This window comes from Sylvia atricapilla, chromosome 4 (genome assembly GCF_009819655.1).
Source record: "Sylvia atricapilla isolate bSylAtr1 chromosome 4, bSylAtr1.pri, whole genome shotgun sequence".
Classification (NCBI taxonomy): domain Eukaryota; kingdom Metazoa; phylum Chordata; class Aves; order Passeriformes; family Sylviidae; genus Sylvia; species Sylvia atricapilla.
Window position 1 is genome coordinate 50,740,288 of NC_089143.1, and position 288,358 is coordinate 51,028,645.

Genomic DNA, 288,358 nt, shown 5'->3' on the forward strand with positions numbered 1-288,358 from the left:
TTAAAAATGACAAGAGCAAAACTTGGCAAGCAAATCTTCGTCTTATCTCAAAGTTCGATACTGTTGAAGATTTTTGGGCGTAAGTAAAGATTTTTCAATCTGCACCATAATTCTGGGATGTGTTCACAGAGCTGATGTCCAAGTCAAAAAAGCTACAAGTACTCCATTAACTGGAAATTCTTGTGTAATCTGAAATATTTGCAAAAATGAAGGTGAAGTCTATTGAAGAAAATGTGAATGGAGAAGTCCTTCATACTCCAAATGTTAGTTGTCTTGCTGAAACACTGCAGCACTGCTTATGTGTACATAAGAGACATTTATGTAGGACATTTATGTCATGTGTACATGACAGACATGTAGAACATTTAATTTGTCCAGTAGCTATCTCATAGTAACATGAACCTGTAAGTTCTGGTGGCCAACTGATTGCCACTTCAATCCCCCCACATTTTCCTCCTTGATTAAATTGACCCCTGCCTCATGTCATGTGTGTGTGAGAGTGCCTGAATCTGGAGGACAGTACTCGACATTCATGCAGATTATTGTCATCCTTGAAAAAAATTCATTAGAGGTTACAGAAGAAATTACCATCATTTTAAGTTGAAGGTCTGTGAGAGTCGTTAGGCTCAACAGCAATAAAAAAGCCTTTAGAAGTGGGCTTGTGCTTTCCAAACACTTGCTTCAATCTAGATTTTTTGCCTGCCATAATGCTGAAATATGGCTCAAATGCAAGTGCTGTAACATTGAGAGTGGAAAAAAAAGGCATTATATATTTCACCTTAGTGTTTCGTGCTGCTCTGAGTGGTAGAGTTCTTATTTTTGTTGCCTTTTCTTTTTTTAATGTGATCCCCATGGAGGGAGATGGGGTCTGAGTGTAGTAATAGGACCCATCAGTGGCCCATTAGCACCAGAGGGGAAAAAAGCTTCAACCTTTTCAGTAGCTATTGATGCAGTTCTGGCAGGGGAATGGGATTCTGGGCTTGTAAGCAGCTTTCTTATTCCTACTGTGGGGTGACTGCAAACTGTGGTTCACTCAGCTGAGGTGGTGGGGTATGTGATGGGCAGCTGAACTCCTTGAAGCTCTCTACTACAGTTGGTTAAGGGTAAGTTTTTGAGTTTCTATAACCAAGATAGTCTTGGTAATTAAAAAGTGCTTAATCCAGATGTCTGCAGTGAAGGTATAAAATCAGCCACCAGAGTTAAGTTAAACCTCCTTTGTGGCTGGAGTGAGAAATAGGTGTGTCATTCTGGGGAGAGAACTTCAGTGTCAAGGTAAACTTAAGAGGTGAACTGTTAAACTTGTAACTGGTGTTATAAATTCCTGTATGTAATTTCTCATTGTTAGAACATAACATTAATCAGTTTTCTTTTTGATGCTGAACTATGCCTCAATGTTAGCTGGTCTGGGGCTACACATTGCTGTAATACGTGCAGGCCTCTTTCTGAAGTGACCCTAACAGTGCAGGGGTGAAAAAAGGAATCTCCTTGTTGGAGGAGGAGACACTATGTAGTCCTTTGATTGTTTTTCTCATTTGGACAGTTGTAAATTTAATTCTGAGTATATATTTTGCTGTCTATCATCTGTTCTTACCTTTTGAGTCCTTAATTTGAGCTATCAGCTCGCAGCATTCATACCTAGAGTACTATATCAAAATATTCCTCCTAAAAAACTCTCTCAGCAATGAGAGTATCCCTAAAAATATAAACAATTATCCTTATTCCTTAAATGTATAGAATACATATGGACACAGAACCTCTTGCTGTGAAAGCTCAGTGAGTTGTGTTCCTAGTAACTTTGAACTTAAATTCTAAACCTTAGAACTAGGTTTAAAAGAAGCATTGGAAATGAGTTTAAAAACAACTGTGGGGTTCCTATTCCATTCTGCTGCTTTAAGCCTAGAGCATCTTAATATTGATACTTTTACTTAGATTGTTAAAAAGTACTTAAGAAATAGGGTTGCTTCTGAAATAACTTTATTGCTTCTTAATTTTGGGGTTTTGTTTGGTCATATGTCTTAAATTCTTTAAGAATTTTGTACCTTAAAACAATGCTTAGTTTCTAATCTTGCTTTTTTTCCCTCCAATAGTTTATACAACCATATCCAGCTCTCTAGTAATTTAATGCCTGGTTGTGACTACTCACTCTTTAAGGTAGGCTTGCTAATTTTTTTCTTCAGTTTAGGATGTTGATGGATGGTTTCCTGACTAAGCAAGACACTGTCCAAATATTTCACTTAATACTTCCAGGAACACAGTTGGGAATGTCATAAAGGTGTTAATTTTTTTGAGGAAGTCTCAAATATGTGCTGTCTGAAAATTAGGTTGTCACTACTACTGAGACTGCAAGCACTTGCTTTAACGCATACCATGGAAAGTGGATTTTAATCTGTGACTATTAGTCTTTGTTTGTGATGCTTGTGCAAACAATTAAGTGTACATTTTTCTAATAGGAAAGATTTTCCAGCTCTGTCACTTGATGTGAAATGAGTTAAAATGTCTGTGGGAGGCAGCAATGTTGTCCACTATTCCTTATGGGTACTATTAGCCACTTGCACAGTACTCCTATTAATTTTTATGCTGCCAGTTAAATGCTGTATTGCTTAAGCATGAAATAGAAAAGTGCACCCAACATGGGCAATTAGAACACGCTGAGGAAGTGTTCAGACTAGTGAGTAGGAAATGCTGGTGGGAAAGTGTATGTGAAATCATGCCTCAGCTGGGGTGGAGATCTGAATTGCACCTCTAAGTTAAACCATAACCTGTTGGTAGTGCTTCTATCATGCAGCTTCCTTTCTGGATTCCAGCACCTAAATAGTCCCTGGAGTGCTGGTGCCTCGTTCCTCCTTTGCTCATAAAATATAGCTAAAGGCTGGGGCTCCTCAGCAGACTGTGTGCACTGTTTGTAGACCCAGCATGTGGGTTTATGGTGAAGAGGTGATGCTGCTTGGGTGTTCTAGGTGACTTGAGAAACTTGACTTGAATTTTAAGAAGCTGTAGGCCCTTCAGAGATTAGGATATCTATGGATAAAGCTTGTATTTTTACATGAATCCTTAATTTGTGTTTTAAGTATGTGTATCTGTTCTGTGTTTGCTTGTCATCAAGTTGTAATAATTATATAACTTCATGGAACAGGTATAGAATTGGCAACTGTTTAAGACTTCTGGGCAATCTCTCACTGCTGTCTTCAGCTGTGACCTCTTAAGAAGTCCTCTTAAAGGTGATGAAGTAGTTTAAGCTCTGCCTCGGCCAGTGAGGGTGTTACATTTAAAGTGAGATGACACCACTCCATCCTGCATGTTGAACACTTAGTTTTCAGCCGTGAGTTCTGTAGTGTAATTCTTCATGGGCAGTTCTTAACAGAATTCCTCTGTCTAGACAATTGCTTACTTTTTAAATGATTTTCTGAAGCAAGCATAGATGGTTGATATGAGAGTAGTAGCTGGCTGCTTTGCTGTATCAGCACATGCAGAATCATTTAATTCAGGGCCACTGGCAAAATGTTTATCAGATGTTGCTCTGAAAGGGTATCTTGATTTTTTTTTTTTTTTTTTTTTTTTTTTTTCCCTGGCCCCCCCCCCCCTTCCCTACAATGAAAACCTCTTACTTTCACCTTGTGTGTGAAGGAAGTTGATAGAGACTGCTGAAGGTGTCTGTTCCAGTGGAATAATCTGTATGCATATGTGAAGCACTTGGCTGATCGTGCACTGAGTGCAAGACATAAAATAAGAACTCCAGATAAAATTAGCAGCTGCATTCTGGTTTCATGCAAGGCAAAGCAGGTGGTTGTCTTCGCCTGTTGCTTCAGGATTTTTTTTTTAATGCAATATATGGCTGAGAGTTTTGCCCAGACAGTGATGCTTCTGTAGAACTAAAAATTCATTTAGAATGTGCACTTGTTTTGGAAGTTCAGTATTGGTGTGAGACTATTTCTGGACATTCTGGTGTGTATCTTAAGCTGTACACTTCTTTATTACCTTACTGTTCCAGTCATCACTGGCCTTTTGGTGGCTCTTCAGGAAAAATAGAGATGGAGTCTGATTTAACTTGCAGCCTTTCTTTGCAGGATGGAATTGAACCCATGTGGGAAGATGAAAAAAACAAGCGAGGAGGCCGATGGCTAATTACACTAAACAAGCAGCAGAGACGAAGTGACCTTGATCGCTTCTGGCTAGAGACAGTAAGCACCTGTGGCAGCTGAGGAGTCTTATGTTTGTGTGAAAATATATTTAACTGATTTGATATTTGTGTGCTACGCTATTCTACCTTCTTGGCAGCAGTGTCATGTAGGGTTTAATGACAGGCTGTATTTGAAACATGTTTTTTCAATAGTGATCCTTCATATGGGTGTATTCTGTCTAATACTTCCTTGTAATAGGCAGCAACAGGGAGAGTTCTGCAAGACAGATTAAGCTTTTCCCATGTAATGTACCGAACATTACTGTTGAACTATTGTGAAAATAATACATTGTCTTGAGTGCAACTTGCTGATTCAATTGATAAAAGTTTGTTTTGCAAATACTTTTTTACAAAGTGACTAGTTTTCAAGTTTTCACTTTGTTGAACAAGGGACTTTCAGATTTATTTTTTTCTTTCTGTATTTATCTTAATGCTGGGATAGGCAATAATAGCACATGCATCCTCTATATACACACACCATAAAAATACCTTTTTTCCATTGCTGTTATCTCTTTGGAATAGAATTGAATGGTAAATATATTTCTACTGTGGGTTGCAGTGGACGTGTTACAAAAAAATGTGTTTTCTAGGAACTGATTCAGAATAGCTCAGACAGTCTAGTGCGATCTAGAATTTAGGAACATGGATTGCAGACAGGACGATACCCAGCAGTCTTGACAAATATATCATTTTTGCCCTTGTTTCTGTGAGAGGCAAGGAGTACTGCACCCCTTTAAAGTGAGAACTAGCCTTCGAAATCAAAGCAGAGGTGTCCAAAATGTCAGAACTTTCAGGATCTTTATAGTCACTCCAGTTGTGATTTGAAGAGAGCATTATAGTATTGGGCAGTGTGACTGCAAGTGAGCAAATTAACATCCTGTTGCATGTACTTGGCCTGATGTGAGTCCTGACTGCCAATAACCATGACATATGGCTTGGAAACATGTAGATAGACTCTGTAAACTGAAGGCTAGAGGGCTCTGCTTTTTGCTTAGCAGTGAGCAATGGCACAGAGCCTAAATACCCAGGTGACTGTGGTATGTGCCCTAAAACAACCCTGTCACTTCTAATTCCAGTAATTATATGCAACCAATTTCCTGCAATAGAAATCAAAGCCTTTATAACTGCCCTTTGGAACAATTTTTAAAATATAATATCTTAATTGTAAACTAAACTTTACTTGAGAAGATGTTTTTTCCTGATGTAAATGTACCTGAGTAGTGTTTGTTGACCATGGTAGTCATCTTTACTTGCATGTGATATTTTGTATGTTTGTGGTTTGATCTTAACCATTTATAGCTTCTGTGTCTCAGTGAGTGTGTGCAGCCTGCAGTTGGGTGTAACATTTAAAGCATGTCTAGTTACACCCAATTTATTCAGTAGCACACTTTGTCCTTTTTGTATTTCCTTGAGTAAGCCAGCCCTTGTGGGTACTGGAAGACCTGCTTTGTTTGTAAAGTTGCAAACATACTGAATTTCCAAATGTTACAAGTGATACCAGAAAACTGATATAAAAGTATTTCATCTACTGTGGAAGAGAAAGAAACAAGTGTCCATTTCAGATTCAGTGTGCAGAAATACTTTTTTAATTCAGCATAGTCCAGGTGAATCTGTCTCAAGAAGAAGAAACCATTAGTTTTGAATATCAGGATTACTTGTTTTACAAGTGGCAAGCTGAAGATTTTAAATACCACTTTCACAGTTAGCATGTTGCATGGGGCTGTGACCCTCTTCAGTCTGATGTTCCTGCTGGTTCCAAGCTTCACTGCTAGAAACCTGGGAGGAAGAACCTTGTGTTACTTGTGCATCTGCGTTGGTGCATTGTATTTAAACCCTGTTCAGGATCATTGATGCCCACTTTAGAGTTCATGGAAATGCTGAAGCTTCCTGTATCAATAGGAAGTAACATTTCATTGGATAGCACATACCATCTGGCTTTGGTCAGATTTACCTCTGAATTGATAGATTTCAGCATTGAAGTTAAACCTTATGTACCTGATGTTGTGCAAATAGCCCATACCAGGTTCTTCTTTGGTAGTGGATGGAAACACCTGAAGTTTCAGATTGGTCCATCTGTGTTAAGTGTACTGTAGAAAGAATACAGTGCTTTAATTCTTCTCTTGTTTTGGATTGGGAGGATGGGATGGAAGGAAGCACTGTGGAAGTGATCAGCTCTGTCAGAACTTGAAGCAGGTGGCAGAGGAGGAGGAATGGAAAATTCAGAATAGAAGGAAGATGCCCTACTAGAGTATGTTCACTTGGAATATTTGGAACTTCAAGGAGACACTGCAGTAAATAGAAAATGATTGTTGTATGGCAGGTGGCTGTAGGCTGTAAAATGTGTTCCTCAGTCCTTGTGTACACTGAGTGCTTGCCTACAGAACAGTGTTCTGACTCTGAACTGCTTTCTCTTTCACAGCTGCTGTGCCTTATTGGAGAGTCATTCGATGACTACAGTGATGATGTGTGTGGTGCTGTTGTTAATGTTAGAACTAAGGGTGATAAAATAGCAATATGGACAACTGAATGTGAAAACAGGGATGCTGTTACGCATATAGGGTAAGTAAGGTGATCGCTGCCTCGGCTGCATGAAGGGTGACTGTGCATGTCAGGCCAGTTGGCTAGATAGGCATTCCAGGCAAGTGGAGCCTGTGCAGAGCTGCATCCCAAGCTTAAGTAACGGTGCCAAATTGTGTTCAATTCTTCATTTCTAAACCACAGTGAAGGTAGTGCAGCAGTACAGAGTAGTTACTAATGCATGCCCATACACAAATCTTGGCAAAAATTCTCATTTCACAAGGAGGCATTGAAATTAACAACTCCAGGTAATGTGCAATCTGTTCCAGCCTGACAGTTTCTAAAGGTGGGTAGTCAGAGTGGAGCATTGATTTTTTTTTTTGTTTTTTAAATATATGTGGTGCTTGCAAATAAGATAGGAAAGGTGCTGCAGATCTTAAGCACAGAAGGACTTAAGTACTTGAAGTACTTAAATTTGAAAAAAAAACTGTACAATGATGTGCTGTGAAACTTTACAGGTGTTTTCCTACATTTTGCCTCTGTTTAAATACAGATAAAGCAATGCTGACATTCTTGGGTTATTTGGCCTGGGTAATAGCATGCTATAGTCTTTTAGTAAGCAACAGTAGTCATCTCAGATTGAGCCTGTGCTACGGAAAATGCATGGTCTGCTCTAGTGTGTAGCAAGTATTACTAATTACACAACTACTATTTACACAATTATGTGATTACAGTTACTAATTACACAAGCATTTATTGGATTCTGTAATACTGATGCTTTGGAATAACTTGCTGTTAAATTTGTCATTGTAAGTCATTTGCCTTATGCAAACCAATGAAAATATTTATCTTCCTGGCTAGTGCATCTTGTCTTAAGCCAAACTTGAACTGTCAGGCATAGCAGCTTACTTGTTTCACTGATATGGCTCTTCTGACACTTGCCCCTTTTGGGCCTTTAAGAATCTGAGTCTGCCTTCTACTAACAATTTTATTATACAGTCATGTTTTTAGGCTTCAATGCTAAGTGTTTAATAATAAACAAGCAAAACTATGGTGTTCATCTTCTGCTGTCAGAATGTTGCAATAAACCTAGTAGGCATCAGACAGCATTTTAGAATAGTATTAACCATTAACTAAGGAGTTAACTCCTTTAGAGAGCTGTGAAGAAGTTTAGATTTTTGCAAACTGACTCAAGGACTAAGGTAAGTTATGTTGCCTGCTGGCTCCCGTATTATGCTAACTCCCAACAGGAGTGGCCATTTGTGACTTGCATCTCACTCTGTGCTAAGGAACACTGTGTGTGTTTGTGTGTAAGGCAGGTACTGCTGCTTCTTTTTCTTTAAGCATACAATCCAAGCTGGTTTTTCTTAAAGCTTCTGTTGGGTAAGGTGCCTATCACCAGGTCTGTGGGGGTCTGCTTTCTAGCAGTAGTTAAGGGAAAGACAGCAACTCTCTGGAGCCACAGTGTGTGGGGGTGATTAAAAGTGTCTGTTCCAGGGAATTGCTGTTTCCTTTGGTTCAGGTGACTTTATCATCTCAGTAGCTCTGGAATCGTGAACCATGAGTACTTCATAGTTGTTTTCTTTCTGTGTTTGGAAATAACAGCTTTCTGGTATTAATAATACTCACATGAATGCAGTATGGAGTCCCTGCATTTTGCATTTATTTAGGCTTGATAATTATTTTTTGCAAGAGCTTGTCCTATGATATTACTTGTGGTAAGTAATTCTACAAAACTGTAAGTGGGTTTTAGATGCAATACACTAGAAAAATCATATTTCAAGTTCTTTATTCATATCTGAGAAATTGTTTCTAAATAGGCAGCCTGTTTTTTTTATGGTGTCCACAGATCTCAAAAGCAGGTGTCCTGATCCTAATTCCTTCCTAAGGACTTCACTTAAACTGTTGTTTTATTTTTTTTTTCCTCTCCAGGAGAGTATACAAGGAAAGATTAGGACTTCCTCCAAAGATAGTGATTGGTTATCAGTCCCATGCAGACACAGCTACTAAGAGCGGCTCCACCACTAAAAATAGGTTTGTTGTTTAAGACGACACCTTCTGAGTATTCTTTCATAGGAGACTGCGTCAAGCAATCGAGATTGGGAGCTGAACCAAAGCCTCTTCAAAAGCAGAGTGGACTACGTTTAAATTTGATTTCCATCTAAATGTTGCTAAGATTTGTGAGAAGTCTCATTCGCCTTTGTCTTGTACTTCTATGTTCAGTTTTTCTATTTTGGCTGAAGTAACCGTTACCAATCGGAATTTTAGTACACTTCACCCCCCAAATCTGTGTTTCTGGCCCACTCTGTAATAGCTTGGTAGAAACATTACTATTGCAAAAAAAAAAAAAAATGTTTATCCACAGTATTCAGAAAAGAAGTTGCATTTCTTTACCTGCAGGAAATTACTCTGTTTTACACTTGCATTGTATGCAGTAAGATTTCGCTGGTTTGGAAAAGAGTATGGTGCATACAGTTTTCTAGCATTTTTTTATACAGCATCATCTTTGCTGTAACCTATGCTGATGGCTGCTAGATTAATTTATTTGTTTTCCCTATTTGATAACATTAGTGATATTTTGATTTCAGTTGTTTTTGCTCATGTAACATTTGGTGAAGAATCTGGGAATATGACAAAGGTGGAATAAACATTAATTTTTGTGCATTCTTTGGTAATTTTTTGGTTTTTTTGTAACATCAAAACGTTGCTACAGATTTATGCATTTCAGTCAAATCAGTGATCTTTTTGTGTGATTTCCTGAACATAAATGTGGATTTTTTTAATGTAACACCATAATTTACATTCCTTACTAGAAATAGTATGTCTGTTTTTGTATCTTATGCTGTATTTTAACACTTTGTATTACTTAGGTTATTTTGCTTTGGTTAAAATGGCTCAAGTAGAAAAGCGGTCCCATTAATACTAAGACAGTGTACAAAACTGTAAATAAAATGTGTACAGTGAATTGTCTTTTAGACAACTAGATTTGTCCTTTTATTTCTCCATCTATACAGCAAGTATTTGTACCTCTTGTGACAAGGCAGTCTCTACTGTGGCTTCTATTGTAGTGTCTTCCAAGAAAGATAGATAAATTCTGGAGCTATAGTCTGTTGAAACTTTTAATAAACCTATTAGATAGCACCCTAAATCAAAGTGGAATTATATCAATGTGGCTACTGTTCTTTCTTAGTGCTTGGTCTGATTGATCATGGTTTGTGTTGTTTCTCTTTTGACTTCTGTTTTATGCCCAACCAAGAATTTCAAGGGTACACAGAAAGCTGTTTAGTTTCAGGTAGGAGCTACAGTAAAAGTGCTTCAGTGAGTGATTCTGCTCTAAGGGTATAATGCATAAAGTACAAGTAGAGCATACCAGAGACGTGGCTACAAATAAAAGTATGAGTATCTAGATAGCTCGCTATTACTGTGTCTAATTGAAGCTTTGTTTCATTGTTTGAAAGTTACTCCAGGAGGGCTGTAAATTTACTTGGAAGCTCGCAGGATGAAGGAGATTTTGAGGGTCGAGTTCACTTATTTTGAGCAAAAGATGAGAGGCTTTTTCTTTCCACCTCTTAAAGCAGAGCATGCAGCAAAATCAGTGCTTTATTGCTGATTTCTTACTTTTTTAAAAGTGTGTGATGTACTTAAAGATCTTGCCAGGGCTATGGAGCCTTTCTTCAGCTAAGTGTCAAGGCAGGTGCTTTTTAGGGTTTTGATCTTTGTGATAACTTATTAAAGCAAGTGTAGTCACTGGCAATGAAGCTTTAGTTGAATCTGCCTGATGAAGGCACTGAAGTGTCTGTGTGCTGAAATAGACTTGAACACTTGCACATTTGATCAGAAATGTGTCATAAGGAGCATATCAGACTATGCCAAAAATGTCTGGATCATTATTACAGCTGTTTAAAAGAAACACTTAGAGTAGACATCTCTATCTAAAGATACTATGCCTTCAGTATTGGTCATTAACCAGGGTAGCTGGTGAACGTGGAGGGAGCTGTCAAGACTGTTTGTGTGCTGGTTTCTGTGGATTCTTGTGTAACTGGTTGCCTGTCCTGATTCAGCAGGTGTGCAGAGCAAGTCAGGTTTGTTTAATTGGTCCATTCATAGTAGAATACAGCAGTCCATGCTTGTTTCCCAGCTTCAGCTAATTGTCAGTAATGCTTGTGTGCATGGGAGTGTGAAGATGAATCAGCCTCGTGAGTGGTGACTGCATGTGTGTAATTTGGGAGCACAGTGGCCAGGCTTCCCCAGAGGAGTGTCACTGGAAACAGTGTGGTGCTGCCCTTTTGTAGAGCATTGAGGTTATCCTGGGTGCTTTTGTGAGAACTGCATAGTGTTGGGTTTGTTCATTTTGCTACAAGACTGACCTGAGTGTTATTTATTTAGGGTAGTAGCATTTTGTTCATCTAGAAAAGTGATTGGTAGGTATTTTGGTATGGCCTCAGGTTTTTGACCCTGAAGTTATTGAAGCAGCCAGCCAACTTGCTTGTAGTATGAAAACTGCAGGCAGGTTGATTTGAGGCTCATTGCTCTCCCATAACATAGCAGTGTTTCTAGAAGACTTAAGAGGAAATTAGCTGGCATGGTTGGTTTATCAAATATTCAACTTATGCCTTTTAATTCATTTTTAGAGGAAGCAAATGACCACAAACCTTATTTTTTTCCAGCTTGCAGATCACTTCGTGCTGCATTCTAATGTTCTCCTGATTATAATGGTGTAGTTTGTATTTGTGTGCTAAGCTGAGAGCTTTTCATTCTGTGTATTAATATAACAGCCACAGGCTCAGGAGAGGACAAAGCAGTAAATGTTTTAGTATCTTGTATTGATGCAGAATATTCAGTGTCATTAAACTCCCAGCTAAAGGGGTGGCTCTTGTCAATGTGTGGTTTTAGTAAGCCTGGGAAGACTACAGAGGAAATGTCTAAAGCATCTGGGGTTATGTGGTACAAAACCAGCTGAGCAAGGAAAGACAGCAGAAATTGCTGTGCTAGAGGAGGTGTAAGAATGTGCCAAAATACAGCCTACAGTGAAGATGGAGCAACAGATGAGGAATATGTGTGAATTGTCAGCTTCTGGGTATAATGTTAAATCTTGGGCTGTGCAATGTTTTTTATTGTCACTTCTGTTTGTCCTGCTGTGCTGTCACTGTCTTGTGTATCAAGCTGTCTCTAGCTCAGGAAATTCAACTTTATTGTTACCCAAATTCTGGAAACTTGGGGTAGTGGCTTTTAGCCAAGCTTGCGAGTGAACTTAAAGCTTCCATCCTGCCTAGTGGAATCCTTTCTAACTAAACTGCTTGGAAAAGATTTGGACTCTGGACTCCATTCTAGGACTCTTATAAAATGAAAAAAAACCCCAAAACCTTTAAACATTGCATTTTGCTCTCTGAAAGTGACATAGATCTTCCCTTTGGTATATGACCTCCCACATTTCCAAGAAGCTTTTTTTCTTTGAGTTTTGGCATGATGGTTTTGAAACCAGTTTTTCAGAACATCCTGCGTTCAAGTACTCTACCAGACAGTTAAGCTTCATAGTTAAAACCATAAAGCTTTCAGGCTGCCTGGCACATAACTTTTAGATGACTTTGCCCTCTTAACAGTCAGTGGTTTCTGCAGAATTTTTTGTGAATAGGTTTTACTTAGGTCTTAAAAAAATTTTTTTTAATGCAGAATTTGTGCCTTTTCCTATTGGACAAGAAACAGGCAAATGGAAATGACATGAGCCGGAAGGAAATAGGTATGACTGTTTTGTTTTCAGACATTTTATACCTGTCCATGTAAATTCTCTGGAGGGCAGAAGTGCAGAGTACATTAACAAGCAGTGTGGAACCAGTCCTATGGCATGCAGCTGCTGCACCTCCATCATCGTGTCAGAGCTCCAGGAGCTGTTCTGTCCCAAAGGCTTGCCATTTTGGATCTCCTGGTGGGACACCCATTCACTGCAGCTGCTTGAACAGATTTTCTGTCTTTCCTCTCTAAGAAGTTTTGTATTCTGCTGGAATTTGTTTTCTGTTTGAGTCTGGCACTGCAGCAAAGCCTTTAATAAGCACTTAAATTCCTTCCCTCATGATAAAAACCACAGTCACTCTTCCTCTTGCCTGGTGGCTGCCTGGCACTTTCCCAGAGGACTATGGGATTCCCTCCTAGCCTTTCTGTTTTGAAATAAAGCAGGTTCTGATGTCCAGAGCTAAAAGTGAATTATGGCTGTGCACATGGTGGTTGTTATGCTTTCCAGCATTAACTTGGTTTTGTGTGATGCCTTAAATGTAAGAACATCCTAGCTGAAGTCTGCCTGCTGGTCTCAGTTTGCCTGCTAACCAAACAGAATTAATTTTTTGTTGTTGTTGTTATTCCCTGCCTAGTACTGAGCGTGTGACAAGCTTAGCTGTGAATTTGTGGGGTTTATGAGTGTGTGGGGTTTATGACTGCCTATGCTTTTCTTGTCTCCATTTTTCTAAATCCTGATGCTTTTCAAGCCTTACTAAAACATGTTTAATAAAGGGAAAAATTACACTGAGTCTAGTCACTGCTTTTTTTAGTCACTGTGATACCGTGGAGAATTCCAGGTGTTGCTAAACCCAGATAAAGACAGTTTGTGACTTCTTTGGCATAATAATCTGCTTATGGGATTTCATTTTTTTATCTCTAGCCATGTAAGTATGATAATAGTGAAAATGATACTTGAAAGTGTGTGTGAATATATCGTATATAAAGCAAAAATGATTCATCTATTTTTTCAGAGTAGAAAACTGTTTTGTTATTTCTAAAAGGTTTCTTTGACTTTCTGTAATGAATTATTGGATTTTGCTTACAATAGGTAGTTTAGATCAATCTTTTTTCCTCTGTTGTGCCTATTATTGTTATCAAAGAGTTGGAGCCAACCTTATAGGTAAGGTTTGGCATTCTTTGAAGTAAAGATAGTTTTTGAGCCTTATCTTCCTCCATATGTACAGGGTAGTTTATCCTAGTGCATCTTGCCCTGAGCCGTACAAATACGCAGAAAATACAATGGGAAATTGGAAGGTACTACTTTATTTCTGTAGTTTGAATGAAAATAAAGTTTCTGAGGAACTAATGTCTCAGCTTCTTGACTCTGTATGGGATGTAGAGAAATGCAGATCAAACAAAAATGAGTATGGAACTACTCTGAAACCTGTGTTTGCTCTTCAGTGTGGAGCTTGTGTGCCACTGGGGCTCCTGTGCAGCTCACCCACTCATCAGCCTTGTTCTAGACAGAACTGGTGTAACACGATTGCAAAATCACTGCTCTTCCCTTGTTTACCAGAGTTTCTCCAGTAGGAAGGAGTGGTCCAGATACGGTGTAGTGGATCAACCAACAGGAAAGTGCAGTGAACCCTTAATGGGAGCTGCTGTTTTGCCACTGCAGGAGCACAACACATCAGGATGCACTGTGACATCAAACAGCTGGAGACAGCGCCAGGAAGTTAGAGGAGGGCTTTGGTCTGCCTGTGCATCCACTGGGGCTTCAGCACCAGAAAGAAACTCTGGGTAGGTGTTATCACTGCACTGCTGTGCACCTCCGCACCAGGGATGTCTTCTGATACAAGAGCAGATGTTTGACTTGGCTGTAAATTGACCTCACTACATGGCCTCAGTTCATGTTTTGTGTTTGAAGTGGGAGTGCTCCTGCACAGTGAGGAAATGGTGACTACTAAAGTCCTGAGGTGGAGATGCTGCTTCAAAGTTTCCCTGTACCTGGAAAACGCATCCTTCAATACATTCTGTAAAAGCGAGGGAGAAATTTGCAAGCTGACTTGTGGAGGAAGATGCATCCCAGATCGGTTGGGTAAAAAAGGAAAAGAGCTTAGAAAAGTCCCTAAGTGTTTTTTGCTTCATTGGTAGAGGTGTCTTCCCTGTACCAGCTCCAGGGGGGCAGGGGGAGGTGGGTATCAAGGGCAGAACTGACATTTGATTCTTTTATTTTTTTCCACTTCAGGCCATGAGGTTTTTTCAAAGGTCATTTGGGGAGAACTAAAAAGTGGCAAGTAGATTCAAGCACTGACAGTTTTATGGAATTTTAAGGTAAATTCCCCCTTCAAGGTTCTGGTATTCCTTTAATTAAGACAAAAGTAGCCCCAAACCCTCAGTGTTATTTCAAGTTTGTGAGTGTGACAAGGCCACATGAATCTCTCTTTTTGTCTTCATTAAACTGGTGCTTTGCCAATGTTTTGTGGAGGTCATAATAGTGCAGAGTGATCATAAGCTGTAACAATAGCAAATGTTTGAGCAACATGCTGCAAAAAACATTGGATATGGATGACTTCTTAAGAAACAGATTATTCTTTGACATTAGTGCAAAATGTGAAAATGGTACAAAGGGAAGAATTAGATTTTGTAACGGATTTGATGCTGTTCTTGGCCATTGTTTCTCGGTAGAGGCAGTGCTGTCTAGCTGTCCCTGCACAGCTGTGCACAGCTGTCTGATGGCAGCAGGAGCAGTGGCACTGCTGAGGGGGCACCTGCACTGAGGCAGCTCTCGGCAGCTGGGAGCTGCTCCTTTTCTCTGAGCTTGTGCTGTGGGTGCTCTTGGTTATCCTCCAGTAAGTTCCAGGACCGAGAGATGAGGTTTTCACTTCTACCCTCCGATGTGATCTCCTCCAGCTGCACTTCTGCAGTGTACAAACATGCTTCTGGTTCTGTGCACTTGATGATGTTGCACTAACCCTGCCCCTTATGTGACTTTCAAGATGGGTATTCAATGTGGAATTCTATGTGTTCTGCTAGAGGAGGATTAATTCTGGATTGAATACAACCCAACCAGCCTTTCTTCTTCTATGCGCTTGTGCCTATGACTTAATTGCACTGGAGTAGTATGGTTTGGGGTCATCTCTAACTAAATTACCTTGAAGCAACTCAGTTGTACTCCTTGCCTTTAATTTTATAGTTTTCCTAGGTTTGAACAATAGATAATCAGCTTCTTGGAAATGCTGGACTGTAGATAGGCCTTTGTTTTAATACAGGTAAGCTTGAGCTATGGCTTAGTTCTGCCTTCCTCTCCCCTAATGGAATTAGCAGCAGAATTGGCATGTGTCAGCAAGGGAATAAAATGCCTTGGCAGTGTGAAGTGTTTGCAGTGAGATCATTTGCTAGCTGTCCTGTTGCCAAGTGCTGTGCCTTGCAGTGCTGGTTCCAGACTTTGTAAGAAGGTTTGTACAGATGTTAACTACATTTGAGAGTACTTTGGTCTTAAAATCCTGGTTTCTTCCCTGTGTTGTGTCAGTTTTCAGAGACTTTATTTTTGCTATTTTATAACAGTTTCTGAGGATTTCTCCACCATTCCTGAACTGTGCTCAGTGATGACTATTATTGACACGATTTACTGTTTTATATATATATAAAACTTTTACTGGAGTGCTTACATTTTGCAGCAGTTCTGGAGCTGGTTAATGCACCTGCATGCTGGCTGCAGCTGGGTTGGTTTGCTTGGAGTAGAGGAGAGAAGAGATTCCTAGCTGCCTGGTGCATTTATTTAGGGGTTGGTTGAGGAGATTTTTTTCCCAAAGCTGAGCCATAACCTTAAAATGGAGATTGCAGATAGTAAAGGCATTCTTTCAGTTTGCTATCAGTGGAGAGGGGGTGGCCAGCAGCAGATAGAGGAGCATTCTCACAGGAATGTGCCAGAGGATAGTGAAACAATTACTACAAAGAAACTGAACTACTGGAACACTGAAACAGCTTCTCCTGGAATGAAGTGGTCAACCCAAATGCTGTTCAAATCTTTGTAGGTTGTGTCCTAAGCATTATAATTCTTTATAATTTTTTCCTTTGCAGCTGCTCTGTGAGGTGACTGCTGTGCGTGTATCAGTTCTGTTGGTTGCTTAACTTAATGCAGTGGTTTTGGTCTTTCCAGTTCACCCTGTGCTGCTCCCTTACTACAGCGGGCAGAAATCAGAGTTTCTGAAATGGTTTTGTTGCACAGGTCAGTTATATTTTCCAGTTTGTAGTCTGAGGTCTCCCTTGGGACAATGACTGTAAAGGCCTTTTAACTGGAGAAGACTAAGTGGGGGGAAAAAAATAAGCTTGCAGCTCTATGCAGCAAAGTCTCTGTGTAAATATCAACCAGACAAGCAAAGAATGACTTTTGCTCTCTGGACAGAGTTTGCTGTAGCACTGGTCCAATGTTTCAGCTCAAGTGCTAGCAGAAGGCTCTGGGGTCACGTGGAAAGGAGAGAAGGCACAGAAAAGTTTGTCATTTCCTGATAATCTGACAAAGTCCATCCTGGTCTTCATATCTGTGTGGGGAGTGCTGGGGAAGAAAATGCAATCACAGGGCTTCCTTACCTGTCTTCATTTGCTGTGGTGTCTTACAGAAAAGTAATTCAATTGAATTGAGGTCTCATAGAAAGGGAAACAAGACAGATAAGCTGCTACTTAAATCTTTTGCTTTGTTCATCTTCATCTAGCGAGACCTAGTCATTTGGGGTTATTTTGCAAATTTCAGTGAACACTGAGGAGTGAGTTCTTGTTTTCCAGTAACTTCAGCCCTGTGGCATTTGGTCTGGTGCATTCTGCCACATTGTTACCCATGAAGAAAACAGTCACTGACAACTTAAAAAACTTGCTTTGTTTTTTTTTTTTCCTTTCAGCAAATTTTCTTTTTTGCTTTGTCGTTAAGCAACACGAGGACAATATATGATGGTCTAGATTTTGCTGCAAAGGCTCTAGAAAGAGTTAGGGAAAGGAATGTGGTGATTTAAGAATTTTGCCCTGGAAAAAAGGAACTCCTCAAGGACACAGAACTGGCAGATATTAGGAAGATATGTGCTCTCTTGGGTGGTAGGTGGTTTGCCAGAGGCACAGGTAAGAAACAGCTCCAGTCCACCCAGGCTGCAAACCCCCTGACTCCAGTGCCATTCCTGGCTTTTTGGCATCCTCTTTTCTCTGTTCTGTGCAAGGCTGTTCTGCTGAGGAATGTGGCCACACATTTCCCTGCAGCAGGCTGCAGATCACACACACAGGAGTGTTTGGAGTTTCACCAGGTGTGTGTTTTCTAGATGGGCTCTGGAAAGGTTTGACAGCTGGGCATGTTCCCATCTCCTTCCTGGCTGAAATGATTGGATGCTGACTCAATACTTGCCAGTGCACATTTTGCAGGTGCTGGTCCCTAGCTGCCATCTGGCCTCAAGCAGCAATAAGATGGTTCTATAAAAAGCTTTCAAGCAGTGAACACCTGTGGATGGAGGCATTTGGCAATGCAGCAGCAGGCAGCGAATCTCAGATGGAACTCCAGTAAAAAGACACACACAGGCCAGCAGTGCCTTGCCATTTCCCACCAGCTGGTATTGTGTTTGCCATGTTAGGATCACCCCCAAACACCTTCACTGTGTTTCCTGTAAAGCTGCTCCTATCTGCCCCAGCATGAAGGACTTAACACATTTGGAAAAATCAATAGGCTTCTGCTGCGGGAGTTGTGGCATGGGCTGGCTTTTGCTGTGAGCCCTTGAGAAAGGTTATTTCTTTATCTAGTGGCATGAGATGTTCAAGAGGAAAAGAACTGCTGAAGAAATTGTTCTTGTGCCTTGCCACAGTCCAAAACTGGAAATACCATAGAGATGTTTCTCTAATCCAGTAGCTGCCTGGATTAGAAAGGTAACTCATAAACCATGGTGGATGTTTTTGAAAATGCTGATAGTTGTTTCCAGGACGCACTTTGATGTGACTGTTGTTCTCCCTTACTGTAGGATAAAATGTAGGAGATAAAAAGTGTAACATGTTTGTTAATTCTTATCTATGAGTTGTGGTACAAGTAGGAAAAATGAATTATATATAACTGTAACACTGAACTGGGCTGATAGGAACTTGTGTTCTGTAGATTCAAAGTCACCCTAAAGGGGATACGGTTTACTTTCTCCACGTGGTTAATATCCAGAACCTGTTTATTTTTCTGGAGGCAGATTAAACCCCAAAATTTCCCCCAAATGCAAGAGTTTCATTACTGCTAATAAAGCTTTAAAGATACTTATTACTTGGAGCATTCCATGCAGAAAATTACTTTTCTGGCCCACTTGGGAGCCAGGAGCTCGTTGTTTGCCTTCCTTTGACACATACTGTATTCTCAACCATGCTTATTTTAAACTTGAGGCTGACAGCAAGGTTGTCCTAACTGACTTTGTTTAAATATTGTCCTGAACTATGTGTCCTGTTTCCAACAGTGACCCAGTGACAGATGATTAGGAAAGAGCTTGAGGAATGAAAGATACATATATGATTTTTTCCATTGGGACACCTTGTCCACTTTTGGCAAAAAACTGCACTTAAGACTGCTGTGTTTAATAGCTCCTGATTGATCTGTCTCCATTAATTTGGTGAGTCCCTTTCTGAATGAATTTATAAAATTTTTTTTAATTGACACAGCCAATTGAATTTCAGCACAGCGATGCATTGCCAGAAGGCACTTCCATTTGTGTCATTGTAGTCTTCCCACAGAAAAATTCAGACTGAGCCTCCCCTTTCAATTCAGTCTGGTGGCAGACATGTCAGAACTATGACTTAGCAAAAGGGGGTGGCGATACCTTTCCTTTAGTTTGTCGGTTTTTTGTTTGGGTTTTGTTTCGTTCTGTTTTTTTCACTGTGCTTTCTGCCAGTTCTGTTTGCAGTTTAGTTTGCAATATTTTATGTGGGTTTCAGTTGTTGAGTACTGGAAGCCTGGTTAACAACTTAATATCTTCAACCTAGGGCCATGCAAACCATACTGTTACAGTATATAAATAAAATCCTGCAATTTAGCCATAAATGCCATACAAAGAATGGAATTACAGAAGCAGAAAATCTGATTGCATATAAAAAATAAAGAGCAACTCCTGATAATTAGCCAACTTTTCCAAAGTAGTACTGTGTGCCCCTCTGCAAGTCTGCCTCACCTGATCAAGAGGCCCAGGGTTGTTTCAAATGCAAGCCCCCTGATACCAGTCAAATCACTAAGTCCAGATGTCACTTGGCAGAGCTGTCTGTAGGTACTGTGTGATTTTCACTTTGCTGATGCTGTAAATCCTCTTTCAAGTTAAAAGTAACCAAATGCAAATCGTGCATATTTGCAAAGGAACCTTCTCTGCCTGTGCTCGGTGTTGCTGTTCTCAAACAGCCCCATGGTGGCTTCAGGAACCCTCGTGACCTAATAAATGTAACAGCCATAAACAAAGGCAGCCTAATCTCCTCACTCAGGCATTTTGCCACGGAAAGTCAGTGTTTGCTGGCTCAACACTGTCAAATAGGAGAGGCACTGAGAGAGAGGTGACTCATCATGGAAACTCATCTTTCTGTCACGGTGAGGGAGCTTTCTGCATTCCCTCTCTCTGGGCTCCGCAGATCAGGATCCCAGCAGCCCCAGCTATGGGGCATATTATGGGAGCATCTCCCTGGGGAGCACATGCCTGTCTCTTTCTGTTGTCTTCTTTCAGAGTTCAGGCTCCCTCTCCACTGAAAACAAAACAAAACAAACCAAGCTTCAGCCTTTCGGGGTATCTACAGTAGCTCTTGCTTTTAAAGCTGACCTTCAAGGGAATAAATGCTGTCAGCCAGATCCTACTTCGTGGTGTTTGAAGAAAGGCTGAAGTGAGAGAGATGTTTTGAGAAGAACTCGATTATTTTTTTCTATTTTCTATTCTGCTTGTTCTTTATGTCCCAATTAAGATCCTGTCTATCTGGATGACAGAATGGCTGACCTGGAAACGTAGAAGTATGAATTAACAGGAGCAAAACTTGGGTCTGCTTGAGAGAAAGGTTTTTGTGGGTGATTTATTTTTTTTCATCCTTTGGTTATTCTAAGAATAATTAATTCATGAGGAAGCTTGCAAAAAGGAAGGAACTACTGTTACTGATAAATACTACTATGTATAAAACCCTCAATTGCATAGGTATTAACGTTACTTTTTAGGGAATTCAACCTGTTACTGCAGCCTGAAATTAAGGTTTCTGAATTTCTCAATTTCAGAGTTGCCATGTTGAAAGGGTCTGTGTCTGCAAAGGGGGTCAAAGCCTGACCTTGATGTAATTGCTACAACTGTTCTGTGAAGAACTGTGGATTTTCTCTTCTGCCAAAGAAATGTCTTAATCAGATTTCATGCTCATGTTGCCCTCCTGAAAAACTTAACTCCTTTCTAGACAAATTTAGTTGAAGTAAAAATACTCTTAAAGCTAATAGTGTGTTTATTGTACACAAGTTTTAGCAGTAAAGGAATTTTAATGAACATCCCTCATCTTGCCTCCAGAAAATTAACTTTCATGCATCTCTACTGTAATTTATTAATAAAAAAATTCTTATTTATAAGCTTACAAAATATTGAGCCAGTCACCATAACTTCTTGAAGATACATTTTCTACAGTCCAAGAGTAAGGAGATACAATCTTCACGAACTGATTGAAGATAAGCTACAATAACTAGTGATTCCAGCTATAATGTACTTGTCTTTAGAAAAAAATACAGAGGGCGAGGAGATTGTAAGATTTATAGCTGCACAAGTTTTGCATTTTTTTTTTTTTTTTAGTCCTCAATGTAATTGAGACAATTACATTTGTTATGTGGGCCTTTGGTATTATGCATTAGGCTGTGTTTAGGCTTTATGTTACATAAAGTTTCTGAGTAGATCTGTTAATGCAGCTGTAAACTCTGCGACACAGAGTGAGAGGCTCAGTGGGAGCACTGGCTATCAGTGCTGCTGCTGAGTCATACTGACAGCTCAGCCTGGGCCAGCTTTAATCAAGGTTCAAAGTGGAACAGGGCATTTCTGAGCATTGAGGTAAGACCAAGGAAGTCCTGCAGGCACTGCTGGTGCTCAGTTTGCCTCCTTGCTGAACCTGCTGTGCCAGCCGCTGAGCTGACAGTAAGGGAAAGAACGTGGCTGCTGATCCTCTGGTTCTGGTACTGCAATGAGGGCTGTAGCTTTTTGACTCAGTGCAGAATATCTTCTTAAAGCGCATCAGAACAGTTTTCTTTGCTGTCAGATGTCACTAGCGGTGGAAGGAAATTTTCACTGACCAAGGATGATGCTCAAAGTGTGACTATAATTTGCCCTTAGATGTGATGAGGCACTCTTGGCAGTGGAGGCTGCCAGTGCTGCCCAGGGACTGTGGGAATAGTGATGAAAATACTCTTTACCTGTGAATGGATGAACTTAATTTCTTCTTGTAACCAGTTCAGCTCAAATTCAATCTATGCACATGGAAAGCCAATGGAAAAGCGACTTTCATCTTATGATAAGCATAGGACAAAATGTTTCCCCCCCCCAATCAGTCATATGTATATCTGCAACAGGATTGTCCTTTTGCAAATGTGATAGTCTGCCATAGAAATGGCTCCATGGAAAAGTTGCATATGTAGATGTTCTTTGTCATTCAGGTGAGTTTATGCCAGGGGGCAAGGATGTACTTCCTGTTCCCTGGCTTTATAGACAAGCATTTGTTGGGAAAAAAGATGATGTTATTTACATGTGATAGTTCATATCTGTCACAAACTGTTGTCCTTTCAGTATGAGTCACACTGGTTGTAAGCACTGCATGATGCCAATCTAGTGGCTTCATTCTGTTGGTTGTTAAAAATAATGGCCAGCTTGCGTCCCTCACCTGCCTGGACTAGTTATCTTGCCTTAAATAGATATAAATGAAGAGCACTCCTTTTCTCACACCAAAGACAAATCCACTTTTAAAGTGGCACATGACTCCTCCAGCTCTGCCAGTTCTAGTTTGCAGCTGCTGTCAGTTATTATTTTGTCAAAGTTCAGGTTTCAAACTCACCTATCTGCCTGACACTGGGAGGCTTCCTTTGGATATATTCATTGGAACTGACTTTAGATTTATTTACTACTAGGCTTGTTTTACTGTTCCAAGTAAGGGTCCAGCCCCTTCCTAGAGCAGAATGTGTGGTATTTGTCAGAAAAAGACAGCTTTAAGGCTGACAGATAACCTGACCAGCCTGCTCCTGTGTTAGAATGTCGTGAGCTCTGCTGGTAGTGATAAAGCAACTGCACTGGAGAAGATTGGAAGATGCTGGTATCTGGAGGGGAGCAGACCAGTACTGCTCCGGTATACGTATGAAGGAAAGCACTTTCACAGCTTGTGAGCATATATAACCTCTTGTTACTGATGATGGACACCCATCTCACCCATCTCATGACAGCATTTCTGCTGTCAGTGGGTGTCATCAAGCCCCAGATGCTCATTGCTTTGTTCTCACTAAACTCCCTGTTTGGTTCACAAGCCCACAAGAAACTCTCTGTGGCTCTTTGCAACAAACCAAACAATTGCAAACCCCTTCCTGCCCAGTCGAGGTGATGCTTATCAAAGTGTTACTCATATAGATCTTGCCTGTAGTAGACAGGGTGTCTGCCCCTGGAATGAGACAGCTGGACCCAGAGTTAACTGAAATTGATTTAAGCCTTGCAGGATTAATATGAGCTTTTTCAGCTAACTATTGTAGACCATATGAGGACATGCAGGTGCCATTTTGCTAGTTATATATTGTATTGTAGATTAAAGTCTAAGAGATTCAGGTATTTTAAGAGTGTCATTCACCCCTGCACAGGTAGGCCAAATTTATCTGGTATGCATATATGATGAAAACCCTGAGAAAGACGAGTGGGGTTTGTTACAATGACAGCAATAGAGAAGTGATGGCTTTAGGTCAAACCTGTCAGGTTCACCCCTGAAGGGAGGGTACGGAGAGAAACACCTTTATCTTCCCTGCAAACCACACAAATAGAAAACCAAAGGACTACAAAGCAGAAGAGGGTGAAGGGAGAATCCAAGTGTAAGGAGGAGATGGCTCAAAAAACCCCCTGTGTGTCCTGCAAATATTTGCTGTGATGAAGCATGGGAAGGCATAAAACAGTCTGAAAATCTGAGTATTTGCATCTGCAGGAGAGAAGGGAAATGAGAGTGCAGATCTTGCTCTTTTTCTCTGACCTCTGTTGCCAGAGGGCCAAGATATGTAGTAGTTGCAGATGAAGCTGCTACCTTCCCCTGTTCCAGGGCATGTGGGCAACCCAGCAGCCTTCCTGCATTGCTTTCATTTGGTGGCAGCTCTGCACCTTGCACCAAATTCTTTCAGAGATGGGTGGACTGCTATTTCCCGCCCATTGCCTTTCCCTGTGTAAATTTTGCAGCAGAGATGGATCGGTTTTGCTTGATGTGACTTTGCTGTCCGCTGCCTTTAAATCAGCTTCAACTGCTATGAGACTCAAGTGGTGGCAGCTGGGACACTGCTTAGCTCAGGCATGGCTGGAGTTGCTCTGTGACCTGAAGAAAAAGGTGACTGCATTTTACACCTGGGTGGCAGAATGCCATGCATTAAGGGCAATGGAAATAGGTATGTGGGAGGAAGCCCTTACTCAGTTAATACACCTAAATGTGAAGACAGAGGAATTTTGGTGTCAAAGCACATCTGCTGCCCGTGGTTTGATGCAGACAGCCGACATGTATTGCTAAACCTTTGTTCAGCTGTCACAGGCACCTAAGTTTCCATATTTTTTCATTGGCTGCTGCTTGTGAAACTTGCTGCTTTGAAATTTACTGCCTTCTTTGATAGCACAGAGCTGACCACCCTGCTGAAAGCTTAGCCCAGCAGAATTTCAGCTCCGGTTGCAATTGTAGTTAGAAAAACAGAAGATTAATAATTGGACAACTCTCACCAAGTCCTCTGATTTGTAGTTTCTGATGAGATTTTTGCCTCAGTCTACTCATCTTTGCTATATAAAGGAAAACATACATATTTTTCCCTTTGTGTGTTTAGAGAGCAGGCATGGATTAGATTTACTAAGCAGTAATCAGCTTTCACTGGTTTAAAATTAACTAAAACGGACTAGTCTTTTTTTCTCTCAGCTGGTGACAGTAAGGGACAGAAGGTGTCTGGACGAGGTAGCTCAGGCTTTTGTGAAGAGAGCTGTGACCTACAGCAAGCTCCTTCTATCGCCAGAGGCATGGTGTCACATCCACCCTGGACAGGTTTCCCTGGCCTGTCTTCCCACCTGACAGGATGGCTGTATGGGAGAGGTGAATTCTCACTGTGCAGGGAGGGAGGGATGGGTGTTAGCCTGGTGGTGATGGGAATGCATGTCCTAGGGCTGGTGGAGAGCCAGCAACAGCAGGTGTGTCTTACGCTGTTGTCTACCACCCTCAACCTGCTCCCCTAAAGAGAATGTCCTCCCTTCTATTTGTGCTGACAGTGAGATGTTAGAGTTGTAACTGAATAGGTCTGGGGGGGATTTTAAAGCCCTTCCCCTTGGAGTGGGTAAGGACACCCAAGAGGCCTTTGCTACCTTCTCTTTCTTTGCTCTCAATATCATGGTGAGAGCTTCAGTTTTATGATGGGATGCTGTACTGCAGCTATGCTGAGTGTTCCTTGGTCTGTGGGCAGGGATGTCACCCACCACATCAGGGTGGTCCCACCCAGCCTGGCCGTGTCTGGGGCCTCCCAGGAATGGGGCATCTCAGCTGCTCTGGGCAGCCTGTTCCAGTGCCTCAGCACCCTCTCAGTAAAGAACTTCTTCCTATTATCTAATTAAAATCTCTCTTCCTTTTGTTTAAAACTGTTCCCCATTTCCTACCATTATGTGCCCAAGTTCTTGTGACATGAGTTGACCCTTTGTCAGTGTGTCCTTCTAGCTCTGTGTAGCCGTGTTTGTATCCCTGCCAATGGGCTGCATGTGCAGGCATAAGGAGGCTGGAGCCTCCGTGTTCTCTGGCATAGCTGCTTTGTGGGGTCAGGATGTTTGGTTTTACTTGATCTTGTCTAATTAAGTTGCTTCATTTTGATTTTGTGTTTGGGTGTGGTTAACATGCCCACTCATCTGGAACTGCACAGCATATGTAACTTCAGTGTGTATCTTCAGGCTCACATCATGCTGGGTTTTGATTTCTTTTTTTTGGTGGAACAGCAGCTAAAGTTTTCCCTTTCTCACTGTTGAGCAATTGGGGCAATGACCTCCTCCTGAAATCACAACTGTGACCCATTTTCTGTGCTAAAACAGCAAAGATGTAATAGTTCACAGCATAGCACAGAGCTGTGCCTAGGAGGCAACACTTCCCATTTTCGGTTTCTTCTCCTGGCCAAGTCATGCTGGGAGATGTAACTTAAGGCTAAAAAACCTCCACAGGGTGTGCAAGGCAAACATCTTTCCATCTCCTCTTAGACAGCACTGAATGGAGAAGGCTGTTTTCCTTTTCTAGCATTAGGGGGAGCATGGCTGTTAAGAGAGAGGCTACATGGTTGGAAAAAAATTAATAACTCACAAACTGAAAAAAACAAGTTCTGAACCTTAAGAGTTCAATTTAAACCCTGTCCCTACACAATGGCCTGTTTATAATCCCTGTGCCACCAGTAACAAAGCTTCTGCAGGCACTAAAGATTGAAGGACCTCAGACATCAGGCAAAGAGGAGTAGAAATGGACAGCCTGATAATTTTGCAGTTCCCTAGGAAGAAGCAAATGATACTGAGTGGGATTAACAATTGTTGAAACCTTGTTTGGCATTCCAGAGGCCTTGTTAACAACAGTGTTACAACAGCTATTCAGGAATGCTATTATACCACCGGGGCTATCTCTGAGAAGTTACATTTTCTAAACAATAATTACTTGGTTTAGCTTCCAGGGTTGGCATTGCTGATTGTACATAGGACCTTAGATACAGGGGAGTATTCTTCTCTTGTTATAAGCCCTTGGCTCTGCAAATTAGTTTAGTTTTGCACTTTGGTAGAAACATTGCCCAATAAACTGTGTGGTAAAACATCTCCACCCCCAGCCAAAATCCCCATTCTTAATGATTTTCTCAAAGCTGGGGTATTACATGTGGGCTCAAAGTTCATAGATTTATGTAATCCCTCTGCTTCTACCTCTGCTGGCTTGTGCTAGCTTCCTCCACTCATGGAAAGTACCTTATTGATTGGTTCCCTTTAAACCCCTAAGAATACTTCCTGCCTACTCAGTGAGCAAGGCTGGCAAAATCAGTGCCAGTGTGCACAAAAGGTACCAGATAATGACATTTAGGCCAAATGTTCTATCAAGGGTATGTATTTACTTCTTATGCTTTTCCACACCTCCTTTAATCATTGCATCTCAAGCTAGTCTGTTCTGCACACATTCTATTTGCTTCTTTAGGAACATACCAATGTTATATCACCAAGAGAACTGAAGACAAAGTATTTTAAAAGAGTGATTCCTTCCAAGGGAAAGGTTTGGGATGCCCAAAGCAGGCATGCCTGGGTGCCAACCAATGGTACTGGCTAGCTGCAGGAAGACCATGCAAGGAGGACAAAGTGTAACTGGTACATGTGGATCCTTCACTGGTAGTACTACTCAAGAGGAAGTTTTATGATACCTATGGTGTTGCAGTGCAACTAGAAGTCAGAGAAGGAGAAGAGGGAGAGAGCTGGAAAGGGGCTAAAGAGGAAAGAATCCTTAGAAAAACAAGAAGAAGAAAGCCAGAAAGAAAAAAAACTTTTGTTGCTCTATGAAGGGCACAAGGGCAACTCACATGCCCCAGAGTGACAGTGCTATGGGAGTTATGACAGGAATCACCAATGGGAAAGGATATTCTTCTTTACCCCGTTTTTTTCCTTTTTTTAATTAGTTCAAAAGGATGGCAGGAGCATGAGGCAAAGTGTTATTTGTGTAGCTGGGAAGAGACATATATGAGGACATCTGTTTTAAGGAGCTGCTTCAAAAATAACCACAGGAGAGGAGTGTGTTTGCAGAGTGCAGCAGGCGACCTGCAGAGCAGTGGAAAGTGAGACAGCAGTGGTGCCCCGAGTGCAAACAGCCCCAAATGTCTCCAGGATTGTGTACATTTGTACTCATTGCCAAACCACCCCTCCCTGACCTCAGTGGGTGTTTTACAAATGGAAGGAGGTGCTGTTTCCGTGTTTTCTGCCCAAAAACATTGATCCATTTTCTGTTGCTCTCCTTCTTGACTCCTTTTTTCTTAAGTCAGCAGCTTTTAAATTCCATTCCAAGTCTCTAAAAAATAACCCTGTTTCAATGAATCTCCAAAACATATGGGAAAAGAATGCAGATTTGTGTACTACTCCATCCCAGAGATGAGATCTTGTTCACCAGAAAAAGAAAGTAAAAGCACACTGTCAGATTCTGGAGCAGGATGCTCATATCCAGCTTTCTACCATAGCCTATTTACTGCTTGGCCACTGATATACTGAGATCCTTCAAGAAAGTCCATGACACCTTACCTGTTGCTTCAGCTTCCCTAGTGGGTAAAACAGAGAAGTGAGAAGTACAACTTTTATCCTTGTTCTCTTTCTGAAGTCTGTGGTTTCAGACAGCTCTGAAAGTGTTGTGGTGTAGGATTCAATGCCAATATCAGGTGTGATCCATTAGTGAAATGAAAATAGTAAAGCCAGATGGCCTGAGGCATCCCACTGGGGAACACAATGTTTCAGGCACCAGGCAGTTAATTTCTCCTGTTAGCCAGGTAAGAGAGCATGTTTGGGACAGATGAAAACTGAGCATAATTGTTCCTTGGGAAATTCACCCTTTCCATGGCCAAATACTCCTTAGACCAGAATTTTTGTCAAAACATGCATGATGAATTTGCATCTCTATTTTTCTACTGTTACATTGGAAAATCAATGGCAAGTACCTCTTCAAAGTAACAACCAGATGTTTCCTCCCTGCTTTTTTTAGCTATCCACTGTGAGGAACAGAAACATTTCACAATGAGCAGTGAGGGTTAGAAGCATAGTAGCTGATACCGCTCTGGGAGGACACAGCTGTATCTTTTTTCTACACTAGTGGCTGTCAGCAAGTAACACTGAGCTGACTTTGGCTATCCCTACCTCAAGGGAAGCATTATCCTCTGTGCTTCCTCCAGTATTGTGTTTTCTGATAAAGAGCAAATGTTTCTGCTAAAATCAGTTCATGCTGTGGTAACTACTTGGAACAAAGCTTTGGTTTCAGTTATAAAAATTCTCACAGCACAAGGTTGACTTTTGGAGTTGAGAGAATTATTTCATATTCACCTGGCTATGCCTGGTACAACCATGACTGCACTTTGGCCGGTGTTGGGAAGCTGAGTACAATCTGCAATGCAGCTTCCTGTGTCTGTGAACCAAAAAAGGGTTGTGCCTTGGAGAAAATTTGATATTTCAGAAGTGTTGTGTAGCAGTCAAATTAGCTAGTCAAATGAGTTCACCAATGGTCATTTCATATCCAGACTGTTTACACTATCCCACTGGATACCTCTTTCCAGGGCCCGAGTAAGTTGCAAACCAGGCATTGTAGGACTTGCCTTCAAGGAGACTTGGTCTTCTAAGCATTGAGATCAGTTTTGCAAAGGGAGCTTTGGCATATTGGGCTGAACTCTGAGAGGTATTTAGGTATAGAAACTGTTTGATTTTTAAACTTTCCTTGAAGTATTTAATGGTTTTACTGTTTTGATGTCTCTTCTGCCTTTGCCAAGGTCAAGTTTTTTCTATTACTTTGTAACCACATAGAAGATATAAAACAGTTCACACACAATAAATTTATGGGTAAGTTTTTCATTCCAGCTTGAACTCAGCATATGGCTTTCTTTGTGTAGTTGTTTGATTGCATCATCCTTGTTCCAAATGTGACAATTTGGCTTAAACCCTTTTTTTTCCATGTGTGAAGTGGGACATGAGTGCATTGCATCATTTGGTTGTGCATATCAACTGGACATGCTGTTCTCTGCTACGGGATTATGGAAAACTGCCCAAATTTTTCTCTGACTGCTGCTGTACAGAGGCAGGCAGGGTAGCAAGTATAAGCTCATTAGGACGTAGATGTATTCTGAAAGAGAGCAAGCACTGTAAGCACCTGTAAACAGATGCTCTTTATGTGCGGAACTGACTGAGTGCAGGCTCTTCCTTGTCCACCCAGCCAAAGCTGCCCTTGTGTTGGATATGGTCACTGCTCCTGCCACCCTTTCTCCCAGATTTGCTGCGGGTCCTATGCACCTTGCCTTGCCCCCTCAATGTCCTTACTGCTGCAGAGTCCTGAACAAAACAAAATCTGGGCAATGTCCCTTTCTCCCTGTCCAGAGCACACGAGGCCCTGAGCTGCAGCACCCCTCTGGAAGGCAGACAGCAGCAGGCTGCACAGCAGAGTAATTTACCACTAGATGGCTGGACTCCTCTTTGTCCAGCTCTCAGTTTTGTGCCCAGCTCAGTGACTCTGCTTAGCCCAGAACAGCGCACCCCCTGTAAGCTCTCTGCCTGCCCACTTTCTAGCTTAACATTTTTAAACAGCTGATACTTTTAGCAGATTTGCCTTCATTATTAACAGTTCAAACTTCTGAAATGTACTTAAAGAGCTGTGGTAATATCTAAGAAAATCATAGCTTTTTTTTGCAAGACAAAAAGAGAAAGTCTGGTCCTGTTCTTGGGTTTTTTTCCATTCCATGTATAATACAATTTTCACTGAGTCTTGTTTCGTAGGTGTATGCATAAGTGGGACACATTTAACAGTTCATCACTCAGACTGGAATATAGCATCATAGTGTCCTGAATAGTCACAGCCACGTGCTTTGATCTGGTGAATTTGGTGATATAAAATCTGTAAAACTTTTAGACACTGACATACATGTCACTGTGATTTGGGGCAGCAATGTCTTTCCTTTAGGAAAAATTATTTTGCCCACAGTCGACATCTTCAAAAAATTAATACCTTTGGATGAAAAATGTCAACTTTCCTGATGATTGCTGACTGATACATTATACAGAGCAAGAAGGCCCACTTCAAAAGGAAAATTTCTTCTGCCTGAAAGAAGACCAGAGGAATAGGCAAAGAATCTGTTCCTTGAAGATACCACTTTTTTTCCCTTATCAGTCTCTTCACATTTTCAGCTCTATTACTTGTATCTGGGTTCACATTGTGTGTCTGTAGATGTATTTGTATCCTAAGTTCAAAACAAGGGAGAAATATGTTTTTAAATGAAAATTATTTTAGCTGTTTTGCTGTCACAGCACTGGCATTTTATGCTTGCCATTTACAGGAACAGGGAGAAGTCAGTGACTCTGCTTCCAAGGTAATATAATCTAAAATATCAAACCTGGAAATCTTAGGGCACTTTAACACCTTTGTGGAAGCCTGAAGATGTGCCTAAAGATGATGATACATTAAATAGTAAGATGAAAATGAAATCTAGAAATAGTCCTGGGGTGGGTTTTCTTTTCTAAGTAGCAGTCTCTCACAGTTTAATTTTTTTAAAACACTATGACAGAGAAAAAAAAAAAAAAAAACAAAAAAGAAAAAAAAAAAAGAAAAAAAAGAAAAAAAAAAAGAGAGAGAGAGAGAAGCTGATGGTTTAACTATGTGGTAGAAGAGTGAGAAATGCAAATGAACTCCACCCATCAAGACTCAGAGAAGCACAGCTAGCGAGGAATACAGCAAATGATGAGCCACTGAATAAATAGACTTCAAAAGTAATTGTTCAACCCAGTGAGAATATTAGTGGCCATTCTGTTCTTATCTGCAGGAAGGTTTCTGGTTTTGTTAATGCACCAGCAGAGAGTAAGAAAGGCTTGGAAATTTCCATTTAGCGGACTTACAAACAAGAAATTGTAAATTTTTTGAAGTGCTTCCTTTTTACTGGTGCCTAAAGAGTAACGTGCAGATTATTTATGAAGAGCAACTCACATTTGGAAGTAGTCCAGAAACGAAGTCTTAATTGATCCTGTCACAAGCAGAATATTGTTACTGAGCACAGAATGTCAGATGTAGCATAATCACAGGCACTGTGTATTCTTCCTATGACACTGTGAGAAGCAAAAAGCCATGGTTTGTAATCACTCTAGTAGTGCTGTTTTATGCCTTTGGGGATGTTAAACTTATTTTATTTACCTTGTTCCTAATCAGGTCCACCGATATAAGCTATACAGAACACTACTGTAAAATACCTGTTCACTGGTGCTGTTACAAGTGCTACGTTTGCTGTGGCAGCTCTGCATAACATCTGAGAAATCAGAAGTGTCAATACCAAAGGTGAAGGAAACTGGTATCTTTGATCCAGCTATGTGGTAGCTGTCACGGGATGTGAATAGAGAAGGTGGGTTTGAAGAACCAGACATAAAATTGTGAGGAAATCAGCTTAAATGTATCACCAACTTTCCTTTGGGATTATCAGCTCACTTGCACAGTCCTAATAAACTGTTAGAGGCCCTGGATGCACCCTGTCGTGTAGGCTGACAGACAGGAGACACCAATGTCACAGCAGAGATGACAGCATTTTGTCACTGCTCTTTCTATAGCTCAGATGAACAAACCTGTTCCTGATAGAGGGTAGGAGGGTGGCTCCCTGCAGCCAGGCTGCACTGCATATCTGGGCCCTCCTCCAGCAGGTGCTGACCCCCTTGTGCACCTCATTGCTCTCCTCAGAGGGTTCTGGATCAGCTCTCTGCTGTGAAGGCAAGGACATGGAGTCCCCTCAGATCACAGCATCTCAGTAGCCATTTGAATCAAAAGCAAAACAAAGAAATGTTGCTTGGATTTGAAATGAGAGTTTTTTGCATATTTGGCTTTCTCCACTCTTTTCTCAGCAAGACAATTTAAGCTCCTGCTTGCACAGAGGTCTGGGGGCTGAACTCCTGACCAAGCTGGCCAAACAGGTATTCCAATGCCTTTTAGCTCAATTATTGGCTAGGCCATGGTGGAAAACTCTAGAAGCTGGGCTCTGAGATTAATTGCTCTGCTAGCCTCCCTTCCTACCACTCTGGCAGAACTTAAAGCCTACAACAGCCAGATTTGCAGTTGTGCACTCTCTCATCCCACCACCTGCTTGCACTCTCTGAACTTCTGACAGGTTTACAGATGTTCTTGGAAAGAGGTGCCAGAATGCTTCCTGATTGTTCTTGCAGTAAACTCTGATCCAGGGCTCCCAGGAGAACAAAAATCTTCACAGAGGAGGATGGGAGAAGCTCAGGTCGTTTAGGCCCCAGTAAAGGAAACCTGTGAAGGGAAACATTCTCAAAGATTACTTAAAATGGTGGATTTACAGAAAATCTCCTCTTACACTCAGAGGAGGTAGTCACTCTCCTGAGAGGTATTACAGAGCAAACACTGTAGGTTAAACCTCTGAGTTGAGTGTGTCCTGTATTGTATGATGAAGAATGACTGAAAGCAACTCAGAGAGCCTTGAAAGACCTAATGGACCTTAGGAAGATCATATGGTGTTCTGCTACAGGATAAACACTGGTTGTCCTATTGGACAGAGCATTGCCAAGAATTATACCTGAACCTTCACGTATACACAAGCAATAGTCCATGTTTGGGAAGTGAGAAGCTTCCAAATTTGCGGAGTTTGTCCAGTGGTTTTAGCAATACAAAGTGAAAAATAAAAATTTGGCCTTACTGGAGTCTAAGTTTATATCCATTTTAATGACCATGGTCCAGTAGCACCAGTAATGGGAGATGACTACCCACATGATTGCAGTTATCCCTAATTTAGTACTGCAAATCTGTGTCTCTTTTTGTAGAATAATGCAAATGTTTTATCTCATTAAACCCTGCCACTGTCTTGTCCATAAAATGGTTGTAAGAGCTACCTCACAATTAATGCCCTTTGGAGCCAGTTAGGTTGTAGGAGTGCTTGGAACCACACCTGCAGCCACTGAGTGACAGTGAGCTATGGACCAGGTAGGTTATCCTATTCCTGCTTCACTGTTGTATACACTTGTCAGAGGATAATCCCTGATAAGAAAGAGCTCTGCAAGAAATCCAGAACGGGGGCTTGCTGAGGCACAGCACCCACTACAGAAACAGAGCTGTGTGCCAGGATGTTTGCCCCAAGCAGCACCGTGGTGCAGCCACAGCCCCGGGCGCTCCTCTGCCCCGGCACGCACAGCCGTGGGCAGGAAGTGTGCCACCACTCCCAGCCCTCCCTCTCACAAGGAGCAGAGGAGCAGCTCGAGGGGCCTGACACGAAAAGAAATAAAGGCTCAGATACACACTGTCTTGAGAAAATAAAATCAGACACGATGCAACTGGGTTTTGGTTGCTATTTGGTATGACTTAGCTTCAGTTTCTGGCCTCTAACCCTGTAGATGTATAGACATGCTTCATGCTTTGTGAGTCATCCTAACAACATTGTTCTTATCACACTGTAACGATGTTGGGTTGGTCCTGCAAGATGATATTATTATCCAGTATGGAGAGGTAGTTTCATATGAACAAGCAGCTCAGTGCTCACCAGTGTCACCCATAACAGTAATTAGTCAGAATTTGCACTTGTTATTCTTGAGGGAAGCTGAAGTTATTCATATCTGAGGCAGAGCAGGAACTTCCACCGAGGCTAATAAAACTTCTATCACTACTTGAATTTAGTTCTATGAAATTCTTACCTCAGAATTCCTTCTAACCTAAACAATATCCCCTCATCAGTGCTCACACTTTTGCTAAGCAGAAAACAAAGTGCTTTTATGGTTGCAAAACTAGAAAATGAACACAAATGGCATTATGAGCTAGTATGTTATTTAGATTTAAAAATATTCTGAGGTAGGTATACCTCTGACACTATAAATCTTGTCTGTCAGAAAGCTCTACACTTTCCCTATAGAAAAATATTGCTAATCTATGAATTCCCACAAAAATGGAGTGTCTAGGAAATAGCTAGACTTATGGACACAGACACTGAACTTTTCTTAGACCACAGCTCTTTATCTCAGTGCACGAGGTGAGATTTGCAATGGGAAAACTCATGGAACTACAGCCTTCACTGTGCTGCTCTGCCATTTCTCTTCTCAAGTCACTCCAGCTTGCAATTCTTTTCCCCTGGAAAATGTTAAAGAATTCATAGATCAAGAGACAGGAGCTGACACAAAGACTGAGGTACTGGATCTAAGGAATGATTGATTTGAGGAATTGGGTTGAGGATTCTTTACTGGGTGGGAAGTAAAAATTTCAGAGTCCACAACTACGCCTCTTTTAAGATACAAACTTCTCAAACTTGCCACACTTAATATTAGAGCTGGCCAGTCTTTAGTCAAAAGAAGTCCATATCTGCATCTTAGAGATGGGAAGTAGGTTTAGTCATTCAGATGGGATTTTTTCTCAGTGTCAGTAGCAAATCAAAGCATTCCTGGTGTTATGAAGCACTGTGCTGCTGGAACCAGCTTTGTCATTGAAATACCGCCCATTTAGTACTCCTGTGCTTTGTCAGATGAATTATGAACTGATGGAATTTGAATAACTGTCTTGCCCTTCTGCAAGAAAAGGTAATATTGCTCCTGCTTAGTATCGCCTCAGGGTTTTGTGCCAAAACATCACAGTAGAATTCAGTGTTGACTGGTACTAACAGTGAATTTAAAGTGCTGTCACAATCATCTTGCTCAGCTTCCAGGCCTAGGTGGCCAAAGCACATAAGAAGCAATGCACAAGAGATGGCACAAAGCTGAAGGATGGGGATTCTTTTTTAATCCCTGTTTGTTTAGGACAGGAGGCAAAATGTATTTGCCAAGAAGAGAGGCTGCTGCAGGTGCAGAAGGCTCTGCTACAGCTGGCATTCTAAAAGATCAATTACCTAGACCAAAGCTGTTCTGCTGCCTTTGCTATCTGCTTGCTTATTACACAAAGTGAATTAAAAAGAGCAGGGTTCTGTGCTCAATACCCTCTTCAAGTGAGCAACCTAACCCTTAAAACCAGACATCCTTAAGCTGATCAGATGATGGGACAATGGGAAATGCTTTCGGCTCTAAAAGGATACTTGGCAATTATAATACTACGCTCAACTGAGAAAGCAAGTGAACTCATGTAATATGATGCTATAAATGATGTAGGTTGCACTTCTCTTTGAGTTGTTGGAAATTAATAGATTGATAGGAAAAACATTTGATATTGTTACTGAATTTATCATCATAATATTACTCTGCAATATTTAGCTCCTGCCTGTGAAGAATTAGAATGCTAAAGGGTGCAACACATGATATTAGTAGCATGTTATGACCACAATATTATAAATGTTTGAACAGGTTGTCACCAATATTTGAAGATACTTATAAAAACAGCACCTTAATATAATACATTATTACCATACCCTACTGTAAGTGGTGATGTGCCTTTATCCACTGGAACAGAACATGTACATTACTACTTATTCACCCTTTTCTACCTCTTCCTGTGGACGGTCTTGCAAAAACAGTGTTAACAGACACAGGGATAACATTCATGTGATAAAGTACACAGCTGTGGTTAAAGTGTATAGATGTGTTGCATTAATTTCTCATTTACCAAAAACATCGCTTATTTTCCTGGCTCCATTTCAGCAGATGCTTTTTCTTCTCATGCTTATCAGATGCAACAGACAAATTTTTCTCTTTGCTCTCAAAAAAGACTCACAACAAGGCCCCATAACTGATACGATGTGATCTTGAATCAAGACTGTCTTCTGTACTTCTATCAGTATCATGCTTCTGAAGTGTGTTACCTTGCAATCCTGTAGAGATGGGAAATGTATTTTATTATAAAGAAATCTTCCATCTATTGAATCAAAAGTTGATGCACAATCAGATGAATGTAGAATCACATAAACACAATCAATTAGATTGGAAAAGACTACCTTTAACCAATCCCAACCTCGTCAACCAGATCCTGGCACTCAGTGCCACATCCAGTCTTTCCTTAAACGCCTCCGGGGCGGCGATTCCACCACCTCCCTGGGCAGCCCATTCCAATGTTTAACAATTGTTTTTGTGATGGAATTCCTCTTAATGTCCAGCCTAAACCTTCCCTGGCACACTTTGAGGCCATCTCCTCTCATCCTGTCTCAACCTCCTTTTCAGGGAGCTGTAGAGAGAATAAGGCCACCCCTGAGCCTCCTCTTCTCCAGCCTCTCTTTAGAGCTGGACCAGGAAACTTTGAAGGCTTGATCCACTGAAATGACGAATCCTTCAGCAAAGAAAACCTATAATTACGCTGTAAATGCCAGACCATGTGCACTCTGAATCCCGAACAGCATATGAATACAAGTAAGCCACGTAACTTTACAGCTGTCAGGTTCAATATAAATTCAAGAGATGTTAAAATATAACCCTAGCAATCATTGTAAAATGGTTCTTCATGTGCTCCTGCGCGTGTGGCGCATACGAGATGCTGTGGGAGGCGATCCGGCGGCGCCCATTGAGAACAACCTGCACGGTGCGATTACGGTCTTGCTCCTCCTCATTATTACCGCAGCCAACCTAGAATCGGTGCTGCCCTCCTGGCAGCTGTCCCGCTGCAGAGCGGCGCTCTCCGTGCCGGACGGGGCCAGTCCTCGCTGTCCCGGCATTTCCCTGCCGGCGTCACCCCTGGCGAGGCACGGCGGGCTGGAGCCCCTCAGCCCGGCACGCCCGGGGCCGCTCCCGCCCCGCCCCTCGCCGCGGCCCTCGCGCGGCCCGATTGGCGGGGAGCGCTGCCAATCACGGCGCGGGGCGGGGCGCGCGGCGGCCCTTGGCGCTGAGGGGGCGCGCGGCTCCGGCCTCTGCCCGGGCCGATCCTGCCCCGGCGGCGCCTTTCCCGGCGGCTTCCCCGCTCCTTGTCGTCTCCTGCCTCCCGCCGCGAGCAGCCGGGGCCTCCTCCATGCGGGAGAAGAGGAGGAGGAGGAGGAGGTGGGAGCTGCTCGCCGGCCATCCCCGGCGCCCGGCAAGTCGGAGCCGACCCGCCGCCGCGCCGCTCCTGCCGCATCTCCCCACGGCGCGGAGCCGGCCCTGAGCTCTGCCCGCTGCGCCGCCCCCGGACCCCTCCTCATAGTCTTGCCCCCACCCTCCTTCTAGTCTTCCCAGACCCCTCCTCCTAGTCTTCCTCATTTTGTTTGTTGGTGATTTTTTTTTTTTTTTTAAATTCACCCCCCCACTCCTTTGCTTCTCACCCTGGCTGCGAGCAAAGCGTCTTCATGAGCGCAGAGGATGTCCGGAAAGCACTACAAGGGGCCTGAAGTCAGTTGTTGCATCAAATATTTCATCTTCGGCTTCAATGTCATTTTCTGGGTAAGCGAGGCCGGTTTCGTGTCTTCCTCTGCTTCCTCCTCCTCCTCGTCCCCGGCCGCCGCCGGGCTGTGCAGAGCCAGGAGCGCCGGGGCCGTGTGACAGCCCGGCCTGAGGCCCGGGGGCATTTCCCGTGGGCTGCGAGGCCAGGGGTGCCGCCGCCTCCGAGCCGAGCGCCCCGGGCAGCCCTTCCCCGGCAAGTTGTGGTGCTGCATTCCTCCACCTCCCGAGGGTGCCGGCTCTCTTCCTTTTCGGCCCTCCTAATTGCTTTTGTTGTTAGTACCAAGCGGATTCCGTGCTTCTTCCCAGCTCCTCGTCTTTTCCTTTTTCCTTCCCCTCCTTCCTTCCACCTTTGCTTTGTGGTGGGAGAGGAAGGGAGCAGCCGGGCACCCAGGCCTGGAGAGCGAATTGATCTGCGTGTTTTCACGCTGCCATCCCTGTTAGATGCAAATAATAGAATCACAGCTGTGGTTCTCTGCACAACGCTGTTAAATGATTTCAGTGATGAAGTTAGGTAGGGCACAGGTTTATTATCGTTAGCTGTTAAGACATAGTAACAGTAGAAGCAATAATAGGATGGAGGAGGGGGGAAACGGTATTTCCACCCATCCCTAAAGTGCAAGCCCGTAGGAGGCCTGTTTGGGCATTTGTTGGGATTCCTGGCTGTGCTGCTTGATCTGCCTGCACAGTATCTTGTTGCACCATTCTCCACCGGCTGTGGAGTAGGCAGAACTGTACAGTGAAATGTAACCTGCCTGTAACAGTACTTCTAGCATCTTCTCAATGTGTTGGATTTGAAAAAGAAGCAGCTGGTTTTGGATGTTCATGCCAAATTTCGTAACCACAGGGTGGGGGGAAGGGGTGAGCATTCTCACACACGTGTGAGTGACGAGATCTTCTCACTGCACAGAATGTCGATGTCAGGTGAAGGCTCTTACATTTCCCTATTTACATGAGGTATTCCACAGAGCAATGAGAAACATGCACAAACACAGGTTCACAGAATATTCTGAGTTGGAAGGAGCCACCAGGATCATCGAGTCCAGCTCTGGATCGAACCCAGGTAGTGTAGATGTGTTCTTCAGAGCCTTTGGAAGCAAGTTGAATACATTCCTGCTACAGTGGCTTGTTTGGACTAGAAAGGAGAATTGGGGAAAAAAGCCTCAACACCACCTTGAAGATTATGGATGAAGGTAGGGAAGAAGAGGAGAGAAACCTTTTGAGCAGTGCTGAACTTCTGATTGTCGACGTGGGGAGAAGGGAGTCAGAGGTTACATGGATAGCAGGTATCCATAGCTAGCCTCAGGTTTGTGTTCCTGCGAAAGAAACGTATCTGAGGAAGATGTTTTGAAAGGATGGGAGTTTTGATTAGGTCCACTTTTATACTGTATTACCTTTTCTTAAACTAGAAGAAATGCTGCCAGAGTGGAGCTGTCTGTGGCTTTATGTCAGTGTTTACTTGGCCCCAGACCGACCCCTGCAGATGAACGGTAGCAAGCTTTGTAGTATTCTGACCCTACAGAGCTGTTGTGATTATGCTCTTGGCTCAGTTTTCGGTGACTGAGTTTGCCATGGTTCTTTGCCCTTGTCTGTTTCTTTGTTTTGATTCTGCTGGGCGTATGTTGCCGTGAACAGGGATGTTTTTCAGCAAGAGAGCAAGTAGTGTGAGGAACACTTGTGTGCTGTGTCCTTGGATAGAGGGAGATTAGGGTGGAATATCTAACCATGTTAACTCGCCCTTTGAGACACTGTCGGTGTCTCAGGAGCTGTATATCCTGTAATTTCCTTCATTTTATTCTCTGAAAATGAATGTGTGGATGGAGAAAGTGAGGAAGTGGTTATGTTTTAGGTTTTCTGTAACTAGTCTTTTTCTTACTCCTGTGTTCCTGAGGCTGGTGTAGCTTCTGCCTGATGGCATGCCTGTGTTGTAACTGAATGGGCCAAAGGCTTTATACTGTTGGAATGCTGAGCTGAAAGCCTGAAAAAATACAATTGGGTATCACCCACTTTGCCACTTGCTTAATACAAGGCCCTTGCTTGCAGATTTCATCTTTTGCAAAGCTCTAATTGTCTCATTTGTGTTTCTGGCTAAACTTGTTGAAATTCATGAAGACCAAGCACTCTGAGAGTTTAGTAATTTCTTTAGAATATTGTAATCGTCTTATGAGAAAGCCTGCATTTATTATCATGTCTCAAGATTTGGAGTGAAAACTCAGGCAGATACTCTTGTTGAATGCATGTTTATGTTGTTTTTACTGAAGTAATAGCAAACTCTTCAATAACTAGCCCAGAAAAGCTGTAAATGAAAATTGTAGATTTGGTTGGTTGTTTACAAAAAGTGATAAGCAAAACTAGCCACTAATGTAGTCATTGGAAATAGATTGGAATGGTGAAGAGGTCATCATATTAACCCCATGGCACTTTCCAGGATCTTGGAAACAGGAAGCACACCTTGTTAGGCCACCTATCTGAAGACTGTTATATAGTCTTTTTATGTTAATGTAAACAAAGAAAATACTTCTATTCTGCATCATAAAACAGTGGACTAAAAATAAAGAGAACTGAGTTGGAAGAATAATGATTTTGACAAGAAAATTGTCAGTGCTCTGAATAGAGGAATATTATAGATCTGCTGAAATTATGCAGGGAATGATTGTACTTGCTACTTAAACTGAAGTAATTACAAAAAATCTGAGACTTTAAATACCACAGAACAGGGGCAAAATAAATGGCCTGACCTTTTTGTCTTTTCTGTTTTATGCTGGTGAGGTATTTCATGCCTTAAAAACCACAAGAGAATTATTAGGATAATTGATATGGGAAAGTTGCACTCCAATGCTATGTTTGTAGTTGTGACTGAAGGTGACAGTGTGCTTTTTACGAGATAGTTCTCAGGCTTGCACCACCCAGGTAACGTATTCTTGCCTAAATATGTGTTTCACTGTTGTAGAAGACTATTATCTGCTGAGTCTATGCATAATTAATGTTCCAGATATATTTGCAGGCTTAATTTCTTTTGGCAGTTCAGTGTTAAAGTTGGTAAATACTCTGGAAATGTTTGTTCAAAAAGCTTCTTTTGTGACACTGCTGTTGTGGAAAAGGAAAGCTCATTGGGCAGTCACCAAAGTAATATTTAGGAACAGAGACTTAATAGGCTCCAATGGAAGTCAGTGCAGCGTTTCCCTTTGCCGGGCTGCCGGTCGTGCATTGGGGCAGCCGCCTGTCCTTTATCTGCGCTGTCCTTCTGCCGGGCCGGAGCACCACGTGCTCCCTGTGCCCCTCTCCCGGCGGGCAGCCGCCCCATAGGCACGGCTTCGTCAGGAGCCTTTCTGCTCCTGTCTCGGGAACGCGTAAAGCTGTAATGTAGGGTAGCAGAGAGCACTGTTCTCTACTCAAAGCAAGCACACAAACAATGCCTCCTTCCCCCTTCGGCTTCCATGTAGAATGATGTCAAAGGTGTGGAGCAAAACGTCAAAGTAGGCTGCCCTGCTTCACAAAAGGCAAGAACTATTTCCCCCCTCCCCCGTTCTTTGGGAAGACCGTTTTAGGCTGATTTTTAGTTCCAAGAGATGTTTTTCATTGTTCTATGTGCTTTTTTTTTACTTGATGGAAATGGTGGATGTATACTGTTGTTAAGAACTGAATTTCAATCCACACTTGATTCCACTGACCCTGGTCTAACTGGAAAGATGTATAAAAAGCACTGACACCTCAGAAACTTTTGCTTTAGCTGGTGATTCACTCCATAGTTATGAGCTATGCTGCAGTTATGATACATCAGCATATTACGAGTCATAACTTGTGTTTTAATTTGCTTGGCATCTGCTGTATTTGATGGCAACCATATGGGAATCTGGATAGTCTTTCTGAATTACAGAAAGGTAGCAGAAAGAAAATCAGGTTATGTAAGTGTGTTATAGGAAAAGTGTTGGACAAGTACCTGACCTTTGAAGGACAACCAACACATTGCTTATTAAATTTTATACATTGTTGATAGTTTGTTTTTCAAAGGGGGAGAGGATAATTCTCTGATGTCAGCTGCTTTTCAGATATCCACAAGGAAGTTTTGATTTTATAATTTTCTCTTGCCACAGTGTTTAAAAAAAAACCCAAAGAAATCAATGTGAATTGCTTGTTCCATGCAATTTTGAAATGCATTCGTAGCGTTTGATCTTTAAAAATTTGCATTGGGAGGATGTCCTTGCAGTGGAAGTGGAAGCATTCTGTTCATTTCCCTCCCCTCCTCCTTTTATGATCAAATGACTTTTTATTTTACATTTCTTCATAGCACAGATGAAGCGTAGCTAAGCATTCCACCAGTGGTCTTGGCAGAGACAGAACAATGCTTTTGGGCAAGTACTCCACTGGTTTCCAGCAGTGAAAGGTGAGGCCGTATATATTGATGAAATAGATGCATTATTGTGAGGTTGGCATTCTTGAATTCCTCAGTGTCTCTTTCAGCAGATGTAGCCTCAGTCTTTCAAATGCATATAAAAACTGAGTAACTGCTGGCTTCGGGGGACTTGCTTCAGATCTGTAGAGGTCATTCTTAGAATAAAAACTTTCCTGGCCTGGTGTTCCCTCACAACTTTGTAGTAGGCTGTATCATTGGTAATAAAAACAAGTAGCTGAGGAACATGGGAGAAACTATTTCCTTTCATAAATATTTGTTTTGCCGAATTGGGCGTTTATAAATGTGTTACTGTTTTAAGTTATTTGATGTTTCTAACTTCTAGAAGATTGAAGAAGCACAAGGGAACAAGAACTAGAGAAAACCCATTGTGATTGTGTGACTTGTCTTGTTCGGTGTTGATGTGCTTCAAGAGAATATTATGGAACTATCATGTGCAGCTTATATACCTTCCTTCTGTGTTAAAGATGAATTTGGTAGATATATTTACCAGTCTTCCACTGTGATTGACTTGTCACAGTACATTTTTTCTGGTGTCACACCTACTCAAATATGAAGAGTCAGTTTTGAATCTTCAGTGTCCCCAGTCAGAGAAAAGCTGATCCATGTGAATGGCACCCAGGGTACAGGCAGCCCCAACGGAATACTTCTTGTAATTGAAACATCTTTATGGATATTTTGTGTATGTGAAGAGAAGTTAGACTGGTCCTAATCCCCCATTGCCTTTGTTGCATGTTGATAATATAACATAATAAGGCCAACAAATTCATGTTCTGCAACACTGAATTTTGGAGGTGGACGTGCTACCTTAATTCTAATAAGGCCAGCCTTTGCACTGTGAACTTTTTGGTGTCTGTATTAGGTCTGTACATATCCAGCTGCAGTGTGTGATGCTAATAGGCATGTAGGGAAGGCATGAGCTGTTCCAAGGGAGAAAGGCTTTCTTTTTTCAGATGGGAACACAGAAGACATGTTATTGTAAACAAACAAAAAAAAATCACATACAAGGTGCAGTTGGTGTAGAATAATTTTCAGATGGAAAATGTGGAGAGAAAAGTGGGTTTTTTTGAGGTTTGTGGTGGGGTTCAGGTTTTGTTGTTGTTTCTGTGTGGAGTAGTAGTAAGAAGAAACATGTAAGCAACATCTTCTATTCTCTGCAGTGGACAGGAGTTTGAAAGTATGTATGTAATCTGTTATTTAGAATGCTTCTAAAACCTAATTTCTATAGATTACAATAATCCTGATTTACTTCTTAGTGAACTTTAATTTATTCTTTATTACTGAAACTCTGTAAGATCAAGTTAATGATTAGTAGAGGATGAGAAACTAGAGCTTACAGTTAGTGAAATATCACTTCCTTTTCTTTTGAGTCCCATTCCTGCAAAACAGACATTTTCAAGTCTATGTTGAAAAAAATATAAACTGGTTTTGGCACCAGGGCTAACCAGGCCAGGCACAAGTTATAAATTTGGAGCAAGAAACTGATGTGTTGTAAGTGCTTGGGCTAAATACTTCAACAGTTCATACTCCATTAACTAAAAGCAGTAACGTGTGAAGATTTGCTGTGTGCATTTGGAATATGGTGGTTTGCTTTCAAATAAAACCAAAGGTGAGAGAAAATATTTTTGACCCAAAAAAATCACTTGACCTAATTCTACCAGTTAGGAATTCTGGCCTAAAACTATAGTTCTGTAGGGCAGCCTTGTTTGCCCAAAATATGCAGCATGCTTCTCAAATGCATGGCTGGTAGCCTGTCAGCAGGACTGTAATTGTTTATTGATGCAGACAGGAGAGCACGGAGCTGAACAGCTCATGAAGTTACCCAGCTCTGTTAGAGATGACCCAGAAGTCACTGTCAGCATTAGTCATAGAAGTGTCTTCCAGTATGGTGGTATTTTAAACTTTTTCATATCTGACTTTTCCATTAAAAATTAGCAAATGTTGTTACAATGCAGTAAAGAATTGAACAAAAAAAGCTGATCCAATTTTTAACAAATGTACTGAATTGCACTTCATGGCAGTTTTACAGTGTAAAATCCAAGCAATACGTTGGGCCTTAAATCAGTAAAGAATAATCAGTTTCTATTTCATTGTACTGTCATGTGAATTTGGAAAACATCCCATTTTTTTGATTGTGCTGCTGCTCCTGCCACAGACTATCCTATCTTGTGATGTAAGGCCCCAAAAAATGCTGGATGAGGCTCCTGAAAGGGTTTATGGTTTTTCACATACTGTGTTAGATGCACGGGAGAAATACTGACAAGATGTTGTCAAGAGGTCAAAACAGCAAAAGCTTCATTGGCAACTTCAGAAAATTAGAGAACTTTGGCAAAAGTTCAGAGCAGTGTTCATTCAACATAAACACTTCATAAAGCATTAACTTAGCCCATTCAACTTAGCAACTCCAAGCTTGATCTGAGAAGAGAGTTAGAAGAAAAAAGACAGAAAAGAACAAGTATAGCTACCCCACCTGGTTTCAGCAGCGTTCAGCTGAGAGAAATTCCAAGAGGAGATAGGGTCAAGACCTGTATGTCATGCTTCAGTTTAGTGCCCTTGGCTTTCCGGGCCCTTTCCCCAGGCTGGATTTAAGGTCATCTGGTTCCTCTGGGGCTAGACTGGGCTCCAGGGTTGGGTGTGGAGCGTTGCCTGTAGTGTGGCTGGGATACAGCCCCAGAGGGGAATGTGTGTGTGCAGAGCTGGGCATCACCTCTCCAGAGCAAGGCCTGACCTTCTTATTCTCCCACACATGCACCCAAAATACTTTGAGCCAGCAGTTCTTCCAGTCTCTCACATGTGGTTCTCTGTGGATACAGATTTTCCCTGATTTCAGCAGAATTTTGTGCAGGTGTAAGGGTTGGTGGGGTGGATGTCACTGTGGCACAGTGCTCAGTGTAGCTGCTTCTATAGCACACACAGAGATCTAGAGCAGTTCAGCCTTCTCCGTATGCTGGCATTTAAAAATGTCACCAGCACACTGAGGCTTGCAGTCAGGGGTGCTTGATTTGGTATCAAACTCTGACTCAGTGTGATCTCATATAACCTCCAGATGGCCTGACTTGCAGAGATGCTAAAAACAGTCAGATCCTACTCCTTTAGCTTTATAAACTAAATGAGGTTCTAGCAGTGTTTATTTTAATACACATCAGTCTCTGCATCAGATTCTTCAGCTAATGTTTCAGCTTTCCAGTCACTTTCCTCTGGACAGCATTTAGAATAAGTATTTCATCACACACAGAGGATCTTATGAATGAACTGTCAATTTTCCACAGAACTGGGAAAAATCAATATGCCTCTTCCAGGCCTTGAAAATCCCTCTGCTCCTAGTGAAGACTCTGTTACATCAAATCATATTGAAACCATTTCAAGCAACATTCTTGATGTGTGGTGACAGAAGAGCTTTTTTCCTTTTGCAGCAAAGCAAAGAAAAATTATGAAAACACTTTGTGTACCTATTATGTAGCTGTTGCCTCCTGGTTTTCCCAACAGCAAAACTTCTTAAAGGGAAAAAAACAACCAAAGAGTTACAGGAACTTTTGCTTAAATAGGTTCTCTTCCTTCTCAATAAGCAAGTAACATTATTTCTAAAAGTATTTAGTCCTTCTTTGTGGTTACCGAATTCAAAATAGCATGAAAAGAAGACTAGATGTCTTTAGATATGTGCAGGATTTTGGATTTGTAGAGACTGCTGTTTTGCTCACTTCATCTACAAGATATTGATGAGTTATAACCTGAGTATGTCATTGCTGTCATGAGCTGTCATTGCTCTAGTAGGCTACTGTTAGAGGGTACTGAGTGTGGAATAAGTGGTGCTGCAAAGATGCTTGCAGTAACTCAGCCTGTGGGGTGTTTCCTAGTATTAGTGGATTACATTTGATGGGAGTCCAGCTTAATTTTTGTTGATTTAGGGGCTAATCTTGCATGGCATGGAACATTATTTTGTGTCAGGATTTTCTGTGTTGAGAGGGCAGGTTCTCTCAGTTGGGCTCTGGTGCCTCAAGCAAAGGTGCAGCAGCACCGTGTGGGATGTCACCCCAAGCAGATCCACCTGGTGCCTGCACCACAGGTTCTCCCTGTTAGATGCCTTTGCTTTGCTTACCCGTGTAGGGCATATACTTAGCCTGGTGAGGCTTCCCTCTCACTGAACTGCATCTCTTCTGCCACATTCTGCTTTCTGGTGGGCTGTGATTTAAAAATTTTGTGATTTTAAAAAGCTTGAAGGGAGTTTCCTTTATGTGCTGTAAATGGTTTTTATATAGGAGCAGAAACACTGAGGAAAAAAAGTTCCCAGAAAATGTCTGTCAAGGGTTCTGTGCTTCAATTAACTCTGTCACCTTGTGGGAGATGTCTCTGCAATGCCATGTGATTGGAGCACGGAATTTGGGAATGGTGACATTTCAAAGCAGTGGATCCTCCCAGGTAATGAGAAGGGTTGCCAAGTATCCTGGGCACCTCTCAGCTCAGAGTATACTGGGGTGTTGTACTGTGCACAGAGCAAGGATTTCAAATTTTTTAATTTCAATTTTTAAATTTAAATATAAAACCAGAAATATTCCCTTTCCATGTGGGTAAAAGATAGCATTTTTAGAAATTGTCCTTCTGACTGCCAGTTTGCATGGGTATATGTCTAAAGGAGTATGTGTGAATTCAGTCAGTCCAACAATAATTAGATATATATTTAAAAATTAAAAAAGAAGAGGTAAAACTTGTAAATTTAAAATTCTTCTTTTCCAAGAAGCTATTCAATTAATTTCCAGATGAAAATTCATCCATCTGGCTTGTGAAGACTACCAAATATATATAAAAATATAAAATAAGTATGATTGTAGTTAAAAAATAACTAAGGTCTGGTTTTTAATGAATATTGCTCGATATCACAAGCATTCTCTTATTTCTTTTTGTTCTGTGGCCATTAATGGGGGATGTGAACTGCTGCCTAAGTCAGGTTTTTTTTCATCTCTGAATGCCTAGGTGGACCTGCCTAGGTGGATGTGAAAGAACCACACTCACACTGTCAGGTTGTCAGAGCAGAAAGAGAGAGCGTTTATTTCTCTATTTCGATTTATATGGTTTTTGGAGTTTGACCAGGGATTGAGCAATGAGGTTCACACCTTTCCGACCCCACTGGTCAACCTGGAAGTCTATCAATTGTCTCTCCTCCAAAGAGGAATGTGCAGTTTTCAAAATATCGCTCTTTGTTTGCTTAAAGTTCCTGAGAAACTCCAGTACAAAAATGTAAACATCAGAAGGCTGAAAAGATCAGGGTGACACAGGGCCGCTTCCCACTTTGGTTGTGGGAACCTTTCAGGATTGGTTTTTGTGTGTGGCCTTGCAAATTCTGGTGTCCAAAGAGCAGGAGGCTGCAAACAGCTGAGGCTGGCACAAGGCTGCAGAGCCAAGTGTGGTAACGCTGTGTCAGTGGACTGACAGCAGTCTGTTACCAGATCTGGCTGAGAACTTCTCATCTGGGCCAGTTTCTATTGATTTGCTGTTTGGCTCCAAAAATGAAGTGTGGGAAGATGGTAGGACTGCCTCATCCTTTCCCGGTAGAGATCAGCTTAAAGTGACTGTACAAGCACTGCCTGTTTCAGCTCTCGTGAAGTGGTTTTGGAGTCTGGAGTACACAGAGGTGTAAGACACGCTGCTGGGTCAATAGTTAGCTCACTCCAGTGAACACTGTTACATAAGTATTACTCCTCTGGTGCACTTTGATCTTCACTGGTTTTGGAAGAGTTATGGTGGTTATCTGTTTACTCCTGCTTGCTCAGTGATGTTAGAGAAACAAAAAGCAGTGATTGTGTTCCAAGACTATTGTAATGGGAACTTAATTTGAGCTTAAGTGGACAGCTTCATCCTTTACCTCTCTGGTTTCTTTTCCTTCTCATCAATGTTATTACAAACACTGTACCACTCTCTCTAATACTGCTAAACCTTCCTTGGAGTGGCCTCCTAGATGGGGTAGTGTTGCTAGAGGACATGAAAAGAACGACACTCATGGAGTCAGGTCGTCAGACCAAAAAGAGGGGAATTTATTTTTTGATTTATATAGATTTTGGACAATGACCAGGGATTGGACAATGAGGTTGACACCTCTTCCACCACAGTGGTCAAACTGGAAGTCCATCAGTTGTCCCTCCTCCAGAGAGGAATGATAAACAAAAAGAACAGTTTCCAAAACATCACATTTGTTTACATGAAAAGCTGTGAGAAACTACACTACAAAAATGCAAACATCAGAAGGCTGAAAAAGATCAGGGCGACAGGGTAGCAAATGATCTCTCTGAGATAGTTTGTCATGATTATCCATTCCCAAGTAGTGTCCTTTCTGGTGGCTTTTTACATACAAAAGGTTTGTAGGCATTTAGTATTGAAGATACATTTATATACATATATAACACTGTACATGCATATACATATATACACACACACACATTTATAAAAACACATAATATGTACACAAAGTAATGCAGTACTTAAAAACTAATTCTGATTTGCTAGAGCAGAAGTTCATTAACTTATGTACCTAAAAGCAGGACTCGAAGGGACTGGAATAACTGCTGTTACATGCAGAGAAGGACTTCTGCTTCCTCTGACTCTATTCTACTGCTCTGCTCCTGCTGGAAGCTCTGGCATAGTCACAAGTAGTGTTCCCACTTTAGCTCTGTGGGGCTGGGTGTGGTTTGAAAACTTTGCTTTCTTTTTGTATTCTTTGTTTTGAAGATAGGCAAAACCACTGCCCGGGGTAGTCTAAAGGTTTGTGGTGATATGTGAATCAATGTTTTATTCTGCAGAAACTTCTTCGTGCAAATAAGTGTATGTTTGACTCAGGAACATAAGCAAATTACATTTTTGCATTGTTTATATCCTTGCTGGCTTTCCGACGTTTTTTCTAAATCACTCTCATACCTGTGGGAGAGAATTAGCTCCTGAGTGGATGCAGGTAATAACTTTGCATATTGAAGAAACCAATTGAAATCTTAATGAGACAGACCCTCAGGGGTTTGTGCCACTGTAGCAGGTGAGTGACTTGTGACTCCCATCTGGCCATTTTAGTTGCTGTGAATACTCTTCTCTGCCCCACAGGTTCATGATCCTATCAGCTGTCCTGCAGTGGGGCTGACATCTGACAGAGGGGAAAGGACAGCTGTGGGCTACAGTAGCTTTTGTCTTCAGTTTCCCCATCCCAGAAATAGAGGTGTGTATAGGATTTCTAGTGAACTCTGTCATCTGGTATTTCATGTATTGTTTTAGATATCATGCCTGTTAAATGACAGTGATGAAGTACTCCACTTACTTGTGGTTTTCATGTCAATAGCAGCTCACTACTGCCTAGAGAAATTACCATGTCTCTTGTAAACATCCAATTCTTGTTGGTTTTGCCCTCCTTTCAGTTTGTGCTCTACGGCATCTTGCAGAGGCTGTTCTCTCTGTTCCATTCTCTGGGAGCGCCCTTTCTGTGGCTCTCCATGTTTCTGTCAGTTCTTACACCTGGAGTAGGAAGCTCATCGGAGCCTCTGCATAGTCACTGCCGTGCTGCCAGAGAGGCAGTTTGTGGGCTCTTTTACTGGAGTCCAGCCACATGACCACAGCAAAGTGGGAAGGAGAAGTGAAACCCCAACACTGGCTGGTTTTTGTACCATTTTATAAGGTACTTTTTCTTATTTGACAGCTTTGTTCCATAAACACGTGTACACCTTTCAGGGTAATGTGCAGGCATCTCCTTGTGAAACAACAAGTGTTATGTTGGTGCAAGACCTCCCAAATAACACCTGTGGAAGATAATTCTTCTTTAGTTGTGTCAGACTGTAAGTCTGATGAATGTCAAAGCTGTACACACAGCTCTGGCTCTGATGTGAAGAATTTCACATTTCATAACAATTAATAAAAATTGCTGTAAGACTGAGCCAGGTAGAATCAAGTGAAGTAGAACGGATGAAGCTGTTTAGAGACTGGCATGATCATAGAGATTGGAGGGATCTGCTGTGTCTCCTGTTATACCACATGGAGGGCATGTTGCTGTTGAAGCACAGGATCTCAGTGATGTTTTGAGGCTGGAGTACAGGACTGAAATTTAAATAGGCTGATTTAAATTTAAATGACTGAAATTTAAATAGGTGATTGCTGCTGCTGTATGAGTTAGAAATATACTGTGAAGTCCTAAGTACTTCATGCTGAGAGTTGGTGAGACTCCTTTTTTTGTATCTTTGGTGATGTATCAGAACTCCTGTGAGTACTGCTATTTAAATCTTCTTAGTGTATAGGGTCAGATTTTCATTTATGCTAAAAGGTTATTCCTATTGCCACTGTGACATGTCCTTAAAATGGCTGCAGATGATATTTATGGAGCAGGGTAGAACACTTCTGGTGTAGCTGTGTTATCAAAATTGTTCAAGTGAGCAGTATTAAAATCCTAGCTTGAGGAGTTGGAAGGACTTTAAAAGATGGAAGGGGTGGACTTTGCATTGTGGGATGTGATTGGATTTCTGTATAAATGATTGTGAGAAGAGAAACCTGTAATTTATTGCAGAACAAGGAGGAATGGGATACACACATTTATTCATAGGGCAGAAAGTGTTCAAGAATGTAAGTTTATAAAAGTGAGAGGGTAGTCATATTTTGTCTGACAAAAGACCTGCCTTGTTTTTTTGCATCTCTTTCTTTCTTTCTGGGAAGATAAGAGATTTTTCTGCAGTTGTGGTTATCAAAGGGCCATTCTTGTCATTACTTCACTCGATTTTGTTAGTAGAACTTCAAAAACTTTCTGCCTTGGACAAAACAAACAAAAGCAAACCAAAACAAACATCCATAAAGTTGTTTCAGAATTCACAGAAAAAAAAACCCTGAATCAATTATTCAGTGCCTTCCCTCTCCCTCATCCACTTCCTGATGTGTTATTAATTTTGCATGAGCCCCCTGCTTAGCCCTTCATGCACTTAGAGTATAGAGCGCGAAGGCTTTCAGTGCTGTAAATGACTGGGTACTTACTGCGACCCTCTGCATAAAAGCAGATCCTGTTGACTTCAGTGGGAATCACTTGTTGGCAGCTGCATAATTGTTTTTCAAACAATGTAGGTTTTTTTAAAAAACAAAAACAAAAAAAGGGAGGATGTTTGAGAAAGCCCAAAGAGGTTCCCCGAAAGAAACACTGAAAAGTCATTCAAAGGAGCTGGAGCAATTACTTCAGTTGCCTAAGTAGTTAAGACCTGGCAAAAAGATCTTAACTACTAATCAAAAACTGGCAGAGAACCGTCAAGCTCAACATACCAGGGAGTGTTCCTGCTCATTTGTGTTTCGAAGTAAGCGTCTTGCCTGGCCACCCATTACATGATCACTTCCATGCAGCAACAGGAGCTCTATGAGACTCTAATCCTTGGAGCAGTGGGAGAATTTAGCTGATGAAGGAGGCAGAGTTTATCCTCAGCGAGCAATTGTGACTGTGTTCTCTCGCATTGCAGAGTGGTGGTTTCCTTGTATAAGATACCTTTACATGTGCTGAAATACGTGCAGAAAACGTTGGTTTCTGCTGGCTGTATGCCTTGCTATCAGTCTGGGCAGCGAGCTGGTCACTGCTTTCATTTTTTATAAGCAGAGATTCCCAGCACTTCATTGAGTACTGAGTCCTGCGTTTACCAGGCATGTACATAATAACAGCAGCCTCATGATACATCTGTGTCCGAGGGAGCTGCTAATGCCCAGCTCTAAAGCACCGCCACTGATGTGCTCTACCAGCAGCCACATAAGAAACCTCCACATTTTATTAGTGGCATCTGAACTTTAACAACAGCTTAGGCTAAAGATAATGGCTTCTGTATGAAATATGTTCTATTACTGCTAATGCTATCTTACTAAGTAAGCTAGTGTGTCAGATAGAAGAATTTCTGTAAACAAAGCATGAAAGAAGGTGTGTATATAAATCATGGCTGAAAATCAATTTACAGCTGAATGGGGACTGAACATCGCGGTCTAGTTTTGTTTATGCTTTGGTGATTGATAGAGAAAAAGTAAAAACAGTCTCTCTAATGCAGAACTTGATGAATATTGCATTTATTTCCTACTGTTTGGATTGTTTTAGCACTTTGTGGTAAAGCAGTGTGAGTAGGTAGTTTTAGTTCGTGCTAGTACCAGTGGTCTCAATACTGTTAAAAGTAAACAAGAGCCACCTTTCTTTTTGCCCTTAAGGAGGGCTTTGAAGAAATGTGAAACTGATTCTTCTTGATGATTTAGAGGGGGAAAAAAAAAAAAAAAGTCAAGGTTAACAATCCCTGATTTTAGATTCATCACACCCCTAAGTAAGAGGAAGAACTTTGAGCTATTGCACTGAATCCTTAGTCTGCTACACTGTCACAAACCTTTACATGAAACTTTAACCTCCACAGGCAAAAGTTGCTCCGAGGTTTTGGAGGAGGGTGCTGAGCCCTTCCTTTTCACCAGATCCAGTGCAAGGGAGTTCCCTAGGGGAAAGAATCTTATTCTTATTTTTCCTTCTTGTGTGTGAAGAAACACTATGTTAATGCATCTACAGTTGTTATTAAACAAGTTGAAGTGTTAATGATAAAGAAGTGACAAAAAACGTTTCTTTAAAGATCCTGTAATCTGGATTTCTGTTCCCTTTGTGTGGATTAACAGTTTAAATACCTAGAACAGGTTTGTTTGTTTGCTTTAAAATATGTTTGGCTGTGTTTTGTATGTTGTGAAAGATGCGATAATAGGGCATTTTTGAATAATCTTTAATTTCTGCCTGGGGCACAATACAGTTCAAAGGTAGTTTGGAGTTTTGATGATTTTGTCCCAGAGTTGAAGATTGTGTCCTTGCCAGCTAAACCAACCTAAAGCCTCTGTAAGATGCGGCTTCATGGACCAATCGAGAGGCTGGTGACGAGTGACATGGGAGGAGAACAGCTTCCCTCAGGCAGGATGTGACTGGGAGAACCATTTTGCTACTGAAACACCCAGACTGGTTTACCTGTCCTGACTTAAAGGCATGTGGGGTTTTTTTTGTGAATAGTGCCTGTGTCAAACACCAACCCCGCAATTAGTATTTGGCATAATTACTCATTTCTATGCACAGACCCAATCTGAAAAAAACCTGCCTACTGTACACTAAGCAATGTCCCTTGGGAATATTTAATCTCAATTAGCTCAAGTCTTTGGACACATTGCTGTTTTCATATTGTTTTCAAAGTCTGATACCTTTGGTCAACCCCAGGCTGAGTTAGGAAAGCCTAAGGTATGAAAGGAATGTTGAAATCTGCAGAGTTATAGTTACTACAGAAGTTATGGAAATGAAACCATTAATACTGGTCTGGTATGACCCAGTAGGAGTTTGTCTGGTATGGTATTTCTGCTGTTCTTTGCTGAAGGCTAATAAAGGTGAGTTTTTTTCTTTCTCCCTTGAACTTCTGGGATGACTGTGTCCAGTGAAAATTTTTCTTTCTGGTTTGACCTGAGATAATGCCAGCAGTTTGTACTTCATGGTCTGTAAACTGTCACAAAATTTCGAAATGGATTCTCAGTGTTCACAGTGAGAGTAAGCTGAGGTTTATGTATTTATGGTTTATGCAATGTTCCTAACCAGTTATAATCATCAGTAAAGTAACTGGAAGCAAAAGGAGTAAATCCTCCTAAGTTTCAAAGGCTAGTATTGGAAGTATTTTTGTGAGTTTATTAAAGGTAGCTCTGACATTTTCAAGAAATTATGCTACCTTAATGAAAATATATGGCTTTAAAACATTGTTTTAAATTCAGAGACATTCACTATTAATCAGTTCCCTTTATATGGGTATCTTGCATTTAAAATAAAAGGGAATGTTCTTGGATTTGGATAGGATGCAAGAATGAAAACTTGCATGGGGCTAGACAGAAAGTTGTTTTGAAGCTTTTATGGGGGATGTGCTGTGAGGTGTTCTGGTCTGCTCTCTCTGACGTCTAGTGTTATGCTTGGTTGAAATATTTCCTCATATAGAAAATAACTAAAATAAGATGTCACTGCCAAGGAGGACCTTAACCTTTTTAGATGTGCAACTAAGAGGCCATGCCTGTGATCATGCTGGACCAGGCAATAGGTCTGTTTAAGGTAAGTATCCTCAGAAAGTGACAAGTGGTAGAGAGCTGTTGAGAAGTGTAAGAAACAAGGCAGGTACAAAGTAATAAATCTTGGGGAATATGCTTTGAATCCCCAGCCTTTCAGATCCAGAATTAGTGTCTTTGTACTTGGTATCACTCTATGATTTTTCTTTGTGAATTTTTCTGGTTGATCGTTGAATCTCTAATTTTCTGAAGTGAGTGACATCCAGGTGTTAGCTGTACCTTTTTTCCATTAGTATTGGCTTACTTTGGGAGAGGTGGAGTTCCAACAGGCATCTAATAAGGCATTCTGCAGCTTGGAGTCAATTAACTTTCATCTTCATCTGCTTAGCTTCTGTGAAACCACAATGAAAATCCTGCATCTGAAGAATGTAGCTTGAAACACCTTTTATCTGCTCCCTGCTGTACCCTGCCCCTGGCTTTTCCACATAATACCATTAAGAAACAAATTTTGGACACCTTCCTTTTCAGTGGTTCAGCTGGTTGAATTACAAATGTAGGAGGCGTGTAAAGTCAAGTGAGTGTACCAGTCCAAGGCAACTACAGCTGGATGTCACAGATGAAAAAGCTTGCTGCTGGGAAGAGGAGCTTTAAGTTTCCAGATGGTGACCTAGTTGGATCTCTGCACAGTTCCTCCAGTTACAATGAAATAACCATTTTCAGCCCAGGCCATGTTTAACAGTACAATATACAGTTAGCAGTTTTTTATGTAGGATTGCAATTCTTTGCAGTTCTGTCCTTTTTCATCCTCTCTTTCCTGTGCTTCACAAAGGAAGAAACATGCAAGCCTAAACTCCCAGAGTCCTTATTTAATTTTGCCATTGATTACGGTGCATTCTTACTGAGTAACAAAATAGTGTACAAAAACCAAGAATTCTGTGATGGGCAGGTAAATCTGAAGGGTATTCTCAGGCAGACACCAGACTATGCCTTCCTTTGATTACTATTTTGGAAGATTCCAGTGATTGGCTGTAACATAAAAGGTCAAATGTAGCACTTAGCTGTTATTTTGGAAGGATAAGTGTAAAGTTCCTTTCTTGTCTGGGCCCTGAGAAGAGCTCCTAAGCAAATGTGTGGCTTTTGGGCTGAGCTGCTTAGGCTGGCTCTGAGGCAGAGATCAGTGTGCTGAGAGCAGAACCCTGAGGGGTTGCAAAAGGTAAATCAGTGGCCAGGCAGGAGAGGGGAGTCATTGGTGCTGTGTAAGTGTGACATCTGGAGGGTTGTGTTGTAGCCCAAGAAAATTTGTTAATCAAGGCAAGTTTATAAAAGTCATCTTACTTTATACCACTGCATTGGATATCTGATAAATGAAATGTGAGGCTTTTCTTGTTTATTTGCTTAGCAGTCCTGGGAAGGAAGGAAGGATGTGTCATGGATGGCGACTGGTATTAACTGGCTGACAAAGAAGAGAGAGACAAGAGAGCAACATGAACACAATGGCATGATCAGATCCTTTAAAATTAGGTGACCATACAGAGACTGACTTCAGATTTAAACTAGTTTACTAGACTTGAGAATAAGAAAAAAAAAAAAAAAAAAAGCTTACAGAGTTCTAGGATTTTTTGTTTTACTTAAAAATAATAAATGAGTGCTTTTGAATGTCTTAGTACATTCTTATTCCCAGGGCTCAGGTCCATGATCTGATCCCCTTGGGAACTGGATTTCCAGGTAAAGAACTTAGTCTTTCCGTGGGAAAGCATAAAAAAATACGCAAAAGCCCTGAGAAAACAGTTTGGTAGCTATCCATCTTGAAATCTGTTTTATTTGGTGCATGGGGATCTATTTTGGAAGTACTTCAATCAGAAGTTGGACAACGGAACAAAACACTTCAAGGCTTAGCATTTAAGTGTGTATCACTTTAGTTGGTTGTTTTGGTTTTCTTAAGTTTTTGGGTGAGTGGTTTTGTGTGTTTTTTGTGGGGGTGTGGGTGGTTTTGTGGTTCTGTTTGGTTATATATGTGCGAAGTACTTGGATTAATTCCAGTTTTCTAGGCAGCAACCAAGAGTCGTTCCCTCTCTACCCCATCCCTGTCACTGTATAACCATGTTCTACATTGTGCCTTGATCTTGCATATGGTAAATTGTATTAAATGAGAAAGAAACCCATCTTGCAAATTGAATTCAATGCTATAGGCTAGCTCTACTTCCAAAAGTATAATTGCTAGAAAACTGTGAATTTTCCTAGCATTAATAAAATCGAGTATGGACAGTGTTTATTAGCATATTTACTTTTATATATATATATATATATATATATATACACACATACAGGTATGCTTGTGAGCTTATATATGTATATATTTTAACTCTTTTTTTCCGTGTTCTGTTTTTCACTTCTGTTCCATACCAATACTGCTGAAACTCGTTTAAGAGGACAACTTTTGCTCTTGCCAGCCAGAATCTGTTTTTGCAGTGAGGGGTCCCTGCTGGGGAAGCCTTTCTTTTCCTGCTCTTTCTTCTCTCCGCAGGGTAGCAGGCACAAGGACTGCCCTCCCGTCTGCTCTGCTGACAGCCGCGCCTTCTCTGCTCCAACTGCAGCAGCTGCTGCTCCTCAGCCTGACTGAGAGAGCATAAATTAAAATACAAAGGTCTCCTGTGGCCAGTCTTGGCTGGCAGTGCAATGGCAGATCAGACCTTCCTACATCATCTTCACTTGACTTTCTTCTCAAGAATTTACTCTGCATTTGTCTCAGTCACAGTCTTTTGCCACTGAGCTGAATAGCAGCAGCGATCTAGTAACTCTAAATGTTTTATGTACTTGTGTCACTGGAGCAGTTTGCAGAGAAAAGAATCAGAGATGTGATTTTACCAAAAGCTCAAGTCTTTCTGCTTTTCATACTGCCTGGAGGAGATGAACTCTTTGTGTGCTTTTCATGGCTGCTGAAGATCCAGGGCTAATTCCTGTTCTCAACTCCCCACGAAGTTAGTGGGAGTGTTAGGAACAGCAGAGCCATTGTGCTGCTATTGTGTGTGTGTGATTGAGGGCACAGCAGTGAGCGGGAGTGTTTTCGCCAGTGGGCTTTTATTGTTTTGCAACCTGGTGTCTGACAATGCTCATGTTGGGGGTCTCAACCCCAGAGGGTGGAGAGGGAGCTACTTAGTGGTGGGATGGAATGCCATGCCACAAAACTGGCTATGTGGAATTCCTAACCCAACAGTGGGGTGTTGGTGTGGTGTTTTTTTCCCTTTTCTTCCCCACCATGGAATTCAATGTTAAACTTGCATCCTCTTGTGTTTTAACTTCTGTCATGTTGGATTTGTCTTCAGGGCATGTTCAGGATTGGAAGGCAGCCCTAAGGAGAAGCATTTCAGTAAAGGGCTCATCTTCAGTCCCTGAAAATAATGTAAGAAATGAGAACCTGCTCTTTTTCATTTCAATGTGTATAATTGTCAGTTAGTCATCAACGCAAGTTTGTTTGGGTCCTCTGCTCATGTTATCCACTGCTCTCTGGACTATGGATGTGGAGGTTCTGCGTGGTTTGTGCAATGACTCCATTGTTTCTCTTTAATGTAGATATTGTTTCTCTTAATGTAGACAGGGCTCTGCAACAATGAATATTACAGGCTGAATACCATTTTGTCATTCCTAATAATATTGCACATTGTGAAAGCCTAAAAGCAAGACATGCCTAAGCGTAGAACCTTTTTATCCACCATTGTGTTACATTTAAAATGTCTTGACTTCTGTAATTGACTTTATGGATTTGGAGGGAGGGAATATCAGGACTTGCTCATGCTGTTCCTTTTATTCTGCTGCTGAGGCAGGTGAAAGCTGCCGTGGTGGTGGGGCAAGAGGACAACATTGTGCAAATGAGCTGTTCAGTGAATGCAAAATGCACAGGTGATGACAAATGTGTGTGTCCTTTCTATTCAGTAAGTTCCATGGTAGTAGCAGGTGCGGATGAAGAGCTGGCACCCTGTGTTTCCATGTCACACACAGCAGGATGAGTGGGACAGCGAGCGGCTGTGCAGCCTCCATGCTGAGGTGCAGTGGCAGAGCGCTTCTGGAGCTGTTGGGAATGCTCCCCGGTAACTCCACCCCAGCCGGTACAAACAATAGATAGTCTGCCGTGTGAACTTGCCAGCCAGGGCTTGCATTGAGTAAACTGAGATTTGTTAGCTGCTCTTCCAGAGAGCTGTTGTAAACAACAGGTTGACTCTTCTTTTCCTTTTTTTCCCTTCTTTTGTCTTAAACTGAGCTTTCTACAGGGGGAGAATGAGAATTGATTTGCTGTTTGTCTGCTTAATTCTGATCAGTTCAGGAGTATTTTGGTACCAAGACTCCAGGCTGTGGTGAGATTACCCAAGAAGTTTGCTAAGGACATGTGAAGTTAGTTGCAGGAAATTTACTGTTCTTGTCAGCTGATGGTGCTCACTTTTATTTTTTTGTTCTGAAATGGTGTTATCCTTGAATACATTTTTGTGAATCACTGTCACTTGACTTGCTTGTAGGTTCAGAAGATTGATTTCTATGTAAAGCTCCTCCCTGTCCTTTCCTGGCTGATGAAATAAATAACTTTTTTTTGTACTTTTGGCATATCTTTGTGTTGTCCTTTAAAAGGGAGGAAGAGAACCAAGAAGCGTATCTATATCCCCTTTGTATTTAATCCCATAACTAAAAAATGGACATGAAGAGTTCATGAGGGCACTTTTGATGTTTGTGCTGCTCTCTTCTGCAGGCAGGAAAATAAGCAAATGGGAGCAGTAGCTGAAGTACTTTTTAGACTGTAGTTGTCTACTATTGCACTGTGATTTGCAAAGATTGTACAAGCAATATAAGTAGCATTGGTGGTAATTTTCTTTTTTCCGGCAATGTTCTTTCCCCTCTCAGTTATAACGAGTGCCTTTTAATTACACCTCCCTGTCTACTATGAGCTGAAGAGTCTCAGTGTCAGAGAGGGAGGGTGGAGCTACAGTGTAGAATTCATTGGCCTGGCACTGGTGTGATTCAGCTGACAGCTTTTATGCTTGGCTGGCATGGCCCTTTCACAACATAAGATACTTTGTTCATTTGTTAGTATTGTGCTGGGTGATTGCAATGCTTTCTAACAGGCTGATTGTGACATTTTGAGTTTTTTGACACTTGGTAGGGGTTGACTGCCCTGGCCTTTGTACTGCTGTGGGTACTGTAGTACTGTAAACTGAGCTTCTCGTTCTGACCAAGTATATTCTTGAAATCTTGTTTCAAGTGTAACGGTGAAGTACGCATTAGTAAGAAAGAATGAAGCATGCAGCTGTTGGGTTGTTTCCTTTTTTGACACTGACCTGCTTAGTCTTCCCAGGACCTTCCATTTTTTAATGTAAGCTTGGGAAACAACTGCTGATAGTTTACCTTGAGGACATTGAAAAGTATTGTTGAAAAGGGTAGTTTGTTCTGTTCTGTTTCCTCTATTTCCTACAGCAGTGATGCTTGGCCTGGCTTCTGTGTTTAGAAGCCAGTTACTCTGACTGGGTTTCTCTTGTAGGCTATAGACAAACACAGTGAAAACTTGCCCAGGATTTGGTAAGGTTTTGGACTGAAATAATAGGCTTTGGTTTGGTGTGGATTGCTGCTGTCAGTGCTTTGGTCAGAATTGGGTAGGCTGTGCAGACAGCTGGCTAGTTACAATACACTTGCATTAAGAATATTTATGTTGGCATTAAAACAACATGTATGTTCATGCTATAAGTCCTTTCTTGCTGATCTTGCATTTGTTCCTAAAAGACATTGTACTTCAAAAGTGCCTGTGGAAAAACAGATCATTCAGTTTTGAGCAGTTACTGAAAAACTAATCCTGTACTCTAGAATATAATGAGTTGTAGATTCTTTACTCCATTGAGTGAAATATGACTGGTGTGACCTACTTTATTCAGATATTTAACATGCTGGATATTTTTTGTTAGTGGGGTTGTTTTGTTTTTTGGGTTGGGTTTTTTTTTTCTGCTTGTTTCCTAGGAGACAAATGCCCTGGTATACTAGAGAATGGCTATTGTATGGAGGCTGCTGCCTGTCTGAGCATTGTTCTTTTGTAGGTGTAAGGCTTTAAAGAGGAAAGAGTTGGAGTTTTCAAAAACATCTTTATTAACCAAAATAGCACAAGGATGTGTTTCACATTCTGTGCAACTCCTCAATATATTTGTGTTTTTCTCAGTAGGAGTATCTGTGTTGTAATGGCTTATCTAGTAAAAGTGCTGTATATGTTCCCATTGACAGCATACCACAACTAATAAATGGTTGTTCTTGTCATCCTTGCTGTAGATGCATATTTCTAAAAGTGTTTCATTTTGAAAAATCTGGAATAGAAGCAATAATGCAGAATTTGGCATTAGGGTAGACTTCAGGAAGTAGTATTTTTGTTAGTGGAGTAGGTAAAGAGAGTGGAGAGGGGTGGGAAACGTTTTAAATGTAAGAATTGTCTCAAGTTTGTTTTGCTCCTTTTTTTTTTTTTTAACCTAATGTTTATTGTTGCAATGTTAAAAAAAACAGGTATGATGGCTGCAATGTTAAATTTGGAGCTGTGATGGTGGAATGGTGTTAGGATTGGTAACGCTGAATGCTACTAAATGGTGAACAAAAACTGGCTCACAGCTCGAATTGTTTGGTGAACTAAGGAGTGGTTAGGAGAGTGTTGTTGAGGTTTGAGAATACCGAGCACATTGGAGGAGAGAGAATAAGGGGGATCTACTTTTCATCTTTGTTAGTGTGTGACAAATTAATAAGTATAATAATAATAAATAAAGCTGAGTTCTTAGCTTTGATAAATAAATATTTCTTAGCTATAATAAATAAATAAAGTTGAGTTCTTAGCTTTGAAAGTGCTGCACAGTTCCCCTTCAGTCTTTCTATGCTGACTTCAGAAACTCGGGTAAGGAGCAGTGCTCAGCAGCGCAGGTAACTAACTCACAGCTGCCTCTCTGGGAATCTGTGACTTGTTCTGCTGCTTCCAGGCTGCTTGAACTGAGCACGTAGCCTGTGGTGCCAGCCACAATACACACAGCACTGGTGCCTGAGTTGTGTGCTGCGAGGGCTTGGTGCTTGTTACTCTGAGAATTTTCTCTTCTCTTAGTCCACAGCACCTTGAGAAGCAAATAGTGGCAGGGTAAGAGAAATCCATGTAACTGCAATTCCTTGCCAGGGCTTTATTTTGTGCTGCCTTTATTCAGGCCCTTGCTGAGGGAAGGATAGGTAGCTGACAGTAGCAGCATATGATCATGAGCTGCATAGAAAGGGTGGCAAAATAAGTGGATGTGCTGTGGAGCAGAGCTTGTTTGTTTGCAAGTGTTTGAGGGGTTGAGATTCAACAGGTAATTTTTTCTGAATTTGCCAGTAGTAGGGCTATAATGCATACTTCTTGCATTCTCTAAGGGTTAGAACTTCCAAAAAGCTAAATATCCTTTAATAATAAACTGCAATGAAAGCCTCTGCTTAAGTGTGATGTTTTTGTTTGTTTTATAATGAAAAAAATTAAGTTTTTGAAGTAAACTTCAATGCAAGAACTGAGGGTGAAAGGAGAGTGAAGCAGAGTGAAACCATATCTCTAAGTGCCACATCTGTCCTATATTTTGTGGTTGATTTCTACAATAGAGCATGTTTTGTGAAGGGAAAGAAATTAGGATTTTTCTTATGAGAAAGCTCTTTCTGGAGTTAGGGGGAGGTTCAGATTCTCTGTGGTGAGTTCTGCAAATGGATCAGATGGTCATCTCCCCAGGTGGTCCTCATGTAGTTTATCCAGTGGTTTTATGTAGCGGAAGGAAGGCTGCTGACTGACATTGCTCTGGATGTTTGATACCAACATCAGCTGCTGTACGTGAGTACCTGTTCCTACTTGGGCTTGGTCAGAAAGATGGCTGACTGCTAGTAATAAAAGATTTTACTGAATTTATTCAAAATTTTTTATTAAGTTTTTATGAAAGTTCAAGTCTTTGAATTCTGCACATGCCAGCTTTTTTGACCTCAGAGTACATTATGGCACCGAACATTTTCACTAGTTACCAGTAAATTTGATCAAAGTAAACCCAAACCTGAAGACACAAGCATTGTTTAACAATCTCTTGAGGTGACTGATTGAAGTTCTTGTGAAAGCAGATGTATGTGATGTGGTCTGGACATCCTGTAAGAGCTGTGTGCCAGTGGAACTGCTGATTTTCTTATCTTTGTGTACATAATATAAAACTTTCTTAACAGATAGACTCAGTAATAGGCAAACAATTTCAGGTTTCAACATAAAACATGAAAGAACCTTAGTTCTCATACAGTTTAGGCATCTAAAGTAGATTTTCACCTCCAAGGTCTAGAGAGAGGGAGAGAAAAAAACATATCTAGGTGTTGTAGATATCTTGAAGTAGTAACTGAACAGTCCCTTTGTGTGATAAATACTCAGCACACGAATAAACACTTTCATGAGAGGTTGCTGGTTACTTGCTCTGTTCCCCCAGTGATGGTGGGAGAGTCTTAGGGAGAACTCTGTGCCTGGCTGTTCAGTTGTTAACACTCATGGATGCAGCAACTGAAACTGCACAAAATGGAGAGGCCAAGCATCTAGGAGGGAAGATCTTGTAATTTCAGCTGGGATTAAAGCTTGTGAGCAGTGACCGTGACAGATTTTGCAACGTGCCGTGTTAATTTAACCGTAAGAGTTCCTGTTCTATGAGTACATTAGTGAGCACTGTTACAAGCTGTTTTCTTTGAAAATGCTGAATGCTCCCCAAACCCAGGGATTACCTCCGTTGCCCTTCTTGTGGTCACTTTTTGAGAGGAGGTGGAAAGATGTTCTGTTGAACAAAGTGGCAATTGCAAATAGGGCTGTAACTTCTGTCTCTGCATTAAGTGTTCCCATCTGTTGGTTCTTTAATACTTCTCCTGTATTATGCAAAATTACACTTAGTGTAGTTTTTCTGGATAGTACATGTCATGCATTTTTATTGCTGCTCTTAAGAGCACTTTTCTGCAAGTATAGAAACTCTGTGCTGTATTTGAGGTACTTATGTAAAGCAGTATTTTAGCATACACAAATGCAAAGTAAAAGCAAGATCTGCTGTGGAACAAATAAATGTGCCACTTAGGGCAAGATCTCAAGTGTTGTAGAAAATACATGTGGAAATGTTTTAAGAGTTCATTACATAACTAGGGGGATCTGATTATTGTTATTCAAATCTCTTCTCACAATAAAAGCCAAAACCTTGCAGAGGAGCTGTCCTTGTATGTTAGCATCATCCCACTGTTCCACAGTGCAGTGTAAAGCTCAAAGCATCACTGATGCAGCATCAGGGTGCTTCACTCTTACTGGAAAGTTATTATTTTATTTAGTTTCACTCTACTTTTCTTTATATTTAGTGATATGAGCATAGGAAATTTTCTTTTTTTTTCCTTTTAGTAAAAAATTCAGATTTGAAAATCTGGGGTGGATGTGTACATAAGGAAGCAGTCACTCCAAATATCATTCTACCTTGTTGGTTATATTGCAGGATGGTCTCCCTGGGCTTTCCCTTCTGTTTGTTCCCTACTGTAGCTTGATAAGGAGAACTGAAATAGACTTTTGGGCGCTCCTTCCTTGAGCTCTATTTGTAGCCTGCAGCCGCAAAGGACCACAAAGAAGCCAGCTGGGCTTAGAAATGTAGGAAAGGCTATTGAAACAAAATCACACTGAGTTTCTTAAATCTGCTAAGATTGTTCACTTCTGCTAAAATTAGCTTCTGCTTAAGGTTTTGGAAACCAGGTGCTCTGAGGAAATGAAACTCGTGACCAGCTAAAAGAGCAGTGTCAAGCGTGGCAACAGCTGTCCCAGGTTGATGTCAGCTGGCATAGGTGATGTGGGAATGTATTTTCATAACAGCTGTATTGTTGCTGGGGTCTCCTGGTGTGAATTGCATGTGGCAGTGCCTGCTGGGAAAGATTGCTTTCCTTACTGGGGTTCCTTCTATGGTGTTGAAGGACATAGTGGTGATAGGAGGAGCAGAAGATAAGGATTCTGCTTCAGTGTGCTGCTAGTTCTTTTTGTTTTCTTCAGCACTGGTGACTCATTTGTTGACCAAAAACTTTAATTTTGCATGCACAGGACTTGGCAGAACTAATGCTTAAGTTTTACATCTAGATCATTGTCAAGTGTGTTCTACTGGCTGCAGAACAGACCAGCAAGAGAGTAATGAGGTGCAAATGACACATCTGTTGTTTTAATTCAAAGTACTTGATTTTTAGGACTCTTAAGTTCCAAATCTTTGTATAGCAATAATACTGTTTTTTTCCTGATGCTTTCAGTTCCTTCTTACAGAACAAAATAGAAAATCCTGTCCACCTTAATCATGCTTAGTTTGTTTTGAGGAGCATCCTTTCAGAAAAATTTTGGTGAGTTTTAGCTCTGTGTTATATGAAGTGACTGTCTTGGTGGCAGATTGTCCATCTGCTGGCAGGCACACTGTTAATTGTAACGGTGTCGCTGTTGGTTTGACTGCTCTTTCAGCTGAAATGGTGAAATTATATAGGTTGCAAACGTATTGTTCTTATGTCTGTCTTTGTTTTCCTTGAAAATGATATAATTCATAGTTCCAGTTTAGATTACAGCTAAAGAAAGTAGTGTCTTCGGGAGGAAGCAGCCTCTGTGCCAGGGTGGAGGAGGAGTGAGCATTGGAGAGAAGATCTGAGGCTTAAGAATTGTTGCTGATAAAAGGTCACTTGCATAGGCACTGAGCAAACCCTGCCGGAAAGCACATCAGTATATGCCGGCATATTCCTGGAAAGGCAATCGGGATCAGCTATAAGAGAACATAGTGGAGCTTCTCTGTAGTGTTGCCAGTTTTCTGCTTGCAGGCTAAATGCAGTGGTGCAGCGAATTTGAAATGGTAGGAACTTAAAAAGATCTTTTGCGTGCAGACATCAAACATGAAGCAGTTACCATGTTTGGTATTAGTTTATTGAAGATTGTTTTTAATGGCAGTATTACATCTGTTATGCTTTGCTTGCTTTTTAGCTACCTGTAGTTTAGGCTTGTCCTCACTTTTTTTTCCCTCTCCTTTTAATGCAAGTTGCCTGCTGCAGGACTACATAATCATTTTTACTCCCAAATAAATTGCTGTATATTAGTAGTTATACAGTGAGCTTTATTTTATTCCTTGCTTCATTCCAGTGTATCATCAGTTCTTATACCATATAAACTCCTGCATTTCAGCATTGTTTTGTAACTCGCTTTGACCTTTTTTTAAATGCAACTGGCATTTTTACCTTATACCTTAGAAATAGAGTTGAGTGATTAACCTGCAGAATAGCAAGTGTGATTTGAGTTATTTAGACCTGAAATTTTTGGGGTATATTTTTTTTAGGATTACACTACTGTGTGATTTTTCTTTTTCTTTTGCTTGCACAGTGGCTAGTGTGTGCATACTGCATGGAGTAGCCCAGGAAGGTTCTCTTACTTTTAGACTGCATCTCCTCAGCAGAAATGCAGGGAAGAGGGAATTGGTGTTTTGAATTTGCTGCAGTGTAGATGACTTTATTGACACGTAGCCATGATCATGAATTAAGTGCATGAACATTGCCAAGAGAGGTTATGTGGCTGCTGTGCTGCCTTTTCACTTTTATTGGCTCTTGGTGGCACCCCAGCCTGCTGGGTGGGGACAGATGATCTTTGTGTTCTTTCTACCTGCCCTTTGAATGTGGAGTGATTGTGTTCATCTGTGTTCACTCACTCTCTTCTAGTGCTTCCTTAATTAGCTGAGAACACTGCATTCCTGCCCTTCTTCTAGGGATATGCTTTTCCTGCAAGGAAGTTAAATGCAGCCCTATGCTCCTGAAGCAGCAGATGGAAAACTTTTTGTTGCAGAGGTTCTTTTGCTCTGATCCATGTTAGCTGATCCATGAATTCGAGTTTCTCTTAAGATATGCTTAGGTGTACTTCAGTTGCCCTCACTAGCCACTCCTAGCTGCTCATGCTTTCAGCAGAGCTCAAGGAAAGAAGCAGCACTGTGGAGAAGAGTGATGAGATGGAACTCGTTTTTCATATTCAAGAGCAGCTACCTGCCTATGAAAAGACTTTTACACTGAATGGGTTTTTCTCATCAGCTGGAGTGAGACTTTATCTTAACATTTTCTCCCAGAAGCTGTACTTCTCAGTGTGCTGGAAGTTGCTTTATTGTGTGAGATGTATTGGCACTGATGCTATTGAAAGCGTACTTTACATGACAGTATAATAGTAAATTTAGGTGAATGCTTTTAAAATCTTTCACAAGAGCAGAGATTCAACACTGTAATTTTTTTCTTGTGTTGTGTTTCAAAGAAATTATTTTTTACCTTCTTTGTATAATCTGTAGGGAAATAAAGCAATTTAAAGATCAACAAACAGGAGCTCATCAAAATACATCTGTAGTAGCTAGTGATAAATAATCTTCTTAGCAAAGAATTTGTTGCTGAATCTAAGTATTGTTCCCTGGTATTCAATTACTTTAACTGATTTTGTTCATACACTGGAAATATTGCTGTGCTCCAGTCCTGTGCTTATTAATCAAGTTGGAGTGTCTGTATCAGCCCTGAGATGGAGCTTTTAATACAGAAGTCATGCAGCATCCATTTCCTTATTGTCTTGAGTGGAGCTGCCCCAAGCTGGCAGTCCTCAGGCTTGCAGCTGCTTTGCTGTATTGTGCCATCACTGGCTGGGGAGAAGCAGCAGGCAGGGAAATAAGCTTTCCCAAGGGGACGTTAATTTAAAATGTTTCAGAGATTATACATTTCCAGAAAGGGATTAACATGGGGAAATTTAGCAAAGGTGTTTGAAAAGTGGGCCAGTTTGCAAGGTCATCATGTCCCTTGGTTTTTGCGTGTGGACTTTTTTTTCTTGAAACTGGGCAGATCATGGCAGGTAGAATTATTTTAGCCCTTAGGTTACAGAACTGTAAAATATTTGAAATACGTGTTTAGTTCTTAAGATGTAACACGGGAGCAGTGCCGGATGTGCAGTTATTGCCACTGCTTCAGTACTACTGATGGAACCATAAACATTTAATATATAATCAGTTTGCATGATGAATCGCTGCCTGGTTAATTTGCTATTAGGTGTTTTAAAAGCTCTAACCAGAGAATGCTGAAGGTTGAGGAGGACATAAAAAACTTCTTCCACAAGTTTTGCCTTTCACTTTTCTCACTATTTGTGTGATGAAGCCAAACACATACAAGCTTATTTGGATCTGGAAGGACAGAAAGAATTGATGGAGACTGGCCAGAAGCGTTTTTTCACAGAGTAGGTTTTCTGATAGGAAACTGGTCAGTCAGTCCAGTCCATGCCACCCAATGCTAGGAGGTAAATGGTCTCTTGGGGCTGAGTGCCCCAGTGCTGCAGCCAGGCTCATTAAATTGGGCTGGTACCGGGGGATTGCCATGAGGAAACATCTGCACAGCCCGGAGTCAGGGAAGGGTAAAAGGGCCACTCTGTGGGTCTGTTTGCTACCCAGCTCTATATTGGACACAGTAGGACTTGCTGGACTGAGCAGTAAGTGTGGGGTGAGCACTGTGGTGGGCCTGTGCCAGGCTCAGGGCCCAGGCAGCTCCTGCTCTGGCCTTGGCCTATGCCCTGCTAATTTCCTTTTATTCCTGCAGAACAAAAATGGCCTGAGTGCTCTTGCCACACGCTGTCCTTCCTTGTCAACTGAGTGCTACTTTTAAAAACACGTATCACAGAATTAGTGAGTTGGAAGGGACCCACAAGAATTGTGGAGCCTTGCTCTTAAGTGGATGGCCTACATGGGGATGGAACCCACAAGGGGATCAGCAGCACCTGTGTGGCCACACAAAGTGCTATGTAGCTTAGACCTGAAGCTAGTGACTTGTGACAGTAATTCTCCCCAGTAGTGGCTAGCATGTGTGGTCTGTACAAAACACCTTTTGTAAATCTTACGTAAAGGCTCCAGTCTTTGACTGTTGTTTCTTCTCATTTAGATAGTTTTGGTTGCATGGCACATCTTTCATTTACAACCTTATAGCCAATTTTCTGTAAAAGGCTTAAATTTGCAGGAATTGTTATTGGTTCTAACATGTTAATGTGTCAAGTACGGTGCCAAATCAACAGTGTGTTCAATTTTTCATTAGGATTATTTTATATCTGACAGTTTTTTGTGATTGCTAGACATTCTAAAATTTTTTAAAAAGTGAAATCAGATTCTGCTTGTCCAGTTCCTGAGGTTATTACTCCTTCTGTGAGCTCTTGGAAAGAGAGGCAGCCCACTTCAGCTAATTGTGTTGTAACTGTCCTAGTGACTGTGAGAAATTGTATTAACTCTTCTGTACTTAAGAGAAATAATGAAATGGAAACACAGACTTGATGCAAAGGCCTGGCTTTATTTGGTAAAATGTGTTTTGGTTTGAACTTTCACTTGTTTTCAGCCGCACTGTTAGCTTGAGGTTTGATGCATAATTGTTTCTAAGGGCTTTTGAGTTGAGAGCCTTTACAGGTAGGAGTAAAGAATTCTGTTTCATGTTTTATATTGTATGTAATCTTGCTTCTGGAGAGCTCAGCTGGGTCTTCCATGCAGTTGCTGGATTAAGCAGCCAATTTTTTTCTTGTTTTGAATTTGTTGGGTTTTATTTGTTTGGACTTTTTGTTATACTGATGTCTCAAAATAGCAAAGCTTATTTGTGACTAGCCAGCATAATTTGTGACTACTTTAATCCCTGTTAAATTTTTGAGCAGGAGGAGGAATGTATTGAATTTTGCAAAGTCTTGGTCCTGTACCGTGGTCCATTGCTGTGGGACAATTCTTGTGCCATCACTCTTCAAACTTTTGCTGACCTTGTGTCAAGAACACAGGGGAAGTAAGGTGCTAAATGTGCTATCCCTTCCTCCTCCCTGTGTAATAATTCTGAAGCCCTTTGGCCTGCATCTGCAATACTTATTGAAAGAAAAATTAATATATACCTTTGATCCTTTCCAAAAACCTTCTCTGAAGAGATGGAGCAGGAAGCTGCTGCAGAGGACCCTGTTTTATTGACAGGAATGCTTTGAGCAGTAAAAGTTCTGAGTTGTCCTCTTCCTGAACTTGAAAGAGGAGGGAAGAATAAAAAAGCTAAGAAGGACGGACAGATCCCTTAATATTCATATCCTAGCTCTGTTGCCAAAGGAAAGCTGCAGCAAAGCAAGAGGCTAAGCTATGTATGATGAGTTAGTGCAACCCTTGAGTTATTAGCTGAGCATGGGAGGAGGAGGCCAAAGGAACTGCTAGCAGAGCACTACTTGATATTTGGCTCTGACATATTCCCAGTGATATGAATAGACTTATGTTGCAGCACGTAAGCAGGATGAGAATGTGAGTCTACTACAGCAGTTGGTGAAAACAACATATGTTTAGTTTTATGAAGACTTAAAGACAGATGGTGTCCCATAGAATAATTATATAACAACCAAAATTCCCTTATTGGATCTTTTTACAATTTTATAATTAGCTGTGATAATTACTCATAAATAGCCAGTCATTTCAGTATTTTTCTGTTGCATAAATAGTACAGGGATCTAGTTTAGCCCCTCTTAAACTCTTGGGTGAATTTGTTCTTTAGTCTGGGTTATTTTTTTCACTTGTCGTTTCTAGTCTTCTGTTATTCTGGATGAAAGGCCCAAGTGATGTGTGCTTCTGTCCAATCAAGTGAAATAAATCTGAAAATGTCACCTCTCCCTTATATCTGTCTCTTTTAGGCTTTTTTCTTTGCCTTTATGAACTCCCTCTGTTTTACTCCTCCCAGTCTCTGTCCAAAGAGATTAAAGTTCCCATAAGAAATTGGTTACTGCATGTTCCCCTGTACACAGCCTTGAAGGAATGGAATAAAGAATTAAGATATGTTTTCTGGGATCTGCTGGCTTTCATCCAAGAAGATTTTATACCCATTTCTTCGGCTGTTATCTTGGATGTTTCTTGCATGACTCGAGTGGACTGGGAAGTTTGCAGATTGCTGGAAAAGAGTTGTTAGAAATGGATATGAGACTGGCAGCTACTTCTGAGTCATCAGGCTAACAACAGCCTTTGAAGCACCAGTGGCCTTGATTGATCTGACATCAGGATGAACTGCCTCTTAACGAAGGACAGTTGCCTTTTGATGAGAGTTTTAAGGAATGGATTTAACAAACAATGTCCTTTCTTACCTCTCTAAGTCTAAGCCTTTCAGTATCCAGTAGCTCATAACCCATCTGCTTTCTGTATCCAAAGGGCAATTTGCCAACTCCTTGTAAGCCACAGGTCACTCCTCGACTGGCATCATCTTGGGGGAAGGGATAGAGAAAAGCTTTTTTCCTAGCTCATTGCCTGTATCATGTTTGTGCTTATTTCTACTTTTTCTGGTGAAGGTAGTATGCAGGGCAGGGATTCAGATACAGGTCATGGTAAGTAGGCTGGCCAAGGCTAGGGAGATCTTAAACTTGTGAGGGACAGAATTCTGCTAACACAACATTTCAAGTAATGCCAATGAAAAGTAGAAGCATATATTGAGCACTGGCCAGTTTGTCTGCAAAATATGCTTCTTATTTAAAGGCCTCTTTTTGTGAAGCTATATCCCTGCTTTCCCCAAAGGAAGCCTTGCTAGCTTCCTTGCTAGCCATGGACCTTTAGCAATCAAAACAGGTGAGGGTTTGAAGAAGTAATTTCATGAAATAGACAGCAGAAGTACTTCAGTAAATGCCACTACTGTTTCTCAGCTGGAGAAGTACTAAGTGATTTCGTTTGGGACACCACACTTTATTCTCAGTGGTAAATGCAAGTCGGGCCCTTGACAACTCTACTTGAGTTACAAGAAGTCTACAAGTTACAAGAAGTTCCTCAGAGCAAGAGCAATGCAGGAGTGCAAAGCAGGAGAGGTTGCTTGTGTTAGCCAGGCCATCACTGTGAAAATGAGTATGTGCCTCTATGCACAGCTCTACTTAGCTTCATGCTGTTTACAGTAGTGTCACCCCTAAACAAATATTCTCCAGCAGTGAATGGGAAGCTGAGCAAAGGCTTCTGCTTGCAGGGGCTGTATCTGTCCAGGCAAACTGGATCCTGGAAACCGAGCATTCACCTGTGAAAGCACAGATGGGGAGAACATGCAGGAGTTTTGGGGTATGGGGGAAGAGACTCTTTGCTAACCTTTGTATGTTACCAAATTAAACAATTTCCAACAGCAATAAATTAAGGAAAATTTCCCTTTCTAAGGTCAATCAGCTTCCTGAGAATCTATAAATAAAGAAATACAAATTTGTTTAAATATAACCAAGAAAGTGTCCTAATTTTTTTTTTTTTACTTTTATTTATTTTTTAGGGGAAAGCATTCTTCTAAGTTTCTTGTTTCAGTGTGGAATTGTCTGGCTGGTAATGTTTTCAGAAGATATTTTGATCAGACTCAATTCATGACTCAGAGAAATTGAGAAATTAATCAGGACAATGTCTTTATCATCCTAAACAAGTTTCCAAGCAGCTAGACTCTTGATTACTCTGTGGTGATAACTTTCATGATTTTCCAATGATTTCTTGGTCTGGAAGTTGTGTGGACTCTTGCAAGACAGTTAAATGTCTTATTTTCGAGGTCTAATATGGTTTTGCTTTAAAACTTCTAAAATGGTCTTTCACATTGTGTTTGCATTATATGAAACATGTCGTTAGGTGTGGGATATCCCTTGGGTCAGCCGCCCCCCAGCTATTTCCTCTCCCAGCTCCACGTGCACTCCCAGCCTCCTCCCTGGTGAGGTGGAATGAGGAGCAGGAAAGACCTTGACTGTGCAAGTGCTGGAATGAAAACATGGCTGTGTATCAACACTCTTCCCAGCACAGTTCCAAAATACAGCTCATACTAACTACTGTGAAAACAATGAACTCCATCCCAGCCAAAACCAGCATGCTGATGGAAATGGGTACCGCATGCAAAAGAAGAGGGTTAAGAGATAAAGCAGTGAAATGTTTCAAATAAAGTTTATTGCTAATGTTGGTATTTCTTATGTGGTCCTTAAAAATGGCTATATTTAGTTTACTCTTTTGGGGGGAGTGACTAAAGAGAGTTAGAACTTGATGTTGATATTATGCTGATTAATGTGACAGTTGTGCCAGCATTTTGCCATAGCATATTCTCTCAGATTTCTCCAATTGGTGTAGCTTCTTTGCCTCTTTTTAGCAGTAGGAGTCGTATCTTAAAAAAAAAAAAAGAATCTAGTGCTAGTGCAAGGCACTAAACTGCACTAATATTTTATCTGTCCTAGACCATGGTATTGTGTGGAATGTACAAGGTTCATGAGAAAAAGCTTATAAACAGCAGTTATTTGGTGTGTGATTTACACACCATGAAACTCCATTAAACTATTTTAGGCCTTTTGTGCCCATGATTCTAAAGTGGATCTCTTGTGTGTCACAGTCGGAGGAGGGAGGCACTTATATCCTCAGCAAGATGCAGTTTGGAGGAGTGAATTAGCTCCCTTTCCAACCTGGGGATAAAGAAAGGCAGGACTGTCAGATTGCTCCCAGGGATCATTTGCAGCGTGTGTGAAGTCTTTTATAGTGACCTGTAATATACGACTTTAAACAATAACGCCGAGAGTGCTGAGGTGTAGAGGATTATTATCCTTAGTGTATGCTGCCAGGTCTGGAGTCCACATTAATCTCTTCAGTTTGTAATTTCTGTTTCGCTCACAAAACCTTTCAATACATTCAACTTCTTGTCCTAGAAGAAAAAGCTTTCAGCTCAAAAGCAAAGAATGTATTTGTTGAAGGTGTGGGACATGGGGTGAGACATGGCAACATAATTACAATGACAGCTTGTAAGTTAGTCTGTACTAGCTTTAGTTACATCTTATTTTTACAAGTTTTTTTCTTGCTTTTGCAGTATTTGCCTTTCTTTAGCAGAAATTTTAACAGCATCTTGTTACCTGTTTCTTGAATCTCAGATGAAAAGAGGTTTGAAGCCAAATCAGCTTCTCTTATTGATACTTGATAACACAAAACTGCTAGTAGTTTGTTTTGACTGAGATCTTTAAGGAAAGCTTATTCAGAGGTAGAGAACAAACTATCCCAGTGTGCAGAGTACCAAGAATGTCAGAAGAAGGGATATTGAGCTAAGCAAGGAGTTTTAATGAATTCAAATGTAAAAAAAAAAAAAAAAAGGGGGGGGGGGCATAGAAGAAACCTGAGCAAGGACAGGCAGAGGGTGTTTGCAGGCATGGAGCACTGTCGGTGCCACCCAGCAGGCCAAAGACTGGTTGCAGTTCAGACTGTCTTGGGTCATTAAAAATTGCTAGGAAGGGCCTCTATACCAGCAGCAAAAGAAAGTTCTTTGAACAGACAAGTGTATTGTTGAGTAGGGAGACAGCTTAATAATGGTGCATACAGGGAAAGCTCAAGTACTCAGTATTTTTGGCTCAAAAAAGCAATAGAATGGGGACTTACCAGAAAATCTGATGAGTTCTACTGTCCTTCTGTTAGAGCTTTACTTGGTGCCTCATCTGACTCCTCTTTGATTAAATATCAGCCTATTACTGATCAGAGAGTACAGGTTATTCCTTTTTCCTTATGCAGTGGTTAGAGTCTATTACCAGTTTGCTGTCCCTTGTGTTGTAAATAAAGGTTCTAAGCCTTGGGGTTTTTTTTAGGCCAACAGTTAATTCTTTGCTTTCTTAGGTACTCTAAGCAATCCATGTCTTTGTAAAAGTTAAGTGCCTAAAACTACATGTAACATCCAGCTAAGCTTTACAGGGACTAAATAGAACATAAGGATTACTGTCTGTATTTTGCAGGATATATGGCTTCCATTTTAAGCTCCTGTATAGAGTGGAGTTTTTGTGTAGCGGCTTTTTGTTGTTGACTCAACTTGGAATTTACCTTAGCTCTTTAAAACACTTACTGTTTTTGATCTTTAATTTTTTTAATGATGCCCACTCAATAAGGAAACAGTGTGTGACTGGATTTGCAGAGAAGCACATACTTATTGTGGCTGAAATTACAGCAGTGCTTTGGTGTTTCTGTTGGAGGGAGCAAAAGGATGGGAAGTGGAGGATCATCCTGAGAAGTCTACATGCTATGTGTGTATATGTATATATAGCTGGGATCTTGAAGTCTGGGCAGAGTTTACTTGCACTGAGAGTCTTAACAAACATCAGCCATTTGAATAATCCTGTGTTATTAATCCTTTTCTGTGAGGAGCTGCCGCACACTGCTCTCTACACTGCACTGCTACACTTGCCTGTGTAAGCTTTTGAGTAGCTCCTGGTATGTTGCCTCTGCTGAATGGATGGTTTCATTCTGTCTACATCTCTGGACTTGGTTAAAATAAACATGAGGTCTCATTCTGACTGCTATAGGAAGACCTATTAAATGTGCTGTTTTCCTTCATCTAATTGGCAAGAAAAATACTGAATGATCCAGGACAGCCACCTGGAAATTACTTGTCCTTCCATTTTGGTGGGGAGATAATGATGGTTATTTGTTTACTTAGCCTATTCTCCCCATTCTCACTGTCATGTCCTAGTAGATTCACTAAGACTGCTTACCCAAATTTGATAATAAGAGCCTCTTAATTCAAATTCTTTGACAATGCTCAAGACTAGTTAGTCTTGTTGGAGGTAATGGGGCCCAGAACAGGCACCAGAGAACTTGTGGGTGGATAATGCTGTTAAAATAAGGTTTTTACTTTGTGCATTGACATTAATCAAAATAATTTCAACAGCACAATGCACAGCTGCAGTGTCAGTGTCCCCTGGGAAACATTTTTGATCTAAATGCAGTGGGTGTCATTAAGAACACTTGAAGTGCACAGAGGGAAGTGCAGTCTTGTGGCATTAAATAATAGTAGTCTTCCCAACATAGAATCACAGAATGGTTTGTGTTGGAAGGGACCTTAAAGATCATCTAGTTCCCACCCTCCCTGCCATGGGCAGAGACACCATTTGTCAGGTTTTATTTTCTAATGAATACAGAGACAATTGCTGGCCTATTGTTGTTGTTTGTCCTTCTCTGAATGGAGGAAAAGAAACTTCCATTCATTATTTGATTTGCTTCAGAGTCATTATTAATTTTGGAAATGGGTAAATATCTGAGTTAATGGTCACTCGGTTACTTTTCCAAGTGGACTGGGCTTGGCAGAAGTTTGCCTTGGTACATGGCAAACATGACAAAGCTGGTCATCAAGAGTCTGTGTTTTCATTCTGTTAACTGTAAAGCAGCAACAGAGGCTTAAAAATCCTTTTCCCATTGATTCCTAAAAATATGTTAAAGGATGCTCTCATGAGACCCCACCTGGAGTATTGCCCCCAGCTCTGGGGTCCTCAGCACAGGAAGGACATCGAGCTATTGGAGCGAGTCCAGAGGAGGCCATGGATGTGGATCAGAGGAATGGAGCTCCTGTGCTGACAGCCTGAGAACTGGGGCTGCCCTGGGGAAGGGGCGGCCTCTGAGGAGAACTTCCAGCCCTAAAGAGGGCCTGTGGGGAAGCTGGGGACAGACATTTTAGGTGGTCCTGTTGTAATTGAACAAAGGGTAACATTTTCAAACTGAAGAGGGTCGATTCGAATTAGATGTAAGGAAGAAGTTTTATGCGAGAGTGTGGTAAAACACTGGAACAAGTTCAGTGATTTAAGGAGATGGTACCTTGTGAAGCTTTCAAGCTTTTAAGAATTCCCTGTTATTTCATGTCTTTGATACACTGTTGTGGTGTAACCTCAGTCTCCAACTGAGCGCCTCACAGCCGCTCACTTGCTTTGACTACTCGGCCAATTTTGATGTAGAGTTTACTTTGTCTTGTCAGTGTTGACAGTCTGTGGGAAGAAATAAAAGTATTTGAATGAGCAGAGTCAACATTTTGGATGAAAACATGAATCTCCTAGAAATCCTTCTATTTGTTGAGTGTAACTTTTTTTCATACTAAATCAAACAAAAAACCCTATCCCAACAAAAACAAAAAAATAAGCAAAACCAACATAAAGATCTTCAACATAAAGATTCCAAGAACATTCTAATTTGGAATTACCCTTTAAATATCTTTGGGACTGCACAGCAAGTACTCAGTTGAAATTACATTAAATTAGTAGTAATCACTTAAAGTTGATAGTTCATATGGAAAACTCTAGATAGATCTGTTTTGCAGTCTTCATTGCTAATAACACTGTCAGGGAACAAAAAAAGATGAACATTTTATCACTGAACAGTAAACTTATGTCATGTTTCAGCACATGGGACGGTTATTACGTGGGGTTTGGATTTTTTTGTTTCTCTGGTGGAGCTGATTAAAGCTGGCTGTTGCCTAAAGGCATGTTGGAACAAGTTTCTGTTCTTGTTTCTTAGGGTTTCTGTTTGTTTTTAGAATAATCTAATGCAATGAGTGCAATCTGCAGTGCAAATGAAATGGAAGAAATCTGCTGTCCCAAAACAAGGGTTTTGTTCCAAGCCTTGTTTCACAGGGGAATTTCTCCTCTTTTGAGAACTGGGTGGACATGCAAAACAGATGAGGAATTTTGGAACAGACAAAATAGCAGGTAGCTAGGACTGCCTACAGAAAGAAATGTTACCACAATTCTGGTTTCCTTTTATTTTGTTTTCATGTTGTTGTTAGTGTCTTTTCATTGACTTGCCTGGGGTCCATCTGTGATTTTGGCCACTACCAGCTTGGTGTTTCCTGAATTGTATTTGTGATGTCCAAGAGTGGCAAAAATATCACAAGGAGCAGGTTTCAATCTGGTCAGCATTTCATATTATTCTGGCAAGGGCAAGGGACATGCAGCTTGTAGCAAACAAGCTTAGTGACCTTGCTCTCTTAGGATCCTCTGTGGCATTATTAGACTTAATTATGTTGATCCCAAATGCACTTTAATTAGGACGGGCAAAGAGAAAATTAACTAGACAGCACATCCCCTCTATCCTGCTTTTTATGTTCTTTGCTTTATTTTTCTTTTCTTTCTTCTTTGACTCTCAGGCTTTTTATGGAAAAAAAAAAAAGTGTTTGGCTTTGTCACACAAGGTAATTGCATCTTTTAAAGTATAGCTACCTGCTGTGACTAAAAGGTACCAAAACAGCCTTGAATATCTTGCTGCTGCTGAAAGTTTGTCAGGTGGGAATTTGTTATAAAGCTGCTCTTAGACTTTTCTGCTGGCATCTAGGACAGGCCACTAGAAAAGAGAAATGCAGAGACGCATCTTGGGATCTCCTCTGGGATTTTCCTAGATACTTTTATCAAATGTCCATTGAGCCATTCCTTTACACCTACATTTATCTCCCTTTTTCCTCCTTTCCCTTTCTTTAGACTTTAAATCTGTCAAATAGTGGATTTGTAACCCACTGCAATAGTATATGGCCAAAACCAGTGAGTGCTGCCAGTGTTGCTAAAATGAAACCTTTGCTAAATGCTTTTTCATATGCTGTGTTCTTTCTTGTGTGTTCAGTACCTTAAAGTGAAAGTGGAACTAGAACTAATCTGTCACAATTCCCCAAATTCAATCTCATTTAATTGAACAATAAGAAGTCAATGTTTCATCAACACTTTACCCTTCCTGCGCCTGAGAAACTACTGGGTTTTTTTGCTTATGCAACAGGGATAGCATTGTGCTCAACCATCAGCTTTGAGACAGGCCTTGTCCTGAATTCAGTCTATTTGGACAAGACAAAAGATCATAAGGAAAACTGAGGCATGGAAGGGTCTTGCTGCAGGTCAGTGGCAAATCCATGGTGAGAACTTGGATGCTGTAGCTGCTGTCTCATTGCTGGGTCAGCCCCTGCTCACTGTGGGCGGCTGCTTCCCAGGACTCCTGATAATCAACTTGTAACATGTGTCCTGCAGGTCACAATGCTCATTAACGCTGGTGCTGGTGCTGCCATCTGTTCTTTCAGTTCATTGTCTGATTTATGGCTTCAGGTCTCTCACTCTTGTTTCTAAACTTCTTCATTAATTCCAAGACTAGTTTGGAATGAGAAAATGTTAATTTCTAGAAGTATTTTACACCAGATTATGATAAGCAGGTCATTAAGCTGTCATGGTCTATTGTGTCTGTGGGACTTGAGAGACCTTTAATCAGCAGATTATTGACACTACATGGCAAACAGTCTGGTATGTAAATAAAAGTTCATGACCTTAGGAATTGCTAATAAAAGGTCCCCATTCAGATTACTATTGCTAAAAAAGAAGAAAGATCTATATATGTTTTTGAAGTTGTTTTTATTTTAAGGTTAGTGAAAGGTAAAGAGCATAGTGCCTTACAGTTCAGGCCTAAGGCTTTTTCTCAGCAATTCAAACATTGCACTGCTGCTAATGTTCAATTTTGCTAAGCATGCAACAGTTTCCATATGCTGTGTTGTAATCCTCTTTTTGGTGATTTTGTTTTCCAAAGTTATTTCAAGTTCCTTTGGCATAATAAGGATTTAAGCAGCATGAGTGTAGTTTTAGGCATTTGTTTGTTTCATGGTAGTAAATTCTCATGCTTTTTAATGTACAGTATAGGCACTGCACAGAAGTGGCTGTTTAACCCCATGTGTCTTCGCACATGTAAAACTGGTTAGTGCTCAGTTTGTGGTGTTAGATGGTCTTAAACAGAAGACAGAGAATCTTCCTCTATGCATCAAGACAAAATGCATTTTGCTTGTCAGCCCTCTCCCAGTTAAAGGTGTGAAAGCATCTAAACTAGAGACATTTCAGAGCCCTTCTCTTAAAACCAGCTGTGTGGTCACCCCTGCCCTAAGCTCAGGGCAGGTTGGGGTAAGCACACCAGAGTTGGAAGAAGCTCCTGGGCTTTGTGTGAAGTGCAGTAGCTTTGGTGCAGAATGCAAGTACAGATGGCCACAGTTACTTTAGCTCCCCTGGAATTTCCACTGCAATCTTTTGTTCTTATACAGTTGCCCTTTTCTGTGTTTCATTCCACAGTGCAAATGAAAACTAATGCTTGAAAAAAACAGTTCTCAAAACCAAGCTGCGGCCTTAGTCCTGAGTGTTTGTAGCTGACCATGAAAAGTGAATAAACCCAACAGAACTGACCATGCTCCTTGGTGCTAAATAAATTTTCTTACTGAGGATTTACACAAGAAATTGATAATAGCTTAAAGTTCATTCTTCTCATATTGTTAAGACTTGCTGCAATTCTACTGCTTGTGTTGCTCTTACTATGGAGGGAAATATGCTTACAGTTAATTAGCCTAATCCCCAGTTAGCTGAATTTGGCAGAAAGATCAAATTTTAATAATGAAAACATTACAAATGAAAACAAGTAGATAAAACTTTTGAATATTGCATAAAGCATTCTAAATGTTAAATTAAACATGGGACTACAAAAAAGGGCTTGCTTTTAGTTCTTCATTCAGCCAGACATATCAACTGGATGCTGTATTCTTTGTTTCAGTGGTTCTGTCTTTCATATTTCATGTTTTACCAGAATCTTAACTGAAAATTTGTAAAAAGGCTTGTCAGAGTTACCAATTTCAGTTACAGAATAAAACAATGATATAGAATGAAATATATATTAAATATTAGGTGTTAGATTTCTCAGGAGAAATACTACACTTGTTAGGTGTTTCTCTATGACTTCTTAAACATGGTAAGAGAGCTCATTGCCCTTATTTGTGGCTGGTTTCTTTTTTCTTTATCTCTGCTGCAATGGTATCAATCTCAATCTATTGCTCCCAATCATTCTTTGTTTTTTAAAAAAACATACTATACTATTTTACTGAAGTGTGGCCTGCTTTTTGTAATTTGATGTAAGAATTTTTAATATTCAAGCAGTAATGATTCAGTGGAGAATTCCCCTTGCTAATTGAAGAAACACTTCTTGAGCCTTCCTGTTGTCAAAGTTGCAGCTTTGCTTCTGTGGAATGGAATTGAACAATTGATAGGCAAAGTCAATGGAAATGCATTTATCTGGGCTGCAGGACACATGGCTTGTTCAAAGAGGACTCACTGAAAAGTAGATCAGATGTCTTGTGTAAAATCTGCTGACTTTTACTTCATACACATGCTTCTAGCAAAGCTCTTGGTCTTGTGTAAATGGAGAGGTGATGAGGACATGAGGTTGTTTCTGTATAAACAGTTTTTTGGCAGCTCTTTTGCAGTAGAAGAATATGGGTGATGACAACTTTTGGGATGAAAGAAATTTTACTTCCACAGGGAGATTTTTCCTATGCAAAATCAGTAGCAGTGGCCTTATGCAAAAGTATTTAAAATAGGTGTCTGTCTATAATTTGACTGATAAAAATGATACTTTTTAGTTAGAAGGTGTTCCTCACTGCCTTTCCCTGAAGGCATAACAGGGGTAGATGAGGAATTACTGGTTAGACTATATCAACTTCGATAAAATGTCAGCGTTACTGGCTTGTTATCTTTTTACAGTGAATCAAAGATGTTTCTATCGTGCACATTCAGGTTAAAAAATCTGAAGTGAAAATTTTCATGCATGGATACATTTAAAAAAAAGAATTCTAAATCATGAGGTGGACTGTGCTGCACTGATTACTTACTCAGACTACAGAAGTGCACCATCTCTAAAAATGAAGCACAGCCAAGATACTGCTTTGGGACTGGCAGATGTCTTGCAGGACTCAGATCATTGAGCACCACTCACCTAATCAACTTTTACAAACAGATATTGTATTTGTCAGGGTTTCTGTATTATATTTTCAGTTTCATTTTGCAAGTTATGGCAGGATGGTATGTCGATTTTCCTTATGAAGAGAGGTGTTTGCAAATGAAGAGTTACCTGAATGCGTACCACGGAGCTTACCATACTGTGCATTGTATGTGCTGAGAATAGCAGGAGTTTTGGTGTAATTCCTAGGGGATTTCTTCACATGGACAATTTTCAGCATCACTGAACACAGGAATAAAAATCTCAGTTCCTAAGATTAACTGCAGAACAATTATTAGGAAGGACTCAGAGCCACACACTCTAAAGAAAAGAAAAATGGGAAGGGTAGAAGAGTCTGAGATCCAGGTAGTATTTCTGTTAGTGTCTGATCACATTTTGTCTTTTAAAGCCAGAAAAATATTTTGATCAATATGAAGAATTTATTATTATATAACTGTATCAAGGTTCTGATTGTGCATTTACCCGTATGTCTCGTTACCCTAGGAGACCGTGCATTGTGGCAGAGATCCTTTGTCCAAAGTTCTAAATGCTTGCTTGTGGCCAGTGTACACGTACGTGTATTTGGGGTGATTTTATCAGCTGTCTGACTGCCTTCCTCATGTGCACCTGGACTACTGGGGTGGCTGGATTACTAGGAAAGCCCTTGGTGAAGGGATTTGGAAGAGTGAATTAAGCAGAAAGTCTAAGTCAGAGCTTAAGCTGAGCTCTTAATTGCACTGCTTCTGTCTGTGCAGATTGACCCACAGAGTAGTTGTTTCTTTACTTTGGTGCAAACCTCCGGTCTTTTCACCCCGGGCTTATGGGAAGGCTGCATAGAAATGCAGGGAAGTAGCCAAAAAAAGACTCCTCTGCATAGGACATAGTGTCAGGCAGCTTAGGATCTTTCGTTTTGCTCCTGGTTATTGCTGATTCATGTGGCAGAAATAGGAAGGATCTGTTTGTGTTGCATTGATTAATGAGATTTGTTGAGAAAGAAATTGATGTATTTTATAAACATGTATTAATATCTTAAGACTCAAATTGGATGAAGTTATTTCGTATTTACTGTGAGAATTGAGGGAATCCTTCAAGTGATGAAAAGAACAGAATCTGTATTACTGGAACCTCTTTTTTTTTATTTTTTTCTCCTCCAGGGAATCCGTGATCTGTAAGATGCCTTAATTTTGCAAGAGGTTAACCATTTAAAAGATAAACTGTGTGCGAATACAAAGATACAGGTAGCTATTATCAAATGAAGACGTGAAACAATTTCATTTGTAAAACTGTTTGCATGCAATTTTAAGCAACAGGAAATCTGGTAAAGCTGGTGGACACTCATTAAAATTTTTCTTTCTAAAATAAAAATATATTTTAAGATGTGATGGATCAGGTGACTTTGAGGACAGTGGTACTATTTTTAGCCTTCTAATTCTGTGATGTGAATTAATGGCAGTAGAATTGAGGAGAGTTTATTGGTTTCCCATTATACTTTTTTTATACTTCCCATTATACAGTCCACTTCTCAGTCTTAACTACTAGTTTGGTAGTAAATTGTTTCTCTTAAGTCAGACACTGTAGACATTAGCAGTTATTACGGAGAGAATTTTCAAAAGCTTCTAGTATTCTTGGCTACTGTTAAAGGCAAAAGGGAAACCAGAGGGAATTGTGCCACAATTTGGTATGTTTGTATATCCTGATTGTTGTGCATCTTTTGCCTGGAGAACTAAAACAGTGTAATTTTTTCCCAACATTAAAAACCCCCCAAACTTAGTTGTATTTCATGCCTTTAGATAGATAATAGATGCAGTGTCTTATGGAGACAGACAGCTCAGCCAGCAGCCAGATCCAATCTCTCTTAGTCACTGGAACGCTGTGCGAGTGTGGGCTTTCTCCTTCTGCTGCTTCTTTTGCAGCTCCAGCCTCCACACGGCCTCATGGCTGATCAGGAGCTCTTTGTTTGTGCAGAAATGTGGTTATGTTGGTTGAGAGTGCAGGGCTTGTGCATGTTACAGATTGGGGCTGGTACGTTCCTGTAGCACAGCGTCAAACATCCGTATCTTGTAGGAATTGTGTAGGAAGGGCAGGAGTAGGAGCTCCAAGCAAGTCGGTGATAGACCACACTGACAGTGTAGGAAACTATGGATGGATTTGTTGTCCTGCATTGTTACATAAAAAACATATATATTGACTGTAATGGCAGGCCGGGCAGGAACCCCATTGCTTAATTTGGGACATATCATTTCAACTCATACAGGGTTTTTCCTTCTGCTCCGCCTGAGGCAAGAGCTGGTACTGCTAATTACCAGATTAAGCGAAGGAGAGACAAAAAGCAGTCAGCGGTGTCTCTCAGTCTTCACACACTGTGTCCCCCTTGCTCTCTCTTTTTAATGCCCTAAGGGTGCCTGCTGTAGAGTCTAATTGCTTGATTTGGTGCATCGAGAGAGAGGATGTGACACGCCACCCTGCACTTGTTTGTGCTCTGCCCATTTGGCAGTGACAGAAACCAAGCAGAGGTCATGTGAGGGCAGCCAGAAGAGCGCGGCCGTGCCGGGAACGCAGTTCCACTACACTGGGCTCCTTTCATGCCTTGTGTGTGAATAGGGGTCAGCGCTGCAGCGAATGTCATGGAATTAAGTGGTGATTTTATGCAGACACATGTAAATGGGGCGGGGTGAGGAGCCCCACCTCACGCTGGAAACAGTGTGTTGTCCTTTCAGGGTAGGTGGGAAGGGCTAACCGTGGGTGGTTGAATGAATGAGAGTGACTTTGGAGGAAAGCAATTACGAGCCTGATCCTAGAAAAACCTCTTATTTGCTGTGTGTGTGACACAAGCCTGATGATTTACCAGGGAGACAAGGAGTTCAGCAGTCACAGAAGGAGCTGTTGAAGACGTGCTCCTTAATCAAAAAAACCGTGTCACTCGAAAGAGTTAGGGGGACATAATCTTCAATGCTTCTGTTTGTGTTTGCATTGAAGTCTACACTCTCTGGGCTGCTCTGTCTCCCTGGCATTGTTTAGGGTGAAGTGTAGTTAATGAAGGTGCTGAATGCCCAGCCACTTATGAGGTGTTACAGAGATATTTACAAACATCCTGAGAGCTCAGTTTCACTGGTGAGTGTTGATGGGGTGCAGTGGGGTCTCCTATGGGAGTTGTAATCCATATGCTGTAACTCCTACAGTTGGGTACTGCCAGTGGCAAAATGACACTTGAAAGAAGAGCCCACAAACATTTAGCAGGCTACCACTGTACTGGTGGTGCTGGCCATTTTACATCTTTGCAGAGATAATGGAAGTGAGGAAAACTCACAGGAAGCAGTTACATTCTTTCTGAGAATGTTGTATTAAATGTCAAGTATTTTCTCTTTCTGTATTCCATCAACTTACTAGCTCACAGATTGATGCATGCAATTTCAAGGCTGTCTTCTGTTGTGTTTCCAGTTAAAAAAAAATCATCTTATAGGAGATATTTTCTTAGTTTTTAAGTATATGACACTGTGTTTGGATTGTTAGATTTCGTTCCATCTGTATGTCCCATATGTTCAGCCCTCCTACTGTTCCATTTTGTTTGTGGTCATTTTTCTTCACTATGTGAGGGAAAGGACATGAGTAGCTGGAAAGGATTCTTGCTGATAGCTCCACAGTCGTGGTCACAGCTGGTACAACTGTGTGTTGTTGAAGATCTCTTCTCTTATCCTGTCTCTGGGTAGCCCAGTGCAGGGTTAATGGCACTGTTTGTGCAGCAGGGAAGGACCAGATTTAAAGGCCTTTCTCTGTTTCATGGTGTTTCAGCTCATATAAAAAAATATCTAATAGTATGCAAATACAGTTAAAGGAAAACAATTAATGCTTTGAAAGGTTTCTAATGTTCTTGTAGTGGATGAACTACAAGGTTCACTGGGAAGTTTTCTAGGCTGAAGTGTTTTGAAATGGAAGAGGAGGCAGGCAGAGCATTCTGGACTTTCCTGGGCATGTTTGTCAATATACAAATAGTTTCAGTTGCTTCAAAGAGGATCAGTAAGTGGAATTATTAAAAAACAGGAAAAATATGTTTGATATTGCTTTTCCTTTCTCAGTGAAACTTTATTTTGTTCTGTTTGCATTTACTTCTCAAATTTAGAATCAGCTTCCAAATATACTTGGTCTTAAACAAAAGCAAGGCTGAAAAGCAGGAGAAGCTGTCTTAAGAGTGGTTTCCTTTCCAAACACTTCTCTGGGAAAACATGCCTTTGAAGTTGAATCCTTTCCTGTTGCTTGTGTTTCTCAGTTAGTAGCTGAAAAGTGAAACTCTGACATGATTAACTTTGGGTAAAACTTAAACGTTATTTTTCAGATAAGGGAAAAAAAAAACAAATAAGATGTTTTTCTTTGTAGTGTTGCTTGAACTTTTGTGTTACAAAATGTTTATTTTCTCTTCTAGCATGGATTGAAGTTGCAGTGTAGGCAGAGAGGTGTCAAGATGGATTTGGCAGTTTGATGCTGTGCATGTTCTCCTTTACTGAAGTTTTTACCCTTCCTCTGCCAGGGTACCCTCTTGACATTGGTGTTTTTGGCAGGAATTAATTGTCTCCAGTTAGCAGCTGAGATATGCTGCCTTTGCTATATAAATGCATCCTTAGAATTCTCTGTTAGCTAATATGTACGCTTATCTGTAGTGTGGAGTTGTACTTCTTTACAGCATGAAACCTGTTAAGTGAAGTTGAGGAGATGTCCTGACTGATGCTTTTGCCCTTGTTTCTGTTACAGGTTTTTTAGAACACACATTTCTTGAGCTCTTTCTATCCTTGACTGAGAAATCTTCTATCAGGGTTTTCTGAGCCCCTCAGTCTGACAGAGGTCTGCTTGCCCTAACACATTGCTATTGGATAACGTGCCCAAAGCATCACTATTCCAACAAGATTCTGTGGGATTCTTACAGGCAGTGTTCTAGAAAATTGTATTATCTTCCAATTGATCAAGCCAATTGTAGTGGGTTTTGCCTGGAAGGCTTTAGTTGAGACTCTGGATTGCAGATGTCCCTTTTGAGATTCTGTGCTGGGTGACTGTTCCATGGGAAACAGCTAAAGTTTTTAAATGAGTTTTACTGCTGGCACTCAAAAGTAAAAAATAAATGCTTTCTTTTATTCACTTTTATAACAGGGTCGAGCTGGGCATGGAAACTTACCCAGTATTCATATTTTTATGATTAAATGGCTGCTTTGTGCTGCTCATGTACCTGATGCCTTGAAACCCTTCTGGGGCTGAGCAGAAAGAAAGAAACCTTTCGTACAAGAAGTAGCAGTTGTTGGACTAAGTTTAAGTGATGGGTGAGTGCATGAAGTCAAACCAAATCCAGTCCTCTGTGCACAGTTGTTGGGGATTTTTTTATTGGGAAGTTGTTTTGAAAAAGTGGTAAGCAAAGACTGACTGACTGCAAGCACCCAGCTTTGCAGCACAAGGGCCTTAGTCACTTGTTTTTTATAGCTTTTCTCTTAGGGAACCATCTGCATGTACTACAATTACATTTCCAGATCCCTCAAATCGTTTTCTAGTCCTTGCTTTACTGCTAGGTGTCGGTGGAGAAATCAGCTATTAGTGTTTGTGTGAAGCAGAGAAGGTTTGTGCGAAGCAGAGAAGGTTTGTGCAAACAGTTAAGTAACCTGGTAGATTTTTTAGGAACTGTAGTTTATGGAAATAATGTAGTTCAAAGTGGCAAATAAATAAAATTGGGAATAAAAGTTTACGCTTGCTAGCAAGTGAGCATTTTGTATGATGAGGTGATACTGCTCATACTGTTGGCTAAAGCTGCAATTATGTGAGAACAGTAGGCTCTGTCATAGCAAACTGGAAATCTTCCAGCGTAGTTCTGTTTTTTCAATGCATTTATTCTGAAAGCAAATTTAACCCTCAAATTAAATTGCAGTGATATTGTTGTATTTGTATCTTCAGCACGAGTCCAGCAGAGGTGTCGGCAGCAAAGCCACCCCCGGCTGCCACATCATGTTAAACAGGTGGGACCTGAGGGGGCATCTTAACAGAAGTGAAGAGGATTTTGTCCATGTGTGTAGTCAAGCCCCCAACACCTTGTTTGAGAAGGACAAATAATAGAGGTGCTTTTGGTGCTGTCTGCAAATCAGACAAAGGGTCAACAGTTGTTTCATTTAGACAAGCAGCTGTTTTATAGCTGCCTTTTTTTTTTTTTTTTTTTTCCCTACTGCCAAGCTGTGGAACTTTTGCCTAGGAAGAAACTCCACAGGTAAACAGCACTGTCACCATTTGTTGCTGCTGGTTTGTTCCATGTTGCTTGTGTTTGAAAAGAAATTCAAATCACAGTTTTTACTCTGCCCCTGCAAAGTGTGCTGTTGCAGAAAGGACAAATTGGTGTCAATCCCTCATATTTTACTTTTATTGGAAATTAGGAAGATATCTGATAGTAGAAATATAGATACTAAAGCATGGGTAATGTTGACATAATAAAAAATAGAGTTTAATTTGGTGAACAGTCTTGTTTAATCTATGTACAGTAACCTCTAGAATTAGTAAGAAGCAACACACTGCAAGACAAAATGCAGAGCTGAATTACCTTCTGGAAAAGAATTTTTCAAAGCTCTGGTCAACAGCCCTCTAGTGTCTCTGGAAGCTGCACTCAGAGCTCCATAAAACCATTTCTAATACATAATCTGAATTTTTGTAGTTCTGTAACACACAGGAAATGTTGATATTGGCTAAAAATGCTACTCTGTTTGAGACATTTCCCTCTCTTGCAATGACTACAAAATGCAAAGTGATGAAGGATTTTGGTCAGCATTTACACAACACGTCTTGTAATTTGGCTTTGTGAATCTGGATTGCTGATGGCAGCTGTGCGTGGGTATTAGAAAATAAGATTAATATCCACCTATTTAGCATTTGGCTTTACTTTTTTTCCCTACATCTCTGAAAAAACAAATTATGCTCAGGTGTGACTTTTGAGCTTCTCCTTTTGTTTATGTTGACAAATTACTGCTGGCCTCTCTACATCTTGAGGCACCTTCGTAAAGTGAAGTGTTGCTAGGCTGTCAACTCTTGATAAACCTACCACAGCCCTTCTGGTGTCTGCTCCTCTCCTGCATCGCCTCACAGTCGGTTGGAAGTTGGAAGCTGATTTGTTTCATGTATTAATACATGCCATGCATTTGGGCATTTGCTGTTAGAGAATTTACAAGTCTGAGTCAGATTTGATTGGGGAGAAGTGTGGTAAGCTACAAGCACATCATATCAGGGCCAGGATTTTGGACACCTGAGCTTGGCTTCTGACATGTTACTAAATTGCATTGACCCACTTCCTACCTTTTCACGTATGTGGCACCAGTTTCTTTGTAAATGCTTTTGAACATCTTATTGTGGGGGACTCAAGAAAGAGAACCAGGGATGAGCCTTGGGTGGAGGGAAGAGGCAATAAAGCTATTGAGGAATAGCTGTGTGCATTTGCATTTAGAGGGTGTGTTCACCATTTGCTTGATGATCACTCTCTTCTATGCTGGTTGGTTTTGGTTTTTTTTTTTTTCCTTTTTTAAGTAGAAGGAGAGCAAAGTTAAATTGCTTGGCTCAAGTGTTTCTGTAAAGCTGGCGGTGTTCACTTGCTTCTTTGTCTTCACATTCCTCCTTCATCCTGCACACATGGTTGCTTCTCTGCAAAGCAAAGAGGACGAATCTCTGACATTCGAATCTCCTATGAAACATCTCCTGGGATGTAGCAGCTTGTGTAGCTGGGATAAAAGATTTTGGGACTCCCACTCTGTAGCCTACAAGCACAGCTAGAAGCTGAAGCTTCTCTCTCAAAAGGAAATGCTGAGCATTCAGAGTATCCTGCTTTGTTGACAAGCCAACCTGTTTGTGTTTCCTGGCTCTGCACTCTTGATGTTCTCAGCTGTTCAATCAATTGTGCAGGCAATGTAATTGCCCATTTGTTACTAGGGAAAAAGACTAGCTCAGGTTGTTTCTGTTTGCCGTATTAAATGCCTGAAGTAAATGTTACAGCTTTACTGCTTGCAACTGAAAGGAGTGAGCCACTTGTGTATCAGTTTCCTAAGGAGATTTTAACGTATTCTCTGTTTTTTTGTGGATGTGGTGCTATTTTTCAAAATTTTAGTGGAACAGTGGCTTCAAAAAAAGAACGTGAAGAAGAGTCATGGTGGGGATGCACCTAAATAGTCTGAAGCTCAGGTAGAGGGGTTTGGGATGAATAAGATCATCACAGCAGCAGGAAGAAGACAGTCAGAAGAGGTCTAGCTGCCCTCAGGGGCTGGATACTGCTAACCATGGGCAGCAAAACAGACCTGGAAAATGACCCACTTGTGGTTCTGCTTCCAGACCTTTTTCCTTCACCCTGACTTGAAGCAAAACATTCTTTCTTTGCCCTTACACCTTTTCTTATACCTGCCTTGTATGCCCGAATGAGAAGACTTTTATGTCTTTGCATTGTCAAGCTGCCTAAGAGAAACAACGAGTATGATAGAGGATGTCAAATTCAGGTTTAGGTTTTTTTCCCAATTACTGTATTGTATGGGAGTGGGTGGAGCCCCGGCTGCTTTGCCCTGGAGGGAGCCAAGCTGAGGAGTTAAGGAAGAATTTCGCAACTTCACCCAGAGCCCCTAAGACAAAGACAAACCTTCTAGCCACGGCGACCTGTCCGGAGACCCACAAGCCCCCTCGGGATTTTATGTAGATCTGTTACAATTGATTGGTTCTGTACCCTTTTCCTCCCACCCTGGTGTCCCATAAAAACCCCTGAGTTTCCTCTGGTCAGCAGAGGTTCCTCGTCCCTGGATCCCTTTCGCTGGTACCCTCTCAATAAAGTACCACCTGCGGAAATTCCATACGAGACCTCTCTCTCTCTCACCACGGCCGGCTAAAAGAGGGGCTAACTCACAAGGGCATGAGCTAAGAGCACTGAGCTGAAATCACTGAAAGCTGAAATCACTGAGCTGAAAAATCACTGCTCTGCTCGATGCTGAGAAGCCCCTCTGCCAGCTGAGGAGCGCCCTGACCCCCCAAGGAGCTGTTTCTAGCAAGACATCCTTTGGAGTGACTGTGGCTCTCTGGGTCCCAAGCGGCGGACCCCATCCACCAGCTGGAATAGTATTGTACAATTTTCTACTGAGTGTGTTTGTATTTTAAGCCTATACTGTTTATATATGCTGCTACAATACCACTTACATAATTTTTGGAAGGTTTTGCAGATAGAAACTGACTTCAGTCATGGATGCTGCTGTGGAGAGGACTGAGCTAGAGATGGGATGGTATTGATAAGAATGAGGCTGGATAGGAAAGGCAAAAGGACATGTAGCCCTTACTGTAGTTCAGGAGCAAAGGCAGGGAAGAGATTCTTGGAACAGTGTGTACAGCAGAATTTCTCAGTCTTCCTGCTAAGTCTTTTGGGCTCAAGGAGAGCAAAGAGAGTGTGGTAAAACAAATTCCAGTAGAAAGAAGAGAAAGGGTGGGATCCATGTGAGATGAGTGTACCAAAGTGACTGTTGAGGGAGATGTCTTGTTACTTCAACTCTGGCCTTTTTGAATGTGTGGTAGTGGTGTAGTATTTACCTTTATGATCTTTGGTTTTTATATGGAGAAAAAAGGTACTAGTTTTAGGAAATGAGCTAGATCTCACAGAAACAACGTTAAACTCCCAAAAGTTTTATTGAAGAATTTTACAAAGTTTAACTTTAATATGTTAAAGTTTTTTATCCTTTAAAGTAAATCTGCTCCAAATGAAGTATTTTCTTTAGGCATCAGGACCTGAGTTTGAAGACTTAGTGTGGATTTGAAAAGAGATAAATTTATTTTGTCTAGGCTTGAGAGGAGTTGTTCAAAAGTTGGAGCAGGGGAAATAGGGCATAATTAATTCTCCTTTTTGTGTTTTCCAGAATATCAGTTTCTGCAGACAAGAGGAGAGGGATTTTGGTCTTAAGGGACTTTTGCTCTAAGCTGATTGGCAGTGCATACAATTGCACCACCAGAAAGCAATAAAATAAATATGTAGAGCAACAGTAACAGAAAACAGATGTTTTGTCTTTACTATTAAAGAACTGGAAAGGACAGTAAGAAACTGATGGCAATTGACTCTGTATTCAGGGAGTGTGTATATATATTTATCTCTTGCTTTCTTGTCAGACAAAACGGAAAACTCCATACTGGTGAAAACAAAACATATATTAACAGCCATAGTGTCTTGCTCTGGAAATTGGGGTTACGTGTGCTTAATTTTTCATTAGAAAACATCATGCAAAGGATCCTGCAAGGTGGAGCAGGCAGCTTTTCTCATTGTGTTCTCAGGCCTGTTTTTCTCCTTTGGATAATTCTATAAAAATCAGTCAAATCTGTGATTTAGCTGATAAAAATGTGTGGAAACTGTAAAATATCTCTCTCTCTCTTTTTTTTTTTTTTTTTTTTTTTTGTGTCAGGAGGGAAAATATTTTACCGAGACAGTTATCTCTGAAATATAGTTTAATGCTTTTTAGAGACTGCACATAAAATGGAAATAGGTTTGACATCTTGTATTCTATGTCTGTTGCCATGAACTAAAGTGGTAATTAGTCACCTACGCTGCATCTTCATCAGCACCTTCATTCACTGACTGTAGTACGTGGGATTTTCTTGCTGCCAATCTCAAAGCAAACAAGAAATGGGCTTTAGAAGAAGACATTCTATGTAAGCATTAGCATAGATGAATGTATAGGTATGCTTTGAGCAGTTTGCCTCTCCTTTCATCAGCACACTTTTTTAGCCATATGAAAATGCAAGTGCGGTAACAATTTATGTTGAGAGTGGAAAAGTCATTGAAACTGGGGCATATGTAAAAAGAAATAAGAGCAGACTTCTGGTACTTCCTTTCCATGTGATGATACTGATGCAGGTGAGAGCTGTAGAGTTGAGAGGATGTCCTATCTGTTCTGCTTGAGAACGCTAAGTGACATATTTTAAGCAGAGTACACATCAGTGGCATGAAGGAGAGAAGAAAACTGTGTGAAACTTCATTTTGATTTCTACTTTGGTGCTCTTTCTCTGTCAGACCTACTTAAAAACAAACAAGTGACAAAACCAATGACTAAATCCTTTTTTGAAACGGACAAAAATGGATCCACACATTAAGCTCATTTTTTGCCATGGATTAAAAAATAAAATTACTTATTTGGCATAAAATACTTTAAAGAAGCAGTGAGTATTGCAGCTAAAATACCTTTGAGTTAGTCTGAGCGTAGACTGCTGGAGAGGAAGTTCTTTGGGAAAAATTGTCCATTTGGGGTTTTGGAGTTCAGTTAGGAATTTGTCAGCAGTGCTTTATATATATACAAAGCTCAGGAGCCATGTGTTTTCCTGACTATATTTCATGATGTGAAATGCTGTACTTCATGTTGTCCTGATCACTGTTGTGCTCTTGGTAAAATACTTACCTTTTGTTCTGGGCTATGCTGCTTGAATCACAGCAGGAAGTCTTGCTCAGTGAATTGCCTACAGCACACTGGCGTGGAGGAAACACCAAAGCGCCCATAGGAATCCTGGTTGTCTCCATGATAACACCATGCACAAAGTTCTTGTGACACGTCAAAGGAAGGGCATGTAGGAGTTTTTCACACTGTCAAAATACAGGACTTAAACACATCCCCCCCATGCCCCCACCCCAACAAGCCAGAAAAGCTCTAGCCAGAAAGCTCTGGTTCTGAGCTCTGGCTGTTCTGGCAGGCTTCCACTGCTGTATTTGTGTTGTCACAAGGAAGCTGAAATTAGTTGCCTGCACAAGACTTCACCTCTCACAAGTGTTTAATGTAACCACACTTGAAGGTGTGCTGGTTTATACATGTGGCACATTAACCAACCTCTTACTGCTTGGCCTGCTTCTGTTGTCTTTTTGGTTGAAAACTGATGCCAAGTTATTTAAGAATGTCGACTGAGAGGAAAAATTCCCTGTGTTTAGTAATCGTTGATCTCTCTACGATTAAGTGCCTCCCAAAGGTTTTCTGGCCTTTTCGTTAGAGTTTGCCCAGTAGCCTTTCCGTGCAATGCTGTGATGGCTGCATCCCTACCAAAAAAAAAAAAATTTTTTTTTCCTCCATGCAGGCAAGACTGAGCGTAAAATATGTACAACTTGAAACACTGGTCCATTCACTTCAGAAAACAGCATGTGAATTTCACAAGCAGAGTAACAGTACAAGTACCACTACACCTTCTCTTCTATAAAGATTAAATGTATTTAAAAGTAGAAATATGAAAACATTTGGGGTTTGTTTGTGAATAGAAAACTTATGGCTGGGAAAATCCTGCTATGCAAGTTTTTTTGGTAAGGCTAATGCTCCAGAGAAATGTTTTAATACTCTCCTGCAAATTATTGTATAAAAAGGAAAGAAAAAAGGAAATCATTAGAGAGATTTTACATGCTCTGCAGCAGTGACCATTTATAGTTAGGCCAGATGGTCTTATTAGAGGTCTGTGGAGAATTGAGGCTTTTTCTCTGTAAAGTGTTTTATTGATAATGAGGTAAACTTCCACATTTTTACTGCTCATTGGATTTTCTTCCAAATAATTTTAGGCTATGCGGGAGTTTCTTTCATGATTGTCAAGAAAATCCAAAGTTAATCCTGGTGAGAGGTGTAGGTCTGCTCATTTACTTATGTTTTCTGCTAGTGGGGGTTACGGAGAGTGTTCCTGTGTGCTCTGTCCCCATCGCAGGCTGTGTTTGTGTAAAGGTGGGCTGTTCCTAGGGCCTGATTGTCAGGGCTTAGGTGAGTGGTTTGCCCACCTCTGTGTTTTGTCTCAAGTAGAACAAGTAAAGTTTTTCAAAGGAAAGAGGCATTTAACCAACAAAACATGCATGCAGCAATCTTCTCCCGATTTCAGTCTCCCAATGAGTGTCAGTGTAAAAACTTTCTGAGCCAGAAGCTGCGTCAGAATCATGTTTCAATAGTTATGGACCATTCTGTTAATTATATTTTTTTTTCTGAATGCCATTAAGCTTTTAATTTCCACAGCATCCTGTGATAGAGTTCATGATTCCATTCCGAATCTTTTTTCTCCTAATGGATCTTGCTCATTGTTCCTCATCTCTTCTTCTGCTCAAAAAAAGCATTTCTCATTTAGGATGAGAGTATGTCATTCTCTTATCCTTTTGAAGACTCTGAGAACTGAGTTTTCTGTTTTTTCTTGGCAGGAGCTAGACAGCCTTGTTTTTTAGGTGCTTCAGTTTAAAGCCAGCCTGATCACCCAGTCTGTAAACCGGGATGAGCTCAGCCTGGCTTAGACCTGTGTAGTTTACTCTAAGTCACCTTTTGCAACTCATGAGGTAATCTTATCCTTAAGTCTCAAGTTCTGGTGAAGGATCAAGACACTTGACTGGATTAAATTTATGTAAAGTCAGTGAAGGTGGGACAGAGCTGCAGCTAATATGTATGAATGTAAAGCACTGATCAAATAATTCTATTCTAGTTTTCCATGCTTGTTCTGTTCAATACCATATTAACTGGTTCACAAAGCGTGATGTTTTGTGCCCCTTTACAAATAACAATTTGCCACTTTCAAACATAACTTTAAGATTTTTGTAATATATAGCTCCCCCCCCATTCCTGTTCCTTCAGCTGTGGTGCCTTTGACTGTGTAAGAAAGAAGGAAAGGAGTCTGTTACTGCAAAAAAGAGCTGCATTTGTCTGAGAGAGATTTGGAAACTTGAACAGCTTTATCTCAAGTTTCAAATAATCACTGCAGTCAGGAAGATTACACACTATCTTTTGGCAAGCTTTATAACCATAAAAAAAGCAATCTTGATATAAGTAAGATGACCCTTTTTTGGCTTTTTTGTGGTGTATCAAAAGAGGCTGTACTGACTTTCTTGAATCTATGTCTTGTACTTTATAAATAATTAAGGCTGTTGAAATAAGACTTTCTTGACCAGCAGTTCTGCTTTCCATCTAAGAAAAAAATCCATTTATCTTTTGTTAAAATGCAGCCAAGCCTGCAACAGTTTCCTTTGAAGAATGCTGACTTCTAGTATTGTTTAAATTTACAGTCATGACTCTTCAAGTCAAAAAGAAAAGGTTTGATTCCCAGTATGCATGGTCCTTTGGGTAGCTGGCACAGCACACTTGGAAGGAGAAAGTTACAGAAATGCAAGGGGTGTTTGGGAACTTCAGGGCATTGTAGTGAGTATATTCTGCTTGATAATGGGTTATGCTTTACAGATATCCTTGTAATGCAAAACTAAAATTGCCCCTTCAAAAGAAGCGCATGTAGGGGAGGAGCCTTTGTTTGAAACTGTTGAAATCACTTCTGGGAAAGGTTTTAAACTTTATGTTCCTGCCTCCTCCCACTTTTCAACAAAGAAACACTTCTGTTCTGTTTGCAAAAGAGAAGTCATTAGAATTCTTCACTGTTTACACAGATCTTAAGAGACAGGGTATTTATGTGCCAAAATAAGTCTGTATGCTGCAGTGTGGAGAAATGACAAAAAATTTTTATATTTGAGCAACATTCTATTACATGCCCTGAAACTACAGTGAAAATAGTTTTCTTTTTAGTTGGCACTTTTAAAATCAGATATGCAAGTTGGACAGATGGACATTTAGAGATGTGCTCGAACATCTACTAAATATTTTTCAAACATTTTATGTGATTGATACTGTATTGTGCCAAATACGCAGTAATGATGTTGGGAGATGGAGTGCTTATTATGCCTGTTTTGCTTGTTTCACTGGTTTTTAGTGTAGCTTTTGTATGCAATCCCAGTAGATTTGGAGGGAAGTGATGCATTTTAAGTTTTTCAGTTGAATGGAGAACACAGGGATATAACAGAATCAAAGATTGCATTTTCTTGTTCATCATGGGGGAAAAACTATCTCTTGAGTTTGGTGCTGTTGAATCCCTTGGAGAAGAAAGGGCATGGATCTTCCTTTATGCAACAGTCAGTATCAGAAAAGTTATCAAATGTTAGCTGCAGGGCTTTTAAGACTTGTTAGTCTTTCAGACCAGTATTTTTTTCCCCTCAGAAATTATGGGTTCTTTTATGTGGACAGCATTGCTAAAACTGGTAATAAATGTGTATTTAGGATATTTTAAAATCACTTTCTCACTGGGAGAGAGCTACGAGGGTATTTGGTTTGCGCAAGCAGTGGTGATGCAATAGTAAAATAGCAAACAAAAGTGCTATTTGACTGAGGAGTTTGCTTTGACTCCTACAAACTCGAAAAGAACTTTCCTTGCTCGGTGCTGATAAAGCGATACCTATTGCACCTTCTGTTCCTGTGTGGGACATCCCTGAGTTGTGCAAGTTTTAAATTCTTCAACTTAAAGTAGTTGAATTGTAATATAAACCAGATACATATTGTAAAACTCAGAGTGCCTCCCAAGTCCTGATAAAATTATAATCAAACAGAGGGGATGAGTCAATATGTATCTTTAAAAAAACCCAACAGACAAAACCCACCACAGATTTCTAATTTCTGCTCTTTTTTTTTTTTTCATTTTCTTTTAGTTCCTTGGCATAGCGTTTCTTGGGATTGGATTGTGGGCATGGAATGAAAAGGTAAGTTGAATATAGCACCAAACTGTTTTTCCTCTTTGTCTCTCTTACCCTGATGAAATACTGAAGCAATAATATGCTGCATTATTTTGTTTTCACACACAGTTTCTACTGAAACAAAATCAAGCCTCTCTGTCAAATAAAATCTTAATAAAATCTTAGCTTGAGTCACTTAGAGGAACACTGTTGGAATCTTTCCCAAGAATACCTTGGCAAGAAGCAGTGACTGACACTGGCCCATAAAATAACCATTTCAATCCTTGCACACTCAGACTGCAGCTCAGATACCAGAACACCCTGCTGGGGCACTACGGGCAGTGTGTCCCCAGGAATGGAGGAGAGCCTACATATCTTAGAAGGCAGCTTCCTGAAAAATACCCAACTAGGCTTTGCCTTACCATGGCGTATTAATTGCTGTTCCTCTTAAAAAAACAAACCCAAAAAACTGAAAATCAAGATAAGCCCTGAAAGCCAATGCAAACCTGGGGCAGAATAACTGTTGTTTTTTCTTGTGCAGATGAAACTGGCCACTAAAACACCCTTTGTTGCAAGACTCTAAAATCAGCTTTGAAATGGGAAGTACGTGTGTATGGGGGGTGAGCGGGCAGGGAAAGAGAAAACATTTCTGAACCAAAACCTAGTTTTTAGTTTGCTTGCTGCAGAAATTGGGAAGAAGATGAAATGTCAAGGCATAATTTACAAAACAAGTCAGCATGTCTTGGGTTACTGGGTGAAGAGTTTGGCTTGCTAGAAGACAACAGCTGAAATTAAAGCCAGTGTTTCCTTTTCTTCTTTGTTTAAGAGATTGAAAATTACAAAACCTGACTGTTAATAATGGTGCTGTGATATTCAGTTACATAGTAAGTTTTTCTTCTTTTAATGGAAAACAATGAGTAAGTTATAAATTGATCTTCACTTAAGGCATAATAACTGGTGCTTGCAGCAGAACAAATAACAGATTTGGAAGCTCTGGAGTTCTGCCTCTAAAAAATTCAGGACAAATTTTGAGTTGTTAACTTATATTCTCATTGCTCTGTGTGTGTCCCTTGGATGTAGATCATTACAAACAGTAGTGGGATATTAATTAGCACACACTGTATACACCTATATATAGATGTATATCTATATTTACATGTCATATGATACTGATGTTGGATAGCTCAGGTAGGCTTAGAAAGAGGTGCTGGGACTTTTTTTTATTCAGCAAAGATGTAAAAACATGTTTTATTTAGTACTCTGAACATACTCTCAGAGATTGTAGCTATGTCTAAGCCCCAGAGAACTGCATTGTTTGGGAGTGGCTTTATAGAAAATATTTGAACACTTTTGTGTCATTACAGTAGGTAACACAAATGATTGCTCCTTAGAGTGAATGAGCAGGTAAGGGAAAACAGCTATAATGTTTGAAGTCCTAAGTATGCCAGTCTTAACAGGTAGAAGGTGTTCTAGTGGCATCCTGGTTTGTTAGGGTTTATGTATATTCCGTATGGGAAAGCATGTACCCTTTCCTGGGGGAAATGCTTTCAATTCCTAATTGCCTAGACGCCAAAGCTCATGTTTTTCCTTGAGATTTGGACATCTGTCATCAAGTCATCTTAAACCATTTTTAATCAGATTCTGAAAGGAGGAGAAAATGCCATGTTGTTTTAAGACAAGAAAATAAAACCACCACAGTTTAATATGCATTAACTCTAGCTCCATGTGTAGTAGGTTTTCCAGCTCTATTTTTTTTAATTAGCAAGTGAAATAAAGTACTGTTTATTGGTTTAAAGCACGGGTTTTTCCTTGAAGAATGATTATGCTTCTTTAACTGTTATATTCTGCAGTGCTTAGTAATGGAATGTTTTAGTTCATGGCTAATCAACGATGTTGTATAGGTATAGCTGAACTGCAGAGCTCTTGAGCACAGACAGATTTGAGTTTTGTAGAAGAACTATGAAAAAATTGACTTGTGTCAAAACAATTTGAGTGCTTTATTTCACTCAGCTCTTTAGAGCACAGGCAGTGGCCAAAAGCTGCTATCAGCAGGATCAAGTTCCAGGTGCTCATAGGCCCTGTGTTAGTTAGTGGGGGGCACATCAGTTAGATCCCAGAGTTGTTCTTACTGCTGATGAGGAGTTGAAGATGAAAGCCGAGGAGGTGAAGCCCAGGGCTTGAGAGATCTGTAACATAACTGAAAAGCACTTCCCTATCTAGGCTGCTGCTTGTCTAAGGCTGGGATGGGTATCCCTTAGGCATTATGGGCTGTTGTAATGGTACACTGTATGACAACAAAGCAGCTTGTCAGAGAAGGACCTGGGGGTCCTGGTGTACACAGAGTCAAACCATGAGCCAGCTCTGTGTCCTTATGACAAAGAAGGGGAGTGTGCCCTGGGCTGTATTAGGAGTATTGCCAACAAGCTGAGGGAGGGAGTTCTTCCCCTCTGTTCAGCACTGGTGAGGCCACACTTAGGCCAGTTCTGAGCTCCCCAGTCCAAGAGGGATGCTGACATACTGGAGAATTTAGCAGAGGGATGAATAGATGATTAAGGTACTGGAGCTTCTCTCCTGCAGGGAAAGGGTGAGAGAGTTAAGACTTTTTAGTCCAGAGATGAGTAGGCTCAGGCAATCTTAATGTATGGAAATTCCTGAAGGAAGAACGCAGAGAATGGTGCCAGGCTATTTTCCGTGGTGCCCAGTGACAAAGGCAATGGGAACAAAATGAAAATAGGTGGTGTTTTCCCTGAACATCAGGGAACATCTATTTTATTTTTTTTTTTTTTTTTATTGTGGGGATGATCGAGTACTGGCACAGTTTGCCCAGAGGTGATTTGAATGAAGTCTCTGTCTTTGGAGATTTTTGCAAAGCAATCAGGACATGCTTCTATGCAGCCAGAGCTAGGTGGCCAGATGACTTCAGCCATTCTGTGAAGACTTGCTGCTGCCCCAGTGAACTTGGTTTATTGAACTTGACACTGCTGTTGTGTAATGTGTAAATTTGTAAGGGGTTTTTGCAGGAGTAGGTCTTCAGGACTCCTATTGTAAACTTCATTTGGTGGTGGGGAGGATTTTGATGAACTTCTGTTTTCAATTGTGTGGCTTTATATTCTGCTGTGTAGTTTTGTAGCCTGGCCATCAACTTGTATATACTTTTGTTACTTCACAAAATCTTTTCAAGGTAAAAAGATAGGGTTCTAGGCCACATTAAAACTGCAGGATATAAAAAATAATCCAGACTTCACAGGAGTCCTGTTGGCTGCTGGCTACAACCAGTTTGGGACAGATTTGTGGAGTTGGTGCTTAGTTTCTCTTTTTTTGCTAAGTTGGCTTGGATTCTCCCCTTTAAACTTTCTTGTGAAGAAGAAAAGCACAATATCCAGTCTTGTGGCCTTCCTTACGGCCTTTGCAGGGAGGCAAAAGAGCTCATTTGTCAAGTAGGCAATAGAATTGGCTTGACAGCCAGTCAGCCAGCCCTAAACAAAAGCTGGGCAATTAGCATTCTGAGCCATGAACCTGAAAGAGAGCTGGGGGTGGGGTGGGGGCAATAAACTCTGGGGATGAATAAAGCTGTCTATACATGGTGGTACTGTATAGCTCACAGTCTCGCAGTGTTTTCAGGCATGCCAGGCTTGGGCTTGTACCATTAAATAGTTCATCCATGGCAGCTGATTTCCATCCTCCTCCCCGCAACAGAGACATGAACATTGTTAACATACAAAGAGTCCGTGCGAAACCTCAGCAACTGACAGCACTTTTGCTCTGCAGCACTGGAAAATGCTTATATTTCATTGGTTTTCTTAACCACTTCAGGTCATGTCTTCTGTTGACTCTTAAAAAATAAAGTAGACTTGTAGAAGATGTCTGTTTTCCTCCTTGGTTGTATATATTAGATCTTGTGGTCTTAAGGCTGATGATGGTGTGATACCAGTAGGTGCTTGGGAAAATAAGTTTCCTAGCCACCTGCAGGAGGTTTATGTTCAAGAGTAGTGAGCCTAAGTGATGAATTACTGTTATGTCTTCTGAGACCTTACAAGAATGTCCATAGAGAGGGACTTTTTAGAAGGAAAGCACTGTGGTTTTAAGGTAAACTCTTAAGTAGGAGGTAGCAAAAGTAAGAAATACTAAAGTAGGGAAGAAATCTTTCAAATTTTGTTGATTAAATTTAGTTTGCATGTAAAGTTGATTGAAATGAAGAGGGAGAAGTGGAAGAAGCTGACAATGTGAATGAGTTTGGCTTCTCAGCTTTTCCAGTTAAATCAGCATAACAATAAGTTGCTTCAGCTCAGAAGTCAAGTTGTGTGCAATTTGGAGTACTAGTTTGGTACCTCTGGGTGCCAGCATAGCATTTTTAGTGAACAGGAGCTCTAAATCTGGATCTGATGTTTTAAGATAGACTTTTACTTGTCTATAAAGTGATTTAGGTCTGCTTGGTGTTCTTGGACAAGCTAAACTCTGTACATGGAAACAATTACAATTTGTCAGATCAAATCTGTCTCTCCTTGCCCTGAAATGAAAACAAAAGTTGTTTACAAGAAAAAATTCTCACTTGTGCTTATTGTCCCAGTGAATGCCAGACATCAGGAAGGAGTGATACACTAGTCACTCCACAATTGTTGTACATACATGTGTATCACACAGTTCTTATAAAAGTTATTGCCAACAAGGAAACTGCACATATCCTATGTTCGTCATAGGCTGAAGGATACCCAAAGCTTATATCTTGCCTCCAAGACAGGGCTGTTGTGTGGGTTTTGTAGGACTGGAGAAGAGAGGAGGAGATGCACTATTACGTTTCATTTAAATTTCAGTACATAATGATGCGTAATTTAAACAGGTAAGCTTTCAACACTTTATAGTCATTAATCCTGGAAAGTCTAAAAATCTGTATCTTGTATGTATTTGTGCCAGTTATTCACCTGTTGAACTCTGCTTTGTCAGGACAAGAAAGCTAGACTAGTTCTTCTCCATTAGACACTTGAAAAATAAAGTTCTGCTGCTGTTACTGTTTACTGTGGGAAATGCAAAACCAACAAAAATAAAGGAAATGAGATTTGTAAACATCCCCACCTTGTTTCTTGCTTGCAGAGACAAAATTCTGGAGTAGAATTAATTTGACATTGTTTCAATGAGTATTGTTCTGTTCCCTATGTTCATTCCAAGGCGCAGCATGGAGGAACTGCATGGAATTTATGACTAACAAAGCAGAAAAAGTTTTCTGTTTTAAAATCATGTGTTTGCAAATACTTTTATTTACCATCACCCCCAGATGTTAGTGTTTGCCAATGATACTAAATCCTGGAGACAAGCCTGTGAAAAGGCTTGCAAAAATGGATGTTTCAGAAGATCTTGCATTGGTGTATCCTTTTCTGATCGTCCATGTTTCTTGAGTGTATGGTGTGGTGATGTTTTTTGGTGTTGGTTGGTTTTGTTTGTTTTGTCCTCCCAGTAATGAGATATTGCAGCAGAGAAGTTGTTTTTTTTCCCATCCTGGAGGAAATGGAAAATAAAAAGGATTTCTACCGTCCTCCTGTAGTGTTGAGTCCCCTTCTTTTACATGCATCCTATGCGCCAAATTCCATATCCACTCACTGTATCACCTCTTTATTTCTTAGGCTAATGATTCTCCTAAGTTGTCTCTGACTCATTATGCCTTGAATTTTCATTACTGGGTCAGCTTTTTGAAATTGCTGCTGCCTGGAGTGTTTTCAGTTGGATCCAACCTCTCTTGTCCTGCAGTTTGCTGCTGTGCCTGTCACAGCAGCAGCTGTTCAGCAACAGATGATCTGGAAATGTCACTGGTTTGTTCGTGCACTTGTGACTCCCTTAGGAACCCAGGAACGCATCAGATTATGTAGGTGTGACAACATTGGGTCACTGCTCCAGCTGACACGTGTGTCTGGCTTTGGGCTCAGCCTGTGAGGGCTGTTACTGCTAGTTGCAGGCAGTGGGGACCAACACAAGAGGAAGTGATGCTGAAGGTCCAGCTTGCACACTGCAGTTTTTGAAAGGTTTGAGTTCTTTTCTACCTAGTTCTGGTGTGATCTTGTGGACTGAATGCTTGCTAGTGGTTGGAGCATGAGTTGTGTTCCAGGGGCACATCTTCATTTATAAGTAATCCAGTCTGTGTGCTCTGAGGCTGTTCGTGGTGTGAACTGAAGCATAGCTTGTGTGGGATCACTTCAAAAGGACTGCTGGATCTGACCTCAAATATTAATGCAGATGTGCACTAAAGGCAGGAGCTGGAGTCAGAGATCTGTCTCTGGAAAGTAGTACTAGCTGTTCTGATGATCTTAAAGAGTACAAGATGGAGAAGGGCTGAGGTGTGCATCCTTATTGCTTTTGTATGTAACCCTTGCTTCCTTATTCTTTATTGATGGGATAAAGGCAAACTATTGTGCGGCTATAACATCAGGAGGGGCATTCATGAGCTCCTGTGCTCAAGACCAGCATTTTCCCTTTGCCTTGTTCTCTCTTGAGCATACATGAGATGCTGCTTGTAGTGTGGAGGGCTCTGGCCTTGAGGAAAACGTGACATGACAACGTGACGTGACATGACAACAAACAGGCTTTTTTCTACCTGTGCTCGCATACCAGGAGGAGAAGACTCCAATTCTGCAGGAGTTTTTGTTGGGCCTGGCTTGGTTGTCTCACATTTCATGATGGATGGAATGCACCCTTGTGTTGAAGAAAAGAGCCAGGTCCTTACCATTTCATTTGACTTCTCCTGAATTTGGTGTGGGATAGAAATGTGGGGTCGGTCTTTCTTGTTCATCCATGCATCATTGTATCCTAATGATTGACGTATACATTTCACAAATAAAGGAACTTTTCCCACAACTTTACTGTTACTTATTTTAGTTCACTTATGGATGATGCTTTTGTTGTTTTACTACACCACATAAATTTTGGCTTGTGTTGGATTAAAATATTAAATAGCAACTCATGGACTGTAATGTACACCAGGCTATACAGGGTGGAGGAACAGAGCAAATAGATGAGCTGGAGATCAGCCAGGGAACATGTCCTGCTGGCTCTCCTTGTGGGACTACAGCAGAGCCCTGGGTTGATACCTTAGCTAGAAGTAAATTACTTGAGTGTGTAGCTTTGTACAAACAAAGCATTTCCTGCCAAATACAGATTACACACATGCCTAAACTACTGAGAAAGTGATGTGCATGTACCTCAAAAATAACCATGCTTCAAAGCAAGAATTTATCTAGAGGAAAAAATTGCTCCTCTTTTTAGATGTTAAAGTACCAGAGTACTCGAAATGATTTAACAGTCCTGGTTGTAGTGGGCAGCTGCAGTAGTGTTACTGACGAAAAATACCTTGTGTTTACTTTAAGGTCTTTATGAAAGGTTTGTTTAGGTCTTGCATTGATGCATGACAGAAGTGGACAGTCACCATATATTCCATGACTGACTGCTCAGCCTGAGGATTCAGAGCATGTTTTGGAGAGTGCAGTGTTAGAATATGAGATTACTGATCCTCTGCTTGAGCATTTCTGGGAATGTTTCCTTCTGCTTTTGGCTGAAGATGGGTTGAAGACGGAATTGATCACTGCCAGATGTTTGTACATCTGTGTCAAACTTTACCCAGGAGTAGCTGTTGCAGCCAAAAAATATTTGATACTGTGGTAGTAGGTGTAGTAGGCATTATAGAAACTTGTAGTTGATAAGAAGAGTATGTGCCTAGAGGACTGTACATTTAGATCTTCTTAACAGTATGAAGTGAGATATTATTCCCCAGTTGTTGCCCTGCTGCTTGAAGCAAAATGTGCTTTTCTTCAGGGTATTGCACTGCTGCATCTTCAGAGAGCTTTTTGGTAAATGTACAGAGTACAAGATTGGAAAATTGTATTCTAAGCAGTAAGCAGTAATCTTGTATCAGACTACCTCTGTGTATCTCGAGCTGTAATCACAGAGCATTGTCTATGTGTCTCATTCCCACTGCTAGCTATTGTTTTATTGACAAAGCCTCTGAAGATTGTGTATCCTGAGATGTCTCTCCAGAATACTGATAACTTGTGGTTCATATGCAGAGAGTGTACGGAGTAAAAATGAGAATTAAGCAGTATGTGCTTTGCATTGTCAGGATGTGTTATTTGGGATTTATCCAAGCTAGGCTTATGATAGCCATATATGGACTAGCAACAGATGCATATAAAGGTGCTTTCCAAGGATCGCAAACAATGGCAGATAAAGCCTGTGTTGATCTATGCAGTTGCAGTTTGTGTTGGATCCCAAATACCATGAGGAGTGGCCAGTCAACATGTGGCATTACAGGATGCTAAGACCCTGCAATTCTAGAAAGTCAAGTGAAGGGAAAATGGCAGGATTGGAAAATCAGTATAAAATCAGCTCAATAAATTTTATTGCCATAGAATTTAATGTGACTGTGGCAAAATGTGAAGTGGTGTGTTTCTTACTACTGCTTTTCTATTATGACTGTCTTCTCTAAAAGTATTGTCTACAAATGTGAGCTGAATTTTGATTTCTTTTCATTTGAATTTTACTACTTTCATACGGAAAGAAGTTGATTTAGCATAGTAATTTGCTTTGAGTTTTTTGTTGATTTATTTGGTTTTGTTTGCTTTGTTTTTAAAGAAAGACAAAGTGTCTTATGAAGAGAGACTTAAATCGTAATTTTTTTAAATTTTTTTTTAAGTAAATACAACTAATAACAAAGGCAACATCCTTTCTCCGGTGACTAGTTTTTTCACTCCACTACACCACAGTCCATTAATTCCAAAATCAGCTAATGTTAAAAGAGAAGAGTAGTAGCACTTGTTTTAGGAAAGAATTTATTCTTATCTCACAGTAACTATATAAGCATGGAGGAAAGGACTTGAAAACTTAGCGAAGAAATCATTTTAGTAGTTGTTTTTTCCCCTTGAAGCAGAGCTCATGTTTCTTGACCTGTGTAGGTCCAAGGCCTTGATTTTTTCAAAGGTTTTGCGTTGTTGGATTATCCTGTTTATATTGCTTGTTATTCTTAGCCAAAAAGTTGGCTTGGATTTCTTTTCTATGACAAATGTAATGAAGAAGAAGTAATGGAAAAGCTTTTGCACAAGTTGAGTAAGTGTTAATGACAGGTAAATGTTCATTTCATCTTGGTGTGTATCATCTCTTCACTGCGATGGTACCAGAAAAAGGAATGGGCCAACTGCTCTGTAGTAGCAGTGCTGGCTTTGAGTTGTGTTACATTGTTCATTTCATCTCTTTTTGCTTTTTAAATGAATGACAGTAAGGCTAGTACTGTATGTGATGTAGGAGGAAAGTGATGAATGTGATTTTTTAAAATTTTTTTTTCATCCCTCTCAGGCAATTGCCTTCTCTAGTAGGAGGGAAAAGAATATACTTAGATAATGTTATTCATGCTGTTGGATTATTGTTTGTACTTTAGGATTAGGTTGTAGTCAGATTTTTCTTTGGGTTTTGGCCTTTTCTAAGGCTTCTTGAGGCGTGCATTGGTGAAACTCACGTGTATATTTTATTTATTTTGTTCTTGTCAGCAGAATTAAAAGCTTGAGCACTGTCTTCCTTTACTACTTGCGCAAGGTTTGCGTGGGAAACTCTATGAGAGTGGTTGCAGACTACATGAAGTAATGTATTAGAGATATTGGTTACATGACGATATGTTTTGAGTGGTCCAAAATGAGTGTGTGTATATATATAATCACAGATCTAAAGCCACACTTGTGAGCAGTCATCATTAACAGTGTTAATTTAAACTTCTATGTTTATGAGATTCTCTGTTATGATAAACTTCTATGTTATGATATGAGATTATGGTAACTTCCCTCTAAATTGTTGCTGTTCTGGGACTGTTTCAAAGAAACAAAGGGGTATGAACAGGAAGAAGAAAAAGGATGAACCATAGAGTTTTGCAAATAAAGCACTGTAGAGGTAGATCTCTGTTGCTGCTTCTCAAGCCACAGCATCATGCAGGAGTTAGAGAGAGTAGTCCAAAGCACTCAGCCTGGGTTCAGGCTTCTGTGAGGAAACACAGGAGTGTGCTTTGAATTGACCTACAGCACTGGGGATGGGAATGAAGAAATAGTAACACTTCAGCATTTTTTTTCCTGCTAAAAAGCCTTAGGAAACTGTAATTGTTCCTTTTCCAATGAGTTTGCGCAGGGTAAACTTTGTACTTGCTTCTTGATACGACCCATCTGTTCAACATCAGCCAAATCCTGCCTAAAATGTGTTCAGAAAATTAAAATAGTTCCTCAGGATTACTGGTGTCGCAACCCAAGCTTTGCTTCCAAGGCAAAAATGGCATTACAAGCAGACTGTGCCGGCTGTCATATCTAAAACACAGCATGGGTGGTTTAACATACGATTAGGTCTACCCTAAATTAGTGTAAACCATGCCCCAAGACAAGTTCTTGAATTGTCTTGAATCCTACTAAGAGACTTTGATATTTTCAAATTTTTCCTGCTAACTAAGTAGCCAGTAGCCCTACTTTATTTCTAGAATGAGGTTTTGGCACTGTAGAAGCCTGAAGTTGAATTGGCCAGAAGTGTAGTTTGTCAAAATTTGTGGAAAATTTTTTTCTTGCAAGATGCTGCAACCTAGAAGCTCACTTCTAGTTTCTGACAATTGCTGTAAATACTGAGAATAAATGCTAAATTCAAAGCGTTTTTATTGCTTTCAGCTGTTTTTTCTGTATAACATGTAACTGTGTGTGTTTACACAGGTGATGTATATGATACGTAAAATGCATCTCAGCATGGGTAATAAGAGTGAGTTAAGTTTTGTTCAAATATCTGTTCTGAGTTTCTGTCTGACTGCGTCTTATAGCTACATAAACAGAAAATGCCCTGTGGGTTTCTCACAGAGAATTCTTCAAGAACATTTTGTTACTCATTCACATGTTGATTCAGAGATATTGCACATAATTGCACTTTTTATCTCTTTTGGGACACAAAGATTTTCTTAATTGTGTTTTCTTGCTGTAGTGCAGAACATTTATTTTGCTGTAGTCTTCTTCCTTTAAAGAAGAAAAATGCAGGCAGAATTTGTACAACAAAAAGCTGAACATACTTATCCCTTGGCATTGTCTCTTTCTCAGGGAGTGCTGTCCAATATCTCCTCCATCACTGACCTGGGAGGCTTTGATCCTGTTTGGCTCTTCCTAGTGGTAGGAGGAGTTATGTTCATTTTGGGATTTGCAGGATGCATTGGAGCTTTACGAGAAAACACTTTTCTTCTCAAATTTGTAAGTAGCTTTTGCAACTGTGACATTCCTCATTTATGTAGCATGCCATGTTGTCTGTTCTGTTTAACTGTGTTAAGCTTTTAAAATGTATTTTGGAGGTGGAAGGTGTTATCCTGGGTCAAACTACAAGGAAAGCACTTAGCTTTTAAGACGTTACAGCTCTTCAGTCTCTGGTGCTTACTGACTTTTTTAAAAGCTCAAAACTGTTGGTGGTAAGAATCATAACATGGAAGTACTACTTTTCATGTGGATGTATCTTAACATTTTGCTTTCCTGACACAAAAAGAGAAATTCCATGTTAGATTTTGTGTGTTCAACTTGGAGTCTATAACAAGCTGTCTATGAAATACGAGGGATGTAGATGCAGCAGTGAATGTGACCCATGTGACTTCTGCTGTGCAAGGGCCCCTCATGGTGCAGAGGAGAGAGGACTGTTACAAGATCCTCAGTCCGTGCCATTAGGCTAATTGGAACAGGCTTCATGGCTTTCAGTGCTGGGGCCTGAGGAGAAGGGGAGGAGAATGTGTCCAGGACGTGGAAAGAAAATTGAAATTTTCTTGAACTCTAGGCTGGATTGTTGCTTAGGGAAGGAGCTGCTGGTATGCAAATGTACCTCAGTATGAAGAACTTCTTTGGCTAAGTAGCCAGGTTCTGTATTTCCACAAACACATCCTCCTGTGACTTTAGAAAATGAGGATAACAGTATCATGTTCACTTTTAGATAAATTGAAGATTTATAATGAAGAAGATTCTTTCCTCCACCACTCCCATTCCCAGAGGTGGGCACAGCCTGTGGATGCAGTTTTGTCTTCATAACCATTAACTGTTAATATATACATGAAAAAGCTTCCAGTGAAATAACTGCCTCCAAGTGACACATTTGGCTCCCACAGACGTGTTGTATAAAGGGAGGAGGCAATTGAGAGTCACAGTTCTGGAGGCATTTATAAAGCAGCTTGTAACACTTTTTTTTTTTTTTCCTTGCTTCTCTTAGCTTGCCTAAAATGAACCCATCTGCTGTACCAGAAATAGCTTCCCATACAGCAGCTGCAGGAGAAATTAAAAATGTATCTGAACACACACAGAGAGCATATTAAAATGAAACTCAAAAGCACAGTTGCAAAGGGGATGGACTTCCAGTATACCAGGACCCCTGTGTGGTTTAAAACAGCGTAGACTCAGTGGAAGTGCTTAGAGAAAGTGGCAGATCATTAGTAATGCCTTTGGCATCCATTGCATTTGCATTAATCATCGCAGCCTCATTTAGTTTTAATGTGGATGTGAGTCATTTCATAGACATTCCGCTCTGACTTAGTCATTAATTAATTTCTGCTGTTACCGAGTTCTGCTTTGTCGACTTAGGTGAAGGTTTGCCAGTGAGAGGATCTAAGGCAGAAGTCACGTAGAATGCATTTTACTGGCACTATTGGTTGTTTATGCCTTCTCAAATGTAAGGGCCTATGTAGAAATTTAAGATGGGTTTTCAAGGGCCCTACATGTGGCAGTGACTAGCTGTGTCTTGAAATTTACAGTGAATTCTCTTGGATCTCTTTGAAAATCTCAGTGAAATGTCCACATTTGGACATTTGTTAGCATTTCTGTTATTTGTTAGAATAGAATTAAGATTTCTGTGCTACATCTCCAATAAAAATGGTGTGGTTTTAATTTAAAATTTCCTATATGCCAAAACGGCTTGAGCTTGCACTGAAACAGATAAAGCCTAATCACTGGATATAATTGTGAGCTTTGAAAAAGTTTTGGTCATAAAGGAAAATAATCTTAGCCTTTTTTGTTTTCTTCATAGTTCTCTGTATTTCTTGGAATTATTTTCTTCTTGGAGCTCACTGCTGGTGTTCTAGCATTTGTTTTCAAAGACTGGATAAAGGACCAGCTGTATTTCTTTATAAACAACAACATCAGAGCATACCGAGATGACATTGATTTACAAAACCTCATAGACTTCACACAGGAATATGTAAGTTGGACTGTTTATTTTTTTGTAAAGCTTACTTTTAAGGAATACATGCTCTTATTTTTTACTTTCCATCTGTTCTGTTTCTTCAAGGAGCAACAGAAATATTCTAGTATATAACGATTTTCAATATATTTATATTTGTTATTACAGAACTTCTGCAAACATACAGCACCTGCATAAAGTGACTTTATTGATATATGACTGGGTGAAACAAGATGGAGAGTTGGGGTGACTTTTCTTGAAGACTTAGAGATAGTGTGTCAAATACACCAAAGTTAAAATATTTTGTTGTAGAAGCTATCACATCTGTTTAAGAAATTATTCCTTTTCTAACTACATTTGGTCCTAAGATAAATGTTGGTGTAGTTTTAGCAGCATCAGAAGTGCTACAACACACTGCAGAGTGGCAAAGGTACTTAGTTGGTCCAAGTGAAACTGCAATGTTATTTTTTCTGAATTAGACTTAATGGAACTAGTGTAATGAAGTGGTCCACTTCTAGAGTTCTTGTAGGGCATCTCTAGGTGATGCCACATCTGCACTTGGGAGGAAAGGGTGAAACCAGTGGTGCACCTGTTTGTGCAGGTTAAGCTCTGTAATTTATCAGTGTGTTTGAGGAAGTCTTGCACTGACTTTTGCACACAAGGTCTGCCACTACCTTCCCTCTCCAGTACTCAGTTCTGGCCTGTATTGACAAAGTCCTCTTTGAATCTGGCACTGTGTGGCTAATGTGGCTAAGTGTTGCTTGAATTAATATTTACTGATTTTTGTACATTCTTCAATTAAAATAGTTTCAATGCTTGATTTGCTTCCCTAAGCCTGGGGGAAGAACGGTAAGTAACAGGATGTGGATCCTTGCACTGTTTTGAATCTTTTGCAAGAAGGTCAAAAGTTGCTACAAACTGAAAGTAGTGGTCCGCTTGTATGCAGCCAAAGGCTACAGTCCAATTTTGCAGTGACTTCCTGAGCTTTCTCTCCTAACTGGATTAGCACTTAGCAGATAAGCCAGGGGCAGCATGAGCTGTGAGAGCAAGTTACTTCTTCAACCAGTAGAGATAGTGCATGAAGACAATGTCAGGTATTGCAGAGAGAACTGCTACATCTAAAAAGAGAGAGAATGACTATTCCAATGCTTTTAAAGACATGGTTGGTTTTGTTTTGTTTTGTTTTGTTTTTTGTTTAGTTTTTAAGTTGACATGGATGGATTCATGGATGGATTGGTCTTGCTCCTTAAATGCTGTCAAGCATAAGTGCTTCACTGGTCTCCAGTCCATTCTTTGTATGCTCAGCAAAACACATCAATTCCATGTGTGTTCAACATGTTTTGCCAGAAACTAAGCCTGCCTTTGGGAGATTTACTCTTCGAAGGATTCAGCAAAGGTGTTAATTGTGCAATGTGTGGTGCTCAGGGAACAATGTGTTCACACTGTCCGATGTGCAGCCAGGCAAGGTTCACCCAAACTGGCAAGAGGAGCAGCTGTACCAGTTAGTGTAGCCCTTGGAGCTTGTTTTTTTGACAATCCAGGGCTCATTAGTCTGGATAGAATATTGTACTCTTGGCTCTACTGTCCCTCGGGCCTGAGCTTGTAGGCCTGTGCAACTCTGTAGTATTGTGTAGGCTTATCTGCTCACCCATGGGTTTCTCTCCAGAGAGCAGCATAGCAGGGAATGAATGTAACTTTAATCACATGATAACTTCGGAACAACTTACACATTTGGAGTGTCATATTCTAAAAAAAATGACAAAAATCCCCAACCAAACAAAAAATGCCAGTTTCAATGAAAGCAGTGGGAGTCTTAGATTTTGTTTTGAAAGCAATAGGGAAACTGGCAGCAGTGATGCATGTTACTAATGCTGAGATTTCCATTCTGAAATTTAAGCAGCTCTTCTTTTTTCGTTCTAGTGGCAGTGCTGTGGGGCTTTTGGAGCTGATGACTGGAACCTTAATATTTACTTCAATTGTACAGATTCCAACGCGAGTCGGGAGCGCTGTGGTGTGCCATTCTCTTGCTGTACTAAAGACCCTGCTGTAAGTGACACTCTGGAGGGTAGGATGGGTCTGCTGTTCCAATCATAGATAACGCTTCAAGATTATCCTTTTTTATTTATAGAAATCTAGCCTTATTATTATTGTTGTCACCAACCTGCGGTTTTTTGTTCTTGCAGCTCAGTTTAGCCACTAACTTTTCTGCAGTCAGCAAAACTCATAACTAACTATTGTTTGTGGCTTTTATTAGAAAGAGAGAACCATGGGCTTGGCTGAAAATGCGTATTAATTTTAGCAAGTATGAAAAGGAGAAGTACTTAATAAGTTGAAGGATGTGAGCTTTCAACTGAAATTCATCAGAACAGGAACCATTAAGATCAGACACATTAAAGGAGATATTATTCATTATTTAATACAGCATCCTGAGGCTGCAACCAGTTGACCCAGTTTGTGCCAGGTATGGCAATGAATGACAGTCTGTGCCCTGAGGAGCTGACATGTTTGCATTAGAATCTTAACTTGGGTATCTTTACATACTCTTTTTTTTACCTTTAAAATTACTACTTGTCCTAAAGTCACCTGAAATCAGACTTGAAACGCCAGAAATTGTTTGTGGGAGCAGCTTTTTGGTAAATTTTCTAGTCTTCTAAAATATTTATAGTTCCGGATCATCAAGTGGAAAATGTTGGAGCCGTGCATTGCTAATATGGATATGATAAAGAAGTGAAAAGCGAAGTGTAAGGAATCAGTTCACTAATAGTGAAAGGCTTGGAACAGGGATGGGTGTGTGCATGGAAACCATTATGTGCACTGTATACATTTGACTTTATATAGCTTAAAAGAAGCTGGATTTGAGTGCTTGTATTATCTAGCAATTCAGCTGTGGCTTTTTCTCCACCTGGAACAACTTACAGTTCCTTGAATGTATTAGAATAGCACAGACTGAAGTTAGGCAAGTTGCCAAAAGGCATCTCAGGTGCTTTTGCCTTGCTAATAATGCAATGCAGTTGTTGCTCCTGGCATCCAGTTGCTGCTGCTCTGCCCCTCTACTGATAAGGCACTGCCACTTGCACAAGCTGCTTGTGATTCCTCTGCATGGAATGTGTCTTTACAGTAGTTTGAATTTTTCTCACAAACACAGCTGAAAATGTTTTAATGGGATATTAAAACAAAATGTAGGTTAGGCTCATTACCTTGTACTTAGGATTTCCTCTATAGTTTGCCTATCTACCCACCCACACAGAGGTCATCACAACTCAGTTTTAAAAATATGGTTGTTATAAAACCAAACCAGTGACAGCAGTACAAGGTAATCCTATAAATACATAATCCATCCTAAAGTTCTCTCTTTCTGTCTGTTGTGTAAATGGCTATGCAGTTTGTTAGGGTGTGATGCAGCAATCAGAAATTTAAAGATACATCTCATTCACTGTAAGGAAACAACAATCTTAATGGCCTTTAAAAACTGAAAACATTAGAAGTCATGCATACAAGTAAAACAATTGTAACCAAGCTGTGATAGGTTCAATTGCAGTGATCAACACAGGTTTATTCTATGAGAAAGCAAATTCATCCCTTTTAGAATTGGGTTTCAGTGTTGGACTGATGCAAACAGTTACGTGGATGCCTTACTGTTTTTAGTTTAGCTTGAATCAGGAAGTGTTAAGTTTAAGGCAGGCTAAAATAAGTCTCTTGAAACAAATTTTGACTACTGTAGTTCATTTTAAAGTAGTCAAGGAGGTTGAAGTGTTCCAAATTCCTGTACAGGCAAGTCTAGAAAACTTTTTTATTTCCATTGCATTTTATATACCTTCTTTTGGTAAACAAATCCCAAGACTAAAGGCAGAAGACATTAATGATGAATCAAGTAGGCATTTAGTACAAGGAAGAAAACTTAAAATCCCTCTGTCAGAATCTTAGGTACTTTTACATCCTTGTAGTCTGTGACATGTAGATTCTGGAAATGAAGCAGTAATCTCATTAAGAGATAAAAGTGGCCTGAACTTTGAAGGTCCATTAAGGGAATACAGTTTGGGCAGCTGATGGAATGCAATGTGTTGGATTTCCTGCAAAGTGAGGAAACAGAGGAGCTTTCCATGCTGATAGGAGATACTTTTTCCCATATGGCTTCTTTTTAAAATCCATTTCTTCACTGCTTGCCTTTCTCACTTCCCACAATTTGATTAAATTGTGGTGTTTGGTACACCTAGCTAAGATTGGCTGATTTTCTCACTTTCTCGAGTAGTCCTGCTTCTGCTCACTGTCATTATATGATAAGTCAGTAACTTAATATTTTGCTGTCATTGTGGCTGATGCCAAAAGTTTCATTTGCTTCATTTTATACCATGAAATATCATACCATGAAACAACTGTATATAAAGTAAAAATACAGCTTCAGCTGCCAATGGGAAGCATTTGTTCACTAGGGAAAGTCTGCCAGAGCCTAGTTTATTACCTGTGCTTTGGGAGTACTAAAGGAAAAGGAGTAAGAAAGAAACCTTCCTTTCTCATTGGTATCAAGCTCCTATAAGAACACATAACCCCATCTGTTCTTTTTTCTTTCAGGTTTTTGGAAAGGAACTGTACGTATTTCTATAGATATTCTTAGAAAGAACTTGCAGCTTCTGCAACAGAACTGCCCCTTGTCACCTCTTTATTCTGCACAGACTGAACCCTGAAAATGACAACAGTACTCTTGGCATATTTTTTAGCACAGACATAACCTTTTCAGCAGAAGTTCTTTCACTTAACATTGATGTTCCCTAGTCCCTTTACTAAACGCTTGTATCTGGAATATGGAGTTCACCCAGGTGGAGGGCTGGTTTTCCCAGCTTGCTGACTTGAGAGAGAAAAAGTTTTTTGACTATGTGCTCTTGCTTTGCTGAAAATAATTAATAGCACAGAGTGAAGGAGGAAGGTTCTTTATTAAAGCAAAATGCTAACCAAAGTTTGAGTTGATTGTCTTATTTCATACAGGATCAACTCCAGGGAGTTGGGAGAAGGTGTTTGGGTGACATTTTACTGATTGGCCTTTCTTCTTTCTCTCCTCTAGGAAGATGTTATTAACACTCAGTGTGGCTATGATGCAAGGCAAAAACCAGTAAGCTTTTTTTCTTTCTTCCCCCCCCCCCCCCGCGCCCTTCTTAGTGTGGTATGTTAAGGATCTGAATCCCTGTTGCAAGAGGAGATTATTCTACTAAGGAGATGGTGTAGTTGAATGTAATTATCTCTGTTTTCTTCCCTCTTCTCCTTGGCAGGAAGTTGATCAGCAGATTGTTATCTACACTAAAGGCTGTGTCCCTCAGTTTGAGAAATGGTTGCAGGACAACCTTACCATAGTTGCTGGTATATTCATTGGGATAGCATTACTTCAGGTAAACATGTTCCCTGGAATGAGTTGCACAGAGGAATAATAGATAAAGTGAATACATGACGGGGGAAGCTGTATACGAAAATGGGAAATGCAATGCCAGTTGCCTGTTTGTGGGTTTTGGCATGGGAACTAAATGTATGAGGCTTTAATTCTGTCAAGGAATATTTAATTTTTATCTACAGGGATGTGTTTTTTTTTTTTTGTCGACTCTCAGCAGGCTGAAACTAACACTCTGGCAGATAAAGCTTACGTAGAGACTTTCAAACTTGTACAGACCTACGGTTTCCAGTGGTGCTTAAATGAACAGCGAGAGCCTTTAGGGTTGCTTGAAACAGGACTAGGAGAATTAATTAACTGGAACCTGATGCCAGCATAAAAATACTGGGGTTACAGGAGTTCTGTAGTTTTCTTACTTCTTCCAACACTTACTGTTAATTTAATTTCTGTCTCTGTTGTTTCTTTCATATCTAAGTTCTGTATAACCTAAGGAGTTTGCCTGTGTGAAAGGAGTTGTCCAATGCTCCAAATGAATAAACTGTTGTCTCTTCCAGATATTTGGGATATGCTTAGCCCAGAATTTGGTTAGTGACATTGAGGCTGTCAGAGCCAGCTGGTAAAACTGCTGAAGTAACCACAACAAGACACTGGACAACCGAAACCTCTGAAACCTCCAGTGTGTCACTCCGACACCAAGCTGTATGGACATGGGTGACAGGGAAGCCTTCTCTCCCATGTAGTTTCAAGTCTAAGTTCCTGATATTGCAGTGAACTTGTGTTTCTTTGGGGTGGGGGAGAGAAGAGTGGGCTGTTGAAAATCTGCTGCTCACTGACAATTTTTTTTCCTTTTAAACCACCACTTTGAAAGCTGTTGAGCCGTGAATCTCTACTGTATTCTTGATTTTGAGTAACAAGTGGACACTTTTTTAAATTGGTGTATTCAGTGAGACAGAGTTGCATTGTTGTAGTCTGTGGATATGCTGTTTATTCTTCATGTCATGAGCTCTTTGATAGCTGCCAAATATTCTTGAGACAGTCTATCTCCTCACCACTCTGTAATAGAACAATCTTCTTGTTTTCACAGCTAAACATAGCTACAGGCCTAAACCCATGAAGCAGGAAGCAACTTTCTATGCATCTATTGTACAGTAAAAGAAATTGTTTTTAAAACAAGGGAAATTTTTTTATGCAAGCTTCCACATATCTCCCTGTAGTACTTTGAGATTGGAATCAGCAGAAGGGAGAATTGCTTAATTTTGTCAGGATCTTTCTTCCTTCTTCACCCTTGTATGAAGAGAAAGAAGTTTTATATTTGACAAACAAGGGTTGCTGCCATACCTTTTGGATATCAGTCTCTTAAGGCAAGGATGGGATATAACTGTATAAATGTATGAAAGCAGTGTGGATGTTGGGTCCAAGTGAAGAATAATATTCAAAGAATGAATTATATATTAACTTAAAATCAAAACATATGTATCTAATATGGCAAAATCTTTTGTTTTTGTGAAATTTAGTGTAACCTCATGTATTTAGGGATCTCACTAATACTAATGCGTTGACATACTCATGTGAAGCTTGTTTCTTTGGTCTGTTCCTAGTTGGGGCTTTGGTCTTTCTTTTCTTTCTTTTTCTTTTCTTTAACTCTTTTTACTTGCATGAGCTGTGGAATAAGAATCTGTGACACTCCAGTGCTTTCAATATGTGCATACGTTTAAATACAGTCAAATCCAAACTTATTTATTGGTAAATGCATGTGATTATGGAAAGACTATATTCCATTCTCTTGGAAGTTGGAGAGAACAGTTTTTGCCAGAGTAAATGCTTACTTCCAGTGGACGAATCCATGCTATGGAGATGTGTCTCCCTTTCTTGCTCTGAAGCGACAAAGAACTTGCTTGCAGCAACAGAATAAAAGTCTTAAAATAGAAGCATTTATTAAGATCAGCTAAGACAGACCCTTTTGAATTGGACACAAGAAAGCAGAATGTAGAAAAAAGCACAAGTAGTGGAAGAAGACCTAGATCAGACTCTATCCAGCTTAGCGCTTTTGATTTGTTCTTCTTCACTAATAATAGTGAACTTCAAGACCTGACGATGGCTTGGGTAGCTGATTGCACTTTGTATAAATTTACGACCTTTGTCAATATCTCCATACCAGTCCTGAAAGCTGTGGACCTGCTTTGGTTAGACAGTGGCAAAAGGTGTGTAGCACCTCTTTGTAAGAACCTAACATCTTTCTGAGTTGAGTTTCCTAAAACAGGTGGCATATGGAGTAGAAGAGCGGAACATGTTGCTTTCAAAGCTTCCCTGTTCTGGGGGATAGATAGAAGGCTGATGAGTTGTTTAGGCCCTTTCTGGTCCTGTGACTCTTAAACAAATGAATATATATGTACCCTTGCACATTTTGCCTTTCTGTGCTTTAGTTCGCCATGGTTTTTCTCTTCTCTGAAGGCTGGTGATGGGCACACCGGTGCTTCACAGATGCCTCAGACAGACCTGCTTTCGTCCCATCTTTGAGCATTACCTCATCCTCTTCTGGTTAACTCCCACTGCTGGCTCTGAATCAGGCAGCCTCCATATCCTTTGGTATCTGCTGTTAAAGGCCAGCCATGACTCAGAGTATTTTTTAAAGCCTTTCAAAAAAATTTGAATTCATTGTTCTTAATAAAGTTGGTTCCACCTCAGCACAGTGTTATGTTTTTCTTAGCCACTTCTCTCCTTGAGGAGTTACTGGTTGTTTTCCCCCAGAGGGACATACCATTTTGCCTGACAGTGGCAGGACAGATAGATCGTCAGCACCAGTGTTGCTGCACTGAGACAAAATGGTGCAGGGAGGAATCAGGGAAGTGGGGTTGAGGGAATAACCCTTCCACCAAAGAGCCTTGATTGTGATCCTGGGCTTTGGTTTGGAGGGAAAACAAAAAGCGTAATTACAGAAGTATTCCTTGTTGCCACTGATCTTGAATACTGCTGTTGCTGCTCTGAGCTTCTGAAGATAGCTTCATTCTTCTACTTGAATCTCTGCAGTTGTACTGTATTGGCCTTCTGTCTTGTCACGCTGTTCTCTGAGTTCCAGTCTGCTGGCTGTGCTGTTGGCAGTGTCAGACTGATAGGAGGGTAAATGCTCCAAGCTGAGCAATTCTTGTTCTCGCAACTTGCACGTCTACACACAAATGTGCAACACTTCTGCTGAATCCCAGAATGACTGACTGTTCTTACAAAAACCACTAAATAACTTACTTTTCTAGAACTTGTCTTTATTGCTGCGGATGTTGATCCTTCTCCCTCCCTCGTTCCCAAGAGGATACTTATTTACTCATTTTTGCATTGTTTAATGGATGTGCACTGAATGTTTAGTATTAGCTGTCTATGTTACACATTTAAATCCCACATTTTTTTATCTACAGGTCAGGTAAGATGTCCTAGAAATGTCCCATCAACAGCTACTCAGCAGCTTAGGTGTCCAGTTTGAAAAACTTGTGGGAGGCTTTGTAAATCAATGTATTATTGTCAGAGCCTCCCAATTACAAGCAAACTTTCTTCCAGGAAACTTTGAAAAGTTCACATGAGCTGCAACTAAAGCACAGCTGCTGGCTACATGGGCTCAGTGTCTAAAGCAATAAGATGTAGTAGGAGCTAGTGCTCCATGGCAATTTCTAGCCTGCCTGGTGTGGTGGTGGGGTAGATGTGAGTTCAGAGATCAATCTAATTATCTTTAATGTGCAGTAGTTGTTCAGAAATTGTTGTCAGGCTTACAGAGTGGGAAACAGCTCTGTTTACTGGGTGATTCCTGTGGAGTAGTGGCATTGCTAACGAGGAATCTGGTAGCTCAGCAGCAGCACTGGCTTTAAAGCTATTTCCATGTATCCCATTGAGCCCTGCCAGAGGGCACCACAGTCCTTGCTCCTCTGCTTTTTAAATACTCTCTGTATTCACAAGCCTTTCTGTTCTTTGGGTTTGGGGGTTTTTTTGATTAGTAGCCTAATGGACAAATGTTTGATTCATCTCTTTGTGTCTATTTTGGTAGCAATAGGATCTCTTTGCTTAAAATCCATAATTTTGATTGTGCCCCTTAGAGTTTGAAGCTGTGGGGGTGTTTGCTCAAGTGTACTCTGTCCCGAAAGCCTTCTTCTCTCCCCTGTGAGAGAGATGCTCATTGTAGTTCTCGTGTGTAAATAGTGTTTGAAATGTAAATAGTAGCATGCAGATTAAATGATTCTTGCACATGACTGCTTTTCACCCTGAAAGTGTTTATTATGCAGAGGAAAGGTGTCCGCCAGGAGACTTTGCTGATGAGTCCTGAATGGTTGTCCGGGCTGTCCCTTGCCATGATGGAGCAGCAGGAGTGCCTCAGCTGCCTGTGCTTGAGTGTTTGCCCAGTGGGTGGGTGGCTGCACCTGAGGAAAATGAAGCCCTGGTTAGTGGCAGGGCCTCTCTTGCCTTTTCCCTTTGCTGCTTGGCATTAGAATGGCATTAGACTGTAAAGTGGAGAGTTGGTGGCAGGACCTTCTACCAGTTATGGAAGGTTGCCTTCACTTGTGGCAGGACTAAACATGGTGCTATAAGAACTGTCCTGGACATCAGTCTGTGTTTTTACTACTTTTGAGATGCCCTTGTTAAAATTGGTCATGATTAATATGGTTGGTTATGAGAGAAACTGTTGTCTGAATTTTTGATTCTGTTTCCCTTCTTGCTCTGTATGTCTTTTGGGTACGTTGAAATAGCAGTTCTGCAAATACCTAGGAAGGAGATTAGACCTCAAAAGGCATCAAGCACTGCTGAATGTTTCAGTTCCTCCCATTTTTGTTTTTTCTCTGCATCTTTTTCAGATCCCTGTAACAGGTGATGAAACTGTCTAAAACAAATGAAATAATACTACCCTGATCCGTTAGCTACCAAATTTTTACCCTTGAAAAAATAAATAAAATCTGTCTCCCTATACATGCAGTATATGAAGAAGTGTTGTACTACTAGCATGCACGAGGCAGCACTGCTAGCTGTCTTCTGTGTTTCGGCAATATAAGTGTGTTAATGAAAAGCTCCATCTGTATGTGTGTTCATGTTCACGCTGTGTGCATAGTAGAGATGGACCTTGAGCTCTGGGGAGATTGGAATGTGGGTTTGTGACTCAGAGCCATTTCTGTTATGTATATTCCAGATTAATTCCAGTTGAGTCTTTCTCTCTGGTTCATCTGAAGGTGTGCAGCAAGGTGTCAATATTTACCCTTTGTGTATCATTCCTTTTTATACGAATGTATTCTCTTGTGTTCCTTTTCTATCAGTTGTAAAATTGATTGTAAAAGCCAACTACAGTTACCAGTTGAAAGTATTGCTATTACAGAACTGCATGCCCAGTAGAGTTTGACTTGAGCTTTAGTTTTCTGATTTCAGGCTGGTTCCCTTCAGTCTAGGAGAAAAGCATAGATCAGGTGCATAATGTATTACTTGTCATCTTTAGCATTAGACTGTGGTATTGTATCACATGCTGATCTCAATGGATGTAACTGGAGTCTACTTAGGAAGTTAATGCAACTTCCTGGTAATTCATTTTAAGCTATTGAAAATGGTCTTGGTCATGCTACTTGTGTTTTTGGGTTTTTGTTTTTTAATAGAGGCATTTTTTAGGAATGTTTTAATACACTTATGATGGACAATACAATAGTTTTAATAGTCGTGCAGTATTCTGTATTTACTTGAAGTAAATCATTTTATATGCAATTTGTTAGATAATTACAATTTTATAAATAAAATTGTGTGAAATATGATGTTGTGAATGTGTATGTACTCTTGATGTAGCACTTGCGATTAACAAGAGAAAGATACATTCATGCAAAGTTCCTCCAGGAAAAGATCCCTTCCTCTTCTCCTCCAACAGGGGAGATAAATCCCCATCTCTCATATGTTGTAGAATACTGTGTTCTGATTAAATCACAGAACATGCTCATGCCACCAGTGGCTGCCCTTAGGTGAATAATAAGCTAAGACATGAAGAGCATGTCCCCACATGAAGAGATCCCTTATTTGCTGTTGGCTGTTGTTGATGTCTCTGCCTAATGAACATGCTCTGCTTCTTTCCAACAGGTTGCTGATGTTCCTCAGGCTGCAGTGGCTGTGCTCTCCCCAGAATTATTCTGGTGACCCTGGTGTGTTCAGAAGTTGCTGCTTTACATGATTTAGACAAATGAAATTCCCATCTTCCTTTTCAAAAGTTTAAATAAGTGCAACGTGTCCTTAAACAGAAATATTGAGAACTGGCTTACATTACTGTGCAGGTAAAATTGGATAATGATATCTTGTGCTACTTTGAATAGAGGAGGAAGCAGACTTCTTTCTAGAAGTATTTCAAAACCTCTAGGTTTTGTACACAAAATGGCGCTGTGATCAGTTTAAAATCATGTCTATACCCAGGTTGAAGTCTAATGCCTTTCGCGTGTTTCACGCGTACGACATTTATCTGTAGGTACGGAAATGATTTGGCAAAATAAACATCTAAATTGAGGACAGATGACACACAAACGCAGGAGTGACCAAAAGTTTACAAAAGAAGAAGAAAAGCCAACAGCATTGCCTAATAGATGTGACAGACTTGGTGTTTCCATGATGGAGAGGGAGACTAGGAGTGGCTACCTGCCATCTGTCAAAGTCTTAACAGACTTGAGCACTGACTGAAGTTGAGGCTAGTTACCATTTTGAAACAAATGACCTTTTCCAATGAGTGCTCTGGATGCAAGGCCAGTATTGTTGGGGTTTGTGCCTTACCCACAGTGAACCTGCTGCTTTTAATACTGACATTGAAATGTAAAAACAAGTAGATGTGTTCACCTTCCTGACAGTGAGATGCCGGGCCTTGTAAAGTCTGTACAGATGCTAATGAGCGTGACAGTCAAGGGAGATGCTGCCTGCCCTGTGGTGTGGCCGTAGGGATCGTTCTGGCTTGGCTCTGGTGGCACTAAGACAAAGATAAGGCCCCCATGTCTGGCAGTGCCATCAAGAAACAGTCTGAGCAGCAGATGTCAAGCTTTGCTTAGATGTAATCTAGCTAGTAAACATCTAATTGGAATTACCATCAGCGGTTTCACTTCACTTGACTTCAGTCCGGTGAGTAGTGAAATGCATGTGATGGGAACATCCATAAATCCCATTTGTTTTTAAAGGTGCCCAGAGAATAAATGATTTACCAACTACACAGAAGTGACCTGCAGGCTTCAGCATGCCTCAGTACAGCACAGCATTTGTGTGGCTAGATAGTCTCTTCAGTTACCTCCTTCTACTGTGACATACACCCGTCTTTGCCCTTATGTGGGCTTTCCTTCCTAGGCTCAGCACAGATTTTATCTAGGAATGTAAGTAATTTGATATTTGATCCAGGGAAACCATCTGAAAGTAGAGTGTCACCATTGGCCTGTGTTTATGCTTGCTGTGACAGTAGTATTCCTGATAAACATTTGGTGATGAGAATAGAGCTAATGCTTAACCCAGCTCTAGTTAGACAATCAAATGGGAATTCTGTCAACCTCACAACCAGCTTGTGTAAGCACTTGCAGTTTATACCAGTGTCAAAAGGAATAGTCTCTTTCTAGAACCAGGCAGGTTGTTGATAACTGGCCTTTCAAGTGTTATTTTGGGTTCTGTTTAAGTCATGAAATAGAAAGAGTTTCTGTTCCTGAGGAAACTTGGGCTTGTGAGGGCCTGTGAGCTGTGATTGTATATATGCTGGTTATGTTCAGCAGCAGTGCAGAGGTTCTGTGTTATTTGGAGTCTGATGTCATGAGGTCTGTGTTGACAGCTCTGCACTCTGTCAGTGGCTTTATTGCACAATTACTAGCAAATGCCTTTTTGAATGTGTGTTTTGTTGTCTTGGGTTTTTTTGCTGTTGTGCAGTTTGGTATTGGAGTCTTTTTCTGCATGTTTCTGGCACTGGATTAAATGGATCTGGAATCTCTGCAGGGTAAAACCTCCAGCAGCATTTGCTGTGTTCTGGTACCATCTAAGAGCTTAAGCTCCTATTGAAGGCAAGTTTCTTTTCATAACCAGATTTTGTAAACAATCCCTTACCCTCATGACTGGCATCTTCCCATTGCAGATTCTGAGGGATAGGCAGTGGTCTCATGGAGCTGGGGAGTGAATTCACGAAGGTCAAAAGCAGAGGTTTGCAATTACCTGGCATGGGATCTCATAGGTGCTTGGACTTTGGGCTTGCTGCCTCTGCTGGTAAGAAAAGGAACTTGAAACCTTCAAGGCTGGCACTTCAGCTCTGCCAGTGCTGAATTCACTTTAAAATGTTATAGATCTTAATGATCTTCATGCATGGTGGGCTTGATCAAGCTAAGCAATGGTATCCCACAGTCCAAAGTAACATCTGCTGGCTGCTGGTTTGCTCACTGGCATGTTATAGACCTACAAAAGAGCAGTTGTGAGATAAGATGCTCAGACTGGCAGTTTTCCATCTCCCTTACCTAGGAAAGGAGAAAAAGGAAGTCTCTTGCATCTTCCGTTTCTTACTCAATGGGCTTCTGTTTAACGGTTGCTGCAAGATACTCCTTTAAAAATCCATCTATAGAAACCCCCAGTAAACAAAGAAGCAATCCCAAGCAAGCCCAGGAGCACTCATATGCACATGGCTTTATAGGACAAGGATCGTATCATGCATTGCTGCTAAAATGCATGATTGTTACGCCACACAGTGCCTCTGTGTGAGCACACACAGTGAGAGTGTTGGAATAGCTTCCTTTGTATCTGCTCAGCTGAAAGGCAGTGATTGCATCAGGCCAGAGCCAGGAACAAAAAGAACTCACCAGTGCATGGTGGTGCAGTCATGGCTTCTTTGTGGGATTAGAAAAAAGGACAAACCACAGGGTAAAGTGAGGGCACTGAAATTTTTATTTGTTACCTCTAGGTACCACGAGTTTGACATTAATAGGCAAGACCAGTGAATGAGCAGCAGTACATTGCATTCAAACCTGAATCTCCAAAGCACCAAAAATTGAGCTAGATTTACTTCTTAATCCTACAGTCAGCACACTAGTCTGGACTTGCTGCATCTTGTATTGTCCCTAATTTAGTAGTACATTTTTATGCAGTTAGGGGGCATGAGGAAAGAGTCAGTTGTGTAGTACCACTTCTACATCATCATAGGACTACAACATGCACATTCTACTATGTGGCCCAAGCAACAAGAATACAAGTAGAACAGTTACGGGTGGAGACAGGTTCATGTTAACACCACCTATGAATTTGTAGAAACCTTTTTGGATGGGTACCTACAGCAGTTCATCAATTTGTGTGGGAATGTTACACGCATGCACAAGTGATACAGTGGAAAACATAGCAGGAGCGGCAGCAGAACGGAGGACAAAGGTGAAATCTGTGATGGGATGCACTTGGAAACAAGACCTTCCTCAGCTTTCTACAGCAAGTCTCTGCTCTGTTAGCGAGGCCTGCTGGGCAACAGTTTTGTTCTCATGGCTCCGGAGTTTTGATATGACTTCTAGAAACGCCATGCTCTGCACTTCCTTTTGAAGAGGTTCTGGAAAAGGAAATATTAAAAGAAACAGTTCTTTGTATGAGACAGGCAGAAGGAAACTGGGAGAAACTTTTCTACTAAATTCTGTACACACAAGCACACAGCTTGTGAGTATGCATAACCTGGTTATTTATTTTTTGAATTGCCTTTGAGGATGGAGAGAACTTTTTGGGGCCTCCAGCACACACACAAACTCCATGGATTTCACATAATCATGAATGATGATGAATGATGAACCTGCTGTGTAGCATTTAAGAATATCCACCTGGATTGCCTTCCAAAACAGATGCTTAGGAAGTATTTTTAGTGATAACTTTTTTTTTGTTTATTCTTTAAACTAGCCTGACCAAGTGAGCTGGCCGTGACAGGTTCACTGCATCATCTGTGTGTGTCAACTCTTACTGGTTGTGTGGACGTGTGAGAAGGGTCCTTAATGGATGTGTCACCACCTGGTCACTGCTGTCCCTTTACAGCTCAACTCTGAAGTTAATGCCAACACAACACACAGAGCATTGCCCAGTGCTGTGCATATGGATGCAGTATTTATGTTCTACTCAAAACTAGGAGACACTGTCCGATAATTCTGATCCTGGATTGCATGCTATTTACTTTTTGTATTAATTGAGGTTGGAGCTACTTATAAAATTAAGCAATTTTGTAAGAAATTTGGTGAGTTTTCTCAAAGCCCTGTACTCTGAACATCTCAGTTTTGATCTAAAATGGTTGGTTTTATTTCATGCCTCTCTAGTGAAATCCCACTCAGCAACAAATACATATAATTTTGCTTTCCATGTATTGCTGGGGGCCTAATCTCTGAACTTCCCAGGAGAAAACCCAACCACCTGTTCAGATAGCTATGCTTTACACTGTCCTATTTACTTGTTTTTTAAAAGCAAGGTTTGGCATTTGTTCCCATCCCTACCTACTTTGTTGTTCACATGTTTTTAGTTCTCATGCAGTTTACCCCTACCATGTAAGAGCTGGACCCTGACATGCTGCTGTGCACCTGGGAACATGTATGTACAGACCACTGTGGTCTCTTCCAACTTGACCCATTCGGTGAACACAGATGTTGGCAACATCAAGGTAACTGTCACGCCAGATAACCCATAACAAAAGCATAGTAACAACAGCAGTCACTGGAGAATTAAACTAAACCATTAACTAAACCAGTGGAACTGCTTCTAGTCTTTATTGAACTCTGCTGAGGTCAGTTACTTTAAAAATAACTACACAGGTCTGTTCACAGTAGAATAAGGAAACATGGCTCACAATGTGAGGATGGTAATGAAAAGTTTGGAGGCAACAGCTGTAAGAGGTGTACTTTGGTATTTTCCCATGTAAAGAACATGTAAAGAGCAATCAGCTCCCTGATCCTCCTCTCCTTGGTTAAAATAGCACCCCCCTTTAAAAGTTAATACCAGGGTTACTCGGTTGTTATTCTTGTGTCCTTACTGATTTTACACAGGTCTGTCCATCAGGAAGCAGAACACTGGGTCAGTCAAATGCCAGGCCTTAACTTCACAGCTGCATAATGCAGTGACATGCTGCTGTCTGTTCTGTGGGAGCAGGGTAAGGAGCCTTATGCCTAGGCACAGCTTGCAGTGTGGTGGCAGACTGAACTCTGCCAGTCAGATAACCCTAAAATACTCCCCTAAGATAAGACTGGTCTGTATTCTGGTGGACAAGAGACAGGTATTTGACTTTAAATAACTCTGTCAGTGTTGCAGGTGACAAGATTCAGGAAGGGAAAATGCAACCGTCAGGCAGATTTTCTGAAGATAATTTTAGTTGGAAGCAATGGAAATAAAGATCAAGACAGTGAGGCTAACTGTGAACCTTTGGCAAAAGGTTTCTGCTCTAAAATGCATGGATAGTCCCAAGCATGAAATGGCTCAAGAAGATTGTGAGTAACAACTAAGTTTACGTGTCTTAACGTTAAAGTGAGTGCTGACTAAGAGCTGAGGCTTGTTAGCAAATTTTGAGCACAATCTTTACTACACACTGAGATGCGTATACTCTCCAAAACCTAGTATTTGTGTAAGATGGCAGCAATATAATATTCACTTGCATGGGTGTAAAGGTCTCCCAAATTATACTTGCAATAGGCATGGTGGACTCTGTTTAAGTAAAAAAGTCATCTTTGTTTACAGAGGCAGCACATGTTTAACTGTGGCAACTTTTAATCTGTTAATTGAATTGCTGTAAACAAATTTCTAGAGAATCTTCATACGTTTCACACTTGGCAAATTGTTCAGACAGGCTCTGACTATCCACCTTTCTGTAATTATTTCAGTTCTTTGTCACCTTAGTTGTCTGTAAATGTGTAAACCTTTATGGAATGAGATTTGTTCTCCCTCCACAGATTCAGTCTTTCTTAAAGAACTGAATGAAAGAAATGTAGCAACTTCTTGAAACCGTGAATGTAATTTCCCCATGACGCCTTGCTCTTTTTTGTTTTGTGGTTTGTGTTGTTTTTTTGCCCACACACAGGTGGAAAGTTGCAATATCAAACACAGGCTGCTCCAACAGTCTGTAAACAGCCTGACCTTTGGCAGTAGGCAAGCTCAGAGAGATGAGAGTTTACAGTGTCCAGCACTGATGTGTGTTAGTGCATGTTGTGCCTGCTATGCTGAGCATGCGAGTGCTGTTGAGGGAAGGAGTCTTCCTAGTGACGTAAATGTAAGGATCCTTCCTAAAGTACCATCACACATCAATTAGAGAGAACTTGCAGCTAGAAATGAAAATTAAGTTCTTGTCATCTGCATATTTGCAAAGACAACTTGATATTGTACAGTTTTAAATGCTTTTCGTTTCTTTCCTGTCAAAGTTTGAGCTGGCTGCATCCTGCAGAAGCCAGGGTCAAGTTTCTGCTGTTAATATCCAAAGCTGATTTAACAGCTTCATCCTTGACACTACAGATAGACCCTACTGAGTAATAGTAAACTGAGCCTTTGTGTCTATACCCACTGTGAACAGAGAACCAGTCACAGTATGTTTGCACATGCTCTGTGTAGGAAACAACTGTAGGAAAGAACTATATTGCATACATAAATCTTGGGAAGCAGCCTCTCCTGAATACTCACCAGATCCTATAAGAGCACAGATCAGCACCATGGAGTTATATTTTATTTCTGGAGCACTCCTGTCATCTGAGAGCAGTCTGTGTAGAATCTGAACAAGCTGAGCATTTTCAAGATCCTTTTCGGCAGTGACTGAAATACAAGTGAAAATTTATAAGCCTGGAAGTGTCACTTACTTTGACACTTCCATGTGTTATCCTTTTATTGAAACATGATCTCTCACCAGAGTGAAAGTGAGGCTGTGGTACATAACTCATTGGTATAAAACTTGAGCACATATTTGATGGTATGATGACAAGAATCACAGCTCTTGCTATAAAAATATGAAGTTGTCTAACTGCTTGAAAGGACAGCCACATAGTTTGATGATGAAATCCATTCTTAATGGGCAGTAAGCTGATTGAAAAGCTATGAGGCTTTTTAGCCATTTAGGCCAACACCTGGAATATTTCAGCTTTCAAGACTTCCATTGCCTGAACTTGCTTGTGGAAATTCTGAGTAAATATAGATTGTGTAGTTCTTGATTCCATGGTAAAGGATGCTCAGAGTCCATTATAAAGCCTGTGGAAAACTTTTCAAGATCTCCATTTGAATTCCTGCCTCTGTAGCTTTCTAAGATACATGTATTGAATTCGGGGTCAACCTTTAAATGCCTGAAGACAAGACAAAAAGATGATTCATGTGAATAGGAATATCTTTCCTTTTATTTAAAACAATTCCTTGATGTATTGGCAGTGATTTGAAAGCTGAACAGCATTCCTGTATAACACAATGGCAAGAGATGAAATCAAGAACAAAAATATTTAAGGCTGTTTAATTCCTTAATTAATAAGTAAGCAAATAAGATAAACAAAACCTCTGTTGAGCATTTACTTTCCTGTTAAATAAGCTGAGGTACTATAAACGCAGGTCAGGACATGCAATCATGTCTGTCTTCCTATGGCAATTCTTGCACTTATTTCTGGGTAATTTAATAATTTAATGAAGACACGTTAGCAGCATTAACCGTATTTGGGTGTTCTGTAGTTCTTACTTACTAGGTAAGTGGATGCGTCACTTTGAGAAGCTCTCTAAGAAGCGGATTAACATTCCGATGTAGGAATGGGGTCTGGTCATATAGTCTCTAGTCTAAGGTATGTTTCCTTTCTGGGTTTAACCCCAAATCTGAAAGTTAAGCTGAAGGGCCTTTCTAGATCACACTGCCACCTACCAGAATGATGGAGCAGATCCCATATAACCAGCACTCTCCAGTTTCCTGCATAACAAGATGGCTTGCCTGTGTCTGCACGGAAATACTGAGAGGCAGGTGGAAGGAGGAGGCTATTCTACATTGCATTCTCCCTCTATGGCTTCTCTTGGGCACAGATGGAAAGGAAACAGGTGGAGTGAACTGCCGGGATACTCACCTAACTCTAGAGCCGCTATCAATGCCAGTGCAACAAGAGCTTCGTTTTGCATAATTACATGTTCGCTGGTCGCCATGGTTACTAAATGCTTGATGCCGCCGCTCTGTACAATGGTCCTAATTACATCCTAAAATAAATAATGCAAAGATAAAAAAACTCTGCATTGCATACAAACTGTATTAAATAAGGGAATTGTCAGGGAAGCTGTATTATCTTTGGGTAAGGGTATTTGTTGGCTTTATGCACATAGAATTACTTCATACATCAATGTACACACATGCAGGCCTATGTATTATCTTTTACTGCTCTGCAATTGTAAGGTACAGGGTGTTAAACCAAGGCAGGTAACTCCATAACTCAGTTAAGACACACATAAACTCAGTTAAGACACACATAATGAATTCTTTTCAAGGTTATACAGTGTAACTCAAGATCTCATGCTGTCCCATCAATCATCAGATACTTAGGGGTTCAATGTATCCAACAAACTTAGTACTTGCAGTAAGAAAACATACAAATACAGTTAAAATAAAGTTATTAAATGCTTCATCTCCACGAATTTTCAGAGTTTCTTCAAAATATTCAGAGGGATGATATCACAAATATTACACCTTGCTATGTAACAAAAATGGTGTAGTTGAAAAACTGTTTATACATGGACCAAAAAAATGAGCAGAGGTCTCTTACTATGGAATTTTTCTTCAAATACAACGCAGGTAAGGAAAAGGTAGGTATGGAACACCAGTGTGTTGGTTTCTCTTCTAAAGCCAGCTGTTAAAATGAACTGTTGTGCAGTACTGCTGCCCAGTATCTAGGAACTTAAAATGTCATTTAACTGGGTTAAAATGTGTCTAAAGCAGATCAAAAATGCACAGCTGGGATTCTGTTTTCAATTTCAAAATTTGATCCAACTTACGTGACAAGAGGTAAATAAAGATTTCTGGTCTCTACAGGTATTTGTTCGTTATGAGTTCAAAAGTGGTTGTGCACCTCATGTTTTCACCATCTCATATCTCAAAATTACTTGCAATATGTTTGCCTGAAAAATCAGGTAACTTGGCATGCTGAAAGGAAACTGTTTGAGAAAATGTGGATTGGGTTTTATTATTTTTTATTTGTCCTATGAGTGCACAAAGGTTTGAAGTAGCATTTGTTTCTTGAAATAAGAATATGATTTAGATTTTTCATCTATATCTTAAATTTCCATTTAAAATGCATTCCCCTTTCTTACACCAGCCACAAGCCAAAACTGATAAATTGACATATGTGTTGAGAATGAGTTCTTTATTCAGTCCTTGAACAGGCTTTGCAGTGATGTTGTTTATCCAAGGAAACAGACATAATATAATCCTTGAAAACGAAAATATTTTTAGATAATCATCCTGAAGATACTAGCAGCCCAAATTACAACCTAATGACCCAAGAATATCACATTTAAAACCTTTTTTTCTTCTTAAATGACATAATGTATGCAAGCATTTTAGTATTGTTATATTTTTCTGTACTTGAAATGATGTATTTTATTATTTGTGATTTTTCTGCTGGAACTCCAGAGTAGTTTTCAGATTGAGGCAATCTGGGAACTGCTAAGTTCTATTTGAATTGGTGTGGAATTTTGACTATATAAGTCTTATGAACCAATCAGCATCTTTGATATAAAAATTTTTTATATTGTAGGTGAACATCACCCTTTAAAAGGCAGTACCGAATAGATGGCAGCTTTGGTGCTAGTGTGGCTAAAATCACAGGTACCTACTCCAGTTTTTTAGAATGACTAAAACTGACTGTTGCCTTTGTAAATATTACCCCAAAGCATTTAAAATTAAAAGCTGAATTCAAACGCGATGTTGTGAGGAACTATACAGCTGTACTCATATTCAAACCTAGAGGGCAGCAAAAGCTTAAAAAACCCCACCCTCTGAGCTCTGTTATCCTCTTCACATCAAATTTCCTCTGTGAGTACATGCACCCCACAAAAATAAATTCACCTGTGATACTGCTGTTAATTTCTGCCTTAATATCTATTTGATGTCATCAGTGTTTCCATATTTAGAATTGAATTCTGTTGTCCTATAGAGAATATTTAAGCCTCACATCTGTGGTGGTGTTTGCCATCTGTGTGTGCATGTTGGGGACTCTGGAGAGGGGGCCAGAAGAAGTGAGAACCAGGAAGATGAACCCTGATCAGTTCTAGAGGCTGAACATAAATTAGAGAATGAGTATTAGACACAGACAGTGATATTAGAAATTAGCAAAGATTTAAATCCCTCTAAGGCCTGTTGATTTTTTCTTGGAGATGCTCAGTACACAGAAGGCCCCTACTATATTTTTCACTTCATAAATGCCCTGGATGAATGAAGAAGTCACTGCTACAGTCTGAGCTTTCCAAATCACACTTGCTATTTAAGCTCAGTAATATAGCCTGTGTTCATATCAGTGACTAAAGGAAGTCTGAGCCTGAAACGGCCTATCTCCAGAGGAGATGTGTTTGTCCTCTGTAAGATTGCTTTGTCTAATACTCAGCGGAACAAGAATAGTGGACTTGGACTGCTTAGGTAAAGATATTTGGTTGATGTGAAGGTGATGTGAGGGGCAAATGAGTTTTTCCTAATGTTATACCTTTTGCCATATAGAAGCAAGCTTTTGTTAGAATTTGGAATAAATTTTCATTTCTAATGATGCATCTGAATCTTAAAACTCTGAAATATGCTGTATGAAGAGTAGAGAGACAGACTATTTCTGGATCTCAGTTTTATATAAATATATCTCAAGATCCTAACAACTGAGTTCACTGATGGCTCATATATAGCATCATTAAAACAGAGAGAATACAGCATGCTGAATTTCTGCAGGATACATTAAAACCAAAAATGAATCAAGCCTTGGGCAGAGGAGATGTAACACATGAATACCCAAGCTGGCTCCCTAGAAGGATTGCAAGCTGGAGGGTTGGTTACCAACAGCAAGTGCACAGGTAACTCTTGCTTCTGACAGGCTCACCTCGTTTTCTACTAACTTACTTTTGATTTGCTGTGTCGTATAAGTGCAGAAAGTAGTCTGTTGGACTCTCCCATCACACCTGCATGATCCTTGGCTTCACACCACTCCACCAGTCGTTCCACCAGTTTTACGTTTTTGCCCAGCTGTTCAGCTGCCTCTGCTACATGATGCCGGAGCAAACAACACAACAAAAAGGTTGTCACTTTTGTAAAGCAAGTGCTAGAAAAGCAAGCTGAAAGTTACTAACTTGGAGGAGTTAGAAGAACTTCACCAGTGTGCAGTACCAGTGGGAAGTCTAGTTTGCATTGAAGCAAGTAAAGCCAGTCAATATGAAAAAACCCCCCAAAAACCAACAAAACAGAAAAACATTCATAATCCAGTTTTGGAAACAACTTACCAGCCCAGTTAATGAAGCTTGTGCACTGATTAAAAGCAGGGAAATACAGGTGATACTACACTCCCAGCTGAGCTGCGAGCCAGCTCAAGAATTAAAAACCAGGAGGGACTGCTGCCAGAAGGGAGCACTGTGGCCAGTTAGATCAGGTTTGATGATAGACTGTAAGTCACGTAAGTTTCTTCAAAATATTTCTATTTCACATCCAATAGCTTTGCTAGAACTAGAATGAATCTTTTGAAAAAATCTGTAGGATTGAGTCAAAAATAAATATACAGCTAATTTACCTCATGAACTATTTCTGGGTTTTAACAGACTTCTGATTTTATAAATCCTCATCCTGCAACAAGTTGCTTTTTCTTTTTGGAACTGCAGTCTGTCAATTAATAGAGTATTATCCTGTCCAAGGACTGAGGTACAGCCAGGGAACACAGTAAGTAAACGACAAAGTAGGAGTGGTAGCTCAAAACACTCGGACCTCAATACACACTTGTGACAGTGTAAAGAATTCTAAAGTAAATAAGCATTCGACACCAATTTGGAGGGTTCCTGATAGTCAGTTTAGGAGTTCTGAAAAAAACCCCATATTCCTCTCCTTTTGCATATGTATTAGATTTATTCCATGACTTCAGGAATGAAATTTAGAAAAACTCTGCTTCTCTCTTTTAAGAATCTTGGCAGCATATCACAGACTGAACCAAAGAGAATCACTTTATATATGGAGAACAGTTTATTTTTACCTTGTGCATCTATTAACATTCTTAATGTTCCCAGCAGCTTGAACTGAACGGGGGGCATCTCCGATCTGAGAAATTTCAATACAGCTTCTGCAACGCCAGCTGATAGCATCTTAGCCTTATTTACAACTGCATGAATAAAGAACAGGATTGATCTCAAAAACATTTCTGGAAGATGCAGTTTATTTCAGAGCTGGTCTTGAAGCAAATTTTCAGACGTGGTTTGAAAAAAAGGTTGTGAGCACAGACTTCAGGAACAGTATGCGCTGGTGATACTGTGCTGCAGAAAAATGTCACGGTTCCTGTGAAATTAAGTGCTTTTTCCTAGTATGCACATCTATCTTTCTGTGTTCAGCTTGAGCACCACCTAAAGTGGAAGACTCCTCCCTTTGGTCTAGGAAAGGCATCTTCCACAAAATGCATCAGCCAGAAGCCCAGGCTAATACTTGTCCCGAAATATGAGGAAACTTCTCTGAGTCCCAGCCACACTCTTCCTATTTCTCATAGGCAAAGGAACTAAAGCATCTAATTAGCAGAATAACCTCTTACCCAGTTCCAGTGCTTCATACAAACAACACTGTGGCCTCAGTCTGTTGTCTTTTGTTGCCTTCTTCCCCTCTCCAGCCTCTCTTTCACCCCTTCCACTAGTTCATGTTCTTCACTTTCGCAGAGCTCTTTGAAATGCATTTAAGGTGCAAACCTTGCCCAGTAGTGTACTTGGAAAAAAGTATCTATTAGGTATTTGAAATAGTATTTTGACACAGAGCTCATCACTGAGGTCAGTTATTACTTGCTCATTTCTTTCTAACAATGTACAGGGATGGTTATGTAGGTCTCTGGCAGACACCCTTCAGCACAGGCTACAAGGAAGCTGACCGATGGAAGTGAAAAGAATGAGTCACCTGAGAAAGGTAAGCAAATGGAATACTGCTAAACCTTAGTGGGTTTAATTATGTATCCGTGATAATTTCTAAAAGTTATGATTTGTCAAAACTGAAAACAGTAAAATAAGGTTAAATTGATGAAAGACTTACTTTTGGCTTGGCACAAGAAACCATACACAAATGTTACAGATTTGCTTTGTTGTTCCGTGTGCGTGCTCTACCTTTATGCTTGGGTAATCAAAACTCATACAAATTAAGTTACTAAAAATGACAAAATTAGCACTCAGCTTACTGCCAACAAACATTAACTATTGCAATAGGCTAGCTATTCTGTCAGTCTACTTCCAGCTCTAATTTGGCAGTTTTCAAAGTCTTTAGTAAGATACAGTGTTTTAACAAAGAGGGCACTATTACATGGTGGGGACCCTCAGCTGTGATACAGTATGCAAAAATGAAGCAAGCAAAAAGAAAAATAAAGATGCAGTGCTCTGGACGAAAAGGGTTGAGGAATCATATTCAGAGCCTCCTCAGAGCTCCTCGCCAATTACAAGGCTGCCCTTTCTTTGAGGGGCAATAGTGTGGGATCAAAGTGGCAAGGAAAGTCACTGTGCCTGTGATGTATTCAGAACTGCTTGTCTCAACTGCTGTGCAACAGACACAAAAGCAGTGATGGGCCAGAATGAAAAGCAGCAGTCTGACCTGCCTCTAGGACTGTCAGTCAGTGCTACCACCCACATTCCCTGGGAGGTACAGTGGGAGAACAGAATTTCACCTTTGTGTAGTTAGCAATGCAAAGAGAGGCTTACCAGGAATAGCCAGGTTTCTGAGAGCACTCAGTGCAGCGTGCTGCACAGTTACATTTCCATCCTCCACATGTCTGTCTAGCAGATCCATCAGCTTTTGAACTATGCCATTATCCACCATATGGATGCAGTTTCCGTCTGTGCGAGATGTAACAAGTCACTTGTGAAGGGAAGATTATTACTAAGATTTTTACAATAGCTTCTTAAGAATAGAAGGGTTATTTCCTTGCTCCTTTCTAGATATCACTGTTGAGAATTTGACCACCATCATCTGTGAGAACTGCAGTGCTTATGGCAAAACTTAGAAGAGTGATAGAAGAAATACCGAAGAAGGCAGAAACCCCTTATAGCTCTCTACAAATGCAAAAAATATTTTTAAAGTAGGCTTAATGCTTTTGAGGATTGTAAAGTTTGAAACTAGTGATGCTGCTGTGTAACTCAACAGCAGCTTTACTGCAACACAGTTCATGTTTGTAGCTGTACAAGCAGAGCATGATAGAGGGGCATACATAAATTTACATAAGCTATTATGGCATGTTCTTACCATTTCTGGCAAAATTTGCAATAGCCAGTGCTCCTGCAAGCTGTAGCTGATGACTATTGGAAGGAATCCATGAAAGTACTCTTTGGAACACACTGCCTTTTCCTCCTTCAAATAACTTTTGCATTGATTCATCTGGGGTAAAAAGCACAGAGAGTCAGCAAGCCAAAGTGTTTGTTAGGGAAACTTCTCTTTATATTTTTGAAGCTCTGCTGGTTCCACTACAGTTAATCCAGTCCTACAATGAGAGACAAAATCTGACCTGTTAAATGTTTGCCTGGTGGATAGTAGGTTATCTAGGTTATTTAGAAAACTGATAAATAGTGAAATTCAGCAGCCAAACAGTGTTACAAGTATCTGCTGTTACTTTGCAGAACATAGTGACAGCCCATGCTTACCTCCAAGCAGTAACAGAACCATAAGATCAGAAGCTGTTTTAAGCTCTGCAATATCATCTTCTTTCTCACTGTCCACAGTCTTCTGGACGATCTCAAGTAAGCACTCCACCAAACCTGCTTCAACCAGCTGCAGTTTAATGACATCTGGAAAACAGCATAGATAATAGGAGTCAGAATCAGGATTTTAAATGTATCTATCATACACACATATGCAGGATGGACTGTAAGAAACAGTATTTCCGTGTTTTCACTGCCAACTTGTGTACATAAAACTGCAACTTCTGTATTTGAAATTCTTATGGCCAACTTCTGTTATTGTTCATCTAACAGGCTCTCCCTGGCTCTGGACTGCCTTTAGAGCACAGTCATAAGCTGAAGGTGTATGGAGCTCTACACTTCTGAAAATGGGGATATTTATAGCAAACTTCTGGCACCTCAGTCATGGCACAGCAGACTCACAAGGACTGTGCTGTGTTCACGCTTTCCAAAGACAGACAGTGTATCTGCCATTCGCTGAAAGGGCTGCAGGAGGAGTGCAGAAAGGCCAAATCCAAAAGCTTGGGTTGGCAGTGAAGTTTGTTCTGGAAATTGATGAGGCAAGCTCATTTCTTGTTTGTTGTTCGAAACAAGGCTTGAGAGGGTAATTTCTTTTTTTCAGGTGACATAGAATCTGGGGACAATATTTTTTCTCTCATTTCTAAAATAACAAAATATTTAACAGATATTTCCCTTGGAATCTTCCCTAAACCCCTTTCTGTTAAGAGGGAATGGCAGGCTGTCTTATGCTATGTTAGGTCTTTCCATACATGGAAATGATTCTGGTAGTTTTTGCATGCTGATTTTGAAAAACAGTCACAAAGCTCTGCAGATGTGTTCAAAAGAAGTTGATTCCTCTCAGTTTTCCACACGAAATGGTATTTTAACAAAAAGGTGTTTAACCCAAGTTAAAATATTTTTAGGCCAGGGCTTTGGAAATATTTTTTCATACAGTTTACAAGCCACACGTGGGAGAGGAAGTGTGTTCTACCTCTGGTGAAAGATGTGTGTGACTCTCAGTTTCCTGATGTCACTAGGCTTTTTACTTCAGTGAAATTCATTGTTCCTCTAAGAGCAGCTGACCTCCTCATGAACTTTTTAAGGAAATGCAAAATCTCTAGTTGGTTTTTTTTTTTAAATAGGCACTTGTGCACTGATGTGCTTTAAAAATAGAGAATTCCCTTAAGCTATAGAATACTGGGTTGCAGATGTTCTGCGATTTGAAATTAAAATTGCTACACCAGCATGTGTAATCAACAAGTAAATAAGGAAAAAAGCTTGAAACACCCCAAACACCAAAATCCAGACTCTGCAAATATATCATTGAGGTGTTTTTCCTTTCTGACCTATTGCTTATTATCTACAATCAAAAGCACCTAAACAGTATCAGCAAAGTGAACTCATTTAAGTATGCCTTGAATATACAGTGGAAATGTTTTTCTGACTACCTCTCAACAGCTGAGCGTGTGAGTTAGGGTCAGCAGTAATGAATTTCTCAAATCCTATTGCAACTAAAAACATACAGAAAAATTAAGCATTTGAACTGACATATGTCAAATCAAATACACAAAAAGTTCAATCCTATTTTGTGCCAGTCTCTGAGGATGGAACTATCTTAATGCAAACTGTAAATTATTATATAATAAATTAAATATTTTGAAAAAAGTGTATTTTTAGTACTGAAAAAAGGAATTGATTTTGCATGCCACTTAAAATAGAAGTCAGAATAACTTTTTTAATCGAAGTGAAAGTTTATTCTGACTTACACTTTGTAAAACAGACACACACAGTGTGTGTATTCACAACAGAGTAGAATGAAACATAAATCTGAGTTTGCAGTTCTATCTAACAGTCTGTTCAATTAAAAAAACTTTAATGCTGAGGTGGTTAAAACAAGGTTAGAGAGCCATCAAATACTGTGATGTCTTTCCTACTCAGAACTGCTTCCCACATCAGTCCAGCTTCACTTCTTTATTTCCACTAAGGGCGAATGATACGTTGTACAACTACCTTTGTCTGATCCTTTGTTTCTTTGGGAGGAACATCCTGGAGGGGTGATCAGAGGTGCATATCAATTCCTGCTCTGGCTTGAGTAGTGAGTCAAACTCCCAGGGGCTGCCTGGGGCTATGGAAGATACGCCACCAAACACCCAAAATTAAATTCATATGATCTCTCAATGAACAGTAAGGGCAGAGTGTCCAGCCCTTAGCTCTTCAATTGACATGCCCCTAGCAAAAGTAATGTTATAGGAAATGGAACTGCCAGCGGCTCTGCAATTCCAGGAAATTATGTCCTGGTGCTCCAATGGTCTGTGAACACTTGAGACAGTGTTTGCAGACAAATGTGAAGCTCTCTAAAAAGCAGCTTTTGATATTCCCACTGTGGGCACAGGGCACTAAGGTATATAATAATTGTATGCAAAGTGAATTAGCGATGAAATTAGCATCAACAATGTGCTGGCTCTTGTCATATGCTCAACAAGTAAGACCTATTCACTTTTCATGAAACTACAATCACAAGGATCAGCTGTGGCTTCAGAAGGGGGCAGCCAATGGGTTTCAGCACTCTGCATTTAGTGCCTGAAAAAGACAGCGATATACTGAAATAAAAAAATACACATAAGACAATGAGTAAAAGATAGAGTAAGAAAAAAATATTCTCACCATTTTCTGCCAGGGGGGCCAAAACTTCAAAAATCATCTCTTTCTTATCATGCTCTATTTGCTTCTTGAACAGTTTCACAAGCTCTTCAGCAATGTTTGTGTAGGCAAACTGTTCCTTACTTGACTCTGTGAAGCAAAAGAAGAAATTCAGTATAAAGTAAAAAAAAAAAACCACATCAAAAGGCAGAACTACATTTTTCTCTTTGTTACCAGGTTTATTCAGTAAGATGACTAATTGCTCTTCACAGACAAGAGCAATAGATTCATGCTTGTCACAAAATAAAAAGATAAATGTCTAACACTTTGAATGTGCTGACCTGAATTAGTTATGGTTAAGGCTGTTAAAAATATAAAAATATGTGATTCAAGGCTACTGGGTCTGGTTTTGGCCAACAAAATGTAAGGTAGCTATAGAAACAGTAATAATACAAAAATAAGACGTCTTTGATTTCCCTCATCTTAACAGAAGAGCAGGTTATATACGGCATTTTCTATGGGAGAAATGAAGATTTGCACAAATGCTTTAATATTTACATGGTTGCATGATGGTGACATTTCTTTTGAAATCTGTGTGTGGCTGTTGCTGGGCCATCTCATATTGCAAAGATACAGCGTAAAGCAGTTTTTACAGATGAGTGAGATTCCTACCAGATTAGCCAGCAGATCTGCAAATGTACATTCAACAAAAGCATCTTTTATTCCATTGCCTGTATCATATTCCTCCTCGCTGGCAGTATTACAAGGGATGCAGGTGGTAGGGCTGGTGTTCTGCACTCTCCAGTTGCCACCTCCTGAGGGCCATCTGTAGTTAGAAAACCTTCCGGCACCTTTGCTATTGCTCTGATGGATGCTTAGGGATTTACTTTACTGCAGAAGTGACCCCAAGGACTTAGGAAAAGCATGAACTGCAGTCCTAGACACTTCTCTGCACATCTCATTATTGTTTTCTCCCACTATGCATGGTTGCATAGTGTATTCTGTGTGGATTTTTTGATCTTTGCAGTATTTTAGGAGATCCATCACTGGTTTGTGCCCTGCTTTGACACAGAATAAGAGTCATATAATGCTTTTCAAGGGATCTGTGCAATGCTGTTGTCTCCTAAGTGATGAAAAATGACAACTTCACAAAAAAAAATTTCCCTGAAGTTACAAGGCAAAAATACAATAATACAGATACAATGTGATTTACAATTGCTTAAGGGAGAATAAAGTATTACAAAGTAAATTAATTTTGTGCCAGTCTTAAAGAATGAGCACCTTCTCAGTGTGTATGAACTGGAAGGGAAGCAGCTGCTGTGAAGTTTCTTTCCTATGGTTCTCATTACTCAGTAAGACAGAACTGGATCTTCCCAAAGAGGGAAAGGAAATTCTCAATGAGTTCTCAGTGAGGCTACCATTTATTATATTTAATATCATTATGGTTTTGGTTGCATTTAAGCACTAGACCTTTCAGTGTATGACTCTTACACTTTCTGCTGTGCAGACACAGTACATAGTGCCCATCTTGAAGACCTCTGATTTGTTAATTTCTTTAGTGCCACCTTGATGGCTTTTTCTATTGTTGATTTGTTAAGAAGAATTGTCTGCTGTAAATAAATGTATTATGTGTATGACCAGACTAAACTAGGTAACATGACACTTTCTCTGGCCTTGAAATCTATGAACTCAGGCCACCAAATACTACAAACTCAGAGATATATTTTTCATATTTTGAACTGCTGAATGTTCTTAGATGATATCATCAGTGCTGTGTATTATTTATTCCAGTGCAAAAAAAACCTCCAACTCATAAAACTAGAATTTCACCACATAGGTTAGCAAAAGAACAATATAAACCACAAATTATAGTAAAACAAAGGCCTTAACAACCCATTGATTTACATATGGTTGAATTCCAATGAAAACTGATCCCCTTGCAAAGACATCGGATCACAGCAGGGCCACAAACTTCAATTTAAATGAAGTCATAACTAAAATTAACATCTATTAATGATTTATACATGGAGGTATCTAGATTAGAATATGTAAAAATTCTGCACCTAAAGTAATACTATATATGCAGATTAGCGAACTGTGCCTGTCTCAGTTTCATTCAGAGATTTTCATGAGCCAAATTTAATCTCAATAAAACTCTGTGGAGCTACACTAGGATACAATATTTATATTTTTAATAAATAATTCACATTAAGTAGCAGTGCTATGGAAATACTGTTTAGATGATTTAAAATGTGCTTAGTTGCACTGAAGCACAGTAACATGAGGTTGAATTAAGCATCCAGAGTTTCAGTAAATTTCAGTTACTGAAGGGGAAAAAAAAAAAGGAGAGAACTCAATATTCTAGAGAAAATAAGCAAAAATTTATTGTCTATTATTGTTGAATGTACCAAAAGGACTTGAATGAGCATTTGTTAGTCTTTAACTAAGACTTAACATTATGAAAAGTGTATTTAAATTTGAGATTAGTATCATAGACTTACCGAGTTCTGCTAAATTGCCAAATGCAACAAGGCACATTTCTGTCAGAGCTGCATTTTGACAATGAATACCCAACAATTTCACTAACGTAGGAATAACACCCATATTGATAAGCTGTGACTGCAAGGTATCTACATAAAAAGAGAGTACAACAGTGAGTTAGCATTTCTTTTCATAGTACTGTTCTTTTAACCAAAAAAGCATTTTTCACACAAAGCAACTTGTAGGCTAAGCAGCATTAAAATGCCTGTCTCCTCTACTCTTCAGACTAGGATTTGGTCTGGATTTGAGATATGGACTCCTAATTCTCCTTGTCCCTGGCAGTGGAATGTATTCCCAGAAATATTCCTTCCTGATCTGCTCATAGGGTATAGTGAATTATGCAGCTACTGACAATTTTGTGGTTATCAAGTTCCTAATACATGTCAAGTTTGATTCTGGGCTCACTGAGACTAGCTGACTGAAATTGACTTGAACTAGGTCAGCAAAACAATGATTTATCTGAGAGCTTTTTCTAGATACTCTTTTTTAAAATTAAAGATCAAAACTGGAAAATTAAAATTAGAATGAATATAAACTGGCACTGAAATAAACATGAAAAGTTTTATAAACACAGGAAGTCACAATGTAGATTATGAAGAGCTTGAGAAAAAAGAAAGTTTAATAAAGACAAAAAAATGGAAGGTATAAGAAAAGTCCTTAGAAGCCATTCTGATAACTTCTTGCATAGGATGAAAGTTTATAGTATTTACAAGTAAGAAAAGTATTGCTCCTAGGTGTCTGCAAATAGAAAGATGCTTTGATGGTTAGGCAGAAACATGATTGGTTTAAAAGATTATTTATAACAGTATTTCCTCTTACACATTTTACCTACAACATAGCAAAGAAGAAAAACATTGTTTCACACTTGAATAGAATGAAGCAGACATAAACACACCAGATGCTGTTTAGTAATTTTCCTAAGCATCTTTTTTCCTCTGTTTGTAACATACTTGAACTACGTTTAAATGTTACAGACTCAAAAGACAAAGATTTAAAGCCCAGTGAAGTCAAGAGAATTGCTATTAACTTCATTTAGCTTTTGGTTAAGCCCTACTGGGGAATTCTGGGGTGGTGGGGTTGTTTTGGCTTTGGTTTATTTGTTTCATTTGTTTGTTGTTTTTAGTGTGGTTTTCTTGTTAAGGAATTCATTCTAGGCAACTAAAATCAGTTGGAGTTCTTATTTCTGTGGCATCAGAGCCATGAAAATTTGCAGATTTTTACAGGGAGATAAAAACACATGACATCTGAAGTTTAGCAAATTTAGAATCATATCATGCTCTCAAAAAAATCTTTGCTCTCAATATTCTGCCAAGCATGTTTGAAATTTCATATAATGAAAATTATGATATGATTCCAGAATGATTAGCTCATTTGTATTCAGTATAAAATACTTGGATAATAATTATGAATTTGGTACACCAAGTAAGTAAATGGCATGGTTATTACAGGTTACTGGGGATAAGCAGGAATCCTTATGGCTTGACATCTTTAATAAAGCTGTATTACTTACCAGTAACTGAATTTCCTTTTTTGGGGGGAGGGATTACCTCTTCCACAGATTCATAGTCTTTAGTGAAATTTATGAGAACGCCATGTCAGACACCAAAGAGCTGTTGAAGTTGTCAAATTTCAGGTAAGCACAAATTGTACTAGCGCATGCATTGAATGCCATTTTACCTCTGGCAGATGTGTGAGTCACTACTACACCCTCCTACTTCATTCCAAACTGACTGGAAAAATCTGTCTTTCAATAGGAAAACTGGGGAGAGAGGGAGATGAAATGGTTCTGCAGAGAAAATTGTTGTGTAGGAGAACTCAAGTTACTGGTAAATAATCTGGTTTTGTCCTTGGTTTGTGATTGTCTCCTGCAAACACTTAAAAATTCTGAAGGAAAACTGGTTGTCATGGAGAGTGGGAGAACAAAGACACAAACCACAAATGCCATAGAAAATTACTTGGAAAGAAATTGGTTTGTTACTAGACTATACCTTTAGTCACTCTAAAAATCACTTTATCCAACTGTAATGGATAAAGAGACAGTCTCTATGAACTTCATTCCAACATCAGAAGTATTAACTCTCCATTTTGAGCAGGATTTTTTTTCTGCTTTCTCTATTTTGAATACAAAATACATAAAAAGCATGGAGAGAAACCACATAATCTTTGAAAGGGAATAGGAATCTTAAGAGCCATATAGAAAGATATATTGTTGAGAGCACAGAGTGCACTGACTAAAGTACCTCTAGAATTTCCAAACTAAAAAAAATGAAAAAAACCCATATACTAAGAATGAACAATTGTATTGGGTCAAAAGTCAGGTATTATACCAAACTCCATACCAGTCTGATTTTCCCAGAGTAGAAGGATGGCACCTGAGTAGAGGAAATACCTACACTGGTAAGAATGGCATTACAAGAACTGACAATAAAGTAAACATTGCTTTAACAGCAGTAAGTTATAATTTAAAATTTATAAATTTTCTCCTTTGACAAAGACGGGGCAATCCTGTGAGTCACAAAGCTGCACAGGAAGCAAGACCTTTGAAAATAAAAGGCTGCCAGCAGCTATTTGCTATGTTTATACTTAAGCCTGGGCTTGCCATACAAATTCTGGACCTGACATTTACATCCGTCATTATCACGAACAGAAGGCTCTTTCTCTAGCAAAGCCTATTAAACATTTTAAGAAAAAACTATCAGGCATCTCACTGGTATGGAGATCTACAGCACATATCTAAGTGGTTCAGTCTCAGCTGGACACACTGCCACCAGGTCTCTCTCTGCCCTAGGAAAACCTCAGTCTGGGTAACTTGCACTAACTGCATATTCTGGCCTTTCACTACAGGAAGTGTTAATGCCCTACTAGGGTAGAAGACAATTTTGGGAAATATTCATCCATCCTACAATCAGTTGCCTGACACAGGACTAAAGCGAGCTGTGACACCAGGGAACATTGTGTTTCAGGATGAAACAGCACTTCTATCCACTTCCTAAGCAAAACTTTATGCAAAGCGAGCAGGAAGCATTAAAAACTGTATGCCTCTTCTGAATTTATGACTTAATACCACAGTTTACACTGCTACCACATGTTGCACTATGCCTGTGTGTCCTTTTTGGGGTGAAAAGCACTGACAGTAATGCTGTACAGATGCATATACAGGTAGATAAAAGGCAATCAATACATGCGCCAGCACAAAGAATTACCTACCTAAAACTTGAATTTCAATGGCTCCATGTCCTTCGGTGACACACATGGAAATTCCAAAGAGTAAGATCTGAGGAGAATATCCCAAATTGAGAACTTTATTGGGGGCATTTTAATTAAAAACGCTGATTTAGGCTAATTCATGAATTTGAAAAGAATTTCAGAAAACAACTCATCATTTGTGTCCCATCAATAACTGTGATTATAATGCTGAAGGAAAAGTAGTTTTGTACAAATTGATGGCATAATTTCATACCCTAGAGAAACCTGCTTGCAGTCCCCACAGGTATGTTAAATCATGACAGAACATAAAGGTGATTGTATTGATTATCTCACTATGGTAAAGAACATACTTTTTATCTGCTTTTACATACTTTAGGTTACTTTGCAAGTAAGTGTATTTTGGTCTCGAAAGCATGCTAGGCATCTCTAGCTGTGATGTAAATGAAACAAAACCCATGAAAAGCATGAAAATTAGCAATGGTAAGTCTTAGGACACATTACTGAAATATTGCTGCCAGACCATAATAATGGTGCAGTATATCTCCCTTTCATTTCTTGTATATTTACATAGCTTCTGCAGATGGTCAACAGTGCACATCAGACCCCAACATCCATTCCAGTTGCTAAGTGTTTTGTGAGAATAAGAAAGGCTCAGCAGTTGTATGATTTAACATCAGGATGTCACATTTTACGAAGGTGCTCAAGGAAAGACAATCTTGACAGACGGAAGTTTGCTATGAAATGAAATGAGGCAGCAGTCTATAAACGTAGTTACTTTTATCCACTACTTTTATGTGTGTGTGTATATATATATAAAAGTATGTATACTTTCACACATGCATACTGTATCCAGTTAACTTCTGATCTCAAATTTGACTATCTAATAAGCCAATTGGCCTAATTCTTCCATAATTTCTGCATTTCTTTAAAAAGCCTTCATGGTTTGTTTTAGAGATCCTCAAGAGACAATTCATTACCTTATGGACTGATTCCATTAACTTGCAAATAGTCTTGGCTTACAGGATTACGGGATCTGCAGAATAACCACTCATATTTCTAACTCTTTTACGTGAGTGTTTGCATATGATTGTTAGTTTTATTAGATTAGTTATTAGTTTTCCCCTCTTTATCCAAGCTTACTTTGCTTCTTGCTCTCAAGCAGACTAATGGCTACACAGAAGCTAATAAATGAAAGCAGGGATGAGCTATTTGTGTGTGATTGAATTTGGGTAGCAAAATACAATTATGACAAGAGGGTCGAGATAACCTGGGCGGAAGGCAAAGGGATGATTTCCATTAGAAAAAACCCCTCTCATTTCTAGCAGTGAAATCAAATATCAACACTTTTTTTTAGGCTTAAAAGAACTGCAAGAAATTCCAAAGTTTGAGTTTGTTGTCTTAACAATTGTAGTTACTAATGAAATGATAAGAATACCAAGGAAGCAAAGAAAGAGTTGAGAGACAGTAAGCAAAAATAATTCCTGAACACAAGCAGATGACACAAGAACCTTATAAAAGGCATCCTATTTTTAAAGCTTAGACAACACTGTTATGACTGGAGTTACAATTGCAAGCTGAGCGTCCAGAATCAGGATGAGATACAAGAATACTCCATTAATTTGCTCTGTTTAGGAAAAGGAAGTCTTACTTGTAGCTGCTCTTTAGTTGCCTTTTTTGTAAAACTTATGTGTGATAAATCCCTTAAATTTTAAGACTCAAGACTGAGTCTCTCATGTTAAAAAAAATAAGGCAGTTGATAGTTACTAATAATGAAGTAGTAGCTATTGGAAAAAGAGGGCAATTAGCTGACTGGGAATGACAAACTGGAATCAAAAACAATTTATATACTCTTTTGCTCATAAAATGCGGATGATTAGAAAATCTTAGGGTGTTCACAGATAATTAGATGCAACTAAGAACCAACTGTGCTGTAATGGTCCTTATCTAGACAGCTAGTACAAATTGAAAGAGTGCAAGTCATTAAGAGCAGTTAAAGGAATCTTCCAAGCCCCCTCCTGTAACTTTTTAATACAGCATGCCAAGCTGGAAAAGATTATAGAAAAATGAAAAGAGAATTCAGAAGTGCTATTTCAAAGACTGAAACACTTCCTCCATGCCTAATATTTTTTCCTTTATTTTTGTCCAATTGGTTTCCATAACTACGGACAAAGACATCTGTGACTCTAGGCTGCAGTCCTATACTGCTCATCCTTCAGCAAAACCAATGCAGTGTTTTATCTTGTTCTTAAGTAGCTGTGTTCAAACCTTTGCAAGTAAATCCCAAAAATGGTATTCACTAAGCTGTGAGGACAATTAACTGTCAGGGCAATTTCAGTTTTGATGTTTAACAGGTCAGCAAAGAAGTGCATTTAGGCAGAATATTATTCACCTGCTGCTGCAATGCATGGAAATAAGTCGTTGTCTTGGGCTCCTAGTTGAGTTTGACTGCTGTCCTGACAATTTACAATGGCCCGCAGGTGGTATTTTTAGATCAACTCACAGTAACAGTTTAATTGTACTCATGACTCTTAAAACTGGCAAGACAGGTCATCTACCCATTTCTCTATTCACATGCTACAAGTATGGTCACTGAATTTTTTTCTAAAATTCAGTTCTCTAAATCACTTCTTAAAAATACTGATTTAGCATATTATTTGGGGTTTAATTCAATGGTTGCCCCAGTCAGTGAGCAAATTCACAATGGACAGCCTACCCATGAATGCTGGGCCAAACAAGAGCTGGATTCCTACAAAAAAGGACCCTTCCTCATGGAGACAACCAAGTATGTGGGGTAAGATGAAGGTTTGGTAAACCCCCGGCACTCCTCCCTGATGTGACGGTAGAACACAGGGCTGGTGAGCACCCTGATCCAAGAGCTTGGAATACTGCATTTCTCACTTCTGACACTGCATCAGTGGCTCCTGTGTGTGAGATGAAAGATCTTTGGGAGCGAGGAGAGCAGCTAGTGAATCTTCTGGTTGTCACTGAACCACACAACTGCTTTATTGATTGCATCAGAATAAGCTATCTTACTAGATGAAATGAGTCATTTAGTCAATGTTCCTAACAGTTAAACTGTTCAGAAGCTGCTTGTTTGGGAGATTTATCTCATAATTAGTTTTCCTAGAGAAGATCTGCTGGGAGCTTGGTCACTGAAGCAAAACTGATACCAGTATCTCTACACATTGCTATTGGATTCATCTGTCTTGAGCTACTAAGTATACTGCATACTCATTAGTTTTAATTAATTTAGAGCATTCTGGTAGCTTAGAGGTGAGAATATCTATTTGCTCCAAATATTGTAACAAAGAAAAGGACTGAGTTAACACTATGAAATATAATAAATGTGATACTCATGCAAAATGGTAAAGCAAAACACTTCCTGATACTATATGAAATGAGGGAACCAAAAAGTTACTATTTAGACAAGATGGAAGAAGTACTGTAAGCAAGAATTATTAGATAATACAAAGAAAGGAGGAGGAAAAAACCCAATGTAAGAACAAGCAAAAGAGATGAGACACATACAACAGTTATATTTGGAGCTGGATGAGTAACACAAAGAGCTGAGATCTCCAGAGAGATGGCACAGAAAACACACACGGAAACTATGCTAGAAGAGATGATAAAGCAGATTTAAAATGTATACAATAAAGCCTACAGACCATCCTGAAAAGTAGAAAAGTTTTGGGAACATAGGATTGGAAAGTGAGTTACAGCAAGGGCTATCTTTCAGGAAATTGTGAGTAACTGATAAAGATGATATTCCTTCCCAAGATGAAACACTGCAATTCAGGAAATGGGCATGATTGAGGACAATGTAATTACTAACTGTATTTGTAATCTGTGCCATTGCAAGTCAGGAGAACAGCCTCTCTGTAGCCTTCCTAATGTATTCCAATTTTCTTCACATTTTGAAACTTGAAAATGTGTGAATGCTGTAAATATATTTTGGCACATTAAAACACTTGTGTGCGGTAGCAAGCTAGGTACTAGTTTGTACAACTAATGTAAAATGCTGTTGTGTTACTCTCAGTGGTCAAGGATTTCTCATTTAATATACTCTCATGTTTTTGTCCCAGTCCCTAAACATCTCCAATTCATGGGATAATGAACATAAACTAATAATTTGTAGACGCAGAACAGTATTTGAACATACCTATAAATGATTCTCCATTTATCTTAGAACAATGTAACATATGGTTTTATATACATTTCACAAGGAGAAAAATCATTAACTGTTTGGCATACATACCCTTAAATAATTAACAACACTGCATGTCTGCAACTAATTAGTCTTATAATGTTATTTGATACTAATGAGAAAGAGAGGACTTAGTGTAGCCTTCTAATTAACTTCTGTAAATCTGTATGATATATCTTTATGCTTTGCTTTTAGACAAAGAAGTAAATTCCAGATGCTGATCTTAAAACTTTACACAATTTATGTTATATGGAATTGTGTCAGGAATATATCTAGTATTTTTGGGAACATAATTTTACTGAAACAGAAAATTGTATATGTGAATTGAGGTCCCTGATCTCTTCAGAATAACATAGTGTTAAGCAACCACAATGTAAATCTACAGATGATTATTTTAACTTTTTATCTTTTTTTGTTGGGGTTGTTCTCCTGGTAGACATAAAGCAAATTTTCAGTGTTGTTTACCATTCTCATTGCTATAGTTCATCAGCATGCCACAAAAGACAGTCAAGAGCTTCTCACTGGCTGGATCTGTTTTACTGCACAGTGACCTTAAATGGTCTACTACAATATGTGCACCACCTGCATGGTCAACTGCGTTCCTGCCCTCATCTGTAAAACAAAGAGTTACATTAAAAAAAAAAAAAAAAAAAAGAAACCAAATCCCACCGTAGAATCCCGAACGTAACAGTAATCATACAAAATGCAGCTTTTAAACAGAGTGAAGTCATTCCTCCAGTGGTGTTGTCAAATTCATCTAGAGAGATGCTTGAGGGCAAACTTTTAGTGCAACAGAGCTAGGAAAGTGAAGACACCTACAACAAAAAGGATTAAGCACCTGGCACTAATACCTTTGTAAAGAAGTTCAGTGTTTGAGGCAGAGCTGCTGGAGCTGATAAATAATATTCTGAAAATGCACTGAGTTTTGCCAGAGGGAGGTTGTGAGTGCTTGACACAGCTTAGTCCATACACAGGGAAATTACTCTTGCTATTACGCAGATCAAGAAGTTCAAATACAGAAAATAAATTGCTTGGATTACTTAAAAACAAAAAGGGGAAAAAAAACCGTACAAAGCAGACAGAGGTGCTCGTTCCCAGTGGCAACTGTTCATGCACTCACTCTGCCACAGAGCATGTTCTCTGCACTTCTATAGCTGAAATTTAATACCACTATCAGATACTTTTTGTACGGCTAAAACAAAAACTTACTCCACAAGTATAAAAGACTACAATGTTCTCAAGGGTTGTAAATAACATATCTTAATCTTTATACAGAACTCTTCCTATATAACAAATCAGATTTGATGCAACAGTATAGGAATAAAGGAGAAATAGGCCTTCTATTATAGTAATCATCAATAGTGCTTCCTTCCCCAGTTGTAAGCAATAAGCAATAGACAGCAGTCAATAAACTAAATTCCAGGGCTTCCAAAAAGAGAGATTTCCCTGTGAGCTATCACTGGTATCAGCTGGAAAATCTGGATGAAAACAAACCCTTGGGGGAAAGGAAGAGGGAATCACTAAAGTTTTTCAATATAAGGAAAAAAACCTGAAAACCAACCCTCTCCTCAATTTTTTCATGGCCCCAAAGCAAATCTCCTCTGTTCCTTGTTATTCACCGCTCTACCATTCCTCCTCTCTCTCCCATCATATGTGCAGGTCAAGCTACCAAGTTTTCATCATTCTGCAATGTATTGAGCATGAAACCCAAGACTGGACACATTTACAATGTGACCTTCCAGTGTAAAGCATTCCAGACCTCTGCAAAAAGAAGCTTCTAAATCTTCCAGTTCTTGTTAACACTATATATACCCCTTATACTATATATAAAAAACAGGATTCTAAGTATTGCATATAGGAACTTGAGAAAATTTGCCAAATGGAGCTGAAGGAAGGGCAATTCTTGGCAGGTCTTAACTTAAAATTATTATCAAAGTAGTAAGAGTTTTGCAGAATAAATTCACTGCCATGACTGTTTCCACCTTTGACAGGATCTGGACATCAGAAAACTGTGTTTTGCTGCAGGCATGTCTATTTCATTTTGAAAAAGGAGAAACTATAATCTATTAAAAAATTAAGTTCAAGATAGGACTCTATGTCAAGGAACAACTATTAACAAAAAGGACAAACATAAAAAAAAATCTTAGATCCTTGATATCATAACAAACATAGCTCTAATGCTGAAACAAAAGGAAGTCCTACATCAAAATATAGTGAAACAATATAGTCAGGTGTTTAGACTCGGTGCTTACATTTACCAAATCAGCAGAGAATAAAAAGTAATTTAGGTAAGAATATTCAAGCATTCTGCTTTATATACCCTTTTCTGGTATTTTTTACTAGAAAATTTGGGCAAATAGATAATTTTGTATTTAACGCATATGTTCTGAGTCAAAACGGGTGTGCAAAATGAAACTGAATCACTGATACTGGATCAGATGGACTGACTTTGGTCCTCAAATTACTATAATGCAACTTAAATCAACAAACAAAGATGATAAATTCAGAGGAGAATCACATGTCAAGCTCAACCCTGTGTCCTGATATTGACGAACTACATGTAAAATATGTAAGCAAAGTATAATAGAAAGCTAGAGACTTGGGTGAGAATTTGGAAGCAAGTGTTAAAACACACAAAAAAATAGTTACAAGCTGAGTTCCTTACCTGGACAGAATTTGGCAGAGCTCTACTGAAAATTACTGTGTGATAATATTTTACAAAAAAATCTAAGTAATATATCCTTTAAATTCAAATATCTCTGATTTGTTAAAAACTGCTGTACAGTCTCTCACTTTGAATACATGATAAAATTCTTATCCACACCATGTTTTTGTTAGGTAAACAGATAACCAGCTTCTTCTGTACTGACAGTGAAAGTAAAGCAGGGAGATTCAGAAACAAATCTCACTCCAGGCAATGTCTGTCTTTATGGTATACTCAAAAAGTTAGGTACAAATGAACCTCAAAAGGTGGCAGGCTGTAAGAGCTGGCCTTTGACAGGACTACATATGCTGGTAGACTTGTAAAGAAGATGCCATAGCAGAGTTTATTGTTCTCCCTCTTTGCTGTGCTGGAGCTCACCCTGCCTGGCTGCTTCTCTGCCCCAGGCAGCTGAATGAAGAACAGACCTGGGTGAGTGCTAGAATTAGGATCTCCTGGTGCTGCCTTCTTTGCCCAAGAGGATTAACTCAGCTCATTAGTGCAAGGCCTCAAAGAATCTTGTGCCAGATGTAGGAGGAAAACCCTGAAGGTCCTGCCTACCCACTGCCAGCACTGCTGTGACGCTCAGCTGCATCACCAAGCAGAAAGCATAGTCCTGACTCAGAATGCTTCGTGTGCGTTTCACCAACTTGCTTCTCACTACTCCTCTGTCGCTAAGGAACAGATTTTGCACACAAGAATACTCATCAAACTCCAAATCGTTTACAGTCAAAACAAGCCCACGGCATGTTGCTGCATCTTGTTCTCAATTCAACTATTACCTTGTAGTTCAGCAGTTCTATGAGCTCCCACACTTAACGTGCTTCCAAGCCTCCCAGAAGCTGTGTTGAATTTTTTCCCTGTGACCTTTTAAAATAAACACTTGCTATTCTTAAGAGAACAATGATTGAACAGTTTAATGAGAGCATTCACATTTCTGCTTAAAGATGCTTCACTGCAGCTCACAAAGGGCAATGCTCTTGTATAGCATGTAATACTGTCTAAAGATGCCAGAATAAGAACCTAAGAAACCAGAAGGATTTTTTTTCCCTGTAAAATGTACAGTAAGATTTATTACAGAAAGAGTTATTACTTCACAATGTTCTTTAGCCCAATTCAACACAATTGTCTCTAAGAATTAATACAGTCCCTTTTTATATTCTGAGTTCCTCAGAGGAGTTTTATGCAAAAAAAAAAAAAAAAAAGGTTTTAAATGAATTATCAAATTACTGTGACTGTCCACATTCCCTCTACAAACAGTCCTGTCAAATCTTCCTGTTGCTCAACCATGCCCAAAGTCAACAGCCAAACTTTTTTTAATGTGCAGGATTGTTAAATCTTTACAATGTAGCACTTAGAGTAGTCTGAATTTGCTTTTCCCAAGATGTTTCCAGCACTTCCCTTCGAGTTTTTGTCCCTAATTCACCAAGCCCTAAAACAAATCATAAGTCACAAAATGGTAACAAGAAAAAAATCTAAGTCAGGACAAAAGGGCTGTGCCATGATAGCAAGAGATGTCAGAAAATATTTAGACTTAAAAAATACACCCATTTCTCAGATGGTCAGCTAGAAAACAATTTGACAGCATTTCTTAAAAATAAGCTTTTGGGCTTTAAGTATTAAATTTATACTTTGAAATGTTCTAGTTTTGTCTTGCAACTGGATACCTGAATTACCCTTTCCCAATCCGTGTTCTGCAAAAGTTTACTGGTGTATATAATTGCATGGGTATAAATGGTGCAAGTCAGAGAGGGGAAGGATCAAGGTCCCTGATTTGCATAAACTAAATTGCCAAGACAGCAAATTTGGCTGACATGGGAAAAATATAGTATTTATATTAAAATTCTTTTTACTTGTGTAATGATCAAATAATTTAAGTGACATACAGCCACTTTACTTTAATTACTTCATCATTATTTGGCATTTGGCTACAATCCTGCATTTTTTTAATCAAAATATTGCTTAGATTAAACACTGCTTTACAGATTACTCTTTTTTGTTTTTCTTAATTAAAAAAAGATGAACTAATCTACAGTAGCCCAAGTTGGAGGAGACTGTTTTTTCTACATGTGCTGTTTCTATTTTCCCCTGGTTTTTTAATTTTGGAAGACTTTTGTGGTGAGGCACTCATTTGCTCATGCTGCTTATTCTTTCACCTGAAACCACAATGGTCTGTGATAGCAAACTGGCCGTTGCAAGGAAATTATGATGTGACAGAATATTATGAACATGTGTAAGGAAATAACTCCAGGAGTAGGACTCCAAAGGAAAAAATATCCTGTTCACATGTGGAAAAAAAAAAGAAAGAAAACATTCAAAAAGCAATGGCAAACCCTGAGCTACTGTAAATGACATCATCTATATAAACACTAGGAAAAATACTGTCACTTATATAAACTAGGACTTTACATTTTCTTTTCCTGTCTGAACACTGTAAGATTAAAACTTTCCATGCAATGGAATTCAGTTTTAACACTTGACTCTACTTTTTATCCTCAGTCTGGTTTGTGTATGCTTTTTAGGCACTGCCCCTGTCAGGTCTCTGACTGCATGACTACAGACCATAACCCTGCTTACACAATATATAGTAGCATTTCATTAATTTTATCTTTCAAGGAAAGTTAACTTCATGTGATTATATTGCACTACTATTGTTTGCTGCCTTTTCCATGTCTTCTATGCACTTGTATTTTGAGATTCATTTTTTAGTAATTTGAAAGATAATTTTTGGGATTGCTCTGTCTTGAAACTTCTGAACTGAAACTTCTCTTTCCTTTATTAATTCCTGTAGAAATTAGAAGGCTGATTACCAGAAGTATGGTTTTGTTTTATTTGTTTACTGGTTAAAATCAATCAATATAATCTTAAAAGTTTTGCTTTATAAAGAAAAAACCAATCTTGAATTAGTTTTGCTTGCTTCAGAGATAAACAGGATTGTCCTGTAGTCAGTTCATCTTAAAATGCTGGCATGCTTAGCCCTAATGGTAAGCATTGAGGGTACTGTTTCATAAGTTATTCCTTTAGAATAATTGCTAAAATAATAAATATGTAAACAGTAAACTAGGAGTACACTATCTTTTAATAGTGTACTGAAGGACTGAAGATAGGTAGAGTTCATCTCTTTGGATAAAACTGTTGCCAGCAATTTTTTTTGTCTAATGACAACTGATGCAGCAGTGTATTGGCCCTCTTATGCAACTAATTTATTCTAACAAACAAATACAATTTTTAAATGTAGCCAAACAGAGATCTAGGGATATTTTTAGTAGCTTCTTCATAATATGTTCAATGTGTGTACCACAGGATATCAATGTCAACAAGCCCTAATCTCTTTCATGATTTTTTTGTCTGCAGAGTCAGGAGCTTGGCAGAACATTTGAAGGGAAAGGTAAGTGTGCAGGTATTACAATCTCCCTAATGCTATGCTGAAGTGGCAGTCAAATGCAAGCTGCAGTCAAGACCACTATTTAATTTCCATAACATTTGCTTATTAGCCATATTCCTCTTATGTCATATTAATACAAGAAAAATCATGTGTTTCTGATTTCAGACAAAAGAACAGTGATGAATCTACTGCTCAAGACTTCAATACTTCCAATCAAATGCTACTAGTGGATCTGAGATGCTAATATAGCAGCAGAAATGTTTTTATCAGCAACAAGACATACAACACTACTAGACACAGTATTGGCAAGTAATTTGTTCTGGATTCCAAGGATGCGTCAGTGTGTAATTAAAACTTAGTAATTACTGCTACCCAATTCTGTTTGAAATCAAAGAAGCCAACTTAGAGAAGAAGAGAATGTTCTTAGATACACTTAAGTCAGGTAAAGGTCCTCAAAGCTGAATGTAGCTTTGCCTTCCTTTTCATATGCAATATGTTTACAGCAGACTCTTCAGTTGAATTTAAAACTCTATGAAACTCCTTAGTAATTCCATTGCAGTCAAATAAATTACTCTAGGTTTATGAGAGTGTAAGTCAGAGCTGAAGCCATCTTAGTATTTCATACAGCATGAAATAAATCATGGAACCCAATTACACAGTAAAACAGCAGGCAGTTTTTCTACACTGGTAAATAGACATTTATAGCATCTCATGATATTAACAGAATAGACCTGAACAGCACAATTAATTTAGAATTTCTACTCCCAAGCCTGCAGCGCAATGTTGTCTCTCAGCTTCAAACTCTCCAAGAGGAAGGGTGTGAAGTGAGCATGGCATGGTCATAGTCCGATGCAGAACAGAGGTGTGCTGATGGCTGCTGCTGAAAGGAGCCTGAATGAGCTGTGGAGTAGCCAAAGCAGCCAGAGGAGTAGTCTTAGAAAGTGTGAAACCCATGGGGATTTGGAGTAGGTTTGGAAAAGCCCAAGAAGGAAAAAGTAAAAGAAAATGAAAATAATTCACCATAAAGCATATTTGTGGACTCTACCAGGGTACTTTCCTTTCCTTGCTAGAAAAAGAAAAAGACAATTATTCCAAGAATTGAAAAAGTAATAAGTGGACCTGGGATCTACAAACAGCTGAGGCAAGTCCTAGGTTTGGGATCAGTGTTATTTGTGCCAAATCATGAAGCCTAGGAGGAGCCTAGCCTGAGAACTTGGGTTTTGCATCACCTCTCAAATATCTTTTTTTGGATGATCTAGAAGGATTTCCTCATCATTCTGATTCCATTTAGATGAGCTGTAAGATAAGAAGTTAGAATAATATTGTTTAACAGCTTCCTAAGAACATTCATGATTAATTGCTACTAAGAACTCAATATTACACAGGAAGTATATGTTGGCATACATATGCACTAGTTTCTAGCTGATGCAATACTTGTGTGCCTTGGAGAAAAACCTGCACTATCAAGGACTTCAAAAGTAAAAATGCTTTAGTTTTCTAAGACTGTGGCATGCCTCAGAGAGGACAGATCTAAAGGAAAAGCACTATTACTATGCAATCAAAACCTTGAATTTGAATTCTCTGCAATCAAAACACTCACTTTTCAAGCAACAATTTATGGACTCTGGTCTGATTTCATCGTATTTCTTAGGAAATAGCTTAGTAGGTGGCATTTGCATTGGGTAGGATCTAGTACAATGATAAGTGAAAAATCGTGGTAAGATGCTGCCTAGCTGCATGAATCAGGGTGACCTTCATAAAAATGATTAGCCAGTAGTGTGCCATTATCAACATCAGTTGTGTTCTAGGATTCTGCTGGTTTTCCATATGGTAATGAAAAAGGTTACACTGTTTTTTGAAGAAAACTGATTTTGACTTGTTTCCAGTATGTTTTATTTTAAAATGTCTGATTTTCTCCTGTAGATCTGAAATTAATTGTATCTCCTGAGAGAACATAACTGTACAATTGAGCTGTTTCTTATTTTTTACTTAGCAGATTCCTGCAATAGATCTGTACATTCTTACAAGATAGGCATCTGAGTTTACAGAATTATAGCATGTATAAGATCTTTTTAACAAAAACTGATAAAATGTTCATGTTCTGGAGTCGAGGCTGAGATGAAGAGGGATCTGCTTTTATGTGAAAGGCCACATAGCTGAAATTCAACTAGGAGTCTTGCCATCAATACACGTAAGACTGCATAGATAACAAAGACATGTATAGCTTGGGAAATGAGAAAAGGACCCAATAAATCTCCTGCTGAGAAAGGTAGATAAGCAGCTGTCAGACGAGAGCCTTTATAGAATGAGCTGGTATTTTTAGCTTCTTTCCAACTCTATAAGATGCTTATATACCAAGTTTGGTTGCTAAGAACATGTACCCAAGCTGGCAGTTTCATGAAGAAACAAGGCTGTGGTACAAAAAGAAGTAAATTCTGGATTGCACAAGGAGATCTCTAAGTACTACCATTAATATGTATATTATGGGAGGGCAGAATGGGAAATTTTTCACTTCCGCTACAAGATATATGGAGAGCTTACTTCCCTTTGCTAGCTTTCAGAATATGTGAATGCTTTAAACAATAAGAAGGAAGTATTTTCTAATGGGTAAGAGCCTAATCTAATATCAACTGAAGTCAATCAGAACGCCTCCCTCTAGTTTGTATGGCTTCCAAATCAGGCTCTAAATATCCTAGCCTTTCACTTCCTCTTAGAATTATCACTTTTATAGCATAAGTATGGCAGCCTCTATCATGTGTACTGTGCTATATAAAAACACAGGAAAGTAATTTGTCAATCAGTTCAGAACTGAAGTATTTAACAAATTACCTGTGGAAAGATCACTGAGATTAAGATAGCACGTGCATCACAAAATTCATGATAAAAAATATTGCGAGGCTATTATTTGCTAAGAAAATAATACTGATTTAATATAGTATCATTGTCCATTAAAATTCTGGATAAAATTTATTTGATTGGCCTAATCTTTCATCTACACAAACTGCACTGGTGTCAGAGTAGGAGAGAGACCTGCCTACAGACAGGTTCTGTCTTTCTCCCACATTGTCTTGTTGGTCTTGCAAGAAAGTAGGCCTAAGTTGAAAACTGTAGTCTCAGTTTCCCTGTCTCTCATGCACTTGATCAGCCACATGAGACCAGTCACCAGATTCTTCCCAGTCTACTGTGAAAAAAGCCACCAGAGAGAGTGAGGGCTGTACTAATCACCAGGGTGTTCATTATGTGATCACGAGATGCAATTTGGATAATGCTTTTCTTTAACTTAATACCCCAATGGCCAGAGATTATGGTAGCAAATAATTCTTAGGCTTTATCTACAGCAGAATTAGCCATTCTGCACTGATTTAAGACATTTCTTTTTTTCAGCAAGAACCATATTAAACATAACCTTTTCCAAAAAATGAAGATGAGATCTTTATGTTGCACATGGAGCTGAGGTGCAGGGAGAACATAGAAGAGTTTGGGAGGTACCCCTTATTTGCAACATCTGTACCTCTGTAACATCCCTTAAAAGAATGAACTTACTAAAGAAACAGCACCGGGAAGAATGACAGGAGGAGATGGACAGACAGACAGTGGAAATGTACCTATAGTTTGACTCATGGATAAAGAGTGGTGAAGCAGCTAGGATAGCTGTTATGCTCTGACTGGACAATTCCTAAGAATTGAGCTTTGATTATAAGCAAAACCACATAACTGGTGGTTAAAAGGAAAGAATGGGCTAGGAGATTTGCACCTAATAATATAATTACGATAAAATTCCCCTTTAACTCGTGGAAGGTACTAAATCTCTTTCAGCATAGGGACTTAGTCATGAATTACCTTTCCATGGTAGCTGTGTTCCAGGAGTCGCCACTCCTGAACTTGGGAGTGGGGAAATGGTCTTGCCTTCATGCAGCAGCTCTGGGATCTGTGAACACTGAGGAACCACTGCCATTTTCCTTTGGAAAAACAATTCAGGCAATCCTTCTCCTCTTCAAAGCCATTTTTAAAGGGCTTTCCCTGCCAAAGCAGCTGTTTTGTCCCACAACTTTCACCCTGCACCATGCCAGCTTCTCTCAGAAATGGAGACCTGATTAACTCATTTTGGCACAAGCTGTCACTTAAACAAAGTGATGCATACTTACTGGGATGACGTACAGGACAACTGGGCTTTCAATATAAAGAAATATTGCTGTGAGCCATCCAATAAGGACTTTACTGCATAGGCTCAGCCTAACATTGATTTAAGACTTAAAGACATTCCTCATTGCTGCATGTTAAAGTTACATGGGCAGTAGAAGTGCAAAAGAAGCTCATGTATTTGGAGAAATATCATTACTGATGTATTTCAAGTTGTTATACAAATCATAATAACCAGAAGGGTAACAGATGCTTTTGTCTCAATTGGAAAAAAAAAATTACTATCGATACGTAACATTTTAATTAGAATTACTGGCTTCCACATCTTGTCTTTGTTATACTTTGTATCTCCTTGTTAAAGAAAACCAATAATAAAAAACCTGAAGTATATTAAATTTTCTAGTAATAAGCATCGTGAAAGTATTTGTCCTAAATAAAAATTTAGGATAGAGTACATAACTATTTAATAATTACACATTAAGTTAACAGAAAATGTCAGATGGGGTGGATGCGACATCTAGGCACTGTAAATAGCCTCTTCCACTTAAATCAAATATGCTAACCTTGATTTTTTGTCAAATTTTATTACACTTTACTCAGTAATTTTATTCAAATACACAGGGAAGATAGTGACTGTCCTCCCACAGGAGCATGACAACACATGGCCCACAACCCATCACAGCCTACTGTAGATTTTATCAGTGCCAGCTTTGCTCCACAGAAGGACAACACAAGGTGAGTAATAGAGTTTTCAGTACAGGATAAATTCTGCACTGTAAAAACCAGCAATAGTCTGTAAAGCCTCACACTAGAAAATAATTTCTGTGTGTCCTTATTGTATTTTATGGGAAAAAAAAGTGAGATGAACAATAATGACATGAATAGATACATATATTTTTCTTATATGAAATACACCAGTGCACCTGAGAGTGACCTTGATCTCATACATAATCCTGAAACAGAACATAGTAAATAAATTATGTTATAGGAAGCTTAATAGCTTCTGTGAGAAGTTTCCATGGGGAAGCGGCTGTTCAGTTGATTGGTCACCTTAAAGAAAATCCTAAATGAAAGAATGATACATTAACATCCTCAAGCAGTAGTTGTCTGTAACTGGAAATGCCAATATATAATTAACTTCCCTGAGGTCAAAGGCAAGGTAATTTAAAACAACATAAAATGTAAATTTTTGATCTCAGATAAAAAAAAGTAGCAAGGAGAAAAGCTACTGTCAGTATTCATACAGGAGAACTTTTGGTAAACGCAACACAGTATGTAGAAAATTTCTATATAAGTCACTAACTCTCAGGATAACAAAATTATTTTACAATTTCATCTCACTTTCCATCTGCAGACATCCATAATTCCTTCATGTGCAACATGTTCCTGGTGTCTCTGCTTCTGCACCCTATCTATTGTGCACTAGCTTTTTTCAAAATTTTGAAGTAAGGCATAATGAGGCTGCATTTTCAAAACACTCCAACTGCTGGTTTGGTTTTGCAGATGACACAGCCAGGCATGTGATCAGCACATGGAGCCATAACTGCATTTCAAAACTCAATTGCTTCTCATTGTAAAAATTGATTGTGGCCATAAAAAGCTAAAAAACCTCACCAACATCTCCCCACCACCACCCCTGACTACCAAAAATACCAATATGTAATCCTGGAGCAACTGATTGGCCACATAAGAGTTCTGAGAATCAGCAAAGTAACTCAGGCATCATTTCAGCCACACACGCAGCTCTGTACAGATCTGAGACTGGTTAGAATATGAGTGTTCCCTTCTGACTCTGTTCCCTTTCCAACACATTCGGTTTGAGGAAAAATTAACTGTTCACTGCCTCTGCATATGTAGCATCTGCTCCTTGAAAACCTAGTTCATTATGTTTGAAAAAAACCCCAAAAAATCCAAACCCAGGATCAGAAAACCTTTCTATTCTTATATCCAGTTGTATCACAATATTGAAAACATGTTTGAATCTTTCTGTCACAAAAGCATTATTGCAAGTGTGATGTTCCATTTTCTTATCCATTTGGATGAACTGTGGGGTAAATAAATACCAAGAAAGGAGGAAAATGACCCCACAGCACACAATGTACAGAACACCAAAACACTCCGCTCCCTTCCACAAGAGCAAGTACAAAATACAGCAGATGTCAACACTCACGGCTATCGTAGCATATATTGCCCAGGGCACGTCCTGTTTGCAGCAATACTTCCTGGTCTTTGCAGTTTAACAGCTGCACCAAGGGAGGGATCAACCCAGCATCCACACAGGGGTTCCGCATGAATTCTGCAAATAAAGCAAAGCCTGTTAATGCCAGACCAGCTATTCCCAGTTTCATCAATTCCAGTTACACTGGCCCGGCAACTGGGCCTTTTGTGTGCCCTAAACACGTGCACAGACAAACTGTAAATTCCCATGCAAGTTTCTAGACAATAAGCCCAAGTCAGGATTTGGGCTTAATTCTCTCCATTATTTGCTAATTCAGAAGGAATTAAGGGTATTTAATTGACTTCCATGGAAATTAATTTAACATAGTTCAGACTAAGCATATTTTTAGCATCACAGAGAAGGGCTGAAAAGAACAGTGAATTCACAACAAATTCATCATGAACTTAATACTTGTTCACAAGTTGACTTAAAACTAGTATTCTAAAGCAGTAGGTTTTACTCTCTATTGCCTTAATTAGAATTCCGGAAAAGCTTTTCCTTTAGGAGAATTAAAAAAAGAAAATTAAAGCTCAGTAACAGGCTTTTATTTGAAAGGTGAAGAAAAGAACAGTAAAAGAGAACGAGAAATACAAGAGTTCATGTGAGCCCAAAGGCTGGTAGCTTTCCACAATCTAACTGATGTCTACCATGGGAGGAAGAGTAAATAACCCATCCATCCACTGGCAAGCTCTCTGCCCTTCCTTCCTGCTATACCACGGAGAGCTAAAGAATTATTTTACATCTGTGCAAGTCATAGGGAACTATCCTGGTGTCAGAGACATAAAGGGCTGTTCTTCAGAAGGAGATACAGCTAGGCAGGCACTGTGCTGCACATTAAAAAGGTGGTTTATAGAAGGAACTACCTGATAACATCAGTGTTATTTCACAGTTTACTACAGAGCACCCTTTAGAGATGTAGTATTGTAAGGCAAATGGTCAATATGTTTTTTATTTGTTCTGAACTGCAAAGTATTATAGAATCACAGAGTGGGTAAGATTGGAAGGGACCACAATCTGGTCCAACCTGCCTGCTTAAGCAGGGTTATCCTAGAGCACATGGCACAGGATTGCATCCAGATGATTCTTGGATATCTGCAGTGAAAGACACTCCACAACCCCTCTGGGCAATCTGTTGCAGTGCTTTGTCACCCATACAATAAAGTTCTTCCTCATACATTGGTAAGGTCCCCTCTCTGTCATCTCTTCTCAAGGCCAAACAGGCCCAGTTCCCTCAGCTTTCCTTGTAACAGATACTCCAGTTCCCTCTCACCCTTGTGGCCTCTGCCAGACCTGCACCAGGAGTTCCACATCTCTCTTGTACAGAGGAGCCCAGAACAGGACACAGTAATCAAGATGCAGCCTCACCAGGGCTGAGTGGAGGGGCTAGTTATGTCTCTTCCTGATCCTAAACAACACTGGATCATTCAGAGTCAGTTTACCTTTGTGTTACTTCACCATCTATGAGACAGAATGAATCAGGGTGTACAATACTCCTAAATACAGATGAGAAAATTTTTCTGATTCTGGATCAAGAGAACTCCTCATGCCAATAACTCAAAGATTTCATACAATGCTTGAAGTACAAATACATCTTCTCAAATACTCCCTTTATTGCACCTATTACAATGTTCTTTGATGTTTTGGTAGCTACAAAATCTAGTCTCTTTTGTATTTAATCCTGCAGGGTTATTTTAGCTAAAGAATTGTCAGAGGTAAGTAATTGTCATGTGATGATATAACTCTGATACACCAACACGCAGATTAAGAAGAATCAGCAATGTCTATATACTTGCACGGGTCCAAGAGAGCTGTGAGCACAATTTACGTACCTTCCTAAGGTACTGTAACATTTTAGAACTGTGGTTAGATGCCAGAGTGTGATAGACGGTGATAGTATCCATTGTAATGAACATAACAAATGTCAGATACATCTGGTCATTAAAACTGGTCTTGCCAAGTCCTTGTAACGCTCAATATATTTCTTTATCGCCCACTTTCAACTTCACTGTTTATGTTTATTTATTAGATGTATTTAGTTTCTTCCTCTGTCTTCTCTGTCCCCTCAGCCTCTTCTTCTCAATTGCCTTTAAAAACTCTTCCCTGTTCCTCAGCTATCCCTTCATCACTTTCCTTTACACCCTGGCTATTTATCATAGTATCTACATCATCAAAGTCAGGTGGTTTCTTTTCTCCTAGTCTGTATCAGGAAATGAAACTTGCTCTCTCCTAAAGGTCTGAGAGGTCTCAATCTGTTCTGCTGTTTGTTTAGGTTCTTCCTCACGTGGTGAAAAGGAGTAAGAAACCCTTCCTCCACCCCCCTCCATTTGGAGTGGGCAGAAGCTTTTTCAGCAACAAAATCATTGGTCAGTATGCTGAGCAAACTTGTATTTATCAAGGTCATGTAAGAACAAGAAGTGAAAGAAATGGTGCCATATGTATCAAAATAGATCTGTGAAACAGGAACAAAGATGGGTTACTGCAACTACTTTTGCAGCTGATACTACACAGAAGTAATAGAAGAATGAGAATGTAATTGAGAATAGAGTCCTTAAAAGGTTTCCACTAACCTGGGAGAGAAATGAAGCAGATCCTTGGAGGAAACAGCGAATAATCGCTTAAGGAGGAGAACCATTGAGGACAGAGTAACATAAGCCAAAAGAAGGACAAGATTTTGAAAGTGAAATGTAATTGTGTTGTAGTATTACGGACTGTCAAGATCATGTTCTCTCATTCCTGCATCTGGCAAAGAAGACAAGACTAAAAACCTTGGAAGAGGGTTAAAAAGGCTCTTGGTGAAGAGAGAAATTCCATGTAACAAGTTCATCTGAGCCCTCATGATGCTCACAGCTGAAAGGCAAATAGCTCTAGATGGAGAGACATGAGTGACTGAAGGGAGTTTTGTATGTCTGGGTGTTTAAAATAGGAGAAACAATTTTAAGCTCAAGCTGGGAGGAGGAAGAGTCATGTGAGCAGAAGAGTGAAAGAGCAAGAGCATGAAGAGGTGAAAAGATGAAACATGACAAAGCCACCAAGGCAAGTAGAGAAATTTGATGTGATCAGATGTGTGTGCACGTATGATCAGATAAGGGGAATGTAAGAGGAAAACAACAAGTGGGGAAGGAAAAGATGCTGTTGTATCAGTAACACCCAAAATCATAGTCTCTGCTCCCAGCTCTGTCAGTACTGCATGGCATGACCACTCAGGGAATGGGTTTAATCCATCTATCCTACTATACATTGAATGTTGATTACACAAATTTCTCACAGTGTCCTGAAGTTTGTTGAAAACAGGTACAATATAAGCATTAAACTCTTTTATTTTTATGCAATAAAACAAAGAAAAGAAAAGAAGAGAATTCAAATGAGGTATTCCCTGCTATACTGCTTAAGTAACTATTTCAATGGAGTTAGACTCAAAGAAAAATACCCAGATGATCTCAAACGGGACCTTAAATAATTTCTGGATACCTTCACTTTAACCTTGGCTGACAGAGGTCCTAGTTATACCTGCTAATAACTCTAAGGAAAAGACAAAAGCTATGTTGTATGGTGAACCAGGTAAAATGTCAGCTTTTCTGAGAGTATACATAAAGCATCAGTTTAAAAGTTGTCAGGAAAAAGGACACATTAGAAACTATTCAGACATTTCATATGTGATTTCAGATACTGGCTAAAATGGTCTGTAAGGGAATCTTTGAGGAAACAAAACATAGTAATCAGTTTAGCTATTGTGAACATTGATTTTATTCTTAACTTTTCCCTCCTCGGATAGGAGCTAAAAAGACCAACTGTGAGGACACATGGTTCACAGACAGCATTGTTCTAAAAATACTTATCATTAATTCATTAAGTAGAGAAAAAACCCCATGATATATTTGCCTAAATCTCTGTCCTTCTGAAACATTTCTAAATTTAAATTATTATGTATATGTCTTTTATTGGCTCTTTATCTAAATTATTTTAACACTTAAAAACTAAACATATCCCTTTTATTTTCTCGTTAGTGTTGTTTCTGAATAATCATATATAGCTCTGTCTTAAAACCAGTAAATTGGGTGGAGATCACCATTGGGGTATCAGTAAGAAACTGTATTTTGTGATTCCTCAGAAAAGGTGGAAATAGAATGTTAAAGGAGTCACTAAGAACGTAGCCCTTTCCCTGAAGAGGCATCAGCATGAGAATTTACAGAGGGAGAGGGACAGGGCTGCCAGGAGAGCAGTTAAGAAACATTCTCTGTCTGGCCTGTGGGGAAGGGAAGTCCAAAACAGAATCTGTGCCTCTTCAGCTGTGACAGAAGCAAGTCCAGGAGTGAGAAAAGTCAGCCACAAATGTCCTCTACCCTCATCACAGGGTCTGCCCATAGTGTCTGCTTGCAGGTATGTGGCCATTCTTGTGGGTTAAAGATACGCAGGTATTGGGTGATCTTTAAGATAATCCTGTCTAAAGAAAATTTTAAATAGTTTTTTTATTTCCTCCGATGTTGTATTATATACTGTATGTATATAATACATACCAAAATGGACCTGATTCTTATTTGGAACTTTGGGCTCTTACTTAACACGTATAATGCTCTTTAGGTAGGACTCATTGGTTTTAATGTGGTATCACAGGACTCATAATGGTTATAATCTTAGGAAAAATCTCAGACCAAAGAAATGATCTACTATCCCTTAACCGCCTGGATAGATGCTACTGCTGTAACTCTGGGCGTTATGCATAACTGGCTGCACACATTGTGCATACCTCTTTTTCTACATGCTTTTCATACAGAAATGCATTTCATCAGTGGTGAGCTGTTTCTGCCCAATAAATTACATTACTGTCTTAAAAACTAAACAGAATGAAAAGAAAAGAAATTCCAGCAGCCAACTGCTGTTTTGATTTTATTAAAAAGTACAGAAAAAAATTTTGACAAAACAAAAAGAGTGAAAGGGAGGGACATGAAAGGTGTCTAATCCATAAAATGAAAACATAAATGAAGTAAAACATACTGACAAGTGAGGTGAAAAACTGAAGATGTTCCAGCAGAAAAGTTCTTGTAGAAAACCTCACCATTTCTGGCTACTTCTGCTATGATGTTAGCTACTTTTGCTGTGCAGGAAGATTGAGGCGTCAACAGACTCGCGAACACCTGAAGAACTCCGCTTTTCTGGATTTTTTCACTTGTCTCCATATCTGAAAAACATATCACACAAAAATGACTTGTGCATCAAATTGCTTTGGGGAAGAACAGAAAGAAAAGCAGAAGGGAAGTCTTCTCAAATATAATTATGTTAGTCATTATTTTCCATATAAGAAGCTAACTGTTCAGTGAACATATTTATCTGATGTACTCATAGAACTTAATACTTTGCCATTTCTAATCAATTGATCTTTATAAGGTGACTGCCATATAAGTAAATACAGATATATACTCATGCTTACATGGGGAAAAAAATACTGGAGAAGACTGTAAGACTAAAGGTCATAAAGTGATATGCAGCAGATAAAGGTACCATGTAAAAGTCAAGGAATGACACTTTGAAGAGATGAATTATTGGAAATGTTCAGGGAATGATGGGGAAAGTTCTTACAGTTTAGGGTACAGCTTAATGCAGTTAGGAATGAGAAACTGGAGAAGAGGGAGATCTAAGATGATCCTGGTTATAGACTCCTCTTAGACTCACTTAAATATCTTCTATGTTTCTCTGTTACAGAGTAGCTCCAGTATAGACTCAGTAGAATGGAAAGGGGAAAACACTGAGTTTCCTGTAGTAGATATCAAAGATTTGTGACAAAAGCTTTCTCCTTTCTGTATGTAATAAAAGGAAATGTGCAGCTGCTCCCTAACAGGGCCCCACCCAACACTGCAAAGCTCTGTAATAAACTGAAAACCAACATTGATTCAATTGCAGTTAAAGACAAGGTACTAGATGCTATGACATATTTTGCTAATGCTTTTAGAAATGGCATATTTGAGATGAGTATTAATGTGACACACAGTACAACTAGATGGCAGCTATCATTTTAGAAAGCAGCATGACTTCTTAAGCCATTTATAAGGGAAGTTATTTGCATTCTTCAGAGTTCACTGTGAGATGCTCCAATCAACTTTTGCAAGGCAAAACAAATCCATCTGAATGCAGTTTGCAACCACTCTGGCTGTGCTTTACCTGTAAATTGATAATAACATACCACCCTCTCTCTTCTCTTCCTCCTTCCTTTCCTCACTGTCAGGGCTGCAACTGAATTTGATCTGTGGCAGCCCCACTCTGCTGCCTCCAAGAATGGGAGAGATCCACTCAAGCTGCCCCTGAACAGAAGCCAGCACAAGCCTGGCAGAGGTGACTCCCATGGGTTTTGTGGCTCACACAGAGTATGTACATGCTTCAGTGTCTGGAAGCTGGTTGTGTCTACATAACAGAAAACAGATTGAAAAAAAAGAACTTCAAGTCTGTATTGCAGTTATGCCTCCCATTTCTGTATATAACTCCAACTTGGGATGTTGGCGTTTGGCTAGGACCACTCAGCTACAGTGTGTCAGTGATGACATCTGATTACAAACAGATTAGGCATCAGTAAAGAGTAATCTCAACATCTCATGCATAATGCAAGTGCTAATTATTATTAACCTGTTTGCAGTCTAGTTAACTGCAATTTTTGAAATACACTGAAAAAAACCTCTCAAAAGATATAATAAAAAGGAGTTTATGGCTTATTTGAAAGCTTTTATAAACTCTGATATATAGCATATACTTAGTAGCAATATTTTCCAGTGGCTATAGACACACAAAATGAAAGTCTGAATTTAGACAAAATCTTATCAGGACTGAAGACTAGTCCAGAAATCTTAGACATCTGTTAAGGAAGAGCTTCTTTCTCCCTTAAATTCAAAACTCCAAATACAGAATTCAAAATGCAAAATATGGATATGTGTGAACCTGCATTAGTAGGCAGGAGACATTAATGCATTTTCTCCTGTCACGCTGCTGAGATATACAGTATCCAGTCATATTTTTTTAGTCTGTAGTTTGATGGACTCATTACTGTGCAAAGCATAAATTACATAAGTAGAACTAAATATATCCTGCAAGAAGTGGGAAAATAAAATTAAATGCTTCTCCAGGCAAGTTATGTGCAGCAGATACACCCTGATTTATTTTATTAAGAACAGTGAGCACCAATAAAAGCACAGCCCTAACAGACATCTCAGAAACTGGGAAATCAGCTACCTGGGATCACACAGATGAAAACTGACCAATGACTTTTTCCTACTCTGAAGCAGTAGAGGAGGCACAGCTGCATATACTCATCTCTTCAAACCAAAATCCATGTTTCTTGTTAGCTGGTTAGGTATCAATGTCAAACTTTTGCTAATCATAAAAGAGGGAAGATGGATTAATTTGACCATCAGTGAGTGCAGAACACCCCTACCTCTTCTCTAGCCTGGGTGAGTAGCAGCTCAAGCATCATTATTTTGGAGAAAAGCACTTTAGTCTGGCATCACGCAGAAGAATTACTACTATCGGCCCACTGAGGCATTTTTGCCAGGAATTGCCTTAGGTGTAAAAAATGCCACAGGGTGCTTCAGCTTGTCTACTCCAAGTCTAAGTAAGCACTGCTCTTCCTCTGCAGAACACATACAATTTACACTTGGTGTAATACACAAATTAATTCAGTTTCAAAATAGAGAGATGACAGTATGACACTAAATCTTTGCAAGTAGTTTATAGTAGATCCTCCATATAAGGCATCTTAAGAGCATGTGCCAGGAAAATTACTCTTCCATCCTCATGCACATTACTCTGTATCTGCAAAAAAAAATCTGTTTTTCAGGGATTCTGTGTTCATCATAATAAAGTTCTAATAAAGAAGGTGGGGAAAAAAAAGAATGTGCTGTAATATACAAATTATTTCATACGTCACATGTGGTTGGCAGATATTTTTGTTATAGGAAACCAATCTTTCTGGAGATTTGAAATGCTTAAACAAAGAAGGGTATTTTAATTGGAACAAGATGTCTTATTTATAAACCTAAAATTGCCTTGTTAAATATAGCATTTTTGCTCCATATTTTTTATATTCTTTTAAAGGAGGAAGACTTAACAGGCAAATGATGCACAGAGCTGCCCTGCAAAGTCCAAACGAAGATCTTCAACCATCCTTTACTTGTCTGCAGAGTTAACTGTACACTAGGTTCAGCTACTAAGTGTTAAAATGTATGTCTGTAGAAAATAGCAAGCTGGAGGTCTTGAAGATGATTTCAGGTGTAGGTATAAAAGCATTTCCTACAGTGCCCAAATGGGACAATTGCTTCACTTACGAAACATGAGTGAACAGTCCTGTGTGCGACTCTCCTTTGTGCTCAGCTTCACATAACATGTGTCCTGTATAAATACATAAAATATACAGGGACATAGGAACAGAAGTAATGGGAAGTGTGTGTAGTGGTATTCTTTGGAGTGGACAATAGACTGTCACGTTTATGTAGCAATATTTTCACTATGATTGTAAAAACCATCAGTTGTTTTTGATTCTGCAGAACCTGAGATTGGGAGACCACACACAGATGCTGCCAAAGGGCTGGTACCCCTACCAATGGCTGGCTCTAGGAGAAATAAGGTAGGGTTTGCTGAGAATTAGAAACTGCTAGTGGCTTTAGCATAGGCAACCCTCAACTCTTGCTTTATTTGTTTTCTTCAGAAACAAATGCCTGCCTGGCTTCCTGTCTCTCTGTGTGTATGCACTGGAGGTACTATTTATTAAGGATATTGATCTTCTGCATGCTGGTTTCATTCTGGGCTTCCTAGTAAATTATTAGAGGGTAAATTATTTTGAAAACTTATGTCAGTTGTCTTCTTTTAAACTGCTATTTTAATTGTAGTTGGAGCATGACCAACTAAAAATAAACCCAAAAAATTTCTCCAGCAACAAGAAAGACCTAGACAAATCTCTACCACATATTCTCCTCCTGTGCTTTCTATACTAGCCAAAAGGGAAACTACAGCCAACATTCCTTTAGCAGAATTACATCCCCTTTAAAATCCATTAAATTTGTGTCTGAAAGAAACCTAGCAATGTAGATAGCCTGACATTAGGGTGCCACATCTCATAATCCTTTTGCTATCTGTGATGTATCTGTGATTTCAAATGCTTTCTTTTAAAGGCTGGTTTTCAGTCTGCTTACACCAGCCCACCCCTAGAGCTGTCCCACCTTAAAGCAAAGAAACTATAGGACTGTAATAATGCTGCATTAAAAGCAGCCCTTTTGCACACAATCTAATACAGCATAATTGGAGGGAAAAACCCTCTAAGGTTGCCTGCTGCTTTAGATGCCTCCTTGTATCACTCTATATCAAGACAAAGGGTATGTTAGATCACGTAGTGTCAAAATCTCATTAATGTCATAGCTGAGTGATTAAAATGTCAATATGCTTGCTTTTTGTGGTTTTTCAGTGCCTGAAGTCAGAATAGTTAAGGGGGTGGGCAGGAAAATCTTTAATACCACAGATCAGAGCTGGAGAGCTGAGCACCGTGGCTATCAGACTGGTTAATTAAGTAGCAGAAATCACAGGAAAAATATCTAATGTGTTTGGAATTAAAATTCTACACTCTCTCCTCTCTCAGCTCTCTTTCCTCTGAAATTTCACTTCCCTCTATTCACTTTTTTTCTTCTCTCTGTTTAAGTTTGTACACATTCAAGTGAAATAAAAGGCAGAAAGGGGGAAGGGAAAGGCAAGGCATATCTCTCAGCAGTGCCTTGCCAGCAGAAGGAAGCTGTAGACTCACCATTCCTTACCCCCTATGAACAATGAGTTTAACTTACACTATTATTAGTAACCCTACAGTTGAGGTGGCTAGCACTGCAATAATTCCCATTGGGAAGCTTCCATTGTTGTGGAGCTTCACACCACAGAATTAAAAATAAACAGCTTTGTGAGGGGTCTTCTTTATTAAGCAAACTGTGTTTGCCATGTACTCTTTTGAAAAATGCATGTCTTTCTAGCTGCAAAGATGTTTTATAAACCTACTGGAACTACTGCAGAAATTTCCCTTGGCTTGATAATGTTCCTCCTACATGTACTCTGATCAGAAAGAGAAAGATGAACACATGAATAAATAATGATGAACCACATATATCATGAAAGGAACCTTCCATCTGCTCTTTCAGGAGGCAGAAGGGAAGAGAATGAAGGGAACAAGGGATATCTTTCGAACTGCACTGTGAACCACCACAGTAAGAAGGTTCATGTGACCAAGCGTAAGCACTGATGCTCTCTCCAGCCTCCCCCAAGAAACATTCTCCCTCTTTCCACAACCTCCCACTGCATTTTTCAAACCACAAAAGGAAGATTTTAGTCTGGCTACAAAAAAACAAAAAGTGAGCTGCACAGAACCTCAGAAAAACAAATTCTGTGCTCTCAGGAAACAATGCACCACTGATAAGGAGGTTTTGCTTAACAAACCTTAACCAAAGAGTCTGCTCCAATTATCAAGAGTTATTTTAATGGGGAAAATGAAGTAATTTAATAATAATTAATGTATAAAAATAACTGTAGACATTTGATTTCTTTTTGGCATGCTCCTCCTCACATGGGGAAATCCCCAAAATTTGCCTGTTCACTTATCCTTGAAATTAGACACTTATCAGGCAAGGAGGGAGGATTCTCCCTTAGCTGTACAAATGTTTCCATCATGGTGTTTGCTCTGTTTTGTCTCTGTCAGCAGCTACAGGGCAACTTCAATTCCTATTTTTAACGAAGAAAGAGACAGTACCCAGATGTTTGTAATTAAAATCTCAGCTCTAACAAGGAAGGAAGGACAGATGGAGAGACAGATTTATCAATCAACTAGCTGCATGAGTCCAAATGATTAAATTCTCCAAAAGCTACATCCAAAGTATAAAAGTGAATTTCAGGACGAGATTCTACCCATTGAATAGCCTGTTGCAGGTACCAATGAAGTAAAAAAATAAGTGACATCTTTGCCTGCAGTGAAGAAAAATGCACAAATACTTCCATGAATAGGTCATCAAAAGGCAGAATATTAAAGTTAGGCAGCTTGGCACCCCTGAGTTCCTGAACTGGATCCAGTATCAAGCCCTGGCACATAGCTGGTGGATTTATCCAAGCTGTTCCCCCTTTCTGACTCACCCACTCCAGGATCTAACCACTTCAGTAGCAAGGTTGCTGAAAGAGTTTGATGTCAGTGCCTCAGCTGCCAAGTTTGTTGTCTGGCATCTTAGTACAAATGTCATACACTCACATCTTTGTGTTTTGTATTGAGTCTCCATGGATATTTTCCCCTGGCTCCTCCCATACTGGTACTGACTGAAATTAGTACAGGTCCCAGGGTAAAAGGTATTCTCATGCTTTAGTTCTTCAGAATGTATAATAAATGCTAGTCCTATGGAGTAAAATCCTTTCTCCAAATTTGATTTCGTTTATTAACATAAAATTAAATTTGAAACCTGATCATTTTATATGCAGGAAATGTTTAAACCTTCCGTTTAAGCAATCTCTTAAGAGTGCTCTTAAGTGAGCTGAAATGCCTGCTCTGATATTCCACCCTTTGCTTATTGAAAAGGTGCATCTACACATAAAGGAATTTTTTAATCTGCTGGTATTTTTAGTGAGCTGTGCTATCAGAGTAGCTTAAAGAATACCTAATCTAAAAAAGATCACATTTTTAAGTTATAAAGGACTGGGGCAAAGCTAAGAATGAAACTGCAGACCTGAAATTGTGAATTACATGATCTCTAAATATAATGTTTTTGGTAAAAGGTAGGCATTTTCCTTTGCATTTTTGAAATGCAACATAGAAGCAAAAGAAAAGCCTTTAGAAAATGCAATACGGAGGCAATCTGAAAAAAAGATGTGTCAATTATATTATCTGGAACCTCTATTCACTGATACCTTCTGCAAAGAAAAATATAATAATTAATCTTTATTTGGCACATTGTGTATTCAATGAATAGCACTTGGAATTTAACACTTGGATAAACATTTAACTATCTGGCACTAACTAAATACATCATTATTAAGGGGAATTTATGTAAAATATAATCCCACTAAGCAGCAGTGATTACCATTCAGTATCATTAGTGTAAGCCAGTTTACTGGGAGACAGTCCAATAAAAAGCAGTCACCTTGATTTAGTAGAGTTATACTGTAAAAATATATTATATACAGCTCTTAATGAGGAAACAATTCTGGATTATGTGTGTAAAATACCATGACAAGGCAACAGCCCATGAGCTAAGATGCAACAAACATCTTTCTTCAGCTAAAAAAAAGGAACAATTTATACCACAGTGTTTGAGTCAAAACTCTCTTTAAAAAATATTCATCAGGATCCCCAACTTTTAGCAGAGCATTTGACAAGAAATCTTTGCAGGTGAGCTTAATGGCTTGATTGGCTGAGCTGGCCCAATCAAATTTGAACCCCTGCCTCTGTTACAAGAGATTATCTGTGTCAGAAGCAGACCAGAAATTCTTGCTGGTCTGAGATGTGGTGTTTTGGTCTGACTGCTTCCTACCAGCCACTCAGGTATGTGCATTTAGCTTGTTTGGTTTTATTTTCAAAAATTTTATCTTTATATCTGTTTCTCCCTTCTGCCATTTCTTTTATTCCTCTAAAATAAAAATCTTATGTACTCCTTGTTACTCATCCATTTAGTTTCATTTCTTCCTTTTTCATTTCTACTCCCTCCCTTGGTTGGAATAGACATTAAATGCATTATGCCCACCCCACTGAATTCCAAAGATGCTGAATCAAGGTTTAGTAGTAGCTAAACAGACTTCATGTTCGTGTCTTCATGTCTTCAATATGTAAAGAAATCAAGTCCTACAAGGTACTATGATGCCTTAGTGTTACTCTTAATATTTTTGTAGTTTCCAAGACAAACCAGGAATAGTAATAAAGTCCTAAAATCTTTGTCATAGGCTAAGGACAGCATCTACCTAAAGAATACTTTAAGCTCAGCAGATAACTATAAATTTCAGTAGACAGTTAGCAATGATACTGTTTAGTTTTTATCTTATTGGAGGAGGATGTTCTAGCTTTCATCTGTGTATTTCCTTTTCATGGATAACACCATAAATGTCTGTTGCTTGTTTGAATGTTCAGGCTGAGACATCAACACGTCAGGACTAACATGCAGGTGTGTGCCTACTGGGTCTGAATATACACAATATATATCCATGTGTGGCCTCCTTTTCTGTCCAGATCACAGGTGGGAGACATATTCTGGGGATCACTGGAGGGCACACCCACGGAGGATCAAAAATCCTCCGGGAAGGGAGACTGCTGCTAAGAAGAAACGGAGATGCTAAAGATCAAAGAGGAATGAGAAAGCATGGAAATGCTATTTGTCAGTGAACTTAATTCTACTAGTTATCAGTTGTTTTAATAGGCCACTAATCCAATTAGTACCACTGTCTACCCCCTCGGTAGTGCTAAGCTCCCTTGATGTGCTTATGCACTGCCTTGTCACAGCTTACATGTTTGTAAAGTGTGCTACATCTACAAGGATACTGAAAGCTCTTTTTTATTTACACAAAACAACTGTGGTCAGAAGTTAGAGGGTCAGAATAGGGCCTATAGACAGTTATTGGTTGAAGCTTTAATACTGTGCAAGCCTTCACACTCAGGAAAGCATCATTCGTTGGCCACAATCTGCATGAAACAACAGTTGCATCATTTTACTCTTATTCTGCTAATACAATTTCTTCAGGACAGAGGAAGGTTAGTGTGCTGATGTTTAAGAATATGTATGTTTGAGCAAGCTCTGAAATGTGGAGCTTTTTCTCCATGCTTCATTCCACAAAAGGGAATGGAGAAAGCTTAAGGTGTCAAGCCAATAGGAAAAAATGAAAGTGATTTCAGTTGTTTGTGCCTTAGAATAACTCTGCTGTGACAAAAGGTTCTACAATTTAACTTTTTCTATGTTTGGGACAGGAGGATAGATATTTTCATCCTAATGTGAGAGGGCTGTGGAAACAAGAGATGAAATGAATGTTTCTTAATCCTCTGTGTATAAAAGAGGTACAAGGCTTCACTGAAATCAGATGGCACTTAGTGTTACAAGTTAAGCAGGCAGCTGCCTACTTGACTCTGGAATGCATAAATAAGAGTATGTACACAGAACTATCAAGAATGTCCTATCAAAAAAAGAGCAAATAGATAAAAATAGGTAAATCATGCTTTTTTCTTTTACAAATCAAAGGTATTAATAGGATCAAATAATATATTTTAAAATTTCAGGGTTTTTTTTAGTTGAGCCCTGAATTACAGAATTATAACGTTCTCAATTCTTCATGACTTTTTCCACTCCAGTAGAGGAATGGTTCCATCTTCTATGGCCAGTGAAGATCAGTAAAGGAACATCAAGTATACGAAGCACAAATACTAACTAAATTCAACAACATATGGAAGCCACAGCTATGAAGAACAGAATAAAATTAATTTCCAACTGAAATATAGCCTCTGAGTAAACACAGGGTTTTTAGAACTGGAAATCCACCAAAATAATTAAAGAGAGAAAACTAGATGCCTGTTAAAGCAGGTGTCTACCAGAGTTTTAGGGCATTCAATGAAAAGTTTCACCACTGACAAAGGGATGTGAGAAATCTGCTGTATCTCCAGATATCCAAGTTTTTCCTAAACACTCCAGATACTAACACATCCTCCTGTGAGGTGCCATCAAATAGGAACAACCACATTTCAGAAAACTCACTGGTGACTCCCAAGAGAAAACCTGAACAAGAAGCTTTAGGTAGGAGGGATGAGCCCATGGTCCCTACACCAGAACACTGGAACAGCAGGAACTGATGGCAAAAGCTTACTAGAAACTGCTCAGGTAATTTGTAACAATGTTACTTTCCCTGATATAACACAGCCAGTATATTCTAAACAAAGTGTGGCCCGAGCATGTCCATTCCGGGGCAAAGCAAAATGCTGTTACGAAACTCTGCACATTATGGGAAGAAAATTGGAACTCTAAAGTACCCTTTGAATAATGCCGAAATGTCCAGTTTCAAGCATGAATTTAAAATTTTCATGTGTCATGTGATGGTTCCTTGAGGTACCAGGTATCAGCAAAGCTCAGCAAGTAGAAAATAGGGTACCTTAGTCAACCACATCTTTAAGGTAAAGTGCATTATTTCAAGTATTTCCAGTGTTTCTAAATCCTTTTCAAAACAGGGGCCTTGCCCTCTCATGTAAGCTTATCTTTACTGCTGTGATTTTGCTTAACCATTTCTTCACACAAACATGTGAACCCATATTCTTAGTCTCCTAAAAAGTGTATGTAAAATATATTTCAAATGCATGTGCCAGCCTTTGGACTTCAGTTACATGTCAGACATTTTCAGAGCCAGGTGCTGAAAGCTGGGATTAGTGGGCATTTTCAGCCTCTTATGCTGAGTACAGCAGAGCCAAAAATAACATTCTCAGCAGATTTCTCAGATTTCTCATTTATCAAAACTGGGTTATTTATGTCTGCTGTAACTTCTTGTATCTCAAACACAGCATGTCTGAACTAGCAATAACTTTTTTTGTTGTTACCGTGATAATTTTTTCCCAGAGGGACTGCTGTTTACATGAAAACCTCTATTTCCCTTTTGCCTTCTTTCTGTCAGGCAGTCCTTTCTTGTGAATATTTATTTAGGGATCTTAGGATAAATGCACTTTTTGGATAGGCATAGTATTTATGAAGTGGCTCTTAACAAGTATAAATTTGTCTATGTTGATTGAAAATAATGGCCAATATTGTTTTTTCTTATAACTCCTTATACAAGGAGTTAATTAACCAATTATTTCCAATAGCAATACATACCCATGTTTTTCTTTGGGTGTGAGATACAAAATAAAGCAATTATACCTCACTGACTTCATTGCAGAAATGCACATTACATTACAGAAATTACAGAAATTAATTACATTCCAGAAATGTAAGCATATGATCTTTCAAATTACTTTTCTTCATTACGTGTCTTACTCATACTTTTGAGGAGGCTTATGCCTTTTTATAATTGTTACGATCATTCTACACTCCATGTCACTGTAACCAGTCTGCTTCCAGATCAGCAAAATTCTTTCTAGACAATAACACATCAAGCCACATCAGTATAGAACTAATCCAGATTATATGGAGCAGACAGTGGAGTAACTTGTTTTAATGTATACTTGTTAAAAGAAAACACACTTAATACATGACTTTGACCTCTTGATTGAATATAAGCCAGTTCATTTCATAATTCATAATTAATTTCATTCATGGCTGGCTGTTTTTTTACTGGCAATAATGCTTATTATTAGCAGTAAATGATCTTTATTTACAAATCTGAATTATGGGAAGTTTAGCAGATGGTGAGTGCTTACAGGTGGACAGAGATCAAATATTTGTGTTTTTCTTTCAGAAGCAAGGTGGACAGAATCTCAGCTTATGCAAATGAGGTAGATCCACAGAGGTGAAAGGAGCTTTTACACTAACTGTGAATCTCAACTAATGTTACTGCAACTTTATGGCTCCAAAGTCCCCAGATATGCTACTTAACTTCACTGGGAATGCTCAAGGAACTCCACACAAAATGAGGTATGTTCTTATTCTAAAGCATTTCTAATGCATGTTTGTGTCTTATTCTTCTGTCATTGTTGCCTCTTTCATCTTAACCTCCTCAGTTTTCTCTAGTGCCACAAGCTAGACTATGAATGACTGGCCTCAGACAGAAGTGCTGGTGACAGACAAGTACTAAAATATCTGCATAAATAGGAATATATGTATTTCCAAACAATGTCTCCTAAGGAAACCATCTGCGCAGGATTTTCAGACCCAGGTCTCAGATGTGAAGAGCTATTCAAGTTTCTCCCAGACAAATTGTACTTAAAACAATTTGAATTTGGCTAGCCAAATATTTACCAGCAGTTATCACATTCAGCTGAGTATTTGACTCACCCTTCGGTAGTATAACATGTGTGTGTGTGCATGCACCTTAATGTGACTGGTGTGACAAATGGCAGAATAGCTCCTAAAGTCAGGCAGGAGGTGTCATGTTCCAGGGCATTACACCTGTCTAGGATTATCAACAAATCCATTTTGAGAAGGAGAGTGAAAAACAAAAGGAAACACAGGAGATTACATAAAAAGAAAAAAAAAGTTATGATATTCATCATAACTTTGTCGTCTCTTTCTATACAGTAGAAAATATGAGAAGAAAGTAATGTTTTAGCATAATGAAAACATAAAGATTGTATGCAAAATAAATGGAACTATCATTTTCACTGTACTCTTGGAGACCAGGGAATTTAACATTCTGCAGCAGCCACAAAACTATGCTGCAGGCAGATACCAATTAAAAGCAGTGTAATGGTCACTAAAACATTCATGTGTACATGCACTATGCAAAACTGAAGCTGTCCTTTACTGAAAATTTCAATCTGTTGTAGTATCATTCAGTTTAACTACTGATTTTGGCTGGCAGTAGATGGGAGTGGGTTGCATTAGCATATTAGTAATGTACTAAATTTTATATAAGATAAAATAATATTTTTATCTTCAGGTCTTAAAGCAGTGAATAAAACTTTAACTTCTGTGATTTACAATACTACCATGAACTCCCAACAAAATCACAGTCCTATAAAATTCTCTTAAAACAAACTATTCCTTTCATGGCTTTTTTCTCTCACATTAATGTGATGATGAACTGTAATATAAATGTATACTTCATTAATTTAATCACACACATGGAAATAGACTAAAAGAGAGCAGAATGACTATTTGCAAAATATTATTTATTTCTGCATTACAATTAACGTACTTTTATATAAATTTGATTTCTCATTACTATTGTGTAATAATTTATACACAGACACAAAGGTACAGTGTGTCTCTCATAATTAGGTATCATATCTATGATAACATACACTATAATTAAAAATCAATCAGTGAAATCCATATTAAGATGTTAACTGGATGGATGAGAGCTATGAGAAAACATTTAGAAAGCTGATTCTGTATCAATTTGTTGAATCAATCTATTATATGCAATTTACCTCAATCTCTGAAGTCTTTTGAATGTAATGCTGTTCTCATAAAATTATCTCAAGCCAGAAGTCAATTCCCCAAATCATCAGATGACCATGAGAACTAAAGCCCATTGTCCAAAGAGACTTGGCAAAACTTAAGTGTGGAAGTGTCCAGTTCCCTTGAAACAGAATTCATATACTGGTTTCTAAATTACCAGCAAGCTGCTTAAAAAACCTGTCCTATCTGACCCATCTAATTTTCAGTGCATTATTTCAGTTGCGCTCAGTCCTGGGCAAATGTAAACATGTGGAGGAGGTATGTATCATAGGACTAGCTCAGCTCTACATGTCACTGACTTAAACCCAAAGAACATGGGAAATTGTGGAGAGAATAAATTTTCTAGAACTACCCCAAAAAAAGAGGTCAAAACCATAATAATCTGTTTGTCTGATCTGGCAGCTGCAAATCTAGAAGAGAAAAGATTTTAAAAGAAGTGCAAAGCCCTAGACTGAGATAGAAGAGAGTCATCTGGTTGCAAGGAAGCATCAGTAAGTTTGCTATACATTAGTAAAATTATTTTACATCTGCCAGCCTTGTTCTCTGACACAGCTATGTGACCTTCATAGGCAAAATGGCAAAGTCTGTTATTTACACAAGTAAGTTGTCACTTTTCATATGATCTTCTTTTTAGTACCTATTGTTTAAGTACTAGGCTTAAAACTCCAATTGGCGTTTGGACTAAAGTATTGGATACACTCTATAAATAAATCCAGCACCTTCAAAAAAATGGTTGATCTAAACCTTCAAGATTTTATTACTTTCTGGTTGATAATCTCATTCTAAAATAGTGAGAATTAAAAACAGACTACTATGAAATGCAGACACTGTTATAATCCATTTTTTACTTGATCTGGATGGTGCCTATATTCAATCACGAAAGACCTCATCAAGTATTTTACACCAAGTATCCAAAAGGCTTTGATTTGTAGAATACCCTTACATGAAAAAAACCAAGACTTATTAATGACTTGTACTTTTGAGTGTATTGATATTTCCAAAGTACTCTTTTTCTAAATAAAAAAAAAAAATCATGGCTTTTACCTATCCTCGGAAGATTTTCAACCTGAAATTGTACACGTATCTTTTTTTCTGCCACAATCTGAAGCACTAAGAAGGTTAAACTCAGAGAACTCTTATAAGCTGTCATCTTCATTAACCTTATCTTTCTATCTACTGGGAGTGGGGACAAGCATTCTAAACTTTTTGTTGAAAATTACATCTTGTTCCATTCTGATGTTATTTTTGTTACGTACTACATATCAAACTTGGACCATCTTCAGACATCCCAAGAGATCTGTGATCAGAAGTGTGAGGAGAAATACATTACAAATGGGAAACTATGCTCTTTCAACTAGAATTACCAACCAACTCCATTATCCTTTTCCCCATTTACCATTATTTCTCTATCTCTGTTCTTTTTTTTCTTGAACGATCAATGTAAAAAGTAAGTTTTCTACTTCATCTTGGAAAAAGGAATGGACTACAGCTGTTCCAAATATTCAGGTCTTCACTGCTACTGGAATGTTGCAGACCTATGGGTTAAAGACTCCCAAAACTCAATAGAGCAAATCTAGCAGCCTGCGTCTTGAGTCAATCTTTCTAACACATTTTAATTCACTGATCTCATATGATTTAAAATTTTAAAGGTCCATACAACTTACTGTTTTGTGCCAGAGCTTGAAGCAGGCAGTCCAAGCATCCCTCCAAGCTATCTGCTGTGCTGTCAGTGGATGTTATCTTCAGCTTTTTCAGGGCTTCACTTAAATTATCTGCTTGATAAACACAAAGGAAAAATAAATCAGTGACCTCATCAATTTGATAACAGCACTATAGTCTTGAATGTGAATAGTTCATGTAAACAGTTCCTGTATCAATGAAGAAGACCTGCATGGTCTGTGTTCTGAGGATACAAAAAGCCAGGAGTCAAAGGTTATAGATGAAATTAGACTTTTCAAATTTATATATACATTTATCATTTTGCGTCTGAAAACAGGATGTCACAGCAGGAACTTTATGAAATGCCACTGAACAGCAATTTATCCATCAGTATTTTCTCAGCCTCGCCAGTACAGAAAACCAGCAGCCGTTTCTTTGCTTCTTCCCTTGTGTGTGGGATTAAAATAGAAGAGAAATAAGCATATCTTGATCTTCTTCATCAATAGAGGCAAAGTAATTGAAAATGCCAATTTCTGCATGCTGTGTAGGCTTCCATCTTGACTATTCACAGATGCCTTGTGCTAAGCTTAGAGCCTTTTAAGAATGATGTCACTTACCACCACAATGTTACAAGCATCACTGTTTATATGAAGTGTGTTAACTCTTTAGATTCAACTGATCTATAAAAACAGATGGCATATTTCTTGAAATAAGAAAGTTGTGTTGTGGAATTCAGATAATTAATTCTTCCCTCTTTAAAAGAAAAACCCACCACCACCCAAATGCAAAGAGATGAAATCATTCTCAAAAGACACCTATTTGCCCAGCAAAGGTTGGGGTAGTATGACTGTTACTATTTTGAGGATTCTATCCCTTCTTGAGCAAGGTTTAAGTGCTGGCAGCTGCAGCCTGAGCCTCTGGTAAGCCCACTGATGACTAACCTCACTCTGAATGGACTATTCTTTTAAAAATGAGTGCTGATTCAGTTTCCATGCCAACTCTGACAGCAAGCAGAAAGTGTTACTCAAAACAAATACTGTTAAATAGTGTCTCTTGTTCCCAGTGGCTGATCAAGAGCCTTGACCCAAGCCTGACACAACCATAGGTGCAGTTTCTTTTCAGTGCATCACTGGTATCTTCTGAGCCTGACTAGCAGCCAGTGCTGCCTTAGAGCTTCCCACCAGCGTAGGAAGCCTCCTTGACAGGTGAGCTGGCACCTGCTGTGCTTTGCCTCCTCTTCACTTGCTTACGTATGGATGGTGCAAAGGAAAAGAGTGGAGGCACAGCAGGCATCCCATGAAGAGGGTGGAATCTCACTCCTGGAGCTGCTTTGCTTCTCAGCCAAAGCTGTGGCTTTTGTTCCACCTCCAATTTTTATTAGCATATGCTTTTGTAGTTCAATATTCCATACAGATAAAGGTGAGATACATAACTTTTTGAAGTGCTCAGTATTTATATATGAAATTGCTTATATGCTTCTATGATCAGACAGTTATTTTGTCTATTCAGTAATGAACACGTTTTTAGCGACACTATAGCCAGAGTGTCAGTACTCCTAAATGCAGACAGCCAGCGGTATGCTGGCAACTCTGCAAAAGTCTTTTGGGCAACCACATTTGGTTGTGGCTCCTCAAGATCTTAAAAACCTTCCTCCCTACTGCCTCTTTACCATGCTGAACTGTCACCTTCTGGAACAAGCTATCAGGGAAAAAACAAAACCAAAAACAACCAAAAAAACACCTAATTTTTATTTCCCCTCATACTCACATTACTCTCTAGCAGGCTTACTGCAGCACTTTTCTTGAATCACATTTAGCCAACAATGAAGTTGAGCACGCACTGCCAAGTCTCATTGCTTAAATACATTATTCAGGATATACCACTAGAATTTGTCAAAAGCCACAGATGTAGGGTACTCAATGACCAGCCTCAGTACTACAGTTTAACAGTGTGCACTCCACCTCCTCTTATACCTTCTTCATCTGCCTCTTTCTTATGTTCTTCTCTTCAGTTTTCTGCTAACATAACACTAATTCTCTTTCTTTCTTATAGCCATCTCATCTCCTTGTAAATTCACACACTTAGTTTTGAGCTATAGCAACATTTACAGTAAGAGGACTCAAGCTACTATATATATATGAAAAGCAAGGGTTCCTATAACCTGGGGAAAAAGAAAACACAAAGATAAGAAATTCACTACCACACCAGTTTTTGCAGACTTGTCACAGAGCACACCCAGATTTTATTTCTCTCTTACAGCCTCTTCTACTTCACTTGTGCTCAATAAATCACAAGATAGCACTTATTATTTAATTTTTCTATGCAGAGATGAGTGCTTTATATAAAATACATGTTATTTCTTTTACTCCATGCCATATCAGAACCTGCAATAGAGTTAGAATTATCCCCAGTCTATTTTCCTACCACTCCTTACTGCTCAGTGCCATATAAAGTTTTTCTGGGGAAAGTCCACTATTTTAATACTACACCATTCCAGATGAGAAGCAAAATTATGTATTTTGGACAAAATTGTTCAAGTGTGACTATCCAAATATTTCATTCCATAGGACAAAGAACTCAGTTTTTCATGGTACCAAGCATGTGCACATCCCACTGACATCCATGGACATTCAACTGTAATTTTAGACACACTTCAAGTATCAATGAGCACTTATGACAATGGTGCTTGTGGGCATACTACTTTTAAAATATCTTATGAAACAATGTTGCACTGTGTGCCAAATTGCCCTTCCACTAGGTATACTTGGATGCTGTGAGTATTTTTAACATAACATTAGAGATTAATTTAGAAACCATATGCCTAAAGTGTGGTTCTAAAAAAAATTACAGTAATCCTTGATTTTCCAACAGGCCTACAACTCGAAACATCTTGTTGCTTAATCACTCTGTACTAAAGAAAACAAAATTGGAATACTATAGAAACAACACAATGTCACAAGGCCAAGAGCACAGAGAGAAGAAACCATCCTTCAAGAAAGAACTTACCTACTTCAGTTCTTTCTGTCCTAGTCTGTCTCCTTTCTAAACTGAGTCGATACCTTGAAAGAGAGTTACTTTTGAAGTCAGGGTTCTTGGACTTGTGCAAACAGATCTTCAACAGATTCAGAAGTTTTGCTATCTTTTTAGTTGTTTTTTTCTTTTGCTGTCCTGAGAAGAACAAACCCTTATAGTCTGAGATGACACGGACAGGGCTATTCGGAGAGAATTGCTGTAATGTTCCAGAGGGCTCTCACCATATAATCACACAAGGCTTCCGGACTCCTGCTGTTTCACAGCTGCCCTAAACCCGTTGTTTAGGGAAGAAGCTGCAAATGCTTCTTTTCAAAGTACAAAACCCCTGTTGTTTTCTTGTGATTATCTCCTGCTTACTTCTGTGTCTCCTCCTCCCCTTCTATAGAAGCTGTTTCCAATAGGCTTGTGGCTGCATAGGCTGATCAGATTCTCAGTAGTAAAACCCCACCAAATAAAAGCAATATAAGGAATCTTTCTGGCTGAGTATCAGAGAAAAATGAGTTGGTACATTGTGTCAACTTGCAAGTCATAGGAAGCTCACATCAGTAAGATCTAAGGGTGCAAGATTAGGACAGTAGAGGTAAAAATTGGCTAGTAATCTTCCCTGTGGTACAGTTGGTCAACAATGTGGTATCATATTGTGAATATGTGTGGCATGAAGTCGAAGTTTAACGAAAGTATCAACTATTTTGTTGATGACCCTAAGCACAGGCAGTCTCTCGTATCTACTGTATTGCTTTCAGAAAAATTAGTTATCTTATCTGTACAAAAAGCTCTGAATCCCACACACCTTAATCCTAAATATCCTAATGTTACAAACTGATAAGTTAGCAAGTGGAGTCTGCCAAGAGCTGTCAGACCTGTCTGGCCTATTCCACCTACGGTTACATTTTGTTTTCCCCAATAACTCCTCCTGCACAAACACTTGTAAAAAATGAGGCAGTTTAAATACTTTGATTGCCCACTTTTTTTTTTGGTAGCACAGTATTACTACTACCTCTTGCAATCATTTGCTATCACTTGTGCAGGCATTTTTACGGAGAGATTTAGTCAGAAACTGACATTAGTGAATGTTTTAATATTCCATTTCATTTCACTGTACTCCTTTTTCTAAGAGCTTTTCTGTGACTCTTTCCTATTTGACTTGTTTTATACGAAAGAACTGTTCTTTCATCTAGTAAAAATTTGGTAGTTGATCTACTTTGTTTAGGGCCAGGGCCACAGGAGTGCTGGTTAAACTGTAAAAAGTTTGAGAAGGTACCCAACGGTCTTCCTAGTAGCTTCTGAGTGTAAGAGCCAACTTGCCGATTTTGCTCTGAGTCCAAGCATCTTCACAAGAAAAGCTCTATTCCAAGACTGATGTTAATAAAGTATTTAGAACATCTTAGCTAAGTACTTAAGATGGTCAGCCTTTGTCTGGACAGTTTGTTTTTCATATATCTTAAAACATTTTATCCATGTATAGATATTTTCTCTACAAAATGAGGATTTTGAACTTATTGTTAACATTTACTGTATCTTTTGATTGACACTTGATAGATGTAGATGTGTTGTTATTAAACAGACGATCGCATTATACATGCAACTTAACAGATAAGGAATTCAAAATTAAGAGATATTGAAATGGGGCATACTGAAACATATTGATTAGGTAAAAAAGTTTGAGCAGTTCTGCTCTTACAGGTTGAAGTCATTCTCCCCAGTATGGTGGTAGTATTAATATCAGAGCCTTTTGAGTCTGTTCCACTGCCTCTCAGGAAACAATGAAACATCAAACTGAGCAGAAGGAACTATGCCATTTTATGGGTCTCCTGGTGTTATAATAGTATAAATCTCTTAAAAATGTAAGTGCTTATGGGTTGAACTACAGAAATGACTTCATTTTCTTGTACAGACCTGAACTTACTAGAATTTCAGTCCAAACGAACCCATAGAGCCAATCCACCCCAGGCTCACCATAGTTGTTTTTGACGAAAAGTGTATTCTGATGTGATATTATTTGAGAACCTGACACAAAGATCAGACACATAATCCATTTGGGTGAGATTTATATATTTGGCCTGAATTACTTCTTGCAGCAGAAAGTCCAGCACCTAGTGAGATCTGTAGCACAACTTTGGTCTTTAATGACCCCAGATGCCACTTCCCCAAAGAAAACAGAAGACTGGTACAAATTATAAGAGCCCTTTAGCTCCCAGGACACTGAATAAGCTTGCAGAAATGTACAGCATGAGTCCTTTTTGAACCTATATAAACTGAGACACATCCTCTTGGGTGATTCTTCAGAAGATACCTAGTCCCATACAAATGTTCACATCAACATGGAAAATACTCCAAATACAGAGTTTATTGAGGACAGAAGAATCTTGTTCTCACATTCAGCCCATTGCCAAAAAATACTCTATTCCCTCCTTTCTTTGTAGCAGCTGCCCTCAAGGGCTCCCAAGTGTACAATATTTTCTGCCAAATCCATCATTAGAGACAACTCTTTGCTCCTAACCCATCCAGGAGATTTTTAAACCTGGCATCTAATCAGGAGGTACCTATATGCTGTTAGAGGGCAGCAGTGAAGAATTAGTTTTTGATTAGTAATGCTGGAAGACCGGGTACAGACAGACATGACCAACATCTTAATCAGGAAAGAACTTTTTTTAAAAACAGAAGCCCTGTTTATCTCTGTCCTACCATGTTCATTGAGGTGGGTTAATGCTTTTTTCCCCAACAGATTTTCTAGTTCCAGGGATATAATGATGGATCATTAACTGCAGGGCTCGTTCTGCAACCTTTTACTTAGGTACATTTGCTCTACTTTTCTAACATAGTAACTAATTTCAATGAGAGTGTCTATTTTTGACAGCAGTTCAGCTGCTTCATTCTTAAACACTTTCTGAATCTTAGATATATGCCATCTGGTCTTAGAGACTTGTTACTCTTTCATTTATCCACTTGCTTCTGCATCTGTTCTTCTGACATGGGGCTTCATTTTTATTACCTGCAAATACTGACACACCATGACTCACTGCCACCTGAGCACTAAGCTACCTAATTAGTTTTCATAATTATCAGATCAGCCTATACACACTAACACCCCTTGCCTTGGAGGACATTTGATTTCTTTTAAAATAATTTCATATATAATTTTTACTGTAGTTGCAGACTAACAATGGATTCTAATATAAAAAACATTTACACTATACCAAGGCATATGGATCTGTAGCTGCTGTAATTGGTTTCTGCACATTAATGATCCTCTGTTACTTAAATCATGACTTGCAAAGGCTAGACTATAAGAATGACATTTCAGAAGATTTTGCAGAACCTTGGAAGATTAAAAAATCTTTTCTAGGAAAACGTACAGATTTAGGTATCTTTATATTTCAGAATTAAACATTGCAGATCTGGAATTATCTTAAGGTCTAAAGAAACTGATCAAAATTCAGTGGAATCAACATAACTCTACTGCTTTACAAAAAGCCCTAAAAGATTTTGCTTAAAACCAGTCCTAGAAGAAGAATGAAATAGATTTTCTTCATTTAAAATTGCGTGATAGAGGGAGTCTGTAGTGGATAAATTTCATTTAAAAATCAGTTAATGATTAAAAAAGTAATTATTTAGAAGATTTGGTTCTCAGTTTATGGAAAGATCTTTTCTGGTATTCTATTACTAGCAGTAGTTTAAGAAACAACAAGATGGCTACCAATTTATAAAGAATTACAATTTAATTGACAAGACTGCATTTGTATTTGCACATCGTATTTTCGTATAGCTTTTTTCCTCCAGGTACCTGCTCTTTACTGAGTCATACTATAAAAATGGTTTTAAACACACCAAGTTCCAGAATTAAATCAACCCACATATATTTCACCATGTGAAATATTTACCATACAATACAGTGCGTGCCAAGATGTACACATGAAGAATACTGTTTTATCCAAGGGACACCTCTCTCTTTCAGGACAAATGTTCTGTCAAAGAACAGCTGAATGTCTTTTCATAACCTCCTTCTTGCCAAGTGGTTCTCCTTTTTTTACAAGGTACTACTAAAAGATGAAAGATCATTTCCTTTCTCACTGGCAATTATATAGTTACTATCATTACATTATGTGATCATGCTTCAAGGTTATGAATGTGCTTGCTTTCAGAAGGTATTTATAAAGTACAAGGGAAGCAATGCACTGTGTAAGTGAATGGGAGAACTGGAAATTTAGGATGTGGGAAATGGGGTCTTTGTCATGAGATTTTCAGGTTCCAGAATTACTGCACACCTCTGGATTCTTCAGGAGTCTTCTGATGCAGTTACAGATTGCAGTCAGCACTTCTATAAAGCAGACCACAACACGTCAGGGGAAGGTATCAAGAAAGCATCAGGTATCACATGGGGCAGAAGGGGATCCAGTTCTTTGTGGGAATATTCAACTGTAAATGCTTCTCTATACATGCCCACTCCTCCTTAGTTTATGACATGGCTTTGAAGTACTGCAACATAAAAGGCAAAGGAAGGTCTCCTCCACCAGATTATTCCAGATTACTGCCCATCCTATACATAGAATGAAAAAAAAAAATTAGCGAGGGAAAAAACAACAGGACCAAAATAGTATCTTAAATGACTTCTTTTACTTCAGACAATAGTCCAAAGCCATTTCTTGCTCATGCTAAAGCAAAAACTCATCAAGCAAATTAAAGCAGACAGCCTAAAGCAGACAGCTGGAATAGAATACAGCTCTTCCTGAAGTCAGTAAATGACTGAAACAGGAACTTGGCAAAAAAGGAGTAACCTTAATACTAATCAAATCTATCATTCCTTACAATGCTGTCCTACATATAACCATATGGAGCAGTATCGATGAGACAAGCTGCATGTCTGCATGCATCTATGCATACGCACGCACACACATGCAGCCAGCAGGGCTTGCATCTCTCTACTGGCTCTTTTTTGATTTATTTTAGGTGATTTATTATGTTCTTTTGTCTTCTTTCTTTTCCTTTTCTGCTCCTCCAGATGATTTCTGCCTGAAGCACTTTTAATCTAGTAAGCAAGAGTCACTTTGTCAAGTCACGACAACAAGAACAGAGAACAGGTGCTAGAAAACAAACAGAAGAAAATTAAACTACTGAAACAGTACAGTCTAGAAACAGCATGTTTAAAATGAAACACATCAAGCTTTTTCAGCTTTATCTTTTCTTTGAGATGATCTTTGCCTAGACTATTGTGTTTAACCTTTTCTGACTGTACCTGCTCTAGAAGTCTTGATCTTAATGTGACTCAAGTTAGCTATGTCTCGCCAACCTAGACATTACACAAACAAATAAGAGGAAAACATTTTCCACTTTCCTAAAGAGCTTTTAATTTTTCATTTAATTATTTCCCTTACTATATTAGAGCACTGCTTTCTTTGTGGCATAATTTAATGAGACTGCCAATCATCTGTAGTTTTCCCACATTCTATACCAAATATGGCTTATTAACCAACAAAATGACACATGTAATGCTACGAGTTAGTCTAGGTGGACTTTTGTAGGACATTATAATGCAGGACAGCAATTTAGACTTGAAATATACATTCCTAATCAATTTATCCAGCTTTCTCTACTGTTAGCTTTTTTTTTTTCCCTTAAAACAAGTTAAAATTACTTTTCTTTCTTACTGAGCCTAAAATAAACAAACAAACAAATAGAAGTCAGGTAGTACAAAGCTGAGGGTACAAAGTTTCAGAACTAAGAAAAATTCTCTTTGACTTCAAGGAGTTCTGGTTCTGCTCTTTGGCCTACCCTCTGCAAGTAAGTCCATATCAACTGCACAAGTACATGGTGCAGTATCTGTCATAACTATACTTATACCAGCTTGAGTTACTGAACAAATCAGGGTTTGATTCTGTATAAAGCCCTCAGGCAGAGGAGGGCTTTATTCACCAGAAACAGTGAGAATTTTGTCTGGGTAAGATACCAAGGTTCAAAATCAGTACTGCTAGCTCTAATTGTATGTCACATCAGTATTCTTCTGTCAGATGTTATGAAATACTAATCTCTGACTACGCAGCTTTTTCTAGCTATCATGAGTTCCCTGAAAACCTTAAATATGGGAAAAAAGCACCTGAAAGGAATAGGGTGAACCATGAGTCCACAGAGTGTTACAGATTCTGTTTCTTTTCTTTTAAGCTGTCTGGTTTGAAGGTCATAGAATCATGGGCTTTTTAAGGCTGGAGAAGACCTCCAAGATCATTGACTGAACACTTTGACTGAATACCAGCATGCCCACTAAACCATATTGAAAACTGCCACATCCACTCATTTTTTGAACACTTTCAGGGATGGTTACTTTACCACTTCTCTGGGGAGCCTTTTCCTGCTTTCAGTAAAGAATTTTTTCCTAATATCCAACCTGAGCCTCCCAGCACAACTTGAGGTCTTTCCCTTTTCCCAGTTACCTGGGAGAAGAGGCCAACACCCACCTTGCTACAACCTTCTTTCAGGGAGTTTAGAGAATGATATGGTCTCCTCTTAGCATTCTTTTCTTCAGATTGAACAGCCTCAGGTTCCTCAGCTGCTCCCTGTAGGACTAATCATCATCCTGTGGTTTACTGGAGACAATGAAGATTCTCAGTTTTTAGGTATTTCTTACTGACAATAAATAAATCCATGATGATGCCAGAAAAGGAGGAGTCACATAAATTTGCATGGTCTTAATAGGTTTACCAGAATCCTTAAATGGAAATTTGACATTACTATTATCAGTGGTTACTGATATCAGAAATCAAGTCTCTTTCGATACTTTGATGTTTTTGTTCTTTTTAATAAAATACATTCTTTAAGTGTATTTATCAGAAAGCCTGAGTTCTGCTTTTAATATGACCACAAATTGTGTTTATTAAAACACCTTTCTGAAATACACTGAAGAGCAGTGATACCTAAATTACCATACACCTCGTAAGTCACTTCTTATCTACCTTACAGAAATGACAACCTCTGAAGCAGTCTTCATCTTTGCATTAAGAGAAGGTATATGTGTAATTCTGCGTAGTATGAAAGTACATCAAGCTGACACATCCTCTACAAGCATTTCAAAAATAGTAAGTTAAGAAGCAAAATCTCAGCCCTTGTCCTGTTGGCTGTTAATAAAATTCCATCTGGTCACTTAGGAGCTGTGCCAACATTACCACACAAAGAGCTTTTAAGCTGTTTGAATGTTCAAGAGTCATTTGACAGCTTTTTTATTTACCTTTTTTTTGTCAAATATGCACCTAATAGTATACAGATGGCTAGGTTCTAACAAGTTTACTTACATGCAATCTCGACACTAACCTTGAAAGTAAACTGCTGAGGTTTTGCTTTGGGGTGTTGCTTGGGTTATACTTTTTTTTCTAGCATTTAGGATTGTTCAGTCTACTGCTGTTCCAAGTTCCTTATTAGGCAAATACAAAGTGAAAGTGAAAACTTGGTGCCTGGTTTTTCTAAAACTGCAAACATAGTAAGAATCTGCTCAACCTGCTCAGAGCCAACAGAATGGGGGTAGGGGACAGGGAGCTGAAGTCTCAGTAGACAGCAAGTTAAAGAAATGTTCGCTGACAAAAATCTTCTAAGGGAAAGGAATCCCAAAAGAACCACTCTGGGCAGTGAGAGAGACTTCAGCAGCAGATGGAGACTATTCTCAGTGTATATTATCTGTATATCTTTTAGTGCCAAAATCGGTTCCACATTTATTCTCTCAACATTGTGATAAAAGATGTGTATTTAATACAGAAAAATAAATTTCACATTGTAATTTATATTCAAATTTGTATTGGAAAATCAAAATCAGTTTGCCAAAAGAACCCCACCCTCCCTTAAAAAAATCTTCTGAGTGCTCTGATCAGCTTCAAAGTTACCCAGCTTGGCACAGGAGGCTGTATTAGGTGATGTCATCAATGACTTTATTTTTTGTGTGAAGCTATTAGTCCATGTGATGAGGTTGTGTAAATCATTAACACACAACAGTGAATTTGTCTGTCCTGGTCTATTGCCTTCTACAATCATTGTAATAGCCAAATTATCAGGGAGGGTTCAAAATGTTGCAAGTCTTGTAGGGGTAATGTTGGTCATCCACTTCTGCATAATACTGAGGCAAAAGGGACAGGTGAAACAACGCTCCAGTCCACCAGACTCTCAGCTCGAGCATCAGTTGTCTGGGATGGAAGAAATCCAGGCAGAGAAGAATACTATTTCAGTTACAAGAAGTGGTTTAGTAATGCTTTCTCCTCATTCATATCCCACAACAACTTTTAACTTTTTAATCAAGTATAAAATAAGCACTTGCTATATAGGTAAGAGTCTGATTCTGTCACTATTTATTGATGGGTAACTGAGTAGTCTTACACATCTGCATAATCTCTAAGGTCCTGACACACAATGAGATAATAAAGGGAATAAACCTGTGAAAATATAGAGATTTTTTACCGCTGTTTTAATTAAATTGTGGGCAATTCAACCAAATGAAATTTTGGAAAGGATCTGAGTAAAAAGATCCTGGCTTTGACATTCTCTTTCAGTTCTTTACCTTGGACTTAATTAAAACTAGCTACTCCAATCTTCAAAGCTATAATATATGATTAGAACCCAAAGAGCAATCTTCTACAGAAAATAAAATGGATCTGAGCAGTGGAAAATAGACTAATCTAGGAAAAGCTGTGAAGATTTAAGGTAAGACTATTATAGAACCAATAACAGAACACAATAATGTTTCTACATATATTCTGTGTGCTGTATTTTTGCTTTGTTTGGTGCTATATTTTTAAAGGTATCTTGGCACCTTAAATGAAGATGTAATTGAAATAAATAATTTATGGAATCTGCTTTTGTACTCCTGGTCTGTGATCTTATATTTTTATAAGTCAGTAACTTGAATTTTCCAGTCCTTTTCCAGGCAAAGAAACTGTCTAGTTTATTAGGTCTTCAAGCAGCTCATTTTAAATTCAAGGTTGATCAGAATACTCTAGCAACCGATTTTCTCCTGGTCCAGCTTCCAACTTGAGTTTCTCTGTGGCAGCTGCTACCACAGTATCTGGTGCTGAAAGAGTCTCCTTTGCATGTCAGCTCTGTGAGAAACCTCTCTGACGTCCAACACAGAACAGATACCAGATATTGAAAAGCCCGGGGGCTCATGCAACGCAGTTCAGTGAAATCTCAGCAAGGAAAGTAAGTATTTACCCTGATATAATTATAAAGGTAATTTTGTATTCTACTCTTTTACATTTAACATAGAAATAGAAATATAAACTAAAACAAATTTAAAAAGGTAGCAATTAAATTAGCTTAGCAGTTCCTAATTAAAAAGACATAAGGCATTCTGTTATGCAACAACACTCATGCAAGTTCCATTTTCCTTCTTGACAAGATACATATCCTAAACCAGCTGATCTACTACAGTCATCCCCGCAGCTATCTTTTTATGGAAACACCGTTTTTCCCCAGTTCTCTATCCCAGCAGAAGGCTGAATTGCAGCCTCTGCATCTTGTCAGACTGGGGGACTTCACAGTGATGTTCCAAAAAGTATATATTCCTTAGATATGAAGTCTTAATGGTGATTTATGCTGTTCTCAGAGGACTTCAAAATTTGCATTTAATTTGGTTTTATTTTTCCCCAAAATTACCCAGAAAGTCCCTACTTTTAATTACAAGCTGCATGATAATTACAAACCGTTCATGAAAGCTTTTAACCCTGAAAATATACTGGTTGAATTTCCTGAGTGTGTACAAATAAGTTTCTAATGGAAGTGATGTGCCATTTGTGTTATTAGGTTTTCATGAAAGTTTCTTAGAAACAGGTTAGTTGCAAATCTAATAAGTGCCTCTATATCTTTTTATTTACAAATGTCTTACAATTAAACACTCTTATGGTTGTAAGTACTTGTTTGCCTGTATTATCCTACCTAATGTTACTTTCATCAAAGCATTTTTGTCCCAAGGAGAAAATCTGAGAGGGAAAGACTATCAAATAAAAATGCACCTTTCCACCTAAACACACAGCTGTTAAAACCTGTAATTAAAAGATTCCTTTTGACCACAGAAGGGCCAATACATGTGTGACAGTCTTCTTGTGCCTTGTAGAAAAAGGCTTTTAGTATTCTCTAATGTCAGTGAAGGATACAGAGGAAATTAACTTAGTTTTGGAAATCCCTGCTTCTTGGCTGGTGAAATGCCACTAATCCTTCAATTTAGCAGTTTAGCAAAAGTTACTAAAATGGCCCAAAATCAACAATATGCACTTTGTAGGCAGATTGTGGTACCCACATATCTCAAATTGAAGGCTACATTGTCAGCATCATTCATCCATAAGCTTTTAGGGCCAAAATGTACTCTAGAGCTTTTAGTTTGCTTTTATAGATATCATGTACGGCTTTAAACCTGGTATTACTAAGATTAGCAGACATCTGTGGTTAATCCCTCTAGTGATAAATAGTTGCCTATTAATGCAGTTACTTATTTTCATCTCGGAAGGCATAGGATGTAGAGCATTGATAAAAAACACTGCAGTGATAGGATCAGCTCAGATCCTCTCTAAAGGAAAAGGATTCAACTGAGTCTTCATGTAAGACTGACATAAAAATTAAAATGGTGCACAATATAACCCTACTTTAAAAAAAGATTTCCACAAAACCCACTAGTATTCTGCATGACTGCTGTGGTTATAAGTGATCATTAACCTCTGCACAGCCTTTAAGAGCTTTATTTAATAAAATTCATACAAGAGTGACAACGCAGTAAATACGATACTGATGTTCTGAGGCAGCACATTACAGTACATGGGCACAGCTGGGTAAATCACAATCTGATTGTTACAGTCCTCAAGTATTACTTAAAAAAACTGTGATGAACATTTGAATGAGTCAGATGATGTAATAAGTATGCACTGAAAATATAGTTTTGAAGAGAGAAAATCTGACAGCACAAATCAGGGGGGAAATCTCCAAAAGAAAGGGCTACTTTCTATGCCTTAAATCTCAGGACTCTTAATTAAACTATTAATCCCCCATTCAATCAACTGTGTTTGGGCAACATCCCAAAAACAACCGAAATGCTCCCAAGAGATTCATATTTACAGGAAGCTCAATAAAAAAGACAAGCAAAAGAAAAAAGAAATAGATCTTTTAAAGACAAAAAACTTCTGCAAAATGCCACACACTAGATTAAATTGCAAATCATTTGCTTCCCCCACAAGCAGGATCTGACTCTGTGCAAAGTGGAGGAATGCTTTGCTTTCACTGCTTAACAACCACCTCTCAGACTAGGTAAAGAGTCATACTGACAGAAACTGAAAGGGTCAGGTTCTGCACACAGTCTGCAGGTCTCAAGGGTGAAGGGCAGATGGGAAGTACAAACAAGTCCTTGGGATACATTTCCCAAGGGATGCAAGGATCTGTGTCAGCTCGATACAGTTGCACATGCTGTGTGCATAAAATCCAAATCAAGAATGCCCATTGATGACAACACACAAGAATGCCACTCAGAGATGTTTATCCCTCTGATGACCATGAAGATCTTGACTGATCCTTAAATCACAGGAAAAGAAAAAAATCAAGTTTATATGCAGAGATGACTAAAGAAGCCTACCTTCCATGGACTCTTTTACCAGACTAAAGATTCTGGAGAAATATTACCTTTGCATTTAGCTTAAGTCCAAATCCAGAACTCTACTAGTTCTCTTAGGCAGCTTATTAACCAAATTCATACACGACTCTTATTGGTACCTCTGAGGGTATGGCTCTTCTAGGCCCTGCTTCCAATGTGCCCTGTACACACAGGCAAGAGAGGAATTCTTGAGAGAAAGAATCTAACACAAAGCACATGGCAATAATGTGAAAGTGCCTTTTGCACAATAGTGTGAACATGAAAGCAAAACAAATGCTATTCTCTACCTGAAAGGACTTAAACAAAATTTCTCCAAATCATACTCAAATCAGATTTTTGTATTTTTCATGTGACGACTGCAATATGTCTTACTTCTTCTGTTGAAACGTATTTTATATTGGATGAGGCTTGAGCAACCTGTTCTAGTGAAAAGTGTCCCTGCCCATGGCAGAGGGCTTGGAACTAGATGACCTTTGATGTCTCCTCCAACCCAACCAATTCTATAATTCTATATTAAACAGTCATTGCAAAAAACAGATGAGTAGTCACAGGAAAAAGTGCTGGAACTAAACCCCTTTACCTTTAAAAAATATGCTTTATCTAACACACTACAAACATATATCACTATTGGGTCTTATATCCTGGTCGGTTTGAGGAGCTTCGATTTCAGGCAGGGGAAAAGCCTGGACTTTTGGAACTCTTTCCTGCATAAACATGTGCCTGTCCCAAGGAAGGCAAAGGTAACCCACTTGTACCTGTTCCTTCTTTTCCATTTGAAAAGAAAAAGGTTTCAAACTTTCTTAGAAAACATGCAGGCATTCAGCTCTGGGAAATAATTTCAAGGTCTGGGCTTAAGGCAGAAATCATGCTGATCAGAAAATGGCATGCATATTAATTAAGGGTGATTTCCTGCTGAGCTTGGTAGTTCATCCTATTCTGGACTCTCCAAGCACTTTTTATTTACACAGCCAGAACTCTTGGCTCAGGTTTCTGAATGCCACATTGGAAAGCAGCACCTAAACTTCAGAGCGTACGCAAAATGCAGTCTGCCCCTAACCAGGCGTCTATAGAGAAACTGCCACTGCAGTGTTCCAGGATATTCCTAGTATTTATTTTATACACTCTTAGGAGGACTGAGCTACTGATCAGCTGCCAGTCCGTTTGCCAACAGGAACAAAAGAAGCAGCGATACTTCAGAAGGAAGACACAAAGAACAGAAGTCAAAACCCAGCATGATCTTTGAGGCAATTCCTGACAGCTTCTGCATGTAACAAGGATGTTGCAGCCTTTGGCATAATAGAGTACACTTATTTATGGACTGGTAAATAGTCAAGAGGCACTAAAAATCTTTGCAATGGTCTGTCAATAGTCTGAAAACTTCATCAGTGTGCTGCTCTAGGCCATCCTCCACTTGCATCTTGCACCAACATTAAGGAACAGCACAATCCTTTCTATACACTCTGTTTATAGTGTTTACACCAAGGAAATTTCTCTAGTTTAGCATATGTAACTCCCACAGATGCCAGCGACAAAGGGACCATAGTTGAGGAAAGAATCTCTCTTCTAGAAGGTTTTGTGGTTGTTTTCTTTCTACTGAAGCTTTTTGTTCACTATTATAATTCCTTTGAAAGTAGAAGAAAGGGGAAGTAGAGAAAACAATAGTTCAGAAGTTGTTACACTTTACAGGGTAAAGCTTAGAGCCATTTCATGGAGTAAATGTGTGGATTATGCACAAACCAAAAGCTGTTGTCAATTTTAACTACTGTAGATATGCTGATATTTTAATGAAATGAATATAAGAAAAGGATGTTTCTGTATCAGCAGGCACAGAGCAAAGCAGCTTTGTTGCTGGCGATATCCTATTTACTCACAGAAACTGCATATAAGAATAAAAATTTAAAAGAACATTATCAGATGAAATATTCTTCCTATCCATTCTATTAACACATAAAAGCATCATATGGAATTTTATTAAATGTTGTTAATAAATGCAGTAAGCAACTGATCCTTAAAGCTGATCCTTAAAACTGATCCTTAAAAATTCAGGAAAATTGATAATTCAGCTATAAGGACAAGATATAAAATGTCTTTCCTCTTCCTCAGGTCCCTTTGAGCCAAGCAGCTGGACACAATGAACAGTAGTTTGGTTACTGTTGATAATTTGAAATCTGCTCTAAATCCAGCACAAGGACTTGCTTAGCTCCTTCTGTATCTCATCTGGGTATCAGACTGTCTCAGACTAAGCACTCCCCCACTCTACATCAGCACTTTTACATGTAACCAGAGCTAGACTCCTCCATAGACAAGGGTACAGGAAAGCCCAGAAAGAGGGAACTAAAAACTACTAGTGCCGAAAAATCTAAAATATCCCAGTAAACGTGGAGAGACAGATTGTGGGGAGACAGATAAAGACAGTGCTGAAGGCAATCTTGCTCCTGATATATGGCAGCTGTGTTTATTATCCAAGAGTGGGAACAGCCTTGCCCTCACAGCTGCGAGTGTGATAAAGAGTGAGTTAGTTGGAGTCTGCTGGTCGTGCTGTGAGGAGGAAGGGACAGGAGGTTGTGCAAGAACAGACAGGGTAAGATGCTCTATGTAGGACAGATAGGGTTAGGTGGCTGTGCTAGGGACAGGAAGGCGTGAACGAGAACTAGAGAAGGAAAGAAAGGAAGGAGTGAAAGAACCAGAGCTGTGTGGAGCTGCCCATGGGAGACTACAGAGAAAAGGTATGAAAGATTTCTAGATAACAAGGTGCTGATGCTTGAAGCCTTCTGATGTTTTACTGAAGCACTCTAAGTGTTGTGGCCATCTCTACTACAATAGAAACACAGCTGGTCACTGCCACCCTTTTATATTGAAGTTTGCTTTCTGTGATAATCTCTTGCAAAACAGTCCAGTTTTATGTTACACTAGAGAAGTATGAAATGCCTCTGTCAAAAGGAACTATCCTCTGATTTAGTTGAGTAGAACTTTTTATAGTCCTACAGATCAACACCATAGGTGCTGTAGAAAGATAAAAACTGGAAGATGCTACCAAGTAACTTTGCAATGATAGATTCATCTATCTTGGAAAAGCTTTGTTTTCCTCCTGGTTGCCAAAAACTTACTGCTGAAGCTAAAAAATAAATTAGTAGTATTACACAAGTAAAACCACAATGTGTTGAGATAAACAAACCTAATTTGGGTAGAGACTTTTACCTCTCTAATTATTATGGATATGGCCCATGACAGACAGATTGTGGGGATGACTAAAGTGTGGAACTCAGGAGAGCTTGTAAGTACCTGTTCTGGCTCATCATATTTCATGTCAGAGAAGGCTCAAGGTATGCACTCTCCCCTGCTTAGCTGGAAAGGAATATGGTCATGTCATAGAATCATAGAAACAGCACCGAAAGCTGTATTAAAATCCAAAGAGATTACATCAACAATATGTAGACAGGACAGGAGCTCAGTAGAGCTTTCATGAGAATGACTGGGAGATCTGGACCCATTGGTTTTCAATTAATTTCTGCTGCAAGTCAATCTGAATGCATTTCTCCTCAGCTAAATAAGTAATGTAGCACACAAAGAGTTGAAATCCTATTTAGGCTACACCTGGTAATCCATCTTTCATCCTCAGTGTGATTCTGCAGAATTAAGTCTGTCGGCTGTGTACAGACAAAGGTTTGCCATCCTCTATCCACTTGCAGTAACTTGTGTTTACTTGTAACTGTGGTCAGTAGAAGCCACAGTTACTTGCAGTAGTAACCAACTGACACTCCTAGGCAATTTTTCAAGTGTACAGACTTTAACTATCCTTAATAAATAAGTAGTTTTTGTGTTTTGTAGATAATAAATAAAATTTAATTTTCCTGGTGTCACAGTTATGAAGGGTTCATCATTGCTTTACATATTATCAAGAAGTCAAACATAAATCTGCCAGCCCAATTCAGACTGGCTGAACAGCAGATTTTGAGTATGCAGTTTGTGCTTGAAACCACTATAGCCTAAAGGCAGATCCACATTTGTTATCTTTGAAAGCAACACTGAATTTGGAGGAACAGCTGGCATAACGAAGACGAGTCCAGAGGCACTGTCCAGAAACCTGGAGACTGGATCAACAGAAGTCTCTTGAAGTTCAATAGGGATAAGTGTCAAGTTCTGCAGCTATGGCAGAATAACCCCAAGCACCAGTGCAGGCTGGGAACACACTGCTGTAAAGACCCAGGGGTTACAGAGGATGCCAAGTAAAACATGAGGCAGCAGCATGTTTCCAAAGTAAACAAAGCAAACTGTACGCTGGTTACTTTAGGAGTGTGACCAGCACATTGAGGCTCTGCTTGATGCCTGCAAGGGTTTGTGTCTCCCACAATTCTATGTCTGGTTCTGTATGTCCTGATCAAGGACAATGAAAAACTGGGCATAACTATCAAAATGGTCATGTTCCCACAACTCATGATGTGTAAGAGCTTGGGGGCCTCTTTAGTCTGGCAAAGAGGAGGCCAAGGGGGAAGCCTGGAACTACCTGAAGGCACGTTACAAAAACTACAGAGGCTTCAAGCATACCTACACAAAGTCACAGTTGACCTGGTTCAACTGCCTGAAAGTCCTTTCAAATTATGTTTCTGTATTTCCTCCATGAACCTGTTTCAAATTTCACCTCAAAACACTTTAACTGTTTCTACTGCAGTGTCTCCAAGTAAGATATGCAGATATGTCTAAGTCTTGCTGTGTTACAAATGTAACTGCTTGGTCCTTCCAAAACTTAGCAGAGTACAGATTGGAAAATTCCTCATCTGACCATTCCTGCTATCTAACTTTCATTTACTAAATATTTTCCTTTTCTTTCCAAACAGGTTAAATACTTTTTTGCTCTCTAAAACAGGTAGCAGTTTGGGGCTCATGAAGAAAAGGTCTCAAACACAAGTAAAAAGTACTCCTTTTACATCTAAAATTATTTCATTTCACTTGCTAATGGTATGTTAATTTTTATTATGATTCATTTATTATGATATTTACTCAACAGTGTATGCAGTTTTGGTACTGCTTGAACTCACATATATACAAAGATAGGCTGTAATTGTGAAATGCCATGCAAGCTAAGTCTTACCACTAGGAAAAATCAACTTAGTGTCTATGATGTAAAATTACCTTGACTTGGTAAGTCCTTCATATTACTCCAGAATGGTCTAAGCACAACTTTGAAGAATAAGGAAGACAGACGCCCTTTCACTGTGATCTTCAGTTGTAAAGGTAAAACAAAAGGAGCTGGGATGAGGCTTGATTTCTGTTACAGTATTTTAATATTGAGGAAAGATTATTAATTATTTATATCTTTGAAAAGAAAAAAATGGATTAAAAATGTGAATCTGAGTTGAAAAAAAAAAACTCAGAATTTGTGACATGACAGTATGCATGACACAAGTGGAATATAAGTACCACAGAGGCTATTTTGTGAACTGTTTATTAGTAGAGCTGCAAAAGTATATTAGCTGTCCAAATTCCTATTAAAGCAAGCAGCTGGGAACCTCACAGCTTATTAACTGTTAGGAGGTGATGCATATATAATGAAATAATACCAAGAAACTTTATACTGAAGTGAATGAAGAGTTTTGGTCTGAACATAGGCCTTTGAAAATGCTGAGTTAACCCCTAGCTGTCACAGGGACACATTTTGCACCTTGAAATATCTATTAATGATGCGATGTCACACTAGAAACCCACATTTTAGGAGCAAATGTTTTCATGTTTCAAACCAATATTTCTTTTGCATGGCCTGCCTTTCATTTGTTATGTTATTTGTTTACTTTCACATTTCAGAGTTCAAGGTAAAAATCTAGTTTTCACTTAATTTCTATTTCCCCATCTGGGTCAATCACAGCCTTTTGCAATATGTTAACTTTAAATCCTGCATCAGGATGGGAGTAGAAAGGAAGACAACTTTTTACAATCCACTGTCTTGTCTTGTTGTTCCCCTTTTTTAAAAGAAACAGATAGGAGGAGGCTGAATTTAAGCTTGGTTTTATTTACCTGCCTCACTTTTTACACAATTAAACAATATCTTCGCTCTTGCAATTGAAAGGTTATTTAGATGAATTAATGTTTGTAGATACCTCTTCAGAGGACTTTTTTTTTAAGACAAAGCTGACTTCTCCTATCTTTTCAGCAACTGTTTGTCACCCTTTGCTGGCATGTCTACATTTTCTCTCTAACACATGAGAAGTCAGATTTTCTCATCTTTATCTGACAACATGATACACTAAACTGACTTGTCATTTGAGAATACAACTAATTCTCCTGTGCCACAAATTCTCCAGTGTACTAAACATCTGCAACTTTTTCTGGCTTCCACAGATGTGAGTCACTGCAAAAAAAACCAAAAAACCCTCTGTCTGAAGATCATAAAGTCATTAATTCTACTAAACCATGATGAGTATTTAAACATGAAACTTCAACAAGTCATCTTCAATATGAAGGCACTATGGGCATCCTTTTATTATGCATCACTTTACCCATTATCCTATGTTCATATATGCTCAAGCTGAATATAAAAGCTACAATTTGGGCCCAAATACCATCTTAAATCAAATCTGCAGTCTCTTTATGCATAATACAGGACAATGGGGAACTGAGGCTATAATCTGACTACACTGATGTTCCAGCAGCAAAGCTGGTTACAACAGATTACCTCTTCTAAATGCTCTGCAACCAGGTCATTTAAGGCATTGCAATTCAGCATCACTTAAGCCTACAACACACATGTAAACCAGTCATTTATCTGACACAGTTTTCTGTATTCAATTTAAAGAAGTTGTGTCTCAGCACTGAATATATGTTTTACTTTCATTCAGTTAATGCCTCAATGCCTCTTGATAGCTCTGTTGAGCATGCAGATCTTTCATGTCAAAGCAACCACACCTTTTTGTCTGACGGCCGTATATTACATTAGATGAAGCAGCAGAAACATCTAGAATGAAAAGATTCAGATGATATGCTGAATTCTGGGAACAAATTAGTTCCTCAGATACAGAACAGAATGGTGCACTCACCTAAACAAGCAGAACTGTGCTTCTGAACTTGAACGGAGCTTTGGAAGGTTAGAATGCAACTCAAGTCCAACACCAACACATGCTACGTGATCAAAGCCCGAGTGGTACAGAATCTGTTACGTGAACACAGCACCACAGTGGACATCAGAGCCCCATTCTGGTTGTTCCTTGAGATGCGGACAAGTGAGTGTTACAATAAATATGGTTAAAACATAAATATTTTTATTCTAAAGTGTGACCACACTCCAAAGAAGTCTTTTTGTTATAAAACTGCTTTTGCAAGAAGTCAGGGAGCTAAAAGAAATTTACAAATCAGGGGCTTGCAAGAATTTTTGAGTTTTTAAATTTGATATGTACTCCTTGATCTCAGATTTATATCTCTGCGAAAGACAATCTAATCTTAATCTGGAAGCAGGTTCCTCAGCATATTTTGGATTGCAAAAAAGAAACTTCTGGTGATGAGAAAAACATAATAGGCTTATGTATATATTTTTTTAAAAACAGAAAGGGTCAAGCAGAAAAAGTCTCGTGTTTCAAAAAACCTACCAAAATGAAGTAATTTTTAAAATGTGCCTATTGACCAGCTTTCAAAAATCCAGCAATTTCTTTATGTACAGCAAAGATGCTGTTTTGTTGATAACAACTTCTGATTTTAGAAATAAAGCAGTTTAAATAGTAGCTAGGTATGCTCACTTCCAAGAGATACCTCACTGTTGTCATCATTGAAGTACAGAAAACTGTCCTTAAGTGGAAAAGCTAAAAGTAGGCTAGAAACAATCCAGTAGTCCACAGCTGATGCTTTTTATCAGAAAGCCTATTTAATATCAATTTAAAGAAAAAAAGAAAAAAAAAAAAAAAAAAAAAAGGAAACATTAAACAGGCCACCCCTTGCTTAACTGAAGGGCTGCATTATCTAGGGCATTTCTCCCTCCAGCCATCTTTTTTGAGTTGGGTGCATGCACTGAACTCAAATTTTATGTTCACAAGAGAACTCTACCTGTTTCTTCCAGAGGCTGCATGAGAAGTCTCAAATTCTGCCTTGTTCTCAACAGCAGGAAAAAGAACTGTGATACCTTGTAAAGGGAGAAGTTATGACCTTCATAAAGAGAAGCAATCACTTCAGATCACGTCTGGGATGAAGCTGCATTCTGAAGAAATTTACTGAATTGCTTTTTGTTTGTTTCCACCATTCCTGCCTTCGGAGAAGTAAGTGTCCAGACTAATGTATGTGTGATTAGAAGCACAACGTGTAAAAGTCTGGCAAAGAGAAATTCCTAACATTTTCTGGGAATATCAGAAAGCATCAAAAGCTATCACCTAATGTCTACAAAGTGAATTTCATTCTGAAAATGCAGTATTTCCTTTTTCTCTGTGCTGCTACAAGAGAGAACAAAGGTCACTGTATGTAAATTAATAGCTTATGGCACTGTGCTTACTGTTCCTTTTACAGGAGGATGTTCTAACATTATGACCTCCATGTTAAATTGGTTTCTTCTTTGATATAACAAATTATATAAACTACATAATTCCATCAATTTGAAAGTAAAATCAAGTTTACCAAATAATTTCTCTATCATCAAATACAGCTTCTTCTTCATTTAGCAAGCTCCTTCAGAGGCTATGTATTAGTATAGTACCATATTTAGGAATAGAAGACATGTTAAAAGTGCTTCTGATGGTCAAAATCAATCCAATGTCTGCATCCCTCCCCCAATGGCATAAACTGGGGAGCCAATATTACTGTGCCATGGAAGGGTGCAGTGATCCATGCCATTTTACATGCTTTCACCAAAACAGGAGAGTTTAAGCTGTAGCACAGCCAAGTCAAAAACACAGGAGCCCAATGACTTCAGTGGTACTCAATGTGGCCTTTGTGGGGGTACAAGAATGCTGTATAAGTAGCATTTACACAAATAGGGGTCAATTCTGTACAATTTCTTTCCTACGAGATACATTCATTCATATATTGTCACCTATTGTACATTAGGCAGCGCTGAAGCATGATTTTAAGCTGGCTGTAAATAACTTGATATTTAACCAAAGAGAAGAACATCAAAAAACCCCAAAACCAAACACTTCAAAGCTCTTGAAATTACAAAACTGAGCACCAGTTTTTTGATTCTTTCCCTAACAAAGATGGTGAAAAGGATATATGGTAAAAGAAGCTGCCATGTATTTAACTAATAAAGAGAGAACCACATGAGGAGAGAATGTGAGATGGAAGATGGAAAAGAACAGGCAACTGGAAGAAGACAATACAGAAAACTGGGCAAGAAAATAAACAAGTCTGAAGGAATAGAAAAGCTGTGAAAAGAGAGCTCGAAGAGTAAAAAAAAAAAGTATTAGGCAAACTAGAAAAGGATAGAAGAAATACATTGTAACATCAGATAGAGGTACCTGCCCTTTGCCTGCAAAGTGTACACTACATTTTGGGCACATAAATGTATTGTTTACTATCATTGATTCACTGAGGCACTATCTTGCTGGAAATGGGTGATGGGATTTTCATTGTAAAAGCTTTAAAAAAAAGGCCAACCCTCTTGCCCCCCAAACCTGCTTGATTCCTGACAGCAGCTCCTTACGCACATGTTCTTCCTCTCACTCAGTCACCAATGGTTCCCTGCTCTTCCTGTAATTCCATATGGCAGGAGCCAGCATGTCTATATATTCTCCCTGAGCTTTGCAGAGAAACGGTAAGAAAGCCTGACAGGGTCTTTAGAGGAGGAGAGCAAATTTGTATTTGTATAAAGTATATTATTAGTGGATTTTTAAATTCATTTGATTGTACCAGACATTTTTACAACAAATGTGTTCACAGACTGGTTTTCTGTTCTCATTGTCCTTTTTTTCCTCCCACAGAACAACACCCTGATCCTAAAATCAGTTGAACACAAGCAAGGAAGAGGAAGGAGGAAAAATTGTGGCTCCCAGTCACTTGAGGGAGAAGTAAAAAAAAGAACAGTAAGAATGAAAATGCCTCGTATCTGTTACACTGCTGCTGTGACTCCTCTTGATGGCCACATTCACTCAACTGCTTTTCCTCTGCACTTGCTCCCTGAAGTCCAGGCAGGATGTCTTGGGTATTTAAACAACAGAGTTCTACCATGACAGCGATCCAGTCATGCACACTGAAGGACTGCTGAAGGAAGTGGTCAGGTACAGAAGATGCTATCACCAATACAGCAGACTCAGGAGACTGACTTCAGTCAGTTCCTCCAAAGGCCCAGGAGGGGTAAGTTAAACATTCTGCGGACAGGGAAGATTTAGATAGGAAAGATGTGTACAATCCTGCTTTGGTTTTAAAACCGTTTTCTCTTCCCATGCTTTGTTCCTGCTGTCAAGATAAAACAGCATTTTGATTTAAGAAATTGTTCCAAAGCCTTCATGTAGCAAAAGTAGCTACTTGGCAGTACTGAACTCCAGTTTTGCCTGCAGGGTACTGGGTGCTGTTGACAGTGAACATGATGGGATTTCTCCCCAGGAAAGGGATATGGGAATGAACTTAGTAAGGCTAAAGCAAGGAGAAGGTATGCTACTGGTCCTGTAAATAGTAGCATGTACTTGCAAGGTTGCATTTAAGGCTAGAAAAATTAAAACAGTCTAATTAAAGTCACTGGACTGTTATATCCAACATCAAAGACAGGACAGGAACCATTTCTAAATATGCTCCCAAGAGGAGCTCCTAGCTGCTGGAGAGTAAGGCACCCTCAGCAAGAGGCAGAGCTCTCCAGCCAAACACTCCACTCACCCTAGAGATCACAAAGACTTGAAGATGTTCATGTTGTCTGATTTTGATATTTATGTAAAAGATCTAGGCTAGCACCATTTTCAGCTTCCATTCACAGAATTAACCCATATGGTACAATTTCAGTTCCCTAGGTATAATTAAAGGCAAAAAAGGGGTGGAACAGTTTGTCAAGCGCTGAGTGTAAGAGCTCTCCTCCAAGTGTAGACCTCCAGTGTACAGAAGACAGGATGAGAGAAAGGTGAGAACTCAGTTGTACATGGTGTTCTTTCTGGACTGATGTATTCTAGAGGTAAAGACAATTACTAAAAGGTAAAGAAGGCAATAAGGACAGGGGTTTCAACTGCAGGTTTTGTGCCTTGATGCTCCATGCTAATATTTCATGAAGGCCATAAATGTACAGGCAGCTGACAGTGGAAATAAAAACTCAAGACTACCACGAGATGCTGAGCTGTCACCTTCCCAGGCCTCCCAAGCACAGGTCTGCTCCCCACAGGCTCACTGGCAGCCCTGACAAATTTCTAAGGGGTTTTGTTCAATCCTCATCACATCATCCATTCTATAATACTTAGCTGCTTTCTTCCTTCAATCCTAGTCTTCTTAGCCTCCATCTCTCTGTCCAGTCTTACTCCCAAATACATTTGCAGAGCATAGACAGGAAATCTAAAAGAAAATCTGCTATTCACCATATGAATTTAAGTACTTGATTAACTGGATTTAATCAGATACTGAAAAGACTTGTCAAACTGAAGTCAACTGATAGGAAGGGTCAACAAAAATTTAAATTATACATAAATTTTGTGTATGTCTTCAAAATCATTGTGTCTGTGAGGCTGGTAAGTATCAGTGGATGGAACCTACTGATGAATTCAAACGCTGATTAACTTTCATGAACCTCCTGGAGTTATCACTAACACAATGAACAGCTCAGTGTTTTGATAAAAGCTCAGAACTGACAAATGCCTCAGATGTTCCCATAATACACAACTATGAGGCAGAAAGTTTGTATGAGCTCTTAAATATGAAGGAAATGGGTTTAAGTGAATCACTAAAAAAATTCCTTTGCAAGAGTGTGATTTTGAAAAAAAATTATTTCCCCTGATTTCTAAATGTGTAAATGTGGTTTTTATAATACATTTATCTGACCTAGAAATAGAAATCATGAAAGCATTTCTTTTAAACTGCAAAGTTTAACACAACTTTATACGTGTATCCATGCTGTCAATTTATGCATACTGTTAACTTCAACTACTTCAGACTAACACATATTTTTCCCTGACATTTCTTATCATAATTTGTGGAGCTGTATCTGAAAGTGCTTCAGGTCAGAGATATTTCCAAGACATATGCCTTGCCTGTGCACACTTACACTTGTATAGTTAAGGCACGCTGTAATTATTTGTAAGTCCCAAAGCATCATGCACTAAATTCTGTCCTCGATCCTGGAGATAAAATGAACAGTAGTTATCTGGTTTATAGATTTGACAAATTCTTCTGGGCTTCTGCCAACTTTGTAATCTACTTGAACTATAGCTTAAGAACCATATGAGATCACCAGGGTTTCTGCACAACTTCAAAGCTCCCAAAGCCAGAGCTGTGCAGTTCTCAGGCTGAACAAACGTCGCGAGGCTCTGTGCACAGCTTTGAGGCTCCTTGAAACACAGCCACTTGTTCCAGAGGGTGTACAAATTCTATTAGGCATATCTGGAGCACACATAAATTCTAATATACATCAGCTATGTTTTTGAACTAAAAAGAACTTCAACATTCAGAAATATATGGCCTTTAACTACCATTTTACTCTAACAAAACAAATTTCATCTGGTTGCCATTATAATAAAATCTGTAAATAGAAACAATTTTCTATACAATATTTTTAACAAAAAGAGGCCCTGGGAGATTGTTTTTGCAGTGAAAGCTGCTACTTATAAAATCCCTTTGTAGGAAAAGCTCCTGCTCTAATTAAAATTCAAACCACCATTAGAAAAACTTCTCTATTAGCTGGAGAACACATATTAACATTTCAAGACACCTAATTTCCAGAAGTTTAGCTGTAGTTCCTAATCTATTTTAATCTGGAAACAAGTTAGCATCTGAAACGTAATACCTTCAACAGTATCAAGACAGCAGGAATGCTCATTTTCTCGAGCACATCATGTGAACAGACCCAGGTGGACCAGCCAGCAGTGAAAAGTGGGTTTTCTCTTACATAAGTAACTAGGTCACCATCTAATGTCTCTTTGTTATCCTAAAACATAACTTCATCCTGTGACAGAGTTAAGAAGGGATAACAACCAACCTCCTTGACAGATGCCACAGAAGAATCTCCATAGCCTTCCCTCCTGTCAAACAGTAATAACATTATTTTCCCTTTATTTTGAACAAATACTTGTTTATGCTAATATCTTCTTTTTGTTTTACATATTTAAATATAAATAAATTTCTGAGAGCTTCCAGAAATTATTCAGCTTTACTTGAGAAAGATGGAAAACTATAATGAGTCTTCTCAACGACTGTCAGCAGCATACAGTTGGTACTATAAAAAAAATAAAAGGGAAAGTAATAATTATCTGATTTTATTTACATGATCCAAGCTATTTTCTTTATATTTTGGGGAGAGATATAAAGTAGAATTCCCTTCTTCCTCCTATTTCTATCTTCTGTTGTTCAATTCATCCATCTTTAGTTCTAGTATTTCTTTCCCTTCATGCATTTCCCTTAAGGGATTTTTGTTCCCTTCTATTGTTGTCTTGGTAGCTTTGTCATTTCCATTATTACTGCTTTTGTTTCCTTCAGGTTTCAGCTGTTCTTCTGCCCTTTCTTCTTTCAGTTTGATGCTACAGAGAGCCAGACGTTCCTCACAAACTTCTGAAACTAACTCTGAATCTTCTGTTCTCAGGAAACATACTTGTGAATGAAGCTTTTAACCTAAAGCTAAAGACAAAATTGGTTGGTTTCAGTCTCACATAGTAACAGAAGATCACAAACACCATCCTCATCACAGGAACAGTTATTCACTGAGGGAGGTCAGTCAGAAGTAACCTAACCTTTCTGGCTGCTTTAAAAAAACACTTCAAGGAACATTACTGAAGCAGATGCAGTCTAAAAGCAGGTTTTTTTCTGTTTAGGATTTAAAGAGAAGAATTTTACCATAAGCTGCGTCATTTTTTTAAAAAATGCTAACAAACCTTTATACTGGCTTAAACTGGTGTATTCTGGCTGGCTAGAACTCATATGCTGGTGGTGTTAGAAGTCTCATTGTTTTAGCAAAAAATTCAAAAGAATTACAAATTATCTTTTTGTGCAGTTGACAAAACTCTTGTCAGATTTACATTTCATGTAAGAAAACTAGTAAAAGAGCTCAAGATGGAAGACCTTTTCCCATTAATTTTCATTTGTCTCATCTGAAGCTACTGATTACATTTTTTTGATCAAAAGCAGGTTGGTCTACTCTATCTACCCAAAGACTATAATGGACATAATCACGCCTGAAGCTTTACATCCTCCTGCCTCTTCTATTTCATGAGCTATCATCTTGAAGATAGGCAATGGTTTGTTACAGCCTGCTCTGGGGTTCAGTTTGAATTCAGTGTTTCACAACCACCAGGCTGGTTGCACGTGCTAATTCTTCACGGAAAGTGGGAGAGAAAAATGAATATATCTGGGATAAGGGCAGTAATAGAAATCTTTGTTGTGACAACGAAATGGACAGTACAAAAACCAATCCATCTACATTATAGACTGGGAATCTTACGTATTTTTTTCACTGAGCCTTTAATGCTAGGTATTGTAAAGACAGCCTAACAGGATACGCATGCAGTTTGTTGCCCAAGTAAACACCTAAGTCTGAGCAGAGGCTGCCTTCCATTTCCTGCTAACAAGACCAGGACTCTCAAAATGGAAGAATATTTTTATGAGCTTTCACTATTACAGACTGTAACTGACACTTCAAACAAAGTGATAAGTGCCATGAAAACAACTGTGTCCTGTATTTGTATTCTGCATACAAACTCCCATACAGGATGTTTTTTCAATCTTTTGGGCTCAATGGATTACTGCTGAGTGGTTAAATTTTAACAGAGTTCCTCATTTTTATTTAATTCATTTACATCTGGGGAATAATTCAGCCTACTTACAATAACCACCATAGGTCACTGCTGTAAAAAAGAAAGTAAGACTTTCGTGGATAAAGTGGGACTGCACAGGTTTGCCAGTTGGGTTTTTTGAGGTTAAAAACAAGAATTGACTGAGGAAAGGGACTGTTCATTGCGAAACTGAAGCATTACATTAGTAACTGAAAACTAAAAGCCTTTAAAGTGTTTTTGTAACAACAGAAATAAAGTAGTGGTGGTGCACATGTCACCTGAAGTATTGAAAGTTCTCTATTCCCAGCTCTACTTAAGACCACCTACCTCTCAAAGCCAGAAGTGTTCAAACTCTACTCAGACACAGCTTTAAAAACTATAAATGCAAGCAACACAAGTTGCAATTTTGGAAAGAACCTGTGTTAGTGAGAGGAAAGAGCAACCCTTCAGGAGAAAACAACTGGCCATGGTAATGTCTTCAGAGGAACACACGCATGGAAATAGTGTAGCAGAAGACATATTTCTATACAGTAAAGATAAGGCAGATCCATGTATGCATGTTCTTAACTACAGAAATCTTTTGATTTGACTTAGAATATATCTGCTTGGGCTTCCATGTTATATCTTTAGTATACAAACCAGTTAATACTACGCCAACCTTTGTAAATACTGAAAAGACCATATGTTTAAATGTAAGATATCACCGCACTCTGCCAGAAACACTTGTTTGTTGAGCATGATTTCTGGGACGATATAAAGGCCATGAGAAGAACAAATTCATCCTTGATTTAATTCTAAGGATTTTCTGCTTTTATGGTATGTGTTACCACAAAGAAAGCGATAACCTGAATGAGGAATCTACTACATTGACTGTATAAGCTTAAACATGAAAAGTCATTACAGTTGTCAGCCAAGGTGAAACTGATTTCAATCTTTGCCAATCACAAGAGCTGCTGCAGAGGCTACTAACAGTTTGCTTTGATTTTAGAGACAGTGTATGTGAAGACTAGAAAGAGTCAAAAAAAACCCTTCCTCGGTATTTTCACAAGCAATCTCTCTGGGCTATTATGGACGGGTGCTGACAGAGTCTACAGGCAAGTTATTTCAGTCTCCCTGAAAATAATTATAACTACTTTTACTTTTGCAGGAAGATTTTTTAGCAGATTCACAAGCTGTTTACAAACTTGCCAGCAACTGAAGTGTAGTTTCCTTGAAAAAGGAGTGATGTGCCCATTCTGCACCAGCTTTTCGGAGCAGGTTTTAGCTGATGCCCTGAAGTTACTATTTCTGGAAGCCAAAATAGCTAGACTTAGACCAGAATGATGAGATTAATAGTCTTACTTTGTGAAGACAGGAAACATAGGCAAACTAAATTTTGGTATTCTGCCTTTTCAACCTTCATGAAGAAGAGATCTTCACTACACTGTTAGAGTTTAACCTAACTCTCATGAAATCTGACGGTTATTCCTCATGTCTGACCCTGGCAGCTTCTAGTTTGAGCAATTTTCCAAAGGTTTTCCACTGCTTTAAAGGAGTTAAGTATTTAACCTCATTTCACAACCAGAAAAACTGAGGCACGGCAACAGCTTCCTTCCTTGGAAACTTCTAGTTAAAAGTGAAAGATGCATGTGATCTGCAAAGAAACTACCGATATACCTAAAGCCACAGGAAGTGCTGATGTCAAATCCCCGAGCCGAATTCAGGAGCTGCCACCTCGTTAGCCCGGTTGTGAACCATAGCTCCTCGCCCTCTGGACCTGCAACCTTGATCCCACCATCACTCTTGGCAGACTGGCTGAGTCTTCGGCAGCTCAACGTGGGCACCTCCTACCCATCCCTACGATCTACATTACAGCCAGATTTCTGGAAATCCTTCTTTTTTCAGATTTCTGGAAAATCTGTTTTATGGTGGCTGTTTCATACACGGAGGGCTATAGCTTTGTGCAAGAGGATGAGGTGGAGAAGGCAAAAGAAATTCAGCGGCAGCTCTCTCAAGAAAACCCAAATACCGTGCTTCCTGATCTCGTGTGGCGTTTGTTGGGCACTCCATACAAGTGTCAATCAGCGTGAAACTACTTAATTTATAATCTCACCACAAAAAAGGGAGAGGTAACATGGCTGCATTTCTAGGCACGATTAACGCTCTAAAAGACGGAGAAATACGAGGACCCTTGCCTTCCTCAAACAATGAGCAGAGATTATAAAACAATATAAACGTACTACCCCAACTTATCTCCATTATGCAAACAGTAACTGGGAAAGCGTCCTGGGGGTGCCTTACATAACTCCTTGCTCCGATCCCCCTCGGCACCCGGGGGAGTTGATCTCTCCCCTAAGCCCGAACGCAGCCCCGGCTCCGCGAGTGCCGTGCGGGAGCTCCCCGGGCTGGGCGCAGCCGGCGGGCGGCGGCAGCGCAGCGGCAGCCGCGGAAACTTTGCGCCGCAGGGGCCGGGCAGCGGCCGCGGCAGCGCCGGGGGAACCGGGGGGGCTCGGCACAGCCCCGAGCCTCCTCCCCGGCGCTGCGAGGGAGGCGGCCGACGGCAAAGTTGCGCCAGCCGCCTCTTCCCGCCCGCCGGAGACGGGCGAGCGGCGGCCTCCGGGGGCAGAGGGGCGGCGGCAGGGGCTGCACAGCGCGGGGCTGGGGCGACTTACCCATGGTGCCGCCGCGGCCTCCTCCGCCTCCTCCTCTGCTGCCGCTGCCGCTCCTGCAGCCGCCGCCTCTCCGCCGGCGCGGAGGGAGGCGCGGGAGGCGTGTGCGCGGAGCGGGGCGCGGCGCGGAGCCTGCGTGCGGCGGGCTATGAGTCAGGGCAGCACATCCGGGCACGGCCGGGAGACACCCCGCCCGACAGCCCGGCCGCACCGAGCCGCCGCCGCCGGGGAAGGGCGGGAGCCGCGCAGGGAGAGAGGAGGAGGCGGCCGGCGGCAGCGCCCCCGGCTGGGGAGGAGGCGGCGGCGGGGCGGGTCCGCTCGCAGCGCCGGCTGCCGCCCCTCGGGCCTCCTTTGTTACAGGGCTGGGGTGGGGCCGCCGCCGGGTCCCGGGGGAGGGCGGCTGCCGGGGATGGAGGGACAGCGGGTGCGGCGTGGTGCAGCCCGCACATCACATCCCCGCAGCAGCGCTGCTGTGCGCCGTTCCTCGGTCCGCGAGGAACGTGGGGTGGTTTAAACACGGCGCTCACCGTTTTTAACTTCATACTTAATGATACGGACTCAAAGGAGGAGCATTTTCCAAGAAGGAGGGGATTATGCTGGATGGATAAGGGTTTGTTTTTTTTTTTTTTGAGGTGGTCTGGGCGAGGAAAAGGATCAGTGGAGGAAGCGGCAGGTGATGTCCAAGTGCTGCACGTTTTGCTGAACCAACATGACAGGTTTTAGACCCAAAACTGAAAGGCACGATGTAGTTCAGTGTGGAAGGCATCTTTAACAAGAGAACGAAGGTCTGTGTTCAGTGGTCCCGATTCCTTTCTGCCCTCGAGCACTCAGCATATGTAAAGGATGGAACAATAAGCAACTGTTTGCTTTTGCAGTTCTCATAGCCTTTTCAGTGGGCAGCATTTGAGGGGGAAGGAGAGGTTGAATTGAGTAGCTTTTGTGGCATTTTCCAAATCTTCCCATGGTTATGTATTCATGGTTTTACCTGAGTAAATCCTAAAGTATGGTTAAATAGAGTAGGACCACAGAACAGGGTAAGAGGGGTTTACTTGCTGTATAGAAATGGATAGGCCAGGGACAATTCTGAGGAGTGATCCAAAAAAAAGTTTTAGTTGAATCATCCCCCACAGTGGCTTCCCAAGTGACACCAGTAGTCCCTCTCACCAGCAGTCAGCAGCTGCCAGGGATTTCCTCTCTGGAACACGTCCCAGGAGCTTTCATGCCTGTAAAAGGGCAGTGTGATGTGACAAGCAAAGAATAATTCATCAGTCTTTCTGCAGAGTATGGACTAAACACGTTGGGGTTTATCCATTTACTTTTGTGTAACCCTGCAATTGACCACCTCTTTCCTTAAAACACAGCGGAATTTTGTAGTTGACTTCAGCAGGGTTAACCACTGTCCCAGTATGCAGAACTTGACACTGAAGATATGTAATTTTATGATCAACTGATGCTGAAAATTAGTATGTTTTATAATGCTAGGTAACACAACCAGTTTTGTTACTGTTTTCATTGCACTGAGACCGCAGGAAATTCAAACCAGAACATGTTGGGTTTTTAATTGCAGGGTTTATCAAATTCAGTACTTTCAAAAAAACACTGGGTTTCTTAGAAGAGTCTAAGTGGTAAAAAGCTGTAGGGTTTTTCTGCTTTCCTTTATTTTCAAACCTTGTCTGAAATTCTTCTTTGTCCTATGTTTTTACCTCCTTATTTCTTTCGCTCAACAATAAATTTTGCTTTGGCTTTATGTCTATGTCCCAAATGCCACCTCTACTTGTCTGGGGAAAAAGGCAGTGAAGTTCCCTTCTTACTGGTCCATCTTTGAGGGATTGTGGAAGACATATCCCAGTGATTATTTCATGTGGGATAAATCCCACCTAGAATAAATTGTCGAAACTGTAAAATTATCAGGTTTCTCTAGTTTACTTACAAAGATTCATGTGCATATCCTAATTGCACATGTATACCTTTGCAAGACCCAGAAAGGTTGGACCATTACCTGCTCCAAGAAAGGATTTGGAGGGCAGTGACTTCTAAAGAGTTCTGCTTTCAAAAACACTGCCGGAAAGAGACTACAGAATGTCTTTGATTATAATTAGTTTCAGTGGATCGAAAAGAACCATGCAAAACTAGGGAGACCTTTTGTTCTTTTGACTGAATACTTATTAATTCTAGAACAGAAAGAAAAAGCTCCAAACAAGCTGATGACTTGATTTTTGCCAATCCCTTAATTAGGTACAAGATTACAACACAAAAAAGGGGTGTTGTTAAAAAAACCTCCAAATCAAGTCCTGCCATTCTTACAGTTGAATGCAAGATTCTGCATGTATGGCTACACATGGAATAGCTCGAAAGGGAGAGGAATCTTCATGAGAAGAATGTCCATCCCCAAGAGACTGTATAGAAGAGTTTATCCCTTAGGCTGAGATAACATGCATATAGAAGATAATACCCAAGATCAGTGTGGTGATTTTTTTAAAGTGATCAGCACCTGCAAAGTGTGGTCCAGTGATACCTGTGAGGATATCTCATTAAAAACAATGAAATTAGGATGCTTCTGATGTATTCCTGAAGGAAAAAATTAATTAAAACCCAGGTTTTTGAGAAAAAGAGGCAACTAGAAGCAATGTATTGAGTTACTGGTGAAGTTTGCAGTAGAAATTGGGAAGGAACCATTACAAGTGTATTCTGTGGATTTCAGAAGATGTTTAATTTCAGCAGTGGGGAAAAGACTGAAAAATTCGTTCATAAAAATACCCTTTAGAACAGCTTATCACTGGTTTTTTTTTTTTTGCACTTCTAACACAACTGTGAAAATTGAGTTGTAGACTACAGAAATTAGGAAGTTATTAATAAGTGCTTTCTCTGCACTCCAAAACATTGACAGTGTCTGATGTCCTGCAAGGAAATGGAAAATTTTCTGTGACCAAGTGACCTTCCAGTGCTTACAATTTCATGAATTTTCTTTCTCAGATCTTGCACCAATTTCAAATTCTCAGCACATCTCCTTGAAAACCTTCTTGCATACGTTATATCATTTAATTTGGCACAAAGGCGCATGTAAGGAATATATTTTAAATTGCCTCTGTACAGATGCTAAGAGGCTACATGAGCAACAGGAGTGTGCTGGGATACTCAAATAAGGAAATGTGATGTGGTACTGTAATTTAGTGGAAGCCACGTCAGCTGATGGGAATGGGCTGTCACAACTTGCTCAGTAATGAAGGGCAAAGAAAGCAGAAGTGTGGGTAGCACTTTACCCCTGTTAGAGGCACAGGCAGCCTTTTGAATCCTTGCACCTTGAGTAATCTCAGTTCTTGTAAAACTAGAGGTGAAAATGGTGCAGGGCTATCTGTGAGCTTGAACATGGAAAATAGGACAAGCTACTTCTTGAGACCTTCCTGTGGTGTGTGAATGGGGAGACAATAAAAGTGTGCAGAGAGAAGAGTGTTGCCAAGGGATGAGTGGCAACTGGCTGGCAACCTTCTTCCTGAAGGTAAGCTGCCTCACATGGTCCATGGGATAAGAGCAGTTACTGATTGAGAAGTGAACACCATAACTTCATCTATGAGAATTCGTTCACGTTCCTATATCCTTACATGCTGTTTAAGTATTCATGATAAATCCTTTCTGGTAATTTAAAATCAGAAAAAGGTTCCCAACCTAAGTAATCCTTTCTATCTGCAAGTGCAATTTAAATACAAGAATGGCTGACCTGCAAAATGAAATGTGATAAACTAACTAGTTTTTTAATACCAAACTTTCAAAAGACAAAGCTTAAATCTGTCTGAAAAAAGAAAAAAATCTGGTGTGAGTTTGTATGCATTGTATGTCATGCTGCAAGAATTCAGTAACCCTTTCTGGCCTAAAAAATTGGGGCTTTTTCAATAACCATTCTCCATGTATTGGGGACAGTAAAAATGGCATATGATACTTAGTACATTCATAACTCATGAAGTTGCAGTAGATGTAGGCTTGACTCACATTTTAGAGCTGAAAGAGATTTCCTGCATATTCAAAAAGGAATTTCTTCCTCCTTGCCCCTAAATTTAACTGCATAGTTGTATTATGCTTTGTTTTCTTGCTAGGGTTTTGTGTTTGTTATGGCTTTTTCTACAAACCTCAGGAAGAGATAGGAGAGCAACTGGAGGGGAAAATTGTTCTGAGATTATTTTGTCTGTTTGATATCTCTTTGAATAACCTAATCACAAGATCTGGGCTTGGGAAGGACTTTGCTTGCAGGTGAGATTGCTAGGGGCTTTGCCAATACTTGCCTTTTTCCCTTCACTATGGAGGTGCTTTGCCAGCTGGACTCCTGTCTGTAACTCTCACCTAACCAGCATCCAGGTGGCAGCTGTCTTGGGTAGGAGAATATGGGTTGGTGGGTGCTGTTCCTCAGTGATGGCACACAGCTGGATCTGACTGAATCCTAATAGGGGTCAGGTGAGTAAAGTCAGACTGATTATGAAATCTCTAGGTGAAATTGTTGGCCCAATAGCCTCTGCTGTTCCTGTGATTACAGAAGTTATTCGTGACAGCTGTGAAGACAAAAACGTTGAAAAGGATGAAGTAGAGTCGTGAAGAGTTTATATTTTCTCTCAAGGCTCTTGAAAATTTAACTTCCCTCAGCAAATGTGAATGCTAGAGACTGAGAGGGGTTAAAGTATTCACAAGAAATGGGGTTTGTCTGCAGTTATCTCCAGCTTCTCTGTAAGTATATTCTTCATCATATGGGTTATCATCTCCTAATTTTAATAGTTTTCTTACTTAAATTGGAGGTATGTGAGATAAATTTGAAAAATCCCTTTTATTGATTCACACTGCTGTTTTGAGTAAGTGCTAATATGCAATCATGTTCTTGTGTAAAGGCTTATTTGGGGGTTTTTAGATGTACAAAGCAATTATACAGTGCTCTTTATTTTTAATTGTATACCTTTAGTGCTTCTTCATTTGTAAATAAATGTTTTTGGACTTAACTTAGTGAAGGGAATGCATCTGCAGCAGAGGTTGCTATGCTGAATTTTATTTTAGTAGTATGAAGCCTTTTATGCTTAAATATTTTTTAGTATGGCATAAATAATACTCTTGCATTAGGATAATTATGCCCTATTTGTTTCTCTGCTTCCATTAATTTCTCTAATTTAAGGCAATTAAAGATAAGCTTTGTAAGTAGTTTGTAATTTGTCAAAACTACTCTAGATAATACCAGTGAACGTAATTTGAATTCCACCTGAGCAATAATAATTATAATAGCAAACTGTTGTTAGATAATTCTGCTATGTAACCATTTGTGATGCCTAAACCACAAGATTCCAGTACAAGGAAAAGCACATTTTAAAGAACAGTTACAAAAAATCTGGTTTGAAATATCACCTTTATACTTCCTGTAGGAAACGGTGGTATAGGCAAGTTACTTTGGTCAGTGATTGTACGGTCATGAGCATGCCTGTTCAACAATTGATGGGTAGGTAACAGGTGATCTGTTCTTTACTGCTTGTATTTTGCTAGAACCAAATAGCCAAAACTCTCAAAAGTCCAAGAAAAATCCCACTATCCCTCAGTGCCAGACAAAATACTGCAGTGCTTTAATAACTTCGGTAAGCTTTCAGAATTTACATAAGACATTACAGAGATTTATATGCCAGCCTTTTTTATTTAAATCTTTCTGCCTTTTTTTCAGCACTGCAATTCAGTGATCTTGGCCTTCCTTGGTGCTCTTTCTTTATTTTGACTCCATTTGCTTTGTCCCTCTCATGAAATAATTTTGCCACATGTGATGACTGAACTAATTCTGACTGAAGTTAGGAAATGAATAATGTATTTGTCAGATGACTCTCTTCAGAGGAATTTGCAACTCTGAGGTAGTGACTTGCTTTGTAATCCCACAACATTATTGGTAATGGTAATTTGGAGAAAGGAAGATCCAACTGCCTGGACTATCTCCTTTTAAAGCCTGTCTTCAGTTGAGGCAGATAAAATATGAGCTCTGTAGTTTATTTCAATTTTGGTTCCTTAGGATGGGAATTCAGGCTGCATCTCAAGGTAGCAAAAATTGTTTAGTGTGTTTTTGTGTGAAGGATCCTGTATGTTTTGTGGTTCCTTAACTGTAAAACTGGCTATAGATTTCATTGAATTTCATTAAAATAACTTTCACTCTCTCTATATATGCACCTACCTACCTGTCTTTGCATATGTTTAATGTATAAGCCTATATGCACACAAATATGCATTTGTACATAGCTATTTCTGGGGTATTTTAAAAGTATGAATTGCATATGAATGGAAAGAAGGAAAATTTTTTTTTGCATTTGTGGGAGCTTAAAATAATGACTTTGAATACCACAGACAAAATCCTTAGGCTTACATTCTTAGCATTTCTATGCTATAGAATTAGTCATTTTCCCAAATAAGCCTTCACATTCCTGTTGAAGACAGCATTTTGTGGCAGCTGCATGCCTTCCTCATTTCTGTTTTTTATGTGCTTTTTATTTTTCTTCATCTTTCAATGCCTTGAGTTGCTGCAAGTCATATTTGACTGAATTCCAGAATGTAAATAATTAGTTGCATCTTGTTTGTTCTGGGTTGTTCTAGGTATCAGAGACAGAGCATCCTCTAAAATCAGGCAACTCTGGGTAAAACCTGGTGATTGAAGTTTTTGAGTTGTCATTTTTCCTCGGCAAGTTCTCAAAATTCATAATGTATTTGAGATAGTGCAAGAAACTTAGCCTGCAATAACATCTGTAATTTCTGTAGCTGAAATCGTGCGGTTGGGCAAATCTGAGAAGACTGAATTTTCAGATAGATGTTGAGTTCTGGTCTGAGCTGCTCACTCTCAAGTTCATTTTATTTTTTTTCCCAATTTCCTTAGACCATACTGCTGAAGAAGTTGGGGTGGGAAAGCACTTTATGCTGTGAAAGTGATTAATGTGTATCAGTAAAGGGAGGGGATGTGTCTGTGTGCGTAAAATGCGCATGATGGAGCTATAACTGTTAAGTGCTGCTTTAGGCAGTGAAGATGCTGATCTCCATGAAGGGTTGGGCAAGTGCCTCAGATTGTGAGTTTTGAATTTTTTTAGTGTTGAAATCTATGTACCAACAATATTATCAATAAACCCACAACCATTATAGCAATAAGTATAAACTGTAGCATTTCTAAAGAAAGTGTCTTCCAAAAGTAGAATTAGGGAAAATCTTCACCTAGGCACCAGCAGCAAGGCCATTATCTCCTCTGAATATTTTAGCAACTGCTTAGCAAGCTTGCCTGCTCACTGAGGCTGAGAATTTCAGAAAGGCAATTCTGAGACTCTCAAATGCCCACAAGAGCTACTCTCAAGATGTTGAAGCATTTCACTCTGTCACTGCTTGAAAAGTTAAATCTAGATGTTTGATTCTGCAGATTTCATGGGATTTGCATCCACAGAGGCCTTTGTCTCAAAATGTTGATATCAGTTTCTCCTTCCTTAATGCCCTTTGCTTTTCCTCAAAGAGACATTAATACACATATATAGTAGTAGGACATCTTAAAAGTTTTCAAATGTGCTAAACCAACTTCACTAAGCCAGGTTGATCACTTTTTGTTTGCCTTTCTAAGGTTTGGTCCATGTTAAAAAATAAGCATAAGGGTATTCTAGTGTCAGAAAAATATTTTTACTTTCCCCAGTGGGACTAGAAATCCAAAAATGGTATTGTTAAAAATCATGTATATGGGAACAGGTTCAGTTGCTGCTAAGTTCCTTGGGTGGTACATAGGACTTTTGCCTTACTTGGGAAAGATGGAAATTTCAATACAAGCAGAAGGCTAATACAAGGTATCAGGATTGCTGATTAATGTGAAAGAGGTGTTGCTTAGTCTAGAATCTTTAAGATGAGGCTTGAAAGGGCTGTGAGGATGGTTGGGTTTGATGGATGATGGTTCCATGTACATGACAGTGGCTTGATAGCTGATGCAGCAGTTGGACTATGAAGGGACCAGAGAGTAAGACAGACCACAAAGAGTTTACAATTGTAGTGTAAACTTAGATTTGAGATTAAGAAAAAAGATTATCTATTATACTCCATGCTGTGGGAGAAAGCTGATCTGATGAATTAGGAGAAAAGAGAGTAATGAAGAGAGTAAAATAATCTGATATTTACAATGCAAGATGGGAAAGGATTCGTGGTCAACAGTAGTATTCTGACATGTAGGGAAAGCTGCTAATCCAGAAGACATCCGGGCTCCAACAGCATTAAGAGAGGATCAGATTATAGGCAGTAGTGAATGCCAGTGCAATTAGAAATGCAGAGACTCTTAAAATTTCTATTCATTTCTTCATTGTCTACTGGATAAGCTGCCAAAAGAAAATAGAAAAAAATTAAGTTCCAGTATATTCAAATCCATACTGTTGAATCATTTAAAGATTATTTTCATCAGTGTTGCAGGCCAAAGTCTTACTAGGTTACTCGTGTAGAAGCCTTAAAATTGATGTAAGAAGGTGCAAGAATAGAAAGTTTAGTTGTTCTTGTCATTACTGAGGAGAATATTGTGGGACAGATGTGAGTCTGTGACAGATTTGTGTTCTGACTCCCTGTGAAGGAACTTGGACCTTGTTTCCCAGGAACTGTGCAGGTATTTTGGGACCACTCCTGGGCAATGCTGTGACAACCCTTTAAGAGTGTAGATTAGGCTATGTATTGTACAGGTACATTTGTCTTCACAGTCACAGCTTTATTTCTAAAAACTGCTAGATACATCCTTTCCCTAATAACAGGTATTAATGTACTGGTTTTACTCATCAGGCTTTCTAATTTTAAAGCTTGGAGCTGATTCGAAGCTGCCCTATTTTTGTGCTGTGTGTCTCTGATAGCATATTTTTCCCACCAGCGGCGTTAATTTAGCCTGTCAGGCATTGTGACATCCTGCAAGACCGTGCAGGTACTTGTCATGCCTGAAAACTTTATCCCGAGCACTGCAGGTGGGAGTGGAAGTTGCAACAAAGGTAATTACCACATATCTTGATCTTCAGGCAATGGAGATTGTGGTTAGGAGTGATTTCCCTCGGGGGAGAAGGGGGAGGCAGGAGTCAGCAGTGCTGACTCGGTGCGCTCTGAATGGTTTTTGGCATGGTGAGGAGAGCTGCAGCAGCACAGGACCTGCAATCTGTATTAGGAAATGCAGCCCCCCGCAAGGAGGGGGGACACACTGACACTGCAGGGGAGGTGATGGGAGAGAGACCCTATAAAGGAGATTTAAAACCGGAAGCTTTATAAGAGATGTGTTATATTTTAGCCTTACAAAGAAAAATTTAATTTAAATGGCAGTTTCCCTGTGCTGTCTGCTATTGGGTTTTCTAGCTCTGCGTTACAGCTCTGAGCTCCCATTCACCTCAAATGGTGCTGTGGTTTTCCTGTTGATTGCTACTGTATAAAAAAGTCTCTTATTTGATCTTAGTCTGCGTTCAGGGACACCCATATAGGTACCCATAGCTTAGTATTTTTAGTTATAAGGACCTCTGGAGTTGAAACAACCACTGTTGTCAACAACACACTGAAAGGTCTGAAAAATTAGCTTTGAAGTCTTAAACTTCTTGCTGCAGGGCTGATTAGAGCTGCACTTCTTGATGGCAAGAACTGCAAGAATGTTTAAGTGAAAGAAGGGGTTTCAAGTAATTTAATTGCTGTTTTGTATTGCTGAATGTAGAATTTTTTGATGGTATGTTTGAGGTTATGTCTTTTTTCTTTGTGTATGAAGCTGGTAACTACCCAAGTTTTAAATTTTAAGTTAGCTTAAGATCTCTTAATTAACAGCCCCTTAAACTATTTTTTCCACAGACCTAGACAATAAATGAAAAATTAGGTGGAAAAAAATTAAAAATAAGTTATGAACCAGTGTAGTTAAAATGGCTATTTTCTTTTCTGTTTATTTTGATGCATTTGTCCTGTATGAGTCTTTACTGACTGTTTTATTAGAGGAAGTTTTCTAAGCTCCTGTGAATGTTATCGTAAGTGGAGGCCCCAGTGAGACTGCTGCTTAGTGAAAGCATATTTCCCTCCATTCTCGGGTTTGCATTAGTGATGATGAGTTTCTGCAGCTTTCAGAGCTCTTGCCAGAAAGATAAGGCTATCATGTCTTTGCTGTTGTCGTTCATTATAGTCACTGCTGCTTGATGATGTGCCAGGAGTAGTTCAGGGATTAGCTGGAGCTGGGCCTGTGGGTACACCTGTGTGTTGTGCCAATATTGTGAAAAGAGTGGACTTGGATGTGTAATTCACAAGTACATTCAAGTGAAGTATGCAAATCTCACCTGCAAATTACATGGAGATGTAGGTCGGAAAACACTGAAAACTCCTCTGTTCCAAAAGGCTTAAAATTGCATAGCTGGAGAGCTGTGCCTACCTCATTGTGTAGAGAGACCACCTCATCTTTTTGTTCCCTTTTCTTCTCCTGCCCACGTGGCCCCTTGTACTGTCTTGTATACATTGTATTTTTCCTAGTTCTCCTCCTCTGCAGAGACTGTAGGGGCTGTGTGTTTTGCAGGGAAGCCTCTTCTCTTTGTGCTTGTCTGACTGCAGGTGACCTCTGTGTCTCCTCTAGGACTAACAATGAGACCTGAGCCTTGATCGAAGCGCCTGTATGTGATTCTGACAACATCAATGCTCACCCAAGTCTAAGCTAAGCCTCCTACAGCCCACGAGGGCTCAGACTCCTGCGGGATCCAAGGCTATCAAAATTCAGCTTTACAAACGGCTTATCTACATAAAGTATCTGGAAGGGAGAGCAAACAATAACCATTGAGTGGCGTAGCGATAGCTTATTACCCTGATAAATTGGAAAGCTTGCAAGTAAAAAGTCCTTGGGTAAATTTACAGGAGGGAACAAACATAAATAACTGGAGCCTTCAATAACTGTAACTTCTGCCTCAGAGTTTCAATGGAATATTTCATCCACTTTCCCCTGATACCTTACTCTACAAAATTAGAAGCATTATTTATTAAGATGGTTGTCAGAGAGCCTAAAATAAGGGAATAATGTACTGCAGTTCCTTGTAGGTTTTTGGACCCCTAGGTCTTTATTCTGACTGAAAAATTCTACTGTTCCTGAGGTTGCTTATTTTATGTTTTATTTTTTGTTTGGTTTTTTTTGTTGTTGTTGTTGCTGTTCTTATTGTGCAGGGCAGATAGGATACAATCGCTTCAAAATGAACCAAAAAAAGTCATGGATAATATTTTAGTGGCAGTTAAACATTTCCAAAGCTTCAAACTTTGGGGAGCTGAGACTGCCTCTCCAACAGCCCAGCCTTTTCCTCAGGGTCATGCTTTTGTTCTCAAAGAAGATGAGTCAAACCCTGCTAACCGGCTTTATAAAACTCTGAGCTCTAGGAATTCTGCTGTCGTGGACTTTTTTGCAGAACTTTTCATTTCCCAGGCAAAACCTCATTTGCATTATGGTATTGTTATGTTTTCCTTTGATCTCCTACTTTGGATTTCTAAGATTGAGTGCCCTTTTTTTTTTTTTTTTTTAACTTGCAAATTTGCATTGCCCTAGGATATGAGAGGTTTGTTTGAACTCATTTAATTGGCCAGTGATGTGAAAAATGATTGTTTTCTATATTGAAAATGAGCTCAAATAAACCCCTTCACGGAGTCCTTATAATCTACTGTAACTTTCCATGCGTTTTTTACTGACTCAGATTTATCTTGACTGGAAGGAGAATGAACTCTTCTGATCTTTTCCATGTCTGTAGCCATGATTTTTGGGTTTATGAGACATCACCATAGAAATATAGAAAAATCAAAATATAATTAGCCGTGCTTTCCAGTGTTCTTATTTCAGTGAAAAAGATACAATTCCAATTAAATCAAAGGAGATAATATGCATAGGTAAGATGTGCCTAAGAATAAAATGGAGTTTGCTTCTTAAGATTGCTTTCATGCTGGTTTATATTGTAATTTTGAAGAGGTTACCTTTTACTTACACTGACACTATATTTTATATGGTGCTTTTGGACAAGAAAAAAATCCTTTTTTATTCTTTGGAAAGCCTGAATGTAAGAATCTAACACGTAATGTTTAAGACCTCCATGACTGGTCTTAAAAAAGAAGATGCTTAATTAACATATTTTTATCATTCATGACATCTTAAAACTGCTAATTGATTTTTAGAATCTTAGGAGGAAAGTAGAAGTATATAAATTAAACTTGGCATTTTATACTAAAATTATAGATTCATTGAATTATGGACTGTTTCTTCTGTCAACTTTATCAACACTTGTAGGTTCCCCTACCTTCTCTTTTGTTTTGCCCCACTGCAGAATCCTTGCCTTTGACATTACACTCTGTTCACAATTGCCAAGCCCTGCAGCCAGAGGTTGCACGTGTCCTTTGAGTTCTATTTAAAAGGAGCTTGTCTCTGCCTTGTAGGTGGGAGGGTCTTATCTTCAGATTGAGGAAAAGATGGTAATTTACTTGGCTGCATGCTGTTCAGAATCATTAGCTCCATCTTTTCTTTTTCTTCCCACTGTTTCCCCACTCTGAACTTTAACCATGCACCAGAAATAAGCTTGGTGTTATATATGTATAAAATAATCTTCAGATATAGCTGGTCAGTATGATCCTAAGTGGTTAGTGAATGTACTCAGGGAAGGCTGAATGATTTGCTGTTGGAGCTTGTAGCAGTTCTTTAAACAGAGTTACTGCAGATTGAGACTTGTAATTCTTAAGTGAGAGGAACCCTATAATGATACAGAACCCTATAATGGTACGTGCGTTACGGTATGCCTGCTATCTTGGTTTTTTGTGACTACTGTGCCTTTGAGGTTGTGTTTTATTGTTGAAAATAATAGTTAATCTTACTTCCTACTCTTCAGTGCAGTTGCTGAATTATAGTAGTTTTGTTCAGTTGTGCAAGAAATGGGAGAAATTTAAGCCTACATGATGAAAAATTATCAAAGGCGTGTTAAATGAACAAAATGGTGATGAACAAGTCTGAGGAAAAAACTTATTTTTAACTCCTGAAATATGTAGGGAACTTAAGCTATTTCACTGTGTGGTGTAGAGCTAATTTAAGATAAGAAGGATGGCCAATGTTTATTATTTTAATTTTTGCCTTCTAAAACTTATCAAAATTATTTCTGTGTATATATTTGGTCAATTGTAGGGCTCTTGGTGGCCTTGACTGTATTCTGCTAGCAAGGTGTGGTTGCTGTGTGGCTGCCCTGCCAAGGCATGCATCAAAGACGTTATTTTTGAGGAGTTTGTGAAGTGTTCAGCAGACGTTCTGTATGGCAGAATTAACTTGTCATGCTTGGGCTTTCTAAAGTGAAATTCCAGATTGAAACTGAGACTGTCACTTGCATCTCATCACAGATAGTGCAAGAAAGTAATTACGAAGACAGACAAGCAGACAGACTGCGTTCCAGGCATTTTATGCTGTCTGCCTCTATTTTAGGGTGCATGTGCACCACAGATAGAAGTATCCAGGCTGGGAGGGATGTATGCAATTCCCTGTCTCCTTTTAATTTTCTTTGGAGGAATAAAATCCAGGCCTATAGATTCAGGTTATCAAATTACAATCTTTCACGTTCCACTTCTCAGTTTATTGAATAATAGTCCAGAAAACAAGCACAAAGATTGTTGTGGTTTTGCTGGGCTTTTTCTGTATACGATTTACGCTTGAAACAATCTAAAATAAACGGTGGCAAAAAATATACAGGAAGTTAGTCCTCAAGCTGTTTTAAGGATGGCATCCTTGCAAATATGTAGTCTGTGACCTATCCTATACATCCAGAAAAAGATGGAGCAAACTTTTTACATGTAATTCCCAGTAAAACTTCTCAGTCTCTCATTTTAATAAGAGACTTCTGTACTTCTGCAAGCATCTTTAAGACCACAGGTAGTATGTTTCAATTAAATGTATCTGTTTGTGTTCTGAAACCATTGAGTATTAGTTAATCTGAATGTTTTAAGTTTTTTTGGAAGTGCTGTGTTTTTCCCCAATGTAGCACATAAAGTACTCTATTAAAATCAAGAACTGGACATAAATAAGACATCAAATTTGACATAAGTTCATAAAAACCAGCAAAATACTTACTACTTTGATATTTGTCCTTTGTTAAAGAAGGAAAAGGATAAAAGAGCTGCCACTGGATACCAGTTCAGTGCAAGCTCCTAGCCTGGACAGGCTACATTCACACCCTTCTGAGTTCTGGGATAGCTTCTCTTTGCAGGCAAACCCTCAGATCAGTTGACAGGAATGATGTCTCATCAATGTATGTGTGTGTATCTTGATAAAGGGTACACGTTGTTGGAGCTGACAGGAATGTCAGGCTCTTTAGATTCCCAGAAATTCTCTAAGCCTGACAGATATGAGGCTGGTGCTGGCTGAATACATTGAGATAATTTTTCACAAAAGATGAGTCATTCTTCCTATATGAATTAGTACCTCTTCCAGCATCTGAATTTACCATTCCTCTGTAGGTGATTTTTTTTTTTTTTAAATGTTACAATTCAGAGACAGAGCTGTATATATTATACTACCTAACAAACACTTAAATGCAAGGGTATGCCATACTTCTGAGACATACAGAGAATTTTTTCATTTATAAAAACCCACTGAAGTCTTATTGGCTGTTACCAAGGACATATATTGAGATGCAAATATATCTGTTGGAAAAAAGTCTGTTATTTTTCTATGAATGACTATCAGAATAACTATCAAAGCATGACTAAACCTTGAAAAATGTTAAGTGTTCTGTTGCTGATGGAAAGGGTGTTTGTCCTTGTCTTTCTAATTGCTTCATTTAAGTTTTATCTTACTCAAGCCTTTAAAGAGCAGATCCAAATATTGTGCTGTGATGAGTTTAGTAAATAAAGATATGATTTTTTTTTTCCTTTAGATGTAAAACTGGCATACTGATAAAATCCTGAGTGTGGAAGCAATTTTGTAAGGAAGAGATACTTTATATGCATCAGTAGCTGTCGGCTTCATGCAGACAGCAGTGTGTCAGTAAAGTAGGTATTGTTTAAGTATATCACTTTTGTTTTAGGATGTGAACCTACTTGTCTTTCTCAAACTTGGTTCATGTAGTCTTTTAGGTCAGACTTGCACAACAAAGTTTTGCTGGCTTAGCTGTTGTTACTTTTATTGAATGGTCGATAGCCACTGATTTCCTGTAATCTTTTATTCATAATAATCCTTTTCTTTGTATGCAGTTGTCAATAAAATAGCCTTTTAAGTGAAAGACCCTGGAAGTCTGAGATCTACCTGCTGAAGTGGGTATAGATACTAATGAGCTTTGTGAGGGAAACAGACTTGTGCCTCATGAGAGATAGTCAAGGAAATTAAATGGACTGGGCATGAGGTTTTAGGCACAGGCTGAGCATAATTACAGCCCTCAGACAACACTGGGGAAATGCTTTGACTACGGCATCTTAGACTGAGAAGGAAAGGGATCTAAAAGATATCAAGCACTCTGGTACTGATGATAATGGAGACAATTTTCATAATGCTTGGACAGTAACTGCAGAAATTGAGCATTTTGGTAGGAACAATGCTTGTAAGCTCAAGAGTTGTGTAACCATTCAGTTTTGTCAGTACCAAGTCCAGTTTAATATCTACTATTTCAGTGTAAATTTTCTGTCAACATTAATTTTGATTACAGGCATTAGAACTGGATATTGCCCTGGCATAGATAGAGTCCTTTTGTATGTGTGTCTTTGCATCTCTTTTGCTGCATCTGGTCCTTAGTTAAAGCAGCACAAAAATCTGCGTGGACTAGCCAGAAATGAGAAATAAGTATAAATAAACATAAACAAAAATTATTTCAAAATGCAACTTAGTGTTCTTCCTGAGCCTACTTGCATTAACCTGATCTACGACCAGCAGAGGGTTGAACAAGCAGAAAGTGGCAAACCCCAGTATTTTAGTCTTTTCAGTCTTTCTACTTTAGTGAAACAAGGGAATAAATATGGGCTGTGTTTTGCACTTCTTTCAGTCTAACCTCTAATCAAGGATCTGCTTTTTTCTTTTCAAGTGGATAACGTGGGGCTTAAGAGACTTCAGTTAGGAGGGATGTGTGCATTAATCCAGGGCTTTATCTCCTCTTAGGTTGTCAAATGTACAGATCCTTAATAATGCCTCCTCTTTAGCATCTCACTGATGTCTTGATCTGTTTCCAGCATGAAAATTCAAGCTGTAAGCTGTCTCTTAGTGGTTAGATCTTATTTAGGATCTCTACATGACTATGATTGCCCATGTTCAGGAAAGGCAAATTGAAATTTGCTTTACAGGAAAATGGGGTCTCCATATTAAAAGTGGAGTATAACCTGTGCTGTTGCAAATAGATGGCAGTTGGACAACACAGCTCTTAATTTATCAGAAAGGTGAGATACTCGGGTTTTGAGTGCTTTGAAGTTTGTAGCATTTTAGGACTCATAAGCAATTAGAATTCAATTAGATCCTTCCAATGTCTGATATCTTGTGGCACTGATGCAGACCACAGCTAGTCCTTAGACTAGTGCAATTCTTCTTTCTATCTGGGCATGCTTAGTCTGATGCTGTTTGGTTCTGGTGTTTTGCTGGTGGGGTTCTGTTCTTGTTTGTTTTAAGATTTATCTGACACCGAACAGAAATGCTGCTCTGCAGATGAGCAGTCTCTGCTTTGTGCCAGACAGGAGAGAGCCTTACAGGTGCCTTAGCAGCAGCATCACAGCCCAGGCATGATGTAGAGCTTAGGGAATGACTTCTACCATCTCCAGCTACCAGCAGAGAGGGAATTGGCAGGTAAAGAAAGTGTGGCTGTATCCCAGTAACCTTGGGCTGCTGGCTTTGCATGCTGATTCTCTCCACAGCCCGCCTGCTGCTTGGGTGCTATGTTAGTGACGGACAGAAGGCATGGACAGATAGATGGACTTGTCCCCCTGGACAGTCGTGGGCCTTGCTAACCCTCTCCCTGTTCTTCAGTAATTTGTAAGGGCCCTAACATCTGAAACAATCAAAGGGCTACCCAAGGTATTCAGTCTACATAGAGACCCATTTTCTCCATTTGATGAAGGCTAAATTTTGATGTGCTCCTGTCAAAGTAAGAATGTTTCCAGGAAGAAAGTTACTGAGATGATATTCTCAGTAAGCCCAAACACAACTGTTAGAACTTTCAGTGCTGAATGCACTGAAAGGCGAAATAAAGCTAGGAGTCCAAGAGATGGCGCAGGAAACTAGATATTTTGAAAAATGAATTAAAATATTCTTTTCCAGTCTCTTCTGGGATACTTCCAACACTTTGTCAGGAGAGATAAAAACTCTGTTGACCCTGCAATTTAAAGTGACGGAGTGAATGTGGAAGCCAAATCAGAGAGCTCTCTGTCTGTAAGAGCAAGAGAGATTGATGAGGTGCTCAGTGACCTGGCTGTCATGGCCCAGAAAGTTGTCCAGGAAATGAAGGAGACATGGAAGCTGCTGGTCAGCTTGGAAAATGCTGAGATAAGATGCTTAAGTAGTGCAGGAACTAAAAAATTAGCTTGCAAACAATGAAAAAGGTTTTGGACTGCCTTCTGCCTAAGATGTGCTGAATATCCAAAGGGCTTAGATAAGCAGGGTGTAAAATAAGAGCAGGCTGGGAAAATATCCTGTCTACAGAAGGCAGAGCCAAGAACTTGGATTGCCTCAGTTTAAATGACTTTATCTTTGAAGAGAGGACTCCTTGTGATGATTATTTTACTGTAATGGACAAAAAGAGGAATTTTGGTAGACAACTTAAGTGACCCATCTCTGAGGATGTCGTAGAGTTTACCCACAGGAAAAGAAATCTCATTATCCAAAGCTCAAACAAGTCTGTAATATGTGCCTTAGAACTACTCATCCATCACTGTTGGCCAAGAGACAGTTTAGAACTAGAAAGAAAAAAGAAACTTCATTTGAACTGTTAAAGGTATGAAATGATACTTACTCTCTACCTAGCCTAAACGCTATGGGGCATTCTTAGTTGGTAGCATGCCAATTTCTTGTTCATTGCAATTTAAGGCTAAAGATGAAAAGCCTCAGCATAAGACAAAGCAAATTCTAGTGAGAATAAAAAAGAAGAGTGTTTTGTCTGTATGAATACTGATGTAGTATGGCCTTGCTTGAGAAAGTCTGAAAGTCACTGTTCTCTAATATCTGGGCTAGAAGAGTATTTTATAAAACAGTTGGAAATTCTGCCATAAGGTGTCAAAAATATTGTAACGCTGCCTCAGGTGTTCTGTTGTTTAAATTCCTCATTGCACTTGAGATTCTGATTTACAAATATTTAATTCTAAGGTAAAAAAAAAAAGAGATTAAAATATCAGCCATTCTAGCTCTTTCTTCAAGTCAGCAGAAAAATAAAAGTATGTGAATTTGTTAACTACTGTTTCTATTGATGACATACTCAACTGTCAGCAGTGTGCCAGACTATAATCTCTTGCAGTCTGCTCTCAACTTCTGAGAGTAGCAAAGAAATAGTGTAACTTCACAAATAAAAACAGCCTTGCCTAATTCACATATTGAGTGTTGAAATGTAGGGACTGAAGAATGTTGCAGAGTTGGCCAAGAGCCAGTGCTTGAAACCTTGCCCAAGTTTCCTCTGGTTTCTCACCAGGCAGCTGAGGTGTACAAATATGACTTCCCTATTAATCAGATTTTTAAAAAGATCTGATTAGTTTGGTTGCAATGATGGGTCTACGGTGACTGCAGGCTTTTGCACTGCACTGCACTTGATATGTAAAGCCTTTGATGCAGCATAGAGCCCCAAGGAACATGCCACTTAAGCACATGGTAAGAAATTAGCTTGGAAAGAACCAGACACATGAGCTTTCATTCCATAATTGTTCTGCTGAATGCATGCCAACCCAGCAAAACACCTTCTCTAGAGGTCAGTTTCCATTTGGGAGCAGGCTGAAGACTGCTTTCAGTTCTCTGATGAGATGGTAGTGCTAGCTTGCACAAGGAAGTGCTAGAAGCTTGATCTGTTCTGGTGGTTTGGAGATGGAAGGAACCATGTGGGGGAGGAAGCTGGAAGGTGTTGCAGAGTATGAGGACTCCCTGATTCATTGCGTGTAGTGTCAAAGCTGAAATAGCCTTTGGGTACTTGAGAAAATTCAGCAGCTAAGACTGCCCATACAAGTTCAAGTTGGTATCTTTAACACAGACATTGTACACTGCTGACAGGGTGCCTGTCAGCTTCTGTGGTTTTAGGGCAAGCAGTAAGTAACATCTGATAAATTGTGATGCAATATCCATGGTTTATACACTAACCTTTCCACTTCCAGAGGTCTTGCAAAAGGTCCAGTGAATCTAAGCAGAATGAACTCTGCTAACTGAGTTAGTTGTGAGCTAGAATTGCAAAGCAGGGAATGAAACTGCATTATGTCAGAGCAGGCACTAGGAAGCAATTGTGGACTTCATTCAAGATGAATTCAAGTGCATGGACATCCTTCCTAAAAGCTAAATGGAAGAGAAAGTCAGATCCCATTATTAAATAAGATGGCTAAAACCTCAAAAGTCTTTGCCTGAGATCCTCTGTTGTGAATGCTTATGTGGAAGGAATGGAAACTTAGTTTGAGGAGAAGAAAACAGACTCCAGGACAGGCTAGCTGCAGCTGTGGTTGTCCATGGTAAGTTAGGCACAGAAGGTAACCAGAAAGCAGAAAAAGTGCACTAAACATCAATTCATATTTAATTACTGGGACACTAATCTTCTCATGTTTAAAATTGCTCTATTTTATGCTTGAATTTGAAAAGTTTTATAGGTTTGGTGGCTTTCTAAAAATATATATAATGAAGTGGAACTAAGTTGGATGTTTCTGCAGATGTCTGAGAAATCTATGCATTTTGCTGAAAACTAAATAACTGAAAACAATCCAACAGTTAAAGGTATGATTTGAGATCAAAATTGGAAGAATCCAGAAAAGCTTTTATCATGTGAAGCCAGCCACCTGGCAAAACATTTGTATTTTGTAAAAAAACATCGATAATTCAGAAAATATTTGTAAAAGTTTGATCTCATGTCAGAGGAAACATTTGCATAATAATTTTTCCAGGTTGTGCACTTCTACTGTTACAATGTTGCTTAGTATTTTGGGAATGATCTTTTTCTGTGAAGTGCTGATTTGGCTTATCAGTCACTACTCAAATTTTATGCTTGAACTGTCTTTATAAATGTGTTTAAAACAAAAGAAAAATTTCTTTCCCATGTCATCAGTAGCCTTCAGGCTACTTCAGATGTAGGCTGGATCTTAAATTCTGTGCCACTGCTGTGTCTTTATCACTGTTTGCAAAGCAGGTATTTTAGCAGCACATGTAGACCTTAGCTAAGGTCTTTCTTTCCCTGAAAAATTAACATTTTTAGTGGTGCTAATATGGTGTGTCCTCCTTGCCACATATTTTTTGTACATATATTAGTGGAATAACAGCATGTATTATTTTGCAAGTGTTCTGTTAGAGCTACAGTGCATGACTTTAATTTCTGTATTTATTAATATTGAATTGCCATTTGCCTGGGAGAGGCCTGACTTAAACTGAAAGACAAAAGGAGGATTTACCCTTTATTTTCCAGAGGAAAGAAAGGGATGGAAGAAATAAACGCAGGCAGGGCAAAACCTAGGGGCTCAGAAGGACAAAGTCAGCCTTTTGCCATTCCACTGGATTCACCCTAATGCTGTTTCTATTCTCCTGTCAGCTCTAACAGACTCTTTTGCCATTAGATGTGCATATGGCTGCTAGCTGGAGCAGACTGAAAGATTTTTGAGCCTCAAAAGCCCTTGTCCACAGTGATCAGGCAAGTTGTGCTGACTTGCTGTTTCTTTCCTGTAACTTTTCCAGAAAAGTAATTTCTAATGTAACTTGGCCTGTAATTAAGGGCTGAATTACCAACTGGTGCTATATGTTCACAAATGGGAATGAGAAGCTCATTTACAAATGAGGTGGAGGGGGCTCATGCGCAGGAAAAGCAGTCTCCTAAAGTGCTCTTTGGGTATTAGGGGGAGAGAGGGGGAAGTTATGGAATGCAGCTGTAGAGCCTATAGTGCCTGCTGTGTAAAATGCCTACATTGCTTGCCTCTGAGCTCACAATACAGCTGGCATGCTATCAAATATCCCAAAGGGGATTACTAGTGGGATTTTAGTCAAAGCCTCTGTAAAATAACTAGTGCTTTTTAAAAAATAAAACTATGTCCAACACTAAGTAGAGGGAAAGAACCTAACAAAACCCCAATTGTGCAAGTCATATTTCAGTTATGTGCATGTCTTGGGAGAACAAAGAACAAATATTGGGGTTTGCTGATACAAGTGTTCCTTCTAGACACGGGTCACAGCTCTCCATCTTATACTCCAATTAGTTTTTCACTTTAGTTTTAGCTTTTAATTATTTTTTCTTTTTCCCTCGTAAGCATTTTTTGCTTAGCTTTGGACCATCCCTTTTCCCTTCACTGCTGACATGATCTAACATCTAAAGGCTTTGAGAAATATATATCTATCAAGTCCTTTCACCTTGACCCCTTGCTGCCTGCTACTGGAAGTGTTTCCACATGGCATCTGTACATTCCACCTGGCTTTATGGTTACCATGGAAACAGGCCACGGGCTGCAGAAAGCCGCTGATAAGACAAGGAAAGGATAAGCCTTTTAGTTCCTAAAATAGAATAATAAGTGTAGCACTGAGAACAAATATCACTCTAATTGTCCAGGACACACTGATCCAAGTATAAATTCTAGTGGTGCTGTAGAGTTTGATGGTATTTTAATAGGGGAAGGTCTTGGTCTCTTTTGCATTTGTGCAGTCTCTTTTGGCTTGGTGAACAAGACTGAATTCAGCTTGCTTCTGTTCCGAGACAAAATCCAATTTTTGATCCCAAGTATCCTGCAGCTTTAGAGTGTGGGTGATTGTTTTCAGCTGGGTGATGTGAGTGTGGAGCACAGCTATTCTGCACTAGAGGCAATGTATAGAGGTGGTGTGAGTGATCACATAAGGTGTGAGTTGTAGACGCAGGCTGAGGAAAGCTGCAGCCTGGCAAACCTGCAGCTGGGGAATGTAACAGCAACTCAGACATCCAAACTCAGGCTCAGCAATCCGTGCTGCTTCTGAATGTGGGTGGGATCTTGGGTGGCACTGAAGCGATACCTCTGCGTGCCCAGAACACTGAGGAGCTGGAAGCTTGAGTCATTTTCCTTCTGGCTCTTGTCTTGCTCTTGGGTTCGTGTTTCTCTGGTGGTAAGAAGTTACTGGGAAAAGGCATGCTTTGGATTTATTAAAGGCTCAAGATTTAGCAGGAGACAGATTTAGTTAGTTATTTAACTTATTTAGTCCAGGATTTTGTGGATGCCCATTTAGCAGAAGATTTAATAAACAAAATACTCCACTGATTTCTTGATGGAAGGTGATAAAGAGTGTCCTGGGGTGAAGTGCGCCATATATACCCACAAGGTGTGTTACAGGCAGCCATGGGCAAGCACAGCTTGCTCCTAAAGCCAACCAGAAGTTATGTGACAGTACCACTATGGTCCTGAGCTAAGGCTGACACTGAAATTTTTGAAGGGTTAGTTAGTTCAGGGCTGTTGTGAGGCTTACTGCAGCCACATGGCTTTGGCCACTGCAAAATAAGGACAGAACTGCTGAGTCTGCTGATTGGTCTTGCTGACAGTATGTGATGCTGCTTTTTTTCCAAGCCAAGCAGCTGTTCACTGGCAACTGGAGTAAGAACACTGTGCTCTCTGTTCCCACCAGCTGCTGAGCAGTTGTCAAGGGGAAGCTGACTTCTCTTAAGACTTCTGACTGCATCTGAATCAGGAGTGACTTTGGATCCTGTTACCTGTTCTCTGTAACTGCTAGTGCTAGATCCTGATCTCATTCATAGTTATGAGTATGAAATTGTGCATTGATTTCATTGTGCTTGCTTTACGCTTCATGACATTATGAATGAGACAAGACTGACTTCCCCCTCCTCTCTATACTATTCAACCTTACTAAAGCCTTCAATATCATAGTTATGTAGCCTCCATGGTATACTTTAGTATAAAGCTCATTAGTAGTTGTATTTTCCAGAATAGTTTTATTTTTCTTTTGGAATTACTATGGTTCCAACATAATGCAGAAAAATTCTAGCATCCTGAACACAGTGAATATTAAAACCCACCACTTGAATATATTTTATCTATTTTGTAAGACTGTGTAACTTAACTTGAAAGAGAAGTTTCTCAGCTGTCAGATGAAAAAACCTTAACGAAGGAAAGTTTACAGGTGAGATGAAATTACTCTGACACATTTATATTGTCAGTATTTGCTTTTCTGGTTCCTAATGGAAACGGTAGAATGTACTAAATTCAACTAGCTGTGTAGATCATACTGTTTAAGCAGCTTCATTTGAGAAGAGTGGGCTTGTGACAGTCTTGGATGCCAGTAAGCATTTTTTTTTCTTCCTAATATGAATCCATTTTCAGTACTCCTTATGAGAGACTCTATGGTTTCTAGTAATAGATTTTCATTTCTAGTAGTGCTCTTATGATAAGAGAATCGCAAACCCCCCTGCAATTCTTTTTGATATGCATAGGTGAATACAAAGGGCTTAGATGCCCACATTACATGTGTTAATGGAAGATATGAAGTGGTCAAAGGCAACCTCCAAAGCATTTTATATGAAATAATCACCCCTTTGGAGAGAATTGTAATGTGTTTATATTACATGATGTGAAAACTGAGAACATCTCCTGAGCTACAGCCATAATATAATACAATGCTTTTGGTTTATAACATCCTTTAAGCAATCTTTAAAACAAGCAAACAATGAGAACTCTAATCCCACTTCTTTAGTGTTTTTTCCCCCACTCTAGAAATTTAATGTTCAGCTTCAGCAAGTAGCACAACATGGTACCTTTCACACCCTCCACAGCATGTAGATGTTGTGCAAATGTTAGTAACATATTGTGGCAGTATGAAGTGCAAATCTGGGACTGCACTCATCAAAGCATTTTAAAAGTTATTCTGGTGATGGCATTGGCATTTCTCCATCTGCAGAAGTCTTTGTTTTTTTCATATGTATGAACTGTACTTAACTGCACAGAGGAGAATTTAATCCTGAGTTTGATGTTTTGGATGCAATCAAAATATATATAAAATAATGATAAATAGAAAAGATGCATGAAAAATTGGAAGATAGTACTGGAACTAGGGAAAAGAATTGGAACAACTATGTCTTTATATCAGACTTATCCTCAACCAGAGCAGCATCTCCTTTTCTCCAGACAAACCATATGAATTTATCCATTCAGTAACCCAATTGGTTACATTAGTTTCAGCTGCAATGGGAAAAGAAAATGAATCAAAAAAATCTCACAGCAGATTGCAAGAAGATAATGTGAGCAGAGTGAGGTCTGAGCTGCAGAAAGAACTCTGGTGGAAAGCTATGGCTAGAGGTTTTCACATGACAAGCTTGAAAAATGAAACAGATGCCAGATTTGCAGCAGGATGTAGAAAGAAATGCTAGGGTAAGGAGAATCATCTCTTGGGAATATTCCCAACAAAAAGAAAAACATCTGGCTCAGGATCTGGACTATTCCATCTGCATTATCTCAAAACATTTATAATTTATTCTCATGGTGATTTGATGATCTTCAGCTTTCCTGATCACTGTTCTTTTTGTGGTTCCTGTCTTTCCTCCTCCCTGTGGTGGTTTGTGTTTGGTTTGGTTGTGTTTTTTTAAATTTAAATGTACTCATCTCTCACTGCTACATTGTCTTTAACCAGCATCTTTGTATAGTGAAATTCAGAGTAGATTAAGTTCAGAGTTTGCATGATCTTAGGTGCATCAGAAATAGTAATGCATCGTTATTAAAGCACATTTTTACACTGCCTGGGCACATATTTTAAATGTATTCAGTGCTTTATTTTTTTTTAATTGTTATTTTTAAAGTATCTATTTACATGATTTTATGTCTACAAGTTTTATAAAACAGAGCCATTAGACATGAAGGAGACTTTCCTTCATGTCTAATGGCTCTGTGTCTGATACTGAATTTGAAGCCTGGGACTTGTCACGTAAACCAACCAAAATACAACTACTTTTATTTCTTTATTCTGGTATTTTGGCAAATTTTATATCTTAGTTTCATGCCATCATATTGGTTTTCTATGGGGATGTGAATTGTGTAAATTTTCAATGGAGACAAAAAATGCTTCTATTTTTATTGGCTCAATGTCTTTATGAGAGTTTTATATCATAGCAGTTTCTTTCCAGCCTCGAGTAGATATACATGGCTACATCCAACTCAAATAAGGGTGAAAGAAACCAGAAAAAGAGAGGAGCAGAAGTCTGCAGTTTCTGTTGCACAAAGCCTCCTCCAGAAGTGATGAGAGAAGCAGAGGCTTCCATAGCCTGAGTGCAGTTACTGGCCCAGAGGCTGTCTGTCCTGGGTCAGAGTCCCACACTGGCTGAGCTCTGATCCACGTCTGAGACATTTTTCATGTGAGAGCTCCATTAGCACTTCACATATGTAACCCAAATAAAAATCGTGAATAATTCACCTCAACGGGAAGAATATCACTCATGAGGGAAGAGCTTCACTATTGATTTCCACTTGTAGCAGCTTTTTAGAGTGATCCTTACTGTGTATTTCTGGAACAGATGTTGATAGAGTGTGATTTCTTCATGTGGGTGCAGTGTGGGTATGTATATTCTTGGAGCTGAAGTAGCATGAAGATACTATTTATAAATCCTTTCCCCCTCCTCACCCCCCTTTTTTTTTCCTTCCCCTGAAAGCACTGGAAAGGGGCAAAGTTCTCTACTGCATCATATTTGCAACAGTGAAGTGGGCAGAATTCAGTTTACACAGGTAGTCTGAGAAAAACTGGGCAAATGCGCCATCTATAGCCGCCCCTGTAGTACTTTCTTTCCCTGCCGTTGTGTGCTGCTTTTTCAGTCTTTTCTACAAATCTGTTGGTGAAAACTTTGGCAAGAAATGCTACCTCTCAGCACCAATGGAGGGCAGTGAATATTTTTACTCTTTGTATGCTGCCTTTTATGTTTTTTTTAAACAAAAAACCCTCCAGCCTGATGGTAAGGAAAAATAATTCTATGGAGAAGGAAATTCCCTCCGAGTTGAAATTTAGTATCAAGGGAGAAAATATGTTCCTTTGTTTATCTTCCCATGTTTCTCTGGGGTTTGAAAAGATCTCCCAGGATGTGGTATCAAGTGTCTTTGGGAAATAATCCATACTCTTTAGTGGCAGACCTTGTGCGAAGAAGGAGCTAATCTAGCTGTTCCTGGGGTGCAGGCAGAAAGAGGGCGTGTTTGAAGAGAGTGCTGCATTTTGAGAGCAAACACTGAGGCTGTTGTAGCAGCCTGCAAGTCAGTGCTGTGCAGACCTAAAGTGTCCATGTAGCTCAGCCTCTGGGGTGTGGGAGCAGAAAATGTCATGTGGTCAGCATTTGTCACTTCAGACTTTCTCGGAAACAGCACATGTAATAACTTACAACCATTAGTGAAAATCATTTCAGGTGATAGTTTAGCCTCTTTTGAGCCTTGTTGAATAGTGATAATTGTTATGACGATATATTCTTCTCTTGATCTCATTTACTTTTACTGCTGTTTAGAAATAAATTGACAACTAAATTGAAACTACTGCGGTAGTTCTCACTGTTACCCCAGACAGTAACATGAGCACAACAAAATCTCAGCTGAAAATAAATTTATAGTTAGGCATTGCTTTATTTATAGAGAAAGAGATTCAATCTTAAAATAAGTCTCAATATTTTTGTTGATATAACACTTTCTACTTATTGTACTGTATGTGATCATAATGATCCCAGTTTAACCTCTTTAAGTTGCCTTGCAACGTGAGGGGTAAACAATAGTGGGGAGTTGGAGATTTAAAGTTTGTACTTGTACTTAGGATGGCAACAGTCATCAGCACTCTTATAACAGATTTGATTAGAATATCCTCTTCTTTCAAGTAAGTTGGCCAACAGTGGAAAAAATGTAGGAAGGAACCATTTGCTGCAATTATTAATCTCATGTATCCTGTTTCCCTTAGTTTCTTCTTTTATTTTTCTGTAGTAAGAGCCTTATAATGTAGCCCCTGAAGGTGAATGTTATCTGATGTTTAAAAATCAGTTTTGTTTGTTGTTTTTGATGGCTGTCATATTTACTAAATTATTTTTTGCTACTTATCTGAAGTTACAAGTTTTTCTGTAGCTAAAAACGTCCTTGCAGCCCAATGAACTAACAAGAGAACAATTTCTAAAGGAAGAGAAATTGTGCATTAGTTTTGTTAAATCCTTTTCTCTGAAAGAGAAGTGAATTCAAATGATGCTGAGACCTTCTCAAGGTACACAGATTTTTACCACTTTATTTTTAAGAGGTATGTGTGTAAAATAATATTAACAATATAATGAAGAACTTATATCTGAATTGTTTTAATGAAACTTACTTATGAAACTACTGATTTGAGTAACTATGGTATGCAAATTATTATATTTTGTTAGTAACATGAGAAGAGATGAGGATGTGCCTGACACGCATTTTGGAAGATTTTTCTAACAGAAAAAAGAAGTAAATTTGATTTGATTCATCTAGTCTATAATCCTTTTGAGAAAGACTTTGGTGTTACCAATGAAATGTAAAGAAATTTAAGATCTATGTATCAAGATTTAGTAATTGTCAATGAAAGAGGTAATGAAGAAAAAATATGAGGAAAATTCCTGACTTTACTGTGCAAGGGAGTCTCAAGGAATTTGTTCTAGGTTGGCTGATATTTAATATCCCCATAAGTGATCTGGAAACAAGGGATGACCAAGGTTGTAAAGCCTGCATTCTACACTGCTTTGTGCAAAGTAGTAAAAATGAAATGTTGTAGCAAAGAGCTGTATAAAGACTTCATGGTAATGTGCCATCATGTGTTAAAATAGTATGTGAGATTTAGTGCAGATAAATGCACTTGGGCTCCAATCTTAATTTTCTGCATTAAAACTAGTGACACTGAATTAAATTTTGCTCGAAAACTTAAAATTTTAATGCTTTGTTCTAAACAAATGCTAGCTCAAAGCACAGTAACAGTAAAAAGAAAAGGCAACTAGACTATTAAGAGGTATTAGAAAAGGAAGGGAAAACAAACAGTAAAAGTTTATGCCCTTGTATAAATGTAATAATTTGGCTGCAGATTCATCATTACCTGAAGTTCTGTTTACCTGTATTCTGAAAGTGTATTTTAAAATAATTTAAATATGTACAAAGGAGGACATCAAGGACGATCACAGATCTGAAAGGACATTTTTTAAGGATTCATTTAGATTAGGTTTACTCATCTTGAAAAAGTTACAACCAAGATGGAAGTTTATGTAGTGTTGAGTTCCATAGAACAGATGAATGGAAGTCACTGTTTGTGATTTATGTTTTTCTTCTTAATGCAAAGAACAGGGGCTATTGTGAAATTATTCAGTGAAATGTTCAGAAGAAAAGGGTGCAGAATTATGTGATCAAAGATCAGAGAGAGTGGCTACAGCAGAAATTCTGGCTGCTGCATGATGTTTTCCTCTCTGCTGTCTTGGAGCCTGACCTGCTCATGGCAATTTTGTGAGGTCTCAAGGCTGAAGGTTCCAGGTTGGTGCCACATGAACTATGGGTATTCTGGCTGGGAAGACAGAATTGGGCATCAGGTGAAAAAAATCAGAACAGGATGTGACACTTGTGTAATCTGTGGAAAGAGTTGCATTTTAAGTTTTTATCCCTCTTTCATCCTTGCACCTCAAAGTGCTGCAATTGCAGTCCTGCTCCTGGAAAACCAGAATCATTTATGTTGGAAAAGACCTTTAAGGTCACTGAATCCAACCCCTAATCCTGCACTGCCAAGCCCATCGCTAAACTTGTCCCTCATGTGCCACATCTACACATCTTTTAAGTGCCTCTAGGGATGGTGCAGAAGTCTGATCTTCCTCATGCTTTCTTGACTGCTTCTAAGCATTGTATGGAGGTTTTTTGACACTCCCCCCCCCAGCTGCTAGCAAAGATAAATGTATAGGAATAGTGTCTCTTGCTACTGGGAGCTGAGCAGGGATGCTGTTTGCCTCAGGCATACTTATTACTCTCAAAGAAGAGTGATGCTTATAACTTGAAATGGAACCCACTTTAGATGTATAATTAAGTTCTTCTGACAAGAGAAAAATTGCAAATTCAGCTTTTGGAACTTTAATATGCGGGATAAACATTACAGAACAAGAGCATAGCAAGACTCTGAAGTAATATCTGTGCCCATGGCTGCAAAATACATGAAACAATGCAACTACAGAAAGAATTAGATTGTCTAAAGCATGGAGCTAAATGGCAATGAAAAATCCATGTTATATTGTGTATTTCATGTATTTTCTCACTGTACAATCATTTAAGACAAGCTGACTGCTACATTCCCAAGTGGGAATAGGTGATAAAGCTGTTTGCATTGAATTTTGTGCTAGAATGATAGAATCAGTCATAATGTATGAAAAACATTGATGAGCAATGAAGATATTTTATCTTTTTTCCTGAATCCTCCTCAGCCTTAAATTACAATGGAAAAAGAACAAATGGCTCATTAATTAAGGGAGGTTTTCCCCCTCCCTTTAATCCCTTCATAAGAAAGGGAGTAATAGATAAAAAAAGTGTGTGAAAGATTTCATATTTCATGTCTGTGATAAGTCCTACAGTATGTTGACTTTTGATGTTGCTTTCTTAGCTACAAGAGGGCTGTTGCAGACAGCTCTTGATGTTTTAGCATTTCATGTAAGATTTCAGTGTGAGACCTGTTGAATAATAGACATTCTTAAATTATTTAAATAATTTTTTTCATAACTTGATTATTTTAGGAAAGTAATGACTTGTAATGAGCTTTCATAGTTCCGTTGTGTTTTCAGGATGCTAATATACGTGGTAATTGTTATTATTCTCAAAAGTGTCAGACATTACACTAATGCTTGGAAACTTTAATGTTAAAAATACATGTCCCAAATCTAAGGCATCTTGCAAAGAAATCTGCTTGCAGAGTTGTTAATACCACAGTCAAAAACCTATCAGTGATTTCTTGCCTGTTTAACACCTTTATTTCCTCTTAATTCTTGATGTTTTCATCTTTAAAGTGTATCATTGTAGGTCAGGGTAGTGATATATCAATGTCTTTTTCAAAAGGTGTTTGGGGTTTGATTGTGTGGCTCCTGCTAATAGAGCAGTTGGCAGGTCTATATCAATCTGTGGCAAAAGGTAATTTTCAAAGTTTTAAAAATTTTAGATTGTTGAATCACTTTTAGAGCTATTAAGCTGTAAATCTGCTGTTAAATCTACACTGGAAAAAAAAGATTCTCATATTATAGGAATTTTCACAGATTAGCAATTCTACTTTAAAACCATTCTGAGACATGACAGATTTAAGTACTGTAAACTCTGGGTTATAACTCTCAAATTCTGTTGTAAGATAGGTTTTTACAGTACTGTAATAAACCATGTCCTTTAGTGTTTTTGTCACATCCTCTCAAATTACAGATTAAGGGTCTCTTTGAAGGCCCTCAATAGCTACTGTTCACTGTTCCTTATTACAGATGATTCTGAAGTAGCAACATCAGCTGTAGATTGTCATAAATGCTAAGAGGATGCTTGAGTAGCAATAATTGCACACAGTGAATTATTGTTCATAATTAAACAGAATATTGAGGAGAATAATGAATTCCTTCTTTTTGGTTGCTCTTTTCCCCTGTGATTATTCCTCCAAGAAGTGCGTTAGGGGGCAGCAGAGCCACGTGGAGACCAAAGTCACAACTGTACTCCAGTTTTTTGTTAGGAATCGTATTTTCTGCGGATGCTGTTGCCCAAATACAAGGCGTTGTATTTTCTCAAAGCTGAATAAGCAAAATCAATAGTCTTAGAGTAATTAAGTGTCGTAGCAGAGGAATCCTCATTATTGCTGAGCAGAGCTTGCACAATGTCAAGGCCATTTCTGGCTCGCCACTAGAGAGGAGTCTGGGGGGACACAAGGAGTTGGGAAGGGGCACAGCTGGGTGAGCTGACCCCTACTGACCCAAGGGCTGTCCCACACCAGGTGGCATCATGCTCAGCCTGGGGACATTTGGGCTGGTGGCGTTTGTCTTCCCAAGTCCCAGATACATGGAATGGGCCCTTCTCTCCCCGGGATGGCTGAACACCTGCCTGCCTGTGGGAAGCAGCGAATGAATTCCATGTTTTGCTTTGCTCATGTGCCTAAAGTTTGCTTTCCCAACTAAACTGTCCTCATCTCAACCCATGACTTTTCTCACTTTCCCAATTCTCTCCCTGATCCTGCTGCTGGGGGAGTTGGTGAGTGGCTCTGTGGTACTCAGCTGACCTGGGGGTTAAAACAATGGAATACTGAAAATGTGAGTGGCAATGTGAGAATTTCAGTTTGCAGCAGGCTTTTCATGTCTAGATTAGGACACTTTCAGGTAGTATTTTAGCTACCTGTATGCTTCCTTTTTAGGAAAGGAGATGTAAATGTAAAGGGAACGCATAGAATGTACAATTTTTTTTTTTAATTGCAAATTTGTTTCTTTTGCATAATGAATTCAGAAGATTTTTTGAAATCTAGATTTAACTGAAGATATTGAAAGACAGGTTGTCATGAGAATTCAAACAGCAATATTGACTATTCCATCACTCTTAAAAATCTAAGAGCTGGAGTACTTTCTTCTGTATTCTTGGGTATGTGAGTGTACAGTAATTTCAGAACTCTTTGGTGGAGAGTTCTGTATGAATGCAAATTATTTTGTAAATATTATTGTTTTAGAAGAAACTTTGCTCAACACTTGTACAGTGCAGCTGAAAAAAACTGTAAGAAGAGCAGGAAACTTCTGTTGGATCTGTGTTCCCAGAGACTATAAGGTATCTTGATCTTTCACCATGACAGCTTTCAGTTGGTTTATTTTCTAGAATGGTGGTATTTTAAAAAACTTGGCTACTTCTGAGGTAGTTATCCTACATAAATGGATAAAATAATAATAAAGCTTGAAAAGGATTTAAGTTTTAATTTACCTACAATATTTATATCTTGAATTTTTTTTTTTTTAGTAAGACTTTTGAGGACAAAGAGGAGTTCTGCTTCTGTCTCTCTAGGGAAATAATTAACACCTTCATGGGAAAGATGGTCATCTTTCAAGACTCCAACTATTAGTTTCTATTTATGGAACTGACTCACTTTGGTCTGATTAGACCAAAATGTTTAAGTGGGTCACTATTTTTCTAAGTCCTTCCAGCAGTCATTACCCTTTCTCAAATCACTCCTCTTTTTTTATGAATAAGTTATAGAAGCACTGCAACATAGTTTTGATGTGCCTCTGTTTCTTGTTCAGTTCCTCTTTGTTTCTGGTTGTGTATTTTGTAACTTTTTTTGGCGTTTCAGATTCATTGCCCTGTTTTAGTCAAATTTCAGATAGAAATGCTGGTCTAGTTTAAGATTTTATTTTAAAGAGGCCTAACTAAGGATAGAAGGGAAAACATTTAAATGATTAATTGGAGTCTATTCATATGTTCAACTTTTTGTTCTGTATCCATTTGTTTTAATAAAATATTTCATTTTTGTTGATATGTTTCTGATTCTATTGTGGGTAGAGTTAATCATGCCTGAGTCTTGTCATCTTCCTGTTTCTCTTAGAATCAGACAATTTTTCATTATTTTTGAGGACTTGTTTGCAAGGTTATATTCATTCATCAGCAGAAAACATGCTGCAGATACATGTTTTTCTTTTCTTATTACAGAATCCATGGGCTCAGGTAATACTTTTTGTGAAAATGTTTATGAACAATAATAACCATCAAGTGTATTAGAACACAGAGAAAGTGTTACAATCCTAAGGAGAGAGAGCTTTCAAATAGTCTGAAGCTAATTCAATTGTCTGGGGGGTTTGACAGTGCTTCCTTGTAAGGAAAACAGCCTATTTTATATTTTTGTTTACTGAAAATTTGCTTAAATAAAAGCAGTAAGTAAACTTGAATAATTTAAGGAATTTTCACACTTAAAATATAATAGGACAACAAGAAACAATATGCAGATTCAATATATAAGCTTATAAGTGGATCATAAGCTGTTTTGAATGTTTTTATAGCACTTGCAACAGCTGTTTTGACTCTCTGTCCTCCTGGAGAAGTGACAGTATCTGACGTTGGGTTGAATCCTTACTTTTATTTTACGTAACCATTATTTTTATGCCAGAGATGCTTCATTGTGCCTTCAAAGCCTAATCTACCTAAAAAGTCCCCAAGTGCTCCTTTTTTTCTTACTGTGAATACATTTTTTTGGTAAGTCATGAATTCCTGAAGCACATTTTTACTGTCAAACAAATGTAGGCCTCAGTCCAGCAAAGCACTTAGATGTTAATAGTTAAATACATAGTTAGCTGTTGCGTTTGATTGCACTAGGTCTGCTTACATATTTTAAGCTCTGGACATACAGAAGTGCTTTAGTGGATTGGTGCCCACATGCAACGCCAAGGAAGAGCAAAGAATTTACGTTATGCTACTGAGCTAGGCCCTCTGGTACAGAGACATATCTGCAAAGCCTTCACTTAGAAAAAAATGAAACCAGAATCCTATTTTTAAATAGGTAAAACATTTGCATTACAACATATGTACTCTGTAAATATCACAGAATTAGTTAAAAAAAAACCAAACCAACAAAACAGCTGTTCATTTTCACTTGCTCTTATGGGACTATTTCTGTGCTTTGATAAGATTGGCAGTTGCTTTGAAATGTGGAAGGACTGATGTATGAGGCTGGGACCAGGGAGCTCTGCAGATCTAGGGCTGTTGCCCATAAAATATGGTTTGGAAGAAGAGCTGGAGAGAGTGAATAATTCTGTGGCATAATGTGAGAAAAAGGAGTGTGTGAACAAAGCAGCAGCAGTAAAAGGTCTGTGCTGAGAGGTGCTGCCTTAGTTTGAGTATTATAACCCTCGATGTGTGTTAGGGAGTTTGATATATTGTACTGGGAAAGATGAACAACATGCCAATGAGGTTATTTTGACTGGTATTTTATAAAAAGAAGTATTAAAACCCAAACCAGCGACAATTGTTATGCTAGAGGTTACTGAGTGGCTGTAAAGGCTACATAATCACTGTGTATCGGTAGTATGTCTGCACACATCTTCAGGCAAGGGGATCTCAGGTCTTACTCCAGCTGTTTCATCAATAAATTTGAAGTTCCAGGTAGTGTTTGAGAATGTAAAAACCACATTCTTTTAAAACAGCATGTATAATCACCTTAAATCTGCTTTACAAGGCTGGGTATTGAAACTAAAAGTGCTGCTGAAGTCTGACACTGATACATTGGCTAATGCTGGCAACATGCTGGGCACTACCTGTGTGCTGTAACACTGGAAGGCAGTCCATTAGTGCCTGAATTAATGCTCTCAGGGACTTTCAATTCTTCACAGAATCTATTTCCATATTTAATTACGGGAAAGTCAGAGAAAAAAAAGTTACAAAGCACCTTCTTCATCCATTTCATTGTCAACGGGAGTGGCGATTAGTAATTCTTCTTCAAGTTATATTGCAAGGTTCACTTAAAATAATGCAGCTCCTTGCTGAGTTTGCTCCAATTAGACCATATTTTATTTGCTAATGACTTACCAAGTTGACAATGACCTTGAAGTTGGTATTGTCAACACTTCTTGGCATAAAGAGCTGGATGATTTACAGTTATTAAAAGTGCATCAATATATTCTTCAGTCTTTGTCAGTGTTTTTAGAAAGATTTTTAATTTCATTACAGATAGGTTACTTTACCTGAATAATGTATAGGTTAGTAAGTTAAGTAACAGTCAATTTATAGTGTTTTTACAGAAGATTTTCAAGATTTGTGTATGTAAAACAACACTTCTATTGTTTTTGAGTGTACAAAGTGTAATGAACCAGACAGTCTTTAAAAACGAGTAGCTTTAATAACTAGAATTTCAATTTATTACTGTCACATTTCTCTTGGCCATAATTTACTTATATAAATAACTGACAGGTATTTAGATACTGAATTTCACTGGTTTAGAAGTTATACTTTATCATGGTAGAATTTATTTCACTGTGGTATCCTTGTACTGGCAGTAACATCACTAGTACTGTATCAATGTAGTATCATCACTAGTATTTCACTACTAGTGTCATTGAACAGAGTAAGATATTCTTTGAGTGCTTCTTGGCAATTTAAAATGAAGATGAATAGTAAAATTGTGTTTATGTAGTTTAAAAATTCTTAGAACATTATAGTTAAAATTAAGTAATATATGTGCCTTTAGAAGATATTTACAGTGGACTATCTTGAACATTTTAGATCAAACAGTTTTGCACTAATGAGTGCACTAATTAGCTGTTTTGTCACCAAAAGTATCATTGAACTTACCAATTTCCTGGTTTTTGTCATGTTCACCCTTTTGGAAGCTGATGTCACATGTTCCATCTGCATACATAATTACTCTACAAATTCATGAACATTATTTTCAGGAAACTATCATTAGTTTTTCACATTTTCGTATTACGTCATATCTGTCTTCAAGGGCAGGAGGGGAAGAACCTTAATGACTTTAGAAAGAAGTTGATGTCATTATTTAAAAAAATTCTTTGTCATAAATTCTATCTTCTGATTTGATGCATTTAAATCGGATGATGTTTGATTTGTTAAGAACATTATTGCATATGCAAAAAATATGATTTACTGTGTGCTATTTAAAAAGAACTGCTCAAATTGCCATCTTACTTCAAGCAGATCTTTTAACAATATAGTCTTTTTGTTTTACTTTCAAGAATTGAGTTACTGCACCATAAAATTTTACTTTAATGGAGTCATCCTTATGTGCAAAACCATAACTGAGAAATCACATGATCTAATTACTGTAACCTGTTTCTTTCTTAACTCTGAAACTGTTCTCAGTTTCTGCATCATGCCTAATAAAGCATCATAGAGGCTTTCAACTGTACAATCTAGAAATTGTGAGGTGTCTAGGATCTTTTGAATAGTTAAATGTTAAATAGTAGGGTGTACACATATATGTATGTATGTAAATATATATGGCTTCCTAGCATGCACAGATTTCAGTTTAAGTCACTCAGTTATACCCATAGACTTAAGTATAGAAATTATGATTATCTCTTTCTGCTAAAAAAGCCTTTTAAAGTATTTTTTTAAAATTATACAGTAAGTAGAGTAAATGTAGAGTGAGAATGTGCTGAGCATTCTTCTATAGATGTTAGAATTAGGCTAGAAATGCCTGTCATCTCACTGGATGACTTATTTACATGGCAAAGTTTTCTTTCACAGTATTTTTATTTGGAAACATGCTCATTTGAATTAGTGGGGGACTCGAGTAAATAAATTTCTGTAAGAATGCATAGTGTGGCTACTGTTTTAAAAGCAGACGTGACTTCCAATGTTTAGCATTTCAGTTTTGACTCAGGAAAAATCCTCATTCTTCAGTGCAGTCAGCTGTGATATTTGAAATTGCTCATAATTTCCAATTCTTTTTTCAGTCATGTAAGGTTTACTGCGCTGTAATAGGGTGCATACACAAAAAACCCAACATATGCATAAAATGAGAGAATGACTGCTTTTTCCCCCGCCTTTTTTTAAATTTAGATTTTCAAAACATAGGAGGCTTTATACCTTGTGGAAATATATACGTTTCATTAGTATGAAAACAGATACTAATGCATTAGAAATGTTTAAAATATTAAAAGTGTAAGATATCTTGAATATACGTATGAAGATATGTATATTTAGGATATGTTTCTAAATGTACTACTCTTGTTGTATATAAAGTTCACTTGCTTTTCAAGTGCTGCCCCCAGAAGAGAGAAGCAGGAAGTACAGATATAGTGCGTGTATAGGCAAATCTCATACCAGAAGGGCGATCTACGCCTTTTAATCTCCATAGCAAGGCTGTATATTTTTACAGGTTATTGTTATAACTTAATCTCGTTCCTTTAGGCACACAAATGTCCTCTCTTTTCAGCGCTGATGCCCCTCTGGGTGGGATTCAGGTTGGTGTTCATTTCACGTTTTTAGCTGCCAGAGTAACTAGGTCTAACTGATGTAAGGCTGCTCTCCGACCAACATTTTCCCTGGTCATGGAGGAGGTGCTGGAGGTCAGGGCTCTCCAACCCTTGGAGACCCCCACCAGTGTGGTTAGAATGTGCAAGACTCTTCCTGCAGTGGGAAAGGTTCTGCTCCATTAATAATAATATTGTGCTCTTCCTTTATTAGTGTTGTAATCAAATGTAAGTAATTCGTCAGAATTAACCGTATAAAAAATTCAATATGCTTATCCTTATCATAGACTTCAAAATAAATTATATTTCTACAGGATCTAATCTGTCACAATTAAAATTAGTTTTAAAAAGAACATTTTGTACATAGCTGAACAATAGGTTTCGTTTTACCATGCATTAAACCAACAGTAAGTAGTGCCTTACTGAACCACTTGATGGTGCTGTCACCCTTTTGTCTGAAAATTCAGTTTAACTATGATGCTTCCTTTATAACAGTGATCATCTTAAATTTTTTAAATGGCGAATGAGGAGGAATTGTATGAGCAAGGAAATTATTTTTAGTTTTCTTTCTTTTGCTCTTTTTTTTTTTTTTTTCTTACAAGGGAATGGTGACATGTTAAGAAAGAAATATCTAAGCCTGTGGGTTATTTTGCTATTGTGAGGTTGTGAGAATGCATACATTGGAAAATGAGATGCTCCATATCTATAAAAAAGGAATCTAAACGGAGGAAGATGCCAACTGTTACTTTCAGGATCCTGAATAATAAAGGAAAAGTATGACTGGGTTGTTTTTCTGAAACGGGACTGATTTCAATGCTAAAATGACTGAACTATAGAAATGTGCATGCTGATACTGGGTGCATGGTCTGTTACTGGTAGCGAAGTGTTTTTGAGTTCCTCCCACAAAATACTAGAAACATGATATTCTTTGCTAACCACCCTTATTCCCAGCATGTAACTGAATGTTTTCTCTGTAGTCAAGGTATCAGATTTGCTAGAAATCACCTAAAACTTGCTGTGAATAATTGTTGATGGATTTAGGATTAGTGAGTGAAATTTTAGATGTATGTTATATTTGTTGAACTAGTTGTTCTCTGATGTTTAAAGGCACACTGTCTACAGGCTACCGAATTTCAAATACATCTGTAGAGTTGAACATGGAGCCGAAAAGTTCGTAATGAAGAGAAGGGAGATATTTGTACAGATCTTTGTAGTGAGTTCAAGGTAGATGTGTTCTATCCAGTTAAGTGCATTTTTTCCAGCTATTTCCAACCTATGACCATTATTAAATACACTCATGTGGAAACCAGAAATTTGGGCTCCAACTTGGGGAGGGGAAAGTATGACATATGCACATAAGAGAAAAAAAATTACATAAACATAAAATTTGTACATTTTTTATGTACTTCACATTGAAAGGAGTTTCTGCTGCTCTAACTTCCATAACATCTGTAGAATGGACCACAGCTGGATGTGTGTGACAGCTGGAAATGCCACAATGCAGATGTATGCAGAAATGTAATTGGACAAATGAGTGGTCCATTGAGCAGGTTTGCAGTGCTGAGGTCTGACTGTTTGGTGTGGACAATGATAACCTGAATTTTGGTGCTCTTGCTATCTTTATGCATTCTTATCTGTATAGTTTGAAGCTAAATTATTAGTACTTACTTTCCTATGACAATCAGCACTGCATCTCTGGGAGACATATCTGTGCTCTGCTCAATGTGTTGTATATGACTTAAGAGGCAGCTCTAAACAAAAATGAGAATAAGAATTAGAAATCTAACTTGATTAAATTAGAACTTTTTTTTAAAAAAAAGCTTTGCTTCTAAAGTGAAATATGCTGTCTGGTATCTCACGCTGCTTCCCTCCTGGAGAGCTGCTGTAGTTGTAAACCCTCAAAGCCCTCATAGCTAATAACTGGAGTTACTGTTCTCTGTGGTTTCAGCATTACCCATCACAATGCTGTTAGTGAAGTAAACTTGCTATTATTAGAGAATTATTAGCTTAACAATTGCTATTTGTTTGCACAGAACACCCACCACTGAGGGTGGAGATGTGTGAGTGAGAAAATTGGGAGAAAAGCTGTTTGAAGACTTTCAGAAGGGAATAAAATTAAACTAGAGTGTAGTTTATATTGTAATTATGGTAGAACTAGCAAAGAAATGCCCTAACATACAGCTCTATGAATAAAATTTACTGCGAGCATCTAAGTGATATTTATACAATAATTTTGCCTGGCAGCTATTATAATTTTAGCTGTGCTTTGTAGATAGGGCACAAACATGGCCAAGAAACTGCAAAATTCTTTGACAAATTAAGTTTTTCCTTCCTGTTTCTCTGTTACTTGTTCTTCCCTGAAATATAAGGGATGTATTTCAAGCATTTTAGTGGAAAAAGGTGTGAGTTTAAACATCAAGATGGGCTAGGTCTGGGCAATATAATGTAACTTAGTAAATAATAATCAGCCAGAGTATTTTTTTTATCTGTTTATTCAAAAATAAGATATTTATTCTTTAGAATTAAATTGGGTGGTATTTTTGTTTTCTCTTATCAGCATTATACTGGTATATATTGGTTGTCTTCTGGTTTTTAGCCTTTTGGTTTGCAGCAGTCAGGCTAATTTGCTGTTCCTGAGCTCTTATACTTCATGAAGACTTTCTTTTCATAAGTGCAGACATTTCTCCTTATTTCACTGGAAATCTAATCCTTATAGTTATTAATTTTGCTGTGGTTTCAGAGCGGTGAACACATTTTTCCTGACTGAAAGCCAATTTACTTTATACTTGATGGCTTGTAAAAAATATGATCTTTCAGTAACTTACTTGAGCTTTTGACTCATCTAGGTTGGTCTTCTGCCACACTTGATAGCCTTTTTGCACATTAGAATGTGCTCTGAGGAGAGTGTTCATGAATATCAATCAATTCTCCTGAGCCCCTTGGCCATTCAGCCCTCTGGGACAGAGTCAAACTCCCTGAGTGAGTCAGAGCTGGAAGGGATGCCCTGCTGGGCTTGTTACTGATGAAAAAAGGACAGATTCTTGAGGTATGTGAAGGTCAAAGTGATGGTGGAATTTAAGATCCTGAGAGAAGTAGGGAAGGCAAACAGTAAAATTAATCCTCATTTAACTAATCCTTAATTTAGCCCCTTCTCTTGACTGGCGAATGGGTCATTGTTAAATAGGATGTAAGGAAGTATTTTTCCTCATTGACCTTATTGCCCTGTGTTAAGAGGAAGGCATCTCATTTATGTCTGTAACTTCCTGTAGAGGTGCTCATTAAGGTACTCCCGACGATATATTTCTGCTGCTGTATGAGTGGTCATTAAGAAACTAGAAAATGTGTGTGTGACCATTGCTTCCTCCTCAGTGTGTCTTACAAGTATAAATGACCAGCTCGAATTACTTTTAAAGCAGCAATGACAGAGAAAGGCTTCCAGTTTCAGACTGCTTATCCTATTCTCCAAAGTAAAAGTAAGAGGGAAGTAAGTTAGTGTGAAAAGTTTGGAACAAACAAGATTTTAGAATCTCATTCGGTGACTTTGCTGTTTGGTTTAAGCAGCACAATGATCAATATTCTGCCTGGTGTTGGTTGTGTTTGCAGGTAAGCAATGCTCCTGTGTTTATTATAAATGGCACTTTGGCACAAATCCCAAGAATTGCCGGATTTTGTTTGTGTCATTCTGACCTTTAATGCCCAAGTTGTCTAGTCTTTTGTTAGGGTTTTACACCTTGTTGGTGCTTTTTAAAAATGTAATGTTAACTAAATGTTGACTTTTGTGCCTAAGCAGTTTCTACACATATTTCAGAGGCTGGATCCATGGAACTTTTGAATAAAATTAAAAAGAAAGATTACTTATATTGGTATATTTAACCAAGCAGCTGATTTGGGATAAGATTTCAGGCTGCAATTCTAAATTTTTTAGAAGCTGGAAAAAGAAATTTTAAAAATAAACTTCAGTTTGCATTATCTGTAGGCTGGTTGGTCTTAATTTGCTGTGCAAGCATCTGTCATGGTTTAAATCCTCTCCAGTGTCTTGGCCAGATTTATTTGAATGTCATTTGAAGTGGTCATAAAAACTACTTGAGTATTTAAAGAAATTTCCTTTGAAGATTTTTTTCCTAAAATTAGTAATAGAAGGGCTCTCTAGAGAATTGCTTCTATCAAGAGAATTTTAAAAATTTGTGATGTAGCCAGACCTGTTTTAGCTAATTACAGTGCTAAATCTCAAATTAGAGTTAGAGAATCATAACTCACTTAAAGCTTTATTTGACATGTGTTAGGTTAACAGCTGAAAAATTCTACGCTTTCTTTTCTTTAAGCTTTATTTTTCTCTGTTGAGTGATTGTTAGAATCATCCTGTGATAATAACTACGTGATTTTGCCATTTTTGGAGCAAGGCTTGTGTTGCTTTGTTGGGTTTACTGCATAATTGTACAACAATATTGTGGGGCCCCCTCCCTTTGGTGCATAATCTTGGCTTTCATTAGTTATTGCAAAGAGCAGCTGTTTGTAATAGAATAGCTTCCACTAAATGTATTTAGATAAGCATTTAAAAATGAAGACCCATAAATCTTTCCTTTAACTTTCTAAAGGGAAGCTAAACTGCATTATGAAAAAGTCAACAGCAAGAAAAAATGAGGCAAGAAAAAAATATGACCTCTTCATCCCACAGTAATAGAATTACAGGGAGAAAAGGAGGCAATGGCACTTCAGCTTTTCCCTACTCTTTGAAAACTAATTTATACCTAGATTCCAGGTGTAAAGCTTTTATAAGAGGATGAAAAAAACCCCCTGCAATTTATATTGAAAATGAAAAAAATCCTCCAGCTAGTTAAGAATGAAAATCCATAAGCTTCTTCCCCGCCCTTCCTTTCCTACTTGGGTGTGAAATAATTTAACAGCCTGGGCTTTTTATATTTAGAAGTAGTGAGGCTAGAACAGGTTGTCCAGAGGGGTTGTGAAGTCTCCAGGATATCCAAGAACTGTCTGGATGCAATCCTGTGCAGTGTGCTCTGGGATCACCCTGCTTAGGCAGGGAGGTTGGACCAGGGCACACAATCTCACCCACCCACTGTGATCACTTCCAGCCTCACCCATTGTGTGATTCTGTATTTTCACATACCCTTGGAATATGTCAAAATTGTAACCAAATGACTCGTGACTCCTTTCAGAATTCATCAAGATTTGATAAATACATGTGAAATAAATTCAGAAAAATTAGCCTGTGCTGTGGTTTTGCTTTGTTTTAAACTGAACAAATGAAATATTGGAGAGAGCTTACTTTGCTTGGCAGAATTTTGGAGCCTTTAGGCATGCATGCAGGAGGAAGATGTGAGTTACAGGCCGCTGCTTTAGCTTCTCTATACTCCTTTTCTTACATAAAAGTACTTTTTAAATAAAATTTTCTTTCTATATTAATATTTTTAGAGATGGCAGTTAGAAAAATTTTTTTAAAGATCAATACTTCACTACATCCACCTGTATTTTCCCTGTTGATTGAGTTTTCCACATCTCCTGCAAATGTGTTTTAGGCGTAAAACTTTTGTCATTGTACATTCTTAGTTTTTCTACTGTCACCTAGTGTGACTGTAAAGAATTGTGAGGTAAATTGGACAGATACTACCAGCTTACAGTGAGAGGTGATAGAACACCAAGCATTGCTTTTGAAAGCTGAGCACTAGAAGTAACCAACAGTGTTTCAGGTATTACTGGTGCAAAGGACAGAAATGCTGATAGTGTTAGAGAAAAGCCTGCAAATAACTTTGCACCTGCATAAAATTAATGTTCTTAAAATTCAATTAACTTTATCTTGTGAATTTTGGTACTTGTGAATTTTGCAAACCTGTTGTATGTGGATGCAAAACTGAGGAAAGATCACTATTTCTGACACACAAGCCTTGCAACTGAAGGCTAATATAACTAAGATTGTTATATTGGCTTACAGGGAATCCTGAAAGTACTTGTATTAATATGGCTTAAACTCGCAGAAGCTGTCTGATGAGATCCCTTGGAAAGACAAGGGTGTCTTTCAAATATACACTGTGAACCATGGTCACTTATTTGGAATACTCTCGGGTGACAATGAAGAATTTACTACCTTGTCTCACTGAAAGAAAAAGACTGAAGGACTGAACAGTGATGTAAGTGAGGGAATAGCACTGACTGGAGAGAGCTGTTCTCTCAGCATTGATCAGATGTGTGCCATGCTAAAGGCTTTAAGGGATTTAAGCATGAAATTTTACCTTCTTGGCTCTTCTATGCTGCTTTCTTTAACTCCGAGTAAAGTAGTTCAGTCTTCCTTGGGTGTGTAAATCTGCCTCTGACATGAGAGGAGAACAAGGAATGATGTAAAGGGATACATAGAGATGAGATAGTCTAGAACTCATTTTACTAGGGAAGAAGCAAAGCAGAAAAGTAGATTCAGGAGGGAGGGGAAAACTAGTCTTTGTAGGTAGGAACTGATAAAAATGATATGTCTTTTACTGCATGTTAGCAGAGGAAGAGAATGTAGGTCCTTTTTCCCTATCTTGCTTTCAAGTTCAATAAAGAATTGATGAATAAATGTTGCCTCATGTTTTCAAATTACACAAAATTTCTGATTACAATATTCTTTTCAGGTTTCTGTTATTTGCTGAGGCATACAAATTTATTATTAAAAAATTATGAGGAAAAGACATGTTAAGTGAGAATTAAAATGAAGAGCACATCCCAGTAATTGAAGCTGATGAAAAGTGTGTTGTAATTATCTTAAAGATCTCAGTTCTTCACAATATAGAAAGCACAACTGTCCAGGTATAAAACAGTTTTTTCTCCTTACCTGGAATGAGACTCACAGTCCAAATGAGTGTGTGGGAAATAGTCATGGGAGCACTTGGCTGAACCCAACCGTGTGCTCTGGGATTGACTGCAGGAACTGGAAACTTCATTCTTGGAGCCAAACTTAACCCTGAGCTTTGGGATTGGATTTGCTGATGCCCAGGAAAGATTGCATGCTAATGTAGGCCTTTTGTATTCTGAAGACATTCATAGCACTTTGCTGCAGATCCACAGATTTATGCTAAGACTTGAGCTTACAGTGCAGCCCATTAATCAGAGCAGTATAGCCCTTCTTTTCTCAAAACTTTAAATTAATGTCAACAAGTCTGCAAGTTCTTAGTCAAATGTGGTTAAGAGTGACTAATGGGTTAAGAACTATCAGGAAAGGATGAACTGACTGCTGAACCTGAAAACACATCCATTTTTCCTCTAAATACCAGGCTGCAAGTTGCAGTGTTTTTAATCATCAGTTCATTCTAATTTCGATTTACAAATGTTTAAATGCACAGCTGTAGCTGTCTATTTGTCATAGTGTCCTGTCTGGAAACAAGGATTTCCCAAATCACCTTATTGAGGTTTAGACATCTTAAAATATTTGGATTTGCTTTTTTCCTTTAAACTGGGCTTGAATTAGGATTTCCACAGGTTATGGTGTTTAGTTTTGCTGTAATGTCTGTATAATGAATTTTAGGCACTGGTTTTTGCTTTTCTTTTTTAATATGGTCAATATAAGAATTCCCATCCCCCCCCCCCCTTTTTTTTTAAGGATAAATTTCTAGAAGTATCTTAATGGGTAAGAAACAAAAGGAGGCAGTGCAGTTTACTGAATTTCCCTGATTTTAGAATGTGATTTCTGCCAGCTATAACTTTGCATGGTAACTTTGTTTCATTATGAACTGCTTCTGTCCCCCGTTCCCCTCCTCCTGAAGGTTTCTTAAGGGGGGAAAAAATTATAAGGAAGTCTATTTTTTAGATAAAGTTGATGAAAAATAGTGTAGTACAGTAGGGGAACAACAGTCTTCCTGCAAGTGCTGAAAAAAACCCTCTCACAAACTATGGACGGACTTGCGAATTTCATTTTGCTTATATTTAAAGTGAACAGATAATAAAATCAGACGAACACAACCTAAAGAACACTTTATTGTCCTGTGACTCCTGTCTGTGACTTCTGTCCATTCATTTTATTACTTTGTCTAGCTCTCTCTGCTCACAATAACATCCTGAAAAGCAAATGTATTAAAAAAAAAAAAGCAGGCAAGAGATACTTTCTCTAATATGTCTACAAGACAAAAAAATCCCTCTTTTTAAAAAGTAAAGTGATTTTGACTATTGAAAGAATGGTTTATGCATGTACATTAGTATATTTTGCAGTTTTAAAAAGATATACACTAAAACTATGTGAAGGGCTGAGAGAACAGAAGCATTCAACCTGGTCATGCTAGAGAATTTCCATGTGGAGTTTGGCAAAATAAATGTTTATATATACATATACAGAATCTAAATCAAACTTCAATAGATAACTAATGTTGGCATTTTATGAGGTATAATTGATTCTTTTGCATTACAAAGAAGTAATCATTATGCAGTGAAAAAGTTATGTACATGTTTGTGAGGACTTAAATCAGTCTGTAAACAGTTTGTTGATCCTAATGTATTTGTAGCCAACTTTTTGTATTAAGTATGTGCTTAATATAAAGTACTATCATCTTGGAATTAATGAAATGGCTTGTAAATTAAGAAGCACGTGTAGGCTGTTTTCCTACTAGGAAGTAGGAAAGCAAGCAAGGGGTTTATACCATCTCAGAAAAAAGAGGAGTTGCACTAAAACTGTGAAGCATTCACCTGGATACATTAAAAAATGTGATACCATCCCATTTTGCAGTGAAAAGTTCATAGAACTGCATTCTTTTTTCATTTGTAATAATATCAGCACGATACTTTGCATTAAGGAAATTAGGCTTTTAAAGAAATTTATTTTAATAACTTTCACTGAGCAAATGCAAAGTAATATCTTGAAAAATTTCAGAGAAAGGACTGGAGACCCAGCCTTCAGCTGGTAGTGCTACTGATACAATAAAAAAAAAAAAAAAAAAAAAATAAAAAAAAGCTCAGCTTGGAGAAGTGCTGCCAGTTTCTCATTTTTCCATAATACAGATGTATTCATTGTTAGCTTTGTTCCAAATACTTTGAATAATGCCAAGGAACCAACAATCTTTAGGCTCTATGTGTGTAAAAATCATGTTATTGTTGTGAAAAAGGGAAAATGGCCAGATGCTGTATGAGGATGTGTGCAAAGAAATTTGGCCTGCAATGGATGTGGAATAATTCTTGTGAGGTGCTACAAAGAGCAAACTTTACCTAGAGTATGGTGCCACCTCCAGCATATTTAAAATATAAAATGTGGAGGCCAATCAGAGCCAGTTTATAGGAAAATTATGAGAGTAATGAGATACTTAAAGAAGGTTCCTAGATAGAAAAAAATGAATGAGCTGTATTCATTACTGTAAAGAATAAAGAGGGACTTATTCGAAATAATCTTACTGCTAGTAATCTTCACTTATACAGAAGTTTTCTGAAAAGAGACAGAAAACAATAATGTGATTTCTAAATCTATCTATAATCAAGATTAGAGGAGAAAAGCTTTGGCCTAGCACAGATTCTTGTGCCTTTTGAAATAGTTCTTGCCTAAGATTTGTAAATTTAATCAACTTCCTTTCTCCATGCTGATTTTGCCTGGATTATTTTCTTTAGACTCAAATTTCAGAAAGGTTTTTAGAATAGTTTCTTTTATTCTTGGAGGAAAGGCAGGTTGGGATGTAATAAAAACTTGTCAGTTTAGTTGCCATTTCATTACTGTGTTTCAACCATGTAAAAATGTCTTCTCTGTGTGGACTGTAAATTTTTAAAGCTATTGTATACTTTGTCAATTGGCAATTATACATTTAAAGGAAGGTGGATATAATAGAGAACAATAGAACACAGGCTAATGTATGCCTAACAACCAGATATAACTGGAATTATAAGTTTTTCTCACTAGTAAATTGCAGGTCCTCATGTGGCAAGTGAACTATGTAGCAAACAGTTCTCTGCAGAATATTCTGCACACGTGCTATTATGATGATGTTAACACTTAGGTTTATGTTTAAATGTTAAAGGATATTTTTCTAGACTGTGGTAGCTTTTATTTGCCAGTGAAATTGTGAATAAGCTCATGAATACAAAATTGCTGCTTTTGCAATACTTCACCTATGTTTGATGCCCCTTGCTCCCAGGGGTTTCTTTTGGCATTTTTTTTCCTCCCCTTATCTGACTATTTTTAGTTTGCTTTCATAGGATAGATCAGTGAAATCACCTGTCATAAATGAATTCATCATACAGAGTTAGTTTTATCTTGTATGTAACATTAGCAGCTTCTTGCAAAATAAAATTTTCAGGTTTGTGGAGTTACTGGCCCTTGAAGAGCTTCTGTTGCCTCAGGCAAAATTCTGAGGTTGCGTAATCATTTCTCTTCTGGGAACAACCGTAAATCATCTGTGAATTTAAATCTGTTTGAAAAGGTAGCTTACACTGGAGTCACTCTTGGCATATATTAGGCAAAACTGTAATTTATACTCTTACAGAGTAGGCATAAATTTCATTATATTTACTAGAAGTCATTGTTTATATGCAAGGTAAGTTTTTGAGTGTCATCAACTCATTAGTTTTATATGGGTGCAAAAACAAATTCAGCACATGGACCAGATTTACAACTATGTCCAGTTTGAATGAAAAACGTTGAAGTGGCCATGTTTTGTCATTATTTTGGGAATTAAAGGTTGTTCAGTGTTAGCTTTTGTTTACCAACGTTTCTGGAGTTTCTGCTTGGTTATGACCTAGATAAACATTACATGATTGCTATCAAGCCAGAACCTCACTTTTGTTTTTAGCCTCAGATAAGCATGTAACAACTCCCTTTACTTCTCAAATACATTTTTTTCTAAAATGCCAGAATGTCCTCTCCACTTTAGAATGTAGAGAGAACTGTGTAAAATGAAAGTGCTGGGATCTTGATGTTCAATTTACAGTTAAGAGTGTGGATGTCTAATGAGGTCAGTGGCTCTATTAAAGATTATTCAACAGATGAGCATGGCAAGGAATTTAATGTTGTTTTCTAGTAAAGATGTCTTTTGCCTTTTTCTAAGACCAGATATTTATGCAAATAATGTTACTATGGGATTGTATTTTAATATACCATTTCCTGGAATAGCTGGTAAGAAATCTTTCCCAGTGGATGATTTGCAGCTGTTGGTAAATTTGTACTTCCTATCTACTGTTAGTAGAGTTACACCCAAAATTAAATGGGTAGACTGTTGTGTGGTGTTTTGAATAGAAATGAATTGATTCTGAAAGCAAGAGAGCCACTTCTCTCTAAAGCCTCTTGCATAAAAATACTTCCTTCTAGTTTTAGCATTATGAATAATTTCATTGAGTCTCTGTACTTCTGGGTAGTGCTGTCACTTCGCTTTGTTGCAGATGGTTATTAACAAAATCCTGGTGAATCCTGGCAGATGGCAATGTGCTCTGCAGGTTTCACCCCACACTAGCTCAAAGTCATAACATTTTTCACTACAGGCTGGTTTTGGTGTGGTGTGTATTTTTTGTTTGTTTTGGTTCTGTTGGGTTTTTTTTTCCTCCCCTGCCCTCCCCTTCCTGTATCTCTAGAGAACTTCACTCTCTGGAGTTTCCCCATCATAACTCTTCCTGACATTTGCTCACTGCTTGAATTGATGAATGGTTGTATCTACAGCAATATTTTGTCACAAGTATCTGGCTTTTGTGGTGCCATAACCTTCATGTAGAAACTGACAGACTGAGTCAAATCCTCACATGCTTCTGTAGTAACTGTTATTTAAAAAAAATAAAAATCCATTAACTTGAGGTCTGTGTGAATAGAGTTCACTGTAAGAAGTTCTTTCATATACTACTGTCAGATTGTGTTTAGGAAGGATGAATAGCTGTAGGGTTTATCAACTAGTAGCTATTTCCTTTAAGGTTTTTGGTTTTACTCTTAGTGTCAGAGGTCATGTTTATAAATTCCTATGAATATTGGAAGCTTTCATTTTTCTGGGTAATAACAGCAATGAGTCTTTCATGAGGTTTTTTGCTGAGCTTTTCAGGTTATTTCACGTTGTCTGAAATAAAATAATAGCTTTTTTCTTTTTAATGGGAGAAGACAACATTAAAGTAAGTGTGTGTATGTGTATTAAGCAGTGTGACAGAGATCTCCCAGTAAGACTGATGATTACCTGAAATACTTGTCTGTGCTTTTGAAGCTTAACCCTTTTGCTCATCAATCAGTCAGCAGAGGCAGGTAGTGACCATTAGGTGGATTCATTAGCACCCTGCAGCCTTCTTGTGCGGGGTGACCCACATCTGTCTTCATTAGAAGTTTGCCACTTGCCAGTAGTGAACAGATGGGTCATTATAGCTGACACTGCCCTCTGGGCATACCTGGAGGACAGACAAAGTCGTCCAGTCCTATACACGCATCCATGTTTTCTTCATAGAAACAGGGAAAGGTATTTATGATAAGTTTAATAGCATTAGACTTTTCTTTAAGACAAGCTAGCTTATACTTAGTGGAGTTACTTGTATTATTAGGTATTCTGAATGATACCAGAATTGAGAACATGAAAGGGCTAAAACAGAGATTTGAATTATTCATTACTATTTCTTAAAAAATATTATGGAGTAAAACATATATTGATGCTGAACTGTTAGTCAGTATTTTCATTTGAACTCCAGGTGTGATTTCAGTATCTCTTTTTTTTTTTTTTTATCTAGAACTGGAATATGTTCTGTTCAGACTAAATAAAGTTGGGTTTTTTTAAGAATTCTATGATCTAAGGCTGAAGATAAAGTATGTTCACAATCCTGTTGCCAGGTGAGGAAAGTAGAAGCCTTGTTTCCTCATTGCTTCATGCTGTTTACACTGCATGAGCTTAAATTCTGCTCTAGCACCATGGTTTTTTGAAACATGATGTTTTTGAAAAAAATCCACATTCTGTGTATCAATTATTTAATATGGGTTGCCTTCTTGCAACATTTTTGAGCAATTAAACATGTATTTTCAATGTTAGCAGGGTTATCATTTACGTTCCACTTCAGTGTCTTTTGGAGAAGATTCCGTATGTCACTGTGTTTAAGTAAAACACTCTCAAATGTGAGGCAAACTGATTACAGCTGGAAAGCCTGATCATGCCACTGGCTTTTCCCCTGGAATGCTCTTCCAAATGGAACAGGAACTACCTTTACTGGTGAAGAAAGGTTCCCTTTCCCATTTTAAGAGGTTCTTTCTGTATTAAGAGAAATACCCAAGGTGTTGTGCTCTTCTCTACTGGACAAATCTTACCCTCAACTTAATCGTATTTACAATAAAGGGACTTGAATTGTTATCATAGCATTTTTGTTTCGTCAGCTTTTTGTAGTAAGTTGTTTTCCAGTGGGCATATGTTTGCTGTATTTAAATAATAAGTATAATCTTTCTCTTCTAATAATTTAGAATAAATACTAATTTTCTACAATTTGTTCTTGTGTTAAAAGAATATTCTCTTATAGACAATGTTTCTTATACTGAACTTTTGTGAAAAAAGTTTCAGTAAGAAAATGTTGAATCTATGATGCTGTGTGTGAATTTCTGCCTTTTTTTTGTGGTGCTCAAAACAGAATTTAAAGGCAAAAGTATTTTTTGGAGCTTGTGCCTATTGTAAAAGAGACCATTCCCTTTAGGAAGGTATGGCACTGTCCTGCATTTAAATTTCATGCAGGACTAAGAATTGACTGTCTTTTTTACATTAAAAAAAATCATGTGATCATCTTTGGTTAAAAACTAGAAACCATTTTTGTTGAATGGATTTTAAAATAAAATAGATGCTATTTGTTTAGTGAAAAATACCATTAGTGAGGTTGTCATAAGTAGTACACTTGAATGAAAAAAAACAGTATTTGAAGTTTGATGTATAACAGATGTATTGGACACCAAACAAAGACGTGCTTTCTACTCGCAGAAGAGATGTAAAGGAGGTTAAAATACCTCTACAACAAGCAGCAGAGGTACACGGAAGGAAGCATTAATAGCTTCTGGTGATAAGTGCAATATCTTGTTGCTGTAGCTGTTTTCTGTGAAGTTTATTTCATGTCTATGTTATGTGCAATAAAAAGGTGGCAGAAGCTTGTTGCTGTAACTTAAGGAAAATACTAAAATTTATTCACCCTTTCAGATTTTTGAAAAATAGTATCCTGTGCTAGCATGTTCTATATATTTATGATCTCTGATTACCCAGCAGTAAAGATGACATTCAGCATCCATCTGGAATATTTACATGTATTTACCCTGTTTGCAGAAGCCATTTAAGTGTTCTGAGGGGCTCTGATTTAAGATGATGCAGGTAACCTCAATACGGCCGTGTTGTACGTGTAGTTGGTGATACAATCTTTAATTACGTGGTGACAATATGTTTCGCAGAGAATCTTGCCTTAGGGTATACAGAATAGATAGTGTTCATTGAGTGAAGTGCTTTTGCTTTATTTCCTTTTTATCTTCCTTGATCTGTGTGAACTCCATGCTATATATGCCATATCCTCTTCACTGTGTTCTGAAATGCAGGTGATTAATTTCCTTTCTAGTATTTCTCTGCTGCTTGTTGTAGAGGTATTTTAACCTCCTTTACAAGCATGAAATGTTCCATCTTTCAATGACTCCTAGTCATGTTAATTTTCATTGCTTCTGTCCTTGTTCTTTTTTTGGTAACTAGCATCAGATCTTTCATTCTTACTCCCATTCTTTGTGCATCTCTGATTCTCTGTTCCATCATTAAAAACTACTTTTTTATCCTTCTAACAGCCAGCTTTCCTGATAATAGTTGAAAATTACATGAATAATTTTCATTCCACTGTTTAATTTTGAACATCTGAAAAGGGGTATAGTCTCTTAAAATTTCATCATGATCAAAACCACTGACTCTGTTACAACGTGTAATTGTGACAATGTGTATTGCTGGAAAGAATGGCAGTGTTTTACTACTGTGTTGTCAACATGAACATTTATATTTAGAGTGCCAATTCATAGGGAATAGTGGAATGATAAATACATTTTGGGGGCTTCATAATTGCATGTACCGATGCAGAGTTACCTTTCAGTGTTTAAGTAACCAAACAATTACATATTTGGTATAGCTATCTGTATTTGACAAATATAACACTGATGTTAAATAATGCTGCTTTGCAGATCATTCATTATAGCTGCTTCATCTTTTTTCCAATTGGTTGTCTTTTAGAATTTCAACAGGAGTGACTTGTTAAGACATCTGTTTATTGGAAGTGGAGACATGTGAACTAGCGCTCATAAATTCTAGAACATTGTTAGTTCATTATGAGAATTAGTACTTGGCAATTACTGGTGCTGATCTGTGCAGTGTGAAATTGTTATATTGTGGGAACATATATAAGATGGCATAAAATTGCACATTAATAAAAGTATCTTGAAGATGTGAGGAAGCAACCTGATGTTAACAGTTTTAAAGCTGTACTCTGCTGTGTGCCTACATAAATCCTGGTGGAGAGACAGGAACTTCTCTGAAACTCCAGGGAGGAAAATGAGGGGTTCTGCTCAGAGCAATAGGAAGTACAACACTGCAATCTTCTGCTGGGCGGCTTGATTAAACATTAGAAAAATTGTGGAAGGAAATAATTTTCTTAAGTGGGACCTTTCAGAAATAGTGTTACTTCAAAACCAATTCATTTTCATGCCTGATGTTTATAGCCTAAATGCAGATCGACAAATTTGACCCTTTTAAATAGATTGCTGTAATTTAGCATCATTAACTATTTTCAGCATGATATTAATTAGAATATGTAAGTTAGTTGAGCTTTCTGGAGATTAAATTAATTTAATGGAGATAGTATTGATACAAGTATATATATATACTTGTATAATATTTAATTTTTTTTGTATGGTGAAATCTTAATAGAAGTAGCTTTTGATATCTACAGCTATGTTGAAATTTGTCAACGCATCTCAAAAAATGGAATATCAGAGGCTGAGAAAAATTTGGGTTATTTTAATGCAAACATAGCAATTTTTTGTCACTCCCTATACCTTTAGTCTGGTTTGAGAGGCAGGGAGGTTTTGGCCAATTTGTCTTTAAGCATTATGTCTTTTAGTACTTAGCAGCTGCTGGAGTGACCCTGCAAGGAACGCAGACATAACTTGTTGTTCTTGGGCAGGGCAGATAGCTGAGAGGAATTACACTTTTTGGTCTAAAGGTATTTTAGTGTTTCAATGGTTTCACTCACATTAATATTGCAAAAGCATGGGAAGGTCTCAAGAGAGTGAAGTTTGGCAGTTTAAGTCATGTTTCTTAAGGTTCTGAGAAACTGCTTAGATCTTCAGAACTTGGAATTCATACAGGAATCTAAACTTGGAATCTAAATACCTCATCCAATCCTTATTGATTCAGTAGGAAGAATTTAATTACCTAATGGAATTAAGACTACTTTGTCTTTATTTGGGAATAATGTGTGTCTTAACCACAAACAGAACAAATCGCTTCAATATTCTAACAGTGGAAGACCTCCAAAGTGCATTTGTAAGCATACAGTTTATAGAGATTAGGATACTACCTGGGGAAAAAAATAGGAATAATCTGTCTGGTTCAATGAGAAATGTAGACTGAAGAAGAGAAAGCTCTGGGGGAATCCCATTTTAAGTTTTGGAAAATGCATTGAATAAAGACCCTTTGAACTTGAGCTTTTCCCTCTTCAATGTGTAAAATAAATGTAAGGGATAAGGATTAGCAAAAAACTTTTGTTTTGTGTGTGTCTGTGCATTGAAGTATCCAGGAGGTAGAAAGTGCTGGGACTTACAAAGCATAAAGCTGCTGTAATTTTCAGGTTCTGTTTTTTATTGTGTCAGGCAGTAAATGAAAAACAACAAAAGAATAGACTGTGGTGTAGGCTGTTCTATCCATGTGTAAGTTTTACACTCATGGCAGCTGTGCATGGTGAATCTCCTTTTAGCCAGTACCAATGGATATGGTATGAATCTATAGTAATTCATGCAGTTAAAGTGGTTTTTGGATCAGGATTTTGTTTTAGTATTTTTCCTAACACTTGAGGACAATTAATTCCGATAGTGCTTTAGACCCTCAAAAACACTTTTATAGTCAGCAGAGCTCCAACAGACCTTTTGAAGTAAGCTTAAGGTAGTTTTCTTTTGTCTACATTTGCCTTTATACACTTTCCAGCAATGCTTCAGCTCTATGTGGCAATGACATTGTCTTGAGCTGATTTACATTTCCTAGTATAGAAAATATTAAAGGCTCAGAGAGTATTGTAAAATCCATTAATACCAAAACTGACATCTGGCAGGTCTTACAGCAAAATTTCATATTCCAGTTCTGTCCTATCATTTTGGGAACTATTAGTTTGGAGAGAAAAGTTAAAGTTATAGGTTAAATGAAATGCTACCAATGTACAGAAAACCAAAAATAAATTTACATAATAGAGCGAGACATGATTTTTACAGTAGGTAGTATTTACACATAAGGGAAGTAATTTTCAAAATAGTGTGATATTTGTAATAATTTACATCTTGAAAGATTTTTTTAAAATGATTGCCTCTTGTTAAACCTGCAGATGTGAAAAATAGATGCTTTAGTTCCCAGAATAAAGACTTCTGTGTCTTAAAAGTAAAATGAAAAGTATTAAAAGATGCTGAGATTTTTTTTCTCCCCTGAATCTCAGCATGTGTTTTTATAGCTTGGTAAGACATCATTCCATCTTTACCTTCATCACTTTCTTTTTTCACCTGGTTTTTATAAAACTGTGTTTCCATATTCCCTGTTATTCAGGAGATACTAGCTAATTGACTATACAACCTTCTGCTGTAGTACTCTATGGACTGCTTGACCTATAAACACTGAATTTCTTTCTATTGATAAAGTGAATTGTTATCCTGAAAATTGTCAGCTGTATCTAATATGATCCATTAGCCTTATAAGGTGATTTCATTGTTTCTATTTCAATATCTTTCAGCTTAACTATTGAAAGAAGCATATTTTGACTATAAATAAATTTGGATTTCTGTGACTGCAGTTTGAATTTTTTTTTAACTTGGTGGCTGGCTGAAATTTTTCATTTTAGTGTCTACCCCAGCTGAAAGGAGGTTTTTGAGAAATTTCATAGAAGCTGTACTGGTTCGTTGTGTGGTTTTGGTTTTTGCAGATTTTTTGTTGGTGTTTTTTTTGGTTTGCTTGATTGTTTTTTTTTTATGTTGTAATTATTTTTTAATTTTTTTAATTTTTTTTTTTTTTTATTTATACCACAACATGGCTTTTTAAGCATTGCTATGTCCAAGACTGGTAGTCAGGAGTAAGTTCTTTGGCAGCAGCTTCCTAAACAATGTGACAATGGAAAAGGTTTAATTGAAATAAATAATTCCACTAAGAAATCTCACAAATTATTGCAGTTTCCCAGGTCTTACCTGAACTCTCAGTTTCATGTAACTGGTATCCTCTGTTGCATTCTGGTTTTTGATTCCCATTATTCACTCCATCTATAATTATTTTTAAGTACGTAGTTCTGTCTTACTCAGGTTGTCAGCTGATTTTTATCCAGTAGGTAAACTCCTGAGGGAGATCTTATGCCCCTGTATTTCTGTTAATTGATTATTGTATTGGATATTTGTGGCGAGGTTTCGATAGCAGGCTGGGTAGGGAGACTGCAAGTGTGTCCTCTCTGAGAAGAGGTCAAGGACTGTCCCCTGCTTGTCATAGCTTCTTTGAAGTGGACCCACCACACACAGAGCTGAGCCCACCAAGCTGGTACTTCTGTGAAAATGCATTTAGGAACACAAACAAACAAACAACAACAAAAAAAACATCAGGCAGACAAAGGAGGAGGAGAAAATAAAAAGAGTGAGAAGCAGCAGAGAAGGAAGAGGTGCTCCAGGCATCAGGGCACATTTTTCTCTGTGGCATGTGGAGCATCCATGCCTGAGCAGACATTCCAGAAGGAATGCAGCCAATGCAGGGTCTATGCTGGAGTAAATTTTCTGAAGGACTGCAGCCTGTGGGGCACCCATGCTGGAGTGAACTGTGAGAAGGAAGAAGTGGAGGACAAAAACACCCATTGTGTACTGGCTGCAACTCCCATCCCCTTGTGCATCACTGGGATGGGTAGAGGAGTCTGGGATGACAGACAGAAGTTGAGCCTGAGAAATGCAGGAAGGAAAAATGTTGTTTTAACATTCGTCTCCTTGTTTCTCAAAAGTGAAGTTAGCTTTCCCTAAGATTCCTTTTTACTTTGTCCATGGTGGTAATTGCTAAGTAATCTCCCTGTTTTTATCTTGATCTAAAATCTTTTTCTTTTTTTTCCTTCTCCCGTCCCTTTAAACAAAAATAAAGATTCATCTTATGAAAACCAGTAGTTTTCTTGGTTTAGTTTGAAATTATGTATATAAAGAATTCTGAGCCAGAAAATTGATATGATGGAAAGAGTGGAGCTCTTCAACTTAATTCTGTGCTGTTTCCTGCCCGAGTGTTTCTTCCATGCAGATCTTCAGTAGGGCTTTGCCTGTGCTGCCTGTACGTGGTTACTGACAAACAGACTGAAGCTCAGGACGTTGTAGGTAAAAGAAGACAAAAATGGTCAGTATGTTGTCTTGCTTAGGATGCAGCTGATCTGTTTGGGTTCGTGTTTCTTCAGTCAAATAGGGATGAAAAGCCTTTCCAGCATAAGGGAACTTAAGAATGATTTTAACATCCATGTGCAGCATTCCATGTTTTTATATTCAAGATTGTATAAATAAAAAATAGATTTTTCTGCTAGACAAAGTAAATATATTTTAATTCATGGTTGGAGCAGTTCAGTATTTTTATGCTTCCAAAATAATCAGTGACCATATTTGTCAGGGGGAAGAAAAATCATACAAGTTAAAGCACTAATGTCACTCTGATTTGTATTTCCAACACTGGTTTTAATTATTTTCCTAGTTATGTGTGAGTCACAAGCTAAATTGCAGTTTTACACATTTTATTTGTCCTACAGCAAAGAATAAAAGTAGTTTCTGAACTCTCACAAAGTCTATAGCTGATAGCAAGTGTAATTGTGTGCTTAAATAGCTTTAAATTTGTTTGTCTGATACATGTTCCCACTCCCTCTTGGCTCCAGAATAATCTGATGTTAATATAAGTATTCTCTCATCATAAATGATTCAATAGGACAGCTTGTATTGGAGTGATAGCAGTTTAATGAAAGGGTAAACATGGGAATGACTGACCGATTTTAATCATCAAAATTAATTCGACTTTCTTTTTATAGCACTTACTCAGAACAAAATTAATTATTGCTTACTATTGTGATTAACTTGTACACAGCAGTTTTTGTGTATTCTTTGTAAAAAAACCCAATTGTAACATAAACAGATGTTACTAGATTGAGTAAAAACTTGGTAAGAACTTCTTTTGCTGCTAGTCAAATTCACAACATTTGGTTGAAGGTGTAAAAGAAAAACTTTTTTCCACGTACTCTTGTGATTTATAGAACAGTTGTGATTTAGTTTTGCTCTGAAGGGTCTTTTTTAACTCTTTAATCCAGGTACATAATTTTAGGGAAAGCATCTTTTATTTCACTATCTCAGGTCAATTCCGCAATTGTTTTTCTATCTTTAACCATGTGATATCTTTATACTTGATTTGCTTGATTTAAAGCTGTTTGATTTTAAAAAAATAGGCTACGTTTTGACCATGTAGGGCAGGTAGGTCTGAAAAGCAAAATATCTTATAACTTGGGTTAATCTAATTTATGTTGCAATTGCATTAAGAAGTTCTGAAGATGTAAAATCCCTGCAACTGTGAAAGTTGAAAAGAATATACTATGAATTAGGCAATCAATCACCAGTTACAGGTCACAAAAACTCATTAGTGTATTGTATTCTAATAAAATTATTTCCTATTATTAAACATGCAATACTCCAGTAATTTAGGGAAATGTTGGTATAAGATTAATACCAGAAATAACTTAAACAACCCACATTTCCCTAAACTGTACTTAAAGAAAGTTGATTGTACTTTTCTTATGACAGGAAACAGTCTTATGAGTCCAAATACCTCTGAGAAGGAAACTATGATCTCAGGAAACTCAAGAAGTAGAGATGATTACAGAAATGGATCAGGAATGTCTTAATGTGCCAAAACTTTGAGAGTATGCAAGACAGACACTGGTTGTTAAGTAAGAATAAATTAATCTGAAATTATTTCAATCTGCACTGCAGAATTTTTTTCCCTATACCTCAAAGTACAACTTGGAATGACAGGACTTTGTAGTACCATGTAGCATGAGATGTTTAGAAAAATCATCCTTTTATATTATGTTCAAATACAGAGATCTATTGTTAATTTATTTTCTAATGTTTATATTCTAACAAAACAAGCAGTGTTCTTTTGGAGTACCATGTGTCACGGGTTTTGATCTAGTTTTGTGAAAGTGCAACATATGAGCTATATGTGGTCTTTGATACAAATCTTGCATGAGCAAAAATTTCCAATTAGAATTGTACATTGGAATTGTGTAGAATAATCTTTCTCATTGCGCTACAAGCAGTATAGTTCACTTGAGTGTTTTGAACTATACACAGCCTTAAAACTTTCCACTGAGCCTTGGTTTTGCAGTCTGGTCTTCAAACAGGGGAGTCAAACCACAAACTGAAAATTTGTAATAAGTAAAAGTTTAATTGTGGTTTTGTGGCTACATTTGTAAATAATGAAATACTGAAGGAATTTACTCGGTAACACATTTAAGGCTTTTTGGGTGTTGTGGGTGTGGTTACTGCCTGTGGCAAAGGCACTGATCCCCTTCGGAGAATGGCATGGTCACTGAACGTGCTTTTGCGTAAGTAGATGCATGAGAGTGAATTATACTTTCTCTCTACTGGCCAGATTGTTTTTCATACCTACCTAGTGGCAGGTAGATGGGAGGACAAGTGGTTGAATGCGTCTCTAAAACAAATTTATATGAAACCCATTTTTTTTTTGCCAATACCTTTGACAGTGATTGTTCACTCAGCCCAATCATTCCCTTGTGATGCTATTCTGATGATGAAATCCCTATAGTATTGAAAATGAAAGTTTTGAAAAAAAGTATATTTGGTGTATGTCAGGACAGCAGCATTTGGATCTTCACCTCTTCAGTGTTTGCCTTTTTTTAAAAAGCAAGATTTTTGTACCCCTGATTGTTGGTTATCAAAGAGCTTTAAAAAACACATTTCTGCCAAGATAGTAAAAAGACAAAAAATATGTGAGAATTTAGAAGTTGTTTTTTTTTTTTTTTTTCCAAACAAGTAGTATGGTTTTAAGAACTGTTTGTACTTAGTGAAAAAAGAGAAACTAACCAATGAGAGGAGAGCTGGCTACTGACATAGCAAAGATGTCTACACTTCTGTTCACAAATGTATATTTTTGCTGTTTTGTGAAATTAATGAGTTTAAAGGCAGAACAAATAATTTTTGACACTTCTTGTCATTTAAACCAAAACATATTTTACTCACAATAATGTGAAATCTAGGCTTTTCTGTGGAGTTTAAAGGATGACTTATAATTGGGAAGTTGTTTAATGCTAGAGATGAAATGACAAATGTATGGTGATGAATCAGACATATTACTTGTTCTTTATGAAATAACGTGTTCTTGGACTCTTCAGATTTCCTGCTTTTGTTTTTTATTGCAAACTCTTTTTTTCTTTTTCACAACTTCCCTTCTACTTCATAATTATGATACTTAAAAAATATATTCTTCCCTACTTGCTTCAGGCGTCACAGGATTGTGTAACATATTGCAACCTGTTACTTTATAAATTATCTTCTACTGAAGGGAAGCATTTTAGAACATGATTAATTTTGAGCATTTTAACATTCTATTGCCATATTTATGTTGCTGAGAGCAAATTAGCTTCTGCCTATACTCAAAGGTGAACAGGCTATTGTTTTTAAAATATATAAACCAAAATTGGTACTTCTTCTGCCCTGATAGAATCATGCTCATTCACCATTTTAATGCTATTGCTATTTTAATATTTAAATCTAATTTGATTTGAATGTAGAATACAAAAACATAGTTTTACAGGCCAAAATGTGAGTATTAGCATCCACCAGCTGGCATACTTATTGATACCTTATTTTGTGGAGAGCTGGATGCACAAAGAATGAGCAATTATATTTCAGAATGCTATTTCACTCTGTCATTATTGGTATGCATATACTAGAAGAAATTATTAAAATATTATTGTTGTCCTTTTGAATTGTCAGTGGAGCAAATACCACCAAATGTGCTTTAAATAATAAGCGAATTTGCTTTGTGATATATCAAAATAGTCCATAAGTCTCCTTTTTAATTCAGCATATCCCCTTCAACCATTATATTTGTGCTTTGTTAAAAAAAGCTCCTAAAATCAGGCTATCTCCTACATTACACATTCTTATATATTTATGAAAATATTTAACCCTCTATATGCTGATAGACTTTGAGGATTACACTTGGTTCTGATATTTCTCATTTTCAGCTAAATATTGTAAATTGCAAGAATGAATGTTCAAGTTTTAGGCTTGTGTTGTAGGGCCTTGCTCAGCAGAGAGCATCCTCCTCAAATCCATCCTCTCTGTGCTGATAGTCTAGAACTTAGAGGAATTGGAAAAAAAGTAAAAGAATTAGTGGTGACTTTTTATATATGTTTTAGATGGTAACCTTAGTAAACACTAAAATAATTTACAACCTGTTATACCTAGTCAAAAACTTTCATGCATTGTGGTAGTTATGCTCATCTGGGATTACACATGACACCATGTCTGTTGCAAGAGGAAAATTATTTTTGTTAGAACAGTGGGTATAAAGTAGGTACATGTGTGAGAGAAGGAACAGATGCTTCTGGGAGCTTGAGTGCTTCTTCAGGTGATTAAAAAAATATTTATCCAGGTTACACTAGGAAGGTTACACTAGGAAGGACTTTTGTACCTGTAAAATCACCTCATTTCTCCAGTAAAAGGGGTACCTTGTGTGAATTTTGTGGCCTCAACAGGATGCTGAGCCAGTTGAGCACATGGGCCATTGAAATGAGTAGGATTAGTCGTAAAGCAAAGCACAACAAAGGCCTCCTTGGAACACGACTTCAGAGTATGTATTTTAATGTTTGTCAATACTCTACTTTTAACTTTCATCAATCACAATTCTATTTTTTTTGCAAATGGTTTTCCCTTGTGAGACAGGATCACATCATTCCTGGTTGTGTCAGGGGCAGACTTGCATCCACTGTTTGATGAGGATGAGTTAGATAATTCTAGTCTAGCTTAGAACTGGAGATAACCTGTAGGAAGAGAATAGATTTGGGGCTGTTTAATGCATAGCATACACCTGTGTCCATGGCAACACGTGTACTTACTCTCTCTGTGCCCATTTTGGAACTGTTTAGAAGGGACAGTTCTCTTCACAATGCTTTTTCAGCAAGGTAAAAATTAATCCGGGTACTGAAATCTACCATGGAAAAAAAAGTCTCTGTAAAGTAGGAGCAATAAAAAAAAGTTGGCAGGTTTAATCTCCTCTGAAACTGTAATCTTGAAAACTGCTGGTAGGCTGCCATTGAGATATTCGTAGTCTGCAGCAGTCCTAGAGAGTACTTAATTAAATGTAGTCTTATATGGCCACCAATACCCCAGTATAGGGCACTGCTGGTTCTGTCTTTTACCTGCTCTTTCTGTTTCCATGCACCAGAAATGCACTGAGATTGGTTAACATAATTTGCTTGAATTAGAAAAGAAATAAAATAAATTCTTCTTCAGAAAGTGATTAAAGATGTATCTCCATAAAGTTATTTTTGTTTCAATGATAGGGCTAAATTTTATTGTTTATCTGTCTAAATGTCTGTCAAGTCTACATAACCCAGTATGAGGATCTATTAGTGGTCTGAAGATATGTATTTTTGTTTTTTGTGTTTTAAATGTAGCTGATGCTTTAGAAGAGCAGGAGGTCAGGAACAATCCTCTCACTCATCTTTTACAGTATTCTCCATGATTCTTTTTCTTTGAAAATAACAACAAAAAAATTCAAGCTCAAATCAATCCTCTCTGTGCTGATAGTCTAGAACTTAGAGGAATTGGAAAAAAAGTAAAAGAATTAGTGGTGACTTTTTATATATGTTTTAGATGGTAACCTTAGTAAACACTAAAATAATTTACAGCTTGTTATACCTAGTCAAAAACTTTCATATTTCTTTTTTAGAAGGCCCTATAAACTGAATGATAAAACCCACTTTTTGTATCGTCCCCTAAAAATAAATACTTTGCATGGTATTCATACTTTAGTAACACACAGTTTTATATTTTCATCAACACTGAGAACTTTTATCTCACTGTATTCAAGTGTTGCATCTCTCAGTGCTGGACATCTGCCTTCAGGGAACCGTGAAATAAGCATCCCAATTATCTAACTGTAAGGGGTATGTTTAGATTGATCACAATCAAATGTGTGCATCGGTCCTACAACAGCTTTTCTTTAATGCTAAGATATTTTCCAGAGAGAGCCACCTATAAATCTAGATAATTGAAGTCGGGATTGCAGCTGCTCAGAAATGTCTTGAAGCTTTTTCTCTTTTTGAGAAATTCTTTTGTAAGATTTCTTGTATCTCTATCTTAGAATTACTTTAGTTATAAAACTAAACAAGATCAGTTATGAAAGTGAATGATGTAACAAAAAATTTAATTAATATTTGAAAGTACTGTCAATACCTTTTTTTAAGGCAGTGGAAGAATAACTTTCTGGATACCACTTTATGAAGCTAGCAAAGCTATTTAATTAGGTAACAGTAGAAACAGAAGCACTCTAGAGAATATTTTCTAAATTACTAGAATAGTTTAAAGTCCGTGAAAATGTAAAATATAGATCTGCAGAGCTCTGATTTTTTTTTTTTTTTTGTGTGTGTGTGTGTGCTTCTTGATTTAATTAGGCACTCTAAACCCTGTGGCAGGTAAATAAGGGCCTAAAAAAGTCAAAAGAAATTATTAGAATGGAAGCAAAGGCTGACTAAAGTTTTTAAAGGAGAAGGAGAGAAGTTTCTCCAGTGAGCAAATATTCTGGATGTGTAGACTAGCTTGACATGGGTCTCAGTCACAGAGAGACGGGATAAAACAAAGTCAGAGTGATAGTGATGAAGTGAGATTGGAGGAAAAGACACAAAAAGAAGTCAGGAAAAAAAGTTGGACTTGATTTACTGAAAAACAGGAAGAAAATGAAGGATGAAAAAACCAAACAAAAAGTTAGGTGGTTTAAGTAGCAGTTTTATATTTAATCATGAATGGAAAAGACAAGTGTAGGAATGTGCTAATAATGATATTCTCTATAATTAGGTGGAATCTCAAGTATTGTTCAATATTTTTTTTCCATTTGGAATTTTGGCTTGGTTACTAATGGAGAAAAATAGAATGCCAACGCTGGTTTGGGGTTTTTTTGTACCTATATGTGAAGACTTAAACCATTCAGAGTGTGAAATGTGCAAAATGGGATTACGTACATTTCTGAAAAGGCTAAGTCTTTTTAGCATTGTTAGAATTTTTTTTCAAATTAGTAATATCCTTTTTTATTAAAAAAACCAGTTCAGTAACTTGAACTTTATGATGTTACCAAGTTGTGAATGTGAGTAAAAAGCGGAAGTGCTATATCCAGAGAGAACAGAAAGCATGTAGCATTTTGAGTGATTTAGTAACTGGATTGCTTCTAGCTCTATTCTCTCCAAATGTGTCTTGTTCAAGCAGTTAAGAGGCTTCTATTCAAAAGCTAGGGCATTTTAAATATGTTTTCAGAATGCTATAGACTTCATACTGCATCACTAATAGAACCACTTCGGAGACATACTAAAACGACTGCAAACCATGTGCCCTAGTGAGTGGGAGAGGCAAGACTTGGTGAGTTATTGTGTGTAATTCTGAGTTGCTGACCAAAATTGTTAATTGAGACTGTAGATCCATAATATAGAGACCCAGCTCAGGCTTTTCTATGACATCTCTGCCTTGAAATAGGTTATGGAAGTTCTAATTTCTTAAATTAACTGACTATACTGTGAAAAGTAAAAAGTTCATTGGAGTTAACAGTAATGTTTTCCATTTTTTGCTTCTGTTTAAGCATTTTCTTAGTGTATATTGAATTTGAAGTCTATTTCCTGTTTTTACAGAACAGTTTTTTTAATTGAAAAACACAACACAACACTTGGCCTAATAGATAAGAAAACAAACAGAATAATTTTGTAATTATTGAAGTACTGGTTTGAAAAGCACCAATTATAATACATGTTTCAAAATCAATACACAGAGTAAATGTTTGCTCATTTTTATAAACATTTTGCTTAATGTGTACATACTTTCTACTGATTTAGTAGTAAAGATTGAAATTTCAAGGGTGATTAATTAAGAGAAAAGGCAGGACAGTGGTTAAAAAATTCTTTGTATACAACTAGCTTGTTGGCAACTGAAATGGATATAACATACATACTCTATGGCATGGCATGCTGCTCTTGGACTTGTTTCTGGAATGTGCAGAGGAAGAGTGCTTTTTTTTGCTGGTCCAGAGAAATTTGTAGGTGATTTGTTGTAGTAAATTAGGGAACTCAGAGAAGAGAGAGCCTGCTTAAGGAAAAGCGGTCATCTGATTACCTCTGAAGGTCACAAGTGCAGAGAAACTAGAGATGCTGAATGCAATACCACTTAGTTAAAGAAAACAAAGTTGGAGATAGATGGACGTTTAGGGCCACAGATGGGAAAATTTGCTTGGAGATGTCCATTCACACAGAAAATTTTAATATGACTGTCTCCAGCTGAAGCAGCTTCAGGTAGAGCTAGAATGGGAAAGAACACCCCTAACTGAAGTAACCCCCTTGGGCTGTAACAGGGGATGTGTTGAGGGTAAATACAGGACTAAAACTGACCTACATTATGAGATATGCTAAAAGTGGTGTGTTTACCACCTAAACATGGAGCAGCTTTAGAAAGGTGGGATCTTTGTCAAGCAAAAGACAGGCCATTCCTTTTAGGCATTTTCCTCTGTTTTCCTTCCTTCTGTTTTTGAAAAGATGGGTCTCCATGAAAGAAATATCTCCAGCTGAGGCTGAATTATGCATGCAGGTTACTTTTCTTTCTTCTGCTCTTTTTAACTATCACTTTTCACTTGGGAGCACGTACTCCACCAGGCTGGTGTGCTCTGCCTCGAGGAATGTTCTGGGTTCACAGCCGTGTGCTTTGTGGTCACAGGAGTGCACAGTTCAACTTCATTATCTACTCCACCTCTCTTGTGTTGTATTAGAGCTTTATCCCTGCCCACTTCACGGGAAACAGACCTGGTTAAACATTTAAACTGGCTGTTTGAAGTTTACAGTTTTGTTAGGTAGGGTTAATGAAAATTTCCATTGTCTAGAATTTATGATTCCCGTAATTTCTTGGGACTATGGTGCTTTGAAAACACAGGGTGTATAAAAACTAAAATAATACTAAAGCTAAGTGCAGTGGAGGTTTTCTGCTTACTAAGGTATTTAGCTACAGAAAATTCTTGCATGATTTCGTGGGGATTTTAAAATTCATTTTATGAGATAAATGACTCTATTAACTTTACAATAGGTAGCTATTATTTTATGCTCATCTAATGCTGTGCTACCATATGGCAGTGGAGATCTGTGAGCCTCTAAATGCTTTACATTTACTTTTGTCATTTTGTAGTAAATTGTATTTCTGGAAAGGAGTGCTTTTTATGTAGCTACTATGATGGTATTTAGATATTGTCATTACTTTCCAAACTTGATTTTTGAAAAATCCGTGCTCAGTTTGTGTTTGGGAAATTGTGTGTGTTAACTCTGCAATGCAAAAATAGTGTCTGTTCTCCCAGGCAGCCAGTGTTTCATGGACAAGGAATGTCCTTAGGGCTATTGGTAGCTTAATTTTTTATATATGCTAACTTTAGGATAGAAATTACGGAAGGTTGCTTTTTATTTTAGGTCTTACTTCTTAGAGTAGCATCTTTGGTAATGGTCCTCTGCGCAAAAAATGCAGTTATTATATGTATTGAGGGTTAAAAAAGACAAGCTCTGTGTGAAAAACTGTGGATCTGAGTATTTCTATAAAGTTAATTCATGTCGGAGGTCCTTTTTAGTTTAAATTTTATTTAAGACAAATTTTGTCTTAAAAAGTTGACTTCTACACATTATAAGCTAACTTGTCAGATTTGGAATGTGATTTTTTTCTTAAACTTGAAGGGATAATTCTTAACGAGACATGGAGTTTTTTAGCTTTCCGTATTTTTTTAGTAACAAATATACTTTATTGTGACAGATACATTCCATCAAGATAGTCCCAAAAGACTCTTGCAGTCTTTACAGCGCAGCCCACAGAAAATGAGCCTACTGTCTCAATGGCCAGCCACGAATGCCAGCTTTATGATTCTCATATATACCTACCTGCTGTTTAAAGGTCAAATTTAGTAGCATAAAATGTTTTGTGTCTCGCTGATTAATTGAAAGAGAGCAAACTGATGAAGTCACTGCACTGAAGTCAGAAATTCCACACCTTCTGTCTTGCCTGACAAAAAAATGAAGAAATGGTGTGATACAGCAGCAATTATTCTTGTATGTACAAAAAATTGGTTGGATTTTTGATAAAATTAGAATTTATTTAGGTGGTTGTAATCTAATTAGGTTTATGAGGAAAATTAAAGAGCAATATTCATTACTGCAATACAACAACAGAAAAAACCTTACCCCATGTTTTATGCTCATATCAATGGTCATGGGTGTGTCAAGTGTTAGGTTTAGTTCATCTTTTTCAAGATGGACTTCTTTATCAAGCTAAGAGGCCGAGTCCTGGCAGCATGGGCTCATTGAGGGCTGTAAGGAAGAAATGTTAATTATTGGCTATGGTAGCTGTGAAAACTGGGGTCATTCTTAACAAATAGACTGTGATTAAAAAAATTAGTAATCAATTAGATCACCCTTTTTTCAGTGTTTTTAAAATGTTCAGGTATATATATTTTTGGACAACAGTTGCTCTGAGATGTGATTTTACTCTTTGTCTTTTTATAAAAACCTCTTGATCTGAATATCAGTACATGAAGAGGAAGTGAAAAATAATGATCTATTTCTCTACTTAAACACATGTTATCTCTCTGAAAAAAATCTGCTACAACATTATAGAGTGGAGATTTTGGCATGTGCCTCTAGCATCCAGCTGCTTAAGTTCCTCACATCTTGCTGTTTAGGAAGTCAATTTATTTTTTACGGAACTTATGTTACACAGATAAATTTGAGACTATCATGAAATAAGACATAGTAATCAATTTCACCTCAGCAGTTGCCTGCTATTAATTGCCATTTACACACATTTAAATGCAAAGCTCATGATAGCACCAATTCATAAAATGTTAAAGATATTTTTAATATGGAGAAAAGTTTTGAACTCTGTATGTGGCAATGAGAATTTGCATTCCTGCTCAGGTAGGCATTTTACAGTCCTTTAAAGATTTCCCTTCTATACAGGCTCATTATTGTGTTTTTGAAATCTGACTGAGAAGATATTTCTGGATTTGTAGATAGTGTGCATATTTAATACAAAATATAGAGGAAGAAGTTGTAATAAAATAAGGCAATTTGACCAAGACACGATCTTTGATGTGTTTTAACTTATGTTTATCGTTTGAAACATATCATTTGAAAACATAGCTGATAATAATAACAATAATGATAGCTTTTGTGGCTTTTTGAGTTCTTGTTTTGTGCTACCATCCTCCATAGAAGGTACCTGCATGTTACCGCCTAATCTCATATTTGGAGATTTCACTGAGACATAATCCTATATTTCTGCAATTAACACCTATTCTGGAATTAGTGTATGGAATACTTGTGCATTTTGTTAGCACAAAGGAAGATTTCAGAAAATGTGATAAATGGAAAGCTCCCACTCTTTAATTGCTTGTTTATCAAGGTAAGACATTATCTATATGAACATATATGAATGATCCCATACAGATAATTAGCAATAAAAATGTTGCCAAGGTAAAAGCATTGTAGGTTAAGGCCTTTGCAGACAAGGCAGTCTAAGTTACCTCTTCACTATAATTTGTCTAAGGATAATCGCAGTTGCAGGTGAACTCAGGAAAATTATTTTGATCGAAGAAGCAAAATTCTAGCACTTGGACTCTATAATCTGTCTGGCGTTTATATATTGACATTTATTGCCACTCAACAGCAGATCAGTATAGAGCTAGGATCCAGAATAATTATTTTTTCTTTTGTCTCCTGCCTGTCTTTTCTCTTGATTGTAGCAGGTGCTCTAGGAAGATATGAGATGTTACATCTTTCTATAAATCTTTCATCCTGTCCTTCAACCACAAGAACCTAACTTTTACGGTTTTGTTTTTAGCGTTCAAATAGGTTTGAAGGAAAAATCAGGGAAAATCTTCAAAAGCAAATCCTTGGCGAAATATTCATTAATTTGAAAGCTCTAAATCCCTGTGGAATTCTTTCTGCCTGTTGTTCCTATCACTTCAAAGCCTGCTGCATTCCTCCTCAGTCCATGTGTGAACATGGAAGCACCTGGGAGAGTGTTCAGTTCAATGCTGGGCTGAAGCTCAAGATGCAAGTCTGTGCCAGCCTCTTGAGGTTCTACAGAGCCAAGTGCAAGGTTCTGCCCCTGGGTGGGGATGATAATGTTAAATCAAAAGAACATATCTGAAAACTCAGGTACAATATGTGTTCCAGGTGGTTGCAGACAGCTTTTGAATTTAACCAATTTATTCTTATTAATTATTTATTTTTAGATAAACAGGCTCTGTACTGAGGGTAAATTGATGTGTTTCTGTTATCTTCTGTAGATGCAAATCTAATTAGTATCTTCACAAGCTTCCTGTAAACTTTTTTGTTGTTTGTAAGTTGCTTCTTGAGGGAAATCTGTTACTTATTAATCCCTCTTGTTAAGATATGATGCAATGAGTTAAAAAAGTAGGCCTAATCTTGAATTCTTTTCAAAAAGCTTCTAAACAATGGGTCACCTAAAACTTCCTGTAAAATGTATTTTTATTATTTGAATTTGGGAAGTTTGTCTTTATCAACTGCTTTGCAGCAAGAGCTTGCAAAGGATTCAATGGCTTTATATTGGCTGTTACTTTTTAAAATTAATTTTGATAATTTGTAGCTTGAAGCCTCAGAAGTCCCATCCAATTTTGATATCTAAATATCAAAATGCAACCGTTTCTCAAACAAATAAAGTTCCATTCATGCTCAAATGTATTTAAGAACTTGAATTAAGCAAAAAGGCAGGATGACAACAACTGAAGATGTCTAGATACTGCATGTACCAATGAAATTATACAGGTTTATTTAGGCTGGGCTCAGTTCCCTGAGTACTGTTAGGACTAAAGTCACAGTGGTTGCTCCTGCCTAGTCAAGATTCAAACCTGATGAAAGATTTTTAGTGTTTTTTTAAATTACTATTAATTTAATTAAATTAATTTAATTTTAATTACATAATCACCTTTCAGCAGATTAAATGAACAATGCTGGGTATTCAGATGTTTCTACCATGAAATTAAGAAAGAAGTGGTTTGTTCTAGAATCATTCTTTGGATGCTTTCGTGCTCTGAAAATTATTTTGCAGTTGTCTGTTCTCTAGATACATCCAGCCTCTGCGGGTTTTTAGTGATCTTGGGTGTCTTGGACCTTCAATACCCTTTTCATAAAAGCAGTTTCTCCTGAATCTTTTTTCTTCCCTTTGCAAGGGCTATTTTTATTTATAAAAATAAAAATGTGTACCTCAAGATCTGAAGTAGCTCAGACGGATCCATAGGGCCAGCTGATAAGTCAATTTTTCCTTATAAGCACGGACCAATTTTTAAGCGTCTCAAGCAGGAGTTTTTTAAGGAGACAAGGCCGTGTTTTGAATGTGTAGGTGATCAAAGAAAAGGGACTAAAATGCTGATCTTTTATCTGACTTTGTAGATTAAAGACTATATAAAAGTAACCACTGTTTTTCTAAATTATTTCAGTAGTGCCTTGAATTAAATAAAAGACAACTGTAGGTCCTCATAAGAGGATAAAATTTGCTATGTGGATCTAAACTTTGGGTGATCCTAAAACCCTGGGTATTTTCAAAATTATTTTCACACTGCAGATGCTCTTGCAGTAAAGCAATAAGAGTGTATTTGGTATTGGGATGCTTTACCTTGTTGGACTATTTTGCATATATTAAATTGTAACAGCAGCACTTCCTTGTCCACTTAGAGCCCCAATCACAGGCACTTTCCCTATCACTGAAATACATTAATGTTTTTTTGTAATAAAAACTATGATGTCTGGGTTTCCTTTTTACCATTAAGTTCACTGATAAAGAAACATTTCTCTTTATAAATATTTTCAAGAACCACATCATTCTACATTCTACTTATAAATACTTTCTTATATGCATGTGTGTATGTATACATTAAGGATGTATCTAGTTTATATATACACGACTGTTCTATAAATTTGCTATTGAAGAACCAATTTTGTTTATAAGTCATTAAAAGGCAGAGATAATTTTGAAACTTGTAAGTTCATGATAATAGTTTTAGATCTTTAAATAGAAGACAAGGCTTACTAGGTGTTTTGTTTTAAAAACCATACCCAAATAGCTTTATTGCTAATTTTAAAGGAAGATAGTTTATTTTGTTACCAGTGTAGAAGACTGAAAAAAGGTGGTTTTGAGGAAAGCCTGACAGAACCTTAAATATGGCAGGAGCTAGCAGGTGTCACCATAAAAATATAGTGATTGAGAAGAATGGCTATAAATAGATGAGGCATTTTAGTCATTTGCCTTTGAAAGCAGTTTAATAATTCCATGCTGAGTCCCCTTTCAACAAATTTAATGAAAATCAGCATGATGTTGTGGCAGTTCCTATTGGATTCTTTTACCATCTTCTTGTGTTTCATGGTGTGAGAGATTTAAATAGCATCTAATAAACTACATTAGCAGCTCTACATTCCTCATCCGAGGCACAATTGTGTACAATTCCTCCTCCTCTGGAGGGTGCCCCTGTGTTTCTGTTCATTGTCACTATGCCTAGGAACTAAGAATTGGTAAACAGCAATTTTGTGCCTTTATTCCCTATTCATTATGACTGTCAGTGTGGGGCTACTCTGAGGCATTCTGAGCAAGAATTAATGGTTTGGTTTGCAGCCTACTGTGAAACTTTATTGATTTGAATGGACCTTTCTGAAATTCTACTTGATGAGCAGTAGAAAAATAAATGCCTTTATCAATGTTGTTGTCTATTGGTTTCCATAGATATAAGACAAAGCAATATTTTAGACTTGGAAAAACCTTCTTAGCCAAATATGAATCACTTAGAAGTTGGTGTTTTTTTTTTTTTTTTTTTTTTTTTTCTTTGCATTTAGGATCAAGAATCCCAAAAGTGCTTTCGGAACTATGCAGTTTCAAGGGAGTTCAATGTAGTTGCAGCTGCTGGGGACTTTATAAAACTTAATTATTTTTACTCTTTGTGGTTTCCAGTAAGCTTGCAGAGTATAATAAAAAAAGCACAAAGAATGGTGACTGCATTTTTAAAAATTATTTTAGAGGTAGTTTGTGGTTTCTTTTGAAGTCTCAGTATGCTGTTGGGCTTCTTTTTGAGTATATTTTTCACAATTACTTTTCATAGTTTGCATTTTTAATTAATTAAATTTTTCTTTGTTTCAATTCAATGCATTTTGAACAGTAAAGTTTACCAAGACACTGTGATAATTGCAACTCTTCGCCCTGTTCACAGCCCTATGCCTAGATATTGGTGCTGATTCCTTTTAAAAATAGAGATGCCCAATATCTAATGGCTTAGAAGAAATAAATAACAGCAAATAACAGTTTGTCAAGCTCAAGAAAATATTTTTCCTTTCAGAAATGTTTTTTAAACCTTATAAAGTAGTAGAGTAATTAATGAAAAGGTCTAAATGCATCTCTGTGATAATTGAGGATTTTTAGCAGAATACTGTTAGGAAGAATAAGGGTCGATGTGTATTTTGATGGTATATGACTTACATAAAGAGTTTTCAAAGACTACCATATGCTATTTAATAAATTAAAGAACACAAACTGTACTGAAACTTCCACATTTTTAAGAAGTGCATATATCACCTGCCTACCCACGTGTACCAGTACTTGAATCTGTATAATGACATTCAGAGTTCTATTGAATTATGTTATGGTTCCATAACTTACATAGGAGTTGAGCCACTGAGATAGAACATTTTCTTGCACCTTTGAAATATTAAAATATTACTTTTATAGATTTTGAAATTAAATAGCCATTCTTTGATGGGCTCCAAGTAGTTGATAGACTTGACAATATTTGTACTTTTTACTTACATGTCCTAAATATTATACCCAGTTCTTTTCCTCATTTCTTTTTGATGTATGAAGCTATAGATTCACAATGAGTGTGATAGAGACATTCAAAAATTATGCAATAAATAATGCAAAGGACAATTTAGTTTCATCTCTCAAAAGACATGGTAAAATTCAGAAGTAACTTTTTAATAAGACAGTTCCTCAATAATATTAATGAATGATACACTCCTGTATAAGGTATCCCATCTTTTTATGTCATATATAGACATTAGTGAAATTGTATTATATGCTGAATCAAATTGAATTACAGTTACATGACAGTCCTTATGCATTTAGATATTTGAAATTGATTAGAAAACTACATGGGAGTATAATTTTATTTCTAAAGGATCTTTCACTGAACAATTTCTGTCCCTTAATAATTATTGCAAACATGGATATTCCAATCAATATATTGTGACTTTCACCCAGTGGAAATGGACAGCAAAATCAAAATATGGAAGGTAACTAGGAACTATCAGCCACCTATGGCATGAATGGAAAATCCTTTTTGTCATACAAATAGTGAAATATGAGATGCTTGGTGTTGAGATGAATAAAGATGATAGCATCTATTGGATTTGTCAACTTTCAGCTCTGCTGTGTATGAGGCAAAAAATTAGAATAAAAGGTAGAAACATATGGGATTGAGATAAAAGAGCCTTTAACTTGTGCTTTGATGCTTTCTTGACTCATCCTCCTGGCATGTGGTGTGTTTATGGATGTTTCAAAGCCAGCTCCAAAAGGCAGGGCATAGGGATTAAGGATGCTTCATTTTCTATTGTAATGTAGTCACTTAGGAGCTCATCACATCACCTGTATGGTCTGTGCTCAGAGTCCTCAGTGGAATCTTTCCATTTCCATTGTCAAGAACTGTTAGTCATCTTGCTTTTCAAGCTCTAGGGAAATGGGAAATGTTGTGTTAGTGTACAACCTTTATTTAAGGACTTTGAAGGTTGTAAAAATGGCAGACTCTGAGGATAGTGCGTTTCTGAGTTGAAGATGTAGGACTTGAAATACAGATCAGGAACATTTAACCTCATTTTACAAAACTTTTTTTGCCATATACAGTAATTGTAAATGTGCCCCTCTGAAGCCTTCCTATGTACAAGCATTAAAGTTGTCTTATTTTGTGTAACCTTAGGCCCAGTTCTACTACAGTGAAGGAAATTAAATGCTTTATATGAGGTTGGATTTCACTGATTTATCCCTCATTTATTTATTTATGTCAATATTACTACTTTATTTTGATTTTGATGTCACATTCACTGCCATTTCAAAAACTTACACTGTGAGCTTTTTTCCCAAGACACTTTGCTTACTTTTTGTGGAAAGTGAACAAGTCTGTTAATTGGGGTGGGAATTGGAGCCTGCGTGTCCCAAAGCTGGTGCTGTAATTTCCAGGCTTAACGTGTACCCATTAATTGAAAGGAGATAAGCTCTGCAGCTCCTCTGCATGGGTCAGGAGGGATGAGTGTGACCCATGCAGAGGAGCAAGGCTGTATAGTGATGAAAAGCAGAAGTCTGTGACCCAGAAAGGCCCAATATAAGCTCAGCATTGCCACCCTAAAGGTGTAAGGGCAGCAACCAGCACAAATACTGGAATTTGTTTTAGCTGAAGCTTACAGACCCTGCCTTAAGTCTCTAATCTCAAAGGACTACTCCGCCAGCAAATCACCTGGGACTTGTGTAGGTAGGGAGAAGGTGCTTTGCATGAAAATGAAATCAACTGTGCCTTCTTTTATCTGAATGGTCACTAAACACTGTATTTTGAACAGTGTAGGACAGTGTTAAGAGGCAACCTGAGATCAGCTCCTCACCAGGATAATTTATAGCTTATGACTTGCAGCAGAATGCAACATCAGAGTCTTCTCTGGGACCAGTAATGTCCTAAGCACAGAATGTTGAGTAAAAAGAAAAGGAAGTGGACAGTGAGTGTTGTATGAGTTTATCACTTTATCTCTTAATTTGTTTGTATTTTGTTAAAGCTTTTAAAACACAAAAGAGGATATATCAAGCAGGATAAACCCCCTTCCTAGAACCATTGCTCTGGTGCTGACTCTTCCAAACGTGCTGTATATGAACTCAAGAAAGAAGGAATTGCTTTGTTGCTTCTTCTGGAATGCAGGAATACCTGCCTGAATAGTAAATTTTGGTCTAAGCATGATCTGCACTCAATGGGAAAACCCAAACCACAATTCTGAAATTGGTGATGTTAGGTGAAAATATGGTTTCTAAATGTTCTTTGTGGATTATTACGTGCTTGTCATGACACTTAGAGATGCTTTTTATAAAATTTTTAAATATTTTTTTTTTTTTCCCACCTGGAAGGAAGTCTGAATGAATGTCTGAAAATCTATTGAAGATTTGATCCCCAGTTTGCACCAGCTGCATTTCTTTTGCTCCTCAGGATTTTTTCAGGCCATCATGTTTTCCTCCACAGCCTGTGGAGAGAGAGCATAGGTAGTATAAACTCAAAATAGCTACAATTACATTGGCAGCATCACACAGGAAGAGAAGATCTAAGAGCTTCTAGCTCTGTTCATTCAAAGTGGCCAGCTTTTATATTGGCAGAGCACCCAGATGGCACATTGACAGATAAAAGAATATCTTTGACATTGGAGGGTTTTATGGGACAAAAGCATTTATACTTGCTTGAAGAGACAAAAAAGTCACGCCTGCTGAAGCTCAGTGCATCTTGTAATACCAAGCATTATGTGCCATTACTTTGAGTGAGCAGAAATACTTAAAATCAAGGAGACTGGCCTGTTTGCTATTTTGCACCTTTGGTTGCACCTCTGTAATTAGCACATAAATAGAATTTCCAAGACTTGAAAAAAATAACAAACTGTTACACGATACACATAGCAGACATTTCTGTACTATGCTTTGTAGATGTGTTTGTCTCTATGAGATAAGATTGTTGAGTGCTTGGGTGGAATACCCGGTTTAGCAAAGTCCCTTTGTTACAGTTCTCATCAGAGAAGGAATTTTCAGTTCATCTCCCTTGTAAATTGGGTAGAGTTGATAAAGAAAAAATTATGGGAAGTCAGTTGTATTTGAGATTGTTAATGTCTTTCAATCAACTGATTGTTTTTGTCTCATTGTTAGCTAAGTTTGTGAAGAAAGAAGCATTGTTTAGACAATTTCTGCTCTCGTATTCTCCCTCACTTTGTTTCCCCCAAACAATATGCGGTTTAGAAGAACGATGGGAAAAAATACAACTTCAAAATAACAGAGTTTCCAGCTTTTCATTTGGTATTTCTGCTCTTTTATTTTGTTTTGGCCTTGAAGAATCTCATACCCCCTATGAGAAAAATTCCTTAGTAGGGAAAAAAATCACAGGTGCAAACCAGACTTGTTAAATATTAAAATTTTTGCTTGTAGCAGGGGAAAACCACATCATGCTTATCCAAAACTTAAAAAGTTAGAAGCAATGTAGAAGTTATGTACATTTTTTCTGTTTTCCTTTTTCCCCTTTAAAGCAAATGAAATATTGCATTTGTGATAGAGATTCTAACTCTGAATGGAAGTCAGAAAAGTGAAGATTTTTAGATGCTTATGACTTTGCCAGTAAGATGGTGAATAAAGCATTAATTCCATGACTAGCTGTATTTTAATAACTCTTTCATCTAGTCTGGCCCAGCACAATATTTCTAATTGGTTTAAAGACAATCTTCAAGAGACAGATTAAAAAAAGGA

The 288,358-nt window shown here is 38.7% G+C and overlaps 3 protein-coding genes and 1 long non-coding RNA gene across 16 annotated transcripts in view; 3 read left to right on the forward strand and 1 right to left on the reverse strand.

The window, feature by feature from the left end:
* EIF4E (eukaryotic translation initiation factor 4E) overlaps positions 1-9,674 on the forward strand; it is a 20,449-nt gene extending 10,775 nt beyond the window's left edge. For 2 of the 4 annotated variants that reach the window (XM_066317914.1, XM_066317915.1), the window contains exons 3-7: positions 1-79; positions 2,088-2,151; positions 4,065-4,178; positions 6,597-6,736; positions 8,627-9,674. The exon at positions 1-79 is cut by the window's left edge and continues 17 nt beyond it. In XM_066317914.1, coding sequence (XP_066174011.1) covers positions 1-79; positions 2,088-2,151; positions 4,065-4,178; positions 6,597-6,736; positions 8,627-8,741 — 512 coding nt within the window. In that variant the 3' untranslated portion in view covers positions 8,742-9,674. The remainder of the gene's footprint in view (positions 80-2,087; positions 2,152-4,064; positions 4,179-6,596; positions 6,737-8,626) is intronic. The other 2 variants (XM_066317916.1, XM_066317917.1) reach the window with 1 other exon arrangement.
* Positions 9,675-37,054: 27,380 nt separating this feature from the next.
* Positions 37,055-122,622, forward strand: TSPAN5 (tetraspanin 5). 6 transcript variants are annotated; one of them, XM_066317908.1, is made up of 8 exons: positions 37,055-37,632; positions 96,086-96,136; positions 107,191-107,337; positions 109,142-109,312; positions 111,215-111,340; positions 114,351-114,398; positions 114,556-114,672; positions 120,750-122,622. In XM_066317908.1, exons 1-8 carry the CDS (start codon positions 37,552-37,554, stop codon positions 120,804-120,806), a joined length of 798 nt encoding a protein of 265 aa, XP_066174005.1. In that variant the 5' UTR covers positions 37,055-37,551; the 3' UTR covers positions 120,807-122,622. The 6 variants fall into 6 exon arrangements, with proteins under 6 accessions (XP_066174005.1, XP_066174009.1, XP_066174010.1 ...); XM_066317907.1 differs by lacking the exon at positions 120,750-122,622 and adding an exon at positions 115,223-120,433 and having other exon boundaries at positions 37,057-37,632; XM_066317910.1 differs by lacking the exons at positions 37,055-37,632; positions 120,750-122,622 and adding exons at positions 38,758-38,822; positions 115,223-120,433.
* A 903-nt stretch (positions 122,623-123,525) lies between these two features.
* On the reverse strand, positions 123,526-212,572 carry RAP1GDS1 (Rap1 GTPase-GDP dissociation stimulator 1). Of its 5 annotated transcripts, none has more exons than XM_066317896.1 (15): positions 212,378-212,572; positions 180,239-180,346; positions 165,563-165,685; positions 160,462-160,587; positions 148,531-148,677; positions 140,615-140,743; positions 138,138-138,263; positions 135,438-135,581; positions 135,043-135,174; positions 134,502-134,636; positions 132,815-132,940; positions 131,701-131,840; positions 128,681-128,807; positions 127,278-127,406; positions 123,526-124,194 (listed from the first exon to the last, which is right to left on the reverse strand). In XM_066317896.1, exons 1-15 carry the CDS (start codon positions 212,379-212,381, stop codon positions 124,067-124,069), a joined length of 1,824 nt encoding a protein of 607 aa, XP_066173993.1. In that variant the 5' UTR covers positions 212,382-212,572; the 3' UTR covers positions 123,526-124,066. The 5 variants fall into 5 exon arrangements, with proteins under 5 accessions (XP_066173993.1, XP_066173992.1, XP_066173994.1 ...); XM_066317895.1 differs by having other exon boundaries at positions 180,239-180,349; XM_066317897.1 differs by lacking the exon at positions 148,531-148,677 and having other exon boundaries at positions 180,239-180,349; positions 212,378-212,532.
* Positions 142,196-154,522, forward strand: LOC136360569 (uncharacterized). The gene is made up of 3 exons (XR_010743472.1): positions 142,196-142,287; positions 154,121-154,154; positions 154,317-154,522. It is a non-coding gene; the product is annotated as an uncharacterized lncRNA (long non-coding RNA).
* Positions 212,573-288,358: the final 75,786 nt, after the last annotated feature.

What these genes read in the sequence shown, in the direction of transcription:
- RAP1GDS1 (XM_066317895.1), bottom strand. An exon ending in AGCAGAAGTAGCCAGAAATG is followed by an intron (nt 160,588 to 165,562) that starts GTGAGGTTTTCT and finishes CTTTATTTGCAG; the next exon opens with AATTCATGCGGAACCCCTGT. An exon ending in CTGTGCTCTTATAGGATCTG is followed by an intron (nt 124,195 to 127,277) that starts GTGAGTATTCAG and finishes TTCCTTTTCCAG; the next exon opens with AACCTCTTCAAAAGGAAGTG.
- TSPAN5 (XM_066317907.1), top strand. Translation starts at nt 37,552, where the DNA reads ATGTCCGGAAAGCACTACAAGGGGCCTGAAGTCAGTTGTTGCATCAAA. An exon ending in ATGATGCAAGGCAAAAACCA is followed by an intron (nt 114,399 to 114,555) that starts GTAAGCTTTTTT and finishes TCTCCTTGGCAG; the next exon opens with GAAGTTGATCAGCAGATTGT. An exon ending in TTGGGATAGCATTACTTCAG is followed by an intron (nt 114,673 to 115,222) that starts GTAAACATGTTC and finishes TGTCTCTTCCAG; the next exon opens with ATATTTGGGATATGCTTAGC.